The 243,793-nt window shown below is 38.9% G+C and overlaps 3 protein-coding genes across 3 annotated transcripts in view; all 3 read right to left on the bottom strand.

Moving 5' to 3' along the window:
* Nucleotides 1-2,930: 2,930 nt before the first annotated feature.
* On the bottom strand, nt 2,931-21,880 carry man1b1a (mannosidase, alpha, class 1B, member 1a). Its single transcript, XM_084745876.1, has 14 exons — nt 21,602-21,880; nt 20,490-20,627; nt 14,987-15,095; nt 13,850-14,067; nt 12,722-12,867; nt 12,410-12,528; nt 11,559-11,750; nt 10,332-10,480; nt 9,115-9,303; nt 8,372-8,562; nt 7,596-7,716; nt 5,703-5,897; nt 3,833-3,964; nt 2,931-3,472 (listed from the first exon to the last, which is right to left on the bottom strand). The coding sequence occupies exons 2-14, from the start codon at nt 20,589-20,591 to the stop codon at nt 3,266-3,268; spliced, it is 2,070 nt and encodes a 689-aa protein (XP_084602002.1). The 5' UTR covers nt 20,592-20,627; nt 21,602-21,880; the 3' UTR covers nt 2,931-3,265.
* A 5,697-nt stretch (nt 21,881-27,577) lies between these two features.
* LOC146308145 (uncharacterized) lies at nt 27,578-140,300 on the bottom strand. The gene is made up of 68 exons (XM_084746269.1): nt 140,012-140,300; nt 107,857-108,004; nt 107,446-107,604; nt 104,675-104,867; nt 100,960-101,094; nt 100,471-100,551; nt 76,840-77,520; nt 74,053-74,097; nt 73,595-73,714; nt 71,183-71,221; nt 71,028-71,081; nt 70,841-70,894; nt 67,805-67,912; nt 67,615-67,668; nt 66,599-66,652; nt 66,288-66,332; nt 65,605-65,658; nt 64,313-64,357; nt 64,173-64,226; nt 63,728-63,772; nt 63,572-63,625; nt 63,347-63,391; nt 62,232-62,285; nt 61,664-61,708; nt 61,525-61,578; nt 60,199-60,306; nt 59,651-59,704; nt 57,995-58,048; nt 57,759-57,803; nt 57,306-57,359; nt 55,413-55,457; nt 53,703-53,756; nt 53,203-53,256; nt 53,037-53,090; nt 51,557-51,610; nt 51,424-51,477; nt 49,170-49,214; nt 48,189-48,233; nt 47,216-47,323; nt 46,989-47,042; nt 46,827-46,880; nt 45,835-45,888; nt 45,470-45,577; nt 43,668-43,721; nt 43,436-43,543; nt 43,077-43,130; nt 42,805-42,858; nt 42,396-42,449; nt 41,713-41,766; nt 40,320-40,427; nt 40,102-40,155; nt 39,948-40,001; nt 39,744-39,797; nt 38,688-38,741; nt 38,338-38,391; nt 38,192-38,245; nt 37,937-37,990; nt 37,449-37,502; nt 35,565-35,618; nt 35,374-35,427; nt 34,697-34,714; nt 34,342-34,395; nt 33,951-34,013; nt 33,604-33,769; nt 32,294-32,403; nt 30,035-30,115; nt 28,616-28,798; nt 27,578-28,473 (listed from the first exon to the last, which is right to left on the bottom strand). Exons 1-68 carry the CDS (start codon nt 140,133-140,135, stop codon nt 28,324-28,326), a joined length of 5,493 nt encoding a protein of 1,830 aa, XP_084602395.1. The 5' UTR covers nt 140,136-140,300; the 3' UTR covers nt 27,578-28,323.
* Nucleotides 140,301-147,780: 7,480 nt separating this feature from the next.
* Nucleotides 147,781-243,793, bottom strand: part of LOC146308144 (voltage-dependent N-type calcium channel subunit alpha-1B-like) — a 137,413-nt gene continuing 41,400 nt past the window's right edge. Inside the window, exons 11-45 of the mRNA XM_084746200.1 lie at nt 242,552-242,683; nt 231,620-231,692; nt 231,196-231,313; nt 229,366-229,433; nt 229,099-229,205; nt 226,358-226,420; nt 220,707-221,426; nt 218,513-218,718; nt 216,513-216,645; nt 213,553-213,682; nt 212,715-212,774; nt 211,132-211,238; nt 200,249-200,345; nt 196,184-196,344; nt 195,432-195,569; nt 191,463-191,664; nt 190,746-190,910; nt 187,778-187,888; nt 186,424-186,513; nt 182,823-182,939; nt 181,979-182,044; nt 178,041-178,132; nt 177,792-177,942; nt 175,938-176,065; nt 173,010-173,106; nt 164,515-164,620; nt 164,281-164,388; nt 163,426-163,535; nt 162,683-162,867; nt 162,223-162,352; nt 162,000-162,110; nt 157,870-157,908; nt 155,366-155,630; nt 150,377-150,600; nt 147,781-148,689 (exon numbers count right to left, since the gene is read on the bottom strand). Coding sequence (XP_084602326.1) covers nt 148,111-148,689; nt 150,377-150,600; nt 155,366-155,630; nt 157,870-157,908; nt 162,000-162,110; nt 162,223-162,352; nt 162,683-162,867; nt 163,426-163,535; nt 164,281-164,388; nt 164,515-164,620; nt 173,010-173,106; nt 175,938-176,065; nt 177,792-177,942; nt 178,041-178,132; nt 181,979-182,044; nt 182,823-182,939; nt 186,424-186,513; nt 187,778-187,888; nt 190,746-190,910; nt 191,463-191,664; nt 195,432-195,569; nt 196,184-196,344; nt 200,249-200,345; nt 211,132-211,238; nt 212,715-212,774; nt 213,553-213,682; nt 216,513-216,645; nt 218,513-218,718; nt 220,707-221,426; nt 226,358-226,420; nt 229,099-229,205; nt 229,366-229,433; nt 231,196-231,313; nt 231,620-231,692; nt 242,552-242,683 — 5,389 coding nt within the window. The 3' untranslated portion in view covers nt 147,781-148,110. The remainder of the gene's footprint in view (nt 148,690-150,376; nt 150,601-155,365; nt 155,631-157,869; nt 157,909-161,999; nt 162,111-162,222; nt 162,353-162,682; nt 162,868-163,425; nt 163,536-164,280; nt 164,389-164,514; nt 164,621-173,009; nt 173,107-175,937; nt 176,066-177,791; nt 177,943-178,040; nt 178,133-181,978; nt 182,045-182,822; nt 182,940-186,423; nt 186,514-187,777; nt 187,889-190,745; nt 190,911-191,462; nt 191,665-195,431; nt 195,570-196,183; nt 196,345-200,248; nt 200,346-211,131; nt 211,239-212,714; nt 212,775-213,552; nt 213,683-216,512; nt 216,646-218,512; nt 218,719-220,706; nt 221,427-226,357; nt 226,421-229,098; nt 229,206-229,365; nt 229,434-231,195; nt 231,314-231,619; nt 231,693-242,551; nt 242,684-243,793) is intronic.

Genomic DNA, 243,793 nt, shown 5'->3' with positions numbered 1-243,793 from the left:
CAGAACCAAACCACTATAGCACAATATACATTTCAATAGGCACAGCAGAGCATTGGCAAATGTAGTGCACATTCAATGACATGAGTCAGTATATGGCTATCTGTTAGACAGAAGGAGATGGTTAAAACTTGAACATAACGTCTGTTTTAAACTGATAACTTCAGGAGAATGATCCAAAGTATGGGTCCTTTTTGGGCTGAAGAATGTAAAGTGACAGTAGAGTAACAGAGTGTGAGTTCAACCATTTTCAAAGCAGCACCTAGAGCACACTGCATACGTCCTTCAAATTGATTCGTCAATGCTAGCATATGGAAAACACGCTCTCCCACACTGCTCTACATCACATTTGATGGCGAGTCAGGGATTACTAAACAGCAATGAATCAAACTCCTTCAAGTATGAAGAAAACAATTCAACAAACTGCATTTCTTAAGCAAGTCTCCTGTGGAAGGAGGATGGATGAAGGGCTGCATATATATCGTCCCTGACACAGGAAATGATGACGCACTGAGATGGTTTATTATGATTCAACTTCACAGCAACATAAATTTAAGACTGCATGGCAGCCTTAATTAACTCCCCTTCATATAATGTAAAGCAAGTGTGAATGCATAATCAAATTTAATCAAAACCAGAATGAGACTCAAAACCAGGGAACTAGAGTGCATGTAAACACACTTACTGACAAGGTGCTCCTCTATCAAACTAAAAAAAAAACAATCACAGAACAATTGCATACATTCATCAATAAAATAAGACGTCAGTATGTGTATAGCCCCGACTGAAAATCATTCAGGACGGATTAATTGATTGCACCTTTATAAACATTTTATTTTTAAATGTTTAAGTCATATAAATATGACTTAAACCTGATGACCACTCACTAAATGAAAAGATCAGTAAACAACAACCAACTTTCCCTTTCAAAACACAAGAGGTGTGAATGTGCAGTAAGCTTTACCATATTTAAATTTAAATAATGGTATTGAAAAGAATTGCTGCTCCATGTGTGACTGTGGTGCTCAATAAATAATCGGTTTTACAGATGCAGCCACGTAGTTTTCCCCACTGGTCCGTGACGGTCCCTGACAGATACATAGCAGATCCTTGCTTGGGTTAAAGCCCCAAGCTATAATGAGACACCACCACCCCCTCCCTTAATGATGTTGTGAATGTGGCCATGCCTTATAATGCCCCAAAGCACCACATGTGGAAACCAGCTGCAATGCTTTATCTGTCTACCAGGAGGAGCAGTGACAGTTCAGGCAGCATTTCAGTTCACAAGCTTCCACTAACTCATCAACTCACAAAAATGCACATTTTTTAGGGGAGGCTCACTGGCCAACTAAGAGGTTTATTGCAGTTACTGTTTAAATGGAGAAATCAGTTTAAACAGACTTGCTCACAAATATCAACTACTACACATCATTAGCATTTAGTGTACCTTTTTTGTTCACACTTAATGGACCATTTTTGTGTTCACTGTCATTGTTAATACATAAATGAGAAAAAAAAACAACGATTCAGTGTGAGCTTCACTCAGTAAATAAATACTGGGCATTGGGATTGAAGTTTCATCTCTTTATAAGTGATTGGAAATTGATTGGGCACTGGCTGGAAAACTGGTTGGCGGCTGGAAGGCTTTAGGTTGGGAGGTGAAATTTGAACTAAGTTAGTGTTTCCCCTGCCATTGCCTTGGTGGGGTGGCCAACCCCCACCCCCACCCCCAGCTAACTAAATTTTTCTGTCATTTACAGTTGGGCTGGTTTCCCTCCTCTGCTCTACCCAGAGGAACACGGAGCAAAGCAGAGGAGAGGTCGGTGGTGAAGATAACGGTACTCTAGTTGCAGACAACTCATTATGTTTCTAGCAATGCAATTAAAGCTTCCCAACAAGAGTAATTTTTGCATGCAATCCAAAGATAGACAATTGTCAACCACAAACCAGTCGAGCCAAAGCTAGACAGCTAGTGAGCTGCCTCCAGAAAACATGTGTGTCTTGTATATTACATCAGTTGCTCTGATCATAGCAGTAACCATGCTAGCTAGTGCTGATATCTGTTCCTCTAGGTCTGTGCTTCATACAGGGCAGGTTTACACAGCCACTGAGCTGCAAAATAACTGACAGTTTAACTGACATTAAAAGTGTGAGTCAGGCAGAGGAAACTGCAGGATAATATTAGCCATGACACCTGTCAGTTTGCAGTGCAGCAGGCTGCTAAGGAGCTGCATCAGTGAGTTAACTCAGACCCATCAGTGACCCATAAACTGTCTCATCTTGGTGACAATAATCATTATAACTAGTGTTTTAATCTGATGAGCTCAAAAACAAACAAAATAAACGCTGAAACAGACTTGGCTGCACCAATAAGGATTTGAATAATTATATCTGTGTAGTTCCTAAGTCATGGCCAACGTACTGGTCATAACCATCCAAATACTTTACACTGAGTCTTTAATGAATTAAAGACACACGTGTTAGGTATTAGGAACACTCTAAATTTGCTTGCTTGATTTTCAGCAGGGCACTGGCCTCTGAAACTGGTCCCTGGACACTGGACTGTAGTTGTCCACTATTCCTAACAGTTAGGATGGGACAATACAGGGGACAGATGTCCCAAAATTAACTAAAAAGTACCTTAACTTTTTTTTTGTCATTTTTTTTATAAGAGCAAGTGCAAAGCAAAGACTTACAAATATGTCATTCCTCCACTAGACCAATGTGTATAAATATGAATTAAGCTGAAAAATGCTCCACAGATTTCCATTACTGGTTACTGCACCTTCAAACATATGTGAATTAAGAGAATGAATTTGTGGACACCTTCACAGCCATGACACCTGACGATGCAGGCAAAGACAAACTCAGGGAAGACATGATTGTTGTTACCACATCCATACATATAAGAACTATCCCTGTCACCAAAGTAATAAAGCCTTCACACTGTTTTTACATCTTGTCTCCTGTTAGTGCCAGCAAGTGACAACTGATTTTAAAAAAGTTTTTTTTTTTTACATTAGAGACCAGCTCTAACACAAACCTTTTCCTTAGGAAAAATAAAGAAAAAGGAAAGAACAAAAACTAATTAAACTCCTCCACATGGAAATGTATCAAAGTACAGGTGGACGGCACAGATCTGCTTTACTGCTCAACACAGCAGTCCAGTGTGGACAGATGTGCCTGACTGAGCGGCACTGACAGTCTTTGACTCGTACAGGACTCTGTGGGCCCAAACTTCACATACCTCTCCTGTGCGGTGACATCACTAAGGTGGGGAGGACCATATGGGGAGAGGATGGGCCTCTGTGTTGAATACATACTTGTCTAGACTGAGCAGCTCCATGTCGTCAGAGAACAGCAGATATAAGTACTTCAGCGTCTCACCCAGGAAGAAACTCTCCATCTTGTCTCGGGGCCCAGGGTTAGCAGGGTCACGGACGTTGTTAATGGACGTGTAGCCGCCATCGGGCACCTGCAGACAGGCAGGTGTTTGGTCAGGTGCTATATGGATATAAATGTCTGGAGACTTATACCAATGAGGCCATTAGACAGGATTGGCACAGTTGTGCATGTGCTCTGTGTTGATTATACATCTTTAATGCAGTGGCTCCTAAAGAGGTAGCTCAGATTATGCATGCTGACCACCTACTGGTCAGCATGCCCCCCTACTGTAAGTAATACACTGACTACCCATAAGTCCATTTCAATGACTCCAAACTATCCCTTTAAGCCCTGCAGCTGTATAGCCTAATACGGCTTAATTATATACAGTAATTAATTTGCCTGGTACGTTCTTGTAAACTGAACTAAAGCTATAGTCAGTTGTCTGTACCTTAGTGTAGTTATTGAAGCTCTGCAGTATGTCCCATCCCCATTCTCTGTACTTGGCGTCCTTAGTGAATCTGTACATGTAGAACAGACTTTCAACTGTTTCTGGTCTCAGCAGGTTGTGTCTGTCTGCAGGCTGAAGGATAAAAGAGAACTTGTCAACAAATATCAAACTTAATAAAAAAGAGATCAGATACAAGATATTTGTTTGACCCTTATTCAAGCAGTCTGTCCCACAGAAAATGAAAATGCTTTTCTCAAGACATCTTATCAAGAGAGCAGCATCAGTGTGCTTTTTTTTTCCTTTTACCTGTCGTGCTATTTATCCATCTAGATTTTTTTTTTTATTTGAGTTGCAAAATATTGGAGATGTTGCCTGTAGAGATGTCTGCCTTCTCTTGAATATAATGAATTAGATGGCACTCAGCTTGTGGGACTTGAAGCACCAAAAAATATATTTCAAAAACTCAATACCAGTGGCTCTTTCCAGAAATCATGGTCTGATTACTCAAGGCAACCCAGAGACCTTGTTGTAATCAGTACCATGTAGAAACTATTTGCTTTCTACTGAACTACAACCACCAACCATATCACCATGCTAGCTAGCTCAGTGGTGCTATTGTTACAGCTCAGCTGAGAAGAATACCATTAACGTTTGTAAATGGATTTTATTATTGTTGCGATCATACATATTTTGCACTGTATCTTATTTGTTATCTTTTGTATATTTTTTAAATTGTGCAAAATAAAATTAAACGTTTGCACCCTGTGCTGTCACACAATGAGTAGATGCACACTTCTATATGATTATATGTTTGGTGGATGGTAGAAAAAAAGTTTATATGTTAAACTGCTCACAACAAGGTCTATGGATTATCTTGAAGTACTGGGTCATGATTTCTGAGAGGAGACATTACTGTTGAGTTTTTCAAATGTATTTTCTGTGCTCTGAGCACCATCAGCCAAGTGTCATATGGCTAAAAAGCATGACATGCCATTTTAGGATAAACTGTTCCTTTCAGAGTAAATACAAATTTTAACAGGCAGATTCAGAATTCAAAAGTACGACTGCACAAGTGACACATATTTCTATGCTATATTGGTGAGATGTGAGTTATGTTAGTTACGGCTTTGAGTATGAAGAAAACAGATATTTTGAAAACCTCCTGGGACAACATGACTCATGAGGAACTTCTACAGTTTGCTTTAAAGTTAGCAAAGTTCCCTCCTGAACTTCACTTTACTTGAGTATTCTTCTATTTCTGTTTTTTTTTTCTTTTACCTAACCTTTACCTCACCAGAACAATCAACTCTGAATGCACATTTCCCCATTTCCAGCAGTGTTTAATTCACTCTGAAACACATTAATAAATCCTTCCTAATCTGATATTCTTTACCTGAGTTTTTATTCCTAGATTTAGAGTGAGCTTCTAAATGTTTCATACTTAGGTTAATGAAGGCAGTACAAATATAGTGGATGGTTCGATAAACCTGGAGCAGTTAATGAAAAATAAAATGAGCACTGAGGAGGGTTAGGAAGGTTATTGTTACAACTCCCATGACAAATTTAGACTATTAAAATTATATTCAGCAGGCTCAGTCAAGAATCAGTAGTGGGCTCTCACTTATTTATGCTACTTTATCTTAAAATTTAATTCAAATCACAGGCTGTGAATTCAATAGAAAGCATTCATACAAGGTTAAAACAGACACAGATATATAAACTTCTCCTTAAAGAGATTGCACATGAAAGTTATGGAGAACATAAAGAAAAAGATCTAAAAAATTTTAAATATCAATGATAAAATGTTGATTTAAAAAAAAGGAGAAGAACAAGACTGAACTGAATGTCCCCTGTCTGCTATTAGCGTCACCTTGACAACAACGTCACGGCCATCGTTGGCCTGCAGGCTGAAGTGTACGATCTCTGGGCTCAGACCAGTCTCCATCTGTGTGTACATCTGGTGACACGTCTCCGTCAGCTCCACAGCCAGATCCATATGGTCCCCTGAGAGGCCGTTATGGGCCCCCAGTGCCAAGGTTCCTGGCAAGAAGCACACAAGGTGGTCCTACAGAGTGATGAGAGAGAGAGCGAGAGAGAGGGGTGCAATCAGGAAGGGTAAGACTGAGAAATGATGAGAGATAATGATGAGAGCTGGAATTGATTGAACTGGCTGGTAAAGAGACTGACTGACTGCATGAGTGACTGATTCAACAGAAGCACAAAAGCTGATTGATTTAACAAGGTGGGGATTGTCTGTGGATGTGGGTTTCAGCAGTGTGCAAAGTACTTTATGGGGTTGTTGTGATGTTCTTGGTACTTCCAAAACGCAGTAGACCACAAAATATATACATATATAATATAAAATAGGATCCGATATGGGATTTTCAGTGTTATGTGTAACAGATATTTGGAACTGATATACATTTGCAATAAACTTTAAATGCCTTATAGCATTCTGGTCCATTAAGTTAATTTGGAGGCCCCTGCAAATTATTGTTTGATGATTTATGAAATTATGTCTGAAAATACACATTATCATCTAACCAAGACAGATCAGTCTATTTATTCAGAAAAACCTAAAACATTACATTACACAACGCTGACAAAAGGCTCACCATGAATCCTTGTGCAGTCATGTGAGATATCTTAACTACTAAATCACTGTGTAGCTCCTATCTATGACAGCGAACAAGATAGCTACATATTATTGAAACATATTGACAAATCAGCAGTATTACTGTGAACCAAAACTGATCGTTCTGTTCAGGAGAAGAGACTCTGACACACCATCCAGCTCAGAAACCACCAGTGAAAAAAATGCAGTGTGAGGCTTAATAGTTAACATCAGCCATGCTACAACTGCTGCTGACTCGTCAGCTACAGGTAAACGCAAATGTGAGATGACTTGCAAATATTCAACGCAATGCATGTATTAGTGGGTCCCTGCTGCATCTGTTTATCAGCTAAGGCGTCCATGGCATTGAAATCATTGAACACTGCCGCAAGGAACGCCAAGAAACATTTCTTATAAAGTTAACTAAAAATTCACATAAAAAATAAACCAATGTTTTATGGAAATAAATAGGGTGAAAATAAAAAAAGTCAAAGTCCCTGTCCTCAATTTGTAGTCCCAATTCAGCACCAGATTGTAATGATGATGGCAGAAAGTAAGACAGCTTATGTTCGTTTCATAAATTGCTATGGTTATAAGTTTGGGCATTTTCAGTAGTTTAACTAGGAAAGTGGGTATCCTTCTCATCACAGAAATTGATAATACTATGATGTTTATTGCTACTCCAGCAACATCTGCTGCAGTCTCTTTGAAAAACAGCTGTGCTCCCTCACTACAGCAGTTCCAGTTTCTTTTTGCTTGTCTGTGGCACAGCAGCCTTCAGTGTTCACGGACTATTACTCATGACATGTGACCAATCAGATAGTGCTGTGGGCGAGCCATTGAGCAACACTGCACAACACTACAGGGTGGTGAGTACAGACAGAAAGAGGCGGCTGCATCAGAGCCAAAGAAGAATTTTTAAATGAATGTATTTTATCAGTAATCAGATGAAGAAAATAATTCCAACAATCACAAAAATGTTGAATACTGGAGTTGATAATCGGTCAGGCAAATAATTGGTTGATCCCTAATATACAACGCCACAAAATATTACTTGAAGTTTTCAGCAGTTCCTAGGTTAATTAAGGGACTTGTGACCCACTTAAACCGCCCATATTTCCCACATCGACTTCCAAGGAGCATCTCTACCATCTTAGGGTTGAAGCGGTTATGGGACAGCTCTCCCACAAAGGTCAATCTGCTGGGCCCCGTCTTTCTCACAAGGTGTTTCTTCACTCCCTCCACAGCCTGAAGGTAGTCCTCCAACAGTCTGGTCAAAACACAAACAGGAAATGTTACAGATATGAATATTAGTGAGTAGAATTGGGCAGTGGGGGCTTTGGTCATTGTTAACAAGGGGGCTGAACCTGGTTTGTTTCATTTACCAAACCAAGTCATGAACAATTCTGGTGCCTGTAGCTGCATAGTTTAGAGAATATCAACTTTAAAAAGTAGAATATTTTTCTGATGTTGACATACATCACATTATGGCAAATACATAAAACATCATTATGCACATCAGCCAAAGTCTTCACGTGTAAACAAAAACAACTCCTTTCATCTAATTTTTAAATCTAATTAGCTTTTTTTAAGTTTGTAAAAGAATATTTTAATTCCACTAAAAATGTACATAATACTGAATTATGTTCCAGCTTCTACTTTGATGTAACAACTTGTAAGCCATACAGCTTAACTACTTATACTGAATGTCATATCAGGCCACGTTATCCTCTAAATGTGTCTCGGTACTTTGAAACTGAATTATGTAAATTACCAATGTGTCTCTGCATTAATGTTTAGCATTCTGTCTCTAAAGTAATACACACTAGGTTTGTTTTTCTATGGCTGTGTTGTTCCACCTTTTAATCTAGTGTTTTCTCACAAAAACACAGAACATCAACTCAGAAATGTAAAGTTGGAATTACTCGTCTTCCGTCTTTCCTCCCTGGATCCACTGTTTGAGAAGGTATTCATAGTAACTGTCTGCCCTGGCGCCCAGTGTGAAGACTCCTTTGTGGGTGAACTGCCCGCTGTTAGTGTTGATGAACATGGGCACCAGGCCGTCTTGTTTGCCCGGCAGCTTGTGGACCAGCTTCATGACCTCATTCACAACCTCCTGGAAACAAAGAGCAACCGATAATGTCTAGACACGAGATAATGAACCCTACAAACTCACTTCAATCACAGCTGATGTGTGGGCTAATATGTCTGGAAAATACTGTTTTAAACAATTTATCATTTGAAAATTATTGGCAATTTCACACTTTGATGAAATCAGGCTCATCAAAAGCTATGTCTCACAGGGCTGGCTCAAAGTTATGACAGAAATTATTCAAGTTCATGTCAGACTGCACTGAAAATCGTCAGGCATGAGCTCTGGTTTCTGGAATCATTCGCTCATAAACTGACAACATGATGGATTTAAAGCAAATCTTCGCTTACGCCTGTCACTTCAATCACACAAGTGTTTGCAGGCTGTGCTTAATGTCTGATTTTAACTGAACTGAAACCATTGGAACCCCGGAAATATTCACATTAACTGCCTCCAATTTTTTTCCACTCTATCTCAGAGAACTGCCAGTAACGTCAAATCAAAATTATTTCACACACACACACACACACACAGCAGCACATTTTACGGTAATGGACGCTCTCCTGGTGTCCTGACCTGGTACTGTGGCTCCTGGGTGAGGCGGCTCAGCTCTCTGAATTCCAGCTGAATGCTCGTGACCTCTGCCAGTGTGCTGTCTGACGTCCATCGAGGGGGGTGGGCCGTTCCCTTCCCAATGTTGACGTCTGAGAATGGGATCTTTGAGGGAGTTTTAAAGGCAGGCATCAACCTGGACCCTAGATCTTTCTTTAAGTAGAGAGAAGAAACAGAATTATAGGTGAAAGTGATTTTTTTTGCAGGCAGAGTGACACTGAGGTTCATAATATTTCATAATGAAAATATATTACAATAGGTGTGTCCTTTTGGCCTGTGGTCCACCACTTCACTTTCAGTTTTGGCCCTCAGAGGGAGAAAGTGTGGATGCCCCTGATTTTAGATATTCAAAATAGTCTATGTTGCCTCACAAATAGTACTAAACAGAAGTTAAACCTGCCTCTCTGAAGGATTAATTTAAGCTTCAGTTTTGTCCTAGAGTAGCTCTTACCCTTGTTGCAATTGAGTTGAATCTAGACCAGACTAAAGCTGCAACTATTTTAAGATAAGTCTGTGATAGTCTTGAAGTTACCTGTTAAGTTGCAAATGAAGCGAGGTTGAGGAGGCGCTATAAACCTGGTCAATTCTTCAACATGGTTAATGATTCAGCTATGTGGGCTGCATTCTCATTAATTAGAAACAAACCTGATTTCTATTCTTTTTTCTTTTTTCAATTAGAGTGAGGCAAAGAGGCAGGTAGAGAGAGGAGCAAGACACAGAACAAAGGTAGCTGGCTGGAGTCAAACCAGTAATGTTGCTGTTATTGTAACCGTTTGGCTCCTGAGGCTCTCCTGAACCGGATTTCTTGAAACACTGACAGCTTTTCACTGTTGTTCTAAAACAACTAGACAAGAGAAGAAAAGAATGCTTGTTTTGAACTGACACAATTCTACCACAATCAGTGATTTCTCCCAGCTGTCTAAATTTAAGGTACGTCAGAAATCCAGCACTGTTTCCTTGATGGTCCAGCTTTTTACAGATTCTTCCGTTAACCTTGATGGCTGCACAATTTCTCAGACCCATATAGTTAAAAATCTGGGAAAAGTATTTGATCCATCTCTTACATTTCAGCCACACACCACACACCACCTAATTTCCTGTACCTAATTTCACCAGCTGGAACCCAAATCACTGACTGATTTTCCTCCTGGAGAGGTAGCTTGTGTACAGAGTTGACTCACAGCTTTCTCTAGGAAAAGTTGATCTCCTGTCAGATGGTAGGTGCTCAGCAGGCCCCCAAGGACACGGATGGTGGTCTCAAAAAGATTTACGTCCACGTTCTTGTTGAAAGTAAGCTCTTTCTCTACCCAGTTCCTTGCTTCTGCAAACTCTGTGTGGAGTGAGGCAGAGTAGAAGGGGTAAGAGTGGGAGAAGAGAGACAGAAAAAGAACTGCATTTGATGAAATATATTATATGGTGCTTCAGAGATGTTACAGTTGTTGTTTTTAGATATAAGTGACATGATTAACTGGTCTTTTGACAATCTCCTAAGTCAGTCTCTGACCAAGGTTTTGTCACATACTTAAAAGAAAACTCCACTAATTTAACATTTCTCACGTTATGGAACTCATAGCAATGTTTGGCACATGCTGGCCAGTAAAAACAAAAAAGGATCAACATTAATGGAGCAGAACCACAGATATTATCATTTTTATTCAATACATTTTTCTTCCTTGTCAAACCTGTGCAGGTGTTTTAGCTACTAGCAGCTAATGTAGCGTTGAGCCGCTTAGTACCAAGCAGAGATGAGGAGCGGGCTACTAGTAAGCTCTCTTCTTTCTCCACACCCCCTGATTTTTTTTCCCTTTCATATTTGTACTCTTGCAATGTAAGTGTGAAACTGTCTTTTATATACTTATTAGACAGCCTTGTTGAATACTTAATTCTGATTCGTGAATTACGCCACTCTACGATCTGTTATTTCTGAATAGCAGATCCCTGCTTTGAAACACAGACTGCTGCTATAATGCAGCTCTGATCATAGACTTGACTGGAATTAATGGAAGCTTTTGTGTCAAATTCTTGATTTTTTGTTTGTAGTAATATCAGGATAAGTGGGACAGTATACAGGTCATTATTGTGAAATAAATTCCTTCATTCTTACTTCCACTGTCCCATGAAATAAAAGCATAATCACCTGCACCCCTGCTGATACAGAGAAAGTCAGCAAATACTGTCTGTTTGTGCTGAGCACAAGCCAAAGACTGAACTGAGGTCCCAAATGAGTATTGTTTTAAACAGGTAAGCGTCCAAGCATCAGCAACCTTATTAATGACCAATATATACAGTAATAGGAGAACAAAAGAATTAAGATCCATACACAATAATTCCTTCATAAAATAAAATGATACCCATTTGATATGAAATGATACCTGGTCCTGAGAGACTGAATACGTGACATACAGTACCTTCTTTTAGGCCCATAATCCACATGGTGTCCAGAGAATCGATGAGCGTCAAACCCAGTCCAAACCACTCGCCGAAAGACTTGGAGATGGGCTTGAGCTCATCATGACCCCAGGCATAGTCCTTATAACCTTTCCATGCATGTCTGAAGGCATCACGTACTGCCTCCAGTCTGTCCACAGTTCCAGTGGAAACTACAAACAAAAGTCCACAACAGAATGAATAAGAAATTAAAGTGTAACCTTAAAAGTCGATGTTTCCTCTAGGAATGTCTCTCAACAGTGCACATTTTCTGATTATTTTCAGTGGAAGGAGTATTCTGTGGCTGCTGCTTTGAGCACAGCAGGGCTTTATCCCACAAGTTAGAAATGTTCAAACTTTAAGTGAAAAGAGGCGCTGGGCTTTAAACAGCATACACCAGTAGAGCTGGACAACATCACGTTAAAGAATCTGTTTGAGGGGAAAAGTTTCCCTGTGGACTCAAAAAGTAAGAAAAAGTTTGAATTTTTTGCTTAATTCTTGACAGAACAAAATAATATTGGGGAGGAGGATCTCAATGATACTGGGCTAAAAGACTAGAAACAGTGTTATGGTTTCTCCGTGAAAATCTTTTAGGGTTTTAGATTGTTGGTCAGACAAAACAAGACATGTAAAGCCATGACATGGACTGATCTTAGACTTGATCTTGTGATGAACATTTTACAGATTCGCCAAACAATTTGTGGATTCTTCAGAAAAACAAACAGATCAATGGAGAACTGTTGGTTGCAGAACATAATATCTTGTGTTAACTGATTGTGTGTGGTTCTTGGAAAGAATTCCAGATAATTTTCAGCAATTAAAAAATACTGACCTTCCAGTGGGACACTGTTAGCAGGGTTGGCTGGAACTGGCGGCGCCGCAGCTTCTTTCTCATCGGCAGAGGGTGGAGGCTCTGTGGCCTGGTCGGCTTCGATCATAGCTCCTCTCCAGCTGCATGAGTGAAAGCCTGTGTTATGCCTGAAGTATTGATCCATGCACTGCAACAAGCGAAAAAGGGCCTGGAGGCAGCTGGAAAATGTTTGATTCTGATCTTCTGATCTATATCATCTTAACATATACTTTTCTCAACAGTTCCAAAACTGTATGCACAATTGTTTATAAGGAAAAGTAGCAAACGGATCACCTGACAATCTTCTTTTCTTTGTCCTCTTCTTCTCCTTCTCCATCCTGAGCCACGTCTTGCTCTTGCTTTTCCCCGCCGACTGTGTCTGAAATATTTCCGTCTTTCTGCAGGCTCGGTGGACCTCTCTTGTTTGGGAATGTCTTCTTCTGTACATAAACAAACAGTTAAAGCTAGAAATAAGAGGGACAACATGAGCGCCTCATATTTAAGGACTAGTAAGTATTTACATACATAGTCCACACAGAGTAATGGTATCAAGACTGATCTTTTATAACCATTTTAACAAACTTAATCACAAAGTGGAGCTGTCACATAAGGGACTGTTTTAGATTTGTAACAAAAAAGCCATGGATTAATACTAAGTACACAAGCATGAGAATTACAGGTTGGTAATATCATGGTTATAATGGGGCAATAGTTTGATAATAAAAAGGCAATAATTGAGTAATACCATGTAAATATGAAATCAATAACCAAGCAATTGCTTGGTATTAACAATGGGTATATCTGGGTAATATTAGACTGAAAATTATTTAACAGGGTGATAAGAGGCTAAAATCAAAGGCTAATAATGAGGAATACATTTTTAAAGGCAATGAGGCAAAATATTATTTTTTTCTTTTATCCTAACAATACAAAGCTTATTAGCAGTACAATATTTGAATTATTAAGTGGTAATACAGTGACACTTATGGGGTTATAACCTGGTAATGATGAAGTAATATATGCTGATGCATTCAGAATATTCGAAGCCACAATCAGTGTAATACCTTTAAAATAACATGAAAATTCTTGGAAGTCAAAATTGCCAGTTATCACAATATAATGTTTAAATTCATCCTCATCATATTACCCTTTGGTTTGAACTTTTAAATCTAATACTGCCCAGATATACTCATATTCATATTGTTATTATCAAGCTGTTACCTGGATATTACATTATATTGCTTAATTACTATCAAATCATTACTACACTACCATGTTGTTACCAGGTTGTAAGGTAAAGGTACCCAGTTTTTATTAGTTTTGTAAAAGTGTTTTATTGGTTGAAACTGAAGACGAAAATTAGTTAATCTTGGCAAATTCTTTAAAACTATTTAATGAATGTCTGGGAAATTTGAGTCTAACCTTGGTGGGTGGTTTAGCCAAAATGGGGATGTTTGGTCCTTTGGGCTCCACCACAGCATCTGGACCCACATCTGGTACCAACGCTGGCCCCACATGCGGCCCTGCCACAGGAGCCGGAGCTTTACCTGCAGCTGGACCCAATATAGACTTCACACCTGGAAGAATGGTCTTCAGCTCTCTGTCATTCAGCTCCAGCCAGTCCTCCTTGTCAGACAACCCTACACAAACACACACACACAGACACACACAATCATCAAGAAAACAAAACAACACTGTCAGCTAACTATGTTATATAAGTTATCACTGTATTATTTTTTGTCTGACAGAAGAATCCATTACTCTTCACAGAGATGACCACCGGAATTTGTCCTCCCAACTTTACTACCACACGGTCCCTGATCAAGTCTGGGCAGGCGTATAGAACATTATCCTTTTCCAAAAGTTCAGTTTTACCCATTGGTACCAAAATGCCTCTCGTCGGCAGGGTTCGGTAGGTAGAACATATAGTAATCAGACGGTTCCTGGTTCGCAGTGTCCTTCAGCAAACCTTAACTATTCCTGATGAGCAGGCTGGCACCTTGCATGGCATCCTCTGCCATCAGATTATGTGTGAATGTGGGTGAATGTTGGCATGTGTTGTGAAGCACTTCAAGTGGCTGGTAGAATAGAAATGTGCTATATAAATGCAGTCCATTCACCATTTAAAACGCAAGGAATTTTTAGATTTATCTACTGTGGGGAAGGATTTTCAGATATATTCAGGTTTTTGGGAGTGGAAAAAAATGCTAGGTGTGGGTGGAAAGCCCAAATGGAGAGGAGTATTTTCAGATTCATCCATCTTAGTGTGGATGTGGACTGAAACTCAAATACAGTAAATGTAGAGGTATCTAAGAGTTAAATAAGGCAGGCGTGCACAAACACACAAGCTCAAAAAGAATCTAAACAAAGAAAGAAACTAACACTGCCTCTCATGTGGTGTTTTACTAATTGACTGCAATTTATCATCACCACCAAAAACAACAAACAGGCAATCCAAGTCATCAGCTTCAACTCATCATGCTGCAACACCATTAGAATTAATGACAGGCTTTGTCTCTGCCTGAGTGTGTGTGTGAGTGTTGTGTGGGAATTGTTTACCTCTCCACTGTTCTGTGATGCTGGGATAGGAGAGCAGTCCAAATATGAGCAGCAGAGCCAGCAGGAACAGGATGAGGCTTCGCTGGAGCCGAGATAGCTGTTTCCATTTCTGTATGCAGATAAACAAAAAACAGAGCTCACTCCATTGAAACATGCCTAACAGCTCTGAATCCAAATCACACATTCTAACATCCCCCACCCCTCTTAAAATATCATACAAATCTGTTTATGCATCCTTTAAAAATAGCAGGGTGAAAGAAGAAAAAGACTCATGGCCTTCCTTATCTGGCTCACCCTGTTTAAACTCAGCATGTCTCTCCACCCGATGCGTTAAACCCAGTGACCGCTCACAAATAAACAGTCTAACCTGCTCAACCCAGCAGTGCAGAGGGAGGGACAGATTCAGGGTCTCTCAGGAGAAATGGCTAACAGGCGGAGTGGTACCACTCCGTTACCTGCTCTAATTAACACCTGTGCAACACCATGAAACTGTTGAGCCATCGCCTGCGAGCTGTGACGGAACACACAGCAGACTTTATCTCAGGAGACATTTTCATTTTACTGTGCTATAGTTCATTCACTACCACAGCATCAATATATTCTCTTCTGTCTAATGGTGCATCTTTACAAATTTTGTGTATATCTTTTCCTGATGGGGCTTGGAATAACCAAAAGAACATTGATTCAATATTATATTTTGTGGCAATGTGTGACATGCACAGAATTGTAGATGACATAAGGTGATTTATGGCTTTTTCTCACTGCCACTAAAACAAAACCATCAATATCCATTTTGATCTAGTAAGCATTCACAAAGCTCATCTCAGTATAATCTTAAAATGAACTGATAACAAGACAGACAGAGCAGCATCGTCACAAATACTAATGAACTACATTTTAATTAGCTGCATGGTAGAAACTTAACTGATAATCATAAGTTGCAGCCATAGTTTTTCATGCAAACTGAAAATATTTATATTAAATAAAATAGATTTTTTGACCATGGATGTCAATCTTGACCTAAGCATGTAACTTCAATGATGTGATGGCAGGTGATCATAAGTTGTCACGTGATGATATCAAACCAAGTCTTATTCACAGAAGAAGGCAGGGAGAGAAGTTGAAAGTGCAGGGATAGAGAAGAGTGTTAAGGCCAGGCATAAGTAGGAAATGAGGAATTGTTTTTTTAATTTTTGCATTTTGAGAATGAAATTTAAATGATATTTAAACTCTCACTTTAACTCTCAAAATACATGGCACTTATACTGAAGGTTCAACTTCTCAACGTTTCAACTTAATTCTCGACAAGCAAATAAAAAAGAAAAATCTTTCTCTTCCATTTTTCCCCTTATGCTTTGCCTTAACACATATTTTTTTCAACCAGACATTTGTGGTATAAGTTGTTAACAACAAGTCTTTCCCCTCAGTGCCAACTGAATATCCGAACAGCAGTGTACTTTGTATGTAGTATGTGATGTTACATTTTTCTTCTTATAGGTGATACGGTGCAATGAAGAAAAGACAATTAATCTTTATCTCTACCTGCACTTGGCTGGAGGCAGGGAAATTTACTCAGCTGAACCAACCACTCTCACATACATATAAATGTGAGCTTCAGAGCTTACGTGTGTTTGGAGACCAGTGTGAATGAGGATAAAGCATGTAGCAAAACAGGTCCTTTTCACTGTCTAAGGACCAAACACTGAGACGTCAAGCTGAGGAACATGATTTGCAGAGAATAGTTTTCTCAGGGGGAAATCACGAACCGCAATCAAATTTGACGACTCACAGGTACGAGGGGCAAGATGGACTTCTCTGCTATAAACCTTTATGGAAGAAATGTCTGATGATATACTGCTAAAATAAACTGTTACAGATCAGTCGATGAGAGCGCTAGTTTGCCTTTTCAAGTCAGTGGACAGCTTTATGAATTAGTTTTATGAGAGCTGACCACGCCGTTTTGCTTTTTAAAAACAAACCAAAAAAAGTGCCAGAGGTAATCTTGTTGAAATGATGATTAAAGAAGTATTTTCTGCTTATGATCAAGGTGTCTGCAGATTTTCTGAATCCAAATGAAAATAATCTCTTAAATGCTTTTTAATGTTTCATGGATAGATGCAAAAATGGATTCCAAACAATTTTTGAGACAGATGAAAGAGGGCACTCTGTTTAAAATTAAGATTTGTTTAGAAGATATTACAGACTCTATAAAAAACAATGGTAGAAGAAATATTCAGATTTTTTGCTAAAGTAAAAGTAACAATACTGCAGTGTAAAAATGTGTTAAAAATAAAAGACCTGCAAAAGTATGCATTAATATGTACATCATTTTAATGTTCCAGCTGGTAACAGTGGGGTGAAAGCTGATTGCTTTATATACTGTTGGGCAGTGCTGGGTTAACCTATAGTACTATATAATCATTTATTTATATTTTGGATCAGTAATCGAAATCTGCAAAATATCTTGTAACTAAAGCTGTCAAATAAATGTAGTGGAGTAAAATGTACAATATTTGTGGAGTAGCATTATAAAATAACTTAAAACTGAAATGTACCACAAAATTGTAAGGTCCACTGTGTCAGATAGAGGGAGATCTATTGGCAGAATATGGCAGAACTAGAATTTAAAACTAAAAAACTGTATAAACACCAAAGTAGCCCAGAATGGACAAACCAAACACTGGCTCAACATACAGCCTTTCATATTTTACATAAGTTTTACAGCCACTTTAGGTTCTCCTACATCAGTGGTGCCCAACCCTGGTCCTCATGTCCTGCATGTTTTAGATGTTTCCCTGCTCCAACACACCTGATTCAAATGATCAGGTTGTTGTCAGGCTTCTGCAGAGGCTTGATGGTGAGCTGATCATTTGAATCAGGTGTGTTGGAGCAGGGAAACATCTAAAACATGCAGGACAGTGGGCCCTGAGGACCAGGGTTAGGCACCACTGTCCTACATGCTTGGAGGGGGAGAGTGAGATGAGGTGTTTGCTGGCTGCAAGCTCATGGCTCGATGCCTCTAAAACCTTCACACTGGTCCTTGAAGCACAGTTCTTGTGAATGTACCTAGTTATATTCCACCACTGTATAAAACCAAAGGAAATTGACATGGTCTCTGTCTGCATCAAAACACCTGCATCCATTGTTTTCTGTGCAAACTGACATACCTGCTGTGTCTTGATGTGTATAATTGCATGTTGCTGTGCAACAGGATACACCAATGTCCTATATTTCTCTGTATTGACACATTGTAACTCTCCGGAAAAGCAGCAATTGCTCCCAAGAACAGCACATCCTTTCTGCTTTTCCCTGATTACTTCTGTCTGCATGGTGCATTCCAGGTCTGTGCTACAGGTGTCAGTTGATGTGGATCAAATGCAGGATGGTAAATGACCCAGCTGGTGTATGATGCACCTGACATCTACAGAGCAAAGAAATCTCTAATTGCTTGGTGAAAAAATGAATTTCTAATCCTTGCAATGAAGCACAGGAGGCCACTGAACTAATAAAATTGTGTCACACAGTCCTAATCAGTTAACAACCAAGATAGCCACATTATGAGCAAAGCTGTAAGACCAGTTGTACAAGGACCAAACAGAAAATCTGTGAACAAAGCAGCGCATCCCCTTGAGCAAGGAATAACAAGCAAAACTATGTGAAACAATGAGTGCAGCACAATACACCTTTAAAATCTGAACCAAAAGAGTAGAAGAGAGTGACTCATAGTGAGAGGGCATAAGGAGAAGCGAGAAATTTGAAAGTAAAGAAAACAAGATTAAAGAAAACATGCAGGGAAACAGAAGAGAGATGTTGAGATGAACAGAATTTGTTTTATCTTGCTATAGTGATAAGACACATAATGTGCTCAGACAGAGGATGCTTTTATCTGAAGAGTCTGAAAGTTCAGGCTGCTCCACAGCAAAGGAGGCAGAAGAAAGGGGGACTAAAACCCAGGAATCGATTTGTCACAAAAAAAGATACATTTCATAAAAACAGAGATGCTCTATCAGAGTGAAGTGATCAGAAACAAAACCAAGAAACTGGAGTCTTTTGGCACACCATCAGTCAGAACTGATAAACCTGGGGTGCTCCTGTATCTCCCCATGTACTGAGGTTGTCAGTCCTCTGCACCAGCCACTGGTTTGACTCCCACCTGTGACCATTTGCTGCATGTCACCCCCTCTTTGGGGCAGAATGCCCCCAGAAATGATCTTTAAAAAAGAGAAATAACTGATAAACCCATCAACCCATCAATGGTCACCCATCAATGTGACCATTTACAGGGTTGGAGAATTTTCTTTACGATTAAGTGCAGCTTTATGGCAACATAAAAACATTTACAGGATAGCTACATCAAATGAAATAGTTTATAAATTTCATTTTCAGAAAATGCACTGCATCACAATATAAAGATGGGTGTCAAATAAAAGGGAAAAGCAACATAAAGTCCTTGTAAGGTGTTACCATTCTGGGCCTCCAGAACAGTTCCTGTACTCCTTTCCTATGACTTAATTATTTAAAAGGTATTTAATCTTTTGGTGTGTTGATGATGGTGGTGGAGTGTTATCTAACATGTGGCTCCAAAATCTCCCATGCCCTGTAGGTGCTCAACTGGTGTAAGAGCTGGTGATTTTGAAGGCATGAAGTATGATTAACATCATTTTCATCCTCCTCAAATCATGAAGGGACCCTGTATGGAAGCATCTGCATTTGTTGTGTCACCATATAATATTATGTACATTGACAGAAGAGGTTATTCATATCTTCCCCCATTGCCATCAACCACAACTGTGCGTCCCATGGAAGTGATGTGTATAGACCTACAGAGGCAGATCACTTGCATTAAACTGAGGGCTTCTCACTCAAAAGTCTGTTGTCTGTAAAGTAAAAATTCCACTGCAAATTACCTACCATATTTCACCAAACACAGAGCTCATGTGATAATATTAATCCCATGCAAATCGACATCTCTGTGATTTGGGGTCGTAATTTGTTTTAAGATCCGTTTTCTGTTGTCAGACAACTGGCCAAGTATGAAATTTAATTGCAGCTCATGATATGTTGAACAGAGCTGTTGTGCTGTGAGATAGGCTACACTGATATTGAAATTGAAAATGACTGACGATGACAGAGAAAAGAAGCAACAAAAAAAGTACAGCCACAAAGCATCTGTCACTTGATGTAAACGAGCTGCAAATGTCTATTCTTCTAACACATGCAGAAAGTGGGCAAAAAATCTCTGAACTATATAATTAATGTGGCTGCTGAAAAACTGATGCTGCGCTTCTGAAATGTTGATGTTATGCAGAGACAGAATGTAAAATATAGATTTTGTTTCTCCCGTGCAAATGCACCGTACAAAACACAGAAATGAGGGGTGGGGTCATTTCTGAATCACATGAGGTCCCCTGGTAATACTAGTCCTGTACCAAAAGAGCTGAGGTCGTAAAGCAAAGGTCCGCCTAGAGCCACGATCTGCATACTGCACTACAGGAGCACTCACCCTCCAGCAGGACTGTCTCCGATGTTTGCCGTTGTTGTAAGTGTGACTGTGAGGATCACTGAGTGTCAGAGAGATGAAATCCTTTCTGGAAGGCGGATACATCCTCTGATCGGGGCAGACAGTCGTAGGTCATAGAAGCTACACTCAGAAAAGAAAAAAATACAGTTAGCTGAACCAGAACTATTTCATAAAATAAAGGTAATTTGAGAGAAAATTAACTGACAACTATCTTTATGATCTGTTTATCACTTTGTCATTCATATAATTAAAATGCCACACATTTGAATTTATAAAATATGCTTTTGTTCACTTTAAACTTCAAAAATGTAATACCTTTGTGGCTTTGGAGGTTTATGGGTTGGTAGAAAACTTAACTACTGTAATTCTACCTAATATGACTTGATATAAGTTTCAAGTTCATGCATGATGGTGACCTGTTTTCTAAGTAATTAGTAACCGCAGCCATCAGTATAAAAAGTGGTGAATTTTCCCTTCAGCTTTTGTCAACCTGCCTCAAACTGGCAACAAGAAAAATGTAGCAAGGCTGACAGTTTACTATGCATAGGTTTTTTCATAATGTAACACATACATGTACAAATACTACTGCTGTGCCATATACTTCATTTATGAATTTTGTACATTATTAATGTGGCTTTTATCACACTGTTGAGATACTTAAAACATGTATCAGGCTCTTCAGTACCATGGACAGTTGACAAGACCGTGTGCAAAAGCTCAGTCTACAGTAATATTTTGAGATATTTTAGGGTTAAAATTTCAAGAGTTCTGAGAAAACACTTAGATCGATTGATAACGGGTCTGAATTAAAGGGAAACCAATTCTGACAGTGCAGTTAGTGTTATGATGATCTCCAAGTCTTGCAGCTAGTTACTCCATCAAAGTCTGTTCAGTATAGTTGACGAGAGAATTATTTCACGCATGAACTCAAAAATGCAAGAGATTTAAATTACAGCAACGAGCTATATAAGCTAAATGAGCTAAATTATCACCTCAGTTACACCCCTGCTTTCCACAAGTCACTGAAGGCTGATTAAACACACCAACAAACCTAAAAAAAGAATCAGTTCCACGTTGAGCTGCCTCCTCCTCACCTTATTGCCTGGTTGGCTGCCTCTCAGCGACGTTATTCTCCTGAAAGCTAAACAGCTGTTAGCTGAGTTAGCTACTTCAGGCTAGCTTTCTTCTTCTCTTGTTTCTGAACGTGAAGTGACTGAAGTGTTCGGCTGTCAGCATGTAAAACAGAGTTCCGTCCGACTGTCGCACAGCACGACCCGCTGCTACACGAAATGTCACACAAAGTAAACTAGGGTAAACATGGCTAAAGTTAGCGAATGAACAGCCACAGACAGATGCGGAAAAGTAGGAGCTGACGGTGCTGTGCGTCATGTGACGTGTACACGTGCTCTGACGGTTTGAGCGTTAACCCTTAATGAACAAGACTCAACATTTTACATGTGACCAACTGAAGTACTGGGCTTTTTTTTTGTTTTTTTGGGGGGGGCTGGGGGGTCCTTTTACCTGCATTCCAACTGTTGTTGATGTAGAAATTCCTTAAAAAATAATCTAATAAAATAATATTTAAACCCATGGAAATAATTTATATATAATAATAATAATAATAATAATAATAATAATAATAATAATAATAATAATAATAATAATAATAATCATGTTAAATAATAATTTAATTTAAATAATTTAAACCCATGGAAATATTTATACAGAATAAACCTTTCTCTCAGCAGCTATGTTAATGTGAAATAGTAAGGTAAACACAGGTGTTACCAAGGATACTAATCAAGGTCCAGAGAGTTCAACAGCACTTTAATTAGTATTATTAGAAACACCTGTGTTTACCCTACAGTTTAGTGTTAAAATGGCAGCTGGAAAAAAAAGCTATTACTGTATTATTCTACTACTATTAATCTATATAGCTGAATTGCATGCATACCTATAGACAAATGTTGTGTTTTTGTATGTTCAGCTGACTAAGACACTCTAGGTTACACTAGAAATTAACTGCAGTTCCTTTTTAAAGGAATCAATGGGACCAAAATAAATGTCATAAAACAAAACAAAACAGAACATGAAAAAGGAAAGAGAAGAAAGCAAACACTGCACAACACAAAGCAAAGATGCAGAAGTATTTTAAATTTAACATTCATTGAAGGTTATTTAAAGTCAAAATAATTAATTGCGAATTACATTTGTTTGTTAATTACATTTAAAGAGTAGCTGTTGCTACAGTGTCATCAAAATTACTACTGCCAGACCCGACCACTGCTTCAGCTCCTGCTGCTTTAATTAATTTCTTGAAATTCCCTGAATTTGTCTTGCAATTATGATCAAAATGCATTTTATTCATCAAATACCTTCCTCAGGATATACAGTTACATGGGTCGCAGGGGGTGGGGGGCTGGAGCCTATCCCAGCTGACACTGGGCGAGAGACAAGTCAACAGTCCATCGCAGGACTATTATAGGAATCAGTGGAACAAAAAAAAAATCCCCAAGACACTAACAAAAACAAAAGAAAATATTAATACAACACAAAGATGAAGAGGGATTTTAAATTGAGAAATTTTTATAATCTAAGATTTTTAATGTCAAAATAATGACAAATTTTGAATTGCATTTATTTGGTTATTAATTACATTAAAAGTGAAGCTTCCCTAACATTCACACAGTTGCTAAATGACTACTGTCAGACTCCAACCTCTGCAGCAACTCCTGCTGCTTTTACTGCGACTACTACTGCGCTAATAAAGTTCTGTTCCTGTAGCAGAGCCTTTAACTTGAATTGAACAGAATTTTAATTAGTATCACTGGTAACACCAGTGTTTACTCTTCCACTGTGAAAAAGGTCTATTACATATAAAGAGCAGCAAGATTAACAAATGTTGCTACAACTGAATCTGAATTACTACAGCCAGACCACCTCTTCAATTCCTGCTATTTTGATTGCAACTCCTACTGTACTACACACACACACACTGTTCCTGTCGAAACTACTGATGCCAAGGATACAAACATTTCCATGAATAACTGTGGTGCCGTTATGCTTCTACTACCTCTATTACTGCTGCTGGTCCATAACAGATGACTGGTCAATGCAGAAGCCCTGACTCGCCACCACAAAATTAAACAAACCAATGAAAAAAAAGTTTCTTGTCAGGGATTCTTTGACTGAGCTCCATTTTTAACTTGTTCATTTCCTGTGGTGAGGTCATTCTAATGACTCGGTGACAGAGGGAAAGTCTATGAATTAGATTGGTATATTGCACCCTTGTACTTGCTGTGTCCCGTGAATGCACAGACTGAAATATATGAACAAGTGGATGAGTTGAGGTGAAATTTTGTACAGACATTCATGTTCCTCACAGGATGAATTCTGCTGATTGATCACTTGACTCTTCATAATTCCAAGGGCGTGATCTGGGTGGATGGTTGCTGTATGTTTTCCGTGGTCATATGTGTATTGTGTTTGTATGTATTTTCAAATGTTTTTAACTTGTATGCACTTAGTGCTTTTGTGCTTTCCTGTACTGATTTTGATATGATGCACTTTGTAACCTGTTTAAAAGGTGCATAAATAAAGTGACAGTTTTGGCTTTGACAACATTTGGAAACACTACCAGGCAATTTAGTGCACATATTCATGTTTCCCTCAGGATGAATAACTGAGATGATCCTATTACTCTTCATGTAGCTTAAAGATGAAAGAGATGGTTTAACTCTGATACATTCTTTGATCAGTGATTCAACAATTGTAACCAAATAGTAGTTTGGTCTTATGGGAGGGGGTGTTAGGTGTTGTGTGGTGTTTCTACTCTGTAAACAAATACAGGCTGTGGTTTGTCTTAATAAAAGTAGAGCCTGACTGATAACAGATTTTTGGATCCAATGCAAACATCAATTATAGAGAGTAACAAAATCCTGATATTGATGTTTCGGCTGATATTCTTTACTTATTCATATAAAAACCAAAATGACAGGGCAATGAAACAGTAAAATTTCACTGGTATTTTAATACTTATAAACATAGAACACCCTGAATATACATAACACTGCCCATAAAACTAAACAATCTGCATTATATTCTGTAAAGATACAGACTGATATAGTTGTGCTTGGCCAATATTGAGCCAATATATCAATCTGGCTCTAATTAAAAGTACTAAAACATTTACATTTCTGACCTGATTCAATAAGTTGATCAAAGGTCTATGATCTACATAAATCAACTTTTCTCCTACTCCATGTAGACCATAAACCTTGAATAGAACAGATCCAATATTGACTTACTGTAGCAACAGGCCAAAGCGGTCAAAGTGGCATATACATATACATATACAGCCATGTCCTCTGTCCTGTCTTTCCAGGTTCTGTCCTCCTCCTCCTGCAGTGTGTCTGACTGCAGCTGCAGTCAATCAGTAATCAGGGCCTGGAGCTTAAAGAACCCACAAGCTGGAGGTCCCATGGTTGTGTTTTTGTCATATCATTTGTTGTATTTTAAGTGTACTCTTCTGTTTTTCACTCTGTTAATAAATATTTTGTTTATGCTTATAAATCAGTTGTATTGGTTCCTTTTCCCCCAGTTTAAATTTATTGATACTCTCTTCATCCCCTGGACATTCACAATGTCCCAGCCTAAAGTTTCATTTATTGAAATAACTGCTGCTAATAATGAAAAAATGCACAGAGTCAGTATTTGGTTATGTATTTTTTTTTTTTAATTCAGCTGACACAATTCTTTGAATGAGCTGTTGGAGGGATCACACAAGACAGATGTCCAGCATGTCATTTCATATTTAAAAAAAATGATCATTTGTACAAAACAAAGTAATAATGATCTGTCTCAGCCAGCTAAGGCAATCATATGGAATGATGATATGACAAATCTAAATACAAAAAGAAAACACTGAATATTAAACACCAGGCAGGAATTACAACCCTGTGGCTAAAATGCCTAAACTTTTAATTTGTCTGGTTGAGATTAAGATGAAGTACATTTCCTCCCTGTTATATAGCAGAAACACGCCTCAGCCTCATGAACAACTTGCAGGGCCTCAGCTGAGAATTTGGTTTAAAGCAAGAAAATGAAGTTTTGGTGTTTTCGAGCTGCAGAGTTGCTGTTTTGGCTGAGCTGGTCGACTCCCTGAGATCTCACTCAAATGAATCCTCTCCTGCCTGCAGACTGCGCACCACACTGCTCATCACTCACTGTTGGACGCCTCTGGGAACACAAACACCAAAATCCTGATTCCGCTGAGAAGCTACAAGGCTCGCTTCTTTTCTCTGGACCAAAGCACTTCTCAGATTGAATGAAGCAGAAATTCAGGTTGACGGCAATTACTCAGTGCTAAATGGATGGTTAATAGGCACTTACTTTTTACCAGGGGGCCAAAGTTGCTCTGCAGGTCCAGGGCACTACTCCTGCACTTTCTCTACAGCTTAGGCGTGATCTTTACAGTACAGAAAGTATTGTTGAGACAGTATTGTTCTGGGAGGAGATAGGCGATCTGTAAGCTATGGCTGCTTCACTTCAGTCTTTGGTTTACATGAGAATAACAGAAAAAAGAGAGAATCTCCTCAATACACTTGAATTTATCATTTCTATTGTTAAGACTGTAAATAATCTAGTGTAAACATGTCGGACAGGTACAGGGAGGTGAATGAAAATGTGGTAAACTCTTGTTCACTGTCAGCAGAAAAGTTATTAAAGAAGCAGCTACGTTTTTGTTGTAGACCTTCAGGGAAATGGGGGAACAAACAGCTGACTGGCTATTTTGTTTCACTTCATTTTTCAATTTGACATTGTGTTCATGTTAGCCGATTTTTGTTTGAAAGGGAATACTTTTTCCAATTTTTCCTGCAATCTTTTCTAATGATTAGTCTTTTTATGTTTGTACTTTGGGTGAGGGGTCACTCTTCTGTTTCTGCTTGTGAGGTTTCTTCCTTTTTCGCTGTTAAAGGTTTTTTTCTTTTCTGTACAAAGCCTTGAGGCAAGTTGTGATTTGTGATTCTGGGTTATATAAATAAAACTGACTTAACTATTTTAACAGATTGTTGAATATCTGATTGTCTCAGGTATCCCTGTGATTTGACCTGTTTGTGATTCAGTGATGCAGCCTGTGGCTATTTTATAAGATGCTGCTTACGTATTGTTAAAAGCATAATGAAGATCTATGACTCAAACTTATTCAACATTTTCTTTGACAACAGTGTGCAGGAGTTCACTACTTTAAAGGAGAATGCTGGCACTATCATATTCTTTCTCATTGTCAACAAATTTCATGAAAAGAGAAAACCAACAATGCTTTAGTCCGTCTCTCAATGCTTTCTGTGGTATCCTGCGTGTGAAACCGCTCTACAAACCTTTAAAAACACATCATAATATACTGTCTCATTTTTTTTTTAAACACCTGGGCTCTAGTTTGTAGCAAGTGCAGTCAACCAGGAGTAAACAGGCCTTTGTTGAGGACTATTGTCAGCTGTGGATTAAAGAACATTTGGTGCTATAGTGAGTACTTCCAGTTTGTGGGATTGAGTCAAAACTTTGGATTAACACACACTTGTTGGTAGGACTAATTCAGTGCTGGGTTTGGTCTTTCCATGGATTTATCCTGCAACATTTCTGATCTTAACATTTCGTAAAGGGAAAACACAACTTTTTAAGTGGATGTCAAGTCAGTGTTGAAGGCTAATGTAGTGTAAGTTCCTCAGTGCATGATATATTGACAGAGAAAGCTGAGTTTTCCTGTTTGGCAGTGCCTACATGTACCAGGATTCATTGCACACAAGCTTCTCACACCCACGTTGCTGTGTTTCATCACCCTAGCCTATAGCTATTACTTTTTTGGACAAAACATAGTGTTAAGTGACAAAAATACTTCTTTTTCATGCCCTCTGATTACCTAAAGGAGGAGACTCATCTAAGCTGTAGTTCTTCCTTAACACTGACAACATCATTGTGACATCACTGGATACAGGAAGAACAACATATTTGTAACAAGAGAACTTGCTGTCAGGACATCCACACAAAAAGTGGGAAATTTTCTCTTTAAGCCTAAACTTCTAAACTGACCAACATACTGTGGAAACAGCAGCTTCAGTACCCATGTATATCATTAATGTATCATACCTGAGATGTAAAAACAACATACAATTATATGAAACTGTAAAAACAATAAACAATGTGTTGTATTTTAACAAAATGAGGACATTTGGTCTTGCAGTTGACAAAAGACAGCACCAAGTATGCATAAGACAATGAGTCTGACTGTCCCCCTCTGGTGTTTTTGGATTAAATAAATGTTGGTGTCTAAAGTAAAACTTGATCAGCACATCTGAGTTCACTTACAGTATTAAAGTAATGGCCTGGTCACATTCGGCCAATGGGACGACAGTAGCTGTGTCCCCATGCAGAACACATTGTTAAGAGGTCAGTTAGACAGTCTGACTTTTATATACACAATGGGCAGGCTATGACGAAAGCCCAAAATACATAACAAAAATCAAAAATGAGAAAAAAACATTGTATATAAAGGATAAAAAACATACATTTTTAAATTATTCAATATGAGATAAACGTCTCTGTAAACAAAATCGACTTCTCCGTGAAAAAAAGCCACTTGTGTCCTCTCAATTTTATGAATACAAAGTCAGTTTACTTGAGAGATCGAATCCCCCAAAATAAGAGGAAAAGGAAGTGAAGTCTATTCCAGTTGTCCTCTCGGGGTCCATGATTTGAACAGAGGTTTGTGTCCGGGACCTGTGAGTCTTCTGGGACGATGCAGCTTTGTAACATCCTCTTAGCTGAAGCACACAGGTCCGACAGTGAAGCCAAACTGGTGTGTGAAGTTCTCACCTCCCATCACTGCTACGTCTCTCAGAGGAAGAAGCTGGAGGTCCTCAAACTCAAACACAGACTCCCGGGGTCCAGAGGGGGTCTCCTCTCCAGGCTGACACATGGGAGACAGAACATACTTTAATTTAATTGATGTGGAAAGACATTTCAAATAACATGATGGTACGTAAGGAAATTGAAAAAAGAAGTCTCTTCAGAGCACAGAGAGAAAAACAGCTTTGAAACTTTTCACATACCACACAGTCTTTAAGTGCTCCGAGGTAACTTTGCTTCCTTGTGTCAGTGAGGAATTTGACGTCTCTGTCTGTCTGGCCCAGTCTATGTCCAGGATGGCAGGAGTAGGTCAACTTTTGGACAGCAGAGGTGCTGTGCAACCTCAGGAAACGCATCTGGACCACATTAGCACCTGGATAGTAAAACTGATAAAAAGGAATAAGAATGTAATGTATCAGGAACAATGACAGCTGGATCCTTGTTACAGTAACAAGCAGCTACTTAGCCTGTTTTAGCGCAATGTTTTGGTTTCACAGCATATTTACAGTCTTGATATGTTGATGACATGTTTTTCAGATTGTAGTGGAGTTCCACTGTGGAGTTAAATGAGTGCCATAATAAGACTAAATCTGTGAAATAATAAAAAAAATAATGTGGAAATATAAAGAGGAATAAATAAAAGAACAAATTAGTACATAAGAATGTGGAAATGTAAAGAAAATATTTAAAAAGTAACAAAATGAAAATGTGGACATGAAAAATAAAGTAATTCATATGTGTGGAAATCTAAAGAAAAACAACAAAATATAAAATATAATATAATATATTAATATATAATATAAAATAAGACTTTTCATTTATTTTCACATTTATTTGTTAATTTCTTTCTGTATATATGTATTTTATTATTCCTAAAAATGCATTTGTACATATAAATACCTATAAATGCATTTATTTATTTTATAGTGTCCTTTAATTATTTCCCTAATTCTATAGTGAAAAGCAAAAACAACACAGAAAAGAATAAAGAAAAAAAAAAGGATGAAAAGAAATGATAGAAAATGTGGTGGAAAATCTGAAAATGAAAACAGGCACAAAGACCAAGATTGTCTTTGTGGTGTTTTAATAGAGCTTTGCAGAGGATCAGTACACAGTCACACAGAAAGTGTAAAAGGAACTGATAATGAGTCAAGAATGTAAATCTGTCTCATAGGGTTAGGAGATGAAGGAGGTTGGGTCAGGATGGACCTGAAGTGCTTATTTGGGAGGGTCAGGATGTGATTGTGTTATCAGAAGTTGTTGTTCCAAAGGGAGAACAGCTGTGTGTTCAAGGACGAGTAACCAGTTAGTGTCTGACAGAACATGAGAAGTGACAATGAGGAACAATAGTGACCAGTTCAGCATATAATTTTCCCACTACAAAAAGTAAATATAAATGCAGTAAAATAGACTAATTCATATGCAAAATAAATGTATATTAAAAAAAATACTAAAAACTAAACTAAATATAAACAGAAATTAATAAACAAATAAATGTGTATTTGTGTCCAGTTAACACCAATGACTGGTTGTAATGGATAAACTAATCCGTGATTTGGGAAAACACCCCAACTAGAGTAGATGCTTTGTTGTGGTTGTTCTCTTCAGAGGGGTTTACTCACCTGAAAGCCCTGCTCCAGCCTGCTGAGCCACTGAAAAGATCCCTCTTCAGAAAATTCTTCCATCCAGGCTTTCATGGCCAACTGCAGGCAGAGAAAAGAAGACACACATTTGCAAATCTAAATGCCAGTGGTGCTTTCATATGAGAGACTTGTAAAGGTCAGTGATGTTCAGACAGCTGCTGATGAACTCTGGGTTAGAACCACAAGTAAATTGGCTACCTTAGTGCGAGATGCACCCCAGACCAATTCATATTACTCTTTGGTTGCGTGAGTTGATTTTTTATGTAGTATTGACTGCATTAGAGTGGAGAAGGTGAGAGGTGAGAGAGGTGTGTTTTCATGCAGACTGCACTACAGAATGAGAATCGTAACATCTGTGTCCTGATTGTCCTTTGGATGAATGTGTTGTCTCATCTAGCCACACGTTGCTCCCCCGCCTTCACACAGGAAGGGAACATTTTTCATTTGCAAAGTTTTATTTATTTAATCTCTGCTTTTTTTATGAACATTTTTTTTAGAAAGCAATACAGGAATTAGTTACTAAATTCAATATACCTCTATGTATCTAAAAAAGGCTAAGATGAATGATAAAGCTCATTATTTTGACCTCTCATGACTGTTTTTGTGTACTATATATACAGTACACTGCAAATTATTGTCCTGCATCAAGCAAAAAAAAAAAAAAAACAACTGAGGAGATTGATGAAACTACTAAAACTGAGTTAAAAGCTGTCCAACACATTATTAAAACCTAGAAGGATAGTGGTGAACCATCATCTTCCAGGAAGAAATATGGTCAGAAAAAAATCTTGAATAATCATTGTCAGAGATAATTTAAATGTTTGGTGAAATCAAATCATAAAAAATCAACAGTGGAACTCAAGGCTATGTTTAATAGTGAAAGTAAGAACATTTCCACACAGAGTGTGAAGAGAACTCAAGGACTCAATCCTGCTCAATACTGAATGAGCAGGATTTTCCTTCAATGGAATTTTTCTTCCCTAATGGACATACTCCAAGATGACAATGTCAGGATTCATCAGGCTCAAATTGTGAAAGAGTGGTTTCAGGGAGCATGAGACATCATTGGCCACCACCAGAGTCCAGACCTTAACCTCATTGAGAATCTCTGGGATGTGCTGGAGAAGACTTGGAGAAGATCTTGGCGAAAAATTATTGCAACGCTGGACAGAAATAAATGTTGTGACGTTGCATAAGCTTATCAAAATGATGCCATGGTTAATGCGTGCTGTAATCAAAACTAAAGGTGGTCCAACAAAATATTAGAGTGTGTGACTCTTTTTTGGCCAGGCTGTGTATTAAACCATGGGTTTTCTCCCAGAAGCGGGTGTGGCTTTGCCAGCTCTGGCTGGATGACATATTGCTAGTCATCAGTCCAGTACAATCTGCTGATAATGGCATACTTAATCATTCATTTCGTAGCCAGTATGCAGTACCTACTGACTCAGTATGTACCTGGCAGTATGGTAGTATGGTACGAGAGTGTGATTTTGAACACAGATGATGTTTCTGAACAGTGGCCACTGTGGAAACAAATGGCATTTACAAGTTAATGCTAAAACATAACATAAAATTAGCACAAGTAGAAAGGAGATTCATTAAGTTATTAGTGACCTGACTCAGCAATGTCAGTTACACAACACAGACTGCTAATATAAGCTAACATTTGCCACCATAAGCTACTGATCAAACCAGATCAAATAAGGCTGTTGCAGCAAAACTTTAAGTGTAAAAACTTGAGCAAGGCTGCGTTTTATTTCTTATGAATTCAACTTTTCATTCGTGAGAGGAAGAATGTGTTACTTCTTACTTGCATATTCTCACAGTACATAAAACACAGAGCCTAAATTCACTGAAGGAAGATGAGTGAAGGACGGAGGCAAACATGAGACAGACTGATTCACATTAAAATGCATTTTAAATAAGTTAAAACACAATTTCTTAAGAAAATACAACTATGTATTTTATTGGTATTTATTAGTATAAAATTCTTGCTATATTTTTAGATAAGATTTAGGGTTGGAAAAAATGGAATTTTCCTTTAAGGTGCCTGTGTCATAAGTTCAAGTTCAAGTCATCCCTACAGGAGTCTCAGTCATCACAAGGGAAGTGTGAGCTGACTGACAATTCAACAAATTGAGATTCAGGTCGTACAATGTGACTATGTGAAGTTAGCGGACACGCCATTGATCCACAGGTGCAATTTCCAGCAGCCTTTCTCTGGTGATGTCTTTATACCTGAGAGTCTCGAGGATGAAGGCAGGTCTGTTTTGATGTGGAGGAGAAGCTGCAGTAGGCCAGCAGAGCGTCGGCTGGGCTGCCCTGGTTGGGGTCAATGTAATACATTCCTGCAGAGAAAGGGCAGTGAGAGTTCAATGAGATCTGCACGGAAGAAAGTCAGGTGCTCCACACTTACAGACAGATCTGAGCAATATATAACCACGACAACATTGTGGACTGTACTAAAGAAGTATCAAAGACGTTAAAGTGTAAAATACTTTTCAATACATTGTAAATTTATTACTTCTCCTTCTTTTGCTCAGGACAGACTGATTTGACACTTTCTACCAGCTCTTCCTGGACTATTAGCAAAGTGGTAGTAACACCTGCACAGTTCTCCTGTGACAGTACAGTAATAAAATGGTTATATGTATGTTTCCTGAGCCTAAAGACGCACAATAAACACTGCTTTTCTCATTGCTAGAAAAGTTAGAGAAGCACATCAATCAGGTAAACAACTATCTATATTATATCATAATATATATATATATATATATATATATATGTATATATATATATATATATATATATATATACATATATATATATATATATATACATACACATACACACACAAATATACATATAGATATAGATATAGATATAAAAATAGTGCCAGTCAAAATTTTCTCATTCAATGTTTTTCATACATTGTTATTATTTTTTCTACACATTAGATTAATACTAGAGACATCAAAAGTATAAAATATGGAATTTTATGGAATTTTGTGGTAACCAAAAAACGTGAAAAAGACAAAATATGTTTTATATTTTGAGATTGTTAAATAGCAAAAAGACTCACACGCCATCTTCTGCACTTGTAGTCAAAGCTTTAATAACTGCGTTGTTAAATTTTGATTGCAAAAAATCGAAAACTAAAACTGAACTTTGAATTGTGTTAAGTTTCAAAATGTCGACAGTGATATAAAAGGTAATTCTAGAATACTGAGGTCCTAAAATATAACCTGGGAGTAAATATTATCCTGCTGCCATCAGGCAGAAGACACAGAAGTACCTCCTACTGCACAACTCGACTGAAGAGCAGCCTTTCCCCTCTGGCTGTGAGACTGTTTAATTCATCCTCAGCACTCCACCTTATAAATTAGTTTGTTTAATATTTTTATTTATCTCTACAATCGATTACAGTCAATCAAGCAATCAAATGTGTACATGTCTAACAGAGAGGACAGTGTCCAAATCTCCATTTCTAGCTCAGTGATTCCTAAAATTATTCAATGTGGTTTTATTTCATTCTTTGGGGAACTGACCGCTGCTGTATTCAGGGTGACAGAGCCAGAGCTCCAGACAGGTGGTGGCAGGATGCTCCTTGCTGCCGTCAGGAGGGTCCACCAGCAGCCGAAGCTCCTGCTGCAGAGAATCTAGCAGAGTCTGGATCAGAGGATAGTTGGGCTTATCGGACACATACATCAGGTCCTGGACATGGAAAGAGAATTAAAACAAAAAACACATACAACTGATTTAGACAATTTGATATTTTAGGGAAAAAATAAGCTTGTAAGCTGTGTTTTTTTTTCTTTTCATGTTTATATAAATGCATGTCCAGTGCACTGGCAATTGTAACTCTGCGTTCAACGATGAATACATGAATACTTGCCTTAAGTTGTGTCAAAGTCATGTTCAGTGATGGTCCTGGGGGTCCAGGAACCCCAGGTGGACCCTAAAACACAAAGAAGATGCACAAATTGGGTATACGCCACAAAAATATCAATATTAGATCCAGATTTTGAAAAACATTGCTTTCCCTCACAAAGTGAATTATGAAGTCAAATATAAAAATGCTGTGAGCCAATAACGTGAAAGAGGTTTATTTCTTAAGCCGTTTCACATTTTGATGATCTTCTCAAATCAAATAATGTGGTGTTGAACTAGGAAAATCTTATAATTATAAAGTCGCTATGATTAAAATAATAACTCAAGAGACAGATGAAAATTTGGGCCCATTTACTGGATGTTAAGCTAATGTTGGCAGAAAGCTATAAACTTACTGGGAGCCCCCTCCTGCCGGGCAGACCAGGCAAACCTTGGTATCCTTTCAAACCCTGCAGGGAGAAGAGAATGTGATCAGCACATCAGACAGTTCCTCACAGTTCTGTATGATAATACCACACCATAAAATATAAAACACATTGATATGAAAATAAACACAGCTGCAAAATCCCACTACATTCTAACGCCATCTCCAAAGTGTGACAGTTTTATGATTGCATGTGCCATCAACAAAAACCAGAGCACATCTGATGTAAAAAATTCTCCAGGGCATTTGCTTCAGATAACGGTGAGTAAGAGCTGAAGTGAGTTTGATCTGTCAGGACAAGAGTGCTTGAGTTGATGATATCATACCTTTAATCCAAACAAACCCTGCGACAGATGAGAGAACAGGAGAAGAAAAGGGCATTAGTATGAATTTCCAGTGTGAAGTGGATTTATCAACAAAGAGCCGCACAGTGCTTTTATCTGCTGCATTAAGAACCATCAGCCATGGCTTCGCAGATTTTCTAACCTAAGTCAATGGATTTTTTTTCCCCTAAGACACAGTGGGCTGAACACAATCATTATAGGCTGTTGAGCTGTGAATGATTCAGCAGACTGGCAGCTGAAGAAAAGATTAGTCGGCTGACAGATAACAGTCTGCACTTTACAGGAATGACTGGAGTTATTATAAAACAATAACATTTCCATCACACGTTCCACTTCTGTGCCGTCTCCATTATTCAGACACAATCTGTAAGAGAGTATCTGAGTAACAGATGAACTGCTCGAATTCAAAATGTGAAAAATATCCCAGACAAAACGCATAGCCTGAATAAACGCTGTATATCTACAGGGAATTTTAAACACAGTCGCATCGTCTTTCTTTTCGTAAAAGAAAGAAACATAAACAACAAAAAAGCCTGAAAAAGACAGTGCCAAAAAGGGAAAAACAAAATACTAGTTATAAACAGTTAAAAAGGAATATAATAGCCAGCAACAAAAATAAAGTACATATGTTAAATAATGTATTTGTATGTTAAACTCACAGGCAATCCTGGCATCCCTGGTGTACCCCTGGGCCCCGGTAGACCAATATTTCCCTACAGAAATTAAATAAATACATAAATAAAAAAACAAACATCACATCATAAAAATATATTCAAATGTAGTAAACATTCAAGCTTCAAAACATACAAGGGAAAATGAGAAAACAAACTACTATCTCAGTTTTGTGTACCTGCTCTCCCTTCAGGCCCACTGGACCTGGAAACCCAACTGGACCACGAATACCCTGAAAGATATAATGTTTGCAGTGACTCACCCACAACTAAACTCAATAAATACCCATCAGACCAACATACATTCTAACAAAACATTGAATGATGGTATGATATTTTCCTCTAGTTCTAGTAAATCTATTTGAAAATAAAGTCATTTTACCCCATTGACTGTTGTCAAACTTTTAACATGATTTGCCAAAATGATGATTGTTGCAGTGTGCTACCTGGACAAGCGCCAATCTATCAGAGCAATTCTTGGCATTCTGTATGTTCCTTTGTGTGTTTTGTTGTTTTCTACGTTTCTTAACATAAACAAGTGGATAGGTCACAAAATGTCGTGGGTAATGCTAAAAAAATTAACAATGGATTTAAAAAGGCAAGTAGTGAAGCATCTGGAGTCCAGCTGTTGACAGGAAAAAACAACTGTCAAATAACCGCCAGAGTCAGACCTTTAACATCCTGCTCCAACTTTCTCTTTGTTAAAAATGAATGAAAACTTTCTCAGCTCATCAATTATCAGTCACCCAGTCCTCACTATCAGATCTCTACAGCATGTCAGTTTGAGGTAAAACTAAACACACAAACAAAACTCCTCCCATCCTCGACTGTTAGAAAATCCCTCTGGCCAAGAAAAATATATTCAAAAATAGTTCCGCCAGGCAGTCGCATGATAAAAAAGTAATGAAGAGCTTAGTACTCTAACACATGCAAATATCTGGATCGACACACAGAGAGGGTTCATGTGTTATTTAGCCTCACCCTCACTGATATAAATGGGGTTGACAAATGACATGTCACAATTCAACAGCACCAAAACAAAAATTTAGGATTTATTGCTACTGCTGTGTTTTAGTGAGATGTATCTCAGCAACTGTCAACTGAAGGTATTGAGATAATTTATTATCATTAGACAACACAGGGATGCACAACGAAAACAAAGCTATATTCCCTTCATGCTACAGACATATTGTATATTTACAGATTAGGGCTGCACAATATGCTAAAAAAAAGTTATACTGCGATTATGTGACTGAAATTGTGACTGTGATAGGCAATACGGTTAGAGGCAGTGATCATTTTAGCGTTATAATTTTAATTTTTACTGGAAAAAAAACAAAATCATGATGATGTGACATTTGTTGGGGTCTGTACCAAAAAAACAAACATGTTTTTCTTCATCTGAAGAAGATGAATAAGATTTGTAGGCCAGGATCTCAGTATAACATTATAAAGCTGTTCTCTCACAATTTTTCCTTTTTCAAAAAAGTGAAGTCTGATTCTGGTTCTGGTTCTGCGATTTAGATACTACACTTGGCCATATTGCAATTTTGATTCAATTGTGATTAACTGTGCAGTTCTAATACAGATAATCAAAATCCAAACAGAACAGGATAAAAAAATATAAAATAAAACAAAATATTTTATGACATAAAACAAAAAAAGATTAAAACAGTTTAAGGTGGCTTCAGCAAAAGCATGTCTTTTAAGCACTGCCTCGTCTTGCCATTTGACTGGATTGAACTAGTGCATATTTCTTCAACTGCTGCAACAACACCACCTGTCTTTGAACAGACCCCTTAATTTATGTAGCATCATCATTGGGGGTATGGTTGAAATTTAAAGAGAGACCGTTAGACATATGTTCAAAATCTCTTGTAGTAGTTATTAACATACATAATTGTTTTACTGAGGCTTTAAATGAAAAAGTAAGAATTCTATAAGGGTACTTAGACTAGATCATGAAACACTTTTCAGACAACATGCATGTACTGACACTTTTTTTTTTGTTTGTGCAGATCACATTAGTTTTGTAGATTATTTTCTTATTAACACATTATTACCTTCATGCCATCAGTTCCAGGTGATCCAGGCAGTCCCATGTCTCCTTTCTCACCCTGAGGACACAAATGATGTGAGCAATGAGCCTTAGCAAAACAACAGCCAGGTACAACAGTATTTTTATATTCCTGCTTATTTGGCCTATCAGTCCTTTCTACTTCAGTTGTGTGTCACTCTCAAGAATGGAATTTAAAGAATCCATCATTGCTTTTGAAATGATTAAGTCTTACTTATTCAATATAGAAATTAGATATATAGTGTGATTTTGCTGTACATAATGGTCTTGTTCTATGAGCTATCATATTTGATGAGTTGACATATTTTATGTCTTTCTTTTCTTTTATTATTAGCGTATTTTTATTTTATTTTTTTTACTGTAATCATTTTCTTTAAATGTGTGTAAACTGAAACTGAAACCAAATAGATGCAGTTAGTTTTATGTCCTTCAGCTTTCACTGTATCTGTGTCAGGTTTATGAATTCTTGTTTACCTCTTTCCCCTTTTCGCCTTGATCCCCCAGCTCTCCAAGTAAACCCGGGATTCCCTTGGTGATGAAAAAAAAATAAATATATCAAGTGGATATCAATTCACCAACTGATCAAATGCACTTCAATTGTGAAATTCATTACAAACTGAACAGATCAGATTGCTGAATAGGATATTTCAGGACTAATGTGCTGATATGTTCAACCATGACATAAAAAACAAATGAATGGGTGTTAACTGAGCAAATAAATTAACTTACGATGAGGCCGGGCCACCCAGGGAGGCTGGGCAGTCCTGCGTCTCCCTTTTCGCCCTGAACATCAAAACACAATCTACTGTTGGCTCATACATCATAATTAAAGAAAATGTACACAAAGCCTGAGGTCTTGTTTCCATATATCCCACCTTTGGTCCTCTGTCTCCTCTTGTCCCTCTGGGTCCAGCCTTCCCCCGTTTCCCCTGTGGACACGTTTGCCATGTTTTTCAATGAGGCAACAGAAAACGAGGGGGGATACAGACGAAACAACTTGATGTTTTATGTATGAATCTGTACATGCAGTGGCTGTCAGAACATCTGTTTCCCTGCCCACTTCAATCTCATGCATGCACACCACAATATCTGCTGAGGATTCATGTCATTAACACTAAACAAAGGCTCCTTTATCACAAAGTTGTAAAAGAGTACCAGCATTAACATTACAACCAGAGATAATGACTTAATATTGACCTTCAAGTTTGAGACAGAAAGCTCTTACCCTCCTTCCGACATGCCCCGTCTTCCCTGGTGATCCATTCTTGCCATCGTCTCCCTGTAACAGTAAATCAAAACTCTAGTCAGTGAAGAAGAAAAAACAGAGAATTCTGTTACAAACATAAATGTAATTTTGGGGGTTAAAACTGCAATTAGATGCCCCCTGCTGGTACTGAAATGTAACTGCTGCTGCAAAATTAACTTCCCTATTTGACAACTAGTGCCCAAAAACTATCTGCAACTATAAAAACACATCTGCATATAAATGCACAATTGTAGTTAGAGTATTATTGACCAATCACATTTACTTCCATGGAGATAAACAGTGTGTGTGGACAGCAACAGAGTTGGAATCCCAGAGCCCTTCGGCTACAGTCTGACGATGATTTAGCTTTTTAAAAATCTATCTGTATTCATATACATACATCTGGTCTAAATGTGGTCCCTCAACATCAACTCCATTCTTACATCTGAAGCTGCTAATCAGACGGTAAACAATTACAGTGTATGGAAGTTTTGTTGAATTTCAACTGCATGCAGGAGGTGGAGATAGGCTTTAAAGAAATAGTACAACATTTTGAAAAACTGTTTATTCACTTCTTTCTAAAGAATTTGATAAGATTGATACCATTATCATGTCTGTAGGGAAAATATAAAGAGTGAACACAGGGGGAAATTGCTAGCCTTTCAACAGAGCCAGGCTAGCTGTGTCCTCCTGTTTCCAGTCTTTATGCTAAGCTACTATAACTCCAGGCGAGGAAATGAGTGCTTTTACAAAATATTCAAATGTTCCTTTAACTTGTGTCGCATGTTTATGTATTTTAATGATTTCTCCAATTCAGTGATATTACTATATCTTGAAATGAATAAATAATATGAACGCAAAATAAATTCCAAAATGGAACAAATGATTTTACTGTAAATATATCCAACTTTAGATGTACTGGACAGTTAGAATGTATAAAAGAACATGTTAAATTACATATTGACATGCAAAAAGACATACATAAAATAAATAAATAAAATAAATGAATAACACACTTGACCACGAGGATCTTACCTTCTCTCCTTTCATGCCCTGTTTCCCCTCAGACCCTGGTCTTCCTTGCACTCCCTGAAAACACAGACAAACCATGCTTTGCTTGTTTACCCATTTTATCAATAATGAATCACTACCAAACAAATGGTATAATTATAGACTCCTGGAGGCAAAACATAATTTCATCAACCACAGTTTCTGTGTTGTACACATCCACACACTTACAGGAGCCCCTGTGGGACCCGGGGAACCCTGGGGCCCCATCTCTCCAGGAAGCCCCTGAAAAAGACAAGGAGGAGGCAAAAACAGAGTTAGCATTGTTGAACGGAAAAAAGGAAATTAAAGTGTTGATGCAACTCAATAGTGTTTAATTTTTTACCTCTAACCCTGGTAGACCCAGAGGACCTCGGATTCCTGGCAAACCATCATCACCCTGCACAGGTAATTCATATTATTCAGGTAGTTTTTTTGGATATTTGATATTTAAAGATATTTATCAATAAGGTGTAGCACCATACAGACATGCACATACATTTATATAAGGTGGATGTGTAAATGCCATACAGATGATACATATAACATGAAAATCCCACTGACCTGTTCTCCTGGTGGACCTGGAGCTCCTGGCTCTCCCTTCACTCCCTGTGGCCCCGGTTCTCCTTTAGGTCCACGGTCTCCATGTGGTCCAGCTTGTCCTAATGTACCCTGCCATGCAGACGTCACAAAAATGTGATAGAATTACCTTCACTCGGACACTTGGAATCAACATGAGCTGTTACAGTGAGATTCCTGGTGACTGGATTCAAAAGCAACTACACTTCTTTCAGTTTGATGTAGAAAAAATTCCCACATCAGGTACTGTACCTCTTCAAACTTCTGTGATCTATCTAAAGACAACATCTGTAAATGCTTAATACTTCAGTACCAAGCTGATGCTAAACCTTTTTGACCCAAGGGGGTCAGAATATGTATTCTGTGTAAATGCTAAGGGCTACCATGTTTGGGCTAACGTAACGTGACCCCAGCTGGAGGTAGCAGGCTACCATCCTTTCAGTCTGTGTCATCGGTCATCAAAATACAACCTGTCAGTAAATTTAAATTATTGCTTGCACTCTGAATTCAGCTTATATTCAAAGTTTATCAGCAGAAATCACTTTGCACTCATTTACTTTCCAGACTTGTGTGAGGCCAAGGAGGCAAAGAAAAAAAACACAATGACTGAATTTTGTTTTTTACTGTGGTATGGAATTAGGTATTGTTATTGGTATTGACTGATAGATTTCCAGTATTGTGACATCCCTATTTGCAAGTACTTCTGACCCCTGGTGGCACTATACGAAAAGTCAGAAGATCAATCAATCAATCAACCACCAAAGTTACAGTTACAGTTATTACAAGTTTCATGGCAGTCCATTCAATAGTTATTAAAACCTTTCACTCAAAATCACAAATCTCAACCTCATGATCGTGCTAGACAAAAAGTCAGGGGATCGCCAAATCATGATGATTCATCCAAGAGCATCTGCACATACTTCATAACATCCATTGAACAGTTATTGGAATATTTTAGCTTAACCGACCAACCGACAGGCAATACGTCCCTAGAGCCATGCTACAAACCACATATGATGTGATAATATCTGACCTGATACACTTTTTTATGTTGGTTATGTCATTGAGAATTTCCCTTGTTGGAAAATGAACAGGCTAGCTGATATAGTCAAAAGTCGGTGTGTCGTTCAGCAGCAGTACGCTATAATAACCATGAATACCACAGTAATTAAATTTCTGTCTTAATCATTTTGAAGTGTACACCTCACACAAACACTTAAATTGCTGATGTTTGCTGTGATACAACTAAGGGGAAATAATTTGTCATTAATAATTTTAAAATGTAGCTTGCATTAGCAACCCAGCCAATACAAGAGAATCTGCACAGGCAAACACACCAAATACAGTGAACAACTTTCTGATACTTGTGGATACTTACAGGTGGTCCCAGCCCCCCTGCATCTCCTCTGACACCACGTGCACCTTTTATTCCCTATGTACAAAACAAACAGAGCAAATAAATGGATTTGGTCATATTTAGTGCCTTGCATAAGTTTGAATGGCCCTTGGACTTTTCCAAATTTTGCAGTGTTACAACCTGGAATTCAGATTAATTTTATTAGGCTTCTGACCATTTGATTAACACAACACCACAAGACTGGAAGGGTGTACAAATAATTTTTGTTGTGAGATAAACAGATTTGCTGTTGTACCACATTATTTCCATTTGTTAATGATGGATTCAATGGTGCCCCATGAGATATTAAATGTTTACAGTATTTTCCTTTTTTTTAAGGTGAGGTCCTTGGTGTTCATGATGTTATTTGTTTTGTAATGTTCTCTGAGTCACTCTGGCCATCATGGAGCAGGTGTATTTATAGTGAGATTAAACTGCACACTTTGCAATCTATTTAACTAATTATGTGACTTCTGAAGGTGATTGGTTACACCTGATCTTAGTTAGGGTTTTCCCAGCAAAGGGGGTGAATACATATGCACTCAAAACTTTCAGATTTTTATTTGTAAATCAACCAGGGCTTGACAAAATGAATATTTATGCTAAGCACTGTAGTGACCCTGTACTCCAGAAAATAGAAAATGTTAAATGGAATTAGAGTTTACCTGAGGGCCTTCTGATCCTGGAGGTCCAGGAGTTCCTGCAGGCCCAGACTCCCCCTGAAGAGATGAAAATCTTTTAATGCCATTCCTGTGACCTTTATTCTCTTATTCAAGCAGAGCACTGCAGGTATTGAACCATATATAAAAAAAGAGGGTGTATTAGAACGAGCACAATGTGTTGCTGGCGAGGCAGGAGTCCTCTCAATCAGATGATTACTGAACGCCAGCACTGATTAGTTCCTCTTATTCTCTGTCATCAGCAGCTGTACCATTTGTCCACAGTGGAGCAGTTATCAAAAGTCTGCCCTCATGTCCTTGAGCAGAGAGCTACTCTCTGTTTTCTGGGGTTGACTGTACTGCAATGAAACAATTATTAACAACATTGTGAACATATAACAGAAAATAATATTACCTTATGGCCCAGAGGTCCATCTAGTCCTGCGGGTCCTAGAGGGCCTGTGGGTCCCTAAAATAAACACAAAGACACCACAGAAAAACTATTAACACTGACATCAGTGTGAACATGTGTGGAGGCAAGAAAAACATCTCAAAACAAAACTGTAAAAAAAATGTATGTTGATGGATCAATAAATGTCAATCCCAGCTGTGAATGGTTCGAATAAAGGTTAATTTAAAGAGCAACTTGCCATCAACAACATCAATATATCCTGGCAACAAACTCACCTGTAACCCCACCAGACCTGCAGGTCCCACTTCACCCATGAGCCCCGGTTCACCCTGTTCCAAAGCACGAACATGACATCAGAAACCCTTTCTACTCATCAGTGGTTGGAGCCATAAAAATATAACATATCTTCATTTTTTAAATGCTTCAGTAATTTCCTCAGACAAGTGGGTACTGTAATTTTTAGCAACAGGAGTAAAAAGGAAATTTGTTGGAGACTATTTTCAGTGACGGATTAAAACACATTTGGTGCTTTAGTGAGTATTTACTGCAGCAGGACAGTGTATGTGTGAGTAAAACTAGTGTGTGTCCAGAACATGGAGGAATGTGCCACCCAGTGCAAGAGTGTGGTCCTCACCATTAGTCCAATGTGGCCCTTATCCCCTTTTGGGCCCCTTTCGCCATTTTTCCCAAGATCTCCCCAAGGGCCTTCTCGACCAGACAAACCCAGAGGTCCCACCTCTCCCTGCCAACAACAACCACAGTCCGATCAGAAACCGTAAACATGACTCAGAGTCAAACCAACACAATCATCCTCGTGATCAGAGAACTTGTTCCTTCACTAAGTTTGACAACCTAAAGTAATATACCTTGTCCCCTTTGGGTCCAGGATCTCCAGTTTCACCAGGATGCCCGACATCACCCTGCAGAGGAAGAATGAGCGTGAGAAACTGTCTTTCTGCACGTGAGAAACAACTGTTTAAAAGTGTGGGAAATATGCTTATTCACTTTCTAGCAGAGAGATGAGAAGATCGATGAGATAAGATGACACAGAGAAAAATTAGGTTGTTCAATTTTATTTGTGTATCTTATCCCTTGTTATAGAGAACCATTAGTGTCACAGAAACAGTAATGAAGCTTTTAATTAATTAACAACTAATTGTACAATAAAAATAGACAGAAGCACACTTTGGGTCTGCGTCTCTAACCAGTCAAAGTGCTTGTTAGTTATGGTTATGACTAATTTGAATTGCTTTACCAGCACAAGACCTAAAGTGTTGTGAAAAGGCTGAAGAGAGAAACCATAAATGATTTAAGCAAACTGGAAAGCTAATAGGAGAATGAAAAGTAGTAGAGAAATGGAAATACAAATAGAAAAGGAAAGTGCCCTTTTCAACGCCTGATTAAAATCTGTATCCTTAGATCAATTTGTGAATCTATCTACTCGTTGGTAGCTCCTTCTTTTTGCTTTTGTTTTACTTTTTTTTTTTTCAATCCAGTGATCAACTCTGCCAAGCCTGCACGGATGAAAAACTAGCACCACATCTGACTGCTTTTAAAGACAGCTTTTCAAATTCATTGGCAACCTGAAAAATTGTGTTTAAAAATGCCAATAAGTGCTATAAAAAGTGATTACACACTCTATTAAGAACCTGCTGGACTCCATTAATTTTTTTTCCCCAACACTTCAAGGTACATTTTCATAGCCTGGGAACAAGATGCACCTCTGAGCTTATGTTTCATATTTTTATGCTCTCAAAACTGCTTCGCTCGTCTAATATGGGGTGGGTTTGATACAATGACTGGCAGAGAAGTCTCACCAGTCCAGATATAAAAAGTCACACATCATATATTCTGAGTACAAACAGATCAGTGCTGATCAAATATGGATCAAGGTTCTGTTACTGTATTGCCTATTTCTGAAATGTTTTTAGAAAAACATTTTGGTCTACTGTTTAGCTGCAATATGAGAAAGTTAGTGATCAGGCTGTGATTTTTTTCCTGCAGCCCAACTTGCCTGTCGCTCACCACTATATCACCAGTTTTGTTGTTCTGATTGGTTATAGGTCTATTCAGTTGCGCCCAAATGCATTTTGGTCTACGCCCCTTGAAAATCAAAACTGTACTGAGAGGTAACATATTCATGTTGTAGAACACAAATTTAATCAAGCTGAATGAAGACGCTCCACTTGAGGGTATCAGAGAAATTACAGGCCAGGCCAGCTCTGTGCTCACTCTGTTGTTATATAATCAACATTTAAAAACCCTCACAGGAATCTGAGGGAAGCACTGCCATCATCGCATCATCAAGAACATTTTCATTTCATGGTTTATGTAACAGTGATGGTAGTTTAATGCTTTTCAAACCATTTCATATGTATTTCATAGAGCACCTGAAATACTCTCAGGCTCACAACAATCTGCAATACTAACAAGGAACAAAAAACAACACATCTGTTTACCATAAGAGTGTTTGTGTGCTGCTATAAAGTAAACAGGGTGGATGTTATGGTGATGTGATGAAGTCCTTAAATTCTTCACTGAGTTGGAAAATCGCCTCCTGTGGAGCTGCTCTGTCATTTATGAGGCAGCAGTTGGACACGTGTGAGAATGTCTATGACCATTTAAAGAGAGGATTGTCTTTGTATAAACATCAGATAAATGCACCCACCTCTTTACCCGCTGGTCCAGGTGGTCCCTGTAAGCCTTTTCGGCCCTCAGGTCCTCTCTCTCCCAGGGGACCTGGAGGACCAGGTTGCCCACAAGGTCCTGTGTCCCCCTGTCAAATATTGTAACGAAAAAGACAGCAAATCAGATAAAGTTATTGACTGCAGGCCTCTCGGTGCCACAACATGGCTGGTCGGTTGTCAAAAGGTTTTACTCCCTCACACCTCAGGCAGCAGACTTTTCCACAACATTAAACAAAATCAATTTGGTCTCACATCTTACAAAATAAACAGACTTTAAGCGAGTTAATGTTGGTATGAACAAACAGTGATGTAAAGAACTAGGAATGATGCTACAGTGATCACTGACCTGGTCTCCTTTCCGTCCAGGCGGGCCTTCAGTTCCTGTTTGGCCGGGGAGACCCTGATGAGTCAAAAGTCATAACAATCATCAGCTGACAAAAAACTGTCTTCTGCTCTCCCACACAACTAGCGTAGACAAACCACTGGCATGTATAAATATGGACAACAAGGCATTTCCCCAGAAGTGAAACCAAAACATCTTGATCCTCATCGCTGGCAGCAGTAAAGGTTAGAAATCCCGCAACTCCATGAAGGCAGATGGGACATCAGGCTGAACTAAAAAGTACACATTAAGTCAAATTTTTCCCAAAGATGTTTTTTTTGTCATTTTAGACAGTTCTTTACATGCTTATGCAAGGTCAAGTGTTCATTTTTTAGATGTCTTTGGTTTTAATTAATTATTTGATGCTATAAAAAAGGGGGTTTCACATGATGTTTGACAGCTGAACCCTGCTGGCCGTGGTGTACGCACGGGATGTTGATTCTGTGGATCACTACAGCTCAGACTGTATACAACAGCGCAAGACGGCAGTCCTCCTACTTTCTTCATTTTTGTACAGTGGGAGGGAGTGGTGACGTGTCATCCATCTTAATTTACAGTCAATGAGATGAACAAACTGACGATGTTTGATTCAAAAACCATCATGATCAAATCTTGTTGCCTCCCTCTGTAACTGTGTAAAGGTGACAGAGACCTTTCCTTCATCTTCATCATCTTTTCTCTGTCTCAGTCATCATATTAAACTTTCAACACATTTTTATTTCAAAATATAACATTTTTATTACTGTCTCCTAGTTTTGTGAAGTGTGCAATTTTTAGTATTTTATTTTACAGTATTTTTTCTGTTGTTTTATGAGGCACTTGTAACTTTATTTTTATTCTATTAATAGTTTACTGTTATTTTTATGTGTTTACAAAAAGGGAGTGCTTGGAAAAAAGTAGAGCAGGCAAAGATTTTTTTTAAATTGGGTATATGAAATATTTTTTTCTAAACCAACCTGTTGTCCATCTTGTCCTGTGGGGCCAGCATCACCAGACAAACCAGGTAAACCCTGAAAGTTACAGCATCAGTTCAGTAAATCAACTTAAACGAAGGTCACACAGACAAAAATATAATAAAGCACTGACATCACATGATTCTCATATGAACTATAGTTTACCTTGGGGCCTCGTTCCCCTGCTGCTCCTAATAAGCCATCAGCACCCTGTGAGCCCTGAGAACATCCGACAAACACGAGGTTAAAAAACTGTTTTTGCTTTAGATGTTGTAAGCACTTCACAGACTTTTATTCAAATTAAAAATATTAATGGATATTCATCTCTCCAGATCATAAGAAGGCAGGAATATGCAAGTAAAAGCAGCAGTTGATGGTAGGTACCCACTCACTGGGATTCCTGCTGGCCCCTGTGGCCCCTGAGGCCCTGGGGGCCCTTGGCTTCCTCGGGGTCCAGGTTTTCCAGTTGTCCCATCAGCACCTGGGAGACCTGGAGGGCCCTAGAGGTCACACAAGATGCACAGGCGTACAGATTAAAGCTGATCAGTCTTAAACATTCATCTGGTGATATAATCTATAATCTGTACATTTCTGCACATTCTGTCTGTTATTGTTTCATTGTGTCTTCGCTGCATATCCATTTTCATATCAACAGATAGACTGACAGATAGATTGGAGATGTATGTACAAATACAAACACATACAAACAAATGTACACATACACAACCAGACGTACACACTGGAAAATTTGTTTTGTGAATCAGTGGCTCACATCAGCACATAGAGTCAAAGACATTTTCCTAATTAAGTGACGACTAATGCATGGGTGAATGATAAAATATTAGCAGGTGTTACAGGGACAAATGTGATAACTAATCAATTAAATCACCCCTTTTCATTCAATTTTGGAACAGTAAGGTTTTACTAGTTCATGACTGAGTGACTGTTTAGATTTAATCATAATATTATATATTTAATGATCATATTGTGCTGGTGCTTTTTTTCTCGCTCTTGTGTACAACAATACTGATCAAAAGGAACAAAAGGTCTGTCTGGTTGAAGGAATATACAGAACTTTGGATTTAATAGTGTTTTTCTGTCCAGAACACAACAGTAGCTTTTGTCTTTGAGGCAGGCAGCAGTGGTACAAATCCTTGTGATGTTTGAAACAAACCTGAACTTTGCTGCTTGAATACCCCTCATTCTGTGCTCATCATCTATCCAAACGATGAGTCATATAATCAAACCAAAACTAAAATACAAGGAAAAAGCTCTGCACCCAATTAAAATGACTCTTGAATGCAAACCCATAGTGAGCATTGTGAAATACAGTCCTACGAACACTGGATGCGAACTATAACTTACTGGTGGGCCCTGTATTCCTGTGGGTCCATCATCTCCAGGCCGACCCTGTGAGAAACAACAAAAGTTGCACTTTTGTCACTGGTTGATTAGGAAACAGAAAGTTGAGAGAACTGGTCTCATAGTTCTGAAACTTTCCCCATGAATTCATTTGTTCCTTTAGGCTGGTTCTCGGCATGTTATATAAAAGGTGAATCTTATGTACAGCTTTTAACTGTACTATTACCATCACCACATTAACTGTCAACTATTTTGATAATTGATTAATCAGTTTTAGTAATCTATTAAGAAAAAAAAGAGTAAAAATTCTCTGATTCCAGCTTGTGAATATTTTCTGGTGTCTCTACTTCTTTATTTTGATTGATCTGATCTGATCAACATTGTTCACCATTTTATGACAATAATTGTCAGATTAATCGACCATGAAAATAATCGTTTCTTCCAGACCTAGCTTTAAGTTATGCATAATTTAGGTTATGCGTGCTTGGAGTGAAAAGTGAGTACTGTCACAGATGGCATGTCGATAGATAGCTGCTTCATTCGCAGCCTCAGCTACACTCATGCTCCACATCCGTGCCAATTTTGGGATTAGCCGGGAGTCAGGTGAATGCAGGCGCTGCCAAGATGGTGGCGGCCAGATCACAATGGCTTTTTGGGATATTTATTTTACAGTCTGTGGCTGAAATACCATAAGAGAGAATCTAACAGTAACCAATGTCAACATATGTAATCCTCTTCATGTGCATAACATTACTTTGAATTTTCTCCTTGTCCACAGTGTAAAGCTCTAAATCTGTTGTTTTTAACAGGTTTTTGTTCACTGGACTTTACTCTAAGCATTGCTAGAAATCCTTTACAAACTGAAGATACAACAAGTGATAGTGTGGAATACTGATTATTGAATGATTAAAAACCGTGTATTAGCAAAACAATTAGTTCTCTCTGATTTGGGGAACAAACTCTCATATTAAAGGTGCCTCTCACCTGAGGTCCCTGGCGTCCCTTCTCTCCAGGGGGACCCGGCGGACCCTGAAAAAGAAAAACAGACAAGTCAGAACATGCTAATCACACCCACAGCTCACACTTCTCTCTGAGCACAGTAAAGGAAGGGAAGATCCAAGTCATTTTTTCTAAAATAAAAACATAAATATAATTTGTATCATCTTCCTAAACATTTTCACAACCACATGAATAAAAATTGATGAAATAAAGATACAAATAGGGAAAATATGCAATACAATAATTTAAAAGTACAAGTGAAAACGATTTTGGAATATTTTTAATAAGTGAATTTGCTATTACATTTCTTCTTACCTTACCTCAACCTTCAGCAAAAGCAAAGTTTTTTGACAAACTGTGAACTCTGAATAGTCTATCACTATATCACTGAGGTCACTTTTTGACAAACAATGCTTTCCACAGACTGTGTCTATTTTCCAGATCTCTCATTTCATTTTCTTTCATTTTCTCTGAGAATAAAGTAGGGACGTGATATTGACAAAAATATTTTCAGGAAAGTAGAAACTCTAGAAACTCACTCAGGTTGTCAATTATTTTCAACCATGATGACGGGCTATTAATGCATTCAACAAAGTGGACACACAAGCATTCAGTTCACTGCTGTATTCAGTGTTCAAGCCAGCAGCTGATGAATCCACCTTCTCAGCACTGTTTAGCTTTATTCTCTGACAGATTGATGGATTTTACCACAGCAGTGGGCAGCCACATGAGTGAGCAAAGAAGCGTGTACAATGACACTGCAGGGAGGACTGTGGACAAGGAGTGAACTTCAGAGAAAGTCTCACTTCCATTACCAAAAGTAACCATTTCCATGCAAGAGGGACTTTCTTGTTCCCAAATCTAACCAACCAGAGGAGGACGACTGATTTGTAAGGGTGCCGAAAATTTGTCAACTTTCAAGAAGAAAGATTGACCTTTCAGCTTCATATTGAAAACTTTGTTTTTTGGATAGGTTGCTAAGTTACTGTTGTATTGCATCTTGTCTTTGTTTTCATGTTTTTATCCCCACACTGTCTGGGTTTTTTGTGTCTGTGACGTTCCTTTTACCTAATATACCTATAATTACCTATTTAAACCTGTCAGATTCTGTGGCACATTTGCTGCAATAAGAGATGCAGTTATTGAAATACTCTAGAATCTAAAAAACTCTTGGCCTCATGCATGAATCTTTCATGCCCCCAGATTTGATCTTAAATTGTGTGTGTGAACGATTTAAGAACTTTTGACGCAGTCATCAATTAGGAATTTCATCACTATATGATATTATATTGATTCTTTGGACTATGATATGATATTTGCCAATATCACAAGGTCTGCCACGATACAATTTTGATTCAATACAATTCAGGGGCCTGCAATTGATATCAGATGATATCATATGTTCATTTAAGACAACTCACAAAAAGCAACACAATTATGATTCATTCATTTTAGAACCAAACTCCTCCAAACATTTGTGACACAGACATGACATGGAAATGTCAAAATAAAGGCATATCTTAAAGAGGACAATATAAAATCAGTATTTTCACTTTGCATCGATGATACTGGACCACCAAACACTGAATCAATATATCGATACAGGCTGATGTACAGTTACACCACTATCATTAAAACCCGCGTACCTCCAGTTTGTTCTTGGGTAAATAATGCACAGAATCACATCTGGAACGTGGTGGCTCACTGGCCAGGTGGAGCACACATAGTGGCCACACCTGACTGCTCCCCAACAAAGACACCTCTCCAATGACAGACCCAATGCGCTCATCCATGTCTGTTGAAACTTTCTTTTTTTCTCTTTTTGCTGCCCTTAGCTTACATTTGCTGTAATACGTGAAGAAAACTGCTTTGTCATTGAGGATGTCACCTGACACTCTGGATTTCAGGGGACAGGCTGGAGGGCAGTGATTGGAGCAATTTATTTGTCCTCTATTAGGTGGACGTGCCATCTCACTCTGCCTTTAGATTTGCCACCAGTGGCCCCAACAAAATCAATCACTCTGACCCGTTCACCTCCATAAACAGGCAGTCCCTGCACACCAGCTGCACACTTCAGTGGTTTACCTTTATTTTCCAAACCCTCCTCGGTGTGACCCACACACAGCTGCTGTCTTAATCAAATCCTCTGAACAATACTCCGTCCTACTCTCGTATAAGCCCTAATAGTTCCCAGGGGTTGGGAGATAGGAAAAAACAAAAATAAACTACAGACACTTACTGCAGGTCCTGGCTTCCCAACAGGCCCAGGTAAACCTCGTAAACCTGGCTCGCCCTGGTGCAGAAGAAAAAGAAGATTTTATTTTTGTCATTGATTTTAACATTTGAGAGAAGTGAGAGAAAGATGACCTTACCCTCTGTCCTGGGAACCCTGGAGGCCCACGCATGCCCACCGTCCCCTGGATACCCTGATGGAAGAAGGAATAACAGATGGAAGAACATCATTAATCGTCAATTAATGTCACAAAGGCTTTGCCAGAAAATTGTAGGGGAAGGTTAGGAGTCAATATTTTCCTTTTTCTAAAATACCACAATAATTTGGTGTTTTGAGTATAAGGAGATGAGTAAAAATCAGAATTGCATAGGAATAGTTTGCATTTTTGAGAAATATACTCCTAATTCAGTAGGTATATAGTTTTTTACAAGATATAACATTATTAGTGAGCACTAGAGGAGCTGGTAGGTGCATTTTTTACCTTGTATTTACCGTGTTCAGAACCACGCTGGCTGTTTTCCCCAGCTTTTAGTTTTATGGAAAGTTGAACTAACTACTTGCTGGCTGTACCTTCAAACAATTATCTTACAATTAGAACAGTCGATGTTCTGAGCTAACACTCTGCAACTACTCTACTTGTGGGATAAATATTCTTGTTTTCTAACTTATAAAAACTTTTTATTACTTAGAAAGACATCATGTTCTCTTCACTTTGTATTGCTGGAAGAATTTCAGAGCTGTGTTTATCTCAACAGGATAATTTACTACATACTCAGTGAACAATGTCAAGTGATTGTGTGTGCGTGTGTGCCTGTGTGTGATGGGACATAGAAAAGCCATAATATGATTCAATCAATTAAAAACTACTTACTATATCTATATAAATCCTACTTATTTCCTGAATATAGTGTCATTTTTAAAATCATTAATTTCAGAAGCATTCATTGTTATAATTATTTTAAGCATCTTTACGTTCCAACAGCAATTGATAAATCAGATGCTCTGACAAATGAAAATTTAAACAATCGTTCGGCCCTGATGAAATGACTGGATGGCCTTCCTGCCTGTGACCTACATACCTGCCTACCCCCAAGCACTCTGCCTGTGCAGTCATTGCGTCTTCAACAAGGCTAGATATATTGCTAAAGCTACTACTAACATGGTACACAACAGCTGTGAGTATTAACAATAGCCATATTCATTGTTTATGTTTATTATTCATATGAATGAGGTAGCTGGGTATGGTTAGCGATGAAAATGATGTGCTATGCTCCTCTTCCCCGTGCTCTTGTGGACTCCAGGATTCATGTGTTTTGGTGGTGTGTTTAGAGGGAGTACTGAAGGGAGGAAGTGGGATTTTTCTGCTGGATACTTTGAAAATCGTGCTTATTCTAGCTGGTTTCTCCAGTCTTTCAGAAGAGTCCTGTTGCATCAGTTTCTTGGTAAAAATACTCTGAATGACCTGGATTAATTAATGAACACATACAGGTAACAGGTAAGAATGCCATCTTTAACGTGTCTTGATGTGCAACGTGTGCATCCTGCATTCATTATGAATATGCTGTGAAAATATAGTACAGGTGCATTCCTTGTATCTGCCCTGCTGAAGAATCACTTACATACATGCCTACTAGGCCCTGAGGTCCCTCCATGCCTGGCTTCCCTGTGAAACCCTGAGAAAACACACATCCATGTAAGACATCATGACAAAATACACACATGCAGCACATACCAGTGTTGGCTGGTGTAACAGAGGTCATAACTGTTCTGCGCCTATGAACTCACCCCGTCTCCTGGGGGTCCAGGTGATCCTGGAGGTCCTGGTTTCCCTGGTGCTCCCTGTCAGATGAAAACACTCTGTTATAAAAGTACCAATCAACACCATCCATTTATCTGTCCGGCCAATCAGATTCACAGGACTGCATGGACATTACATTAGCCATAACGTAACCGTGAACTTTATGGCAACACTGATAGTGAAAAAAATGATGCTACTGGTCAAGCTTAACATTGAGAGAAATCTGCCATTGTCTGCTGTTAAACTGATATCACCACAGTGTTTCTCGCTCAGCTTAGTTTCCTATCCCTGAACAAAACACTATTGGCTGTTAGCTTAACCACTGGTTTCATAGGAAACAGATATACAATCGACCCAGCTGCTTTTTCTTGAGCTGCATGCTTCAAAGGATCTGTTCATCTCAAACAAACTTCCTCCCTGGCTGCCTCGTCTCTAAAAGTTTCTGTCTTCAAAATAACACGACCACAGCATGACAATGAAAGCATACCGGAGGACCCGGTGGGCCATCTGCTCCTCGGTCCCCAGCAACTCCTTGCAAACCCTGAAAAAGTAGCAGAAGTAAGAAAGGAAGCAAGAAAATGCAACAAGAAGGGAAACTGGGCAGAGTGGGATGAGAGTTGCTGACCAAAAATATAAAAGTGCAAATGTGGTACAAACTGCCTTTTATTTCTAGTAATTAAGAGGCGTGCAGTGAGCTGTTAAATTATTGGTTTGAATCAGTTGATTCAGTATTTTACTGATAGTTGTTTAATCTGCCATTTAATTGTTTCTTGGCCATTTCCTACTGTCTAAATGTCAGTATGGATAACGTATTGGTGATTAAGAGTTTAATTCTTTAACAGGCTACATTTGTCTTCGTTAACGTGAGCAATTAATAATGTGCTGAGTGATAATTTGGTGATATAAATTGTTACTCAGCAACAGTACATCATGAGTTTGAGAGTAGTGAGTCCAGTTTTCTGAGTTTCACCATAAAAAGTCATCAGTTGGAATAAAATTTGGCTTGAGGCTGGATGTTTCATAATTTGTCCCACGTAATTTCAGTGAAATTAAATCTGAATACAATGGCATACAATGATATTTTAGACAATGATGTGCTTCTAACTTTGTGGCAACTTTGTAAACTTTCCCTGTTTCAACATGACAATACTCTGTCCACAAATCTAGGTCTGTAAAGGAAGGGTTTTCCCTGTTTGGTGAACTGGCCTGCAAAGAACCCTGACCTCAGCCTTATCCACCACTTGTGGAATGAACTGGAACACCGATAATGAGCCAGAGTTTATCACCCAACATCAGTGCTGGACATCACTAATACTTTCATGGGAGAAAATCCCTGCAGCCAAGCAAAATCTGGTGGAAAGCCAGATATTAGTTACCTGAATCTGCCCACTCTATTGAGTTGACCAAGTTGTCTTGCATCGTGACATGAAACAGCATTTTTTTTCAGTGCCTCGGGTGGGACTTATGCTTGCTAATAACAACAAAGGCAACCACTATAGAAAAGACAGACCCTGTATCGAGGCTGTATTCTTTTCTTCTTATCCTCTCTTCACTTTACCCAGCAGAAGCAGGCTGTTGGCATGGCTACACCTCAGTGTCAATTTAAAACGATGTTAGATTCAGGCAAATATGTTGGTCTCTGGTGATTGGTTAGGGAAAATCAAATCCCTATTTCCCCAGGGAAATTGGTTACAGTGGAAGCAATGTCAGACTGAAGATGGAAACGGAGTGTAACAAGTTGACTGTTCTGTCTGATATCAGGCAGTGAAACCAGCAGAGTCAAGGCTGTTTTCTTCATAGTTTGGAATGACATGTTCAACAATCACAAACAATATGAGTGCAATGTTAAAGAGACCACATACTTTTGACCAAAGAATGTGTCTGTGCTACATATAATATGTATACATAATAAATATGTGTCACACATACACATGTATGCTGAGGACACCTGATATCTTTAACTGGCTGGTAGCAGGTTCTGCTCTGTCCTGTTAAAACTTTTTTGTTGGCAGTATTTGTTGTGTTTTCCTGCTCATGAATCAATAAAACCTTCTACATGTAATCCAGGGCTGTCTTGTAAAACCGTAATAATGTATTATTTTTTTCGGCTGAACCCTGCAGCTTGTGGCAAAGAGCCTAAACAGGCAATGATGTCATAAGCTGAATGCTGAGGTCGTTCTGAGGCTAACAGTCTTACCGTCAGCCCTTTACTGCCAACACTGCCAGCTGCACCTGAGAGGCCCTGAAATGCAGAGAGAAAAAAAATACCAACAATGCAATTTTCCCCAACAGCACAGGTCATTCAGAGTGCAAATAGTAAATAGCTTCACTTTAACAAATTCAGTTATACACAATACCTGAAACTCCATCTTATCAAGTCATTGAATCTTACAGTTACAGTTCAACACATTGAGAATTACGCCCATTTGCTTTCTTGCCAAGAGTATGATGAGAAGATTGATTCCTCTTTTATATCTGCTTATTATATATAAAGCCGCAACCACACGATGATTAGTATAGCTTATTCTTCCTCTCTCTCATCAACAATATCAATATGTTTAAAAAATGTTGCAATATGAATAATTTAAGACAATCAAAATCACCAAGTGGTTAGGGAACAGATGTGGCCATGATAAGTAGTAAATATACTGCAATAAATCATTTCCAGTCTGAGCCTGAGGTGATATCACTGCACTGATAAAAAAAAGGCCAGCAGGACTATCCTGATGCTCTGCTGCCCTTTTCTCACATGCATTTTACAGCATTCATGCCGCAAGGTACAAACAGCCTTGTAGCAGCGAGGCGGGAGAATTAATTGACTGACTACGGTGGAAGCACGGGAGTTAAGCAGACTCCATCCAAAAGGTTAAAAGAATCTGCAGGGGATTTATGTGCTGGACTACTTCTTGGATCTGGGAACCTCAGGGTGAAGACAAAACTGCAGCTGACAGCTACGGATTTACCAAACCATATACATCATGTTTATTAGGGAGCTTTAGCGGTGAGTGAAGGGGAATTTTGTTACCTTTGGACAGAGCCAGACGAGTTGTTTCCAGTCTTCATGCTGAGCTAAGCTAACTGTTCCCTGGCTGTGGCTTCACATTTACTAGACGGATAAGAGTGGGATTCATCTCCACAGCTAACCCTTTTGCTAGAAAGCAACTAAGGATATCGATCAGTTTCATTAAAACTATTCTTCATTTGTTATTAAAGTCAAGACACAAACTTGATAGTATAACAGATTTTAGTTAAGGATTCATCTGTTGATTATTTTTATAATTACATGGTTAATGATAGAAATTTTCCCATTACAAGTATCACAGAAGCCAAGGTGACGTCTTCAACCAACAGTGCAAAACAGTATAAAAATAGCTAAAACCATAGAGTGTTTGGCAGTTTTCTTTCAATTGACAAATTAATTAATCAACTAATCCTTAATGAAGGATCTATCCCTTTATTAAAAGCAAACAAATCCCACAATCAAGTTAAGTACTCTGTGTCATTACTGTGTGAAATACAGTGATGAATGAGGAGATTCAGCGTGGCACCACTTAAAGCTCACCACTGTACTACTGTACTGTACAAAGACTGCCTCCTGCTGTCTAAACCAACAATTACTCCAGTACATGCTGTAAGAGGAGCTGTGACTCAACTTGGGAGTCAGTTTTGACAGTTTGAGGGCATTTCGTCTCAGCGGTCTGTCAGTATGTCCCTCTTTTGAGCTTGTACCCAACAGTCATAAAATCTTGCATTCAGAGAAGCATTCTCCCTTAAAGACATGAAATGTGTGATGATGTGCAGTGAAGTGTCTGTTCCCTCTTTACACTATAAAAGACATACGATTGGACTGAAACCAAGGTGGGTAATGAGATGTGAAGTCCATAAATTATATATTTATAGATATATATATATATATATATTAAAAAATAAAACAAATTCACAGAATAATAAATGGAGGAAGTAGAGAACACACACACACACACACACACACACAAACACAAACACAAACACAAACACAAACACACACACACACACACACACACACAACATTTACAGGCGATGAAAGTGAAATATGATAGAGAATGGGAACCTGTGTACCAGGCTTTCCTTCTGCTCCCTCTGGTCCAGGTGGCCCCGTCAACCCCTGTGAGGGATCAACAAAAAAACACACAAACACAAATACAAACTGTTCATCCTGTTGAACTCTAAATACTAAAAATCTAAATACTACTATTGTGTTTTCTCTTTGCAGGTCAGTATTCTAATTATAGACTTATATGCAAAGAAGTTTTTAGGTTTTATATTATGACAAATGTATCTGCTTGATTATGATAAAAAGAGTGGAAATAAAATGTGACAAGGGATGTACAATTTAAATTAAGACCTCATAAATTCAAACTGCAGGAAAATTTAACTATTCCTGTGGTCTTGCGTTTATAATACCAATATTCAGAATTTTTAAAGACCTGCATTTTGAAGCAGAGCTCTTAAAGAATTTATCTTGACTACATTTTGAATCATGTGTGAAAGGCTTGAAGTTTACCGATGGGCCCGGCTGGCCAGCATGGGCCCTCGGTCCAGTTCGACCCTGGAGGAAAGTAAAGTGAAGCTAACATCAGTACCAAGAACTAAGAGTGTAGTCAAAAACAGGTTACACAACAGGTGTCTCAAGCTAAACTGTTTGTCAGGAAAAGAAACGTGGATGGATATTTACAAATAAGCATTTGTATGCTCACAGTATTGTTAAGTTTTATATTCATCTATTACTGTTATTCATACCTTGTTCCCTCTGGGTCCTGGTTTGCCGTTTCGTCCATCTGGTCCCCTGTTGCCCTTCAAAGAGGTTCAAATGTTAATGACTGTGGCTGAGCCTCAATACCCACATATACAAGACTTGCTTCCTTTGTGTTTTTGTATCTTTGTATATTGTCTTGATTTTTATTAACATGGGTGAAGTAATGAGAAAGCAGAAATGACATGTGATGTGTGTATTTTAACAGAATTGAATTTACAAAAATAATGAATAATGTGTAACGAGTTATCCTTGTGTCTCAGTCACAAAATGCATATTAGTTAGATTTAGCTTGTTTGGTTGTCAAAATCTGTTAGTGAGCATTTCTTCTTTAGCAAGGTAATCCCTCCACCTGACAGGTGTGGCATATACAGATGCTGATTAAACATGATTGTTCTTGTTCTTGTGCCTTGGACTGGTCACAATAAAAGGCCACTCTAAACTGTGCAGATAGTTACAGATATTTATTAGGCACTGAACTATGGACTTCACATGACTAGAGCTGCAGGCATTGTTTTTGGTTGGAGGCAGAAGTTGATCAGGTAAATTGTGGCCTACAGAATGTTGGCCCACTCCTTGAAGAGAAATAAGCCTTTTGTGTGCACAGAAAGCCTTAGATCCTTTATTTCAACTCATGATAAATGATAGCGAAAACAAAAGTGTTTCTATTTTGTTGAGTGTAAAAGAGTAATAACAGATAGGGGGTCGGAGGGCCTATTCTCAGTCATGTAGGCTACCACTCACTGTTAGCTGCTGTTGATAGTTAATCCACAAAACGCAAACTGTTTACAGCCTCAGTTAATTACTGATTCCTCTTTATGACCTGCATAAATTAACGAGACCATCAGCGTTTATTTAATTATTCTTGTTCTTAATGACTGCCACTGGGTTGGTTTCCTCTTGAAATCAGATGAAACAAGCCTGTATTTATATTTTCTCAGGCAAAGTTACAATGAGTAGTTTGTTAGCCAGTTCAAAAGAAGCAGGATGAGATTTTGATGTTATATTTTTGTGGTAATTACTGGGAAACACAAGTACTTTTGTCCACAGGGCCCTCGAAAATCAACAAAACATGAAAGTTCCTTGTAGAGGCTTTAATTAAAGTTTGTTAACAGTCTGTTTGTATAAACAGCGGTCATAAGAGAAGAATCCCTGAAACTAGAGAAGGTGAATAATCACAGCACAGTTTTTGGTGGGGTGTTGTTACCCTTTTTTCCTACTTACACTGAGGCAGACAGAAAACAAGGGAAGAAAAAGAGGCAAGATATTATTCATGTATTGTAAATTGTAAAACTGACACCTGTAATTCCTTGAATCAATAGTCAAACTGTAAATTGTGGATTCAATTTTAATCATCTGAATTCAAATCAAGATTTTACCTTGCGTCAAAAAGACAAATAAAATTACTAAAACTTAGCTTTGATTCTTTAACAAATGATTAAACTTTTGTGACAGAGTACAGAAACAAACAGGAGCGTGTTAAATTCATCGTAGTTCAGTGGTTCACTTCACAACATCGGATTGTTAGATTAACATGCAGGAGGCCGCTGGAAGCTCTAATGTTTCACAGTTAAATGTGACATTTGGATCAACATATGAAGTCATGTGACATTTCTTGTTCAGACGCCCAAACCAGCACTGACCTTTAACCCACGGCTGCCCTGTTTTCCCTGAGGGCCAGTTTCTCCATTCATGCCCTGAGTGAAGAAATATAAAGTCAGTCAAGCTTATCTTTTTCCACCTTCAGCAGGCAGCTTCTTTCTCCTGGTTAAAAGAGCATGAAATACAATATTACAATGTACATACTATGTTACAGAGTGGGTTAATAACCTGGCAATGAAGTTTGTTTCACATGTTGCCTGTAAATCAACTTGTTCTAAAAACTAAAATAAATGACATGTTATCTGAAAACAATTTTAAGCTCCACCATTAGGATAGATTATATATTAGTTTATAGTTAGTATGTTTAAAAAATACTGCAACTTCTTTTAAATGTCTTTTTTTATATTGCATTTGTAAGTTTGACCTTCTTATAGTTTACTTTTAACAAAATATCCACTGTGCATCAAAATTCATTCATGACCTGGAAATTTGTTCTTTGTCAGAAACATCCACTGCACACAGCTACGAATGCTGATCAATGTTATTAAAAAAAAAAGATGACAATTAACCACAGTGCTGTACACTGTACCTCTGTGCCTGTGGGCCCTGGCTGGCCCTTGATGCCTGGAAAACCTGGGAAGCCAAAGGGGCCCCTCTCTCCCTGAGGACCCCTTATACCTGTTGCCCCTTGAATACCCTGAAATAAAAAACAGAAAGAAACATTTTCTGACTGGGTAGAAAAACTATACAGAGACCTTTCTGAAGGTCACCTTACAGCAAGGTGACACCAGCAGCGGTACATACAAGTAATAAAAAGAAAAATCTGAGCAGTTCACCTGTTACTGAGTTAAAATATGATATCGACGTGCAAAACAAATATTCTGTTCAACAGATCGGCATCACAGCTGCAGATTTATTGATAATTTTGTTTGTTTTATCTTTTGCACCTGTAAGTGTAACATCACTTACTGTAGGCTATAATATCATCTGAACTAATATCTCTGACTGTCACATATCCACCTCTCATATTACTTGGAGTTATGGACCACTTTCCTTTAAAAAGACTAATATAACTTCATTTTAAATGATTCCCTCTGTACATCTGTCACAGCAGCACTGCTCTGATGACACATTGTTTGCAGCTATTCAATTAATATTTTCCAGTACTATTAACACTGCTACATATGAGACTTGAAGCTCTGTAGTGTAATATTCCTATTTTTTACTCTCTGGTAACAATGTTTAGAATGAAACTTTCCCACAGATGGAGCAAAACATTCACCTTTATGTGTCAGTTACGGGTTATAATTAGGCAAATGATGAAATCTCACAAATATCCATCTCATCATTAACAGATGACACTCATCAGACTGTAACAAATGACTGAGAACAAGTTTGTGCAGTTAAGGGAGTTTGGGTGTGTTCAAATAGGAACACTCATGCCAGTAAACCTCACAGAAAAAGGTCAGAGCATTTCTGGATAAAAATGACTCACAATGTTTACTTCAGTTTACTTCTGTCTGCTGGCTGTAGCTTTGAAGAGTTTTTGTTGCATGCCAAATTTCTTTTTGTAGGATGGTGAAAGAATGACCAGCCCTCCTCTGCCTCTGAATGGCTAGTACTCATTACCTTCGTTGGTTGGGTTGGTTAGATTTAGGCAAGAGGAGTGATGATTGGTAGGGTTAGAGTGAGAATATCAGGGTAAGCCAGTCAGAGGTGAAATAAAAAAAATATTGCCACAAATATCACTTCCTATACAGACACCAAGCTGGTATCAATCTTCTCATCTAACTCTAGAAAAGACAGTGATAGCGTATTGTATTTCCCAAAATGTTGAACTGTTCCTTTAAGCAGCGCTGACACTGTATCATTCTCTTTGTTCAGTATTATTAAGCAGAAAGTCGTCCGCTCTTACTTTGTCCCCTTTAGGCCCTGGATCCCCCTTGTCGCCATCTGGTCCCCTGTTACCCTGTAAATAAGAAAATGGTCAAAGGGAGGTTCAGCCAACGATGTTTTGCAGGAAACATATTTGTAAATCTATCATGAGCACATACCATTCCCCCGGGAAACCCCATAGGACCCCGTCCCCCTGGTGCACCCTGTGAATAATCCCAAAAAGGATGATGATGGATTAAAAGCACTTAAGGACCAACAAGCTAATTAAGAAGAAAAATATGTGTAGACAAGGGAAAAGATCGCAATACATATTGAAATAATTTAAAAGATTAAGAGAAGATTAAATGGCTACGAAAATTTTTTTTATTTTGAAGGTCTTGAAGCTTGAGAAGAGTAAATAAACACAGTGGCCTCAGTGTCTCACAGCATCATATCATGATCCACTGAGACACCAGTAGATGGCACTGTGAGGCTGCAGTATGATGTCTACTGACGGGGAGCTTGTGCAGAGACAATGAGCAAATATATTTACAGTCTGTCAGTGAGAACTGTGTGTAATGTGTAGCTGCTGTGGTCACAAATGTTACAGCATAACTCATCAAACCCTGCAGACTGTTTGCAACATTATTACATACGCCTCATCCCTTTATACAACGCGTGTGTCTGTTTGCCTGTAATGTGACGATGTAATGATGTCCCCAGAGAATATGTACAAGTGCAACTCACCATGGGACCCTCTGACCCGGGATCCCCCCGGTCACCCATGGGCCCCACAGGCCCCTGATAAGAAAACAAAACAGCAACAACAGAGGAGGGAACACAATGATAAGATATCATATATTCTACACATCTATACATCGGCTGCCTATACATGTTGATTAATTTGAACTACACAACGTAATAAACCCCAACACTAACCCTTACCACCTAACCCTGATGTTAACCTTATCAGTACATTGAACAACAGTGGATCTTAAACCTTTTCTGTTCCTTTTTTCAGAGGCAGAATTAAATATCAAGCCACCTCCGTATCTCCCTTTTACTCAACCATTTGTAACAGAGGAGAAAATGAGCAACAGTGAATATTATATAACTGAAACAACATATTCATGATGAAAGTTACACTTCACTTGAGCAGCATAAAAGAGACAATACTGTTCCACTACAATAAAGTCGAGAGCAAGATCGACTTCTTTTTAGCGAGTTTTTCTTTTTTTTCTGTCAAAAATCTGCACTCAGTATTTCCTTTTGCTGACTGATTCAATCTTAGGTAACCTGACAGCTGCTGGCATGAAATTCATGTTTGTTCGTTTACTGTCTCCACATGAAAATTCATTGAACTCTTGTTCCACTTTACCAATTTTTATTCTACTTAAAATGGTAAACCAGGACATTTCAGACCAGTGTTTTTGCCAAAGGAATTTAAACTAATATGGATTTTTTTTTTTTTAGGTATTTTTTAGTTATCTGTACAAATAGACACTGTTAATAGTCATATGAACATCATATCAGCAACAAAGATAGGGCTGGCAGCAGAAGCCCTACATAGTAAACACTGCATGTGTGAAAACCACAGGCATGTGAGCTGCAACAGTTCAGCTAGGTACCTGCCACACATAAGGTGTGTGGCCTGAGATATGGATAAGTACCTCATACAACCCCACTTCACTATACATTTAATAATAAATTAAGTAAATTAAAATGCATGTGTCGCTGTAATATTACCAATGGTATGAAAACTTGAAATTCTGTGTGCAGGTCAAGTTAAATCGCCTGTGTACTTTTTGAGCATTGGTTTTGAAAACTGAAAAAGTAAAAAGGGAACAAAAGATCAAACTTACAGCATCTCCTTTTGGTCCTGGAGTACCAATCAGTCCTGGATGTCCCTATGAAGGTGCACAGGGTGACTGTAACCTCATGTGAATGCATAGTGAATGACACATCACCCAAACAAGTCAAAAAATCTCTATTTAAGAACAGTTAGACCCAAAATAAGAGGTAGATTATGTAGTTTTGATTTTTGGGTGAACTGTCCCTTTAACAGTTTTGTCTTAATTTGTACTCACCTGGGGTCCTCTGAGTCCTGGAGGTCCCATCTGTCCCTCTAAACCTGGAGGTCCCTGGTTGAAAGAGAAGGAAGGTAACACATTTTAAACCAAACACAGTGTCTAAACATTTCCAGCACACTGAAAAACTGCAGCGTAATCAAACAGAATGTATACCTGTGGGCCAATGGGACCAACACTGCCAGCAGGACCCATGTCCCCCTGAAAGAAACAATAAACAATTCATACACAAAGAAGGTGACATGTGGACTACAGGCATGAAGTATGAAATCAATAAAAACACATCTGCTTCATTTTTAATTTTACACAGAGTTGGATAATCCATTAATCGTTCTCAGATATTCTCTGGTTCCAGTTTATTAAATGTAAGATTTAGCTGCTTGTCTCCGTCTTTGGGGGGTTGTTGGTTGGACAAAACAAAAGCAATCTGAGAGTGTCAACTTGGGCTCTGGAAATTTTGAGGTGAACAATTTTCACTATTTTTCAACAGTTAACACGCTAACAAATTAAAGTAATCATTAGTCACAGTCCTTAATAAAAAACACCTCTAACTTGCCTGTTACTGTGTTAGAATGAAACACTTGTTGTGATGTAATCTTACCCTGGAGCCATTAACTCCTTGAGCGCCAACTCGTCCTGTAAAACCTGCTGCGCCCTTTGACACAAACAAATATCTTACATATATTCATAATTGACACTGAAAGACAAACATGTTGTCATCTCATCTGTCTGCTTGCCTACCGTCGGCCCTGGCAGACCTGGAGGCCCATCCAATCCACTCTCCCCCTGGTAACAACAAGTACATGACAGCATGAAAAATACTCTGTCCATCAGTTTATTCTCTCACAATGACGGAAATCACTTTAAAGGGATATTTCACCCAAAATAGAAAACAATCAGGCATGAATGAAGTTTGTATAAAAGTCGGCCACTGCCTGTATACTTTTATTTCATTCACATTAAACCTTTATTTATATCACTTCATATAGCTACAAAAGATGCACAAAATGTTTGCCTCCCCTTGCTCAAAGTATAATGTTATAGTCTCCAGTCCCCTGGAATTAAAATGTTTAGAAAATAGATGGATTTATAACAAATTTTCCCAAAGTGCTCAATGCCGCACACTCCAGGTCATCTATGACCAAATGAAAAATTGTGGACAGGGTCAGCAGCAAAACATATTTTATTCACTGAAAAAAAAAAACAGTTTATGTGTACGTTATATTTGGAACATTTTCACTGCTTTATCTTGCTGTCAGACAGCGTTTTCCAATGGGAAATTGCCACAAGATAAGTCAAATATCACTCTTTGGTGTTCTAAAGGGTTAGTTAGGCTTCAACAGTTGCACAATAACACAAACAAATTAACAGAAGACTTAACAGGAAGCAGTAGACCAGCAACTCCTATGTTCTGCGAGGTAAAATTACTGTTTTTCAACTCTGGATGGTCTGAAGAGAGCAATATTTGGCTTATATTTACGGTGGTTTTCCGAACAGGTAAATTAAAAGTAAATTGTGGAAATATTCTAAATATAGCCTTTTTGAGGCTTATTTTTTAAATGTGGCTAAAACATGTTTTGCTGCTGACCCTGCCCACAGCAGTGCATTGCTTAGCTTCAGACACCAGTACTCCTGCTGTTTCTTCAAACTGGGGGCATGCTGATGGCCATCCACTGTAGGTAATACCTCATACAACCCCAAAAAACAGAACTATCCCTTTAACACAGGTTTCAAAACAAGCTGTTTAAAGAAAAAATGCTGAACACTATATGCATTTTTTGGAGCTAAACCACAAAAAAGCCAAGCCTAATCATTTGGACAGAAGCCAACTTATAAATACAGGAGCAGATGTATTGCTTGGTTTCAGCTGCTGTGGGACGATTATTTTACCACATGACAATATAGTCGAATGGCAAGCCAGTAGAGAGTGAAGAGTGTGAAAAACATGATGAACAAAGAGAAGAAATAAAAAGTAAAAAACTTGACTTCTGTTCTTTTGAAAACAGCAAAGACTTGGACAATTCATCACTCACATCAGGTCCACGAGGCCCCTCTGGCCCGGGACTACCTCGAATCCCCTGAGGCCCCTGCAGAGAAGATTCAGGTATTCAATGTCAACTTAATAACAATGTATCATTAAAACATATAGAAAACACAACATTCAAAGGGAGGATTAATAAAACAGATTACTTCCTACTGGTCAGAGTGCCTATGTTAATACTATGAGGCAGAGATTCTGGTTTCATGCCAAGTAGAATCACAGTAAACCCGAGAATAGAGCAAAGAGAAAATGGGAGTCAGTGCCTCGCTTCTTGGAACTCAAAGTTCAAAGAGGGACTGGATTAGGGATTAAAAAGGATTCAGAAGTGCATGTTTCTTTCACAAAAGCTGATTGTTTGTTTTGTTCCTCTCATTTTACACCAGTTGGATGTGTAAGAAATGCATTACCCAGGAGGACAGCTGTTACATATTGTTTTAAACTGATCCTGTAATGTGCTGGCATCTTGACCAGCAGTACATATACATGTACGTGAAACACTGTATGTAATAATGTGTAAGCAGCTTAATGTCACAGATATATGAAAAATTCTCCTGGCTTATAAACCTCCTACATTTTCTCTACGAGTGTATAAATATAATGTAAAATCCCTGCAGTGATTCCTGGTTTGTTGTATTTATAAAAAGGAACTAAACAGGGACGGTACAAGACACTCACTCGTGGGCCGACAGGACCAGGTCTGCCCGGTGGACCAGTTGATCCCTAAACAAAGAAAAACACAGTTTAGGATCATAACACCATATCATATCATCCAAAAAGAGCTATAGGTAGTATGGTCTGGCAGTTTTAAAGCAATAAATGCGTCCATACCTCATAAAAACAAGGAACTAAGAGCCTGAGTTCTTTTATTAATGCTGTGCACAAGCGCTTTGAGGGTTAGTCATGTAAGAAAACTCTTTGTCTGGATAAATTCAAATTCTATTATAAAGATTCAGGATGATTGAAAACTAAATTGCACCAATGAGTACCTTCTCACCAGGTTCACCAATATCCCCCCTTGGACCCTTGAAGCCAGTGAGACCCTGAGGAGAGAAAAAACATGACCTGCAGTGTAAAAGTCATTTCTTTATTGTTTTATCTTGGATAAATGAGTATCAAGTTTGGATTTAAAGTGCCTATAATAAATATTTTTATAATAAGTAATAAGAAATTAGCAACCAGATTGTGAAAATGTAGTAGAATTTAAAACAAGTCTTTTGCTAATGTGGCTCCTGAATGTGTGATTAGGCAATAAATCTGCTATATCAGCTCAAAAGGTAATAATATGTCATAGTTGTGTTTACAGCTTCTTTCCACTGCCACCACATCTCTCTTTAGAATTCAAGCATCCTTTGATAAATAAAAAGGGGTTTTGCAGAAAAATACATTTTGGTGTTGGTACCAAAACTCAAGAACTGTATAGGCACTGGTACCAAAAAACAAAAAACAAAACAAAACTACAACTTCAAATGACAAGCAGGCCTTATCAGACAAGTCACTGGCTACTTTGGGTGGCAGTTCAATGTAGATATATGTTAAACATCTGGTATCCAGTGGTGAACTTGCAGATTGCACACACCTCGCTTCATCTACCCCCTCCAAGCCTGTAGGAGAACCTACGGTGGCTGTGACACTGAAAAAACTGAATGGTTTTATCTCAAGCATTTATCTCATCTCTGAAGAAATGGCTCATTCTAAGGTAATGAAAATAACAAATTCTTATTTTCAAGTGATTATACACTAATTAAAACATACCTATGAATATTATATTCCATTTGTGCTATGTTCTGCTAATAATTTGATACCATACACATTGGAACTATAAGTAAATAACCATCTAAGTGCTAAACTGCTGAAATACTGCAGAAAGATAGCATTCATGAACTGTTGCTCGCTGTGTATACAGTATAACTCTTGGCTCTATTTTCACAAACAGTAAATCTAAAATATAAATGGGACTGACTGGTTTTTCGTACAAAAGCAGCTGTGCCATTTCATTCCTCACCTCATCACCTTTTTCCCCTTTGGACCCTCGTTCTCCCCTGTATCCCCACGGGCCCTGAAGTCAACGAGAGACAGGATGGCAACATTTCAACAAGAATAAAAAACACATAATTTATCTGCTTCAGCACATTCACGCTGTACAAGTAATATTCGTGTGCCGTTCAACTGTCAGCTAAACAGAATATGCCCACCGGTAAACCAGGAGGACCAGGTGACCCAGGCTGACCGTCTTCTCCATCTTCTCCGTCTCTCCCCGGGGCCCCCTCTCGTCCTGGAGGGCCCCTGTGACCCCGCTCACCCTGTCAGACACCATAAATCATAACTGCTGTTGACACTGACTGCTTCTTTATCAGCCTGTTAGTAAACAGTTGTGACATCTTTACAAGATACCGGAGGACAACATAAACCTAAAACTGACAAAATGAAACAAAAAAATCAGAAATCAAATAAGCTGAGTGAAATCATAATACTGCAAAAAACTACATTATAAATTTTAAGTCTGTAGTGTGAAGACACTGACCCTCTCCACCACTCAGCGGAGCCATTCATCACACAGACAAGGCATCACCTGAATACCAACACAATGTCTAGAAGACTGAGGCCTGCAATAACTCTGTCTGTAGACAGGTGGAAAACATGTACATGTTCACAGTAAATGACTAAAACACCTGTGCTGGCAGCGGACAGTGTTGTATTTTAAGCAGCAGAGGATGATGGATATGGTGTTACACATGCAACGTCTGGCATGATGTGAGTTAGGTTCTGTAACTTTTATTGAGCTAGGGCTGTTTCACTTCATTTAGTCTATAAAATATCATTAAAAGGCTCAAGGTCATGTCTTCAGAGTGCTAGTTTTGTCCCACCAACAGCCAAAACCTTTGAGAAGCTGGAAGTAAAAGGTTTGGCTTTTTTGCTTTACAAATGATTTAAAAAGTTAATGAAAATTGTCAAAATTGTTGTTGATTAATTGACTCGTATATCACCTGGAAGCTGCCTGTACAAATATAATATAAACCTTTGACCAGTGATAAGCTCTACTGGAGCAGTTGGGGCTTCAGGCTCTTGCTCCAAAGCGCCTCAGGGGCAGTAATGAGGGCGGGTCAAGTGCTGTTCTTTCACTGTCACTTCCCCGCCCACATTTATCCTGCTGGTCTGGGGATCGAATTGGCAACTTTGCAGTTCAGTTGAGCACTGTCCAAACCCTGTCAGCTTATGACCCCTTAAAATGAAGCACTGTCAGTTTGCAGCCACTCATTATAGTTTATGTCTATGATTTGTGAAGAACTTCCCAATGAGTCATTTTCCCCCTTGAGACCGAGTTATCTGAATCGTTTTTAGAGGTCAGTGCAGGTAAAACTAAGTGGTCAGAAGAAAAAAAGAGCAGATTATCATAATGCACGTTTGCAAACCCTGAGATTTATCCTGTGAGCCCTTGTTGTGAGGTCCACTTCAGGCAAATTATTACATGCATAAATGTGTATGACAAACACACATCAGTGCTGACGGACAACGAGGTGACGTCTCTGGTTAATTCTGCACAAACACAACAAAAATGTGCTTGCTTTCATGTTGGCTACAAAGTGACTCAAACACAAACATACACAAACAGTAGAGCTATATTCTCTGCTACATGTAAACACAGCAGACACCAAAGGCTGTTGTATGGATGACTGAGTGTTTCCAACAATCCCCAGCCACACTGTTTGGATGTCGGTACCAGCCATTTCCCAGCTTAGACCTCACACAATATATGACAACAGCGCACAGTTTCCACATACCCACAGCGGATGTGTGTTTATGTATTTTGAGATGGATGTAACACAGTTTAATATACCTTCACTTTTACAGGCTGTTCAGCCAAACAAATTAAGTCCGAGATCGTGAAACTTAACACAGATAAATTGAGAAAATCGGATCAACGACAGCTCCCTATAATCAAATTTAGAATAAAATATGGAACATCTTAATTTAGCAATAAAAATGATTTTATTGTTTAGTCTCTTGGTATGAGAATGATTACATCATAGGGAGTTTCATGTGCAGAAGCTTTCCAAACACCCACTCCCTTTAACCACACTCACTCTGCTCCACCAGCTATGTTACACTTCATTTAACTTAACATTCAACTGTTACGCTCTAGGCTTATTTTTACAAACTCTTACAGTGTGGACAATCATTCAGTCGAATCCCACAAAACTTAATTTTAAACTTTGATCAACATCCCAAATCTTCCAATGACACCAAATATGTCAGATTCTATTAAGGGGAAATTAATGTAAAATGATGCCTAAATCTCTCTCTCTCTCTCCCTCTCTCTCTCTTTCTCTCACAAATCTCAGATGACAATTAAGAGAATAAATTCAACTTCTATTTATATCAGACATGGCTTGCTCCAAATTTCAAGTGTTCCATAGACTCCATCTCTCTGGGAACAAGCTTGCCAGTATCCAGACGTAGAACTAACTTAATCCTGATGCCATCAGGCTCCAGCCACCCTGTCTCATATGTTCCATTCATACCCTACACATACAATTTTTTGCCTTCTATTTTCGAGACGTTCTCTTATGTTTGTGAAAAGGAAATCAGCCCTGACCATGTAACTGCAGACACCACTGCCTTTTTATCACTATTGGCTCAACATCTTATGTTATTTAATTGGAAATCAGCTGTCCCTCCTACACTCAACCGCTGAGCTGGAGATGTGATTGTGCATTTAAAGCCTGAGAAACTAGGGGATCCACCCAGGGATTTTACAGGGTCTGGTAGCAATTTCTGGATTATTTTGACTTGCAATTCCATGCTAGAAATGCTGAAACATAGGACTATGATTTAATAGACAGAAAATCTGTAACTAGTGAGACAAAGTATATTTCTTTCTTTGTTATCATTGTGTTTCTTACTTCCTCTATAGGAAAAGCCAATAAAAATAATTCACTAATGAGAGTTTCAATAAACTGAATACACTCTCAAAAAATCTGATTCAAAGATATTTAACATTAAACAAGCAATCCCTCTGGGGGATATTTACATTAAATGGTTTGTTGCTATTTATTTGCCCTTTCCCCCAGGCATCCTGCCACCCTAAAATCAAATTTTCTGGATCTAGAAAGGCAGATTATGGCGAGCATGAAACTGAATTTTAGGCTTTGAAAATCTCAGAAACCTATGAGACATATAACATTGATAAAGTTACTTCTGGCTCAGGAAGTGATGATTTGGGTCTTTACCATCTCTCCTGGCATCCCTGGTTGTCCTCGTTCCCCAGGTTCACCAGGTGGCCCCTTAGAAGAAAGATCAGGAAAAAGATAAATCATTCAGCAATTCAGAATTAATCAATACACAGAGATTATTCTAAATATTATATATTTTGGTTGAACATTTGCATTTATTTAGTAAATGGAGCCTATCTCAAACCTGTCTGCCAAGCCTGCCCATCTCTCCAGGTGGTCCTGCAGGGCCTTCTTTACTCTGCAAGCTCACAAAGAAGAAACCAGACTCAGGTCCACAGGAACTAACAAAATGACTAAATCCATACAAAGAAAGGAGATCGATTGTCACAGCATACTTACAGGCCAACCAGCACGAAGTAACTGGTAGAAATTGGTTTGCTACAGAGAGAAGGTAAACACACAGAATAAGTTAAAGATCTAGAAATAAAAAAGAATGACAGAAAATGGCATAAAAGTAAATACAAACAGTATGTGGACAATATCAATCACTATTCCTGGACACATTATTTAAAATGAATTCCATCCCCTCCCAAACTCCATCATCTCTGTAGTCAAAAGTCTATCTTATCACTGACCCTCATGAATGAATAAGTATATGAATGGCCTCTGCAGGATGTCCACATAAAGTTCAAAGCACATACAATAACAAATCGCCTTCACAAACTACTAACAGACTTTGATTTCCGTCATATTTTTTCAATGCAGAACATGCAGTCCTCCATCATGTTGACATACTGCTGAGAGTATTCTACAACATACAGCTGTGGCAACTGCAGAGGGCTTAAACAGATGAGGACAGAGCATCAGCTTGCACGCACCATAAGTGCAGGGTCAAAGGTTTTAAAGATAGTCTGGAGATCTTACGGGTCTGGGTAAGATGGCCTAGCCTCTGAGAACATTTGATGTCCAGAGCTTCTTTTAGGTAACTGAAGATGATTTACTTGAAGGCTTAAAGAGAGAGGAGTGACGAAAAGTCTGTCTGGGGACTGTTGAGATGTTTAAAGGAACATGAGGAAGTGTACTAGCTTAACAGGATTTAGATGAAAAGATACATGTCAGTTTCATCTCTTTGTATTGAGATCAGTCCAGGATGCATTTAGCCTAGATATGCACAAAAGTCACAAGCAGGGGGAACAGCTGGTCTTTTTCACTAGGGGGAAAAACATATAACCGACCCAAAATGGTTGTTTTTTTTAAATGTTATACCTTGCTGGTTGTTAGTCCCCAGTACATCCCACAGCCCACTTGTTGTCAGTCATTTGAGTCCCAGTGTGTATGCTAACTGCTTTCTAAGTTATAATGTCTATCTATCCATGTGTTAAATACAAGACAAAACATGTAAATATACCAGCTTTGAATTATATTTGAAGAGCACTTGACAGAGCTGTGCTGGCAGTGCCTTTCTGTCTTTTTTTTCCAATAATCTAGGCTGAACCTGACCCTGTGCTGTCTCTGCACAGACATTTGTCACCTTCTGATCAGTCAAATACATTCACAAAGTTGGATTTCTAAAAATCCATTATATCTATTCTTATCTTCAAAAAAATGTAATGCTTTTTCTCCACTTGCTGAATGGCTAACTTTTCCATGATCATAACTAATTAATTTCCTTCCTATATAAAGGTGTTTTGAAAGAGAAAGAGAAAGCACAGTCTATATATACATACATATATATATACATATATATATATATATATATATATATATACATACATACATATACATACATATATATATATATATATATATATATATATATATATATATATATATATATATATATATATATATATATATACATATATATATATATATATGTATGTACACACACCACAAGGCTGTCTGAAGAAAAAAAGAACAGATTATCATAATGCACACACAGTACACCTGAGGCTGATGGGCATGTTATTAGTTTTGCAGGTATTAAGTCATAAACAAAACTGTTTGGCAAACAGACGTTTTGTCCTGAAGGTGGCACTAAATAAAAAGTTGGGATCACCAAATGAGTTACTATTCATCTTGAGGGGTTCACCCTGTCCACAACAAATGTCTTTGTGGCTTGTCTATTAATTATTGAGATATATCCAGTCTGGATTCTGGACCAAAGTGATGGAAGTGATGACCAACCAGCCAAAAGACCAGCAAATAGACCTACACTGACATCTGACATCCCTACAGCCATGCATGCACGTGAAGCGAAAAAACTATAAATAATTATGAAAAGTCATTGATGTGTTTTACATTATAAATGCAATAAATAATCTTTAAGTTTATTTTCAACAGCTAACTGCTTTTATGAGTAATATTTATGGGTACACATGTTCAGATGTTATCTTTGCAGTTACGCTGTAAAATATGGAGGTACAGATGAAAGAGTCATCAAGTTTAGGACAGAAGCTTTGGTCCACATTTTATCCAACATGCGAAATTGATAGCATACAGTTCATGTTGAGCATGAGTTGCCAGTGGGAATCAGACTTCAAAAGGTCTGTTTCAGAAGATAGGGGGGTGGGGTTGGACAGACTGCCCGTCGAGAAACAATTTATCTATTCTGTAACGATATCTAGTGGTCATCCAAACCATAAAAAGTAGGTGTTGGATTTTATCACACTCAAGTTATAAAAGAGGACAGGGTATTCATGGAGAAAAAATAAGTTAGGAGATAAAATAGGATCTGGTTAAAGAGAACTCACTGTAAATACTGCACTGAATAATTACTCATGTTTGGGGACACTGTGCTCACGATCTTACCTGAAAGGCAGCCCATTCCTCCGCTGTATTCTTCCACAGGTAGAGGGTGGGTAAACCGGGAGGTCCAGGAGGTCCTGGATCCCCCTGTTTTCCTGGATTCCCTTCAGGGCCCAACTTACCCTGTGAGAAATGAAAAGGAAGTGGTACAATATGCAAGACAAATCAATTTATACGGTATACTTAGTATCATAGCACAGCCTTGTTTTGCAACATTACATCATAGAAGTGATTTGTTGCAGCACTGGGGCTCCAGCATTGACTTAATGGAGGAAGAGACAGGAGTTTATAGCAGTGGGTATTAAAATGTCTGAGGTGAACCTGAGCTTTGAAACAATATACAGCCTTAGATGCGATTTCAGTGGCACACAGAGCAGAGGTGCACTTAAATCCTGAAGAGTCAGGTGGACTAACTTAACACATCATCATAGGCTATTATGTCGTAAACAAGTTTCTCTTACCTTATCACCTTTAAACCCAGGCAGGCCAGGTTCACCAGGACAACCCTGTGAAAACAGTAACAAGCCTTAATAAAACTGCTCAAAAGACAAAAATACTCAGAGGAAAAAGCCTCCAAGATAGAAAATAGTATTTATCAGCTACTTAAAAAACACACAAACCATTACTGAAACTGTAAATTTGGTATATCTTTAGCAATTCATCTGAGAAACGTTTAACTAAAGATTTTACTACTAGTCGTCTGGAGAAAAAAACTGTGACCTGAGAGACAAGCAAAGCACTGGATCCTTGTAAAATCTCTCAGCTTGCTGCCTATTTGAGTGCTAGTCGAAAAGCAAAACACTCATTTTAAGGTCTTGCTCCCAACACCTCCAATACCAATAAAACACCATAAACTTTTATGGTTTAAAGAGTATTGAGAATTACAGTAATTGTATGTTGACGTTGCTGTTGACGACTGCATGCACAGTGTCTACTGCAGTGAAACCTCCTGCTGTATCTGAACAAATTCACAAGTCTGGTAAATTTCCTTAAATCTTTCATATGGCATTTTGTGAAATTTTAAAAAACAATTCTTGCACTTTGATGATTCTCTACAACTTGTCTGAACTAAAAGTTGACATTCATTTGTTGTGCTTGTATTGGAAGTGCAATACATTACCGACATAAATAAGTGGTACTACAATTATTTACATTTATCATTATGAGGCGTTCTGGCAAATTAAAAGGAGACACAAAGTACCTCACAGCAATGTCAACTACTCTCAGCAATGTCAACCCTTAAATGATGTTCATCACCGGGGACAAGATTGAACTTATTCTGAACGGACATAAAAGTTACATTTGCATTCTGGAATATAAAACACCAAACTTTACAAACAACTCCATCCAGCACTAGTAGGCATGATGGGAACTGTGAGCCATTGCTTTACTCTCAGCACTGTCTGCAGCACACTGCACAGCTATACATGCAGTGATGTGGAGTACAAGTGGGGTCTTCATGTTAAGTTACTAACGAGTTTGTGAAATACAAAGCTGGAAAATCATTTTCCCTTTTCAGTATAGCTCTAATATAATCCTGTCCCTGACTGTTTGCTGTTTCCTATGGTATTTAGGCAGCAATAGTTTGTCAGTACAGTCAGTAACATAGTAAATGGAAAGGTAAGTATGAAGCCTTGTTTCTATCTGCTCCTGTTGGCTTAATGTCGGAAATATACTTGATTTCAACTACACGTTCTGATATGCATCATGGCTGTCTTGCATGAGGAAGAGTGCAGGGATTGGAGTTGGAATATATGTATATGTATATATGTGAATAACTGTACATGTTGCTTTACTTTAATTTATTTTGTTTTATATTTTTAGCCTATTTTATTCTGAATAGAAATATCTTTACTGTTTCTGTGTGTAGCATGAAGGAACTATAAATCTCATTTTTTTTGTGCAAGCCCGTGTTGTACAAAGATAGTAAATTAGTTTGATACCTTGAACCATTTAAAAATAAAAAGTCCTCTAGCATTTCAGTGGGGAGAAACTCCACACTTCTTAACAAGACTTTTATTGTGGAAAATTTGGAGCATATTGTGGAAAACATAGATTTGCAACTCCACTCTCATTCATGGGCTCTGATTATGTTGCACACGGTAGCAGGTGAGTCATGTGCAATGCCTAGTTGTAACAGTTCTGTCCAGTATTTGGCTTTTAATCATGCTGGTTTGAATGAAAGTTTAACTCATGATTACCATTTTCATAAAGCAAAACTACTGACGCTACTGTTAGACAAAATACTGATTGAGATTGATTGTACTGATTGTAAAAGTCTTTGCTTGAGGCGCCTCATTATACCATTTTAATGCACCTACCAGTCAATGAGTATTGTATGTGGCCATGTCATAGTGTAACTTTTTGGTCACAATACTTGTAGAGGCTGATGCTACATGCTAACAAACACTACAAAGAAGTTATGCACGAGGTGAAATACAGCATGTGAGCAGAGAGGAGGACAGTATTCCAAGCCAACAGGACGTCTTCCTTCATGTTCTCTGCAGCCGTCTTCAATCACTGTAATCGTGCTGAGTGATCCTGTGGATTTTATGGCAGCGTGACTCCAAAGACCAGCCCAGACGTGACCAGATGTGCAGTCTGGTTCTGGTTCTGTCTGCCCTGCAGCCCCTGTAATGACCCACCTCTTACACCAGGTAAACCGTCTGATTGGATGGTATGAAATGACTTTACTCCTTGGCACCAATCAGATAACTTGGCAGCCAGAGGTTACGACTGTCAGATTGAGTAATGCTATGACAATCTGCTGAGACTCAGACTTAACCATGCAGTTCCTTTAGTGCTCAGATCGCGGCATCAAAGACATGTGGATCAACATATGTTTGAGCAGTGTAACCTCCCCTGATCAAATTCAGACGGCAGCTGATGGAGAACAGCTCTTGTAAGCTGTAAAGCATAAACAGACGTCACACTTGCTTCATTCACAAGGCTTGTCCTAACTTTTTCATCTCATCTGACAACAGATAGCTCTGATGTGATACATGAAATTTACTGTTAAATCAATGGGAAACAAGCCTTTGTCTTAATAATCAATATCCAAAAAAACTGTGGTAATATAAACTACAAACACAATTTCTCAATGAGCAGTTTACATCAAGACTTAAGGCTAAAGAAGACTTCTTGCTTTTTTCATCATTGCTGGAAAATATGCATTGCTTAAAGTTGGATACATACATTATCATTAAAGTACTGGTATTAAAGCAACAGAAAATAATAAGATGACTTACTTCTTGGCCTGGGGGACCCATACGGCCCGGTGGCCCTCTCTGGAGCCGGTATGTTTTGCCATCTGAGCCCAGGACCAGGTCCTTGTCTCTGGATACAATGGTAACAGTGCCAGCACGCTCCTTGTCTGGTTGTTTACCACTGTACTTGGGTCTATGGTCAGTGGGTCTCCCCTCCTCGATTACTGCCCCTGCAGATGGACCAGAGATGGTGACATGAGGTGTAGGTGAGACAGACCTGGATCTGTCATCTGCCTCCTCCCTTAATTTGTTGGAGTCTGTGGATGGTCTGGGATCTGAGGGGATCTTTGGAAGTGCAGGAGATCCAACTGGTGGCTTTTTGGTGGCACTTCCAATGTCCAGGTCAACGATGTCATCAGATGGTTTTCCAGGGAAGAGCGATGAAGTCCTCCCACTGGAGTCGGTCTTTTTGTCTGTGGTAATGTTGTCCTCCAATAGTTTTGATGACAATTCAGGTTTCCCCTTCTGGTTTCCTTTAAATCCATTTCTGGAGGGCTTCCACTGGGGGTTGACTTGTCCACCATTTTGGAAGATTGGATCCAACAAGTCGGTGTCCTCATCCACGACGAAGACATCCCCACGAGCTACTGAACCTTTGGGCCGATCGGATCCTGAGGGCACCGTCCCATCCCCACGAGAACTTCCTTGCCTCAGGAACATATTCTGTTGAGAAACAAAACATGAATTTGGGCTCATTTTTAACAGGGTATTGATCTTGTACCTGCAGATGAGTGACGCACAAATAATCAGAGATGAAGAGAGATTTTCATGATAGAGGAAATAATTTGTGACCCATAGTACATAATTTAGAATAAGGAAATAATAAGCATTACCATTAGAGATGCACTGACTGAAATTTTCTTGGTTGATTCCAAGTTCAGAATTTTTAGGGTTTGACCTGCCAATTCCAATTTTGGCCAATTCCGATTTTCAGTCTTTCTAAGAACTATAATCAACAGAAGCCATAAACATTTTGTAGCTTTTCTTTAATGTAAAATTAAATTGGACGTTGACAGTAAATTATGTGACCACTGTGCAGAGCATGTGTATGAGTTTGATCGGTACAGAATCGGATATGTGACACTAACTGGCTGGTCACTGGTCCAGTCTGTGGCCTGTCAATCAATATATTCCTAATTACCATCTCATCCCTGTAAACAAAATATGGTAAATTACCTTTTAATGTCTAAGAATGAAAATTAATTATGCGAACAAGAAAATGTGATGGTGTAATGACACTATTCCTACTTAAAGCTTGTCTCCCACAACACTCACAGCAGCATATTTTCTTCTCCTCTTGAACACCATCATCAACTCCTCACTGACATCTGGCATGATTTCATCTGCCTTCAAGTCAATTAGTTTCTCATGTTTTCAAGGCAGTCACCCCTGACCCGTCTGCCATCAAAAACTACAGATCACTACTGATTTTTGTCTGATTTCTTTCCAAATGCACTGTCTGTAATTAACATTTCCATGGTTCTCACTGAGTTGCCTGCTGGGGCCAAACCTCTGTAAGTATGTTTATTGCTAGCATTTAAATAGTCCACACTGCTGGAGCCTCAATTGGATCTTTGACCTTATCGTAGGTAAGGTATTACTTTTTGGATCCAAGGCTCCTCTCATGCAACACCTATCTTTGATGCTTCTCTATCTCATCTTCTCTTAGGTTAAAGCTACTTCCCTTTACAGCAAGACAGTCTCTGTCATAGGAATAAAACTGATTGTATAATTGTTCTCAATGTAAATCAGTTTGGTTATAAACATCAGCGGCCAAAATGTGAAACTAACTTATTGACTCATGAAGTCTACGCCACTTGGAAAAACCTTTCAAAACAAACACAGCAGTTTAAAGTTATGCGGTATCCAGAGGTGACAGGAAAAACACTCCAAAATCAACATGCGAAACACCACAACCCAGACTTTTTTCCTTTGCTTGTCATATTGCATTACACACACACACACACACACACACACACACACACACACGCAACAAAACACATCAGAATGTTGGGCCGCAGGCCTTTCAGGGGAAGGGACTAAAGGGCTGTAAATTTTGTTTGATGACCCTAATGGGCTGAAATGGAGAGCACTAAAGTGAAGCTGAGAGGCATATGGAGAGCAGGAGGGCAGGAGGCGGAGAGGGAAGCAGGAGTGTGCATGCTCAGAGATTTTTCTCTGAGTTGGGCAGAGCTGTACCTTTTAGAATACGTAAGTTTATACAGGTGAAATATGATCAGTATGGCAAGTCTGATGGTCAATGACTTTGGTTCAGACTGAAATATCTCAATACTATAAGATGGACTGCCATCGAATTTGTTGCACTTATTCATGGTGCAGAGAGGAGGAATCCTTACTGGGTGATTCCCTGAATTTTCTTTTAGGGTCAACCTTATTTGTGGTTTTGAGGGAAATCTCTCATCAGCTGTTGGATGGACTTGTACATCCATTTCCAGCAATGCATCTGCACCCCCACACCACGTCCTGGATCATGGGCTACCTCACTGCAGCCACAGTATATCAGAGTGGATGGCACTGCCTCTGAGGTCATGATAAGCAACACCAGCAGGCCTCAAGGAACCATACTGGTGATTTCACTTCACTTGGACTCTGGACTCCCTACCATGTCCACAAGATTTGCAATGACTCCTCCACTGTTGGAAGCATTTGAGAGCTTTGTCACATGGTGCAACAACCATCACTTGAAGATCAATATCAAAAAGACCAAAGAGCTTGTGGTGGACTACCAGAGCAACAGTAGGGCCTCTGTCCCTATTAATTTGGATCCCCAAACCTTGGGTTCTGAATCAATTTTTGAAAAAAATGGTCTGGACACACAACACGGATACAATCTTCACAAAAGAACAGTGCAGACTGTTCTTCCTGAAGAGGCACAGAACCTTCTGTGTCTTGAACATGGTCCTGCAGATGTTCTATCAGTCTGTGGTCTTTGCTATGGTGCTGGCGTCAAAGTTGGAGGACTTAACAAGCTGGTAAGGAAGGCCAGGTCTGTGGTCAACCTGGATCTGGAAAACCTGGAGTGAGTGGTGGAAAGAAGGATGAAGGACAAGATCAAAGCTATCCTGGATAACACCTCTCACCCAGTCCACAATGAGCTGTGGCAGATGGGCAGATGGGCAGATGTGTGTTTAGCCACCGGAGCATCCAACTTAGGTGCTACATGGAAGCTTCAGGCACTTATTTGTGCCCACTGTCATGAGACTGAACAACAACAGTAGAGACCACACTGACCATGGACCAAATTATTCTTACATGTGCTATACTTTGCAGACTTTGCTGCTATTAATCACACCACTATGTCACTTTGCTTGCGACTGTATTGCATAATTAGTTCAATTACAACACTAGCTGTAAGTACTGGATGTGTACGGCAGTGGTGGACAGTAGTGAAGTACATTTACTTGAGTACTGTACTTAAGTACATTTTTTGAGTATCTGTACTTTACTTGAGTATTTGTTTTTTTGGAAACTTATTACTTTCACTCCACTACATTTCAAAGACAAATACTGTACTAGTACATCTGTACTTCTGACTCCACTACATTTCCAGGAAGGTTGTTGTTACTTTTCGACTGACCTTTGAAGTCAGCTGTTGCTGTTTTTTCTTTTCTAAAATGCAGTTGGTCACATGCTGTGTTCCTCACAGAAAGAAAGCAATCACAGTAGCTCCTCTCAAATGGGACTGATGTAAAAGTGGAAATAGATCATCCAGGCGCTCTCTGTAACAAGAACAAGCAAGCTCTCTCTCTTTCATTCAAACAAAAAGTGGTAATGGTGATGGCAGGAGAAAGACAAAATTACCCTCAAGATGTTATTATAATTGCTCATTATTCCAGGTAGCTTTTAAAGTTGGATTGTTTTATTGGGGTGAAAAATACCACATAATTCATGTATATACTGCCTCTGAAGACAGAAAGAAATCTCTGTTATTTAACAGACTTGGAGAACTCCTCACAGTTATCTTCAATCTAATTTTATGATGTGATTTTAATACAGTTACATCAGAAAATGACAATAGCTGTCCTTTTTGTTTTTGATTGCATTTCTATGCTGAAGTTTTTATAGTTGTTTCTATAGACTTTGTGTAGCAGAGTGGTTCTACAAGCAAGTCAGTGCATCATTAGATGTTTCAGAGAGTTACAAGCTTCTGTAAATGCATCATGAAAACAATACAGCATGTATTGATATTAGAAAATGTACTTTGTAATTTGTACTTTTGAATACTTAAGTATTTTTTAAAACATGTACTTTTGAATACTTAAGTATTTTTAAAAGCAAGAACTCTAGTACTTTAACTCAAGTAACATTTTGACTGAGCAACTTTCACTTGTAGTTGAGTAATATTTGACCAGGAGTATCTGTACTTTGACTCAAGTACTGGGGTTGAGTACTTTGTCCACCACTGGTGTACTGTTATTGGCTGTAATTTTGCATTTTATGTCTAATTGCTCTTGTATAGTGTCTATTTTATTATGTTCCTATTTTAATTATTTCAGTTTCTCTATTTATCTTCACTTCTTTCCGTCCTTGTGCTGCTGTAACATCTGGATTTTGCATCTTGGGAATGTTAGCACGCTCATGATGACATTTAGCTCAAAGCCTTGGGCCCAGTGGCAGTGCTTTGAGCTAAATGCTAACATCCTCACAGAGCTGTTAGCATGACTGTGGGCTCTTGGTCTTGTTTCATTAGATTGTACACAGATGGTGGAAAGAGAGAACAGCACAGAGTGAAAGAAAGAGATATTAAATGCATTGTTATGACATCTGGAGTCTGTTCGTGGCTTTAGAGTCAACAGAGATGTGTGTCCTGATCCTGGTACAATTATTAAGTGAGAAACTTTTCTGATACCTCGGGGCAATTAATCCTACATAATGAATACCATTTTAAAATGGGTTAAGGTTTATATTTGATCAGGAACAACATTTCCGTATCTGTGGTTTTTAGGGTTCAAATATTTCCCAAACACTATTTACATCATTACATCAACAAAAACCTGGGCTTTGGAACAAAGTCAGTGATTTAAGAGAGCTGAAGGTAAGGAGGGGTATCAAACATGAAGACTAAAGTGGTAGCATATACAGTTCATGAATCAGTGCAGTTATTACAGATGAGGGTCTCAGGTTTCTTTTTTGGTTAAATTCAATTGAGCATGCTCTGATTGCATTATCAGAAGGAATGATATGCCCAAACGTTACCCAGAAATGACCAGTTGAACCTGGCTCCAATTCATCAAATCTGAAATATGAGAACAATAGTCAGTCTTAATACTGTATCTTCAGTGAAACCCAGCCCGCGGTGGAGGGTTGGCTTGGTATAACGAGGGCCAGCGAAGAGCTAAGATAGGCAACAGCCCAAACACGGTGCCCCAACTGAAAACAAAGGCCCTTTCTCTCTCTCTTATCCCAGGCCACAGTCAGGCAGCCAGCCCTGGGCGATAAGCTGACACTAGATCTCCTCTGGTCAACACTGCCCCCTCAGCTTATCTCCCCACCAGTCTGTGAGATATCCCTATGAACGCCAGCCCAGGGCATACTTAGTTGGAGTACTATGACACGTTGGCCAGTCAGTCAGGAGCCGATAGCTGTCAAACATTGTTCACCAAAGAAAGACATACTTCATGAAATATTCCAGTATAATAATACATACAGACAGATATTTTAGGGGAATCTTCCTCCTCAGGCTGATTATGTGTGCTGCAACCTCTGTCTTTAATGTACTTGTCTATGATTATAAAAAAGGAAATGTTAACTTACAACATTGAGCAGCTGAAGAAACTGAAGAAAAGTGCTGAATGGTGAAAATGGTGAATGGGTTGCACTTATATGGCGCTTTTCCACTGTAGAGGACAAAATGTTTTTAAAATTTGCCTCTCATTGAATGATTCAAACCACACTGATGGTGGCAGAGCTGCCATGCAAGGCCTTGGCCCTCGCATTGGAAGGAATTTGGGGTTCAGTGTCTTGTTCAAGCGGACAGAAGAAGCCAGGGATTGAACCATGCAGACTGAGACCAAAAACAACCTCTGAGCTGCAACCTACACACTGCAAACGGCAAATTAACGCCTGGGACACTAATGGTACAGATGCAAAGCACTGAGCACTGTGGAGGGAGGGCTGGGGGGCTATACAAATTGAGACGGCTAGCTATACTAAGGAAGCTGAGCTAAGAAAACAATAGTGGAAATAACAATGGCACAACTGAAAGGAACCACCAATGTAAGCAACCATCTTGGATTCACTAACTGGGAAGGTTTAATAAGAAAATAATAAATGGACACGTAGAGCAATGACCAGCAATAACAGCTTCCATTTATTTTGTCTCCCACATGTCAACAACAGAAATTTGACAACAACTCCTCCCTTACAGAAACCTCAAATACAGAAGGCTTTTATATCCTAATATTTTGATGGTAGAGGGCTCAGTTGTCAGTGACTGTCAGCTATCGTGATGGACGCATAGAATTTTAAAGATAAGGACATTTACCAGGTTGGAAAAGTCTAATGAAAGATGCTATCGGGTTGCATTATGGGAAGCTGTATTATTGAACCTTTCTTCAAGGCATTAGAGATTTATTGGAGAAAACACAAGCAGCCAGAGCTGACCAATCACTGTTCTCCACATGATTTCACTGCAGCTGTAGCCGTGGGGTGTAGTTACATTTATGAGGACGACACATCAGCTATACCTCGGCGATACCAACCATGTAGCTACGGGGTCATGTGTATAGGCTCCATTACTATGCTGTCATCCTAACCTGGGAACAAGACAAATCTGATGAGCTCATGTTTTCATTTGCTTTGGCAGATAAATCACATTTTCCAATTATTATGGGAATGCCAGGCTACTCTAATCCCCTGACACACAAGTTTTAACTCATTTCAAGGACCCAAGAGACCAGTTAGCCACTGACATTTCAGATGACAAATTTTAAGTATTGATCTACTCCACACTCTGTATTTGACAGTTGGTATCCTGATTGTGATCATTACATGACACCTCTGGTTGAAATTCTAAGACATCGGTCATTTACAGTAAGTCAGACTGTATGTATATGGAAATGGGGTCTCTCTATAAGCTGTCATCAGCCTGAGAACCAGTGTAGACCTGCAAGGATTAATTGATTATTGATCAATTATTAAATTAATTGCAAACTATACTGGGATGTGGGCAGACAAGACATTTCAGGGTTTCTGCAGGTTTCCACAAGTTAAATGTAAGACTGTTTAAGACCTTTTTAAGACCATTAGTAATGTAATTTAAGACCGACTCCACGCCCATGCTGGCAAAAAAGTACATGTACAGTTTGTATTTGTGGTTTTTGGTTCAGTGTCAGTATTGTTTTGTAGTTGTGACAGCAATGGCTTACAATTTGTTTTCCAAATAAAACATTTAAAAAACACTGAAGTTAAATCCTATAGCTTCACAAATCATTTTTAAGACCTGTCAAAATTGTATTTAAGACATTTTGAGGCCTAAAATTCAGATGATTGGACTTGCAGAACTAGCAGAAACCCTGCATTTGAGGACATCAGCTTTGGAACGCTGATCAACATTTTCACCATTTTCTGACATATTATCGAACAAACAACTAAATAATTAAGTGAGAAAATAATTGATAGATTCCTCAACAATGAAAGTAATAGTTAGTTAGTTGCCGCCCTAAACCAGTCTCAAATTGTATAATTAAAAGCTCCATGAGGTCATCCAGCTTAAAATTCAACATCTTAAAGACACTTGACAAAGCAGACCCAGCATAGCATGCAGCTAAGTAGTTATCTTGTCAAACAAACCTCTAATAATCTCAGTATGACACTCTGTAAAGCTTTGTATCATATGCCAAGACAAAGTTTACACCCACTGTCTTTTTATGAGCTCTAGTAGCAGGCTGAAGCAAGCAAGGACGCTGTGCCTATTTTAATGTGTTTGTTCATGCCTTTGTTTCCTAACAACATGCTGTCTGAGCAGAGGCACAATGTAAGACAGTAAGGTTTTGGCCCATCCAAATCTATAGGCGAACAGATGACAGTCTGGGTATCAAGTTGTTCAGTCTATACCAGTACTCATGGCTGCAGGGAGAGGAATAGACAGAACAATTTTACAGGCTCCCGTAATGCTCCTGTCACAATAACTCATGATTTTTTTTCTTACTTGATATGAAAGATGTCGTAGTGTGTGCTTTATCAGGTATTAAACCTTTAGGCCCTGAAACTAAATATATTGCATAAAGTCATGTATAATGTAAAGCCATCCATTTCTGTAGGGTAAGTACAATACATGGACAAAATACTGTAATACAGTGACCCTGTCCACATACTTGCATATTTCTGGTCCGCGGCTGCTTTTCATGGTCTGGGTTTATTGTTTCAAATGAGAGGCAAAGAGCCTGCAGAGCTAAGAGATTTAATCTGACCGAATCAGAGCTGGTGATTGTTCGAAGAGTAAACAGACTAACAAAGACGGAGTTTTACATGTTTTTTTCTGTCAAGTTTGAATGAAGCATGCTTTACAAGGCGTCAACGAGCCAAATGGGCTCATCTTAGCTCGGTAAAAGAGAGAAACTTAAATTCAGAAGGTGGATGGTTGTATTTCTCTGTTTAAAACGAAACTAGGAGAGAGAGAATATTTAATTTCTTGAGACTTTGTGAGTTTATTTTGTTTACTGCATGTAGTGAATGTATGCAGCATATGTAACATGGTGAATTTGCAAACAGAGACTTGTGAGGACAGAAGGAGGTGGGAGGGGGGGGACAAAGATATCTCCAGTCTCACAGATAGATGGGCTGACGATGGTTGGTTGGAAAATTTTTACATATCGCCCAACCCTACTCTGTGGCATCAGCATGTGTTTGTTCTTTTCCTGTTTTAACATAACAATGCCCCGCGCACAAAGTCAGGTTGATGAAGTAAGAGTTTTCCCACTTTGTTGCAGAAGACCTTGACTGACCTGCACAGAGCCCTGACCTCAACCCCATCAAACAACTCTGGGATGAACTGCAACTCGAGCTTGACCTTATTGCCCAACATCAGTGTTGGACCTCACAAATGCTCTAATAGGAACAAATCTTTGTGGATGTAGATTTTATATACTGTTTTGTATTTAGGGAGTCAAATTTGATTACAGAAGATTTGGCTGACATCTCCTGAAATGACACAGTCAATTGATTAGTTATAAACATAAAATTAAATGAGAACAATTTGATACTTTAATAAGTGTTCCAGTCTTTTATCAAACAAATCTACCAAATATTTCCTCCCAAATTTTCTTTTGAGAATTTTTGTCAGACAAAACAAGCCATTTGGAAATATCACCTAATGGTCTTAGAAATCAATTTACAGACTAAACAATTAATTATCTATTAATAACTATGATGATCATGATTTGCAGCCCTAGCTTCTATGATCACACAGTAAAGTGAGCACAGCTGTCAACCTAAACATTTAAATTCAAGCACACATCCCCTAATTGAAAATATCACACTGACTGAACGGATTAATGCACTAGAAGTATAAAGTTCATAAAAGTGTTTCTGTTTTTTTTTTTTTTAAATGAGCTTTTCCGACCTGCAAGGTGGTCCCTGATTCAGGGATTTGAGAATCTCTAATCCAGCACACTACCACATGGACTTGTTTTATTACTGTCTCAGTTAGTTATTATGATTGCATAATAATGCAATTGAAAGTGATTTTAAAAGCAAGGTGGTACTGTGCAATTAGGATCATGTTTGGATAAATGTAATAAACTTCTTTTGAAAAAAAAAAATCATATTTAAATGAAGCACTGGTCACCTCAGACTGCAATTAATAAAATGATATTTTAAAAAGCTTACTTAATGAGGTAACTATTATCACTTGCAAATGATAATATACAGTACAATTACATTCACAAGAAAGTATTTATGAACTCTCAACAAACATTTGCGGGAAAACAGGCAGATGTTGATGCTGCACACCTGGACTTGATTAATGGTTATAACAAACCCCTGTGTCCTTCCATCATCACAAGTCTCCTCAGGAGTCTGTCTGCATGTGTAGCTGACAGATCCTCTGTTATGAGCAATGAGAAATCTGTGGAGGCCTCACAGCCTGACACAAGCGCTGCAGGCTAGAGCGCTGCCATCAACACACACATGCACACACACAGACAATGAACACTTGGTTCTACAAAGGGCTAATCAAATGGCAAGGTCCGTAAATCTAACCAAGACACAGGTATGCAGACGCTCTCAGACTGGCTGGGTCTTGCAAGCAGCAGTAGGCAATTTGGCCTGGAAAAATGCATGATGACTGTGGTCTGATGTTTTAGGAATAAGGATGGCAACACTGCACCTGGTAGAGAATTGTAAAAAAAAACAAAACAAACAAAAAAAACTGAAACGTGGGAAAATATTTTGTATGATTAATAGAATGTTGCAAATTAAATATGAACAACCATTGCCAAGTTGCTTGAAACAAACACAATGAAACCAGTAACAGTAGCCTGAAGAGACAAACAACCAGCAAGTTGTGCGTTTCTGCCTTTGAATCCTGACCTCACTTGCACTGTCTGAGGTGATATGGACAAAACAAGGTGTCACATCACTATAATCATGCATGTTAATACCTGCATGTCTTTGTGTGTGTGTGTGTGTGTGTGTGTGTGTGTGTGTGTGTGTGTGTGTGTGTGTGTGTGTGTGTGTGTGTGTGTGTGTGTGTGTTCATTGGTCACGTAGCCACGAGTGTGCATGTGACTTTGTATTGTGTTGTTCAGTGGCTCAGTAGGTTGACTGCAGTATTAATACCGTGCAGGACCACCCATGTTAGAAATGCCACAGTTGGCTGGGATCAAAGCAACCACCGAAGCGCCAGAGGTGGTCCTGGGATATAAGATCATAAAGCACACTGGAGGGACAAAAGAAAGACCTTGACATTTTCAAACAATAAAATTGCTCTGCAACCTGTAACTAGCTTGGACTTGAGGCAAGTGCCTACATGGCCAATGCAGGCTTCTTCTCAGGTTCACACTAGAGTAGATGCTGAAATCAAAGGGTCAAGTCAAAAACCTCCAGACCATACAGAGAGTTTTATTGTTTTTTTCTATGTTTTTGAATACCCAAACAATCAAGTAGCGTATCATTCTCCACTACATGTGCTGTTATTGATTTTTCCTGAGAACTACATTGGATAAAATGTATTTAAATGCTTGCTGATGTTGTTGCAGAATGGTATAACTGATAAAATCAGCCAAATCTGCTCAAATCAACAGGGTCTATTTAAAAAGCTTACTATGCCACTGACAATCCCTGAAGGCCACAATTGTGACTTGTTATGCATTCACTACAGACAGTGTCTATAGCAGCTACACAAATAATAACTTCAGAGATACTGCAGGTGTGATGTATCATATGTAACATGGAGACCACTGTGCCTAGCTATGCTAACCATTAGCCATTCTGCATGCATGTAGACATTATTTCCAACAATGCAAAATACCATGATTAATATCCTATAAAAATCTATCTCCACAATGTCTTCAGAACAGCCTTTTTCTAAGCAACAGTGTGACAAGGCATTTTTAATCAATTGCAGTTGGTTTAAAATTGTTTATTACCAAAGAAATTGGAGAATGTTCTCAGTTGATTAAGTATCATTTAATCTTTCAAAACAAACTCCACGTCTCGAGTGACATGGTTATACATAGAAGAGAGATGCAGAATTCAGATTTGAATGGCTGTTAATACAAATATCCTATGAAAAACCATACTTGATAGTCTAGGTTTAAAAATAAAAAGGACTGACACTAATATATTTGACATTCCTGGCCATGACATCATCAATAAGATATTGTTCAAGCTGATTCAAAGCTTAAAGCTACAGCAGGTGCATCTTGAACTATATAACAAGTCAAATCTTCAAGAGCTTCAAACTGCAATTGTGAATCACACAAAAATCCATTCTTAAAGGAGAAAAAAATCCTCATCCCAGTGAAATCAATAAGAGCATTACCACATTGTACGCAGGGCATTCTTAATGCCAGTGAAGAACAATAGAAAAGGGAAAATTTACATATCTGGCATCTATACAGGGTTAGACCAGGCAGTACCTTTTCTTTCCTCCGTCTTTGACCTTGCACATGCAATCCATCTAAATCCAGCAACAGGCATCCCAGCAGCAAGTACAATCCAACATGGTAGAGCATGACTGCAGGAGACACTGCAGGTCTGTCTGCACTTCAGCTCTGTGCACATTGTACCCACAGGCAGGCCTCTGCACTGGAGGCTGATCCAGCTCCCAGCAGACACACCCACACACCTACTGGGTACACACCCTTTCACTATCTAGTATAAACAATACATCTAATCTGGCACATGTAGGAGAATGTAGCCCGGCCCTTTAGCCCTTGGGGTGGCCCCTTTGAATGCTGAGAACGAAAGACAAGAGAAAATATACAGGGTAACAGACTTGCAGTCAAATCTGAGACAATTTAAATTTCAAAACAACCCAAAGTCTTTTATGTAATAAATATATTCTATCACTTTCAACCACAAAAAAGTCAGAACATGCATCATATGTTACAGCACATTAAATTCTAAATGTCAGAACTGTTAGCAAGCACTCAGCTAATCAAGTTAGACTGAGATTGAGAGAGAACATCTGATAAAACCGCAACATCATGGGCAACTAAAGTCTGTGAGAGTGAAGAACTGCTCCTTCCAACTAATGGAAGCAGAATGAAGGAAAACATGGAAGATGTGAGGGAATCCCCACTGCTTTCACACATGGATGGATTCTGGTCACAGGGAGCCTGTACGCAACTAAACTAAAAGAAAAAAGAATCTCTGGAGGGAAAACAGAATAAAGGGAAGCCACAGTATTTCAGTGAAACAACCACAGATGAATGACTATGAGAGGGAAAATATTCACCAAGGATTGTCTGAGGTTGGCTTGATTTACATGACTGGTGTGATGTGGAGAGCGGACCTCCTCTGCATGAAAGTCGTGAACAGTGGAGCATCTCTCTGTCACCGGAAGAATTACTTCATGTCTATTATGAACAAAAGGAGAGGTGGTCTAGCATAACCAGCAGTATAAATAAACGAGAGCAGAGGGAGGTTGATTCAGGGTGAACAGGACCTCTGTGGGCACTTCAAAACTGCAGGGCAGATGTGCGGGGGATATCACTGATCTTTTTTAAATTCTAAACAAATTCCCAGCACATCTTCGTCCTCCCCACTATATAATCGCTTCCAGAGATCGTGCTGTCTGCACTGCAAGCGTAATCCTTGTTCCATTTTAAAGGGTTTAGATCACTACTACTTTTGAATACTTGAAGTGAGGTTACATGAGGTACTTCCATATCCATAGTCAGTGTATTAGTTACAGCAGATGGCTGTCAGCACGCCCCACCTTTAGAGAAGCAACTGTACTGGTGTAGGAAGCTAGGCAATGCTGAGGACAGAGTCAGCAGCAAAACATATTTTAACTTCCTAAAAGAACACTAACAGTATATGCTATGTTTAGAATATTTTGACAGCTTAACAACAAAAAAGAAGAAAATTAGTTAGTTATTGTGTGACTCTGGTGAATCACAACTATCCTTTTAAACCACTGAAGACACATAATAACACAGACAAAGTAACCGATCGAGGCAGCGGTTGATCAGCTGCTCCAGTGTTCTGCAAGAAAAAATGACCTGACCTTTTTGCCAGAAGAGTTAGGTTGCTTTTGAGAAAGCGATATTTGGTTTATATAACAGCCGTTTCCCCATCAGAAAAGGCTGTCTGACGGCACAGTAAAGCTGTTAAAATCTTCTAAATATAGTGTACATGCAAACCAATACTGATATATATAATGTTTGTGTTATTATGCAAATTCAGTGCTCTAACAGTGTATTTTGGATTCACTTAAGTCACTCAAGTAACACAAACTAGCCAATCAAGGCAACAGTAGTCCAACAACTCATATGTTCTGCCAGGTGAAACCAAAGGAGTCTGGGTGTTTTAGTCATATTTGGCTTACATAACAGCCACTTCCCCCTGGAATAGGGCTGCCAGACAGCAAGCAAAAGCAGTAAATACGGTATTGATTTTTTTAAGTGGCTAAAATATGTTTTGCTGCTGACCATGTCTGCAGCAGCACTCTGCTTAGTTTGCTACACTGGTACTCCTGCTGCCTCTTCAAAGTGGGGGTGTGTTGTAGGTAATATACTGACTATGGATGAGTACCTCACACAACCCCACTTCAAATAATCCCACCGATCCCTGTAAGAGCAGGACCTGTAGCGTCAGGGTGTAAGTACTCGTGGGAGGGTTAGCACTGGGAAGAAATGAAACAGAAGGTGATTGAAAGTTGCTGATGTGGCACTCCTGTGACAATGTTAAATAACCTCGTCTTTAACCACAGCTGATTTATCGTCACAGCATAGATAATGCACACTAAATCACAGTTTTGGAAAGGAAAATTATTACTTTGAGCATGTTGGGGCCTCTCACGTTGAGAAAACTGTTCTGTGCCTCGAAGTGACAAAAAGAAACATCTAGGGCAAGAGTTCTGTTCTCCATCTTCCTTCCAGATCCTACGTCCACTCCTCTTTTCTTCCATGTGTGTATCCCTTCCTTCAACCACCCACTTCCTCTTGTTCTCCATGATTTGAGGGCCTCCTGGCTTGTCTGTAATTACTTTATTTTATATTGGAAACAGTTACAAACCTCACCATACAGATGAAAAGTTACCGCTCAATCTATGGCAATGCACATAAAAGAGAAGTTTGACAGTGTGCAGAAATGTCCTGTTGATTTTAAAACAAAGACATGGCATTCAGATGCTCTTTCACTTTTCTTTTTTTTTTTTTTTTTTTTTACAGCAAACACAAAGCATGTTTCCTCATCTTTGTGATTTAATTTAGAAAACAATTTCCTCAAATTTTTGTGTCCCATTTACTGAGTCTTTGATGCATCATGATGAAACTCAGAGAAAACCCCGCTCCAGAATCCATTCCACCAGTTGGATTGTAGGGATTGTTTGATTATTAGTCTTTTCCTCATTATACTGTCTTGGGAAACAAGAGCTCCATATCCTGCTGTCTCCCTTCTGTTGCTGCTCTGACATTTTTGTATTGCAGTGCATCATCGTCCTGCAATGCCAACAGTTTGAAGAGCTCCAAGCGTCAGACTTCAAAGTGTTTCATGAGACAATTAATTGATTGTTTCAACCTTTTAAAAAATCTCACTTAAGTCCTTCCAGAGCTGAACAAAAAACTGAGGGCTACAGTGTGTAATCCCCCCCCAGAATGTACAGGGTGTCAACAAAGTCTCTTTACAATTTAAAAAATTTATTACAAACGCAATTGATGAGATATGTTGATCAGATGTACTCAGTGGTTATCAAAGTTTTTAATCACATTCATGCTTCACACATGAAGCAAAAGATCACTGATGCTATTGCCACCATTGATGAGGCTATGCTACTGCAAACATGGCAAGAAATCAAGTAGCGTCTTGATGTGCTTCGTGCAACTAATGGTGCCCATAAAGAGGTGTATTAAATGAGAAGAAAAAAAAACCTTCAATATCTACTACTTTAAAATTTTTTAATAATTTCCACAGATTTGTCTATTCATTTGCTTTTGTAATAAATTAGTTAAATTGTTAAGAGACTTTATGGACACCCTGTATATTTTATTTCCTGCAAAGTACATATTAATCATATAATTCATATGTACCTGTGCACCAGCCAGGACATTCGGTTACATTACCATTACACTATTCTATGCATCTTTAAGAAAACTGAGATTATACTATAAATACTATCAAAGCATTTGCATAAAGATAGATAAGAAAACTTACCACTATACTATAAAACACAAAAACTTTGCAAACATTCAGTAAGTGCATCTGGCAGTTGAGGCAGCATTGCAGTAGATGCTTTACTATCTGTTGCCTGGTGGAGATCTACACTCTACTCTACTGGAAATGAACTGGGACCGTGACTGGATTTCTCATATGGTACCACACAGTACCTTACTATCTTTCAGCGCTATAATTAAAGGAACATTACATTATATCACAATATCATCAACACTGCTTACTTTTCTCTGACTCAGATATGATCATAAAGCATGACACACACTAATCACAGAGCTGTGCAGACACAGTACTCTAGAAGAGTCCTGAGAGAACTATAACTATCATTTCACAAGATCCATAATCTTGGAGCCAACTCTTGGAGAATTTACATTTTGCATGCTGGCAGAACACATTACAAAATCACAAATAAAAATCAACGACCTGACAAGGCTCACTCATTTCCTGCTGGGCTTTACTGGAGCCTTTTGGCTGCCTACAGCAGATATTTTCAGACATCTTGAGTCTGTAAGTTGAGGAGGACTGTCAGCACTCCTACCTGCTTCCATCTCTCTTTGTTGCTAGGAAACCTGGGAAATACAGTGCGCCTGTGTTGAGCAACCTCATTCTCCAACAGAGCAAATTTAAAGGGGAGCAAGAGCAGAAGTGAACAGTACTGAAATCAATGAAGGAATGTGATGTTTGCTGGGATGAGAATATGTAGTTTTTGTCCAATGACGTGAACATGACAGGAATGTAACTTACAGACAAACTGAGTCTACCTCTGACAGTCAAGGAATAATAGCTTTTCATCCACACACCAGTGCACAATCTTTGTTCGTGTTCAGCTGTCCTGACAAGCAGATGATACAATATCCAGAGTTCAGCCTTTGGATGAGAGGTGAATGCGGGCTATCCTGTCTGTCTCTACAGCCCAGCTGGATGACTCTGACCTGGCCTCTGACCTCTGACCTCAGCTGCTGCCTCTGGCCAAGTAAGCAGCATGGCCACAAGAAGTGAGAGGAAAGAAGCGAGAGAAGAGTCACAGATGGAGAGAAAAAAAGAGACTTGGACAGGAGAGAAATAACAGCTACACTCAGTCCTAAAACACAACTACTGTCTTTAATGCTCTTCAAAACACTATTAACATCGAATGGTGACATGTAAAGTGATGAACTGAAAGAAACTCATTTGCATATCTGCAGCTCCGCCAATGCAGCATTTCATTCCTAAAACATCGTCAGACTCAGTTTAAAAAAAGGATTGAAACTGATACAGCAGAACCAACAACACTGTCCTTTTCATTCCTTCTATTCCATTTTGTTTCCTTGTCAAAACCTGGCACATATACCTTTGCTAGTAGTGGCTAATGTAGCCTTGAGCTGCTAGCCTCAATCTGAGATGAGGAGCAGGCTACAGACGTCATGTAAGCACACTTCTTTTTAAACTCCACACCGCCAGGTTTTTTTTTTTTCATGTTCAAACATTTTCAAATGTGGCCGATGTTGTCTCAAGGGACATCACTTGAGGCAATTTAGCAAGTTTTATAAAGGTCCTTCTGTAGGCTCAAAAGGCCTTATACAACTTTATTCACATATGAAGTATACTCCCCAACTCCTGTAACCAGACTTTGTGTGAACTCAGTGTTCTTCTTCTTTAATGCCACTTTAAATTTCTATCTTAAGACTTAGTGTAGTATTGTTCTACATCACATGCAGTATTTCAAACTTCTGGAAATTCACAAAGCAAAATCTTATAAACCAGACACCCTTAATGGTGCTCTAATCAATATCTTTGTATTAACAATACAGTTAAACTGTGTTTTGATGTGTAAATAAGCTAAAACTTAATGCAAGTTTAAGGCATTCGGTATAAGAAAACACTTTCAGTTATCAATTAAAAATGATAAAAGACCTTAAATCTAAAGGGTATTTTGTTCATTAGCAGCTTTACCACCTGGAGTACAGTCATGTTATAATATAGACTTTACAGAAAATAGTACACAGACCCTGGTGGATAGAAGAAGTGTCAAAATGATGGATAATTTGTTTTTCCACCATTTTGTTTTTGTCTTGGCTTCCCAGTAAAAAAGTATTGTTTGACAGGTTTTATGAAAGAGGCCTCTCTAGAGACTCGAGTGGAAACACTTAGCTGTGATAGGATATGGAACAGGGAATATTACGTCCACAGGCGTGTGTGTGTCTGCCTCTCTCTGTCTCTGACAAAGGCTGCTTTAGGCATCAAATGCAAACGGTGTTAGAGCTATTTATGAAACTGAAAGCCCTCGGACAAACTGGATTCACTTTAGTTCAACATAGAAAAAAACAATCAAACACAAGCTGTCATACTCAATCTTGCCCTCTCTTTCTGACACACGTTCATAGTGTATATGTAAGAAAATCCAAATAAACACCTACACACACACACAGTCTTTAAAAGACGAAAAACTTTCTGATCAAAGTGAAGGTCCCGATCACTGTTGAGTACATACAAATTAGGCTGCAATTAGTAAGTTTATATTTACAATTAACTGTCTATAAAATGTCTGGAAAAAAAGTCACCAGAGTGCAAACAAACATTTTTACATTGATTGTTTTGCTCAACCAAAAATCTTAAATGTTTTAATTTAAATTTTTTTGAAGAAAGGAAATGCAGCAAATCTTTACAATTTGGAAGCTGAAAGCAGTGAAATAAATAAATATCTTGAAACATACAATTACGTGCTTCAATTTACAAGTAATTCTAAGTAATATGGGGCATGTTGATAATGAGGGTTCAAAGCCATCGGCACACGCTGGGGTTCATGGTTCTGGCTTTGTAATTACATGTTTAGCTAAAGTCCCTGACCTCCAGGAGTGTTTAACATCTTAGTACACTTTGACGGAGCCGTACATTAACTGGGCGAGTGCCATGTCTCTAAAGAGAGCACCTGTCAAGGGAGCCAGTGGCCCCAGACAGGACATGCATCAAAGTCAGGAAACCCCAACAACGTGGCCCTGCAGTCAGAAATGTTACGCTTCAAAGACGACAGAAGCAGACCTTAGCGAAAGAGAAATGGATCCTGTTAATGTAGCGGTGTTGTTTTATTTTTTGTGAATGTGCAGATTCTGAGGAGAGCCAGAGACATGATGACCGTACCTCTGCAGCTCTGGTCTGAGTGGATTTAATGAGAAACAGAATCACTCCCTCATTCACTGTTTCCTTTAGGATAAGCTGCAATTAAAGGGGTAGTTTGGATTTTTTGAATTGGGCTTGCATGGGATACTATCAATGGACAATGTTTTACCTACAGTAGATGGCTGTACTCGCACTCAGTTTGGAGAAGCAACTATACTTTTAACACCTAAAAAAATGCCCACCTAAAAAAGTAAATCTAAGTTTAAGTTTAAGTTTACCTTTCCGTCAGACAGCTTTCTGGAAAACCGCTGTCATATAAGTCACATCGCTCTCTCCAAAGCAACCAGACTTCTTTGGCAAAAACGTTCATTTTACCTTGCAGAAGACAGGCGTTGCTGGTCTATCACTGCCTTGATCAGTTTGTTTGTGTTATTGTGTATCTTTGGTGTTGTAAAGTATTTCTTGAGATTCAGTAAATTTTAACAATTAATCTGTTGACTATCTTTTTACGAATGAATTAGTTTTTCAGCCCACCAGAGAATGCCCATTACATGTAGACCAAAGCCCATAAGCATTAAACATTCACATGCGATAAACTGTAAAAACGTGAATTATAGACATTTTTAACCTGGTCGGGGTTTAAGTTATAGGCCAATATTTTGGAAACATAGTCACTTTCTTGTTGAGAGTTAGATGAGAAGATTGATACAGCTACTGATCTATGTACAGTAAATATGTAGCTGGAGCTAGTAGCTTGTTAGCTTAGATTAGGATAAAGACAGCAAAAACAAAACGGGGGGAGACAGTTGGCTACGGTCTGTCCAAAGGTGAGAAAACCTACCCATCAGCACCCTGATGCTCGCTAATTACCATGTTATAGTTTGTTTGTTTAATCAATACAAACATTATGTCCAAATTCATTGCAAGTCTCAAATAATCAAAAATATTAATCTGTTTTCATTTCAATAAACTCTACTACAGCACTGTGTACAAGCAAATGGTTTGATTGATTGGATGGTTTTTGGACACTGCCAAGGAGAACAGACAAAGACATATGGAGAGTGACACTATCAGTTAAACAGACAGAGACACTGGGACAAGGAGACATGTAAAGAGACAGGGAGACACAGAGACATACATAAAGTCAGAGGAGACACAATAAAAAACAGAAAAATAGAAACAGATGAATGGAAACAGACAGATAATGAGAAAGAGATGCAGTAACTATTAAGAAAGATCTGGTGCAGCGTGTTCCTGCAAATATTCTCTAGAACACAAAACAGCAGGAGAGGTTTTTGTCGTCATCACAAAGGCATCCCAATGCCATCCTGATGGAGAAACTCTGTGCCTGATGGGGCTGGCACAGGACGGTATGGTCTGCTGTCTTTTACTCCTCACTCCTCCTGCCTCTAAACTACTGTACACTGTAAAGACAACCAGATCCTCGCTGATTTTTTTCAGGCATTTTGCGCAGACATGAAAATGCAAATTCAAACCAGCTTTGCTTTCCCTACGTTGCCAAGCGCACGGTCTTTGCTTTGTTTCCATTTCAAACATGTGCGGGTTCCAGAAACAGGGTTTATTCTGTAAGTGCCAGTGTAAACACCCATATGTATTTCAGGAACTGTATTTTGTTTGGTCGGAGAGATTAAACTGCAGTGTGTGCAGTCATAACAAAACAGGTCTTTGAATGTAAAAGCTGGCTCATGTGGATTCAAATGTACTGATCACTTTCAGAGGTTTATAAACCTTTTCAGCTCTACACCCAAAAGAGAAATTTGGCATCTTCCCGGGACCAAAACCTATAGAAAGACATCATGAATTGCCATAACATCTACATTAACAAACCCACCTCCTACACAGCTTCTGAGCTTGACAGGCCAGTGTAGCAAAAAGAAATAGTAAGTGCTAGATGTAACTCCGTCTCTGTGAGTCCTGTATGTGCATTGCCCTCTCTTCTTTCATTTATGAATTAATATATCATAGGATTTTTATGCATTGTACTTGCATTTCATGGCCCATAATCCATTTTTGAGAAGAGAAAAAACAGCAGTACTGTGTGCAATTCTGACAGGAATAACAGAAAAGAAGAAGAAAAAAAGGACAGTATAATCTGTCTGCTCTGCAGTCAAGGCCAGTTATATTTCTATGACAGCACAGTCTCAGGCAAAACTACAGTGAGCCACAACATGTAACACTACTCCAACAATATTGAAACAAGCTAACTACACTTTATAAGGGATCCTCTGACAACAGCCATGTGGGAAATCAGATTGTGAAACTGCTGAACAAACTTTCTAATATGCTAGATATGTTTGATTGTCTTTTTTTTAGGTTCCTTTCATGGCCGTCTCACATCTCCACCCAGGTTGGGAAAGCCCACAAATGACAGCTTTTCTAAAGGAAACTTAAGACAGCAAAACTCCCCTGCCTAGCTCTTGTAACCTGCTGCAGAGGAGCTATAAAAGAGCATCCTGGAAACATCACAAACCAAACAGCCCAGGACAAGAGGACTCTGTAAGGGTTCATTAAAACTGCCCAGAACATCGTTGGTACCCATCTACTGAGCATCAGTGTTATCGGGTAGGGTGCCTCCACAGAGCTCAAAGGACACTTGAAGTCAGTGCCCATCGTAGCCACAGCCTGATCACTCTGCTGCTGTTTGGCAAGGGATACAGAAGTATCCACTGCCGTACTACCACACTACAGAGCAGCTTCTTTCTTCAGGCTGTGATATTTTTAGATTCACCCCCTTTATCAGATTTAATACTTGCTTTATTTGTTGCTCTGTGTTTGTGTGTGTGCAGCATAAAGGGACTACAAATGTAAATTCTGTTGTACAACCTTGTGTTGATCGTTCAGATGATTCATAAGGCCCTGAAACGCTCCTTAAACTGAACGTAAGACTACAGCAAACCTGGCCTGATTCTACAGTTAGGCAGGCTAACCAGTTTGGGGTTGAAATCAGGCTTAATCCCTAGTGTCTCACCAGCTATTCATTGTACTTACTGAGTTGACTTATACTGATGTTTCAGTTGCAACCATAATTGCAACATTAGATCATAGCTGAAGATGCAGTGTTTGCCTGTAAGATCGGGTATAAATTTCACAAAACACACAGAACACACAAAGTCTGCCATGAATGACTGACACCTACTGCACTGGCTAGTCACATCCCAAGGTGACGACCTTAAATGTCCAAAAAAACAACCAATACCAAAGTCATGTGACAAAGAGAAGCCTTAAATTCTCACATTTAAGAAGCAGAAGCCCGAAATGTTTGTGGCATCTTGGGTTTTACAGCATTTTTGGTGGCATTTTTGCTGTAGAAGTTAATAAAATCATTACTGGATCATCAAAATAATTAACTATCAAAATTAATCAAGTAATCATTGCAGTTCTATACTGACTATCACAGAATGATAACCAGATTTTTTTTAGTTAAAGGTCTAGTATGTAGGATATACTGGCAGAATATGGTATAAATGGAATATAAGTATGTTTTCATCAGCACATGCTGTGTTTTTGTTTGCTTAGAATGAGCCCTTTATATCTACAGAGGGCTTACGTCCTCTTCCACTCTTCCCTCTTCCAGACCTGCCATGTTGCACCATCATGTTTCTACTGTAACCCAGAATGGATAAACCAAACAGTGTCTTTAGATGTAGCCTTGTGCGATTTTTGTAAATTTCGCCCCACTGTAGGTTCTCCTACATGCTTGGAAGGGGAGGGTGAGGCAATCTGCAAGCTCAATGCTAGATGCAACTGAATCCTACACACTTGTCCTTTAAAAAGGAAAGAAACAAAGAAAGGAGAAAATGCAGTGATGACCTTAATGATCTTAATAGATCACGGTAGGCTTTGTTGCAGAGAGTACAGCTCAGAAACTGTGATTCTAGTTATGTAACATGGAGAAAAAACACAGGGTGAAAATACAGATGAACTGCTGATCATACCCCCTGTAAATAATCAAGCCAGGAAATTACAGAGTGGTTGTTTTGCAAATTTAAAATTCATTATTGTTTTTTGTCAGATTGTTTTTACTTCTTTTAATATTCAAATACCACCAACAAATCCCCTGATTGTTTTTTTCCAATAAAAACCATGAAAAATGAGCACAAGCTATAATTAGTCAAAACTTTTAGCTTCAGCACCCAGATGAACCCTTTTCAGGCCACAACAAAGACCAGTAAGCAGACAGAGACTGATGGACCAGGACACAGACAGGTCAGGAACAAAGGCGTCTTAGAGGACACACACACACACACACATACAACCACATATTCACTTATACACAAAGGCACGCGCAAAGTGGACCAGTCAGCCCAAGACAAGAGGTGGGACGGCTGGTTGGTGCCTCTGACGCCTGAGGCTCTGCACCGCAGCGCTAATTAATGACAGATGCTGGAATGGTAGTTTCACAAAGACTGATGAAAAAAACGAAGCCAGTGAAACCAAACCAGCGGTTGGTATATATGACCATAGCCGCATGCCAGTTCGCAGCTGGATCTAATCACTATGACGACTGGTCACCGGCCCATGCTCCAGGTCGCAGCTGTGAAACCAGGCAACTGTGTGTTTGTGGGGTTTGTTTGTTTTTAACACCTAAATGAACAGGTAATTGCAATGTTCCTCATCAGTTCAAGTCCTACTCACAGTTCTGCCAAAGCTCCAAAATGACTCGTCCTCGGGATTCCCCAGCAGGTCCTCCAGGTCATTCGAGGACAGCAGTATATTCTGTGTGGAAACAGAGAGGACAATTTCTAAATTTGAATACCACAAACAAACTCAGCTCAGGGCTAAATGATGAACAACCAAACACTCACACAGTTATTAAATTCACCAGACTGGATCAAAACTGCAGGAGTCAGTGCACTTTGTTTTAAATCCTCTGATTATCTTTTATCATGCTTCACAGTATATGTAACAGGTTGTGCTGTTAAAGTATTAACAGCAGGAGTCTGAGTGTCTGGGCTTCAGGCTTCACCTTAAACAACTCAGTGACATGTCAGAGCCTTGCTCTTTACACAAGTCAAAGGAACAATAAGAACAAATGGCATGAATTTTCCTAATTGCATGTGTGTAATAACTCAGATTATATAGCCACAATTAGTTATTTTTCCTTTTCCGTTCATCTTTCTTCACCTGCAGGGCTTTGTTGGTGCGTGGGGAGCGGGGAGGCTTAGGGACGGTCTCACCACAGCGGGGTGGGTGGTGGCTGCAGTGTTGCTGGGCAGCATCTGGGTCACCCATCAGGAAGGTTAACTGTCGGAGATGACCCTGCAGAGATGGAAACATTAAATACAATGAGAGTGGTCAAACATACAAATCAAGTTCATGCAGAAAATAAACAAAAAACTAACATGGAGATTTGGCTCTACATCAAATTACAAAGGATCAGATAACTTACTTACAACTCAATTTTGCAAAAACACCAATATTTTGAAAAAAATGACATTACTGTTTCTTAGGTCTATTTACTGGTAAGAATCTAATAATATCATGAAACATAATATCGCAATACTCAAGTGCACTGACATTTCCTCGCCCCCCAAAACTAAACCAATAGCATCATTTTAGTCTTTGTTCTCCTCCTCCATCTGGCATGGCAGTGAAAATATTCTCCACTTTAATTGTTGATTGGTTTATTTTACCTAAACCCTAACAAACAATCCAAGAAAGGCATATGGTTATTAGAAATGAAACAATTACTCATTTCAACAACTTTCCAAGCAACAGAAAAAAATACTTGCTTTAACTAAGTCAAACAAAAATGCTTTTCATTCTCTGGTTTCAGTCTCTTAAATATGAACCTTTGCCAGTTTCTTTTTTGTCAATCTGTGCCATAAAAACTTGAACTGTTTCATGACAATACAAAGGAATAATCAGGATAAGAATCAAGATAAGAACGTTCCTGTAGGTCATTTATTCCAGTGCAGTTGCTTTACTTTGCCAGCGACTCTCACATTAGGCAAAACATGACAAACAAATTTCTTCGTGACCACACCAACACATGGATTTAAAACTAATTATCTGCAATATTAAAATGCAGTTTTTTTCTTGTTTTGCTTATTTCAAGTTTGCTGGTGCATATCACACGTATTATGCACAAATTAGACCCATTAGGGAAAAAATGGAAAGCCATTTTAAGATGTTTGATCTTTGATCATTTTCAAATGATCAAAATGGGAGAACTCCCATAGCTGAAAATTGTTCATGCAGTTAAAGCTATAAAGCTAAATTTAATTTCATAGCAGGCATAAAAAGTCTCCTCCACATCCGCGGGGAACTCCCAGTAATCACTGGTAATATCTGATGTTTCACAGTGCAGAAACAGTGGAAACACTGTGCAACACAATGTAAAACAAAATGACACTAGTAACAATGCAGGGACACAAATAAAAGGAGACTCGTGTCCATGAACACGATGCCTAAGTGCAGGCTGGGAGGGTTATGAACACACCAACCTCATATAACTGCAATCACATGATCAGCATTTAATCAGTCATATAAATACTGATCATGGTTTCTACTCTTGATTTTTTCAATAGACCCCTTTTCTGTTGGTAAACATTACAACATTTTTCCTGGGCGGAGCTTGGGTGGAGGCAAAACAATTCACTAAACATGTTAGCTAACACTGACTAGCAAAATTTTTTGCCTTGTTCCTTAAAAAAAAGGCTGAAGAAGCCACTCACTCTTCAGGATCCGAGCATTGGACCATCTTTCTACAGTTGCCACAGGGTCAGGGGATTGGACGAATATATTGGCTATTGGCAAATGGCGATGAGGTCATTGCCAGTTGTTTTGGGGTTTTGTTTTAATGATTTTTGTCATTTTATTTTGTTTAAAGTTCTGTCTGTATGAGTGACCGGTGCTGCTGCATGACTCACGCAGTAGTACAGTGCACATCCACCAGGCCAAACGACAAGTGAAAGGAAAACAGCCTGTCGAGACAGACTATTTTCACATCTAAATCTGTTAATTGGTCATCTATTTCGGCAAAACCATAGTTGGTGGTTGTTTTACCAGTGGAAAAACTGGACAAGACAGTTTTGGTGAGTTTTGTTTATTATTTTAGTCTGAAAATGAAGTAGAATGTGTCTTAGACTTCATATGCAGCAGTGGCGTGGATGACAGCGAGAGTTGTAAATAAAAGCAGAGTATATTAATGTATGGTTTGGTGTTGCCAAAAAAGATGGTCCAAAGACAAGACTGTCACCACCTCTGAGAGTGGAAGTGCTCCGTCCTTGGAGCTCTGTAAAAACCTGTCACCAGAGGAAACAAGGCAATGGAGAATCCATTTTATCTGGCGTTAAGAGCAAATCCAGATGTTGCTTCTATAGCGCTCCTCCTCACCCCCATAGTGATGCAGCCACACTGCCCGCTCTGATCCTCAGGCTACATGAGTACTCGCTGTAACTGGGACGGCATGTCCACAGTGCGTAACCAGGTGCATTGTGGGGCTTCAAAAATCAGTCTTTAATGGAAATGCTTTGTTTGCCCTTGAGAAAAAGACTTAAAAGCAGCATACAAGGACAGAAAATGATGACTTTCAAATTAATTCAAATTAATCTGCACTGTAGGGATGTGATTAATCATTTACCGCCAAGATTAAAATTAAAAACCATATGTTTTGTGTACCATTTCTGTGAAGCTCAGGTTTTCTAATGGTTTGGTTTGGTCTGTCTTGTTTAGAAATGGCAGTAATTGCGCCCAATTTGACACTATTTTGCTTGGCGTGGCCATTTGTTGAATAAGAACAGGTGGACGAGAGCAGCTGTTTCAAGCAAGAGCCTATTTTATTACTCTGTTTGTTTAAATTGTTTGGATTCATGAATTTACGCTTCACATAATAATATGCCGCTAGAATCATTTAAGAATTAGAATCAGACAATGACGTGCATTTTGTATCTTAATTATTAATGAGTAATCAAGTATTGATTGATTAATTGATTCTTTAAGGATTTGGTGTTTCTCTGTGACAGATTTCAGGGAAGTTTCAGGACTCTAACAACAGATTTTCATTGTCTCATTTCACTAATAGATGCCTGGAATTAATGGACTGAAAAAATCTAAAACAGAACTGCATACATTTGACAAATGTCAGCAAAAATGGAGCGCACATGTTGTCGTTGTGGGTTTCCTCTCCCAGTCCACAGACATCCAGGTTTGGTTAACAATAAAATTAAGTGAAGTGAGACGTCTTCATGAGGACACTGAACTCATCCTCTGTCCAAACACTCATCAGTGTTTCCTCTGTAATTTTAAGTAACGCTGGTGCTTGGGAGGTAATTGAGGTTGTGGTTCAAACAGGCTACAGGGATTTCTATGCATACTTTATAAAAACAAACACCTGGTTTCTAAGCATTATGGGTTACACATCTTTGAAAAGGAAATGATGAAAAGGGAATGGGGTGGGATAGGGCCACGGGGCTGGAATATCTACTTGTGTGTTCTTTTGTGTGTGTGTGTGTGTGTGTGTGTGCTGCAAGGATGAGCAGACGTGCATGTGTTTTTGGACTAAATTTAAACAGACTGTACACATGTGGCTTATTTCCTAGCAACACTTGTTTTAAATATCATCTGGTTATTATATAACCATCTGGTCAATATAATATAGTTATTACACACAAGTGCAATATAGAACAACATTCAAGGATTCTGAAAGAAAGGCTTTCAAATCCAACGAGGGCCATTCAGACACCCTTGAGTTCATTGTTAAGGCAGTGGAGAGTCTTGTAAAAGAAAACAACGGGAAGACTATCAGAATAGGTGATGGGGTGTGGGGCTGACGATTATATATGATGGTCTCATGGGTCTTAATGTCTCTTTTCAGAGAGGAAAAAGAAAAACTTACTTCGAAAGGAGTCTCGAAGCCCTCAATGATGCCTCCGACCATGAGCAGCCCATCGGCGCTGATCCCCATGCCATGGTACACCCAGTCCACGCTCTCCAGGAGAGAGCAGTCCACATACAGCGCCAGCCGCTTGGCAGACACGCTGACGGCCACATGGTGCCATTTTCCATCAGACAGACCGCTGACTGGGAACCTGACAGAGAGACACATGGGTTATAATGTGATTACATATCTTTGGTTTCTTGAGCTGGATGTCTGCATGAATTAATCTAAGAGATAAGTTCAAATAGGCCTGGGCCCCCTGACTGTTACAGCACTGACGTAAGTAACAGTTTAAAACTTTTTTATTTCTCTTAACTTGTGAAAACCTTCCTTTAATAAATAGTGAGCTTTGGGCTCTTGGTCAAAGAAATTAGTTTAACTAAATGACTTGCCTAATGAAGTTAGTTAGTTAGGTACATCCCTGACAGCTCCAGGGTTCTGGTGTGTCTCACTTTATATTCTGAAAGAAATAAATCTATGTACTTAAATCCTGCTGCTGGAAAAACCATACATACATGAAGTGGAATAGAATCCTGATTAAATCTTTTCAAAAAACAAAAAAACAAAAACAAAAAAAGAAGCTCAGTTAACATCAAAGTTCCATTAATGGATTTCTTTTTTTTTTTTGATGGTTTGGGTGCAAAATAATTCTGCAGCAAGCTGACGAACACACACCTCCGACTTGTCATCACCTTATAAACATGCCCTGGCAAATGTGTTAGCTAATAGTTGCCTCCAATAGGTTCTGAGGAACAAATTTGGCTCTGTAGCTGCCAAATGTTTCACTTTGTTCACCAGCTGGTCTCTGACACTGTCTGTGATGGAAACAAAGTACAAGAGAGCGCTGAAACTAAAGTATACAGTAAATTTGCTGTAAAACCAAAATAGTGAGCAAAAAATCTTTGTAGCCCTGAATAGTTTGGGATAAGTCCTGTGAAGGCATCCTGAGAGTGACATTACACATGAAATTTCATCGTAAAAAGTGTACTTCAGCAATTTAGCATTGCACTCCTATAACGTTGTCCCACCACCACAGTTTTTTAAACAACAATTACAAATCAATTCAGCAGAACCACAGATATATTTTTTCAAATTCTTCTTCAATGTCAAAAGCTGGCGCCTACATTACTCACAAACAGGGTTATGTTAGCTGTTAGCAGTATCATGTGTAGTTGACCATTAAATTAAGATTAAATTATTAAATGTCAAAATGTCTGGTTGGATATTGATACTGAAGTTTGCTGCACACTGTGCATAGAGCTAAATTAAACAATGACTTGCAAGAATGACATTAATTGGCAAACCTGGCCAAGTGGCAAACTTCTGTTTTGTCATATATGACCACACCTCTAATGTGTCTCGTTAAGAAAAGAACAAAGCAATGAACTTGACATTGCAGATGTAGTGCTGTGGAAGCACAAGGAGATGACCACTTTATTGATTTTCTCCAAGTGACGACAGAAAATATTCACAGTTCGCATATTTAGATTTTTTTAATCTCTTGAAGATTGAATCAGAGCAGTTTTTGCAGTGAGAGTCATCTTTTTCCAGTTGTTTTGATGAGAAAAGTGTGATCGGGACTTGCAGATGCAGCAGACTGTTGTGTAATTTTCTCAACATCAAGAAACTATTCATTTACTATACATTTGATCATGTGGTCAGCTACAGTTGATTAATGTCTCTAGACTTGCCATTGTAGGAACATTGGTTACATGACCTGAAACGAGCCACAATTTATACATGGCACATTCATGTATAGTTCATACATAACATATGTGTGATAGTTTTTTATATGGCCAGAGTTCCTGAATATTCACAGCCATACTCGCTGTCAAATAAAAAAGGTGGAGCATAAACACAATGCAACTCAGTCACCAACAGTTCTAGATTTGGGTGCATTATGCTAGTAACAGCTACTCTAATTTCAAGTCTCAAGCAGAGATGAAGAGGTGACTACAGAGGTCTAGTAACCTCACTTGTTCCAAACTTCCAAATTCCTCCAGATGAGATTCACCCCCAGATTTGTTCATTTTCTAAACTGTAGTCTTCAGCCCCAACCAATAGTGACTCAAGTGACATCACTTGAAGCAAAGTAAGTTGGCCACCAACTAACATGCTTGACCGATGATGCTGCTTTAAAGCAAAAACAAGGTAAAATAAAATCAACCATACACCAACAGAAGACGACAAGTACAGTATGTGTGTCTATCTTTTGGCCCAGTTCTGCCTGCTGTCTTGCAGTGATGAATTGCTTTGAGCTCTGTGGTTCCTGAAGAGGCAAAACCTGCCAAGAGATGCCTAATAAATCATTTTACCAAAGAGACAGCCAAACACAACTCACAGTACACACCCGCTGCAAACGAATACACTTCCACAGTGCGTTCCTTACAGTGTGTATGCAAATGTGACTTACAGACACATTTGCATACACACACTTTAGCCAAGAAGCAGGAATGGGCATGAGTGGTGCTCAATTACCTGAGATGGATGTTATAATCAACTCCTGACATCTGGATTTTTGGGATAATGGGTAATGCATTAAAGCATGTATTTAAGTTGTCTCACTGGTAGATTTGGAGCAATTTTAGCCAATTTATCACTAATAAAAGCTTCTTAAATCTGTAGAAGAGGCTTAACAGCTTTCAATACAAACATAACTTACTCTCATTTTTTATTAATTTTGTAAAAAAGACAGTTTGAAAAAAAGAAAAAAAAAGAGGTGTGCTCACTCATAGTGGCGTTGCTGTGTTCCTATGAAGATGACGGCATGAGCACTGATCCACAGCTGTAGCATAACATGGCTGTCAGGGCTGAGCATGGTGAAGACACTGCGTTCCTCTCTCTGGGGACTCTGCACTTGCACTAGTAAACTGAACTCATCTGCAAACCTAAACACAAACACAGACACACACTATTTAGCAACATAATTGCTACTGAAAACATATCACCACTGGGACTTTTTACATAAGTTATAATCATGGACAGGAAATGAAAATGTACAGCGGACTGACTGAAGTCCACTTTTTAAAAAATAACTAGTGATCAAAAGTAAAGTGAACTAAAGCATTTTACCTTTACATACAGTCAAGAGGCATTATTAATAAAAGAGTTCACATGCAGAGATCAACATTAAATCGTACCCATCAGGAAGGAGCTGTCGAAGAGGGAGAGCCAAGGTGGAGTACTGTCCCACATGTAGGACTGAACACTTGTTATCATCCACAGTCATGGAGGCATTACTGCTGTTCGACAGCTGAAGAGAAAGTTCCTGCAGAATGTCCACCTCATCTGTAGAGAGACAGTTCAGCTGAATTGACAAGTTTTGTGTCATATAAACGTCATGCAGGCAATTAACATCAAGCAGAGGTAATGTTGTGCTACAATATTGAACACAGTGTATTATGTGCTTGTGTGAGAAGAACCCAGTCCCACTTTCACTCACACAAAATGCTACAAAATGTTAGTTTCCATTTACAGTATATTGTAATTTTTGATCTCAGTGTTTCAGAAATGATGCATAGCACTGACTGTATAAACTGTAAGTAAGTGTCAAAATGTTTGCTGTATGATAGCTGGAGGATAAAGCCTATTTTGTCTCATGGGCAGTGCTGCTGCATGTGCGTGGCAGTGTTTTAAGCATTTGCTTTAGTTTTATTTCTCATGTAAATATGTAGTCGGTGATTCAAAGGAATTTTCATTAGAGACAGAGATGGATAACTCCATCTTTCATCTATGTAATTAATGTTAGTGGCAGCTTCATAATGTTTAGAGTAATTATGTCAGATTTAATAAGCCCTAGGGTATGCCATAATTAAGGGAAATTTTAGTACTATACATCATGCAATCATAATTTAGACAATAGTGTGCTTAAAACTTTAATGCAGCAGTTTGGAGAAGAACATTTTCTGTTTTAACATGACAATGCCTCTGTACATAAAGCCAGGTCCATAAAGAAATGGTTTGTCTATAGAAAGACCTGACCTCTACACCATCCATCCATCCATCCCCTACAGGAACTGTGAGCCGCACCTTATGGTGTTGGGCCTCACTAATGCTCCTGTGTCTGAATGGCAGGAAATCCCTGCAACCGTGTTCTTAACTCATGTGGAAAGCCTCAAACCAGAAGAATGGAGCCTGTTATAACATTAGATTGATATTCATGTTGTTGGAATGGCATGTTCAACAATCAGTAAAGGGTGTAATGTTTGGGTGTCCACATACTTTTGGCCATTTAGTGTATGTTCTGCAATTTTTCAAGATTAGGAGAGTCAGGCAGCAACCATCTGCAGCAACCAAACCAAACATTCCTCTGCTGGCACTTAGGAAAAACCTTAACATGCTGTGAACAGACCACTGATGGCATTACAGAAAGCGGAAAACCACTTACAGGGCCACTGCCTTTCAAAGTGCAGACGGCTGCTACAAATTCCATCCTATTTTTGGTGCCCTACAGTGCCAAACATTGTTGTACCTCTAAACCACTGGCTTTTTTCACACCATCAGAGGTGAGTCCTTGATTTTTACTCCATGTGAGCAGGTAAAGTGCCATTCGTCATGCCCTGGCCACAGGTGGACTTTGCCGTCTAATCCTGTGCTTTAACAACTCCCCCTGAGGATTACGAACAAAGCTCTTCATCATTTTCATCATATATGGAGAAAGTGAGTCACCACTCAGAGACCACTGTTGTGGTATACTGATCACCCTCTAACCTGGGAACTGACTGAAATCATTCCCGACTTAAATGTCAATGTCGTTAGGTAAGAGGAAGTGCAGAAACAAATTACTCAAAGAGAGAAGGTGCATTAAAGTAACATGCAAAAAAAAAAAGATCTATTTAACTAAAGAGCATTCATGTAAACGTGATCAGCATGAGCAGCAGGGTGCCTAAAGATGACAAAAGCAGTACTAAAACAAGAACGTCTGGGATTCAACCACTATAAACATGTCTTGGATTGCCTCTGGACTTTTTCCAAAGATATGGGATTGCTCAAACAGATTAAATCCAACTCTCCTGGAGTACTTTAATAAATGAATCCACGCCTGTCAGCCCTTCTGAGACCCATTTGCTCTTTACGCTCATCTTGACAGCAGTGCCAGACCGATCACTGGCCTACAGAGAGCCTTGTGGTCACACTCCGCTGCCCGGAGGAATGGCACTGAGGGAACATATCTGGTGTCGCACTAAAAATTCCAACATACCAGCCTTCCAGGAATCCTCAAAGATATATGGACGAGAGCCACTTTGAGAGAAGAAATGATTTGAATAATGGCTTGCTTTGCACTTTTAACCTTTTAGTTAACAGCCGTGAGGGACTTGGGGTCAAATAGTTTGCTAAGTAGGTAAACAAGATGACAGTTTTTAAGTTTTAAAAAGGGGCTCAGAGGCACAATAGCATGTACAGGATAGACATTTTTAATTCAGCTCAGCCACAAAGAACCCAGATGATGAACAGAACATCTGCACAGTTCAATTTCAGACTTTAATCTCATAATTTGCTGCTAATGCTGTTTTCTAAACAGAGATATGAAGGATGACGTCAGTAAATCCCGTCTAATGATGAAGCGATTTTACTTTGAAGACAAACCATACAAACCATGGCAGCAGATGCTAGTGATTTTACACATGATGCATAGTTGACTCGTCACAAGGAGCCTACCCTGCCTGTGGAAACAGCATGCATTGTATGTCTTCTCAAGGGAGTTTTTCTAACACACCCTGGGGGCTATGTTTTTGTTTTCATGGGTTTAGATGAATGCTTAAAAGAAAGACTGGGTTACTCTAAGTTTTAATGGTGCCGCGATTAAGCAGTCAAGCAAGATCTAATGAAAGATGCCACTGAGTCGTAGGGTGGGTAGTACCAAGGTATTACAGTATATCAGGGTATTAAGAAATCCAGACACTATCATTTTTACAGTCAAAAATACAGATGCTTCTTTTTTCTAATAAACTGATACAGAGATGCTGTTTTGTAGTGTGTAGCACACGCCACAAGAGGTCAGTCTACTAGTGGACAAGGCAGCACAGCTGAGCTGAGAAACATGGCATCTGAGGGAACAAGTTACAGGATTAACTAATAAAAAAAGAAAAATGCATCTGCCCCTGTTTGGGAATATTTGGGTTTAGTTCTGATGATAAAGGTGAACACTGCAGTCTACTGATTGGTCGGAGTAGTGTTGCACAGTGAGTATGTAACTTATGTGGAGCACATGTGAGAGAACGAGTGGCAGAGAGTGACAGTGAATGTGTGCTGAGAAGAGTAGTGAAGTTGTCTGTCTGGCAGTAAATGTACAGTTTAGGCTTCATTGATTAAATGCTGCAGTTTCTTAAAAACAAAGCAACGTTTCTGAGTGTGTGTTGTCTTCCTAAGGCGGGAATAGCATCACTATGACAATCTTTATTTAAAATCATGTAATATCCATTAATTATAGTATTGAAATCTACCAAAGCTATAAAAGAAAATCATCAACTGATCAAATGAAAAATGTCCATCACAACTTCCCAAAACCCAGTGTCTAACCAACAGTCCAGCAATCAAAGATATTCAGCTTACAATGATATAAGACAGAGTGGACCAATGAATAATAATCTTGTTGCTGGTTATTATTATCATATTATTGTTGCATATTAATCAATCAATCCATTATTCAATTGTTTCATCACTAGGGACATTGATATTCTGACACAATTACTCAATCAATCATCAGAAATGTATGTTTAGATTATCATATGCTGTTCATTCGGCAAGAAAATCTCTTACTTATCAGCTGTTTAGGCACATGATTACATAAGCTTCTAACAATGTACAAATTGCAATGAACTATAAGAATAACATTAACATCAATCACAAAATCTACAAACTCCAGCGTCATATTGAGATGTGTGTGGGATTGCTGATGCTACAATTTCTTAATGACCAGTAATTACAGCCCCAGGAACTGGAACATGTTCTCACACACTTACAGCTGCTAATGCTGTGATGGTCTTTGTTAAGCCCCACTCGTGTGGGAGTATTCATGTGAGAACATTTTAATGTGCCAACACTGTGCCCTCAAGGAAAACTTCAGAACATACTCATGTGCTTTTCTCCCAACGCTGTAATCAAAGGATCAAGCTATTACGATGGGGAGGAGGTAAGGAGGGAGAGGGACTGCCAGTCATGCCTGTTCTGTTTCTGACAAAAGTAAAACAGATGTTTGAGACCTGCATCAGAAGAAATGTGTGAACAGTAAGAACTTTCAGGGTTAACTCAGTCTCTGGGTAATTGCTATTTGTCCTGTTACCTCAGTCAGTTTTTTTGTCCCCATGTGCAGTCTGCAAGTATGTTCACTGTAAATTGTTTCATCTTTTACATTCAGTGAAATAGTACTGAGTAGTTTGTGGAAATCCATTTGTGGGTGTGTGAATGTAGTTGTAATGCTTTGGTTGATTAACTGATGATCGACTATTTCAGGTTGGAACTGGAAAACCAATACCACTTTTACTTGAGATAAAAGCACTTTTATGAAAGAAAACCTCACTACTTGATACAACAAATGGCATATAATTTAATGGGTAAGACTACTGTTTAAACTGTCATGATCTAGGTCGCTTACCATTGTAACTGCTGCAACATTCCAACTGTCATGTACATAACACTAGTGTTACGAGTTAATGTTACAACTCATCTGTGGACGTCAGCTACAGTTGTTGGGGTCAGTATGGTGGAGGGTGGATAGACCTGGCAACATGAAACTTAATAATGAACCAGCCTTCTAAGCATTCAGTCTGTTCAAATCAGGGGAAGGATCTAAAAATCATTGTTAGGGCCCTAATGTTGCAGAGTGTCATTGCTCATATTTTGCAAAATGTTTGGTGTAAGTTGTTGCTATGAGTTTATTAGCTGGTGAGAAAAGATTCCTGCCTGGTTGTGAATTCAAATATGCACTATTGCCTGTACTTGTGCATTGGAACACAGCAAGTGTTCAGTCTTGCTGCATTAGGTGGTCCTACAAATTGCTGTCCTACAAGACAGGAGCATAAACTTCCCTCATGTTACATCCTGCAGATAAAGCTCATTGTCAGACAGTGAGAGGAAGCACACATGTCGGACTGTAACCGTAAAGGAAGAATTTAAACCGACCAAAGACATAACACTGAGAGATGAGCACAAACCAAATACTGTGCCTCAAGAAAAGCATACTGAAAATCACAAACACAGACAACAGCTGTGTATGATCTTTAAATGTCCCCAGTCATTGTAAAGTATCTTGTCTCTTTTGTTGTAATGACATGCACTAGTCTTTTTCATAAATTTCCTCACTTGTCTTCTGATGAGGGAAAGTGACAATCTGTGTAACAAATGGATGCCTTAATCATGATCCACCATTGTTATACAAAAGCCTCTAGAGAGACATTCAGACAAATAGTAAAAGGGCCTCTGTGTTTACTTCAATCGCTACTACAACTTTTATCTGCCAGGACTACTTTAAACACTTTGAGACAGTTCAGTGGGTGATGACAATGGATGTCAGTTCTAGATAACAATGAGTTACCAACTTTGTCCTCACTGATCATCATCCAGAACTGTACATGTTTGCAGTTTAACCACAACACAGTTAATAATCTGGGAAAAATTCTCTGACAGGATAATCATATGTAACTCATATATGATCTTTTTGAAAGTGGTTTTGTGTTTCCGAGACACTCATATGGTTCTCATGTATTCTGCATCACACTGTGGAGCTACACGATTTCCATCATTCACATGATTTCTTCAAATGTCATAGATGGTGACAGAAAGTCAATGGCTCACTGTCTTTGTTCTTTTCTTACTTTGTGCCTTCAAATTTCTGGTGCAGGGAGACAGGAAGTTGAGCAGAAACAATGGATTAATAGGTTAACTGATAGCTAAACAATTAATTGACAAATCTACAAAATAATCATCAGATTCATTGAAACTGAAAATAATGGTTAGCTTCAGCCCTATCAGGAAGTTTAATTAATTTATCACAATGTTTGACATGCAGGGCCACACGCCTGCTTCTTTGCCAGGCTCTGCAACCTACAGTACGGTTACCTTTAACACCATTCTCTGCATCTATCCACTGAGGTGTTAATGTCTATCTTTGAAGAAATATAATTCACATTTTACAGGAAAAAACATCCTTCAGCTACGGGCATGGAGACCACAAAACTGTGATTGGTCATCTTGGGCTGCTTGTGTTTTCTCGTTTCAATTTTCAGTGGAGACAGTTGATAATTAAGACATCAAAACATCAAAAAATTAGGCAACAACATTGTTACTTTAGCTGTCCTTCATTTTCTTCACAATGGGAGTTCTTTTTTGTTTCTTAAATTGTGGCAATGTGTCTTTGGATTTCAGGAATGTGCTGTTTTAGTTTTGATGTTTAATGTCTGTATTTCTCAGCTGGTAGAGCAAGAGCCCCATGTGCGGAGGCTGTGGGTCCCTGCAGCAGCCGTGGGTTTGACTCCTGCTTGCAACCCTTTGCTGCATGTCATTCTCTCACACCCTCTCTCTCCCTTTCCTGTTTTCATGTCAGCTGTTCTATCAATTAAAGTCAAAAGCTTAAGTGTTTTGCCTATTTTTGGTTGTTTTTGAGCAGCAACACAAGAGACATCTTCCCATTCTTGCACCATATTACAAAGTGAATTGAATAGCAACATTACTTTGGGCTAAATGATTTAAACACAACACAACCTGATACATCCAGTTAGTGCTGGAGAGTGGCTATCAATGCGTGAGATTCAACGCTAAACTGTGGATCAATTCCTTCGCCACAGGCTCTATGGTGAAACTGCGATAGACGTGGCAGTATTCAGTAAAACCCACCTGAAGATGCTCATATCCACACAGGAAAGCAGAGCTGTAAGGCATTCAGATAGTCTGTCTGAACAGCTGTGCAGGGGAATCCCACATACACACATATGGTAGACTAATGCTAACACAAGCAATATCATCTGACAAAAAACAAACAAATATACACACACTGTATAGCTGCTGGCTACACAAGGCATCAATTCAATCACTTCTCAGCAACCACAGCATATAAATCATCCATGGACTGTCACTGTACCCACCTAATTAGCCTCAAGAAAAGAATACCGTCTCACAATGCTGTCATACATTCTTTGATAAAAAAAAAAATCACTTTGACAGCGATGAAAAACGATTTATTGGAACTTTAAACAGATGGAGCAATTTAAAAACAGAAATGTTCTACATGAGTGAAAGAAAGAAACCCTCTGAGCTTTTTTGTTCTGCATTTTCCTGAGTGAAAAACCTCAAACATTCAAATATTCTCATTCCAGAGGGATGATGCTTCAGTGTGAACATGAACAAACTTGGAGGAGGACTTTTTTTTTTTTTTTTTAATGGAATTGACTTTGGACTTGCGGGGCAGATTGAGGCCAAAAAGGAAAGCCATACTCTCCACTACAGTCCACATGCAAACTCCCCAAGTATCGAGCCTTGGACACACTTCTCTTGATTGTACTAATTTCTTTTGGCTCAGACATCAGTGGAGCATGTAAGGAGCTTACAGATTTTACGTCAGACTGTTACAGTAGGTACCAAAGCTCAAGTCCACCATGAGCCAACAATAGAGAATGGCATGAGGCCAGAATAAAGCCAGTCTACACTTCCTCTATTTTTGTAACCCTCTAGAGTTTCAGCAATTATCGGACTTGGCTGATACCCAGGTCTGAGTCAGTCAACTGCAGGCAAATTGAAAGGAGGAAAAACTAGCTTGTGGGAGAGGGGGATGCCAGGTTTTGCCTTTGACAGAAGGTCAAAACTGTATCAGTATTTACTGGCCAAAAGACATTGTAAACAGGTCACTGTTTAAACTACCAAATAACATTTTAATTTTGCATCTATTATTTATGCACGTGTTCGTGACTGTCTATGGAACTTTTGGCCTGTCACACGTGTCCACAAGTGGCCCAAATATCTTGTTTTGTCTGAGTATAGTGCAGCAAATGAGTAATCTTATTTCTTCTCATCGGGGTTTAAGACTGAAAGCTCGTGTGTCATTTGTTATTTATCATCAAATACATGATCAGGTCACGATCATGATACAGGAGTAGCCTTTGCCTAGTAACACCTGTACCAAGTAGCACTCCTGTGGGTCTATCTTAAAATAATCCACAGTCATGCTGATTGACAGAAAGACATTGCTGATTCACATCCTCTTTTGCATTCGTGTTCTTTTGGGATTTTTCCACACGCTGTTCCTCCAGTGGGATCAATTATGGAGGTGAGGCAGCTGTGTCCATCAGTGAGGGTCAGACCTGGCATGTAGGGTCCATTGAGGGTCACTGATACGAGACACGAACACTGAATGTTCATCCATGTCTTACCAGAGCCTCTCTATGGCACATTGGCTTTTTGAGGTGATCACTGGGGCGTATTTCCTTCTTAAACACAGACAGGCAAGTTTTTGCTGTTTATATTTTATTCTACACCATGTGCACCATGAAAAAACCTCAAGAGAGAATGAGAGAATGGAGCTCCTGGTGTTTGTTAACTCATGGTATGTTCAGTACTCTGAGTGAAGGCATTCTTGAAAACAGCGAGACTGAAGATTGTTGAGTATCATAGTTGTAATAAGAAGAATGATTTAGGACTATGGATGGGGTTAAAAGAACACAGGTGGAGAGACTGTCTGTTGTCTGATCTCTGTCAGTGTTTTGTTCAGCATATTTTACCCTGAAATACAGCAGACCTAAAACCTCATGATTCCTACTAGATCGGAATTGATAAAAATGTCTACTGCAAACTGTGAACTTCACAGGAATGTATGATTCAACATGGTTAGCTGGCCCTCATTATCTCAAAGCGAATCTAACAATTGCATCTCCAAGAGAGAAAAAGACACTGATCTGAGCTCTCAGGTTGTATTTGTTGACCAGTTAACAGCAGGAGAAAATGAATCAGTGTGCAGGCTTTTCTAATTTACCTAAAGTGTATGTCTGTACTTAGTTGAAGACTTAAGTCTTAAGCTAAGTGGGACAATCTTTATTTTTGAGTATAATGTGATGTTAGCCTTTCAGATGTTGCAGACCTTTTATGTTTCTTGTTCAATTAAAACAAGAGAAAGAGAGATTTTAATCTTTGGCTATTTTTCCCAGCCTTACATGTAATGTTAAAAAAGTTATTTGAGAATTATCAGCTGACTGATCATCTCTGTGGAGCTTTTAAGTTTCTTTTAACTTATTGTTTTTGTTTGATTGAGAAAAACATCACATTTACTGTGTGGTTCAGTCTTTATTTCAGCTGTTTTCAAGCTCAGACAAATGTACTGTAAGTACTCTGCCAGCACAAAATGTCAAAGTTAGCAACGAGCTAATGAAGAGCAGGTGGTTTGTTAGAAAATGACCAAACTGAGCAATAATAACAATTAATTGATTACCGATTAATCAGTTGTTTAATTGACCAAGTAAAACTGAATCAATCTACTAATCAAATAAAGATCTGAATTATAACATTATTTTGCCCTATTATATCATAAAGTATACGTGTTTAATATGCAGGCCTTTATATGTATATGTCTGTTTGGCTCTGTAATGCTGTCAGAAAATATACAATATGTTGCTATGGAAATAAAGCTGTAAAAAGCTGCTTACAATCCTAACCAAAATGCCATCCTTCTTCTCCATCCCCTAGCAGCTGAGAGAGTGCAGGGGCAGAGGGATTGTTTAGAGGAACTTGTTATTCTAGTCTGCCAGGTTCATTGATCCTTTAAATGACTGAGTGTAAATTCTAATCTAAGACTGTGGCTCTGAAATGTCACTAGAGTGCTCCCATTGGGAGTCTGTTAAAAAAAACTGTTAAAATGACTTACATTCATCACGTGGATATAACCATGATCCCAACTGAATGATAATTTTGCTGTGTGACAAATAGATGTGTGAATGGGCAACTGAAGCACTGTGCCCTTTTTCAAATGTGGTATACCACTCACTCTAAAATAAACTTTGCTTATAAGAAGGCATGCCTTTGTCTGTGTAGTGCCAGTGGTTTTTGGTGGCTGGTTATTGCAGCGATAACCACAGGGACATGATAAGACATCCTCCCTCCAATCTAAATCAAACCCTTCCCACCAAGCGCTGTCTCCTGGTCTGGCCGACCTCCAGCAGCCGTAATCAGGGGAAGCGGAGCCGGCCGCCATGCCGTCCTGTGGTGGGATCATATTTCTTTAATAGTCTGAGACGGACCAACAGATAGCTCAATTACTGTGCTGGTACAATTAGTGGGTCTGCTGTGGCAGAGGGGGCAGCCCAAATAGGCAGAAGATTAAAGACTTCCACCTCCCTGGTGGAAAACGAGGGGGGAATCACCGGGCCAGATCAGTGGGAAATGGGAGTTGGAAAGTTGGAGTGAACACAGGAAACATAAGAAACTCTGTGTTCCTAAACATCTCAATCAGTCAGTCATTAACAAAAGCTGTAAGCGATGAGCACATCCATGGCTACACCAAGTTTTAGGTGAACGGCATATTGGGAAACGTTCACAGATGGAGCACTGTAATGGAAATACCTTCTGTCAGTTCAGCGTCAGACTGCTGACTTTATGAGGCTATCAGAGAGCAAGAGATCCGATGTTGGGATATTATTTCAAGAGGTGTCCATTACAGGGGATATAGTGAGCTTATGTAAAACCTGTGTTTGTGTGAAGACAGGCTTGTTAACTGGGCCTACAGCCCAAAGCTGGACACAGAGGGAATTAAGTGGACAGAATGGATATAACAGTTATGCTGTAACAAGGCCCAGCGACTGGCTTAGGATACAGTAGATATGGGTCGTTGTCTTGAAAGCCTACAACACTTCCTCATCTGGAAAAGCAGGAAATATGTGCACCCTGGAGGGGGGAATTACAGTGCCATGAGGAGTATGGGTAGAAAGAATGATGTTAGAAAGGTACAGCTAGAGGAACGGGAGGGATTTGGACATAGATTGAAACCAGAGTTGTAGCAGTAGCGAGAAAAAGACATGTACACTACATTCTTTATGATGTGAACTTCTGGAAACAGTAAATTTTGATTCAGGCTGCTTTTATGTCATATTCCAACAGTTTGCTTGTTTTGTTAGACTAAATACATCTTAATGCACCTTTGTCCCTCATTGTGGGTTTACCACAGGATTGGTTCTCTTCCTCCATTCAGAGCGGTTATCCACAGCGACTAATCACTCATTCCTGGAGGGTTGAGGCAGACATAAAAACTTCCTGTGCTGTTTTTCTCTCGCTTAACTGCTGTTGTAATCCCTTCAAAGAAGGCCTTAAGAACACTGGAGCCAGTCATCAGCAAAGCAAATTAAACATTATGGTGGCATAAGTTAGCAGAGAGGGACAGTCCCTGTGTGACACTTAAGGCTCAAAGTAGCATTACATCTGCAGGTTCCTGCATTAACTGTACAAACTGCAAAACCATGCCACAGTAAAAAAGATTTAGTTGTACTGGCTGTAGTACAGATTTGCCATATTTACTTGGTGTGGACATGAATTTTAATAATTTTGTGAACTACAGTTTTCAGATTTCACATTATTACTATCAAGGTGTAGTTCATTTTTAAATAACTGAAACTAGGTTGCAGTGGTCAGTCCAGAATTCAAGTTGTAATGTCATAGGAAGAGATATGGGATTGATTTATGTCATGTAGCAATCTTTGAACTGCAGAAGGATTCCTTTCCTTTGTAAGCATCCTTTTCTCCACAACTTGTCAGTATAGCACTTTAAATTGTAATATGAAAGGTGCTGAAACTGCTGCTGTTCAATTACACTGCACTTATTGTTACCATCAGTAACTTTGGGCGACACCAAATCAACCATGAATGAAATGGCTAGGATTATAACTTTTAGCAGTAAGTTTAATATACGAGAATAATAAACTTTATTTTCTTTGCAGGGCTTCACTGAGCCCCCTTGAACATGTTCTCATTTCCCCTCTTGGGATGAATAATATTTAAGTATAACCCAGGGGTACAGCTAATCCAAACATTTTTTGTTAACGTCTGAATGCCATTTCACAGCACAATGGATTCATGGTGAAAAACGACCATGCTTACAGACTCGCTAAAGCTTTCAACATACAACAGCCCTCACAGGACAATGCTAGAGTTTCCTCAGGACACTTTTCCTCCAGGGAGAGGAAACATAGAAGAGCACCAGTCAACACTTGCCCTGGTCTGCTTCTAAACTCGCTTGTTCAAAAATTCATCAGAGGACTCCAAAGGAAGTGGATGGAGTGATGAACATGCCCTTGGGTCAAATTCCCTGCTGTTTTTGCAGGAGTGAATAGCACTAATGATATGGTTATGGTCCTGTAGAGCTTGGGGGTATTTCTGCAAATCAAAACTATGCAGACTATTGGTGTCACCTCACCACTGGCATATATTCATCTTATTGTTTTCCTTTCTTTAAATGCACTGACAAGTACTGAACTTGAGACATTAAAGAGCCAAAGGAGGTAGCTCTGGCAGCGTAACATTAGCTTCTCACATTCAGTGAATGACATCAGGGCAGAGGGCAGTCTGACTGTGGGGAATCCAGGCCATCCATCAGATGTTTGTTCCATTGTTTGACACACTCCCCCTTAAGCACGATGACCCTCAGGTCTCTGAGGTTAAGGTCAATGTTAGTGTCACTACACGGACAACCAAGAAGGATTTTAGATTTAATGTTAAAACCTCAAATGGCATGACAGGTTGATATACAGCTGCATGATGGGTATTCTTGTTCAAAACTATGCTTTTTTAAAGCCAGCCTTGAATCAATGTTAATTAATAATGTATAATGTATCTATAGAATGTGTTTGCAGTGATAAGCATCTTGCATGTACTATATGTGGGGTCTTGTTGCTGCATAACTTTCCATGTAATCTATGTGCCATATATGCACAGTAATCACTAATTTACAGATCAAACATCCAGATATCAGATATGTTAAAAACAGGCCACATTGTTTGTGAAAGTGAAAGATTTTGACATGTAAATAATCTTTGTTTCAAGAACAATTACATGACTGCATTTTAATGCAAAGCAGGTCCTAACTTCAAGTTCACATCTAGTCACTTGAACCAAAAGGAGATATTCTCCTGACCTGTGTTCCATCTTATTTTAAGATACAGGGCATAAAATCAAATCGAATCCTCTTACTCTTAATCATATCAAACTGATTAATTAAGAGAAAGAAATGGGAAAAATATATCATAGAAATAGCTGTTGAAACATCATATCAGAGTAACTAGACCAACCAAATCCAGCCACTTTTATATACACATCCTTTGCTTACCAGCAAATGTACTGCTGAACCAGTTCCTTAATTAATTAATTAGTTGATCAAATGATTGATATTCAGTGACTATGAGTATCTTGAGCTGATTTTTTTTTTACTTTAACTGTTATGCAAAATAAGCAGTTTGGTGACATCACTTTGAGTTTTGTAAAAATTATTTAATTCAGTGCATTTGCTTTTGTTGTTTTTTTTCTACAAATAATTAACCAGCCAAAAAACAAAGATAGCTGAATCAATAATGACAATTATCACATTGCAGCTCTAGTTAAACTGCCGCACTATGAGACTGTCATATTAAAAGTCACAGTGATTCATTGTAGATTCAGAGATTTTGACAAAAAGCAAATAATCTGCATGTTTTAACAGATGTGAGCCTGACAGTTTGCTTTGCATGAGAGACATTTCATTGCTCACTGAGCGGACACATTCGGCACAATACACATGTAGCTCCTGGGACAGGATCCATCCCTGGATCCCACCTATGGAGACTGCAGAACAGATGAAAGGGGTGAAAGGGCCTTTGCAGACAAGCTCCAAGTACATCTGGAGAAGTCGACTTTGCAAACAGGCAGTCCCCAAAGCTGGACTTTGACCAGGCACATAAACAGCACCTCTGCTAATCCACTGGCGTGTGTCCTACAAGCAACATGAGAAGTTCTTCAATCATGTCACATCAGGTTCTGAAGCTAAAGCTAAAGCCTCAGAACCACAGAAATGGAGGAATATGAGGCAATTACTCGAGATTACATGCTGGTTATCGCTTTCTTTCTTCATTCCCATGTTCTCACCACCTTTTTGTAATCCTAAAGTCCACACAGCCAGATGAGGAATGTGTCGGCTGAACATGTAAACAGATGGGGGTGAAAGCATTTGTGCTACATGTGTCTTACATACCAGTGTGGGGAGGGCAGAACGGCCTGTAAATTAGTATTTTACATGAGATGAGGAAAGCAGAGAAGGGGCTTTTGGACGGCCGAGGGAGTCGATGAGTCAGGGAGTGAGCCTGCTGGAACACTAAGGGAGAGACACATCTCAACTGGGGTGGAAATGCACGGAGTAAAACAAGGTGTGTGTTGGATAGAAGACAAACCACCAGATCCCAGAACCCACTGTGAAATGATGAGGGGATGGAAAAAAAATCCCTGTGAAAGAGGCCACTCTTATTTCCACAGAAAACATTAATAACTGCAGCAAACACTCTCTCAACAAAATTACATTAATTTTTAATCAGCCCCCTGAAGTTTGTGGATTTATTTTCATGATTGCTGCTGTTATCTGTGAATCAAATAGCCATGAAGAAGAGTAGAAAAACAGATCAAAGTTCATCCATTTTACACAACTGATACTGTATCTATTATATGTTTCATGTTACATTCCTGTGCAAACAACCTGATTTCCAGGCACCTCTTTTCGAGTTGGAACATGAATGTTCTTTCTTCTTAAATATGATCCAGGTCTATCAGTGTTTAGGAACAGCAGCATAGTTCTGGCAGAGCACTTCTCACAGTACTGCTGCTGTCACCTCTGTACAAACTACAACATTTCCACTGTACTGTGTCTTTCTTCATGTGGCAAACACTCCACAGTTAAGTTAAACACAGATCTAATCTGTGTCAAATACTAATAATACTGCTGTCAGTAATCATGTAGCTCCAATATAAACTTTCATGAAAAAGAATTGACCTTATTAAAGATTACAGTATGTGTTTTCAATATACAAAATGTTATAAAGGGCTTAATCAGCCTAAATGTTGTGCAGCTTCATGAGAATGACTTTTTCAGCCACATTGCTTGTTCCACCACTTTGGCTCTGACAGGAATATCTCAACAGCTATTGGATGGATCGCTATGTGACACATATTCAGCAGGTCAGAGTTTTGTTGATGAATAGATGATGAATCCTTATGATCATCTGTCCTTTCTTCAAACACCATCATGAGATTATGGTTTTGAGTGAGATGTCTTTAGATTAGATGGACAGTCATAAAATTTGGTGCAGATATTCCCTCAGAATAAATTGTGATAACTTTTGTGAGCCTTCACTCTTCATCTAGCAACATCATCAGGCAGAAATTGTAATTTGTCCAACACTCTGGTTTGTGTGTTCGCATGCTGATGTGTTGACATGCCTTTTATTTTGTAATTTAAGCTGTAATATGGACAGTATGGAAATTTCCATGTCAGTATACAAAGAATACTATGACTACAGGTGGTTAAACAAAATCAACAACTATTTTTATAATGAATTAAGTTATCCAGTAGTAGTCTATTGTTTTTTTCTGTTGAATATCATTAAAGATAAAATATCTTTAAAGTTGGTATTAATTACGGGTAATAGACAGGTGCACAAGATAATAAATCCTGACTGTGAAAGAACCAAAGATACATGCACACTGTTAATCACATGTACTTAATCTATTCACATTGTTTCATTGCTAAAACCTTCAAAAATCAACCTCAGATCATCACAGCATTTAATTTGTGAAGAAGTGTGTGGGATTTTTGGCTTGAAGAGTTGCATATTAAACAATTTAAAGCTTAGCTGATTAGGGCTGTCAGAATTTTAAACTTTGATACAATACTAATTGAAAAAAACACAATACAATGCCCCTCTCAGTATCAAAGCAAAAACAAAAAGTTCCAGCACACAAAAGAGGATACATGTTTTCTTTTTTTAAAAATAACAACCTGCACATACTGCTGGCATAGAAAAAAATCACTGAACACTGGATTTGTGATGCTGAAAGTCAGATTTCAGGCGGGATCATAAAGACTGAACTGAACTGGAGTCTTGAATGAACACATAGATCATTTCTGTTTTATAGCGCTGGTACTTTTGATAATATCGAATGTTACTGTATTGTTTTTGAACATATTTTTAAATGTACTGAAAAAGTATTGATACTTTTGACATCCTTATAACCGATAATACAAATTATCATTATTTGCAGACCTAAACTGTATACTGTACTTCAATTCACTTAAGACGCTTTAATCTCAGCAAGGTGTTTCTGGTGAATTAAAGTTTAATACATATACAGAAAAAAACAACCAAACTTTTATATTAATAAATTAATCATGATCTTGAAAGTCTTCACTGCCTTCATAAGCACCGCCCTGTCTTGTTAAGGTCATCATTATCGAACGACAGTGAATGGGGTAAGAAAACACCATAGTATATTGACAAAGTCATTAAAGTGCTTGTAAAAAACTCTTGTAAAAAAGCTTTACAAGACTCGCTCAGCTCTGTCAAATGGCCCTGTGCTGTATGAATCCTGACCCTAAGAGTCAAGTTCAGTTGAGCTGGTTACTCTTCAGGTCTCTAGTAAACTGAAGACTGGCTGAGAGGTCGCATCAGTACAAGGAGGATCCACCACAGGGCAGCTTAAAAGGTGAAAGCATAATGTGTCAATGTAAAGCCCATTTGTCTTTTCTGTCTCCTTTCTATATGTAAAGCAATGAAGACATCTGCTTCAACATGAGAACTCTGTAAATCATAAAATGCAGACGTCCAACCTCAAAAGGAAAAACATCTTTTCTTTGCTTGTATTTTGAAACATAACATATATAAACATATAATCTGGCTGTGAAAGCTACTGTTTTGTCATTTTCATGTTATTCTTCATTGCTGTCGACTTTGTTGGACAGCGTGAACATGCTGGAAATGTTTTCCAGAATGATAGACTGGACTCAATGTAACATGTAATGGGCTGTCATTCTGACGGAGAGTCGCAAATGCTGGAGAATGAGTTCTCACGTACAGTGTGGCCTCAGAGTGACCTGTTTTGCATAGACTAATGGAAACTCAATCTACATCAAGTCTCAGCCATAATGACAGCCACACTCAGACATCCTGACAGGCATATGCCTGTTTGTAAGGGTGCCAGCAGCACAGATACCGGTGGTTTTCTCCTCACGTCTGTCAGCAGCGCCGACCACAGCAGATTACATCACTCTCACCTAATCAGCAGAGATGACAACAGAGCTGGGTCACGAGAACCAGGTTATCCTCACTTCACTTAAGAGGAAGAGAGACAAAGAAAATGTGGAAAAAGACAAAAGACAGGGATGTGATCATGATGATGGACAGCAATTGATTTTGCACACCTAGGCAGTTATCCAAGGAGGCATCTGTCTGAGAAACACCCATTCATTTTAAGCAAAGCGACCAGATAAATAGTTGGGTGATATGATGAAATAAACAATGAGATAACAGAAACTTGTGGAAATGTCAAAGTTTTTACTACAGCATGTTTTCTACTAAGCTCTACTGTGGTGGGAGTAGCTCAGTTAGGGCAGCAGTAGCTCAGTCCATAAGGATTTGGCTTGGACATGGGAAGGTGGCTGGTTCAACTCCAGCTCGGACCAAAAAACGGAGTGTGGACGAGTAACACACAGAGAGGTGCCAGCTCACCTCCTGGGCACTGCTGAGGTGCCCTTTAGCAAGGTGTCAGAGCCCCAACAGCTCAGGGCAATTCTGAGCAGTCTCCTCACTCTACTACCTCTCTCAGTAATTGCAGGTGTGCATTTGATCCTGCAAAGATTAACAATTAAAAAATCTGAATTTCCCCCAAGGGGGAAATGAAATTCTTCTCCTAATATCACTGGTGGTATCAGTAATTAAGCAAGACAGGACAACCTGGAGGTACACTCCAACAGCAGCTTTATTCTGCATCCCGAACCACAGGGTGATATAACTCTCCACTGGCTTGCAATCAACAATCTACTGTACAACCCCTCAGTGTCCCAGAGTTGGGACAACTTTAAGGGAGACCTTAAAATACAACTTACGATGCACGTAGCGCTATGAAGGCTCTGGGAAACGGGGCCCAGGCTAGTGATGCTATCACGGTTGATAGACAGGAATAAGTAGTTATATCATACCGTACTCTGTTGAATGCCACTGTGAGACCAGGGAGTAACTGTTGAAATGTGAGGACAAGTAGATGGCAGACATTCTAAGTACTGCAGCTCCTGCGCATTAAAGTACAAACTTAAACTTTTCAACTTTTTCCAGTCCTCCATGCTGTTTCAGTTTACAATGACTGGTATCCTGCCCCTTCTCCAGGCTCTGAATGTGTGTGTGTGTGTGTGTGTGTGTGTGTGTGTGTGTGTGTGTGTGTGTGTGTGTGTGAAAGGGGTAAATATGTATGTAAAGTAAGCTTGTAAAAAGTGTGACAGGAATGTAGCTTGCTGAGCCTTTATCTGTAACATGTCAGTATGCAGAAGTCATGTCTCTTGAGAATGCACTAAGACTGAGAGGCTGAAAGAAGGACAATCAGTTGCATTGTGTGCGTCCCAAATGTCTTTCTATTGTTCATTGTTCGCAGGCTTTTTTTGTCAGCATGTGCATGGCTACATTTACTGTGCAGTCAGACGGTACCATTATATGAAATCATCACAGAGATGAAAGACAAAGAATCCAATTTCTCATTATATGAATAGGATAATAGTGATAGCTAATATATAATGCTAATAGGCATGACCATGATGATATGGAGGTTGATTCTTTGAATCTTGTATGTGGCATGTATAAAAAATACCTTCTCCCAATGAGTCCTTGACATCTTTTTTCCCTTAAAATGAGTGATGAAATCTGGCACTGCAGTAAGATAATTTCACTTTGATTCAAGTATTTGTGTGGAGGTTTTTACAGATCTGTTGGCAGAATATTGCAAAAACTGAATATATTCATAAGTATGTTTTCATTAGTGTATAATCACTTGAAAATAAGCATTGTTGCATTTCCATTATTTAAGAATAAAACATTTATCTACAGAGGGTGCAGAGAGTCCACCATGTTACACACAGCACAGAAAGAACAAGAGGGCCTTTTGTGTTCCTTTGGTGAGCTCAGACAGAGAAGAAGAGGCATCATGTTTGCAATCTGCAAGCTCACCACGAGATGACACTAAATCCTACACACTGGTCCTTTAAAAAAAGTTTAGGGAAGCTGATTCCAACTGAAAATGAGGCACATTTCTTCACTTGTTTTAAGTAGGGATACACTGATCGACCTGCCAGAGACCGGAACCAGCCATTTTTCTATAAGCCCGGCTCTGACCAGTGACCGGCCAGTCAGCGTCACATATCCAATTGTGAATGAATGATTTGTGAGTGAACACCAATTACAGTTCTTAGAAAAACTAAAAATTGGAATTGGCGAAAATCAGAATCGGCAGGTCAGACCCTTAAAAAATTGGAAATCGTAATCAGCCAAGAAAATTGGAAGTGGTGCATCTTGAGTTTTAAGGCTTTTAGGACTCATCTCTAACCACTGCCACTGATTATCACCTTCATCCTTATAGAGTAGCCTAAAGTGGCGAACAGACAAACTTTGCCAACAAACTTGCACAAGGACAAACACACAGGCACTCTTTCAGCACAAAAAAAGATGATGAATGTCTCTTTTTGGGGGAGAACAGTTTTGATTAAAGCGGCACAGTGCCATGCAGGCAATGAATAAAGAAAGAAAGTGGTCCTCAGACACAAATCCTCCAGGGCTGACTGGTCTGGACTAAAATGTGGGCAGTGAATGCGACACACTGGACTGGGTCCAGACGTCAAAACAAATCAATCACATTAAGGTAAACAAAAGCTTAACAGGTTGAACGGGTCCTGACAGACAGCGGCTGATAGGAGTTTAAAAGTGAGGGCATGGTTCACCCACAGAAAAGTAAAGGGGAAAAAATGAAAACAAAACTAATTTGGAGTCTTTCCCTCTGGCTGTCCCTTGTAGGATCTGCTCGAGTTCTGTTAGTCATAACAGAGTTGTCACCTCGGGTCCTCCATCAGTCAAGTTCAGTCAAACCAATAAAGATAAGCATCTGCACATGTTCATCATCATGGAGGACGTTTATGAACATGTCAAAGGTTGTTCATTTCAACCATCATACTATTCATCTAACCTAAAGACTTATTCATTTCATCAAGCAGGTTTAACAATTCATTCTTTCAGAGACAAGAAATTAAGAAGGCTCTCCAACAGGAAGGAAAATAATAATTCAAATTCCACGACCAAAAGGTGGTGCCATTTAGTTTCATTTATTCCATTTATTTGTCAGGGAACGTATACAAGAAACTCATGAAAGGAGAGGAGATGTAAGTGAGTTGAAGGAATCCCAACTTCAGCATTTTGCTTCCTTTCGATGATGACATTTTCTTTTCTGCTAGGTTAACAAGAATAACACTGATGTTATTTGATCGTTTTAGTATTTTCTTTTCTCAAATCTCCTTTGGAGAAAAATGCCTGTAATGCTCAATCCTGAAATAAAGTAACTCATGCCTGTACACCTCAGAATGTACAGGCAACCAACATGAGAGTAGGACTGTGACTTGACAGCAATCTGGTGATACAATACGAATCACAAAACAGGGGTCATGATTCTGTATATTGTGATACTGTGAGCAAAGTCATATATTGCTTTTTTTTTTAAATCTAATACTAGAAACTGTCATTTTATAAAGAACAAGCAAAAATCTACACACAATCTGAGTTTAAATTTAACGAAATTCTAACAGTGAAGATAAATAACAACATAATGGCAGTTTAAACACAACACGAAACGAACCACCGACACAAATCTTTGCATCTTTGTTACAGTATCACAAAACATAATATCATGGTAGTCAAGGGCACCAATATTTTCCTACACCCCTACATGAAAGAGCCATGCTGTCACACTTGATATATTTCTTCAACACAATAACCCACAAAGAATATTTGCATGTTACCTCGTTGTAGTAACCAGCATTTTGATTAGTAACTGTCATTTAATTACAATTTTCTGTTAGTTAATGTAACACTTAATAATAACATTTATTTTCTAATTTAAAGTCTCCAATACTGCCAGTATCCTATTAGACATTTATGTGAAATGTTGTCATAATCAACAGATGAATTGTTAAGTTTTACATTTTAAGTATTACTGGAAAATACTCTATAAAAAAAGAAAAATAGAAGATTGATATGTTTTTGCTTTTTTACTGAAATCAGAAACCTCCATAAATGAAACTTTGGAGTTGACTGAAGATGACTGTGAATGGCTTATTAAACACTCCTGAAACAGCCAGACTGTGTTTATTTTCCCATGCAGAGCACCTTTCTGATGTCACAAACGGGTCAGTGAAAAAGCAGATGGTCAACAGGTGAACAGTTTGTCTGTGTGTTATCAGGGAGTCTATGTCAGAGCCAAGGTATCTTTGACAATTAGCCATAAATGTGCTAAAAATGTGCTTAATTTTTTATGTGGCAAGAAAAAAGTTCCTGTACTATGAGGTAAAACAGGAGAGTGTGTGGCAAGGACAGGACTGAAGTGTGTGTGCATGTGTGTCTCACTGGTATGAAACAACATTGCATCACCTGGCATCTATTTTGTGGAACACAAGCGTATTAAGGCAGTTACACATGTCACAGCTGCAGCAGTTAAAACTGGCCTCCTGGCTCTACCTTGACTTTTTTTTTTTATGATGAATTACAATAATATGATAGTTTAAATGTGTCCCATGGGGCAAATCGTTGCCAAATAAAGTCAGGCCCTGCTATTAGACACCAATGTGCACCAGATTTAGGTCTGCACGCCTGCCAGGATTGAAGACACCCAGCCAAACTCATGCCAAGTGCTGTTACTGAACCCTCTGCTCTTGACCATTGTCTGGAGGCAGCAAGCAAATATGCTTTCTATCATGACAAGATGAGAAGTAGAATATGACAAAGCCAAATCTGTGACAGACAAAAATGAGAACACAACTTACGAAACACAATTACCTCTAACAAAAACATATATTGGTAATACCATTAAAAATTGCCTGGAATTCGATCAATACCATGTAAAGTACCTTAGTACCAAGATAAATCTAGAATTCCATTGCTTCAAGTGGCTCTAATCGATATCTTTATAATAACAATGTATCAAATGGCTGTGAAACGATGAGAAAATGTGCTTGTAATGATGCACCCACAGAGAATTATCCCCTAAATCTGTAACTCCCTTTGGCTTCATAGTCATGGACAGTATAAAAACCACCAGTTGATAAAAAGTTTAAACTTGCAAGACATTTTCTCGTTTCTTACTGGGATACAGGCTATTGCAGTGCACAAGTATTTGGGTTGGGAAGGATGATTTGCTTTATTATCATTTAAATATTATAATATTTAAATATATATTATTTAAAATTAAATCTCTCAGCAAAAATCTCCTCCTGCTTCTTTGTCACTGACTAATGAACTACTCATTGTAACTTTGGCTAGGAAAATGTAAACACAGGCTCATATCGTCTGACTTTAGTGTTAGCTAGTGTTAAGAATAACTATATAGAAATAACTGCTCCTTGTGGATGGTCTTGTTTTCTTATGTAGGTCAAATGTAGGCATTAGTATTAAATTGTTAAACTGTTTCATAACCAGGTAAAACTAGTAGCCTTAATCAGTGAAGTGTATGAACTACACTGCAGACTCAAGTCTCAGTTTTTCACTTATTAGTGAAAGCTGTCTCATATGAACACTAAGCGATGTGACAGCTTCAAAATCAGTCGTTCCTCACAGAGATGCGCTGCAGAGTGAAACACAGCACGTATCTGTCCTGCCATTCACTGCAACTCTGCATTGAGATTGAGGGTATTATTACTTGTATGAAAGTAACAGCGACAGTAAAACCATGTTTTTCATGAGCCACATCTCTCACCCATGTGCAGACACTGTTACTGCCCTCTTCTTCTACATGTTATTCTCATGTATTATTAGTTCAGTGTTCTTGCCTGAGTAGTTCTTCAGCTACTCTGTCATACAGTATGTTGGTGTTCAGGTTTGTTGTCTGTTGTCCTGTGAAAGTTCTAAAATCATTTGTAATAATTATTAGATACAAATGACCATTCAAAACAAAGCAAAAATCATTCATGTCACCCAGCATTTACTATGGTGTCATTATATAGCCTGCATTTCTCTCAGCACCCACCAACTATGAGTGACTTCCAGCATCCCTGGTTTGTTTAATTGTTCATATGCCAACTTTACAGTTTTTGTTAACTGTCACTGCTCTTATGTAATCAGCAGCAGTAGGCAGCTGTTTTCAGAGAAAAAAGGTCTACTGACTGTATACCTGCAGAGCATAAATGACAGCCAGACACATTTACCAACAAGCTGGTGAACATAATCAGCAGCAAAATAGTCAGCTATTTCTCTCAGGAGTTGGTAGAGATAAAAAAAACAAACAAAAAAAAACAGAGTGAATGCTGGCCTTACAATCATCATGTGTAACCATGAATAATAATGTTGCCCTGTAACTGCTGGATGTGTAAATAAGCAACTGTTTGTTAAATGTGCACAAAAGCTATTACACTATTTGTTCCTGATAGACTAAAAATAAAATGACAGACCATCACAGTCAATTGGGCTTAAATGGTCAAATGTTTCAAATCAAACCGATGAATATGGTTGTTCAACAAGTGAGAATATAAACTGACACACCTCAAATAAAACATTACTGCTTGCAGTTTAAAGTGGCACAACCCATGACACCAGGTGCACATTGTCACCATTAGCTCTTTTATTGCCTAACATTTGCGAGCTACAAAGAAACTTGAAAGTTCAGCACAGAGAACGGACACAATCATGTGTGTCAACAGTTGAGTTGAAGCTAAACCACAAACAGCCTAACTTGGGACAAAACACCAGATCATTAAATTACTCTTTCCACATAAATCTCTGTCTGTGTCGGACAGGCTGTAACGTGTCTGCAGGCTCTTTGCGGTGACTGAGCAATTGGAGACGCAGTGGGGAACAACACTACAAAGTGGTCACTGAGGTAACATGGTTAATGTTAAAAAAATACAAATAAAAAGCCCCTTATTTTATTCAGCTTGAACACCAAGCTTTGTCTGAATACTATCAATGCACTCTATTGGCCATCTGGTTCCCTTTTGGCCAGAGAAGAGATTACACGACGACAACGGAGGTTCTGGTCCAACATGTGGTTTGCACCTAGCCCTCTCCACCCGCTTTTGTTCACACAAAGCTAACCACAAGCTGTAAGCGACTCCACGCCCAGAACCAGACCGATGACCCTATGTATATTATAGGGAATGTTATACCACGCACGCCACAGCATGTGGGCCTCCGCCTGGTTAGAGCTGGCTAATGGGCTCAAGAACAGGGCTCACCAAGCACTAAGGCTCAAGATCACGTTTCATTGGATACAGATGCCTGCATATGGATCTGGCATTATATTGGCAATGACATCATGAGCTCAACGTGCTGGAAGAGCATGAATGTGTCAGTGACATGTCCAGCGCTGTGCTTTTCATCTGGCTTGACTCGAGGCCTTGGTGATATGACATAAGTGTTGCAAAGACGAGTACCAAAACGAACTGAATGATGATGATTCTCCATGTAGAGGAAGTTATTAAAAAAAAACTGTGTCTGCCAGACTTTTGTATTAAACTTTTAACAAAGTGTTAAATTCTAATCTGATTATCACATTTGTAGATACAAAAAAACCTTATTGACCCAGATTTTGATTTTCAGACAGAGGTTCAGTTATTGAGTGCATCAAGAAAGTAAAAAAAAGTAAAACACACAATTAAACATTTGAAGTCTAACCTCAAGAGGCTGCACTAAGGGATGCAGCAATGAAATTAGTGAAATTCTGGGCCCATATCAATATTTAAAATGGCAATTTAGCTGATGGCCAGTGTTTTTTTCAGGTTGATCATTTTGTTTTTGTTGTTATTTATTCCCAGGGAGATAAAGAAACTTTCATTATAAAAAACACGCCAGTCATTTTCTCTTTCATCGTACCTGAGTTGTGTCCAGCCAGTGGTTTGTTCTCTGAAACAGGAGCTGGGTATGACAGCTACTGTTGCCTGAGGCTGACCATAAATAATCAACATTTAGTAAGAACAAAATTGACAAAGCACATTAAATGAACATTAGACACTGCCATTGCTGAAAGTCATCACATTTGCAGATACTAAATATATAATGTGATAAATTGGTGCACCCCTGGCTGCAATGTCCATTACACACAAACAAAAAATTATCATTTAAGTCATTTTAGACCAAAATGAGCAAGAGAACTAAAGTAAAAGACTTTGTCCTGAGGGTTGTGCTAGAGCAAACATCATAAGGTTATTAAAATCAGAAAATAGGTCATCCTTTTGGAAGCAAGAATATGCAAATGTAATGGAAATCTGCTCATTAGATAACATTGTGTGCAAGTGAAGAAATTTGGATGAGTGGTAATGATGACACTAATAGACAAGTCAGAGGACCACTAAGGATTCACCCTCTTGGGACCATGAGTATAGGAAATTGAATGGTAATCAATCCATCAATCCACCCAACTATTTCATTTTTAAAAGACCTTTTCATTGACTTGACTTTTTAGCCTGAGGGGGAAGAAAAGTTCATGTTTAGGGCTACAACTAACAATTATTTTGGGGGGAAAAGAAGATGACTGTGCTATGTATACTGAACAGTAGATCCACAATGTATCAGGTGCTCTTGGAAAAAATGGGAAAAAACAAGTGAAACAGTAAGGCGATCCAGGCAGAAGAAACTATATTTGACTGTATTTTGGAGAGCCTGTATTGCCTTCCTGTTTATCTAATGATTAATTTCATTTGCTATCAATCTCCCCATTTTTTCTCATTTTCTTGTTTTGTGCAACCAGCAATCCAAAACTTAAAGAATATCATTCATAATCATAGACTAAGTCGTAAGACTAAGATAAAGCAGTGAATGTTCGGCATTTATTGACCACAGCTTTAGTCCAGATCTCACCAAAACATAACGTATGTAATGAATAATCCTTTGGGATCATGATCCGCATCAAATTTAATGGCGATCTGGATGGTAGTTTTCGAGATATCATCTATGGATTTTCAAAGGACATACATATGTAGGGTCCCCCACTAGCAGGGCAAAAAGTTTTTGAAGTTGGATAATCTAAAGCACATTTATGTCATCTATACTATATATGATTGAAAATATTAAAGAAAAGGTTTACAGCTATGTCTGTGAAATGATGCCTTCCCAAATCTCCAAAGTGCTTGAGACACATGAAAAGGCTCCACTGGCTCTCTCACACAGAAGGTCAAGAAGGTTAGTCAGCAATATCCACTTCTGAAGAGAGTGTGTTAGTGGTGGGGTAGCAGCTAGGTGAGTGGACGGGTGATGCAGAGAGGTATGGAGACACTCAGACACAGGCAAACCTCTTAAGCATCAGGAAACTCTTCCCAGCAGCTGGTCTCCATACTGTGCTCGAGTGATACCTATCTCACAGGGTCAGAGGTTCCAGTAAGCTATTCCTGACATATGGGAGTCACATATCACAGCTAGATATGGCTGACTGGACGGATGTAGGGATGGATGAATGAATGGATGGATGGATGAAGGAACTGAAACTGACAGAAACTAGGAGGTACAGAGCTACAGGCAGGTAACTGCGCCCCAAATCCTTCACTCACTCACAGTTCACTGTATAGAAAATTTTATGCAGATGATACATAAAAGCACCCTAAATTTGGAAAACTGTTCATTTATGAAGCTTGCATTGTCAATGGGATCATTGAAATAAAGCCAGTTACACTATCAGATATCTTTCATGTATAGTTGACAGTTTGACCTGAGAGACGTGCTACAGAAAAACAAGTGATTTATTCTCTGGACAGCATGAACGAGGTCAGAAAATACAATGGAAATATTTAACAAAGCATGTGCAAGTGGACACTTTTGTCAAATGGGTGCACTAAAATGATTATGGTGTCACAAAAAGGATTCATCCGCTACTATTCAGGAATGTCTTTGGCAAGTTTCAGAGAAATCTGACATTAAGTGCAGATAAAGTGTGTTCCCATCCACCTGCTTTTATATGCATACGAAATATCACAAACTATTTTTTTTACATTTAGCTGGGTGAGTTGGAAAAGTCAGTGTATCAATAAAAGTGAAGTGCAATGGAGGACTTACTAGATAAACCATAATGTATATCACAAGGAGACAGTAATTTCACACATTATTTTAATTTTCAGTACCACATCTTGTGCCATCTTCTTCTACAGTGTTTTGTTGGCATCCAGAGAGAGAATTAGAGTCACTACTAACTATTTAACTCAATGCGCCCAACTACTATTTGCTATTTTCATCGGCCATTTTTTGCCAGCCTTCTGGAAAATCTGGTGTAATTTACAAACATTTGGATTAGAGATGCAGCATGTTGATTTTTTTTTCAGCCAATATGATAACCAATAATTGCCTGCTTGTCATGGTTGACACTGGTAAGACACCTTTTTAAAAAGAAGCTTATTAAACCTGTAGTTCATGCACAGCTGAAAGTAAGAAAGGTTCAGATGTAGTGAGCAAAGATGGATGAGTTAATATTCCACAGCTCTAACTGAGCCAAATCTAACATCACTATTACAACAAAAACAAAGACCAGTTATGTCTATTCATTTGTTCATTTATTTTTTATAGCCAAGTTCAACTTCAGAGATATAACTGGACAGACTTATATCAACTAATAATTTATTGGCCTTAAAAATGATCATGTATCCCTAATTTGGATGGAAACCAGACTACTGTCTACACATCTTCCTCTAAACTAAAGCGTCATAAAAACAGTTTTTTTCCCAGCTGCAGCTGCCTTCTTCAACAAAGGCCACGACCCCATGGGGCACCCTGGTAGCTCACTTGGTACAGCAGGCACCCCATGTACTATGGTTGAGAAAAAAAAAAAAGAGGCCCAGGACCCAAACTGATCCTGTCTCTCATTACCCGCAAGATGTCACATCTCACTGCAAATATTCTTTACACTTCATACTACAAACTTTTACACATTCCCTGGACAATATTTTGTACATTCCTGCACAAACTATACTGGCCTGTCATGTTAAAGAACAGTCATATTATATATAAATTTTCTTCTATTGTTTTTAAAACATTTTTCATATATTATTGACAATTTTCTATTGTTATGCACCAACATACCACAGAAAATTCCTTGTATGTGAAAATCTTCTTGGCAACAAACCCCAGTTCCAATTCAAACTAAATGCATTCTTGTGCCACAAATATGTAATGGGGCAAAATCTATATGCAACTGCCACAGACCCACGTCAGATGGGATTAAAGGTCCGTACAGAGTTGTCTATTCACTGCCAGGCTGATTGGCCAGGCTCAGCCATTAGAGTAAAATCAGAGCTGGCTCAAATACAATGACAGAACAAATAAATCACCTGCAGAGGAATTTTGGTTTAAACGTCATTGTGTAAATGAATGCAGTTCATCAAACCTGAGAGAAAAGGAATACTTCATGTATAGTAGCCTATACTGTATGTGATTCATTGGAGTCATAAAGGGTTCAAATATGAAGGTGTGGGACTCTTGTGCAACAGAGGAGGCTACCTAGTACTAGGTCCTCAGGTTCCTTCTTTGTTCTTCTAGTGTTATAGCCTATATACTATTGAGGAGATGCTTTCTGCTATTGTTCTTAATGGGTACAACTATGATAGCCCAAACTAATACATATAATAAATGTAGTGTCCAATTTACTTAACAATGTATAAATGCAAGAATGTGGACAAAACCTGCAATAAATTTGGCATTCACAGAAAAATGCCATTACTGCTTGCATTACAGCACCATCATATTGAAAGGTAGATTTCTTTCCAAATCAACTGGAATGGTTTAATCTTGGAATCAAAATTCGTTCATCTTGCAAATGTGAAATTCCTAAACTCCACAACTGAAATGGGCATCTAATCTCTGACATGAGGTTGAAATCTTAACCACACATTCTACAGCCCTGCATACTGAACGTGCTGACTGATTGAACCAACAGCCAATCTTGGCAGGAATGGCTACAAATGGCAATTAATCAGGTATTTAATGGCTCCTTTTCCAATCAGCAGTGAGTGAAACATGACACCCAGGTGGACACATTAATTTTTGCTCCTTTTGTGGCTCAGGCAATGAGGGCCTGTCCACTCTGTTGGCAACTTCTGCAACTCTTTGTCATCTCAGCCACAAATTCCATCTGTCTCTGTTCAGGCAGTACTTTGACACTGTAACAGAAAGAAAACAGACAGGCAAACTCGTCTACTGGCAATGGGAAAGGACTGGATGACAGGTTTGCCCACAAAGACACACTCAAGTTGGTGTAAAAACAATAATACAAAGTAATGATTTAATTAAGTGAGTAAGTGACCAACAGGATGCAGGATATCTGGGTCCTTTTCAGTTTTTGTCCTTTTGACATAACTTGCTGTTGATTGTTTTATTCAAAATACACAAAAATGCAACTGGAACACTGAGTATTTCCAAAAGCTGAGCTCTGCAGCACCACGTTGCTTTAGGCTATTTTAAATTGGCTCACTCACTATCACTTACAGCATGTGCTGTCTCATACTCATTGTGTCTGTAGAAATCGCAAATTCTCAAATGGGCTCAGTCAAATGTAGAACAGGGTGAGATTTAACAGAGGAAATCCAACAACAGTTAAGTAGATTATAACAGCAATATTACATAACCATCAGCCTATTCAGTCATCTCCAGAGAAAGTTTACACAAGGCTTTCTCGCTCTGCCATCTACATTATCTCCCTGAAAACACGCAATGAAAACATTCAGCAGGCTGCTTTCAGTCAACACGCTGCGGGATTCATCTGTCACCTCTCTGGTCTAATCCAAACTCTCAGCTGGTCCCTGCTCTCTGACGTCTCTGTTTGGGTGTCCTGTATGGCTCTTACATACAGATGATAGCAATGAGGAAATGTGACAAAGAGCAAATTGTAAAATAAGCCATGTGTGATGCTCTGGAATAAAGACTTGACATACTCAGGCGCCTGGCAGAGCTCCAACCTAAGATCAATTTCAACAGGTCACGGATACTTCTAACAAACACTGTGTAAAGCTACAGCACATACGCCACAATCACTGTATCAACAGTCCTGATAAAGCAAAGGAGATCCAGACGCCGAAAACACTGATGAGACAACAGAGCTGGCTGTGGAAAACCATGTTGTGATTAACTAAGTCTGCTTGGCAGAATAAAAGCATTCCATGTGATTTAATAACTCTGGATGAGTTTTGGCTTCAGTTTCCACATGTGTTTTATGCAAACTAAAGACATTTTGTGTGCATGATGTATCCAGCGAGTCCAAACATCTCTTTTGAGCCCTGTACAATTAAACTTATCACTAATCAATCAAACTGTGTGTGTTCCTATAAAGACGTCTAGACTGTTGGTCTATATTTTAATTCACTATCAGAGGTGAGATAAGATTTTATCTCAGCTCACAGATTTAATAGGTTTGACTTCAACAATGGCAAAGTGCTTTTTGACAATTCAGTTGCATATTGAGAGGCAAGATATAAAGTTAAGACCGTTTATGATGGCAAAGTCTGAGAATGATTTTTCCAATATAAACAGTACATTTATGAAACATGGTTTTACAGGCTTTGAATTTATAAGGAGACTTGTTGATGTTAAAGAGATATCAGCAGGCTGCTAATCTGAATTACAAATGTGTTCAAAAAACAAGTCCTAGTAAGTGTTTTTTTTTTTTCTTTGAGGAGCTGTTGAAGTAATTAAAGAAAAAGCCATTAAATGCAATTGGCCTGTAGTGAAAATAGTTGAAGCCTTATTGTTTCATTGTGGTCTGAATTTAGGCTTCACAGCTTGCCAAACAAAGTTATTCACTCAGCCTACAAGTGTTTTTGGCTCGCTGGTGCAGCGGAGAACAATGAGAGAAAAATATAAGGAGAGTTACAGCGTCAAAGTTGGACAGACTGAGGCTGCAGAGAAGTTAAAGAGTTTCACTGAACAAATGATTTAATGAGCTCCAGCTGATCAAATCTGACTTGCAGATCTTGTGACTGATTGTTAAAGAGCCTTCAGATGATGTAGCTCTGTGAGCATTAAAGCAAAATTTATCATTTTGGGGGCTCTAAAGAGAATAGTGGTTTTTACGTTACATAAGAGTGGATTTTGGTGGATATTTCAAGGAGAAATGTCTATAGCTATACTACATTTCTTCATTATGAACTATAAAAGCTTTTATGCACGAGCTTGTTGTGTTTCAACATGGGGGTGGCACATATTAAGCGTAGTTCCTCTGCAAGTACATTTTAAGCATCAAACTCTTCATTTACTGCATTCTGGTGATTTTTATCCACCGATTTGTGCCTCTTCTGCATCAACTGAAAGTAGAAATGTCTTCATTTATGTAAAGGAAACCACAAAAATCAAGCGCCAGTTGACAGTTCAAAATATAATGAACTATAACGCCGAAGGTTCTCAGGCAGGAAGTTTGTCAAAATAAAAGCCCTCTGCTACTTTCATGGTTTTAAATGCCTTTTTCACAGCAGTCATTTTGACATGAACTAGTAGGATAAACACAGGTGTTTCCAATGATACTAATTATGGTTCTGTTATATTCAGGTTAAACAGAGTCAGGTGCTGATATTAAAGTGTTGGCTCACTAGAGACACTCAGCTGCACTAAATGAAATAGAGACCTTAATCAGTATTACTGGTAACACCCATGTTTACCCTGCTAATTCATGTAAATATGGCTGTCATGAAAAAAGGTTTATTATGGAGTGACAAGTATCACTCCATAACCCCAAAGAGTACATTTGAGCCTGCAACTGAGAATTCGTTTAGAAACAACCAGAAAACAGAAAACAGACTTAATTCTGAGGTGTTTTGGTGCAAGATAATGAAGTTCACAGCAGCCAAAATTAATTTGTTTTCCAGTCATTGCACTTCAAAAGCAAAGCTGGAGCTATTTAGTTTGTCTTTGCTGGAGTAAACATGATAAAAGTGTGTCAAAGGAATTGACAATCTGGACCTGCGTCCATTTTGAAAGCTAAAGTGTAAATTTAACATGAGCCATAAAGTGTTTTTTTTTTTACTCGCACCTTTCTGAAACGAGAGATGTTTTAGGTAATTAGCTCAGCCGTGAGGACAGACAGACAGACAGGTGTAACACCACTGACTCTTACCTGTCTCCAGCATCCCGGAGCCGGACTCGCCTCCAAAATCCACAGGTGCATCGTCAGGTGAGGCGTTGCTCGTCGTCATGAGCCCGAGAAGACAAAGTGTCCATTTTAACCCCCAGCAGAACATCTTCCAGCTTTTAATTGCCTTTGTAATTAAAGTTTAAAAACATGCAAACAAGGGAGCCGAACTGTGCTCTGGATACAAAAGCAGCTCTAGTGTGGTTCTCATTGGTTCAAAGTCAAAGTGAAGAATACTGTTGAACGACAATAACAACTAACTCCTCATCCTCTTCACCTCTCCTCCTCCTCCTCCTCCTCCACGCGCAGCAGCACCAGCTCCTCTCCTCCCGCAGCTGCATCTGAAGCGAGCAACGAGCCAACAGAGGCCCCGCCCCTTCTTCTAATGTGGACCAATTAAAATCCTGTAGGACCTCCGCCCTTTCTGTTTTAAAGCCTGCCTGCAACTTATTTGCGGATTATTCAATTTTCACTGAACGTATTGATCCGTTTTGTTGGTCTCTTGAGATGTTTGGACCTTTCATCACTCCACACTGATTATACTGTACATACTGAGGCTCAATGACCAATGTGGATGCACTTAATCTTAATTTCCGTGCTGATTGGTTCCACATGAAATCTCCCTGTTTAAAAAAGCCCTCAAATTTTTTGACATGAGTAAATGTATCAGACATCAACACTTGTGCATACTGTTTATGTTTGCATTGGTAACAGGGTTACATTACCACACAAGCCCATAATATAGTTTATTCTCTTGTACTTACTCTTCTAACCTGACTGAAAAGGGCAGTCCTATTTAGTTAGTACCTATATTGATAGGAAACAGTAGGGTAAAGACAGGTGTTACCAATGATACTATTTAAGGTCCACTTGTATTTAGTGAGGCAGAGTATTTCCAGTGAGCCAACATGCACAACAGCAGCTCCCTGACTCAGTTCAACCTGAATGGATCCTTTAGTGTCACTGGTAACACCTGTGTTTACACATCTACACGTCTATTTCATGTCCCAAAGGCTGCTGTGAAAAAAAGTCTATTGAACTTTAATTGAAGAACAAATATGTGATATATTAAGCATCCTAAATATTAAAACAAGCATGATATGTCATCTGGCCTCTCCGTTAACAAGCGCCTTTCTGTTCTCCTTTGAAATTTGCATTCCAGCGCAGAACGTCTGTTTTTGGTTTGGCCTGTGTGATTCATGTTTATGTTAAAAGTTGGCTGAATGAGTTTGTCTGTTCATGGGTCTTACGAAATAATTAATCATCTTTTAGAAGGAGCGGATCTTTATGATGTTAAATTGAGCAATATGTCAACAGAGTGTGGTAAGTATAGTAAGACAGGCAGTCACTGAACTCCAACTCCAGAGTGTGTGTTTTTGGAGCAGTGGGCTTTTGTTATCGGGATAATGGGCTTATCTTTATGCCAACTGACAGAGAGTGCAGAACATGTCGTCACTTGACATTGTTAAGGTATGATGTTGCATTTGTCTTGCACTCATGTAGATTCATTGTACACTGTCAGGAAACCTGCCTGAGCTGTGATATTCTGATTTTGCACTGCAGTATCCATTTTTGAAAGCCAAGGTGTTACATATTTAAATTTAAATCTGCAGTAACTGATTTTTAGCCACTTGAGGAAACCCAAAAAACTGTGAACACAGCACTTACGTTTTATCTATTACGTTGATATGGCAGACTTGTTAGCAATTAGTCGCCTATTTATAGATTTATCAGACACAGAGCAACAATATTATTCATTCAATAAAATTAAGTCCAATATTCACTCTCCTTTGAGCTCTGGTTTTGGTCTCCTCCAACTCCTGAAAGAAATATCCAGCTTTTTAGCTGCTAAATGCTCCAATATGTTTACTAGTTTTGTCTGTTTGCAGTTTGGTAGTGAGCAGGTGATGTACAGTTGAGTTTTTTTTTAGCCTTTTCAGTGAAAACATCCTGTGTCAACTGAATACACAGCTATGGTGAAAGTTAATCAAAACAGCAAAAGCAGGTTAGAGAGCGAAATAATATGCTGAGTATTCTCATGACTGTTGACAGATGCGCTGGCTGATAAAGGGAAACATATGATTATGATTGTGATTTTAAGAGCTGATTGTCATTTATTCTCTTAAGCTGGTTGTGAAATTCTATTAATGGCATATGTGATATTATTTATATGCATTTGTTTTTGTTTTTTTAGTGTGCATATGTGTTTGTAGTTTTTTTGTTTTCATTAATTAATTTATTTTTGGGAAACATATGCAGTATATTTTTGTAATTTCTAATCCCATTGACAGCCCTGATGGAAATATCATACTGTAGGGTGGTGGGTGGGGTGAACGGGGTTACACTTATCTCATGATTACTCAAACATTCAGATTTCTGCACTCTAATGATGGAAAAGTTACAAAGTTTTTTTTGGGGAGAAGCAGAACGTCACTACAAAACATAAAGCTGGTTCTCAGACTTAACAAAGCTCCCCCAGAGCCACTGACGACTTTATACAATGAGTAAAATGTTGAAAAATCAGTGGAGTGCCCCTTTAATATTAGTTACTTCAGTACTGATATCAGTTACATATCAATTAAAGGTCAAAACTAACTTCTACTACATAATTTGTTCCTGGGGAACTGGGGAAATTTATATCAATAGATTTATAATGAGATGTGTCATGACGACACCAGTTTAAAATCCTCATGATAAACACAAACAAATGTTTCTGTAATGTGTGGGAAGTGTTTTTCACAAGAAGACTGGGGTTCCTAAGTTCATCTGGATCAAACCACAGTAGAAAACTCACATGTAGTCATTTAACTTGAAAATGTTTCTACTGTAAGACTCAAGTTTTGTTTTTAAATGTTGAAACTCTGTATTTAAATTCTGCCACATTAAATCATTTATAACCACTGTTACTTATAAATGGCAGAAAGCTTATCAATAAAAAAAGTCAGATTCAATAAAATGCTAAAAATAAAATCCAACCCTAGTCACAAGACATTTCAATGCACTCTTCAGGGATCTACATCTTGCAATTTCATAATCATACCTCTTTATTCAAGGACTTATATTCATACAAAATCTATAGGTACAGTCGAAATGACTGTGGGAGAGACAGTCAAGTAACAGATCAGGCAGCGAAGGATTCAGCCACTCCAGAACCTCTTTTCTGAGAAAGAGCCTTGTTTCCACTTTGGTGGTTCTGTGATAAAATGTTATTCAAGCTCTTTTTTTTTTCTTTTTTTTTCTCTTTTCTTTACCTGAAACAGATACATTGTGTGTTTAGATAATCAGAAAATACAACCAGGAAACAAATTGTACAAATCATGTACTGAATGAAGTCAAACAATGCCTCTTTTTTTTTTTTTGCACATGCACATTTTCATTTCAGAACATGCAAACAGGACATGTCCAGAGGGGGGTGGGGTGGTGGTGGTAGTGGTAGTGGGAGGGTGGGGGGGCAGCCATAGTAAAACTGTAAGAGGAAAAACTTGGTACCCTGTTCATGTAGGGTTCATAGGAGGTTTCAAAATGTAGGATCTTTTTTTTTTTTAATCTATCATAGAGATGAACACAAATCTCTGCTCCAGTGTGGCAACATACAGAAATGTTTCATGACCATAAGACGACGAGCAATCTATTATGTTACCGTCACGACGACTAGAGCCACGCCTGCAGTCACATCTTACTGCTAAAATGTCTCCTTTAGATGATCCATCAAATAGATTGCACAAACATGAGACAACAGGAGGTAAAATTAAAACACAAGGATATAATCAGACTTGGGTCAAATAATATTTGAAAATAATTTACAGGTTCATAAACTTGCTTAGAGTCAAGACAGGACAATACAATGAGCACCAAGAGATGTAGACACATACAACTCTGTTATCTGTATTTTGATTTGAAATACATTTAGTGATAAATAATCCCTCTATATATGTGCAACATTTGTTTTATTCAAATGTTCCTAAATGTCCCACCTCACAATTTTGATGAATCCTTTACAAAAATTCTTGATCTGTATCATCATTTAAATTGGAAGGCTGTCAATTTTGACTTTCTATCAATTAACTTTAAAATGTGTTTTAAAGTTTAAGCTTAATGATGGTTTTTCTTATTTTCCCTGAAGGAAATATCTATTTGCACGCAGATCAGAATAGTCACATGGCAGCTATTCAGCTATTTACACCCAGCCCTGTAGATTAGCTTTAAAAAACAGCAGCAAAATCTCTGTAGAGAGGAGGTTGTGGTGTATGAATCAGTTAAATCGGGCGCTCCCGTGGGAGACCAGCGTTTGTGTCCTGACTTAGGAAAACTGGCTTTTGACTCCTGTGTAAAACTACAAGTCAGTGTTGACTTAATTTTTTAGACTTAGTTGACTTATTATTTTCAGTTTGTTTGCTTTTCTTTAAAAAAAGTTTTCAGTTGCAGTTTGGTTAGGTTTAGGCAACAGATCTACATGATTATTGGCTATTTACGCCCCAGACACCTGGGTGCTAATAGCATCTGCCACCAACAATGGAAAAAAACAAAACCAACAATGAATTGAGCCCACTAACAAGTACTGTCTGTGTGATCAGAGCCTAACATAAAATAGCTTATTCCTCTGTACTATTAGAACTCTATTATTTCTAAGAAAAAGTATAAAAAAAAACATCATTGTGCCACACAGTTGTACTAAATGGAACAGTCCTTTACTACCATGAACACACACACTGTAGTGTATTTCAATTAATCCCAAATACACCATCATACTGCCCATGGATCATTCAGTTGTGCTGCTGAAACCAATGCACTATTGACTCCTGTAAATTACTCTGTTTGCATAACGAGGAACCAATGAGCTTGAAGCCGCAGAATGCCGCAAACAGAGTAGGAGTAGGTTGTCCCGATACAGATATTAGTGTTGGAAATGTCTCTAATACTGTGCAGTGTTCAGGAATTAGAATTAGTATCTGGAAGGAAAAAATAGTATGGAAACTTCTCTGATAAAAACTTACTATACCACCAAATAAGTATCAATACACAGCTGAAAATAGTCCCCAACACTTGCACTATTTGCTCCTCTTCAAGTGACACATGCTAATAACTTCAATGACCAGCTGTTTTGGAAACAACTGAGCCTTTTTAATCCAAAAAAACAACTTATCTGTGACTCAGTTTTAAAGTTTTATAGTTCCATAGGAACCAGTGGGCCTGGACTGAGCGCCCCAGACAGGGTAGGAAAATTAGGAAAATACTGAAAGACAGACAGATGTTGGTTTTGGTCTTTTCATTGAATTTGTTGACAGTAACAAAACTACAGAATACTATCAGCATTGTCCTTTAAGTAAACATGTCATGGCCAGTGGGAGGAATCAGACTGTAGAAAATCAACAGCATCAGCCTTATGGGTTGAACTGATGAAAATATAGTAAACTATAGGATCTGTCAGCACCAGTTCAGCCAGGTGAGCTCTTAAGAACATGGGTACAGGTTTGGTTCTGGTGTTTTAGGCTTGTGTAGAACTCTAGTAAGGACACAAAAATGTTAGTTCAGCCTTCCGTTATGGACATAATACCTCACATTATAAATGCTTTATTAATTCTATTTATTATAGACATCCAGTTTACCAAGCAAGTTTAAAAAAAAACACTAAAAAATTATCTAAAAAAATACAACTTGACCCAAGTCTGGAAAGAACACAGTTTTATATTTTGGGTGGTTCTATCTGGGTAGGCATCATGCAGTCAACTTGCCAACCTCAAAAATGCCCTGTGGTTCACATATATCAGCTTTGATACCATTTGTGCCTCAGTGTGTGTTGTCAGTTAACTGTACATCATATAATACAATTTACAACTCCTCATACATAAATGTAAAATTTGGTCGCAGTCACACTAAAGCCTGAACCTGGAGATTCCAGAGGGTAAAGCTACAGGGCAGATGAAGTGTCGTCTTGTTGCATAGCCCTACTTCAAGTCAACAGTCAGCAGCGACAACCCAACTCTTTATTGTACCTGTGAATACGCAGACAGGTAACCTCGCCTACAAACCCTCACGCAATACTGCTCTCAGAGGAAAGAGATAAGACAGGAAACCCACCAAAGTTGGGCAAATATGGCAGAGATGGGATATATAATGTACGCTCGAGGAGTGTTTCTGAATATGAGACATTTTTGTTGATTAGAAATCAAAAAATGGCACTTTTCTCCATTCAGAGACCATTTCTACCAACTGACTGGCAGTATATTTGAAAGAGAAAGGCAAATGCTTACCACACACCCTTAAGCAAAAGTACAGACGCTATTTTTTTGACAAGTTCACAACCCTGGCATGCACTACATTGCTTACTTTGGATCTGTAATTCTGACTTACCTACCACAAGATTCAGTACAAAAAAGTGTTTGTTTTTTTTGCATTCTGTCCATTATACCAGATTCAAACTTTGTTCTCTACACTTTTTCTCATCTGTGTACATACTTACATCATCCACTGTATATTCAAGTCCATCTGACCTGCAGGCTGCATCTTAATACATCTTGGAAAACGAGGCACTTAGTATTTAGCCACATAACGTCAAAAAAGAGATATCTTGTCCCGACGTGCGCGCAAAAAATTTACATCTGGTACAATTTACAAAAACGTGTTCTGAAAACTCGGCTCTAGACCTATCCTAACCCATCCAATTGTTGGCATTAGTTACTGTGTTCGTCTGGTTTCACGGCAGAAGTTTAAGACCTAAAGCAGTTTGTTTTCCTAAGATCTGGTCAGAGCTCGGTGATAACCCCGAAACTGATGAAGGAAAAATCAAAACAGAGGAACATAATTTTGTGGCAGCATCAATATGATCAAGTTGAAACTCTTCTCTCACCTACATGGCAAAACATAGACAATGAGGTAACGCTTTATAATAACCATCATAAATAAATTGTAAATATATGCTTAATTAAGCTTTAGTTAATAGTTATTACACATATGTATCTATCTATCTATCTATCTATCTATCTATCTATCTATCTATCTATCTATCTGTCTATCTGTCTATCTGTCTATCTGTCTGTCTGTCTGTCTATTTGGGACAAAACTGTATTTTAAGGTCTAAGGTTTGATTTTTACTCTTCAATTATAGTGAGTAAATATATTTTAAAAGATTAAACTCTGCACTATTAAATCTTGTAATGGGACATTTTATTTTTGAAGGATGCTCAGAGTTCTCTAAATGCTAATCAAAATACACAATTCAATAATAATTCTTATTTAGCTTTGATTTGGGGGGGGTTACAGAGTTGATATGTTATGGTTGAGACACATCTGATGGCAATATTATTTCATTAATTTATTGAACCTTAGAAAGTTTACCAGTGCTTGAGTAGTTTTCCCATCTTTTTTAAACCAGGAAGTGAGATAAGGGTTCTTAGGGTACAGCTGACCCTTTTTTTGCCGGATTAAATAACATTTTTGTACAAAAATAAAAAATAAAAATACATAAAAAAAAAACAAATTTAATATTGGAATTAGACTGTTGATATTCATATTTTGTTTTTTATTTATCAAGAATGGGTGGTTTATTTGGATGTTTATTAAAAGCAAAATAACTACAGCTTAATAAACTTTCAGTTTACTATTTCTAAATGATGGTTATTATAAAGTGCTACCAAAAACGACAGATACAAAAATAAAAACAGTGTTGTGAGCAGCCATATTAATACCAGGAATGAGGCATTCATCAGTCTGGAACACAGCTTATAGTTTCACTTAAAGAATGAGGAGATTTTGGCTTTTGTCTTCTGCTCCAACACTGATTTTACTGGCCAAGGCAAAATACTTAAGGGTCTTCACATGTGCTATAATTTCAGTGCAAGTAAAGGGGGTAGAAAAAGTCTTCAGTGTCTTTTTCCTTAAAGAGTTTGTTGTATAAAAACGGAGAGTAACAAGACAAAGCTGGAATGATTTCTGATCCCCTTTTAGAGCACTTTCCACTGGCTTTTTCCACATTAGCTTTCTGCCTGTGTCAATCCGCCCGCTTCCTCTCAGCTCATTGGACCTGACATTAGCGCTGTACAACACTGATGAGCTGCCCTGTCCTCAGCTAACAGTTTTCTGCCATGTTAGCACCAGTCCTCGTCCTCCCGCTCCCTGAGACTTCCTGTTCCTCGGCTCGCAGGGCCGGATGCAGAGTTGACCCCGAGGGTGAAGTGGTACCCGTTAGGCACCACCCCCGCCCCCCGGCCCTGCGTGGTGGGCGCTGTGACGGGCGCAGCGGCAGTTCCGTGTGAGGCTGAGGCTGTGGTGGAGGCTGCGGTCCTGGCGGCGGAGCGTCCCCCTCCGTGGCTGCTCACAGTGTCCTGGAAGTCCTCCGTCTCTGCACGGAGGGCCTGTTGAGAAGCTGTGACCTGCTGCTGCCGGTTTAAATTAGGGTCCGAACCGATGCGGGTGACCGGTATTGGGGACTCGTCGTGGCCCCCGTATAAGCGATCGTGCTCTGAAAGGCCACGGCTGAAGCGAGTCTGGTGCCCCGTCGTAGCTGTGCTGGCAGCGGACGGGAGAGGCGAGGAGTTGGCGGTCTTGTAGGCCACAGCAGGACGAGGGGTGAGGGGCGTCTGCGGGAGCTGCCTGCGACCACGGCCCGGAGTGCTCGAACCAGAGGGAAGCGTTACAGGGCCAGCTTTAACCACACTGCTACCATGCTGAAGAAACAAATAATATATCAATGATACCAGACGGGTCAGCAGGAATAAAGTAAATTCACCAAGTATGGAAACGTGAAAAATCAAAAATGATTTTTATGTGTAGATAAGAAGTACTTGCTGTACCAAAATGATCTGAAATCATCTCTATTAATACTTGGTTAGGGAAATTTAAGAGCATGTTCATTACAATATTATGTTTGTTTTACTGCTGAGGTTCTCCTTCACATTCAGTGAGGTCTGAAAATGGTAGAGGAAGTAAGTAAAAGTAAAGAAAAGAACAACTTAACACCCCCTGAAAAGCTAAACTTTTAAAATTACTGTGGTGATGTAGAATTGCACTCCAAGGTGAGCCAGTACACCGTGACATCACTGTGGTCACAGGTGCGACAGAGCACACCTGACCACACTTATCACCACTGCTGTTTCAAAAGTTAAACTCTGAATCACTCGTTTAAGTCCTAAATTTAATTTGAACAGTCTAACAGAGATCGCCATCTGGCAGCCCACAGGCCACATCCAACCCGCAGACTGGCCACTGATGAAAGTATTTTTTACATTTGCAGTATTACAAACTGGGTGTCTGTGGCGACATTCCCAGAAAAAATGCACAGTCACTACTAATGAAAACCAAACATTTCCTACTGCTCCACAATAAAAGTATTTGTCTAAGGGTCAAAATTTTTAGAAGCAGAGACTAAATACAGTTATTTAGGTGTAATTGTTCTATTATTGTTTAATATTTTCAATTTCTTACGAAATTAATGTTATTTCTATCTGCTGAAATCAACATAAACAGACAAAAACATGGGAAAATCATAAAGATAGCCAGGTACTTAATCAGAAAATGTTCTCAGAGCTCCACCAAGAAGAGACTTCAGTGAGGAGTGATGGTTTAAATCAGTAATTCTGGAAATGTATCTGCCCTGACTGACAGGAAATATAAATCACCTTCAGCCAATTTAGGTGATGACTGCAAAACAACTTAATGTTTTTTTTAACAGGTAAGTCCCTCATTTTATGAGCAACCATCATCTGATTTTACACAAATGCACACAACATGTCTGTGTTAATTGCCTCCTTGAGAAAATGGTGTGCAACCTGTTGCCTGTATCTAACAGCTCACTGTGGCTCCTTCTTACTTCATTACTGCCTGCAAGACTTCAAACTGACCTGCTGTCAAAAATGTTAACAACCATCACCTGGTTTTATAGATGAAAAACAGCAGGAAAGCTAAGCTTACTAACAAACACCTTGCATTTCCTTCAACTACTAATGACATACTGTATAAAAACAAGAAAGATACTGAAAGCAAACAACATACCTTAGATTCAAATAATAATGCAACATGTACTGTATATGCAAAGGCAAAATATCAAGTAGAAAAAAAAGCCATGATTACTGTAACCAAAAACACAAACTGAATAAAAAAGGCAGCACTTAAAACACCTAAAGCTCAAGCTGAAAGTCAGCACTTGTAGTCAGCTGGGCCTCATTTTCAACATTTCAACATTTTTGTATTCTTAACTTAAACATCTCTTAATTTATTTTGTAGGAAGAGCTTGTACGAACATGCCACACTAGATTCAGCAAACTACCACAACTTCAGATAACTGTGAAATGATCAGCAGTGGAATTAAGGGACAAACAGCAGGACGAGTTAACTGTCAATCACTGGATCACTCACCTGTTTGAGTAAAACAGTGTCCTGTCCCTCTCCAGGAGAGGTGGATCGACTTGGACCGGCTGACTTGGTGTGACACTGCTCCCTGCTGCCGTAACGCTCGCAGGAGTAGTAGCGCTGCTTTTCCCCTGCCGAGGAGTGGTGCCTCCTCTCGTGAGGCCGGCTGCGGTCCCGCTCCCTCGCTCGTTCTCTGGACAAACCTTCGGCTGAAGGGTCGGTGAATGAATCTGGAGGAGGGTACCATCAAATGAAATGAGGACGAGCAGGTAGAAAATAAAGTACATAGTTTAGCCGTCACTTTAGCAAATTTATTCATCTCTTAGAATATAGAAAAAAGAAACATACAATCTATAATCATAAATGAAGAATGAAGTGTAGCCCCAATAAGTTACATGACCTGTTTGTCTATCAGTAAACAAGGCAATTGTTTTTTTATTATTGCAAAATGTAGAAAACCAGCCAAAAACTGACTTGTTGGATAAATAAAAATATGGGTTGAACTGAAAAAGATGAGGACTGGAGACCCACTTTTAAGGTCAAAGTGAAGCAAAAGAATTCACTTCACTTCACTTAATTCAGTTTACTCATTATCTTGATAAGCCAGTTGATATTGTGATCTGTTTATAGTTCCACAATGTATCATCATGTTTTTACTTGGCAAAGGTCTGTAATTAAAGGCAAATGACTTGTGTGTGTTCCCACTTCTTTGTAGACTTTGGGTGTGCGGTGGAATAAAGCAAAGCACTATGGTGAAATGACTTTCTTCAGTGCTGGAATAATTCCAGTTTTCAGATTAAAGCGGCGATGACAGGTACACAGAAGCCTATTCATCATTGTGATGTGTCAGATCTGCCTCAAGACTGACAGGCTTTGAGGAGTGAAACTCTTCGCCACCCTCTTGCTGTTTCTACCGCTGGATGTTCTGCTGTCTCACCAAGAGGTACCCATAAATCCCTGCTGGACCTGTCCACTGTGGCCTTTTATCTCTGCAATAAAGCCCAGCTGCTGCCCTCCAGTGTTAACACAAAAAACACCCTGCCACCAGCTCTCAGGGTCTAATCGTTCTAGCAGACAACCCCTGATGTGACCACGACTCTCTATACTGAATAAGTATCGAGTTACATTAATATAGCCTCAAATGTTGCTAACTTAGTTCATCACATTTCTACTTTTGTTTGAAACCTATCATACTGTTAATTCCACAATTGAAAATCTTGGTGATGCATTTATGGACACTGTAACATCTAAGCAGAGGTGTAAACTCTAGTCACATAACTCAAGTCACAAAATTGAATTTAGACTTGACCAAGTCAAAAAAGACTTACAACTAGACTTGGACTTTAACACCAATGACTTCACTTGGAATTCAGTCTCTGCAAGTCAACACTTAATTTCCTGTATTCATTTGAACCTAACCGACAGCAACCCAATCAAGTTGCAGGAGAGAACCATGAAGAACTAGCGGTACATTACTGAGATCTAGTTGGAAAAAATTATACCATTTTATTTGTGTACAAAAACTACGAGCTGGTGAACATAAAACAAATTGTAGTATGCAAAACAAGTCGAAACGGGTAAAAAATTACAGACACAATAAATTCCACCTTCATTCAACATTTGAAGTTGCACAGCAGTGAGTCACTGCTCTGTTGTTAAAATGGCATTACAGTTTGTGAAGAGCACATTATGACTTGTCAGTCTTTACTTGGGACTTGACAACTTCCTTGTATCGACTTGGGACTTACTTGTGACCTGCAAATCAATGACTTGGTCCAATCTCCGGTACTTGGCTTGAATGTTTTTACCAAGAAATGGTTTCATGTGATAGAACAAGGCAATCTGTATGATGGTCTCAAAACAACCTGCTTTGGTTCTTTACTGTGCACAAATACATTTGGTTCCTCTTCATCTCAAGCTAGATGAGATGAAGATAACCATCTGCCTTAAACTTTCTTCAGACCTCTCTTTAATCTCAAGCTCACACTGAATGCTGACAAGACAAAATGTGTTTTATTCCCAAGAGCCCATAATTCTGGTTCACATCTTCCTGACATCCACACACTTAATGGTGCTGAAACTGACACTGCTGAATCTTATAAATACCTGGGAATTGGGCCAGAAAGCGGCCTCACTTTCAAACAGCACGTGAAGCAACTGGCACAGAAACTAGAGATAAAAATGGGTTTTTCATGTCAGAATAAACTGTGATTGTGTCTTGAGGACAGGAAAGTGATTGAACAGTGTCTGTGCTCGACTATGGAGATATCCGTCATTCTCTTGCTGCTCACTCTACCATGAAACAACCTGAGGCAGTTTATCATTATGCTTTGTATTTCATTACAGGAGATAAACGTTGCACTCATCACTATGTACTATATGAAAAAGTACACTGGTCCTCACTAGCAACAAGAAAGATAACTGCATTTTATCCTTTCTATTAATAAAGGTCGCCTGCGAAAGCTGCCTCAGTATATCAGTTCTCTTCTCAGATTTGAAACCACTGCTCACCAGATCAGATCTCAGGCCTGTTCAACTTTATTTCCCCCTTAGGTAAATACTGAACTCGGAAAGACTGCCTTCCACTTCTTTGCACCACATGAATTTTATTGAATGAATTTCTGCGAATTTTAAAACTCGAATGCCTCATACCACTGGCTGATATTAAACTTTTAACTTGAAATCCTTTGAGAGATGTCTTTAATGTTGGTTAGTTTGTGTCTGGCTGAGTTACATTACATCTGACTGTTATATTAAGTCTGGCTCTCTTACGTCTGGCTATGTTCATTATGTTTTGCTGTTACATTGTGTCTGGCTGTGTAACGTTTTGTTACGTCTTTCTATATTGTTACGTCTTGCCATTATGTTATGTCTGGCTGTGTTATGTTACCTCTGGCTTTGTTATGTTGAGTCTAGCTGTGTTACATCACGTTCTGTCTGGCAACGTCCATTACATCTTGCTATGTTACATCTGGCTGTTACATTATGTATGGTTGTGTTACATTACATTACATCTCGCTGTGTTATGTCACATCTGGCTGTTATGTCACATCTGGCTGTTATGTTATGTGCGGCTGTATTATGTCACGTCTGGTTACGTCACATCCTGTCAGCTGTGTAACATTATGTTATAATATATTATAACTTGTTTCTGATGTCAGTGTCATTACCTGCTTAAAGAAAAGTTATATATAATTATATATGTGTGCATTTTGAGGCAAAGATATTCAGAAGTGGTAGTGCTTATTTCACTTATTTTAGTGCCTCTCAACAGCAATCAATGTAACTGCAGTAACTGATGGACATTTTATTCAAACATGATCCCAAAGTTGAGCTTGAGTGGGAGACCTGACGTCATTCATAACAAACAGCCAATGATTCCTGCCGCACCCTGTTTGTATGTCAAAAGTATTAAAAGGGGAATTTAGCTGTACCGTAAAATGGGTGTGTGTGTCAATTCACTGCATGTGAGAAGTTAGATGTTTCAATTGTATTTTGCAGCTATAAATGTGAAGTCTTTGGACAGCTCAGCATTCCCAATACTCATGGGAGAGCTCATTTTACATTTTATAAATGGAAGTGTTAAGGTCAGAGGGAACAAGAAAGGGGAAAAAGGAGAAAAAAATCTCCAGCAAAGCAGATTTTCCTCTCTTTCTGCTAATCAGATGGAAAGCCTGACATGTAAAATCCCCGGTTGAAGTGCGGCAGAAACCCCTTCACCTACATAACCCGATCATGGAACTTTAATCCTGTAAAGAATTTCTGCAGCTACGTTAAGACATCCAAGTGATCTACTAGGACAGCCTGGCTCGCTATCGCTGTCTTTCCATGAAAGTGATGCCAAGTTTCTAAGTGGATATTCTCCTCGCTGTATTAAATGAATTAATATTGCTGTGTTAAATGAATTAATCTCTCAACAACCGCCCCCTTAATTGACTTTTTAAATTCTTTGTTCATGAGTTTTAAGCTCTATGTGATGACATATTTGTAGTAAAATATTAAACTTGTAAGTCTTATTAGTGTTGTAGGTGAGCCCTGGAGGATGTAACCAAGTATGTGAAGTAAGACTCTTTTGCTGAAGAACAGCTACTGTGGAAACAAGTGGTAATTACAGGATAAGGGCAACCTGAATTTCCCTTCATTTCTTAAGATTCTCCTGAGCAGAAAACAACAAACATGTCTTTTGAATTCAGCTTTGTATTTGTAAGAGGAAAATTGTGTAATTCTTATGTCATTAGTCATAAGCCTCTTTTATACATAGTTCTCAGTAAATTACTGGGATAACCTTTCAGACATTGCTAGTGATTTCCATTGTTCCCACATGCAGCTTTCGCCTTTTCACACATGCCATGGCAAAGCTGGAATAAATGGATCAAGAGACAGTCCAGCAGATGGCAGTAATGCAACACTTATGGATGCCAACTGCCATCTATGCCATTTATGGCAGCTGGCATCCATAACTGAACTCAACAGAAGAAGATGGGCGTGGGTGTGGGAGGGGTGGATGTATGCAAATGCAGCGGAAATTATTTTCAGAAATGTTGTGGGCGAGGAGCCGTTTTTTAATCCAACAAGTTTTACAAAAACTTGTGAACAAATTTCAGCAAGTTTGCAAGACAAGTAATGCTTTTTAATAATCAATTTGAATCAAACAACTTCAAAACAGGTATATGCCACAAGTTACTAAAATATATTTTCTTCCAGAGAACCACACTCACCAAAAGAATGCTGGGAGTTTGGCTGACCATATCTAGTAGTTACCTTACCTTGTTTTCATTCTCTGTCTTTTGTGTCAGCAATATTGACTGTAAACAAAGATGGATGACGTGTCCTCACTTCTTTCCACTTTCCTATCTGCTAACATGGAGGGGGTGGGGTTTATGACCTATACGGCAGCCAGCCACCAGGAGGCAAGCCCTTTACTTTATGTTGTCCATGTTTATATATGTCAATATATCTTTACTAACCACAATATAAGTTTGTTTTGTCTCTCACCAACAGTGCTGGATGGTTGCACTGATGCAGCTCTGTCCAGGGACTTTTGCTTCTTGTCTTTCTCCTTGTCCCTGCGGCGATGGCAGCGGTGGTGGTGGTGATGGTGGTGGGCTCTGTCCTGGCCCTGGACTTGCCCCGGCCCTGCTGAGGACTGGGCCAGGCTGGGTCGTTCCAGGTCATATTCCCTCAGCCCGGCCTCCTGATGGTGGTGCTGCTGCGTCAGCGAGGATGCTGAGCGTCTTATAGGACTGAGGTCGACAATCGGCTGAGAGGGAAAAAGAAACGTGGAGAGGCATGAGGAAAAAGTAGAGCAAAAGGGGTGGCATTGGTGGTTTTACCCAAAACCACTTTTGTACTGAGATAACCAAAATATCCATGACACACAAATGATACAACCAGTGGACGGCAACGTTTTGTCTTATAATCGATGTTCAACCCGTTCTTCTTCAACACAGATGTAAGAAAAGTTTGAGAAGAATGAACACAAATCTGTGACAGAACTTGAATACTTACTGTTAGAGAACTTACAGAACTTGTAAGTTAGCAGGTGTCTCTGTTAGTGAACCAAGAAGAGGTGGGGTGTTGACTTTGGCCTTTGTGGCATTTTTCACTTTTTCAGCATAATCTTTCTGTAAATAGCTAAAACTCGCTTATCAACACATTATGTTTTTCTGAAAGAAAATACGTCACTGAAAATAGATGAAACTCACCCTTAAAGTGGTACCAATACCAAGAGAGTACTTCATTTGATACCTTTTTTACATCCTTCATTCGATACCCAACAGAGGCATTCCTCAGGCATTTATTGCATCAGATGCTGACATAAGCATCTATTCTAGCCATACTTTTGAATGTTTTGGTGGCATCTTGGCACACTGAACTGCCAACTCTATCAAATACACCACAAACTATGTGGGTTGTAGGTGCTGAAGAATGCTTGAAGTTATTTTCTGCAAGCAAAACCACAATAATATTATTATTAATAATATTTTGTAGATGTGGGTACAAAAAGGATCGAATTCTTTGATTGGAGAAGTTTAGATACTACTTGGTACTGTGCTGTTTTGATCAATATTTTAAAGTATCAATACCCATACAGTGAAATTGCATGCTGGACAGGTAAACAATGAGCTGAAGTTCACTCAGCTGCATAAAGCAGAGAGGAGCTGCAGAGGGGTGACAACTGTCTGACCACAGAAGTCCCCTTTCATATTGTCGTATTGTTTTCATTGTGTCATTTGGCACACTGTAATTCTAAAATATTGATACACCACTATGGCTTTAAATATGCAGTAATATATTACTTTAAAATCTTAAAACCAATTTCTGTGCAGGGATTACTACAATGCTTTGAGGACACTGACACTCACCCCACCAAATTCTTATCTTACTGACCAGCACAGCTACCAGGTAACAAACTGATGGGATAGGGAACTGGAACAGCAGCTACGTTACCACCCCACCTGCTGGTTATGGTGGCGCAGTATATAGCTTTTGAAGGTTTCAGTGTCCAAATGTATCAGTATTTATCTAGATTATATAGCATCCAGTACTAAAATTGTATTAAGTTGTGCTATTTTAAGGATCTATGAATACCCACTATATGACAAATGATATGTTGATGAACTACTACTTTCATGATTTGCACTGTCACAGACAGATTTAGGGTGGTTGTGCTGTTCCTCTTGTTCCTACCCCTCAGCCCAGCCTGTAGCTACAGTCAGGGACAACAATATCACAACACTGCAGAAAATATTCATCTTACTGAGTCATTTTGTCCAGTATGCAGTCTTAAAATCTTACTTTTTAGATAATGCCATGATATGCTATTGATACAAAAGAAAACATTCTCTCTATATCTTTCAAATTACCGAAAGATAATTAAAGTTGAGGTCAGTAAAAGATAGTAAAAAATTGTGATTCAGAATCAGACTTGTTGCTTTTGTTTTCATGTGTGAAAAATAAGATTTTAAGACTGAAAGTAACATCAATGACAGATAAGGTCGGATGGATTTTGAAAGAAAATTGTTATTTCAAAGCAAGAAAGCAGCACTACTGCGCCTGCCTTGTTTCACAATCACACACCAACTCACATAAAAACTACACACCACTACACTACTACATAACGACACACATACACACAACCACAGTTTACCAAAGTGTAATACTTTACTGCTAATGGCTGAAAAGCAGGACAGAGTGCTGGACATAACCCGGATACACTGGACCACTACACTGGATACTCTTCCAGGGATGGGTATGTTTTGTTGATAATGTAAATTTGTATGTTGCATGTGATGTGTCTATCAGGAATTTAATGAAATGACCAGTGTATGTGTAGGAGGGTCACTTTGTCCATGATGGTGGAAGGTTGTGAACTCTGTGCTGAGATGAGCAGCAAACACAGACAATGACGAGAAGAAGAAAAAAAAGAGGGAGAGGACGAGAGGAGGAGAGAGGAGGAAGAAGAGAGAGAGAGAGGTGGCACAACAGGTGGTACATACTGCCAGGTGGGTCCCAGGGGCGTGGCGAGGGTGGCTCCGCTATCAGACAGCACACACAAGAGGGAGGTGGGCAAAACATTAGCAGTGGGCATCAAAATTAGGAGAAAGGGAAAACAGAAGAGGAGAGGAGAGAGTCAGGAAAGATGAGGCTTGTGATACTCTATATTTTCTTATTGTCAATAAATTTAATGACAAAACCCAAACCAGCAATATGTTCATCCTACTAACAAGTAATGTTTGTGTATCAAAGCCTGACACATCCTCTTACTCTGTGTCATAGAGCTCTATTAAAAACACATTGAGCCACAGTGTTGCACAGGGTGACACGTTCCTTCATTATCATGAACACACACACACACTGTGCACCGCTGTATATACTCATTACAGCACCAAACCTTATCAGTCCCAGAGGCTGCACAATAAATAGTGGACACAGCCACAGTGATGTCACCCACATTGGTTTGTGGACTACTGTTTTGTCACATTTGGTTTTATAGCCTTCTCAATCTTGTTTTTTTGGAGCCAGACGTGACAATATAAGAAACAAGAGGGTGGAGCTGTGGAGGCCAAGAAGAAAAACAAGTGGCACCTGTTTCTTGACCATGATGTAAAGATGGTGGAGCAAACACCAAACCAAGAGGCACCTTCCAGGGATAATTGCTGGCCAAATGTGGCCATACTTTTTATACAAAGGTCTAAAGAAAAACATTTACATAGCAAAGTGCTCACTGAGATTGCTTTGATTAGCAATGTTATTTTTTAATTCTATTAGGCTTTTAAATTGGTGTGCTTTAGGAAGCAGTTAAGCAAACTTAATGCCAACTTCAATGTTACTTTCATAATTGGAGTACACCCTGAAAAATACTACAACAAAAAGTAATTTGTATGAGTAATTAGATATCCAGATACATTTTAGTTGGTTTCTCAAATGATAAGTTTTACTTTCGCTTGAGTAATCTTTTCTGCAAATAATTGTTCTTCTACTTAAGTATATATTTTCAGTATTCTGAGTGTGAGACACTATTTTTTGCCTTTTTGACTAACATTTAATAACAACTACAGGACCCAGGTGTTTTATGATAGAAATGAACTGTATGTTAGAACAAAGGGATAATATAAGGAAGTTGGAAAGTACTGAAAAACAGTCTGACACATTGTTGGTTTTGTTCTTTTCATGGGATTTGTTGACAACAACAAAGATACAGAATAACACCAGCCTCATCCTCGAAAGATAAAGAGAGTAGGAAATCAAAATGCAACGTAAACATAAGGAAAGCATATGTTAAGTGTTGTGGCAGAAAGGTGACACAGAGAGAGACAGACAAACACAGAGAGACGGGCAAACAGCGAAGCTAAACAGACAAGATCAGACAGGTGAAACCATCCAGGAAACAGAGAAATGATAGACAGAGAAATTCTCTTGACGTGACATCCATATAATGCAGCAGACAAGAGCGGCCACTGTAACTCACGAAATGACAGTAAAAAAAGTGAATAATTTAAACATGGATGAAAATAAGTGATAGTCATAAAATAAAAGGATTACTGCAGTCACGCTCAACTGTTAGATTAGATCCATTTGCAGGCGAATGTGAATATTGTATGAAATATAAAAAGATGAATGATGATATAAGTTTTATAATAACTGATGAGGTAAAAAAAATACATTTATAATACAGCATTCTTAGCATTTTCAAGAAATTCAACTTAAAATACCTCATCTGTTATATTTACATGATGAGGTTAGAACATTGAAGCTTGGGATTTACAAATACTATAATCTGTAAATACGATATCTATACAGTTTCTATGTTAATCCAAAACACAAAATTAATTGAATTAATTGTATAATTTGAATTTGTCTGACCAGGACAGTTACATGTCTGGAGATGTGGATGACAGCATTACAAACACTGTGGCTCTCTACCTTCAAACAATATTTTTAGTACCATGTGATCATTTCTATTTTTCATAGAATGTATGTGTCAGCATTGCCAGATGGCTGATTAATGCCATTAATTATGTTCCCTTAATTACTTTAGTCTTTTTAATATCTCAGTATTTGGACTGCAGGGCATATAGGCTTAGAAGAATAGAATATAGAATAAATATGCTTAGTTGGTTTCTTCATGAGAGTTAGATGAAAAAAATCAATATCAGTTATATGTGCACGTATTAAAGGGAAGATTCAACACTTTTATTATGGATGTCCAGTCAGTGTTGATGGTTAATGTAGTAAAATGAAGCAATACATTTTTTAGTGTGTGCTATATTGATCAAAACCATGGCAGCAGTGCCTACATGTACCAGGATGCATTACATGTGAGTTTCTGATACCCATGTCCATATTCTGTGTATCATCACCTGAGCTCATAGCTGTTACTTGTTGAGAAAAACACACCATTAGGTGACAAAAATCCAGACTGAAACAGCCTGTAGTTCTTCCTTAACTCCTTTGTTCTTAATCAACAACATCACCGTGACATCACTGGATGCATGAAGAGCAGATTTTGCAGCAGGTGAAGTCAGCTTTCTCTGTCAATATACGGCAGAATGAGGAATGTGTTGCTTCAACTGACTACATTTACCATCAACACTGACTGGACATCCTCATGAAAAGTGCCAGATTTCCCCTTTAAGTGTGAAGCCAGAGCCAGGAGATGGTTAGTTTAACGTTACAAAAACACTTCTTATGCTCACTAATTAACATGTAATGTAATGCAGACAAGTAAAAAATTTAAAAACATTTGTGATTTTATGGGGAGTTACATGCTATAACTATTACTATTTCATTTATCTCTGTTTTACTTACCACGTTAAGCTAGGCTAATTACTTCATGGCTCTAGCTCCATACTTAAGGAGAGCAAAGACACCTGAGTATGGTATTGATTTTCTCATGTAACTCTTGCAAAGAAAGGGAATAACTATCTAATCATAAGTCAAGAACACACACTGCAGCTCAGCTGGTCATTCATTATCCAAATATCCAATATTCCTGCCTTCTTTTGTAAATTAGTAAAGACTGGCACTATGTCAGCATATGACAATAATAGTGGTGTGGCACCATCTGGATGGGAGGAGAGATTTTAGGTTTTGGGTTTGTTTGTGATGATTAACTGGCAAAAATGTGGTATTATAGAGAAAGCATTATTAATTCAGTAATGTATTCTATTGATCAGCAGATCCACAGTATGTTTTCCACTTGGCTGAGTCCATCTATCCTCAGTTTCTTCCTCGGAAATAAATGTGATATTGTCAGCCTGGTGAGGTCGGGGTCAGCAGGATGAACTGATGTGGACTGACAGAGAGCGACTCTGCTTCTGTTAGCTCACGGCTGCTTTCACTAACCGGCTACCACTCAGCTTTGCACCAGCCTTTTTCAGCCCTTTTCCAATGTCTCTGACCTCAGCCACCTGTTTTTTAGCTGGTTTACTCATTTTATTATTCCCTATTTCCCTTCACATTGTAGAAGCCATCATTAGCCATTAGATCATCAAAAAAAAATCTAAGACAGGGCTATTAAACTTCAGCAACAAGTGGGCCAAATAGGAAAATCACTGTGGGTTTGTGGGCCTCAGAATCGTTTGTCGATTAATGGCTACAAACAGCTCTTACAGTATAATGTTTGTCTGAGCCCTCAGGAAAACTGGCAGCAATGATTTGGCTTGTAGTGCCTCTTCATATTGTATTCATTTATCTCAGCAATATCTCAGCTCATTGCACAATAAACACACGGTTTATTACTTGTTGCGGCTGGAAAAGTACATACATATGGCTTGACCATGTTGGTTCAAATATTGGTTGAGATTATATAATCTATGGCTAATTTTTCACAGTATCTCAGATATAACTTTGTATTATTTATCATATCACACACATGCCAGCTTGATTTGCAGCCCACCTCCTGTGGGCCTCTGAAAAATTCAAAAGGGCCGTATCCAGCCTGCGGGCCACTAGTTGAACAGGCCTGATCTAAGGTATCCACAGAGTCTGCATTTTCTGCACATGATATCATCTGATATTGTCACAAGAATGCAACTAAAACAAAACAACTGTGAATGAGCCAAAGAGTTATTTTCTCCGAGCACTGAAACAAGAGACACAGCATCATGAACACTGTAGAGCTTACGTAGTACTCAGCATTGAGTCGGGGCAGAGAAGCTGCTCTGCAGTGACCCTCCAGGCTTGGATATCCTTCTGTATCTGAAATGTTCTCCACCTGCTTCAGTTCAACCGATTCCTGAAAGAACGAGAAGAGTGGGTAGTATGTGTGGGGGCAACACAGATGACACAGACTTCAAAGAAAGTAAGAATTAAAGATAAGATTCAGAGCTTTATTGGTGTCTGTGTACCTGAGGTCTGGGAGAATACGGTACATCCTCTGATTGGCCTCTCTGGAGTTTCCTTCGACCTTTGGGCCTCTGTGCCGCCTGAGAAACATCTCCGGACTGGGAATGTTTAATGGCACTCCTCTGGTTTAGACTGTATGCGAACACACAAGAGCTCTGGCAGTAATACTGGCAGCTAGTCAGTGTTGTAGGATAGGATATAAACTGAGGAGGGACCATGCAACATTTACCTAAAACAGAATGTATAGACTCATATAAAAAAAAAAATAATCCGCCCCTTTGCCTCAGGACGCTCTACCAACCCAAAACGTCCAGGGAATGATTATCTCACTCCAGTATTATAAAACATTTTGTCTAGTACTTCTGGAAAAGTAATATTACAATATCAGGGAAACAACAGCTCCACCTATGTTGTGGATATATTGTGGATATACACTATATGACAGAGAAGACAGTCACTCACATTGTGTCCCTGTTAACCGAGGTGGCCATGGTGGTGGTGGTGATGGTAGTGCTGGGCAGTGCCTCTGGCTTTGCTTCTGGCTCAGGCTGGGGTGACAGAGGCTGTTTGGGGCTGGAGAAAGGTGGTTCTACTTCCAGTATGTGAGTGAGGGGCAGCACCGGACGGAACAACGCCCCCAGTTTACTCTGCAGGACAGACCAACGGCACGTCTTAAATGGACTCATCACTGACAATTTGATTCAAGGACGAGCATAAATAAGAGTATATACACTGAAACAACACCGAGTCAGTTTATATAAGAGTTTATATGAGACTAGAAGGTCAGACATGCTTGGTTAATAAATAAGAAATGGACTGAAATGATTACTTGACCTGTCAAATAAAAGTTCTTTCATTTATTAAAGATCCAGTGTGTAAAATTTATGGGGATTTATTGGCAGAATATGTTTTATTATTTTGTTATTATTTCTACTTAGTCTTATATTCAGCCTTCCAAATTAATTTAGCTTAAAAAGTGCAGGTTGGTAGAATGAGCTGGACACTTTGAAATTAGACACCTGATGCATGTGCCCCTTACATACCATAATGTTATGCGTTACTAGTCTTGTTTTTTCAACACTAGGAAATTACTTTACACGCATAATGATCCCAAGTAGATTCTATCTGAATATATCATCATAGTACTCACTAAGATAAAGCACTACTGAGCTCTTTATATCAACATTTCTTCCAGCATGTTGTACCTGAGGGCCTCCTGATGATTGCTGCTGCTGGAGTCTCTTGGCACGATTCTGCTTATAGTAGTCAAAGATCATTAAAGCTGCATAGACTTTCCCCACAGTCAGCTCATTGTCTGGAGGAGGAGAGAGCGCAGTGAGAGACAGTTCCCACATGTGGGCAGTAGATGGTGCCAGCTGAGCAACAAAGTACAATTCAGAGAAGAGGACACGTGCAGTACAGTATGTGTCTGGTCAGTGTGGCTGCAAACTGAGCAGTGCTGACATGATAACTAGCATGCAAAAGACCAAACTATACACAATCTACACCTTATCAAGTAATATACGCATTGTCTAATATTGCTTGTCTATATGCATGAAAGAAAAAAACTGAAAGAAAACAGAATATTGCGTATTAATGCACCAACATCAAGAAAACTGCCACTTCCCTCCAGTCTTCTCTAAAATCTAGAGAATTAGTACAATGGAGAGAAAAATCCCCGTCTTACAAAATGTAATATATTATTGCACCCTAAAAGTAGTTTTTTTTAACCAAGTTGAAAATAACAACAGCTGGTGTTGAATGATTATTTCAATTAGTTTCCAAAAAAATAAAATATTGATCAAAAGTATGTATAAAAGAGGGAACAGGTTAAAAATGACACCACACAACTCGTTATTTTAGTTTTTAGAAAAATAAAACTTTTGTGACTCAATAACATACAAAAATGAATAGAAGGGAGATTCTTGCAGTGCACAGCCATATAAGGAAGAAAGAGAAATTGAAATTGAATTTTGTTTAACAGAAAGATATCAAGTGATGAGCAAACAGCTGGGTTTCAGCAGAGCCCAGAAAAAACCCCAAAAAGGACTGTGTCTCACATTTATGTGGTGTCACCAGCAGGTCGACAGTCTTCTGGGACAGGTTCGGCCAGACTCGGTTTATCTCCCTCTTCAGCTCAGCGTCATTCAAACGCTGCGCCAGGACCCCTGGGGACGCGCCCACAAACATGTCACATCAAATCTGCACCAGACCCATCACCGCCACTCACATTAACATCTGAGCCGACAGTCCGGCCGCAAGGGATTCTGGATTTTGTGGTTTCAGTCTCTCACCAGATGCCAGTTTGATCTCCAGGGCCGTGCGAATCAGAGCCATCAGGGTGGAGGTGAAGTGCACCGTGTTGTCGTCCGCAATGGGCATGTTCATCTTTACCAATCGCTGAGAGGAAAGGAAGCAAAGAGGAGGGGCCATGAACCAGGAACAAAATCAACAACTCAGGGAAATTTGGAGGCTGGATTAGGGATATGACTACAAGCCAAATTAAATAAAAACTGTTTTAATATTGGATTTAGTTTCAGTTTGTCTTTCTGTTTTCCAAAACCCAAAGATATTTATTTTACAATGACTAGTTTACATGCACACTAAGTTTCCAATATTATTCTGAACACAATAATATTCCAGATCTTATTACAGGTCATGGAAACATCATATTCCTTTTGGATATTCCTGACTAACCGTTATTCTGAATATAACAAGACTTGCGGGGCATGCTGATATTATTTTAGGAGAATTCTTTGGACATATATACAGCATGCTGTGTCACACTTGGGGTTTTAACTAGGGATGGCTTGATCTGACTTTTTCATGTTCGATACTGATATCAATACTGCAACCCAGAGTATCAGCCAATACTGAAACCAATCTGACACCATTTGTCTCCCTCTCTTAAACAACTAAGCTGTTAATAATAACTTTAACGTGTTAATAGCTGTTAATGAAAACACTTTCTTAACCTAGCCCTCCAAAAAATGCTCATACTGTGAATCAAATATTCTCCTCCCCTAAAGGAAGGAATCCATAGCACACAATATGACTCAGTTATGTAACAACTAACTGCAAATTAGCTACGGCTATAAGTACTATGTACAATACAGCATCTACACTTTTAACTTATATGTAACAATGCCAACATGTATTGTCCCTGCAAAAAAGATACTGCTGTTTCATTTTATTGAAAGTCTTTCACACTCAGAATTTTTAGCAGCATTCTTGATTGGTCAGCACCGTTCGAACATGTGTTAACTGTGACACTTCTCTCTTCACTGCATTTCGCACAAAGGAGAACTTGGCTTGGATACCAGCAGGGTTTTGGATATGCTTTGGATATGACACATAATGTAAGCTGTGGGAGTTATGTCATTACTGTGTTGCTGTTTGCACGGCTGCATGTGAAGGGGAATTTTAGAAGAACGTCTTCATTAGCCATGTAAACAGCCTAGAAGGAATATTGCCTTTTTCAGAATAAGGGCATAACCGGAAAATTATGTGCATGTAAACGTAGTCACTGATTTGCAACTGAGAAAAGAATCAAATCCTCACACTAAGTAGCTAAAACCACTGAATATTTGGCTTTTGTCCCCTGTAAATGACTTAATCAATTATAAGACCATTTTTGTCAATTCATTGTCTGACAAACTATTACTTCATGAATCATTTCAGTCCCTGCAGAGGCCTCAGCCTTTGTGCCCACCATAAGTTAAGAGCACTAAAAATGAATGCAGGGAGCTCTGTGCTGTTTATGGCTGCTGCTGTTGCTATGAGACTATTGCAAATCCACCTGAAGCGTGGCAGACTTCTGCTAAAAGCTAAAACATGATTAACCTCTGATTCTGAGCACTGTGAGCTCTGCGAGGACGCTAAGCTCTTGCTGCTGCAGGAAAAATGCAGCAACATGTCTTAGTTCTGAATAATGACTTAGAGGCCTGAGGAGAAAATTTAAATTCTTGCAGTCAACTTTTTCCCCAATCGACAATGTGAGGATTCCCCTCTCTGTTTCTGTTTCACAGCATTATAAATTGAATATCTTCGGGTTATGGACAGTTGGTTGGACAAAACAAGCAATTTAAAAATGTCACCTGCAGCTTAATTTTCACTATTTTCTGACATTCTATAGGCTAAGTGATGAATTGTTTAATTAAAAAAGTTAGAAAAGTCGCTGTCAGCCTTACACTGCAGTGCACTGTTTAGTGTTTAAATCTAGTAATTATTAGGAACAATTACAAGACAGCACACAGGCTCAATTATTATTAATTAATCAGTATTTCTACAGCCGACTTTGAAGCTTCAAACTCATAAAGCCTTAATTGAATAAAGTAGAAAGTGATCAGCATAAATCCACACCATGCAGGGTTTCTGGATGACACGATTCAATCACACATGCATGTCTGAATTAGTACACAGTGAGGCTGGAGGGGTGGTAGAGACATGGACTGGATATAGAACTAATCAAAAGAAAAAAATGAAGAACTGAAGGACGAAAGCAAAGACCATCAGCGACATCAGAAACATTTGTGAAAAAGGGAAACTGTTGTTGATGGTTCCCTTTTTTTTCCAAGGCAAGATAAGGAAAAAAAAGAAAGTGTATTCACTCTGGGAGCATAACAATACAGATGGAGAGATGGAGAGATGAGAGGCAAGAGACAGGAGGAGGGGGAGTAAGTGCCTCAACTGGAAAGCATGAAAAGTCTTGCATCTTTTTTTTTTCCAGAAACAGAGTGGAAGAATGGCAGCTGCAGATGAGCAGCAGACAGATAAAGAAACACATAATCAAAAAACACATATGCAGGGGACACATGCTTGCAGACAAAGACTCAACATGCATGCACACAGACACACACAGTGGAGTTTGAAAAGGAGAAGAGAGGGTACAAGTCCCAAGAGAGGGTGAAGGAAAGATCATTCTAAAGAGAGAGTGAAGCTCCGCCTGAGGACAGAACATAAAACTGGAAACACGAGGGTAACGGGGACAATTGTGACTGTCAGGGGAAGACGTGTTCATTAGGAAGGCAGGTTAACAAGGAGCGCGATCAGCTTGCTAAGTAGTAGGAGGGGAACAAAGTAGAAAAATAGAGATGGCGGGGGGGATGCTAGCCTCGCTCTCAAGTGCACCGCTGCTCTCTCTGTGTCTTTGTTCACGTCTTTCTCTGTCGATTCACAAAAACAGGAGTTATATTTGGAGATGTGACCACGTCAGACCGAGACATTTTTAACTGGGGCAAGGGCAGGGCTGCTTTAAATGTGATTCATTTCGACAGCTGTGCATGCACTGGAACCACTCACATTAAAGTCTGCATGCTAAGAAGTAAGCAGCTGGCACGGGGACTACCTGAGGATTGTTGAGCTGTGTGCCACAATCCCACTTCACTAGTATACAAGTCTTACATATAATCATGGGATCAATGTGCCAGGTTCTCCTTCATATAAGACAGTGAAGGAGAACATGGCAAAAGGGTCCCATCCTGCAGTGTTGAGTAATCCCTCAGTAACCCCTGATTAGTATCTGAATCCAGATGAGATCCTGAACTAAACCACTTGTTCCTTTGCCAAACCACCTGATTCAATTGAAATCTCCTTTTTGAGATATCTTGGTACAGCTGTTGTAATGCATTTATGGACACAAGGGGACAAATGAACAAAAACAGGTTGATTTGTTGGGAATATTTACCAGTTTTCACACCCACCACACAGAGAGCAACATTAATCTGGAGTTGAGCTTCTATTCCACCTGTCAAATACTCGCCTTTTATCTCTGGATTTGGTCTCCTCCACTTGCCCTATTTGCAACTTCAGTGCTCCATATGTGACTCTGTGAGCCTGTTTACACCTGCTATTACACTATTTATCCTGGGTGATCCAATCACAAGCGGACAACTCCAAGTACAGGTGTGAATGCACTGAGTACACACAAGATCCGACCACTCAGACCACATTCAGAGGTCGTCTAGGACGCCTTTAGCCACATTCTTTTAGTAGTGTGTATGCAATGTTTCGTGGGGCACAATGAAGGACCACCCACTCAACTGACATCCTGCAAATACATCAGTTGGTTCACTGTAAAGCGATTTATGTGTGTTTAGCTCCCTTGCCTGCCAATATAAACAGCAGATGTTTATGAACACAGAGTAACTGCAATATCCCCACACTCTCTTAAAAATAAAATCACACAGTTTTGACAGTTGTTGAGTGAGGAGAAACATGATAAACTCTGTGAAACAACTACAGCAATTTCTTGATCATTTGTTCCTTCTTGTAAATTTGGCATAAAATGCAATGCATGAAGTTGTTTCTTTCCTTGAAAAAAGCACTGTCAGTTGCAGCATCTCTGTTCCAGTGGCTGCTCTCTTCTAAAGTGCATCTGCAAACATTTAGCAGTTGTTTGAACACACTGTTGCAACTGATTTCACAATCTACACTAAATTTAGGAAAGAAGGCAATGTTTTATTGCCGGTAAGCATGTCAAATCTTACAAATACAGTAATCACTAATCAACATAGGCTACATCTTTGTCACCTGTGGAAAATGTCCAGACTACCTTAAAAAAATTACAATTTTGTAAGATATTCGAACAGGAGAAACTTTAGAAACACTGTCTATGGAAAATTCTTAATTATTTGCGGATTCCTATGAATCCAGAAAATTTCACAAGAGGTCACTCAAGATGCATGTGGAGACACACTGTAACACCAGCTGTGAATATACACACTCAGAGTTGTCCACAGTTGGATCACCTAGGACGCATGTTGATACCAGGCGTTTATACGCGACACGATTTGGGAACATGGCATTCATGACACAAACCTGAATTCAGCCACACTGAGCTGTCATTAGGTGCAATGGTTCTTTCAGCTAAATGCTAGGGTGTTAGCATGCTAACATACTAATCAACACTCCACACAAACTCCATCTGAGGCTGATGAAAATATCAGTTCAAAGCTCACTGTGGTAGTTCTGCAAAATATTTGGTCATAAGTCAAAGTGGTGGACAAAGTTAAATCTTGATCTGATGATGGGGCTATGAAAAGTTATTACATTTCATCCTGAGGGGAACATGGATGTCTGAATCAAATCTGATGGAAATCCATCAAAACAGTTTTTGAGACATCTCACTCTGAACTAAATGCATTAACCTGATGGTGAAACTACTGAAGATGAGAAGTCAGGGGATTGCCAAAGCCAGCAGCATTCATCCTTTGGGCAACATGAGTGTCTGCATAAACTTTCACGGGACTTTATCCAGACATTGCCATCCCTAAAACTCAGCCCACAGCGTGGCAGAAAATCAAAACACTATCTCTTACCAGTTGTCCAGCAGGTTGCATCTTTAAATGCATTTTCTTGATCTCACAGAGGTCAACACTACAGTCTGCCCAGAATAATAAAATAATCGTCTGGATTTTTTTGATGGTTCCACTGAACAAAGCCTATGACCTAAGGTCAGAACAATGCTTGGTTCTATTCTTATAATTTATAAACTGTTATGATACCTTACAGCAGTTCTCTGTGTCATTATAACTGGTTGAAGTTATGGTAATTATAATGTGCTCTGTAACCCAGGACTCAGCTTTTTCTTTCATATACTGTTGTCGATTTGGGATGGAGGTATAAAGCATTATGAATGCTGGCCTCATCATGCACCATGTCCACCACCATCATGTCCAACACTTACAATATTTTAAAAACCTTGTTAGAAGCTATCATGCATGATTATAAATATTTATATTTAGAAAGAGTTTTATAACGCCTTATTAATGTATTATAATGCCTTGTGAATTTGCTTATATGCATTATAGACATGACCTACATGGAAAGTGGTAAAGGTTTTTTTTTTCATTATTTTCTACCAGCAGCTGGTGTTCGATACTTGTGCTTTGATACTGATTTTGTAGAGATATTATGGTTTTGCTCAGCTCTCTGATCTATTTTTGTTTATCAGAGTTACACGGCCCTGCAGCAGACGATCAGAGTGTACAACAAACCCTCACAGAGAAGGACAAGGCGACAGAGCTTCACAGATGAACAGAAAGAACAACACAACAGCAGGCCAGAAGATACCGACTGTGACACAGAAGACAGAAGCCTGAAGATGTTTGACAGGTGGAGGCAGGGAAGCAGCACTGACTGCAAGAGGGAGGAGGGGGCAGAGGAGGAAGGAGTAATTCTACCTTATAGGCGACTCGGGGGGGACATTTCTTCCCCAAACCTAGCGGAGGTGACATGTCGCGAAGCATCTCGTACATATCGCGGTAAGTCATGCGGCCGCTTCCCGGGGGGAAAAGATGGTAGGAGGCCATGGAAGGAGGAATGAAGATTTCCCAGGTGAGGAGGTGTCGGGATTAAAAGGGGGCAGGGGGGGAAGTTACATCGTCACAGAAAGTGGCAAAATCCAAAAGAGAGAATGGGAGGGGAACAGAGAGGAAAACACAGAAATCCTTGTTAATAAGATTTCCAGGATATCATGATCTGGAATGCCATCCTAGCTGGATTCAGGAATGGATCCCAGAGGAAGAGAGAAGGGAGGATGCTCCGGAGGATTCCCTGTGCAGAGATGCTGGATGGAGGGATCCTGGTGGAAGATATGCATTTGGGAATGAGAGTGCATTTTATGTTAAGAGATTACTCCCCTGAAAAACTGTCTTTTGAATATTAAACACTCATCATCTATAGAATAGTGGCTCAAATGGCAACCAAGTCTCACAACATAAAACAACAACAAAACGTGCAGAGAAACTTCTCAAACCACTCCTGCAACATTATACCGCTTTTCACCAATTACACTTACCCATATCAGTTTCTCTATCCTTATAATTTTGATACAGCATCAGTGTTGTCTTCTCAGTTGTCTGTCCAGACTGTTCTAGCTGTGCCATTATTGGCTTTTATACCAACAGTCATCCCTACAATACTGTCAAAGTTACAAACACTACATATGACTTGGCATTACTTAAATTCCATAACTTATAATTGAACTTTCAGCCAGAGAAAGTCATGAATGCTCACACTGAGCAGCTTTTATTGGAATGAAATGGACACTATCCTAGAAGACCTCAACCCGGGGGAAGGCCAAAGCCGGACTGCATGACCTTCTTGATTTTTAGGGGTTTATATCTCAGCATTTCATTCATTCCTTTGAAGAAAACTATAAGAAAATGTCATTTTTCATTTTTTTTAGATATTATTTAAGATATCTACCTAAAAAGATTTCTCACAGGGTAAGGGCAAGGTGAAGACTTGAACACAAGCTTTATTCACACAGCCTGAAGCCTCATCCTGCATTAGAAAAGCACACATTTAAAACAACTTAAGAGATAATAGAACAATGGCAAAATGTCAAGGACACTAAGTCTATTAAGTATGTATGATTATTAAAAGTTTTAAAAATACATATTACAGACAGAGAATGTTTCCTAAAAATATCAGGAAAACACATCTCTGATGCAACAATCTGGTCAAAATTCATTCAAAAAGCTTGTTTTACACAACTTTTTGCACTGCATTCACTCCATGGGTTAATTGTACAATTTATCATTTGCTCTGTACTGTTGTTGTTATGCACTGAAATATGAAAGCAATATGAAATATCCATAAAATATGTCATTAATCAGGGTTCATCAGTTTACTCAATGATAGAAACGGGGTCCATTAAAGAAAAAGGTTGCAAACCACTGTCCTAGAACATAATATTCAGTTCTTTAAAAAGAGAACTCCAGACTGCACTGCTATAAAGTTGTTGAACTCAGAATGGACAATGTTAAGAAAAAAAGTATCAAAATTGATGCAGCAGAACCAGAGACATCATCCTTTTCATTTCACACATACAATGCCCATAATGAAACTCAACAGCCAGCAGTTCAGTCGGAAAATTTTATGCAAGGAGCGGCTAATGTAGCCTGGAGGCAAGAGCCACAAGCATATGAGAGATGTCTCTAACACCACACTCTAATTTTTTTTTTCACTATCACACATGTAGTCTTCAGCCACAACTGACGCTGACTCAAGTGACATAACTGAGGTGATTTATTATGTTTGACATTGCGCCACAAGGGACTTTATACAACTTTTTCCACATATGCAGTAGTGCTCCCCTACACCTGTAAACTGATGAGTAAAATCAGTCAAATTCCCATTTCATGCAAAAAGTTTTATCATGTCCCTCCAACTAATTTTGGAAAATGCAACCTGGGAGAAGTGAATTATACTGCTGGAGTGTTTTGAGAATTTTCTCTGGATGTTTGATGTCTTCTTTCTTTCTTTGTTGCTATGACTCTGGGTCATTGGAATCCATTGTAATCCAAGAAGGACAATCACTGCAGTCAGTGCAGTGATTGTCTTTCTCACAGGAGCAGATACAAACTTTTTTTTTTAGAGCCACCCTTCAAGTGAGGAGTCAGAAGACAGATTTTCAGTGGAGTATTCCTTTAAGATGCCCTCTGTTTCAGCATGCTAAGAGGCATTAGCAGTAACCAAAGTGGAAACAAAGCACACAATGCTCTCCTCACTACCCACTCTTCTTTCACTCCTGTGTTTAGAAGCAGGACAAACATCACAGACGTAGCAACTGATGCCTTTTGTTTTGAGCCTGACTTGCGGCATTGTTTCCTGCACTCGCCATGGTTACCTGCCAGCTGGTTAGTGGAGAATCGATGCGTGTTTGTATGCATGTGTGGTCAGGTCATTCTCTGGCACCGCAGGGAATGAGAACAGACATTCACAGTCCGAAAAAACCATCACAGTCCCTTTGAAGACAAAAGGACTGTGTGGGAGTGCCAACCTTATAAGCCACCCTGTTAGGGCACTTCTTCCCCAGGCCCAGGGGAGGCGAGATAAAACGTAACAATTTGTACATATCCTGATAGCAAATCCTCCCGCTGAAAGAGATAACACATGGTCAACAGGTTAGTTCATTACATCTGTACATGATAATCTGTTACCAGTTGGTGGGTATTAACATTATAACAAACAACAGCATAAAGAATACAATATAATCCGTTTAAGCCGCTCTGACTAAATCTACATTTGTTAGTGTTTATTTTGACTGTTAAAAGATTCAATTTTCAAAGCAGTTTTTTCTTACCTTGAAAAGTGTCTGCACATAATCCCTTCAGTGTTTTTTCTTTTTGCAGCATTTTCTAGCTTCTTTTGCTCATTACAACAAGACCTTAGGCATTTAATTTTAAAAATACTTTTTCTCACACATTTTTGTTTACTGAAAGGCATGTATGGACCAAGTTTCAATGCCCCTTTTGGACAGGTAAATATACAGAGGTGAAAATCTGGAGAACACCTGGAGAGATAAAAGGATACTAACAGTGTTAAGTAAAGAAATCTATAAATAACATAAATAAATAAAAGAAAAATGAATGAATGCATGAATAAGAATAAAAAATAAATAAAATAGAGATGTAATAATACTAATAAAAATCAGACAATTAATTAATTAAAAGAAAACTAATAAAAATACAATTTACAGTAAAAAATTACTAGCAGAGGATGGTAGAGAAAAATTATACTAATACTAAGTTAATACTATTTTTTTCTAAAAGTATTTTTTTTTTTAAACGTGAGAGTGAAATATAGAAAGTAATTAAATTATTTGGATTTTTTTAATTATATGATTTAATATGAAATTTTCTTTAGCCTTTTTTTCACCTAGTGTAAAAAGGTCTAAATGTCAGGAAAAGTGGAGAAATACTAATAGGAATAGTATTTTTAGTTCACCTCAAAGGAGTCAAAGTTAAGTATATTATAGCTAAAACTACTGTGATCAGATTTTTAAATAACCGCCACGTTTTTAATTGAAGAATTTCTCTTCCTCCCAAATTTGCAGCAAAAAAAAGCATGTGGCTGTAAACTGTAGCAGCCGTTTTCTTCATGCAGCAGAAACGGTGCACTCTCACACCAAAACGTGACAGACCCGCAAATCTACTAGAGAATACTGTGTCAGTGTCATTTTTTGCCGCGCCTAGGTGTGAAAAATACATGCGTGTGTAATACAACATGTAATAGAAGTGATCAGGATCCCAGCACCACAAAGGAGAAGCAAAAGCATCTTAGTCGCCCTCTGGTGGCCGGCTGCAGTACAAGTCATAAATCCTGCCGACCGATGTTAATAGATAGCATATGGGCCAAACTAAAATATTAAAGTGCACGTCAAATAAATTTTTCCCAAAGATGGTTTCTGTCATTTTAGGTAGTTCTTATCACGATGATGTTTGTTCAAGTGTTCTTTTTTCTGATCAGTTTGATTCTAATTAATTATTTGATGATATAAAAACAGGGTTTTATGCCATGATTGACAGCTCTGCTTGTGGTTGAGTCAACCGGCTGTGTGGGTGGTGGAACTTGAAAGCGTGGCACTGACACTGGTCACCCCTGCACAGACTCTGGCTCCAAATGACGTCACCAGTGCAAGATAGCAGCACCTGTATTTGGGATAGTTTTACTTCAGCTTTTTACAGTGGGAGGAAGTCGAGCAGCGTCATCCACCTTTATTTACAGTCACTGGTATGAATGTGCAGTGCCAGCAGGGGGTGATAATGATGGGAGACCAGGGTTTGGTTCCAGTGTGTGGCAAATAGTCAAAGATGACTGTTTTAAGGAAGTAGTCATTTTGACCCAAACTATCATGTTTTCCTAAAACTAACAAAGTAGTTTTGTACCTTAATCCTAACCAAACTGTGACTGTCACCTGAAATATTTCCCAGCAAGCTTTATTTTGAAAGTCCAACCGGACGTTGGATATGTATTATTGCTAACTTGACTTTTGAAAGAGACCGCATGTATTTTTCATGCCTAGGCGAGGCAAAACATGTCTATTACACAGTTTGGTGTGATACCAGATAGGCAAAAAGCACAACAAGTTTTAGATGTGTAGAAGACATTAAATAATAAAAAAAAAAATGAAATTAATTTACACCAAGTGTAGAAGAAATGAAAACGATGAACTTTAAATATACTGTTTACCTGAACTTTAAATATACTGTATACCTGACGTAAAAATGAGTTAAAGCACCTAAAATATACTGGATGTTTCTGTAGGCACTTCTCTGAGAGCAGCTAATTTATATTCAGAGGCATAAATAATAATTCCTCCCCCGTTATGTCTGTCAGGAGATGGCAATTTCATATTTCACATCTCACACCTCTCCCGGAGTCCTGACTCACTGACAAGGCTCCTGTGAAAGCCTTCTTTAAAACTTAATGAGCCTTACATAATCTGAGACAGATTACGTCTCACACTGTCTCACTCACAACTTATATTGTGTTTAAGTCACGTTAAACAGTGTGAGGGGCAGAGAGGCCGCTGACATAAACCTGTACCCCCCTCGTTAGACGACTAGAAACAGTTCCTCTTCACACCACAGTGACAGACTGAGGAGCTTTGGACCCCGCAGTCTTACAGCGGCAAAGAGGGCTGAATGGACGCCAAGCGGAACGCTGGATTTACATGCATCAGTCCGGCCGACAGGGGGCTCGTCATCAGCCTCAGCCGACTCCCAGCTCAGGCTTAATGTCATTCACCCGCTGCTAAGATGGGATTTTTCCAGTTTCCACGTCAGAGGCATTCTGCCGGAACTGGAAGTCATTCTAAGAGTTTCCTGTTTCCTGGCCTATCTCTCTTCCACAAACAAACCCCCTCCTCTTTAACACACTAACACTGGAGACTATGCTGTGGTCAGAGAGCAGAGGAAGCACTTACCAGGCAGCAGGGTCGTACTCTGCCCACACGCGTATGAATTCATCGAGGTGATGAGGCCCCAGGATAGAGGCGTCCCTGGTCAGGTACTCAAAGTTGTCCATGATGACAGCGACAAAAAGGTTCAACATCTAGTGAATGAAAACACAAGTGTTTAAAATAAATCTAAATAAAATAATCAAATTTTCAAACTTTAATCTGAAAAGAGCTGACATGATGATTGACTTTGTGAGGAGAATATTAATCTTCAGCACCTTAAAGAGAGAAGATCATCCCTTATGTCATCTTGTACTTTGCTCATTAAATATTGCTGGAAATATGCGCTATGATTATAATACCCAAAAATTTAAATCCATTAGGTTTCCACATGAATGATCTATTACCCCGAGAGAAGAAAAAGTATTACAGTTAAGAGGCATTACCTAACATTTACTCCAGTTTGCTTTATAACCAAAAAAAAAGCACTAAATGTATTGATCATCTTTAACATTAATGGAACAGACTGCATGCATTTACATAAGATTAATAAAATGTTGTCTGCTTATAAACTAGATTTAAAGTCATTGTTGACAATTTCCAACAAGCTGGTTTAAGGAAATAAAATCTTTGTTCTATTTTTTTTTGTGGTTCAATAAGAGGCTTAAAATAACCTACAGAAACACTCCATGCCACATAATCTGGCAAGACAGATTAGAGGGCAAGTTTTCTATTGATTGATTTCTATTGATTACCTAATACTTCAAAGTGAGGTTATGTATTGTTAGTATTTTGCCTTAGAGGACTATCTTGATGATTTTGTGTGTTTTTACCACAAAACCATATTTCAGTCAGACAACTCATATTTAAGAATGTTTATTGCAGCAGCAGAACATAAGTAGAATTTGTCCTCTAGGCTCCGCCCTCATCACTCCTCGCAGATTATGTTTACATAACGATATAGAGGAGTAATGAACACATATCTTGGACACGCTGTCAGAGCCTGCGGGTGGATGCTGGGGGTGGTGGTGGGGCTGAATGAGCAGGCAGTGATTGCGGGGCAGCAATGACACTAACAGACAGAGGGAGAGATGGGATGTTTGAAGTGTGGGTTTCGTATGTATCATGAGTGTGAGGTGTGTTCCATGTGATTGCGGTGCAGCTCGAGTTGACTGGCTGAACTAGCTCGCAGGTGTTGGTACACATGTTGTATTATTTCAACATTGCAAAAACTTTCAGATTAATCTCCTACGCAACAATTCAGTCTTGCTGTTTTCTTTATTTTATTGGTTTGATTTAAAAGTGATACATGAATTTATCTGCTTATTTTGATGATTTTAAAAGGTTTTCTAACTCAGAACATGTTCCCCGTTTTAAGATGAGGCCAATATGTGTACCTTAATATAAAGTCTTACCTAAAATTGTATAGAAATGTGTAAATTAAATGTTTACTGTCACTTGAGGGGATTTTCTCATTTAACCAGCTGCCTACTTGCATTTTCTTCCCATCTTTCTCTGTATTCTCTGGAACTGTCTGGATTTTCTGCGCTGTCCTCAGTGTAAGAAGACCTTGTTTACTCTGAACTGCAAACAGGGTCTTCTCACAGCTGGAAACAGGACAGCCTTTGGTTCAAGCAGGCATGAAATCTTGGTGAAAAAAGTATAACCGAATCTGCTCCAATCTGGGTACTTTTTGATCTCTAAAACAAATATGATGAGCATTAGTTTCAATGATCCAAGTTTGACAAAGTTCAATGAAAGTTCCAACTGTAAGTTAAAAGACTATTGCATACAAAACCACCAAACTTCTGTATAATATCCGTAAAACAGAAAACAGAGAATGGAGGCAGATGGACCCTCTCTGTTTTCCGTCATACTGACCAGGAAGGAGCAGAGGAAGATGAAGGAGACAAAGTAGAAGTAGGCAAAGTCACTTCCACACTCCGTCCCCACAGTTCCTGAGAGCTTATCACACGGCCGGTTGCTGAGACACGCTAACATGATCTCATGCCACGCCTCACCGGTCGCACTCCTGAAACACAAACAGACGTGCAAAGTGAATAGAAACACTGCATGTCAGTGGCAGGAGCAGGGTTTGGTGTTATTTTTGGAGTATGGAAGCAGGATTACCTGAAGAGAAGGGTCAAGGCCTGGAAAAAGGTCTGGAAGTTGTTGTGGTGGTTTATTGCGGTCTCCTCAATCAGCTCGATGTTTCCAAACACCTGAGGCAGCAGGAGAGGAGGTGCTTGAATGCAACATTTAAAACTGTTATAATGAACTACTGTAGCACAGGAATGACAACAGTTATGTCCAGTCCCCAAACTGAGACCCAAGCGTGAGCCATAGCTATGTTTTAAAGGCCCTGATTTTTTTTTAATCAATCAGCCTCTTACTTTGAGTGATGGGATAATTTCACATAAGAGATTTCTGTATTTCCTTTTTACTTTGCAGTCTTGTCTTCTGGTTTGAAGTGACTTGGAAAAACATGTCATATATTTCTGTGCACCAATTCGGATTTAACAGTAGGTAGGTTGTTATTTACTATCAGTCAAAGCTGATCAAACCACACCTACACAGCCCACATAGAGTTTTTGGGCATTAAACTCTTGATAAATAATACCATAGAATATTTATTTTACTCCAAAATTTAAATAAGATTTTTTTTAATCATGAGGATCCTATGTTATAGAACAATAACGACCTAACTTAATCCACTGGTACCAAATTTGAGACTTAAATTTAAGTTCTACACAAAAAAAACCCAAAACTAAATAATAAACACAACAGGAGGGTGGTTCAGGAAGTGTTGAAATGTCATTTATGAGTATGCACATATGCACAAGAGTGAATTTTATATATATATATATATATATATATATATATATATATATATATATATATATACACATGCTTTTCAATATCCAATGTTTTGCATTTTATCATATGTTTTTTTTAATTTTCTTTATTTTTCTTTTATAGTTAACATGTTCTACTACATGATGTTATGCATACCATTTTTTCAAAATTGTATTGCCTATTACTCCTGTACAAACTCCTTTGGCAGCACTTTACTTTAAGGTATATACTATGCAGGATTTTCCTAAAAAAGAACGCACAGACTGTAAAAATAATCCCTCTCAATCATCACTTATGAGTTATGAGACCCTGCCTTCTTCTTGTATTTTCTCTTTATTTTTCTGTGTCTGTGACGTCTCTGGTTATCAGCCTTGTCAGTGGTCCACAGCCCCCAGCTAATAACAGCGTGCACAGTGTGCATTCGGACTTTATAAAACATAGCGACCAACAGTTACATCACTGTCTCTGTCTCTTTCCTCTCCTCTCTGTGAAGAGCTGCAGGTCCATGTCTGTTTGTCTGAGGGCGGGGCTTATCTACACACACACACACACACACACACACAAACACAGGCAGAGCAGAGACAGCAGGCAGGATGACTCGTTCACTATAGCTGCATTCATGCAAAATCCAGCAGTGTGGTACAGGGTTGTATGGAGGCATGGGCCTCTTTATTTGTGCTTTAGAACATAACTGCTGTGACAAAATCAGAAAATAATGTTTTATTTCTCAGATTCACCGCTTTGTTTTTACTAATGCTGCTGCCTCTTTTCATTCAGTTGCTAGCATGCTCAACCACTGCTGCTGTCTTTCTCCCTGTCTCGCTCGTTGAGACAAGGAGGCAGGTCAACTTTGAATGGTGCGTTTACAAGCAACTGACAAATCCTGCACATTATACCTTTAATTACATTAGGGTTGTGACAAAGGAAACTGGAGAGCTTGTTTCCTCTTTGTTTTACTGAATAAATGAGAATGTTTCATAATAATCTTTTTTATGTGATTAGCTTTTTCATGTACAGTATATTACTGTTTTTGTGCGTAAAAGGTATCTATTCATTATCTACCTTTGCTGTCACTCAGTTTATGTATATAATTTGTCGACATGTTTTTACTGCGCTGAATCTTCATTGATTTAAACTGAGATTGACCGGAGAGAGAGCCTGAGAGTGGATAACTGTCACAACTTGTGATGTCCCACTGTGAGTCCAGTAAAACAACCCAGAAGTGTCTTTTTAAATATTTATTTGGCCCTCAGCATGTCCACCCACTGGCCTATAAACGCTGGCTGCTGGGCCCAGGAGACCTCTGACAGCAGTCAAATATGTGTATACAGCAACTGACTATTTCAGCACAAGCACTATTTGACTATGAGAATTATATATATGTAAGAGGGGAAAATATAGGTAAACCTTTACATCAGTTTTCATTAAAAAATGGGGAAAATCAAACACCTGTACAATATAGCACAATCCAAGGCTGTAGCCATGCAGAACATATTTGGTTTCTGAAATGTGTAATATTAAATTTTCACTGCTACAGTGTCAAAGATGTGTCGATGCAGCTCTGTGGTGATGTAGAGGCAGATGTTTGTGATTTTGGACTGGTGGACATGACACAAAACTCACAAGAAGGCAAAATCCCAAAAGACTGAAACATCAGAAGGTTCAAAGAGGTACAGCGGTGTTTTTTTTCCAGGGTTGTTGTGTTGGATTGATATTTTACAGGTGTAACTTATATTGTCTTTCCCTTTTTATCTGTCTCTAGAGAAGAGAAGGTGTCAGCTGGTGTACAGGGCTGATATTTGAGCCCATCCATCCACTGTCAGCCTGATGACAGCCAAGTATAATATCATGCCCAATAAAAAACACACTGTAAGAGGATGTATGAGCACTGAGAGGCAAAATCTCTTATCAGGGACAGTGTCCTTGTGCTCCAAACAGTAGCAACATCACAAAGTGCTAAAAAGAAAATTTTTCACAAATGAAAAGTGAACTGGCTGGACAAAAGCTGACTCAGCTAATTTTAAGTAGCTTGACTCTCTCCAAAGGTAAAACCTAACACCTACAGGAACTTCCTAAAGACATGGTTTAAAACAAATCAAACTTGTAGTCATGAGTAATCTTTCTACCTCATCTCTGGCACTGCCTTTAAACACTCTGACTGTTTGTATATATCTCCATACATCTGTGATATATTTATGCCCTGTATTGTATTGTGTTACATTGTAATATCTGTTGAAGTATTGTATTGTAGACATCAGACATCAGACATTATTCATTTGTTATTAACCCACGATGCCGAGGGGCTACAGATGAAAATGAGCTTATTAGCTATATCCAGCACAGTTATATTGAAGTGTAAACTACAATCCTGATTGATTGAGTCCCTGGAAAATAAATAAATAAAATAAAAATATATAAAAATTTCAAAAAAGCTCTGGTTGCCTGGCAACCTCAGGTTGACGATAAGACTCCACAAAATCACATATATGTTGTATTTAGAGTGCAATCAGAAATCAAGCTAATCATCTCCTGGTTGTACCTTTATATCTAACAGACCTATAAGAGAGCGGTATCAATCTTCTCATCAAACACTTGGAAATAAAGCGAAGAAGAACCTTTTCAAAAACATCAAACTATTCCTAGGTAGGTACAAAGTTGTGCCAGGGATGGTATTCTGAGCATTGTTTATCAAAAGTTTGAACAGCCACATGAAAGCTGTTTCTCAAAAAACAAAGTCAGCTAACAATTATACCTATCACCTATAAATCAGCACTAAGCCTACATTGAACTCATCGAAAGATAAACTAATGGATAATTTAACTATACATAACAACATTAGCAAAATACATTCTATATTATCACTGTCTTCTGTTGTGATGAATTATTGCCCAGATATTAAATAATTCTAACTCTTATTCTGGCTGATTTGACCTCTGCTCAGGTCACCAAACTCTATGTCCTACTCATGGTGCAAGTTGTCCCACACTAAAAGGTATAACAAAAACTGACAGGAGGATAAGGATGATGTCAACCAAGCACAGTCTGTACACACCCACACAGTTCTGAGAGGACGTTTAATCAGCTGTGGAGGGGGACCATGGGTGTGCAGGGACCTTGGTTTAATGAGAAATCCTCATTTTCTAGGAAGCGTCTCTCGCTGAATCACTACATTCTTAACTTCCTGTAGTCCAGCTGGCCGTGTCACAACTCACCTGCATCCCAATGATGGCGTAGATGAAGAACAGCATGGCGATGAGCAGGCAGACATATGGCAGAGCCTGAAAACAAACATAAACACAGGTTAGAGTCACTCAGAGCACAAACAGATGAGCTACACAGTACAACAAATCCCCACACAGACACACTCACACACACTGTACACGGCCTCTCTTTTGATCTCTGCACACACACACACTAACAAATGTGATTCTCCACAGAGGACTAGCGCCCTTGTAAGATTTTACAGTCTTGTTTAAGAACTCGAGCAGTCAACCTGACCTGCAGGGTCGATTCTTTTAACCAGCTATTTATATCGCTGCGAGGAGGAGGCGAACATTTGTTGTAATTAAATAGCCACCTTTTAACACTCTGCAGATACTGTCCATTTTCATTGGGCTTAAAAGCTCTCACCACTGACATTAAACCTGCTATAAATTCCCCCGGCTGCGGCCCGGCGCTCTGCATTTAACTCAACTTGTCCCAGGGGGATTTAGAGAGCAAACCGGCACTGTGTGAAAATCCAAACTGCTGTCTGCTGAGAGCTATTTAGTTTGATTTTAACACAAGTCTGCCTGCTCGTGTGCCCTCTACTCCACTGTTTGAATACTTCTATTAAACAATAAATCATTCTTGTTGAAAATCTCAAAGCTAAAAATCTGCATCTGTGTTCTTATTAACTTGTCACTTCCTGACTGAATTTTGTTTCGTCTCTCTGTGAAATACTTTTTTGTTTTGAAACGTGCAACATAAATCAAGTCTGTGCTCATGTTTTACACACATGGCCAGAGGAACAAGCTATTACTTTGGGTCTTGAGGTCACTGCATGCGTTTACTCACCTTGAAGGACTGAACAAAGGTCCACAGCAGGATGCGGATGGTGTAGCCCTGCCGCAGCAGCTTGATGAGACGAGCCGCTCTGAACAGCCTCAAGAAACTCAGGTTGATCATCTTGTCCTGGGAGAGACAACAGAGACTCTGTGAGGCATTATAACATACCCTAGATAAAATGATTTGAAGCCATACTACGCAACTCTAAAAAGAAAAAAAAATACTTAATGTGGATATAGCTGTGGAAGTTATATAACAGAGACAGCTCACTGACTCTATGAATTTTCTCCACTTGTGCCACTGTTAATTACATCAGTGGCTATAGTGGCCACTGTTCAGCTGAAGTTACAGAGGCTCCCTTTAAATAATTCTCATACATTATCTGTATATCAAATCAAAGTGGAACAGAGAGATAAATGAAGAAGATGACAAAGATTTCACTCAGAACTTGACCCAAATACTACAGTCTGATTATTCCATCTAATTCTCCTTTGCTGCCCAAATCCGAGCAACACAGATTCAACAAAGACTCAATCGCTTCTATAAAAATCACTTTTTTCATATTCTTTCCATTAAATTTTTCATTTCAATTCTTGCGCTTGTTCTGCAAGACAATGCCATCTAGTTGCAATGCAAAACAATCAGTTTCAAGAATGCTGTAGAATCATCAATCAATAATCAATCCATCAGTCATTTTTTCTAATATTTAAATCATACTGTCTTAGTTCAAGATTTTGATGGAAACCACAGATTATTATTATTATTATTAAATGACTATGTTAAAGGGATAGTTTAGATTATTTTAAGTGGAGTTGTACGAGGTACTTGTCAATAGTAAGTCTATAACCTACAATAGATGGCCGTCGGCACAACCCCAGTTTAGAGAAGCAGCAGAAGTACCAACATGGAAGCTAAGCTCTGTGCTGCTGTGGACAAAAACACCAGCAGCAAAACGCACTTCAGCCACCTAAGAAAATCTATATCATTTTAAGTGTATGTTTAGAAGCGGTTTAACATCAGAAAAGCCTGCCTCACAGCAAGGTAAAACTGTGAAGATATTCTAAATATAGTGTACACTTAAAATTGAAGCTGAAATTTTTCAAATGGGTTGTTTTCAGGTAGCTAAAATATGTTTTGCTCCCTACACTGGTTCCCCTGCTTCTCCAAACTGGGGCTGTGTCGACCGCCCTCTACTGTAGATATTAAACTGACTATTGATAAGAGCCTCCTACAATCTGAACTACCCCCTTTAAGTTTAAGGGTTAAGTTGTTGCATTTGTTCTGCATGAAATGTCAGTCTTACCAAGATTTATTACTTGAAATATTGTTTAACAAGCACAAAGAGCACCAGGGGGATCATGTAATCTAGATGTAATACAAACCAACCAATTTCAAGGACTTTGTCATAAGTATTTATTTATTTTTTATTGCACAATCTTGTAATTTTGATGCAAACCACAGCAACTTGGCCTACTGTAAAACTAAACAACTTGTTAAATTGAACAATTTTTTGCAGTGTACACTTTCACATCAGGTCTTACACAACTGAAATAGCTGTAGATGACTGAGTCTCGTTTAACATTTTAATAGGTATTTTCCTTTTCTATCATGTCATGTTGAGGATTCAGTAGGTAGACACTTCAGTATAAGACTGTGAGAGAGAACAGCACACTGACGGGGGGAATCGACAAAATCAGCGGCCAACAAGAAAAGCCACTTACCGTCTAAAGGTGTCAGATGTGACAGAGGGGGCAGAGTGAGGGCACAGGCGCCAGGAGAGACACAGCAGAAGATGGAAACAGCAAAAGAGGAAAAAAAACAGAAAGAAAGCAAGAGAGAGAAAAGACAGAAGAGAAAACTAATGATCACATGAAAAGAAAGTCACACAAAGAGAGAGACCGACTTCGCCACACAGAAAGCAACAGCCTCAGCCCTCCATCGCCACAATCAAATCCTTTTGTCCACGTTTCATCTGTTCAATGTAATTCAACAAAGGAAACTAAATGTAACAGCAGCTACCGCTCTTCTTTCTGCCCTGCAACTACCTTCGCTTTATGTATTGATTTTCATTTCATGTATTGATTTTCATGATTTTGTTTTTGTTGCTTTCAGTTTTCTTGGCTGAGCTTTTGCTTCGAGGACTGAGACTGTGAGAGCAGAGCAGAGCGTGACTTCAACATTCATGATTTTGGAGCTGAAGTGGTTTGTATGGAAGCCCTGTGAGGCAAGTGAAAATACTAATTCTGGTGATCCATTCTGTAATTCTGATCTACATGTTTTTCTCTCCTGTGTTTTACAGCATAAGAGTAGCTATCTTTTTAAGTTCTTTTTTTTTAACTGTGACAGAGGTGGACAAAAAGTTTCGGCAGGTATTTTTTTTTGTTTGTTTTTGTAACATTCATTTCATCCACAAGAGGCTGAAGTGCACCACTAGTTCCAAACAGGAGTAAAAGCATTTACGTTTTTCTTCTAAACACATTACACATGTTAGAAAACAGCTGCTACAAAGAGACTATGCAGTGCTGAATAACAATTTCTGTGTTCAGGTTTTTTTGGGCGGACCTGAAATACGGTTCAGTGATGTACCAAAGCTGTGGTCAGCCAGCATTATATGAGCCCCATGAAGATTTTGAGACCTAATTTTTTTATACTTAGTGATTCCTTTAATGATTCTGTGGTGTGACAAACTCTGAACACACCTTTATTATGGCTTTACACAAACTTTAAGCCTGATTCAAATACATTTCTAGCCAAAAGAGAGACCTGCAGTAATTTTTGATAACTTGTGAACATGCAGTATACTGTATATATGTTGTATTTAGAGTGCAATCAGAAATCAAAATGGACCTGGAAGAAAACATGAATGCTTTCAGTCCTAGTCAGAACATGGGGTAGTGGTGCACTTCAGTTACTTGTGGCCAAAATGACAAAAAAATATAGATCAGATTAGAAAATGGATCAGCAGAATTCTTTTCTCACTTGCCTCTCAGGATTTCCACAGGTTTGTTCAGATTCTTAATGTTTGGTCAAATAAAGTGGAAAAATAACCAACTTTCATTAACACATTTGCATGTACAACATAAATCAGTGCTAAAACAATTAGTTAATTAACTGTTTAGTCAGTTAGTCAACTGTCATTGCAACAATTTCCATAATCAGTCAGCTGTGATGATTTGCTGCCTTCTCTGTTTTTACATTGTTATAAATTGACTATCTTTTGGTTTCAAACTGTTGATCAAACAAATTAGTAATTTGAAGACTTCAACTTGGGCTCTAACAATCTGTGATGGCCATTTTTCACTGTTTTCCAATTTTTTATAGACTATACAATTCTTTCAAAAAAAAAAAAAAAATAGAGAGAGAGAAATAAACAGATTACTCGCCAACCTAATGTGAAATATGTTCCCTGCATAAGTAATCTATTACATATGAATAATATCAACTCGTACATTATCACACTTATCCTGACTGGACGATACCTACTTCCTGTATCACAGCATGCTGACTGTCCACGGTGCAACTGCAGCAATAGCTGTGAGCATGCACTGAATCCTGATGCTTATGTATCAAGTGACCCATAAGACACTGGTGTAACAGCCCTCAGAAAAGCTCTTACCTTAATTTCTGTGACCAAGATGTCTGTGATGCTTCCGAGCACAGTCACAAAATCAAACACGTTCCAGGCTGCTTTCAGGTAGTTCTGCACAACAAAGAAAGCAGGGAGACACAGGGCTTTTTATTCAAACTTTAACATGTTCAGCTTCTTTTGATATAATTCGGATTCTACTCTTTGTGATGAAACATAATTGAGAAACTGTTCAAACCTGGGCTGCAACTATTTTGTGCAACTCATTCTAAGGTAACAAAATAACAATGATTCTTATTTTCAGGTGATAATAATAATAATCATTATTATTATGATTATATTCCATTTCGGCCACATTTGGCTAATAAATCCCACTAAATCTTACATGTTGGACCTTTAACATGAGATATTTCTGCAAATTCTAATGCAGTTAATGTCTGTGTATTTGGTTAAATTCACAGATGTGAACAAAAGTTGCAGGGATATACAAAAACTATTCCCTGTAGATTGAAGAAAAAAAAACAAATACACCAAAACACATAAAAATCTTGACATCCCCTTAGGTACACAAATCTCTATGTGCTCTATATACAACACACACAAATGCTGACACGCTCTCCTGCATAAAATAACTGCTGAGCTGCAGCCTGGATCCCCTTGGACTGGTCAATCATCCAGCCCCTGCAGGCTGGAGGCTGCTGCCCTGCAGCTGCAGGCTGAAGAGATGCAGCAGCCGAGTGTTTATACCGGCAGATGCGAGCCCATCCGTCTGGGCTTAACAGCTAAACAGGTGGAAGCAAGTGGTGTGTGAGAAAAGCTATTTAATAAATGGGCCTCGTAAATGGAACAGAGCCAGAGATGAAATGCCTCGCTGCGGGCTAGACGGCCCCATGTTGGGGGAGATTTATTCTTTTTGAGCACTCTTGCATTCATCCCCTCTTTTTGTTACTTAGTTCACTCTCTTCTTTCCTGAATTTGAGACTTTACACCTTTTACTGCTTTGTGGCATGTCAGACATCCTCTGCAAAACTTTTTTGTACGTTTGCAAAATAAAATCCTTCAAACATCCTTCTACTAAGTGAGGCTACGCTGCACTTTCTTCATTAGAAACAGTCCGTAAAGGCTGACACTAACAACCACAGATCCAAATATTGTTATAAACTTTTGTTAAACATTCACAAGGAGAACACTGTCAGCAACAACTGTTCATTATGAGCACAGCGAGATGCAGAAGTCACCATCAGTCTGATTTTTGTGGCGGATTTGCATATCCGCGGAGAGCTTTTCCCTCGTGTGTGTACACAGAAACACTATACAACACTGAATAATTGTCTTGTGTTTGCAGAGTGCAGCGCAGCATATGGTCTTGACAGCTCACCAGTGGACCGAAAGCAATAATCTTGAGGATGCACTCCAGTGTGAAGAGGGCTGTGAAAACGATGTTTAAGTATTTCAGCATGGACTCGTAGAGCTCTGGAGCGCCGTAGAACTGAGGACAGAAAGCAAAATATACATTGAATAAGTTTGTTGATAGATTTGAGAGAAAAATCACAACTGTGTCAAATCATTAGTTGTCCTATTCACTGTACAATTAGCCACTTCTGTCTCTTATAGCTTTACGATACTGAAAGCTACAAGTTTAAATGCAACCAAGAAGCATTGCAATTATATGTGATTGCTTAGACGCACACTAACAAGATGTTTAAAAGGACTACATGCATTTACCAGTCCCAGATGCATACATACATTTTAATCATCTCAGCTAGATGGTGACTGTGGTGATTGTGAAATTATCTGTGTCTGTATGTGTTCATGTTGTTTGCTGTTCTTTACAAGCCTACACCCAGGACCACCATACCTACTTCACAATCCTGGAGGACTGTCACACAAGAATTTATTAGATTTATTAGGGGCAGAAAGTTAAATATGCGATACAAAAAATGCATATTATTGCAGGCATAATTTCTGGCCACTGAGGGCAGCACTGAACGCAGCACTCCAGTGAACGAGCAAAGAAGAAACTTCTGTCTGCAGTCTTATTTTATAGATGGTATGGATGAGTTATATATTTTTAAATTTGATATGATACCAATACTTTTTGTTGCTTTTTTTGAAGATTATTTTTTGGGCTTTTATCTTTATTTGATAGGTGACAGCTGAAGATATGACATGAAGGAGGGTAGAGAGAGCGGATGACATGCAGCAAAGGGAGTCAAACAGTGGCCTCGGCAGGGGGCTGATAGCCTCAATACATGGGGCAAATGTGTTACCAACTGAGCTAGAGGGGCGCCTCCTTATTGTCACAGTTTTACTGATACTGGTACTGGTAATGATAATTCTTTAAATGAGTATGTCATTTTTCAAAATAATGAAAAGAAAAGTAAAAAGACCACTGGAAAATCTCTTGACACATAACAAATTTCTTACACAAGCAAATATGAAAACAATTAAATAAAAGTGTTTGTGGTAGTAAGTGTAAGAATATAAATATGATCTATTTTATAGAAAACTAGAGTAAAAATTAGAAATATGTTTTTAAATCTTCTAGTTTTTGTTCAGCTGTCTTACAGTTTTCATGGTGTGTTGTTTGGAAGGTGTCTGAAGACGTTACTCGTGTTGCTGATGAGTCAACTTTTTCTTGTCACAAAATGTGCATCTTGCTGTATTTTTAGCTACAGCTGGAAAGTTGGACCGAACCACATTATGCAGCCTTTCTGCATGATGTATTACACTATTTCAAGTTTGATGCAGAAGTGTATGACTGTCTGCGGCCATGCGCTCAATTCATGTGACATGGGCCAGCTAAATATGTTTCGTCAGGGCGGTTTAGTGGCACAGACATGATCCAAAAATATTGAAAATGTTTGGTGATGCAGCCAGAATTGTTTTGTATTCATAAAATTTAATTATCAATATTTTTTAAAGAAATTCAGCCTGTTCCATCCAAGTAAATAAAGTTTCTTTTTGGGATTTGGTGATCATCTGACAGTAAGCTTTCTTCCATGTGAAAAGTTGCCAAGTGCTTTCCCTTCACTGAGTTTGCATTTTCAATATTCCTCCTTTAACAAAATGTGCATTGTACAAATTAGTAAAATATTCAGGTTTTCTGGCAGACAGTTTTAGGTACATTGCTGCCACCATCTCTCATGGAGTTTTTGTTCATTTTGATTTATTCAAGACGCTAGAATTAAAAAGTCCATGGCAGATAAGCTGAATATTGGTCTCTCCAAAACAACCAGACTCCTGATAAAAACAGAACACAGGAGTTGCTACTGCTGCCTCAACTGATTAGTTAGTTTGTGTTATTGTGTCACTTTGATATTTTAAAGGGTTGATTAGAATCTAGCTGCTTTGGAAAGACCAGTTTCTGTCTTGTATCACAGTGATTTCTTGATGGAAAAAGCTGCCTGATGGCAAGGCAAAATGGTGAAAATATTAATGATAATGATAATATAGCATACACTTAAACTGATATTGTTTTTTTTAAGTGGCTAAAATACGTTTCGCTCCTGACCTTGTCCAGAGCAGGACATTGTTTCCTACACCAGTGCTCCTGCTGCTTCACCAAACTGGGGGTGTGTCGACCGCCATCTACTGTAGGTAATACACTGGCCATGGACAAGAACCTCATACAACCCCACTTCAACTAATCTAAACTAATCTCACCTTCTTGCTTCCATGACCTGGATAGAGCACTTTTGCATGAGAAAAACTCCTGTGGCTCACATCTGATCCCGATATGAGCCACAAAAGCAACCCCCACGTGTATGTTTATGTCAAACCACAAACAGTTTATCTAAACAGCCTTCTGAACTGTCTCTTCAAATAAGTTTTCAGATTTTATGATCAGAATCTGACAAACAGAGGTACATTAGAAAGATAATTAGATTAAGTGAAACCACAGCCAGCAGACGAACAGAGCTCCTCTCTGGCACCAGCCTGCAATACCCAAACTGGCTGTTTCATTCCCTCAGAGATTTTCTCTTCCGAGGAGATGAGTCAAGGAACTGCCAAGACACGAGCACTGCGCTCTGATAGCAACAGCACTATTTGGCAGAATTGTGACAGGGCTGTGCTGGTGGTGGTGTTTGAGTTTTATTTGTTGACCATGTCTGAAGGCCAGACCAGTGTTACTGCTGTAATTGCATCTCTGCCTTAAGAGCTAAAGATGAAATAGTTCAGATTTATGGAATCAGCTACTGCACTCCTTTTTAATATTTCAACAGCGTGCTGTATCGTACTGGGAACTGAGCGAGTATCAATGAGCCAGTAGACTACTTCTTTCTGGCTGTGAGGGATCTGAGAAGGATTGGCGCTTTGCCTCGTTAGCCAGAGGAATCACTGACCTTCATCATCAGCACGACCGTGTTGAGGGCAATTAAAGTCATGATGGCGTACTCGAATGGAGGCGACACGACAAATTTCCACATCTTGTATTGGAAGGACTGCCTGTTCTCTGGCATGTATCTTGTCAGCGGCTTGGCGTTGATGGCAAAGTCAATACAAGCCCTCTGTTTGATGAAGAGACAAAACAAAAACAGTTAGCGTACAAATTTCCTCTCAAACAGGATCTTCACACCTTTCATCATACAAGAGAAAAGTGCTGGAAAATCAAATTTAAAAACATGAAAGACAGCTGGCACGCCACAAGAGGATTTTCTAAAGCCTTTCGTAATATTAAAAGATGAGACCACAAATTGAAGCTCTCTGATCACAGGCCAATACTTTACAGACAAAAAGCAGCATGATTTTAACAAAGTCCCTGTGAAGTGGAGATGAAGAGAGTGGAGAAGACAAACCCCACTGCCTTCCTTCAGTGCTTTGTTCTGTTTGAGGGAGCCATAACTCATGTTAGATCTAATTTGCCTGCAAGTGATGTTTAGAAGTGGATCAGCATGTGCTCTGATTTCTAATGAAGAAAACATTTGTGATGCAAGAGACATTTTGAGAAACAAGTGCTTCTTCTGCAGAAATAATCAGCGTGTGTTCTTGTTGCGTGAAGAGAAGGGAAGGGGGTCATTGTTTTCCAGGAGAAAAACCAAGAAAGTGCATCACTCTCACACCTCGTTCTTCTCCAGGCTGCACTCCGACATGGCCTTGTCTCCCTGCTCCTGGAAGGTGATGATGATCAAAGCCACAAATATGTTGACAAAGAAGAAGGGGAACACCACGAAGTAGACCACATAAAAGATGGACGTCTCCATGCGGAAGCCTGGATTGGGGCCCTGATCCTCGTAAGTGGCGTCCACAGAGTGCTTCAGGACCCTGAAAAGAAGGAAAAGATTAACTGACGGGAGATTCAAACAACTATATACTGATACCGCATTTTTGGGGACGATACCAATACCGCTATAGGGAGTAAAAAAAATATCCTGATATCAATATATTAGTAACAAACATATGTAATGGAGGCATATTTTACAGTTTAATAATAAACTTTATTGTCCAAAAAGATATCAGGTCCGTGAAACAGCAAACTTTTACTGGTATTTTTAATAATTATACATAACTCTAAATAAAAAAAACACAAATAGAACAAAAGATGTGTACATATTTGGCCAATAATGTGCCGATAATATCCGTCAACCGATTTATTGGTTGCGCTCTACTGTGGAGATGTGAGTGAAATAACACTCACAAACTTTGTCTGGCCTTGTTTGACTATTTCAACTAATTTCCATCAGTTTTCCTCAAATGGTACGTCCCCTATCAGTTCCAGAGTTTTCAGGCCCCTTTCCATTTCCCTTCACCCAATCACCATGGCAGAGGTGCAACAATTTCCATGATGAAATCTAAATCTATAGTAATCTGTCAGTTACTTCTTGGTTAATTGATTGTCTGATAAAACATCAGACAACAATGAAAAATGCAGATCACAACATCCGAGACTAGACAGTGACATCTTCAAATAGCTTGTTCTGTCCAACCAAGAATCCAAAACCCCAAAATATTCAGTGTACTATAATTTAAGACCAAAAATATCAGCAAATTCTCACATCTGACCATTAAATGTTTGGCATTTTACATGAAAAATAACTAAACTGATCAGATAATTATCAAAAGCACTTTTCTTTTGGTCGACTAAACAATTAACTGCAGCAGATGAAGGGATCCAGCATATCAGTGTACCTCTAACATTGCCTTGCTTTACCCTGCAACTTACTACAAGAAATCCTGGAAGTGGAATCAAGCAGGTTTGATGAAACAACTCTGAAATCAATCTTCCTTGAAGTATCCAGGGAACCTTTTTACAAACTATCCAATCAAACTACCTGCAGAGGTTTCTAACAATCCTCACAAATTTCTAAACAAATGAATGAGTCAGGGCACAGTCAGGAGCTTCTGGAAAGAAAGATGATGATGAAAACAAACTGTCCTCTCCAGAAAAGCAACAGCATGAGTTTTAGCAAGTGCCCTAAAACAACACATTTAAGTTCAATAATAAAGCCCTCTAGCAGCCGTAGAAATTATACAAAATTTAATTTATGGCAAATTTTACTAATATAGCACCAAATCATATCATATGTTATCTTAGGGATGTTTTCATACTGTACTTGCAATATTATTTTCAGTGGCCAAACAGTTTCCAATAATTGCCACTATGAGCAAGCACTAGGCAACAGTAGTGAGGAAAAATTCATCATCAAATTATTTCCCATTTCCAGTTGCATGTCAACTTTGTTTTTATTTTTATTTATTTATTCATTTTTTAAAAGCATTACCACAACAGTTCCCTCACCGTAACCATGTAATTATTATTGTAACCATGAAGACAAAGATCATTTTAGGCCAAACCATGTTTTACCCTGTCGTGTAAAAAATCATTTTTATGCTTAAAACTAATCAGACTTTATTAATAAACACTGCGGTTTATGGTTTATGGACATTGATTATAGAATTCTGATTTATTTTTCAACAGTGATTTGTAACAGTCATGTTGTCTCGTCTCATAGCAGCTAGGGTGCAATCCTAAAAAAAAAAGGATTCCCAGGAATGGTGGGAAATATAGTACACTGAGGAAACTAGGAAAATGTTTTTAAAACATTCAGAACATATGGGAATATATTTAGAAAATATGTGGGCCTAGTTTACTTTCTTTAAAACATATTCAACAGCTGTGTACCGATGGAACAGCTGCGTGTGTGTGTGCACTGATGGAACGCACAGAGAACTTTAATGAATTGATTAACAAGCACAAAGTGCCATGAATTCAAACACTTCTGACCATTAATGCAGTGGCTCTACCATCTAAATCAGACTCACCAACTTAGTGTGGAAATGCAAATGTAAAGTGTGTGCTGTGCTCTAATGAGGGATCAGATGTGCTGGATTTTAACTTCAGCTGGTTCAACGAGCAGTTTGCTGGGATATTTAAAATCTCAGGCAAAATTCCAAATGAAAGCTCAAATGGTGCAAGAACAGTAAATTCACTTTATCCAAAACACTTATGGGTGAAATACTGGCAGAGATGGCAGCATGACTGCTTTACCTTCAACAGTTGGTTGTGGTGAAATGTGCCTCTCACTGAAGAAAAACAGCCAAAATCTCCCCAACAATCCATCCAAAATCTCACACCAAGTGAGTGAGAGCTTTTTACAGCTTTGCTTTTCAACTTTGAGTGATCACTGACTTTATTAGACCAGCTATATTTGACATTGCAGTGCATATGGTGAGAACCCTTTGAAAGCCAACAGAATATGGAATATGTCTTAACAGGATGACTTTGTGACCAAATGACTTGTTTAAACAAATTTCTCTTGTTTATACACTGAAGAATTATAAAATATCACATCCATGAAGCTGTTCAGTCAGACTGTGACAGACAAACATTTCATCCTCACAGCTGTAGCCAAGTTCAAGGTGTATGTGACAAATTATGTTCATTAAAATGTTGATTAATGCTGGTGTTCTTCTGCCTTCACAGTTATTAACAGCACCAGATAATACAGTAAAGCAGTCAGGTTCGGAACCAACATTTCTCTTTGTTACATATAGTGCTGCCTGAAATATGACCAACATGTAGCTAAAAGTACACCTTATAAACAAGTGCATTTCCCGGGACAGCATTCTTCTGTTCCTGAGATAGAAAATCTCTCATTTTCAGGAAAAATATTAATCCCTAGCAGCAGCTAATGTAGCCTCGAGGCGGTTCTAGGTAATGGAACCAATTGGACATTGGACCTAGGCCTCGCTGGAGGCACACTTGGAAACAGAATGAGATGAGAGGGAACCTATAATCATAAATTCTCAGTGCGTCACATCAGCTGCATTCATCTCCCAAAAAAAAACAGCTCACTATGCCGTTCATTTTGTTCTTGTTTCTTTTAGTTGAATATCTAAGCATGTGTACAATTTTCAGTTTCGGTATTTGATAGCTGACTTATAAACTTGCTGTCTTGAATCACAGTTGTAAATTTTGTCACCAGCTGTGTGCAGAAAGCAGAGTATCACATGTTTAATTTCTTAGATAATCCAAATCAGAAAAATGGGTAAATACTGTGTATTTAAATGTACAATTCTTTTGTGAGCTGTCTCTTCCTGTGATGTTATTGTGCTGTCACTACTTGTTTAAGACCGTGTGATTTTAGATGATCATGACAAGCTCAGTCAGTTTACTTTTCATCTCCAGGTAAGTGCAATGAATGAAATTAGCAAACAGCCATCAACAGTCCTTGACAGAGACGACAACGATGATAAATGCAACTTCAGCTCAGGCACAGAAAGGCAGACTGAAGCCGTCTACGCAATGAGCCTTGATTGCATCTTCAGAGAAGTCACAGTAATTAAGTCTGGGAGAAATCAGTTGGGTTTAATCTGTGCTGTACTGTCTGCCTCCAGGTGTGCTGCTGAGTGTGTTTTGGGACAAGTCACTGGAGGGAATTCTAGCATGCAGAAGAATAAATTATTCAATATTACTTCAAATACTTGAGCATTGATATTCAACACAATTTAAGAATTGCCATTTTGTATACAGCTGACACATTTTATACATGAAAGGTGCTACACAAATGATGTGGGGGTTGTTCACTTACATAGGCCAGCCCTCTCCAGTGGACACAGTGAAGAGTGTTAGGAAGGCCCAGAGAACGTTGTCATAGTGGAAGTCGTACTTCCTCCACTCTCTGGGCTGAGCTGTCACGTCATCCCTGTCGTAGTCCAGAAAATGACCCCTGAGAGACAGACGGGAGAAGAGACAGAACCAGGTGACAAGAGATACAATCTAAAGAGGGGAGGGAGACAAAACTAGGTCAGCAAGAAATAAGAAGAAAACATTAGACTGATGATTTCAGTATAAAATCATAAATTACCAAAAGACATCCACCATGGCTGAATATAGAGATATGATCTCCATAACAAGTCAGTTTCTTAAAGGACCAGTGTGTAGTATTTAGTGGCATCTGATGGGGAGGTTGTAGATTGCAACCAACGGAACAAAATCCAAAATCCAAACGTAGCAGAACCTCACAGCCTCGTGCAGCAGACAACTTGCAAGAGGCCCTGTCTAGAACCAGTGTTTGATTGAACATGGCAGTCCAACACGGCCATGAAAGTCCACAAAAAAGAACTCACGTCCTCTGTACACATAAAGGGTTCATTCTAAGGTAACGAAAGCCCAACAATTCTTATATTCAGGTGATTATACACTTATCAATATACACTTTCAATTTCTGCCATATTCTGCCAATATATCTCCCTAAATCTTACACACTGGTCCGTTCATTAATGGATTAAGACATTTTGAAAAACATTTGAGCATGAAGAAGGGTAACTTTGGATGCTGTACCTGCAGTCTTTCTCCAGACCCTTGGACTCGTCGGTGCAGTAGAAGAATTTGCCCTTAAAGAGCTGCACAGCGATGACAGCGAAGATGAACATGAAGAGGATGTAGACGATGAGGATGTTAAGAACGTTCTTCAGAGAGTTTACAACACAGTCAAACACCGCCTGGAAAATTTAAACACACAGATACACACAAACACAGATCAATTAATATAAGCTAATCAAGTATTTCTACACATCTACGTTTTTAGGAGGCTGTATTGATGTACATTAACTCCATTCTCCAGGAAAGGAATGAAGTTGACTGATTTTTTATTACGTTTTCTTGACAAGCTACGTATGTCTTGTGGTGGTGCCATAAAGGCAGGCATAGCAGAAGTAGCATGCTGTTGTTAAAGCGTAGGTTGGCATGGATGATTGACTGAATGACGGAGTCAGTCAATGTTCGTCTCCTAACAACAGTCACTGTTTCTTTTAACTATGACAATGATCTTCTACTAAACTTACCCAAGGAGTTTTAGTTGCATAAACTTCACCCAACCTTTAACCACAGAGGCGGCAGATCAGAAAACACACAAAAACTCTTGGAAGGCAAATCGATGCTTACTGAGAACATGAACACACCTGCCTGAAGCCTGTCTTTGTGTCTCCCTGCCTGTCACTCTCTGTTTCCAGCCATTTCTTTCTGTCAGCTCGTGCTGTGATCTCTCTATGAGATGAAGTGCTTTGTCTATCGATCCTGACATGTGTGCAATCTAACCAATGAATATGCTGCTGCATGAGTGATCTCCATCGAGGCTTTTGTCTTTCAGAGCGAGGACAGAAAATTCCTCCCTCTCTCTACCAGCCTGTCCGTCAAACCGCTCTGTCCACATCTCTGAGAAGAGTCGTGGATGAGTTGTCTGCCTGCTCTGATCTTTCTCAATCATCAACACTTCTATTACTCCAATCATATCTTTCATCTTTTGTCAGATCCATTACTTTTGGATGATCTGCTGCCTTCACACACCAGAGGGAAGCTGTCATTTCTGCGTCAGAGGAAACAGTTGAGTCTTGCCTTGAAGAGGGTCAAAATCCATTCACACAGATTCTTCACGCTGAACACTTTACACAAAGCTTGAGATTGTTAATCGTGAAGCCACTATGAACAATTTCCAACTTTGGCAACCCCCGGTGGCTGCATCAAGAAGGATTTTTTTTACTAGGACTGTCTGATTTTCCTATTAATGGAAAATTCTGCCAGCAGAATCATTTGAAACAAAAACTACACACATAGCTGCTTTGACAAGATGAGAGTTTCTGTGTAAATCTGAGTTGTCACAACAAGGGCTGCCCCCTGAAAGTCGAAGATTACCTCAGACCCCTCAGTCGACTGAGATTCACGCCGTCATTGTACAAAGAGCACTGCAGCAGCATGGCAGACTGTAAACTTCGCAAACCGAGCGTCTAAATCACCACGAACGACAAAACTAACTCAACTAACTAACTAAGCAGAGAAGAAATGACAGAAACGGAGCGCAGTTGACACGCTGTTGACCAACCCAGTGGACTCTGGACACGCTGCAGTGTTTGACACCGTTGTCAGTCTTCTTGCAGATGCTCTGTGGTGTGCTGTGATTTCTAACAGTGTGAAAACTGAATGTTTTTACAATACAGATTGTGAAGAAAGGACTGAAACTCATGTAGGCTGGTATAGGATTTACTGTGGCGCGCTGACCTTAAAAAAAGAATGAACTGTTGAATCTTGGTATTCAACAATTCAATTGACAAAATTCTGAGTCGGGTACATACACCTACTCACAATATACCATCTTCAGTTCTTCGGCTTACCATAAATATATTCAGATATTGAAGATGTCTAATACTTTGAGTTCTTTATATTGAGTGGAACAGCTGCAGTGTAATTTCTTTGCCTTTTCACATGAGATCAGAGATTTCCTCACACTCTTCTCTTTTGATTATAGTTCAAATAGACATCTGTACTACAGAAAAGCACTCTAGACTGTTTATTTTTTTTTTACTTTTTTGTTTTACAATTTTTATAGCTGAGAACAGAAAGTCATCTGGAACACGGTCATGAATTAAACCTCCCTCTTTTAAAAGAGGGAAGACAAAATAAATGAAAACACCTGACAGAAATTGACTTCATTTCTTAACTTAATTTAATCACAATTACAAAACACTAAAACGAAGATGAGTCATATTTAATTAAATGCCAATTTGTCAGCAATAAAAGAGGGATGGCAGTCGGCACAAAGTGATGTGACAGCTAACTGAGCTCCAAATAGGCCAAATGATTGCTAAACTGCAGGTGCATTAATCAATCATGTCCTAATTGCAGGTTAAAAAAAATCTTCATAAAAACTTAATATATCAACAACAGTCACAAAAATCAGAAGAACATCATCCAATCAAAGATAATCTGCACTGACAAAGACGAACAGTGGCCACAGCGGAAACAGCAGTCTGTTGCAGACACACTCAGTATAAATGGATTTTTAGTGCTAAATGGCGCAGCCACTGCTCGCTTCTTTGCAGCAGTATTTGAAATAGTGATTATGAAGACTCACACCACAATCTTCAAACACTGTGGGCTTGAAAGGTGGCTCTGGAAAGTTCCTCCTTCATGGAGTTGTAGTCAGCTCGGACTCACAAAAGTTAAAATGAATTCCAATGGTGACCCAGTTTCAGAGAAGTATAAGTGTTCAAAGACACTCAGTTTGCACTATACAGCAAGTATAGAGATGGGGCATTCAAGTCACATGACTTTGACTCAAATCATACTCAGGTCAACACAACACAACACAACACAAACTCCTGCATCTCCACACATCCTGCAAGATAAAAAGACTGATTCTGTCCATGGAGTCTGGTGGCTGCAAAGAGAGCAGAGACGATGGCTTCAGTTCCCTGCTGCAAAACGCTGTGTCATGACAAAGTAAAACAGCAAACGTTCTAAAAATAGCATACATCTAAACCCATATTGATTTTTTTAGGTGGTCCTTTGTTTAGGTGGCTAAAATACACTTTTGCTGCTGCCCACATCTACAGGGGGCCACAACAGTACTTAGCTTCCATGTTGTGACTCCTGAGGCAGCTGTCAATCAAATGTGAGCTGACACACCCCCACACACTCTTGAAAAATGGTCTAAACAGGAAAATTAGCTGTTTTCAACCAGGTTTTATAATAATTATGAATGTTTATTTTCATTCAGATGGAAAGTTTTCACAGGCTTTAATATTATACACATACCTTATACACATGTGACACTTACTCCCATATCTGGTATACTCTATTTCTCCACTATCTATATGTATATCTATACGTGGCTTCTGTTTATTAGCATGGTTATCTCTTGGCCTTGTTGTTTGTGACCACCATTAGCAAAATGGTAGCTTGTTGCAACAAAACAACAACAACAACAAAACCCCAGCTAATTCCACTACAGACAAACAGAAGCTATCTATCTGAATTTTGACAGACTATTGCACATACTGAACATACAGGAGTTTGTTTGAGAAGTTTCTATGGATAATTTGACACTTTTTTTTACTCTGACTCTCTCTTTTTTAATTTATAATTCATTGCAACTGCTGTTAATCCCAGCTAACTACAGCTGTTCTCAACAAAGGAGCAGGTACAAACTTTCCAGAGTCACCTTCCAAACCTACAGGGTTTGAGTGTTTGAAGCTCAAAAACACAGTTTCTCAGTGTTTTCATCCACCTGCACTATCTGCGCCTATACCTTTTGAGGGCTGAGGGTGCGTTCTGGGAAATAAAAGCTATCATAAGCCTTATTGCAAAGACCCAGTTCAGTAATGGAAGAAATATTCAGTCGCGTCCCTCCAGAACTCAAAACACCCCAAAGGTCACACAGCTCAAATCTTTCATCTAGAGCTGAAAAGGTTTATATGATTTAAAACGCAACGGTTTTAAATCATATATATCAATTCCTCCTTTATATAATGTAAATGTGTTTGATTCATCATACCCCAGCTGCTCTGCGTATTTGTTTTCTTTTTTCTCTCAGAATGGAGAAAAGGTAGGTGACAGATTGGATTACTGTACCTTCAGCTTGGGCAGCCGTTTAATGGTCTTGAGTGGCCGCAGGACTCGGAGGACCCTCAGGGACTTGATGGTGTTGATGTCCTTGCCTTTCGTCCCTCTGCGCAGATTGAGAGCACAGTTAGACTGGGTAATGTAGTGCAATCAACCCTTTCATCCCATCCTCCAATAACAAGAGCTGGTTGTAGTACATCAGGTATACTGCGTACACAGAGGAATACCTGTTTATATTCTGTTAGTAGAAAACATGCATGTGAGTTTATAATGTTATTCTGTAGAAACATAAAACTACAGAGGAAGTTGCTGCTTTACGTGATAATTTGAATTTTTTGGGGTTTTCTACTTTTCCTCCAGGAGATATTGCAATTTTAACTGTACTAATCAATCTGATAAGTGTGGTTACATTACATCATATCCTTCTTTCTTTCTTTCTTTCCAACCATCTCTCCCTCTCTTCAGTCTTCTGTTTATTAATTCCTTCAGTCTGTCTCTTTTTCCTTTCTTTCTTCTGCACTTCTCCTTTGTTTCTTCTCTCTATCCTTCCTTCCTTCTACACCTCCTTCAGTGTTATTTTCTTTCCTTCCTTTATTTTTTCCTGTCCTCGTCCATTTCTCTTTTCTTCCATCTTTTTTTCCTTTAATCCTGTCCTTTATGATTATTTCTTTGCCTTTTGTTTTTTCCATGCCCTTATTTATTTGTTTTCTTTCTTTGCTTCCTTCTATCTTTCTCTTTTCTTCTTTCCTCCCTTCCTTCCTTCCTTGTATTTTGTTTCTTCTCTCTCTGTCTGTCCTTGCCTCATTCCTTCCTTTTGTACCTCTTACTTTCCCTATTTTCCCTACTCCTCATGCATTTTCTATCTTTCATTCCTTCCTCCCCTCCCCTGTTCCTTCCTTCCATTCTCTATTTGTCCTTCTAGTTATTCCTTTTTCTTTCTCATCTTCCATTCTTTTCTGGACTTCCATCTTTGTTTTCTCTCCTTCCTTTTCCTTCTTTCCTACTGGTCTGCTCTTTTTTCTTTCCTCCCTAAATCCTCCTTTCTTCCTTTCACCCCCTTTCTTTCTTTCTTTCTTTCTTTCTTTCTTTCTTTCTTTCAGTCCTTTTCTTTATGTCATCTCAAAATCTACATTAATAGATACAAGGTTTTCACACAATAGTGAAACCAAACTATTCCAGTCTTCTACTATTCATCTCCTCAACACAGCTGAAGTACTTCTAACACCTGTTTGTTTTTTAATCTACTTTTCTTTAGGTGTATTTCTCTTAAGTAAAATTAAAAGCTAATGCACACCTTCAGTTTCTTGCAGACAGGTGCGTAGGAAGGAGAGAAGAGAAGAGAGAACGCCTGCACACTGTCACACTTTACTTACAGTAGAATAAAAATAACATGTTGGGTCACTAGACCTTCATCAGGTAAAGCTTTTTCAATGTTTGCTTCTTCTATTATACAGATTTGAGCAGTTGTTCCACCACTGGCCATGTTTCTGTAGAATAACATACAAACATTTGACACTGTTAATGCACAAAGAATGAGCCCCCTGGTTGAGGAAGCAGCTTCTTTGCAGGAACCACTGCTGTCAGTCATTGCAGACGCTGCAGGTTTTGTTAACTGGTCACAGAGTGAGAGAGGAGGTAGGGGTGGGGGTGGGAGTGGGGGTTTAAAAACTAGCTGTTATGTTAATAACATACAGCTGAGCCATCATTCACTCAGAGTGACATTGGCCAAGGACGGTGGGAGAGGGATTTTTAATTAATCAGTCACACATACACACAATGTGGCTGTCACTCTCGATAAAGAGCGTCTCTCGTTTGTTTCTTCTTGACTTCAAAAAATTCAAAGTGTGTATCTAAATGTGCGCATAGCATTAAATTCATGTGTTAAAGATGTGGAGTGGAATGCAAGCACACTAGAAATAAAAGAGAGTCTAAAATCCCTGTTAGCGGTCCCCATGGGCCCCGCTGCTTCTTATACCAGCATGAGGTAGATTTACTGACCAACCAATGTTTTCATCCCAAGGGAACAAAAACAACTCCTACAGTGCAAGTGTAAAAGATAAAAAATTCACCCACAGGCCATTAAATAAAGATTATAATACATGCAGCCTGTATTAAATGTGCAGTCATCTTAGCCCCTTCACTGATATTTTGTTTTACAGGTCCCGGGAGGGTTGTCTTTTTTGTCAGCTCACCAAAACACAAGAGCAAAAGTGTGAGAGTGGATCAAACTGTGTGTTTATTTGCTCTAATGTCACCTGTGAACCTTAGCACACTATTTAACTACCTACACTAGAAACCTAGTATTGTCCCAGAAGACAAGGGGACATGTCATCAACTAACTGACTGTCTTACAGGTTATGTTTAATATATGAATAATGCTACTCCTTCATTTTCATGTCTTCTAAATCAGAGGTCTTTCCTGAACCAAGGACGCTTTACAATGCAGAGAGAATACCACCTCATGTCTGTCCTTTGGCATAAATTGACTATTTGTTCAACACTTGAGAAAAAACACAAGATAAATTAAATTAGATCAGAAATTAGATGTATTTAAAATATTTGCATTATGTTTACACAGAACGCCCATGAGAGAGCTGGTTTTCATCATTAATGTGTGTATATATGTATGTTTAGATTTATTAAAAAATTATAGATTGTAAGATTAGAGTGTAATATATGAACCATTTTAAATTTAAAAATTAAAATCTTATTTGTTGAACTATGAATTCCTTTGTAAAGAAAAAATTAAAAATGTATTTTTATGTCATGATAATAGAATAGTGGGGTAAACACAGGTGTTACTAATGATATAAATTAAGGTTCAGTTCCATTCAGGACAAACCAGAGTCAGATTGCGATTGTACATGTTGTCAAACTGGAAAAACTCTGCTACACTAAATGGAATGAGACATTACCACCTGTGTTCACCCTACTACTTCATATCAATATGGCTGCTGTGAAAAATTATAATGAATATATCTGGAAACTTTTCATGGACCCCCTGGCAGAATGCCACAGACCCATCAAAGTCCCTGGACTTCTTTTTGAGAACCACTGCTCTAAATGGATCATCAGCTGGGGAGGATGCTGACTTTCTGCCCAGGACATGCAGCTTTACCTTCAGTCTTGTAGAACTGTATCATGTATGTGGTCATCATGCACATATCTGAGACTCTTTTACAGGGTTCTTGTTTTTGAAATCACCTGGAAACATTAATGTTTGTTGACTGAATTAGCATTAGCATTAGTTTATGCTAGGTAGCCACAGCTGATAAAATCAAAGCACCAGTTATCATTACAGCTGGCAAAATCCAGTCAGTGAATGGTCATTTTATAATGTAGTCTGCATATAATTCAACAAATAGGCAGAGTATATTTTGCAATTGCCAGTGAATATTAGGTTACCAAATTGATCTTTTGAGTAAGACTTTTTTCGTTTCTTCCAGTAAATAGCCTGAAATGCAACCTCCACTTAGCTGCACAGCTCTATTTACTGTCTAACTTCTTGTGGACATTTCCTGGTTCTTTCTTGAACATTCAAAAACAAATGAGTCTGAGTAACTGAACACCAAATTAGGAAGGGCTTTCCAGAATAAGGTACATATTTCTAGGGTGTGGACCTGTAAAATAAAATATTAAGATACTATCAGTTGCCTATTAACAGATCCTCCAATCTCTTCCTTCCCCCTGTGCCTCCAAATATCCCCAAACACACAGAGACACACACACTCACATACGCCTGAATCAGTCTGTCAATGCTGCAGAGACTCATCTAAAAAGCACTTAGTTGGCCAGAGGAGGTTATTTAGGGACTGAGGGGCCTGTGAAAACTAAATTGTTTACCCATTACTGTGTGAAAAAACAATTAGAATAATGAAATATATCTAGTTTTTATGTGATAGAAAAGTCTATAACATGTGGTAAGGATGGAGCTCTAACAGGAGAGAAGCATGGTTCCATACATTTGAGGCTCGGGGGCCTTTTTCTTTCTCTAAACTCTAAGTCTACCAAAAAAGGCATGCAGCTCTCATGCTCGGATGACTTGGTTACCCTGGCATGCAATCTGCAAAGTCAATGCCAGTCCTCGCTATTCAAGGACTTCAACACATTGAGACGGCAAGAACAGTCTCCCAATAGCTTTCAGAAGCGCCACAGGCTAGGAAGATGTAATGTGTGTGTTTCTGTGTATGTGAGTGTGTGTGTGTGTGTGTGTGTGGGTATAAGGTTGTGTGTTCACATCATTGCAGCACAGATCAGCAGTGATTGCTTAACGTGCTCAGCCGCCAAGCATGTGAGGTCATCGTGACTCTGGTCCTCTCAGCCGCCCCCTCCTGAGAGCGAGGAGCATTTCCTGTTTAGGGGACGTCCAATCAGACAGGCTTTACCGTTTCAGCAAAACAGGATGCACCAGGCTCCCTCTGTCAGGCAGTTCAATGTTAATTACATGGGGAATTTTGAATAATGTATGTGAAAATACAGTTCCATGGTAACAAGCAATTAAAGCTCATTATTTTCATTTTTATGGTGCTTTAAGTTTATTGTGATTATTAAAACAACATAAAAATCTAGGTTAAAATAAGACTCTGAAAAATATCATTTGCAGCACAAGCACTGTTTTTGTTTGTTTGAGGATCTGGTGCACAATCAGCAGCTCATTCATGTTTTCCTCCATTTTCCTCTTTAGTTTCTATCAGGCGAGTGTTAAAAGTGGACCGTGTTTACTGTAAAGCATATCAGCATTTTCATCCAGCTGTTTAGAGAAAATAAACAATCACTGTGACAGATTTTAGAAAATTCAGATAATTTACTCTTCTTCTTGAATATTCCCTCCAAATATTTCAAGCTCAAAGATTACCTGAAGAAGAACTAAACAAAAGATTATGGTTCTGATTAATTCATTTCAAAGTTAAGTTAAAAGTTCAAAACTAAATTTTACATGAAAGAGTTTGAATTTGATAAAATCTAGTGAAGGCAGTCGCCTTGAAATTATTATTAGTTTTACAATTTTTTTTTTTTTTTTTACAGACAGCTGTTTACAGCAGCCTGTGTCTGTTACCCAGCTTTTCAATGAATTAGCGACTCAAAGTGAATTCAGGTGAGAAGCTATAATCTGTTATCGATTTCCCTCTAAGTCCACTGCGTAAAGACGGAGAGATGTAGGTGAAAGGCAGGGAGGTGAATCAAGCTGCAAGGTATAATCTCTCAGTGATTTGACCAATTAAAGCTCCTTTAGTCAAGATTAAAGGAGATTTGTGTTAAGGTGAAACGATAAGATGAGGACTTTATGGCTTTGATAGTTTGCAAATATAAAGTATATAATATATTCAGTTCAGATTCATAATAGTGCATGTCAGCAGGTATATGTTGGTCTTCTGAAAGCTATGAGGTGGCGTTCCCAATATTGTCTTGTTGTCCGGATGTCTCAATATTGGAGGCTCTTCTAAAAGGGAAGTAAGAAAGGAGGGAGGGAAATCATATCCCAAGCATCTTGGGATGGAGGGTGACGGGGTTTATTTAGAAAGGTTGACAAAAGGAGTCCGTGTTTCACGTGTGGGGAGAAGGGACAATGGGATCAATAAGTAAAAGGTAGATAGGGACAGTTCCCACCTGGCCACGCTTTGTTGCGATCTGATGAGAAAAAGCAATGAGAAGCATACGCAGACACAGACACACGTGATACACCAACATCACGCACATAAAATAGAGCAAACAGGCATATAAAGAAAGACAGAGCAAAAGAAACATTTTAAGCTGATATCACAGGCATGAAGATACACTTTCAAACTTACGACATCAAAACACACTGAAAAGAAAACAAAGATAAGAGACAAATAGAAGCACTTGAACTAATTACCCTGTGAAAGAGCAAAGCAGACAAGTCTGATAAAGTATTAGGATGATTATGTGTACTGAACATGTGAATAAATGAATTTTAGAGCGAGAGGATGATCATGATGCCAAGGACAGTTTGATAGAAGCAAAGACGAGAGGACACTGTTGATGAGAACGATTTCATGTATGTCTACGTTCACACTGCAGCTGAGAAAATAAAATCTGACTTTATCCCTCATGTGACCAGACACCTTTTAAATACAGTGGGGACAAAGGGAAAAATCCATGATGAATTCAACTTTTACTCAACTTTTATTCAACTTTATAAGCAGCTGTCACAAAGTAAGTCTAATCAGGCCAGGTAGGGTTAGAGTTGGGGTCTGAATGGATGCAAGGACACTCAGACCCACAATCAATACTGGAAGGTCAGAATTGAAGCGAGTCTCTAAAATCTGATGGATGTTAAGAATCGGTTGTTTGGATTTTACAGTCATAAACAATTTTACAATTCTTCTTTGTTTTCTTGTTTTTTTCTTAAGCCTGTCTGATTGTCCAGCTGCTTATATTTCTTGCTTTGTCTGTCTTTTTTTTTTTAGCAACATCCTCACATTTCCAGATTGACAGCAGCTAACTTTGTGAGTATATTTCTTTAAAGAAAAAAAAAAAAATCAAAGTCAAACAATAAAAGCTGGGTGTTGAATAATGGCCAGGGGTGTGGACGACACCAACAAATAAAGGTCGGTTCTCAAAAAAAAGCCGAATAATAGAAAGAGTGGATAAACTCCCAGTGGCTGTCATATTATGTGCATCCTAACTAAACACACTGTATTGCAGTCACTGTGGTTGCATGTGTGTTTTATCCAAACTGTAACGTAATGTACAATCACCAAAAGCTGTAGCTGCAGTTTAAGTGCTGTATGGGAATGTTGCATGTGTTTTTATCAAGATGTACGGTGCTATAAGCCAGTATCTGTCTCAACAATGACAAAAAGGTATTTTTTATAGACATTCTCAGGTATTTCAATGATATTTCACAGTTTGTCTTTTTCTGGAATACGATTAAAAAAGGCTGATGACTCATCCTGTGCTCTGGGGCATGCGATTCTCGCTTAATGTACATCAGAGCGTGGAAGCAAAATACCTCAGTTCATCCGAGCAGACTGGAGTGTTTCTGGGGAACAGGCTTCAATGTACAAAATCTCAACTTTATAACTTTGTTCAATGATTTGGGTGAAAATGGACCATGTTTTATGGAGACAATATTTTCTGTTTTTCCCTTTCCCTCCCTACCAAGCTTCAGTTCTCAGTTATTTAATTGCAGAGCTTTCCTGATGGACAGACAGCCCTAACTTGTTGCTAAAGTAGCTAACTGTAACTATTAGCTGTTAGATGCCATTAGAGGGCAACAGAACTGGGCTCAGCAGCTGCCCTTTGAACACAGCCTCTGAGACCATCAGGGAATACAGTGCAAAGGTTGTTAACAGAGTTTCCTGATGGAAAGATAGCTTTACTTGCTGCTAAGATAGCTGTTAGTTTGGTTAGCTGTGAATCAGCCCCAGGGTGTCAAACCCAGGAAGAAAACCATCTTGATGCTATAGCCTGTTCCTTGTCGTTAAACTGCCCCCTGTTGGTCTCGTAGGCTGTTTTTGTCAGTCTGGCCATGTCCATTGTGGACTCTGAGTCCCAGAAGAGTCAGCTAAGACCACTCTCTCCCTAAATCCATGGACTGCTTTAGCTGCATTGTGGTGGTGGTGGTACAAGTCCCTCCCTAGCTGTGTGTTTTACAGGAAACATGTACAAGGAGCGCAGGAAAAATGGGAGCAGATCAAAAAAAGGCTTCATATAAAGCATCAAACAGAAAGAATTAAAATTAAAGGCCTGCTTCTAATACAAGCCCGCTTCAAATAAAGGTCTACTATCTCCTGCAGTTGAGGAAAATAAAGACCCTGGTCACTATTTGAGGAAATATGGTACATCCAAATAAGATCCAAGTTGTAAGAAAGCAGAGTGACCCTGTAAGCCTTGCAATGTGAACGTAGCCTCCTACACACTACATGCCATTAATGAGGGAAATGATTGGAGGGACAAAATCCTGGACAGGAGGTGAAGTGGGAGGGAGGGATGAAGAGGAACTGGATGAATCTGATAATCCCTGGATGAGTGAATCTCACTCTTCTCCCTATATCAGGACCAATGCACCGCATACTGGACTAAGTTTGACACTATTATACTCTTAAAGTATGTGATATGTGAACAGTGCATTAGCAGAAAGATACTGACAGAATGCTGCAAGTTACATCACCCTGTATCTTCATTATACTTTAAGTCTTTGTGCCTAAAAATTAAAAAAAAAAGCTTTATATCCACCATTAATTCTGCATTAACATCTTTTTATTTGTGTGCTTATTATGGACAGCTGCACTCAGGCTCCTTTGTGTTCATGAATATCTGGAACACCTTTCACTGTTATGAAAGCGTGAACCTTTGAAAGTGTTGTCTTTGACAGTACAGTATGTTTCTTATTCATAGTGCTGCCACACTGTGCATTTTGTATATTGCCTCTACTAACACACATAAAATATATCCGATAAATAGAGAGCAGGTAATTGCACTTATGTAACCCAAATACAGATGTAACACAAACACAGTTACATAACACAAACAGAGTAAATGCCAGTATCTTTGATCGTGACTGTGGCGGTGATGATAAGAATAGCAAATAACAAAATATGACATTTGTTCAAAAACGTTTAGCTGGGAGAGGAAAGCTGCTGCAGATGCATCTATAAACTCTGCAAATGACACTGGCTGAGATGGACAGGAAGGAGGCTCAGACAGGAAGACAAGCACATGGACAGACACACAAGCACAGAGAGCAGGCATTACCCCATAAGGCTCCTGAAAGCAATCCAAGCCAGAAAACAGACGAGGAAGGAAAAAAAGTGAAAGAAAGAAGACAGAGACAGAGACAGAGAGAAGCGTCAACCTAGCTGGCGAAAGAGAGGAGATCAGAGCGACAGAAAGCAGTACAAAGAAAAATACACAGGTGACAAAGTGGATAAACTTTCAGGACAGAGTCGATACGTGAAACAGAAGCAGACATGAAAAATAACTGACAGCGCTAGTTAAAACAGAATATGTAATCACCGTCTTATTCCAGAGACCCAGAATGCAGCTCTGTAAGCATCAAGGGGCTCATTAACTCTTTTACACTGTGGCTATGGACAACACTCATTTCTGATTATCTGGAAGGTGTCTGTTGAAATCATATAACAAGACACTTCAAACATGGATTTGGTCAGTTTGACTTGTAAATCAGTGTGTATGGTATAATGAACAACAGGTAACCACAGCAACACACAACAACACTGTCAAACTGAGCACTTATTACTTACTCATTACACAGTACAGCCACTTTAGTGCAGGCATTTTACCCAAAAGTGTGGGTTAACTTCACACAAATTGCAACATAAACAAACTCTGTGGATTTTGTGTTCTCATTGTATTCTGAATGAGAGGGGAAAAAAGTCTGAAGGAATTCTATGAATGGAACAAGGTGTGTAACTCACACAAATTACAACAGAAAGTTGGACAAATGTTTATTAGTCTTAAAAGTCCCCTTGATAACGTATAAAAAGCCGTCAGAGATATAAGTGGTAGTTCAAAGGTATTTCTTAACCATAACCATAGTAACAACAATAGTAATTTAAATCAACATCACTATATCAGTATATTTGTGTACAAGACAACATAAATTGGCACTCTTCTATTATTATCTGTTAAAAAAAACATTATTTAAAATAATTTAAAACAACACTTTTATTTCTTTCACTTTTACTTTGAAAATGTTTGTGACTGCCTTATTGGCACTAATCAGCATGATGAACATAAACTTAAACATGTTGACTTTCAAGTATGACTTCTCATCAAAAAGATATTGCAAGAAAATTAACCCACTTATGCATCTAAGGGCTAAGAATTTACTTTTGCATATGTATCCTGCATCCAACCCCATATCTCATGTAAAACACAGCACTGAACTGCAAAGACAGCACTGAACCTTTTGTTTGGACATCAGACAAGAGGACATACATAAATCATTTTGTTTTTAACCTGGGTGGCAATGGGAAAGTATGGCATTTTTCAACTTTCCCCCACTTGGATTTCTTTAGACTTTTGATATCTTAAAATGACATATTTATGAGACTCAAAGCTTTTTTTCTATTGAAAACAGTTGTGAGAGGAGGCATGTCATGTGGCTCACGCTGCTGCAGCTCTTCTTTTTGTCTGTGGTAAGCGAGCGCAGAATTATGATGATTATACCAGCGTGATTATATCTTCCAAGGTGTCCCAATATACAAAATAATGAACTTGGCAGAGACAATTCACCCCCATGTTGTCCAATATTTTCAAATATCACGTAATAAAATACAGAATAATCTGGCACATAACTGTTTAACAAAAAGACTTGTTAAACAGTATTAGTGATTTAAAGCACACAAAACATGACAGGAAATGTGTAATATGTTAGGCTACTGTTAAAACTACAGTCATAAAACAATTACTTTCACAATAAATGGAGCAGCAGGAGTTGCAATAATTTGCTAGTTTAGAGACTAGCACCATCTCTTTTCCTCTGCTGCTCTGTCCCCCTCTGAACCTTAAACCTATCAGCCAAGCTGTGCGTGGCCCATTAGCTGACAAGCAGGGAGGGGCCGTGGAGACTTTATGTAACAATGAAAGATGAGTTTGACATAGTCATGTCGGCTAAATAACCGCAGGCAGCACAAAAGCCTCAGAGTTCATGAGGAATAATTGGATGAACACATTGGAGTTGTTTATTAGAGCAAAACACAGGAGCAGGGGTTCTGAGGCCCACTCCGCTGATGGATACTAGACAAAGGGTAACATCAGCTAAAAATACTGTAATACAAGACAACTGTTGTTTCAGCATGTTGTGGTATGGCTGTATCCATCCTTGAAACACATTATATTCAGAGCCCTGCTGTGATTAGAAAGCAACCAGCAACACTGCAGAAATAAAGGAAAACATGACTTACGAGCAGGCGAAGGCCACCAGAGCTCCGCTGACCACGATGAAGTCCAGAATGTTCCACAGGTCACGAAAATAAGAGCCGGGGTGGAGGAGCAGTCCCAAGTCAATCATCTCCAGTCACAGAATACACAGGAACAGAATTGTTTTAAAAATCGCACAAGGTAACACTTGCTTTGCTTTAAAAGTACAGTGTGCAGGATTTAGTGGCATCTAGCAGTGAGCTTGTAGGTTGCAACCAACTGAAAACTGCTCGCCTCACCCTACCCTTCCAAGCATGTATGAGAACCTATGGTGGCCGTTAAATTCATGAAAAAGGCACGAAAACCTGTCTGGGTTCACCTGGGTTTGTGGAAATGGCTCACTGTAATGGTAAATTCCATTTAAAATTTCAAGTGAAACACCCCCTGAAGTGGGATTTCTGACTCAGAAAGTCGAAGGAGCCTCGCCAACCCTGATGTAAAAATCCAAGATGGCTGCTAAGCACAGCAACAGTAGTGATAACTGTTTACTAGCACTTCTGTATTTTGTGTCTAATTACAGTATATCACACAGTACTGTCCAAGTTCTATCCGTGGACCTGCTGTCGTGGTGTTTGTATGCCCAGAATATTGCGTAATTTGTTTTCTTTTTTTCCAGCTCCGACTCTCAGGTAAATGAGACACACCATGTTAACAAAAACACAATTCTTATTTTCAGGTGATTATACATTCATGAAAACATACCTATGAATATTATATTCCCTTCCTGTCATATTCTGTCAATAATTACCTGTAAACATTACACATGGGACCTTTAAGGCTTCTTTTACAAACTATGCTGACCTATTTCCTTCTTTAAAAATATAAATCTTTAAAAGACCTCTGGTTTACACCATTCATTATTATCTAAAGCATTTTGAGAATAAGACTAGGAGTGTTACCACAGATAAGAATTGGAAAACCACAAACCCAATTAGTGATGCCAGTGACATGACAATTCTGTCCGCTGTGTGCTATTGCAGCCTTCCCAGTAAACACAAATTTGGTGATTTGCAGGTTAAAAGACAGCTAGACATTTAAGTAAAACCGCGCTAAGCTTGGTTGAAAAAGTCTTCATTATTTTTATGCTGTTGAAACTATTAGTATACGTAACCTAAACTTTAGATTTAGATAACCGATAATTACCTGCTTCTCATGGCCAACTGATAATTTCACATTTTCATATTTTAAAAAGAAGTTAACTTATAACCTGTGGTTTATGCACACCTGAGAGTAAGAAAGGCTAAGATGTAGTGAACAAAGATGGATGATTATCGTACCATAGATATGACTGAATCAAATGTAACTGACATCATTATTACAACAAAAACAAAGAACAGTTCAACAAATGTTCATTTATTTTTTCCAATAATGCACTCTACATCAACGAAAACAAACTTACTTTGGCTTTTATAAAGTATTTGGAAATTTTAAGAGTTTTAATTTTGAAACACATTCAGCCTAACCTGGAATCCTGGATGCGTTTTAACCTGCAAGTTACCAAAACTTAGCTTAGCTGATTCCTCAGAGCTCAAATCAAAGTGCACCTCCACTTTGACAGCCTTCTCACCTTAATCACCATCTCAAACGTGAAGACTCCAGTAAAGACGTAATCCAGATATTTGAGAACCTGCAAGAACAGAGTGTAAGAAAACATCCTGTGAGAAGACTCGTCAACAGATCCAGTGACAGATGTTTTCAGTTTGGAAGCTTGTGTGTGTGTGTGTGTGTGTGTGTGTGTGTGTGTGTGTGTGTGTGTGTGTGTGTGTGTGTGTGTGTGTGTGTGTGAATGGACTAAATATGCACAACGTGTTCCTCTGCCCTGTCAGAGGTCTCAAGCTCTGTCAGCTTTGCACTCACCTGCGCTAACACACATTGCCTGAACATCCACACAAGCAGACACACACAAATAAACAGCATGCACACACACAACATCACCTCAGATACCCTGTGAGCCCCTGACTTGAGTACAAATGAGTTGTGCTTGTCTGTCAAAATGCAAAAACTCAACTGTGTGCTTGTATTACCTCCTCATTCCCAACAGGGGCTAACGTCTCATTCAGGGAAACGAAGGGCACAGAAACATTTCTCGAATTGTAATGTGCAACTTTTGTTTTATTAAAAAAAATCTCAAATCAGTAACAGCAAAGGTAACTCAAACTAAATCTTGTTTTTGTGGTTCAAAATGTTCCTCGATATGCGCAAACTGTCAAGTCCCATTACAAAGGACTTCCTAAAGCAGACTGAATGAATCGGACAATTGGCAATGCTCATGCAATCCTCATGTGCTTGCATGAGCATGCACATTTTCATTTTCAAATACTGGTCTGTGTGACTCTGTCTGACAACCAGTGTGTTTGTTCCTGCCAGATGTTTACTAATGAAGTCTAGATGTCAGTCTGACTCACGTTGTTGCGCGGTGCGTTGGCCTGCACGGGGTCCTCAGCTGCCAGAGCGATGCTGCTCATGGTGATGACCATCAGGATGCACATTTCAAAGTAGCGTAGGTTGACCACGTAGTGACACAGCCGCCGCACCCTGCAAAACAACACACACACACACACACACCCACTAGTGACAGCTCACTAGGTATATTCAGGTGACGTCCTCCCATAACAGGTCGAGGACAACATGCGTGTCTCTCTTTTTCAAAATAATGCATGAATGTGACATATATTCACCTCATCTGTACCATGTGACTCAGGGTCACCTGGGTTAACAATGTTTGTTAATGGTATCAAAATGTAACACCTTTGAAAGATCTGCCTCTGCAGGAAAAACTGAAAACTTAATTTAAACTGTCTGTTTCTGGTAACGAAAGAAACTTTCTCTGCACTTTGTGGGATGAATAATTTGACACCATCAAAGGTTGGAACTGTATCACAGGTCTTTTTAAAGGTCACTGCTTGTATCTGTGATTTAATTCTTTCAGTCCTCACCAAAAGTTCATGATGATATGTGGGTTTGAAGTGTAGATCTATCAGCAAATCAAGAGCTTCATCTTTGGCCTCAGCTCCCTCTTCTTCATCTGATACAATGCCTGTGTCACTGCACATCTACAATTTTGCTCACTTGTAAAAAAATAACCTGAGGTACTCAATTCCCCTGGGGCACCAACCCATCAATTTCCAGCAGAGTGCCATAGAGACAAAGTGCAATGTTTCATACTCTGTAAACCACACACATCGGAGGGGAAAACAGTCAGTGCCACAATATGCAACCCAGGGCTAAAACACTAAAATGCCTGTGGCTAGCTAAAAACATTAGACTGTAGCATGTCAAATGATTATCGGAGCACCCCGTCTACCAGAGAGAAAAAGGTACACTGACAAGTTTGATATTGTCAGCCTGACTCAGTATCTATTGTCCTTACATTGCATTTCTTGAAGAAATGATGACACTGAAATACTGTGATATTTACAACTATTTGATGGAATCGCAAGGTAAGATCATTACTTAACCAAAGATTAAGACCATGCCTTTCATAGATTAGTTGGCTTCAATGTCTACAGTTTGTCTGGACAAATTAGAAGCTGTAACACTGACTTAGGCAGCCAGGATCCTATTCTTCCTGCTGATGCCTCACTTCTTATTTCCTACATCCACTTTTGTCTTCTTAAAGGCTCAGTTTTTTTGGTTTCAGCAGCTTACAAAAACTTAGTTCTGGGTTCTTTATCCTGCTGGTAGTGCATCCCATCACACAGCAGCTTTTAGGTATTTTTCTGTTGTTTGCTAGCAGACAGAAATGACAAGAATGCATTCATAGAATACAAAGTCAATGGAAAGGGATGAATTGTTTTCCCGTCCAGTGTCGTCAGGATTTAACTGCGGTCTGTCTTTACGGCCTCAGATTTAAAGGTGCTGGCACACTTCCAAACTGCTTTACACTCAGCTACAATGTCTGCATCTACTCAAGCTAATCGCACTACATCATCAGCATAAAGGAGAGGAACAGCAGACACATCTCTCACTCCACATATACAAAGTCAGGTTCTCAGTTACCTCTGAAATGGAGAGTCAGAATACGTCCCAGGGTGCAGCCAGGAGTTCTACATCTTATGGACAAAAATATATTCTAGCAGCTTTCTTTGTCTCCTGAGCTGCTCACCACCAGGTGGTGACAGATCTACTTATGGCATGACTACAAAATCAACTGTCGATTTTTGGACCTTTTCTTGTACTTTATGCTTAAACATGAATTTTGTAATGCAATCTGTGAACAAACTTTAAACCTGATTAAAATATTAGTATTTTTGCATTAAGATGATCTGCTGCTCTGTTTCATATGAATTGATTAGTGTGGAGGAACAGTGACGCTCCGTGTTACCTGCTCTCACAGTGACATCACGTCTCTGTGGGTCAGACTCGTGGCTCTGCTGTCAGACACGTTTTGCATAAATGATTTGCAGCATTGTTTCTCATCTTTCTCATAAAACCCAAAACTTATTCTAAACTTGCGTGTTATGAAAGTTTGGTGGTGCAACGTGGTACAATGTTACTTCTGTCGCTGTTTTCAGCGCCGTCTGTTTTGAGCAAATGAAGAGGAGACACAGGAGAGAGAGGGGGAACGTTTGTTTTTGTGAGGGAGGCAGCAGGCGTCCAGGGGAGGAGAGAAAACGGAGGAAAATTACAGCGGCAGTTCAGTGATGCCAGAAATGAAACATATGCACGTCCTAATGAGATGTATTGATACGCTGGCGGTGCATCCTTTTATTTCGATACAGGCTGTCTGAACTGATGCACTCGTATCTAACACATTAAAGCTTGATGCATCGAACGCATGCCCCTATTCATCAAATATTTTATCTTTTGTCACGATGATTAGAAGGTAAGCAGTAGTCACACACTGATCTCACAATAAAGTAATCTACCAAGATTCTTGGTCAATCTGCAGCACCTGCTCTGGATCTTTCACTACCTGAGAATAGACCTTTGACATCCTGATAACGTTTTTTTTGTAGCCAGGAGAGCAGTCATAAAGGTCCACCAAGTAACCCAAGTACCAAGTAACCCAATACATGCCTGCTGCCCAATGACAGGCCTCCAGACTCTACACCTAAATAAGTGGTATTTTCACGTCAATAAAAATGTTGAAATTGAATATTTCCTAATCAGGACTTTTGATCATGAAAATATTATCATTAAATAATAAATATCCCTTCGTTTCAGGGATTGTTTTAACAAGGTGGGTGAATGAAATCATTCTGGGCAGAAATAATCATCCATTGTTAGTTGTTCCCCACTGTAGATTCTACAAACCTTGTAATGAACAGGTTTTATGAGGTCTCTGTTGTTCTTAAATCAAACCAGACTATCAATCTTATTCCACGTCACTCCTCTCAGTCCCCTCCTCCCAGCTGTGACTTACGGGTTTGTTTGCCCAAAGATGAACATGGAGCTGTAGGGAAGGATCTGCCGGGGCCCATTAGCCGCCTCCTCCTCCTCCTCCAGGTCTTTCTTCTCCTCGCTGAGTTGGAAGTTGTCGCAGTCAATATTGTTCACTGGTGTGGAAAAACAAATGCACTCATTTAGCTCAAAGAAGCACAAACAGTAAATAATTAGATCTGTGGATTCAGAATACTGGCTGTTGGTCTTTTTAGTTGTTTTATGATTGTATTTACTGTCACCATTCATAAAAATGTATAACCAATAACTTGACAGGCGCTATCATTTCCAAGACTGAGCAGACAATGCGATTTGGATTGATCATACACAGAAAAATAATCAAATACTTGAGTAAGAATAAAGGCACTTTTACATAGTCACAAACAGGCCGGATTCTGGCTGCACTCTGTAACATTTGTCTTTCAAATCTGGCAACTAAACTGGAGTTAACTGGAGAAAAACTGCAAAGAAATCAAATGTAACTAAAGTCGTTGATTTTTAGCCATGTTAGCATCTATGGTAATGTCGGTCAGCTAGTCCACCATTTTGATCCAGACTGAAACATCTACTGAATGCACTATTGGATGAATGGATTGCAATGAAATTTGGAACAAATGTCCGGATGCAGGTCCTGGTGACCAAAAGACGAATCTTACTGACTTTGATAGTCACCTAACTTTCCTCTACCACCACCTTGTCATTAACATTTGACTGCTGGATCACATTGGGTAACACATTCATGTGTAATCACTTTGGTAAACTCCATAAACAGATCTGCAGATCAATGTTGAATCTGTGTGTCAGGGACAAGACTTTGGTATCAGAAGTGTTGTGGTGTCTGTTTATAGTCTGAGTAGTGTTGACCAATCATGTTTGTGCGGGCTTTGGTTGCATGCTGGTAAACAGTGTTTGTGTGGAGAGCATAAGAGGCACACATCAGCTGCAATGCAATCTTGGACCCCATTGGCTATTGTCTGATTACAATTGACTTTTTTAAAAAATTATCTGCATTCATATGTAGAAACAAACCAGTCATGGATATTGTCTCTCAACTCTCAACTCCATTCTTGCATCTCAAGTGGCTAACTTGGCTAACTGGGCTAACTGGTGCATGGAAGAGGAAGTCTTTGCCTAAATACTCATTATCTGAATATCCACTGACTACACTGGAAGCCCTGAAACACTGGCTGATGCTCCCAGAGGCTAAATTATCATCAGACAACAGCAAAGTGGGTTCCGAGATTGTCACTTTGGTAGTCCCTTAACTTTCCATCTAGCACCACTGGCAGGTTGAAATTTTATTTAATTATTTATTTATTTGTTCAATAATCTAATTTATGATCAAATACATGCCGCTGGATCGTGTGTTTAGTGTTAACGATTGGCAATGGTTAACAAGCCACGTTAAGATAGTGAACATTGCAAATATTACACCTGCTTACAGTCTGTATATTAGCATTCTTGAGCACAGTAGCATGCTGACATTAGTATGTAACTTGAAGTATTACTGTGCCAAAGTACAGCCTCACAGAGCCACTAGCATGGCTGCAGATATTATTCTTGTTAAACAGTGCAGAGGCTTGTTCAAGATTGTTGTTGTTCTTATTTTGGGACATCTGGATATCATCCTTACTGTATATGATAAAATTTAACACATCAGTTTCTTTGCTGAGATCTGGGTCATTGGTGACATTCTTAATTAGCTTTAATTAGCCCTAATGACTCTGTAAAGTGATGACTAATGCTGAGTTGCCCACACTTCTGTTTTTCCCAGGTTTCTCCTGTATTTCAGGCCATCTCCCAGCAGCCTCCTGTTTTGCTGTTTCTTCCAGGAAACTCTTGTAATTTTCATGGCCCTCTAACTTTATAATGAATAATTGCTATACACAGATCCATAGGTTTTGTCTGTCTGACGTCAGCTAACAACAAACGTGAGCCAGCATATCAATTAATTAATTTTCTTATAATGTATACTGTACTCACTAGGTATGATGGTTGTTTCTCCAGGTGGGGCAGTGATGGTGACAGGGATGTGGATGGCGTTGCTGTTGAGGCCGGCCTGGCTGGCCCTGGTGGAGTTCTTCTGGTTGTCAGCATCCTCTTGCTTTTCTCCGAGACTCAGGCTACTGCGCATGGCCTGCAGAGGACTGGAGGCGAGGCCGTCCTCCTCAGCATCTGGCTGCCTCTCCCTGGGGAAAGAAATGTGTATCTTATCACAGGCATCATTATAATCTGCTGTCAGGCTGCTCCAAGCTTTTTCTGCCAAATGAGATCCATATGCGGAAGTTTATTTGTCCTCCTGGGAAACAGACCACAACTTATATGGCAACAAACTAGAAGTATAGACTGTTACTGCTAAACTGATGCAAACGGTGTGTCAGAATATGAAATTTAAGTCTAAAAAATTCACTATAGAATGAATTAAGTGCAGTTAGATACATAACAGCCCAATCAGAGAGCTTTGCAGCTGCTAGTGTTGCTAGATGATGTTATGACATGCCACTGTTACGCCTGTATCTCATGAAAAAATACTCAAAACAGGCAATAAAGATATAAAATGAACCAAGACTCTGCAATTGCAGGTCTGTTATCTCACCTCAGATTCATTCAGAAACTAATTTGGGGGAGAGTTAACAGAAATTTAATGTTTCTAGATCAGCCAGCTAGTGAAAGTCAAATGTACCGTAAAGGCCAATAAATGACAGATGTTGTCTAAAGGTGTGGTCATATTAGCCTTCTGTTCAACAAAAACATATTCAGCCTGAAAGAGGATGTAATGTTATAGTTCCAGTATGAAGAATACATAGTGAGCAGGATGATCACAAACTGTAAACTCTGAGAGTGATGTTGCAGTTTGTAGTCTGGTAGCGTAATGCTATACTTGATATAATAATGAAACACACTACAAATCATAACTTCTCCAGCCACAAACACAGTGCATCAGTGTTCCTGCTGGCTGGTTGTGTACATTCGAATGATTGTAGCTGAACAAAGGTGAACTCTGACCTGCCTGTCCACAGGAGCTGACTGGAGATCGCACCAAAACAGGGAATGCATGCTTGAATTTGTCTGTTGTGTGAGTATATTTACAGGATGGAAGTATAATATTATTGTATCTGAAACCTGCAATGACTCATTATCTGGCCACTTAGGAGCAGCAGAAACAAGTTATGAACACAACAGTGACATTTTTTAAAGTTTATGTGCCTCCTTGTTAGCAAACAATTATTTATTGACATATCTGAGATATAAAGCAACATTAGCGTTAATGTATATTGGTGTTTCTGACTGCCTGATGTCTAATCTTCACTCAGTTTTATCTCTGTTTTTGGTCTCTACCAGCTTCTGAGGGAAATATCTGACTCTTTACCTGCTAAATGCTTTGCACTGTTCACCAGCTAATCACTACTTTCATCGGCCTGTTGCGTGGTGCTGGAAAGTAGTATGGTGTTTTGTAGTGGGCAGTATACAGTAGATTTTTCACTTATCTATTGTACAGCTGGCTTGAAATGATGTGCATCTCAAGCTAATTGAGTAATGGCCTTGCCACACTACAGTGATGGAGGCTGAACTATGAGCTGGCAGTAAGTGGCTACAAAAGAGCAGTGCCACCAAAGGAGACCTGTACGATTTCGGCACAGCAACAAGCTGATAATTCATAATGTGGTTGCCAGATTTGGGGTACACTTTGTTACATCAAGTACGCCAGAAAATACACTCCACCAAGGTGTCAACATTTGAGGATCTCATGTGAACAGTTGTCTCTTTTGATTTGATCACTAAGATGACAGTGAACAACTGCTCAGTCATCCCATCACTTACTCATAGATTTTTTCACCAGCTGAAACATTAGAAAGTATATCATTTTAATCATTTAATCACGCAGTTAGGACAACATTCAACTCAACAATTTCATGGCTAAGCTTTACAGGTCAAACAGCAGTTGTTTGACCACCAGCCTATAAATAAAATCATGCTATTCCTTTAGAAAAGCACAATTGTGTATTTAAAATAACTTTATTTTCTGTATAATTTTATTATTATATACTTATTTTTAATTGTGTAAAAAGCATCTAAACTAAAACAATTGCAAAGTTATTAATTATAAAAAAGACCACTGTACAACAATATGAGGAGCATGCAAACATCTAATAGAATATAATGTGTGCAGTCTTACCAATGTCCTCTGGTTCCAGTCTTGTTCCTCTTGCAGTCGTCTCCGTCCAGTGTTGACTGAGCTCTGACCATACGAGAGCCGCGTCCCTTCCTCTCTCCATTACTGTCCCCTCCTCCCCCTCCCTTCCCTTTGCGCTCTCCCTGTGCACCATTCGCTATCATCCCATTGCCCTCTTTTGGGGGCCGATGGGAGTGATGGTGGCGATGCCCCCTCTCTTCCCCTCCTCCTCGCACATCATTGGCCTCCTCCTCAGGGGAGCCGGCCTGGCGGTGGTGCCTGTGACCCTGCCCTCCGTCGCGGCTGTGGCTCCTGTCCCCTCTCCTCTCTTTCACGCTGTCTCCGTTGTGATCCCTGCTCCGGCTGTGGTGGGTGTGGTGCCTCCCTCCCCGGCCGTCGCCTCCGTCCCTGCTCTCCCCGTTGCGGTGTCGATGGTGCTTCCTGGAGTGGGAGTGGAAGCTGTCTCCCAGCCCGTCCTCCTCCCGTCCTCCGTCAGGAGTCCTGCTGGGTTTGTCTCCGTCCCTGGCCTCCACCACGAGCGGCCGGTCCAGGTGAGTCTTCATGTCGGGGTGCAGGTGGAGGGCGGAGGACATCCGGAGGCGCTCCTCGGGGTCGAGCTCGTTGAACAAGGCCTCGCTGCTTGCCCTCATGTTGTGTCTCCTCAGCTGGTTGGTCCTCTGCTCCCACACTGACATGGTCTTTGCTGAACGCTGCTGCTCCTTACTGCACACAGGAATCAAACCCACAGAAGAGGATCATGTGACAAAGAAAAACTAAGAAGACTTTCTGTCTCCTTTTTCTGAGTACTTTTTTGAATGAGGTTTGGTTGAACATCACCATCCAAAATTTCATCCATAGTCATTAAGCCCGTAATAAAATACAGGTGGTTTATGGATGTGAGACAAATGTTATCCATGGTAAAGCTTTCATTTACCATGCTGGAGTGTAATATGGAGCTAAAATTATGATTATTTTTAATTTTCCAGCACCTAAGATGATAAACTCTATCTAATGCTGAGGATCGTCACATTCTGTTGTTGTGACATGACCTGATCATGGGAGGCCTGTACCTTATTTTGAGTCAAACCTTACGTCTTCCCACATGGCTTTGATACCGGCATAAAATGATTTGACTAATAGAACAAACTTTTCACCAATGACTACCATCTATAAAGAGATATTAGGGACTGTCTGGGTGAGGTAAAATGATGGTAACTGATTTTATCTGCACCAACTACCAGGTTAGTAATGTTTTTTTTTATAACAGGATTTCAAGTAGAGTCCTTAAGTTGATCACAGAAAAGGCGATTTTTTGTGTAGTAATATGGTCATTTCTCAGATTTTCGTCTCTGAATGATTTGCTACTCCTTTGTTTGAATGAAGAAAAGGCACAAACCATCTCTGCAGTGTTTTCATACACTGCTTTTCAAGGCTTGACTCACTCATATGACTAAGAACTGAAGCGAAACACACTTTTCATAGACTCAAACAGAAGCATTCAACTGCCTCAAACCTTGTTTTGCTGAAATGAAATATTCATATAACAAAAGTTTCTTTCTCTGTTTGTTTTGATGTAACAGATGCAGCAGTATGCATATTCAACTTGTGAAAGATATCAGAGGTAAGGCACACACAAACACACACACTGATGCACACATACTTTCACTGCACTATTTTATTGAGTTTATGTTGTCGCTTGACTTATACAGCTTACTTTATGTTTGTTCTTTGACCCTATTGTTGCTTGTTTGCTCCTTTTTATGGTTATTGTATGTACAATTCTTATTGAGGTGAGATTTCTTTTATAAGCCTTCAGGGTTTTTTTTTTTAATCTCATCTGCACAAATTGCTTCTTTTAATTCTCTTGTTAATGTATTTTTTCTGTTATTGTGCAAATAAATAAAATAAAATAAATAAATAAAGGTTTTAAAACCAAAACATCTAAATTATCACCTCAGGCTTGATTATAAGGCTCCTCTTGCCCTTTGAGGCCCCTCCTGATAATAAAAAAATCAATTCAAAATTTTTGGAACAAGTTTAATTGAGTATTTCTGCATGATGTACTTATCAGAAATGAGACCAAAAAAAGATTAGTCAAATCCAACAATACCAACATGTCCGTATGCGCACTAAAAGAGCTATTAGCTGTTACTGTTCCTCATCTCCATGCTGGCAAATTAAAATAATTAAATAAATACAAAATATTTGCTGTTGGCACCCAGCAAGTATAAGACAGGGTGTCAAGCCATTAATCTGCAGCTCTGTATTCCTTACGCAAACATTACATTGTTTGCTAGCTAGCTAAAAAGTTAGCTTTGCTAGATAGCTCATGAAATTACAAAACAACATAGCTAGCTAAAAATTTAGTTAGCCTAGTTAGCCTGCTCACCACAGCTCGGCAGAGAGAAACTCGTATTTCTCCTCCTTTAAGAAAGACTTGACTGAATTAATGGAGCAATACAGCCAAATAATAAAGATTAATGGACAACAGCACAATAAGGAAAAAAGACGTGTATGAATGGAGTCTGTCTTTTAACTTTGTCCAAGGAATTATTTTACTTAATTCATCTCATGAATGCAGCCGTTTTAAAACTTAAACCTCCTTAACTGTAAGTTTAAGGTTAATATTAAGAAATATATCATTTATTACCTTATTTAAACTAGATTTAGAGTAAAACTAAAATGAGGTTTAAAGCAAGGTTCTTCATTTTAAGACAGTTTTAAAGTTTTGTGCAACATAATTTAAATCAAACCATGATTTAATCTGGTTTAAAAACTAATTCTTGTTGGTGCAAGACAGCCCTACTGTAAAAGTGTTTTGTGCTGCCTCTTTTTAATTAGTTTGAAGTTAGATTTAACTGACATGCCATGTGGTAAACCTTGCTGATTTGGCACATGAGTAAACTGAAACAGAAATTTTTCAGGTTCTGTTTGGCTCAGATCTCGCGTAAATGGAGCAGGCAGGAAAAACGTGCTATGGGTGATGGCCATTCCTGACATGTTCTTTAAGGAAAATGACACGCTGCTTCCTCAGTTGAAAGGAAGAAGAAGAAAGAAGAGCTCAAACTAACAAGAGAAATGAGATATTTGAACATGGGATTCTCTGTGGAAGTGGGAATAATCAAAAGACACAATCAAAAATCTTTTGTTGTGTCCATATTTCCATCTACATCATGTATGAGGGCGGTTTCTGTTTCTGCACAGTATGATTTATTTACATGGGGCTTTATGGGTTAGTTAAGTTTGTTCCATCTGGTCACCTGTACCTCAAGATTCGTCGGGCGGGGGAGGAGTAGACAGTATAACTCCTAAAAGACAGACAGAAGACACAGACAGACAGAAAACACAGAGGACACAGGACAGGTATCCACAGACAGGTGAGCAACACACATACAAGTTCTGTTTTTTGACAGAAAGGAAAGTGAGACATGTAACACTGAGGAGAGTGATTCTTTAGATATTAACAAAGCACATGCACACACTGAAAAACACACAGAGAGGGCAAAGAAACCACAGTCAGTTTGACTATAAATGTATGTAAAAGAGGTGAGGTGTTAAATAAGCGTCTCTGCCCTTTAATCGATTGAGACAACAAACTGCTGGGCAGGGGAGCACACTTACAGCCGGCCGCCGCGTTTAAATTTGGCCGCGGCTCATATCGTCTTTTAAAGTGATGTCCTGGGGTCGACGATAACAAACGGACTGGAAATGTCAAACTGCCTGCAGTGATGGCAACGCTCAAAGAAATTAAACATTTATACACAAATTATTCACATCAGAGGGCACAGAGCGGAAGATGAATTACTGTGGGCGCCAGCACAGACGAGGCTGCAGCCATAAACAAAGTACACAATGGTTGGTTGAGGCCAGAGGGAGGCATAACTGTGTTTTTGTATCAGCGATTTACACTCAAAATTATACTCACACTGGCCTCTTCAAATGGGTTATGGGATTGTGCTATTTACATGTAATTGCATTTTTCTGCTCTGTGAGGCATTTTGTGATTACTTGTTTTGTTTTGTGTTTTTTTTTATAAGAATCAGAAATACATTTCACTTTACAAGCAATGAAGACAAGATTGACTGCAATTTAGTTTTATGGACGTCTGGAGGAGGAGAGGAGAGGAAAAAAGAGAGGAGAGAAGAGGACAGGAGATAAGAAGATGAGCGAGGGAATAAGGAGAAGAGGGGAAAAAATGGGCGCTTTTCATTATGCTTAAGTGTCTCCTCGCTTCCCTCACACGTCTCTTCCTTGCGTATTAGCTCCTCCCAGCGGGGATTGGTGCAAAAATATACGTTTTCTAATAATACGTTTTGAAGGTGATGAGAAAGAAAAAGTTTGAGAAAATTCAACATTCGCAGGAACTCAAAATCAAATTTTGGACCATCAATATGCCACCATGTTAAGAGGCTTGAAGAATAAGAAAGCAGTTAAAAGTAATCGTGGGTTTGATACATTTTTATGATAAATTTAGGGCTGGGCATGGTTCAAAAATGTTTGATAGTGGTACCAACACCTTGACTTTGATACCAATTCCTGAAATATATTTTTTCTGCTACCAATATTATAAAATCAATTTTTTTTAAAAAAAAGAAAATTATTATCAACACATTAGGGTACAATTACTCATTTCAAAGTAGGAAGCTGTTTTTACTCTGTACACTGTATTCAACCTGGATAACTGGGCTAAATGAAGGAACTGATGGAATATCTGTACAGTATTAGCCTATATACAAATATATATGACTGTCAAAATAAATGATAATAACAACCCGTGGTCCGTCTAATCCAAAGAAGAAGAAAGTAATGATTGTTTGGTAACATTTGTTGTATGGGTAAATACTGGCAGAGTGAGACTTCTTACTTTCTGTGTGCTAAAGCGCATCTAGCCCAGGCCTGACCATCAACTTCAGGTCTTTAACCACTTTTACTTGTCAGTCTATAACAATACACAATGTACAAAAATAAACCACATAGCTACATAAGAATGTGTGTATGAGGATTATGTTGTAAAATGAAAACCTGCTGCTGAGTGTGGTGTAACAACACAATGCAATTAAATTACCCTGTATATTCAAAAGTGTATCACACACAAGGTGACGCCATATCATGTTGAATCTCCCCATGTAGCTGTGTTCTATTATATGTCACGCACTAGATAAAAGAGTTCTGAGTAGGGTACAGCTGTGTTTCCTCGCTCTAAGCTCCTCAACAAGCCTCCTCGCTCCTCGAGGTGCATTTAAGGGATTGGAAGATCCTCTATGTAGCAGAGGGGGGACGATTTCCAGGTCATGGGAGGAGAGAGGATGTGAAGAAGCGAAAGTTAGTATTACGAAAAGCACCGCGGGAAAGGTAACAAGGAGAGGAGAGGAGATAGGAGAGAAAAAGAGAGGAAAGGAACAAGCAGGGAAGAAGAAAGGAGAGGACAAAAGGAGAGAAGAGAGGAGAAGAAAGAAGACGAGGAAAATAGGAAACAAGGAGTGAAGAAGAATCAAGAGGACAAGGAAAGAGAAATAGAGAAGATGATAACTAGGAGAGGAGACAGGAACAGAAGAGGAGAGGAGGTGAGACAAGGTGAGGAGAGAAGAGGAGCGCAGCCAAGGAAAGGAGAGGAGACAAGGAGGAGAATATTGTAACAGAGAGTGATAACTCACGGTGACTGAATGCTGTTGATGGACGACCTGCGAGAGAGTGCATCTCGATTTTGCTTTACAAAACTGTACATGCAGAACAAAAAACAAAAGGAAAAAATGAGACACAAATGTGAAGGGGACAGGTGGACGGTCAAGTCTGTCCGTCCACCCGTCCCCTCCCGTCTTACAGTAAAGGACTAATCTGTGCAACTACTTTAAATACCACAATGGCAACAAAAGCGTGTTTGTTAGCAGAGACATTTCATCATGACAAAAAACTGAAACTGAAAACAGTTCAGGAGTTTCATTCCAAAACAAGAAAAGTTACTACTGTTCAAATAATCTTTCCATTGCAAAAATAGCATAATAAGCGTATTCAGATGTAAAATTATTTGAAATTTCCTGTAGTTATTTTGTAATGAAACCCTGTGTTTCTCTGAAACAGCACGCATGCACATAAAACAGTTCATCTAAAATAAAAGCATTTGTTACCACCACGCTGTTCAACATACAAATTAAAATATTCTGAGGACACTGAAAGTAACATACAGGATCACATAATAACAATAATGACAGTGAAGAGGAAAAGACTGGAGAGTTAACTAACCAGTGATTTACAGAGCTTATCATTTCCTACAGTCTAATTGACCTATTTCTTAGTGACGAGGACAGCAATTAAGGAGCGAGTGTGAATCAAAGATGATGACTTTGTCAAATGAATAGAGCGCTGTCACACAAAGGGCTGCACAAAATTATACAACACACAATCAAATCTAGACAATGTGCATTATTGTTTTTTTTTCACACATTAGCAGAACAGATGGGTATCAAAGGAAGGCACATTTAAACATCCAGCGTTACATATTGCAGCTATTAATCACTGATAAGGATGAAAACGCTCCAGTTTTCACACCAGCTTTCTCTTGACAGCCTCTCTTAATTTCAGTGTTCATCCAGCCTCTAAAAATAGGTTGAATTTGGAGGCGCAATTAATTTCAGCGTTGACACAAGACCCCGGACTTGTCAATCACAGGCTGGCGGTGGAGAGGGGGGCGGGTCAAAAGTTTTAGCGTGACAGGAACTATCCGGGTATATAAAGACATCCCTGTCATTATCATATTAGAGGAGACGAGAACTTCTGACAGTGGAGATTAACATTTTATTTCTATCTTGTTTATAGGACTGATGTTGCCTCTCCTGTCTCTGTTCATCTGTTTCCTCTTTATTTCAAAGTAAGTCCAGGGAGAGGAAAAAGAGATATACATATAATGAGGCATAAATTCATAATTTTATTAATCTGGCAATTTAGTATCCATAAGAGTGTTGAATTAAAGGTGCCCTGTGGAGTTTTCTTGTAAACAATTAAGAAAACTCCTGTGTGTATTCTGGAGACCTGATGAACATGCTGAATTTATTCCTTTCCTCATAAAAAAAAAAAAAAAAAAAAAAAAGACAACTGTTTCATATTTTAAAAGTCCAAATTATTTGAAGTGGGGTTGTAAGAGGGACTTGGCCATAGTTAGTGTTTTAGCTGACACATCCCCAGTTTGGAGAGGCAGAAAGAACCACCAGCACCTAAAAACATCTATATTAGTATAAATGTACGCTATATTTAGAATATTTTCACTGCTTTACTTTGCTGTCAGACAGCCTTTTCTGATTGGAAACCGCTATTATATAAGCCAAGGGTCACTCTTTCTCCCTCCATCAGACTGCTTTGGCAAAAACAATAAGTTTTCTTCACAGTGTTACTGTGCGACTTCAGTGAATCTGAACTTCGCTTTTAAACCACCAAATTCACATCGTAACACAAACAATCTAACAGATCAAGGCAGCGGTCGACCAGCAACGCCCGTATTCTGCGTGGTAAAATGCCTGATTTTGCGAATAGCGTCCAGTTGGTTTGGAGAGAGTGATATGTGGCTTAAAAAGGCTGTGTGATGGTAAGGTAAAAACAAAATATTCATAAAATAGTGTACACTCAAACACTTTGTGTGCAAGTTACCTTTACTCTAGTGTATTTTTTTTTTAATTCATCTGTACGTTGGAGTAGAGGTTACTTAATAAAACTTTTACATTTCCAATCATATATAATACCACACCATCAAGTACTTCTTGAATATCATTTCCACTCTTTTTTTTTTTTTTATCTGAGACAGCTATCTGAAACCATGATTCAGGAATTGTATAATCTTTAAATTCCATTAGGAGCTCACTGGGAGAAGTTTTTTGAAAATTAAATCCCATTTTGGCAGCTTGTAACAAGCCTTGAGATGTTCAATGAAGCATCGAAACATATTTTTTCGACGTAAAGCAAATTGGAAATGTGGTTGTCGCTGAGGTTCCAGAAAACTATTTAAAACTCCGCCTTCTTTGTGGCAGTTTAACAAAACTTGAATTACATTTTGCCACTAAAGAGGCCAAAAACATTATGTGTTAAGATGCAGATTTTGGCTTTAGCAGAGAAAATAAATTAAAAATCGCTGGTGAAAGTAACATGCATTGTTGATTGTAGCTTCCTTAATTGCTTCTACTTTTGGAGAAGATATACAACAGAGTGTAATAAACCAAACAAAACACCACAGGAGCACTCTCATAGTGGGAGCGGACAAGGAGAAGTATTTTGAACACAGTATGTTTATACACAGACATTTTAGACTGAGAGGGAAGAACATATAGCGGAACAACACACTGAATGACAAAAGGACATTTATCTCACACAGAGCTGCTGTCAGGAGAGAGAGGGATGCTTGCAAACTTACGCAGCGATTGAGATGTTGGCCGCAGACATTGGACTCACTTCCTTCACCTCCAAAGCCTTCTGCAGGGCAAGCTTCTTATTGGCTGCCTCCTCCTGCTCCTCTTCATCCTTTAGCCAGTGACAACAGAGACATAAAACTGGTCTTAATAAAAATACATTACACGCAGAGCTCTTCTCAGATGCTGGTTCTCACTATGAAGTAGACAAAAAGCATCAACATCTATATTGCTGTGTGTTATTAACACTCTCACAGTCTGATCCAGCCTACCTTAGTCAGCTCCTGTGCATTGGCAAGGTTATCGACAGCGATAGCCAAGAAGACATTCAGAAGGGTGTCTGAGTGAAAAGACTCAGGAGAAAATACAGATGTACAGTATATAACCTGTGATGAAATATGCAATGTTTTTGGGTTTTTTTTTACACCAAACAAGACGCAGGACCTGAAAATAATGATTTGGTCGATCTGTCAATCTGCCTGTCAGAGTTCGAGCAAGAAATCTAAGCTTTATCAGATTTAAATGTGGCTTGGCGATCTTGTCAGTACTCGTGAAGTGGACGGGATTAGATATATACGTACATAAGTATTATAAGTGATCAGGTGAACTTATTTGATACCATCTGGCAACCTCCCATTCAATATTTGGTGATGATAATAAACGAAGTCTAATGCTATTATCAGATTTAGGATCCTTTTGTTTTGTTTTAGGTGTCTAGCTTTGGTGGTGTAGTTGGTTGTAGTTGGTCTTCGAGTCTTAAAAAGAGAACAGTGTCTGTTAGTTTTCTATATTCACTAATTATCTTAATATTGCATTTGTATATTCACCAATAATTCTAATATTCACTTATGATTTATGCATAATAGACTCTAAATACAAATGTTTAGACTGAAAAAAAGAGTTTTAAAAAAGGAGAAGGAATCTGTCCTAACTGGACAAAAAATAACTTTCTCTAACTATCTCGGTCAATATTAAAGAGAGCTCAGATGATTGTGTTCAGGCAGAGACAGTCTGTGTGAGGAGTTCAGTGATGACAATGAGCTTAATCTTTTGCCGTCGTGCACAACATAGAAGAAGGCATATGCAAAACAGAGGTCCAGTCCGACAGCAACTAGGAGTGTGTTGTGTGTAATTAACAATTTCCACAGTGATTAATCAAACACTGATCGGTTGTAGAAGTGGTCAGAGACATTATTTGTATCTGTATCTGTTCAACTTCAGATAGTAGAAATATCCATTTCCATTGCATTATTTGTGCTTTTTCAAATAATATTCAGATTTGTGTGCATACCTGCCTTATACAGCTGAGTACATTAAAAAGATATATGGACAAACATCCCAATAATTTGTTTATTTATTTATTCTTTCTCAATTTCTTATTCCTGGATGACATTAGCCCAGAGAAAGAGGATAAATCATTTTTCCCACACCTGTCAGAGTAGATAAGTTAACAGAAGATATGATTGAAAGGTGTTTTTATGGGGGAGAAGAAGATGCCACTGCCCCACAGAGGGGTAACAATATTGCTACTGAACACATTCATGCTGACACGTGTTAGCCTTCAAATAAATCTTACTGCTATAATGTTCTATATTTCCACTACTGCTAACCTGGGGCCAAAATATCAACCTCACATTGAAAATACTGTATCTCATAATCTAAGAGGAAGATTGCCAGGAGCACAGTTTCTTCAGTTATTATTCAGTTTTTGATTTGAATGATTCTATATGACCTTTCCCCTCATGCTTCCCTCGAGCAAAATGTTTTCAGCTCTGCAACTGATGAATAAAACTGTCAGTATGTTGTTTGTTCTGTCCAATACTGTTTCTAAATGGGGTGTAATGATCACTGTGGTGCCCCAGTTGCATACAACATTCAAGCCAGTTTACTAATTCTACCTGGATTTTGAGCAATCTTACTAAAAGATGAAGATTTGTTTGCTTTTGAGTATGTTGCTGATGGACACTCTTTTCCCTCAGTGCAAAGCAAAAAAAGACATGGAGGAGCTTAAAAGCATTTTCAACCTAAAACATTTTCCCAAATCCTGCTCCTCCTGACTCTAACACACTGCACTTTGAGGTTAAAGATGTCAACGAGGATACAGTTTCCAAAGAGCGTGAGAACGATGAAATAGACGGAGGAGAACATGCCGCGGCGGACGCCTCCTTGAGACTCGATCCCGTGGTACATGACGGCGTTCCAGTCCTCGCCAGTCAGAATCTGAAGGAAACAAAACAGTCAGAGCGACGGCACGGACACGGGGCTGGTTGTAAAGCACCGTGCAAATCTCACCAAGTGTAGAATTAAATTACTTTACAGAGTGAAGGGTTATGAGCACAGACTAATTGAAGGATTATCAGTGAGCTCATTAGGGGACAGAAGGTACACAGACCAGTCATTCCCTCTAATTAAAATGACGGATAACAATCTTTCTTGTTCCATAAAGTCAATATTCTCTCATTTATTCAGGCTATGTGTGAAGTGCACCTCGTGTGTGTGCCTGCAGGTATGTGAGGGTTTCCTTACCTGGAACACAGTGAGGATGGCTGCTGGGAAAGTATCAAAGTTTGTTGTTGGCGTCTCATCTTCAAAGTTAAACCTAAAAGAATCAGAACAACATCATTACAATGAGAAGAAAAACAAAAAAAAGAAGAAATGTAGTCCAAGTCAGATCTTAATAGCATCTACCTGCAGTTTAGGAGAAGATACAGGGAAAGGTACATTCATTTATTTATTAAAGATTAAAATTGAAAGAAAAATCAAGAAGCCATTAACAATGTTAGCAGAATTATTACAGTACATGTTTCTGTTCATAAGAAACATGACACAGCACAAAAACATCATTCATACTGTGAGTCATCTTGTCTCCTCCTGTAACACGTTCGTTCTCTACTTCTGATCCACAACCCCTCCCCCACCCAACTGCTCCTGTCTCACACACACGCACACACCCGTACTTCTGTCCTTGTGAAGACCTTCACTGACATAATGTATTCCATAGCTCCTAACACTAACCTGAAAAGTTACTTCTGCCTTATTACAACTTAGATCTTATTTTTTAAAGTAATAAATTATACATTCTCATAAGTCTTAATCCTCGAACACTCCTTAGAACAAGGGATGCAAGATAACTATCCTGGCTGATAAATTATTGGTTGATATTGGCCTATGACAACTATATTGGTCTACATGGTAAATTATTTCATTTGAATTCTTAGGGAAAATGCTTTATAAAAGCTCAAGTCTATTTGTGAAGTTTATCGATTAACTTTTCTATAAAAGAGTCAGAACTGTTCTTTGATTTTGTTGTTATAGTGATGTCAGGTAGATTTACTTCAGTCAGAACTATGGAACATTAAATCATCCATCTTTATTCACTTCAGCTTAGCCTTTTTCATCCATAGTTGTGCATAAACTACAGGTTATATATAAAGCTGCAAAAATCAATAAATCGATTATTAGTCAGCTATTAAATTCATCTGCAACTATTTTTTCAAAGAGAGAACTACAATGCTGGTATAGAATTATATTTTTTGGATTCCCTCACAGCTTCAGATAGAGACTAGCGCATTCATAGATGAAGGGAGTTGTCTTGTATTGATAATGGATGAGACAGAAGGAGAGAGAGAGAAACATGCAGCAGCAGGAAACACTAGTCACCAGGGAGCCACGGCTCCAACTTTCAAGTCCAAAACACACTGCCTCTGCAGCTCAGGGCTGCATCATGTGACATGTGTCATATGCACAAAAAGGAGGCACCGCAATGCAGCGCGTCAACAAATCCACAGGGAATATTAAGCGTCTACTATTATCAAGCAAATACAGCAAGTCTGAGATTTTTTTTTCTTCTTTTGACTTGATTCCTCACCCAAACAGCTGACTTCTGCTCACCACGAAAGGTCGTTTAAAAAAATATATATATATCTTTATGATACTGAGACTGTTGGTTTTGTATGTGGGTGTTTGAGATTCTCCTTGTCTGCTGTGACAACTACAACACCACAGAAGAAGACATGCTATCAGCTGACAAGAGAAATCAAGGTAGCCTGGATATGCCAGGCAGAGGAGCGAGTCAGAAAAAAAAAATCTGTCAATGTGTCAATACTTTAGCACCTCAAAAGTACAGCTGTGTGCATGAACAAGCTTAGTACAGACACACATCCGACTGTACAGTGCCAGTATGTTTTGGGCTCAACACAACAGCACTCCTGAAAGGAAAGTTTAACAAACCGCAACACAGGGCAGGGAAAGGACAATGACAGAAAACACAAACTAACAATGTCAGAAAAACAGATTAAGAGTAAATGAATGAATGAATGAATGAATGGCGATACAGTCTTTATAATTCTAATTTGCTTAAATTATGTCTTTAACTGACAGATCAACACATCTAATAAATATTAAAAGGTTATAAAAGACTCACCGACTCAAAGATCAATAAATCTAAGTAAATGTAGATTGGATCAAAAGTGGATTCTGAACACAACACTGCTTGTTTACACAAGAGTGAAACACACTGAGTATTAAGTTATAATTAAATTTGCACAGATGTATGGCTGCAGATGTGTTTTGTGATTTTTATTTTAAAGTAAAACAGCAGGGTCAAACTTAATATCATTACTACTTTCATCACACATGCACACTTTCTACACAAAGGATCTAAATCATTTCATAAAGCCCACAAATGACCCAACAAACCTGCCAAAACCTGAATCCGTGGTCTTGAAACTGAAGAAGACAATGAGAGAATGACACAGAGATGCATAAAGATGGATTGGTCATTCAACTGAAAATAACCTACACTGCTGATCATTCATCATTTCAAGTGTCAGTAGATCATGAAAATAAAGAGGCATGTGCAAGGAACATAAAGGGTTGGACAGAAAAAGAAAAAAGAGAGGCAGTATTCAAGTTTGGGAGCAATTGTAAAAGACACTTTAAAAGGGAAAAAAGTGAAATCAGTAGATTTACAGCATTCCAAAGGCAAATATCTTGACTAGCTGAAAACAAATGCTGCTGATTTCACCTGCTTCAAATTCGAACAATTTTATATTTTCTCTGATTAATTAAAACCACTTTGGAAATCCGCTTTTGCTCAAGACTGGCTCAATTTAAGTATATGTAGAAAACGAAAACACAACATTCATTCAATTTCAAGACATAATTTGATGTTACTGTTATTTGATAAGGATTCAAGAAAGGATTTTTCTGCTTTTCTTTTCATGATTCTTTTCTGCACATTTGAAATTTTTCACTTGTTCTCCTGATCTCAATCAATCAAAGTTCATTAAACTCAAGAACCTCCAGAAATGATGATGTTGGTGAGATTAGCTGTTGGGGGTCTGATTTTGTGACCTTACACAAACTGTAATATTGACTGGAATATTTCATGAGAATGCAAGCAAACTTCTTTCAAAAAAAATCTCACCAACTCTCATACAATAGTGGTGCCGTTTCAAACGTAATGCAATTAGGAGGAAAATTCTATCTGCAGGCTTCTTTGTCGAAGCACTCGTTTTCAACTCTTTTAAAAGCATCTAATGCTTTACTTTGGTGATTCCCAGCTAGAGGACTACTTACTTACATCACATTGTAATTTAGAGTGTGTCAAAGCTACTAAACAGTCAAGGAGAGAGGTCAAATCAGTTAGCTAATGCTAACGCACAAACGTCTGCTATAAATGGCTAAAAGTACAGATTAAACAGTTCATATAGTTAGCGACTGAAAAGTAAATGATAAAATAATAAATAAATAAATAACGTAATGGCTAAGCAGCTAACATAGTAGTTAGCTGAAAGTAATGGGTAAATAGTTAAAACTGATGATAAAGTAACAAATAAAGTTGACCAAATAAACCAAAACATTATTTCAAATGTATGAAAACATTATAGTTTAATAAATAGCATTCAATTTACAACCAGTTCAAATGAACACATTTGTAAAATGATGGGTGGTGTTGATGATGGGTTACTTCATCTGATTGGGCTGTGGTCGTTCGTCAAACAGGGTACATCAGAAGTTGGGAACCTCTGTAAGTGTAGATGATGCCTCACTAAATTGGTTCCATGTTTTCCTTACAAGGAGGATCTCATGGCTGATGTTAAATCAAGACCTCCTGCATCAGTAATGGGGTACCACAGGGGTCTATTCTTGGTCCACTGCTATTTACATTATACATTAAAAAAAATCATTCCTCCCATTCAGGACATTAAAATCAGTTTTTATTATGATGACACCATTGTGTATGCCCATTATCACTTATATCTAGTCTGTCACAGTGCTGTGACAATGTTCATACTCATCAGTGCTTTATAAACCAAAGTTAAAACACAGTTCTGTGACACAAAAACAGAGCCCACTTAATCTGTCCTAACAAACTACTCAAGGGAGATACTTGGTGTCAATTTACTGCCTCATAACAATCAAAGTGAATTCAATATGAACATTTAATTTTACCTTGAATATCTTTTGACATCAAGGTGTATGAAAGTAGTTTTTAACAACACAGCTTGACAGAAAAATTATCACAGTGCAGTTGACATTACACAACACAATTAAGGACTATGCATGCAAGAGCTTATGGCTTATATAGTAATATTCCAGTAAATGTGTTTTCAGAAAGCATTTGACCTACAAAAGGCCTTCATGTGGGCTCAACTGAAATTTTGAATTGAAATCATCAGTCATCATTCTTTCCGATAAATGGAAGGAATGAAATGTCTTTTATGCTTCGATGAACAAAGCCTGCGATGTGCCACGTAAAGCAGTAGGAGGAGGCAGAGGGAGAAAAATGTGTTTGGGGACAAAAACACACGAAGGAAGAAGAAGGGTTTGTAAAAATGAGGAAGTGGAACACATTGTTATCACAGCAACCATCAGCACAAATGACAGCTGGTTCTGCCTCTCCAGAGCAGATCCTGTGATATGTGTGTGTGTGTGTGCGTGTGTGTACTGTATGCATGTGTACTAGATCCTGACTGATCCTGGTTTTTTGAGGCAGATATCAATATTTGAGGGAAACAAATTTTTTTTTTTTTTACATAGACACATACCAAACATAAAGGTATGTCAAAGCCAAAGCGATGCCTACTTGAAAGAATTTAAAATATCAATGAGAAAAAAAAAAACTTCTGGACACTCGTAGGTCGACAGGTGCGAAGGAGAACATCATGAGTCGACAATAAAAAGCAAAAAGACTCTTGCACACTGTTCTCTGGACTTGCAAGTAAAGACTTAATACCAATGACGTTATTTAATCTCTAATTGCAAGTGCAGAAGACAGTTTGCAAGAGTACTTTTGCTTTATAAGGGGAGGGGGAGGTGGCGTCGTTCATGTGTCCGTTCATGTTTTTTGGGAACATGGCTCTGGTTTCAGGTCCACCAAAAAAATTCTGAACACAGAAATCATCAACAGTTTACTGGTCTAACTCTAGAATTCAGTGCTACATAGTTTTCAGTCTTTTTTATATGTATTTAGCAACTATTTTAAAGAGGCAGGATGGGCTCATTTTGGCCCCGCTCCAGAGTGAATTCATTCTCAGGCACGGCTCAGCGCTGGTCAGCGTAATAAAACCAGTAATGAAAATGCAAATCAGCGTGGCACAGTTTGACTTGGCGCCCCGTATCAAACCTGGACAGAGCATGTTGCTCTTTTTAAGATTCTCTTTCTGATTATTCCATTTTACTGTGACTTTTCCTCCAGGAGTATCTGCCATTGATTCAGGGTCTCACCGAAGGAACGTGCACGCACAGCTGCACTAGTAGAACAGCCAATAGGAGTACCCGGCCTAAGATGACCCGTGATTGGTTTAAATCTACCATCATAGGCCAGATTCCTTAGAGGCTAAAAAGAGCAGAGCCAAAGGAGGTGCAGAAATCTAGTTCTGTCTCATACCACTTGGTTTACAATATCATGAAAGGTTATTTTGAAATTATTTCACAATGATACAAAACAATGTTGCCTACCCTAGCTTTAATGGTTTGGGTGCCCTCAACACTGTTTTAGACATGAGAGCGCTTCGAACTTTGTGGAAGGTTCACTCCTGTTTCGGCATGCCAAGTGATTTCCCAGACTGGTGTGGAAGAACCTGTCTGCCCTGCAGAGCTGTGACCCCAACCTCATCCAACACCTGTGGGATGAATCTGAACCCTGACTGCGAGCTCGACCTTATCAGCAAACACCAGGCCAACCTCTGAAATTCTTTTGTGGCTGGATGGAGAAAGCCCCTACAGCCAGATACCAAAACCTTCTAGAAAGCCTTCTAAGAAGAGTAAATGCTGTTAAATCAGCAGATGAATGCCCACAGCTTTGGAAAAAGACTTTCAACTATCACATGTAGCTGTAACATTCAGGTGTCCACATATTTCTGGCGGTGTAATGAATCACTGAAAACCCGACTCTGGCCAATAATATTGACCAGCATGTATCGCTCTGGCTATAATATTTACTGTACATGTATGAGGGAGATAAGGTGGGAGGGGGTGAGGGAAGAGACAGAGCAGAAGGGGGAGGGGAAACTAATTTAATAAGCCTTTCCTCCCTTGGTATGTCATCATACTCTCTCTCCACATGCTTCTCTCCATCTACCTCCGTCCCTCTCTGTCTCATTACTGCATTCTCCATCGCCCGCCCCTCCCTCTCTCTACTGAATCCCTCTATCGCTTTCTCCATTTCACCTCCTCCCTCCTCTCCTTCCTTTCTTTCTTTCTTTCCTTCCCTGCCTGCCTCTTTCCTTCACTTCTCCCTCCATCCTCTCCTCCCTCCTCGAGGATTAGCGGGCCCAGCACAGGGAGCGGCGGCGGCGGTTTGTGTGCACCGACCTCTGTTTACTCTGATAATAGGGATTGGGAGCGTGCTGTTTGGCTTCCAAGCATCATCCACGGGGACTTCATTAAATCAATCCTGAAAACAAGAGTCATGTGAGGCCAAACTCCCCACAAGCTCGTGCCCTAACACTCGCCATATCTATTCTGTCAGACAATAGCAGCAGGTTTGCATTGTGTATGTGAATGCAACACACATTTCTGAGAACATGCAGGCATGTACACACGGATTGGAGATAACAGCTGTATGATACCAGGAAAAAAATGAGCAGAGCACTGGGACTGTGACATGAATCAGGACACACGCGGCAGTATTATAAGAAGTCAAGAAATGAAACGAGTTTTACTATATGAGGAAGGGGCACAATACAAAGAGGCAGCCCACTGTGAATTCTAGAGCTGCGGCTAATCAGTCCCTCCTGGATCTCAGTTTTTTTGATTATTATGGCCGAAATTGGCTGAAAGTGCAGCAGCTCTTCCAAAAACTTGTGCTGAGATTTCAAACAGTTTTGTTAACATTTTGCAATCAACTGTAATATAACAGACAGCATGCAGGTCTGAAAAGTGACGCCAATGCAGAAGTGCTTTAAACCTGCATTCTTTCTTATGCCCAGCGGCAAAAACAAGTCAGATTGTACGTAAACATATCAGAGAATTAGGCTTTTTCTCACTTGATTTATGACCCCATTAAACCATTTCAAGACTTCTTCAATACAGCGTGATGTTCAATTTGTAAATTATGGTTCAATTTAGATTAAAATAGACCATAAAGCAGGGTATGCTTCAGGGCGGGGCTATCTTGCGATTGACAAGTCCCTACCAAGGCATGTTCTCTTTTTCTCAGTCAGACCCAATCAAGATTGAAATGTAAGAGACCCCCTAAAAACGTGGTATTTCACCTGGATGGGCCTGGTAGCAGTGCACACTCTGGTGAGCTCCACAACTGTCTCAGCCTGTGCTGAGTATGTGAAAATACTTGAACTGAGTGGCAAAGAAGAGGTTAAATTTATTTCTAGCTTGGAAAATTAAACAAACTGGACTGAATAATAAATTCACAGAATATGAAATACATTTATTTGAATTTTGAAAGCTTGTTTGGGTAATATACAACACTGATCCTGTGGCCCTTTGCTGCACGCCATCCCCTCTCTCTACCCCCTTTCTTGTCAACTCTTCAGGTATCACTGTAAACAAAGGCAAAAATGAACTTAAAAAAAAAGAAACTGATGAGACAACCCAAAGCGAGCTACCAAGAACACACATCTACCACACAACGGTCTGTGTGACACAGGACGTAAGGCACCACCCATGGGTGAAATAAGGTTTTAGAAAATCCCAGAGGCGTAGCATTGACTGACTTATGGACTGACCTGTGAGTATTTTGACTGTAGATTAATCTGTCCACTTCTCTCTCTGTCCGATTAAATGCCAAGTCTTTAAAAAGACATAAACGGTCTGAAAGTGCAGTGTCAAACTAGTTGGCATTCAGAGTAAAAGAAATTCTTTTGAAGTGGTTGTCAAAGTCCAACTTAGAAGTTGTATAATCACTGAGCCTGCACGCTAAGAAGGGCCTCAGCTGGAAATATAAAATTCCATCCTTTCTGTGCCCAAACAGTGAGTCAACAAAGAAGGACTGCACCTTTAAAACTCAAAGCTACAAAGCAGCAACCAGAAAAATTCATTATTCTATTACAGTAAATCCTGCACGTTTCCTTTGAGCTTATCACATACTTTTTTTCCCCAACAGTCGGTGATGTCCTGTGAGCCTCAGCAGGGAGACCATCCTCTGCCTCAAGCTGTTTATCTTTCAATTCTCACAATTTTACCAGGAGATTACTTTTGCTGTTTTGAGAACAGGAACATAATCTCTGAGCCCAAAATAAAGTTCCAATATAACAAAGCATCTCTTCCCCTTAACGAGCCATTTAATCTTCTATTTAGGGCTGAAAGCCTGTTTTTCTTTAAACAATTGGAATCATCTGCTCAAGGAATGGTTGTGTTTTCTTTAGTATAGATACAATTCATCATTTTCTAAACAAAAAGTGACATTATTTGCAAGCACAAGAAGAATACAGTTCTTATTTTTAACAAACTCATAATTCTTAGCTCAAGAAATTGAGAAATTATTTAATATTTTTAGACTTTAAGGGAAAAATACAGGCCTCAAACTAGCAAGAATGCAAACATTATTTGTGATGAACAGTGTGTTCGGCCTGATGTGCTCGGCTGGCTAGAAGCACCATGTGGATGTCAGACTCATCTCACACTTGTCCATCACCAGACGCTAATGCGATGCTAATGATGGCGCAAACTGTTGTAAGGCTGGACGCCATGGCAACAGCCTGCTGCTTCAAAGACATCCTGTTGTGGTGTGGTGGTGTTTGTGAAGGCCGTCAGTCCGAGGAGACGTGACTCCATGTGAAAGTGGCATTTCACTTGAGAGTGTGCAGAACCTGATGCAGCAGTGGCAGCATGTAACAACACACACCAGTGACTGTACACTGAAACCATCGAGGCCAGTGCTTTCTATGTAAACTCATTTGTAACTGTTAGTGACTCACCAGTCTTGCAACTATATACTGATGTTTTAAAGGCTAAGTATTAGGGTTGAATGATATGCAAAAAAAATATATACTGTGATATGAGTCATGATTTTAGTGTGAGTGGTAATTTTTGCATTTTATTTTCAGTGAAATGCTGGGCTCTGTAACAAACAAGCATGTTACCTTACGACTGGAGAATACGACTTGTAGGGCAGGGAATCTCTGTAGCACTACAATGCTTCATTGATAATAGTATGTTGTGACATATTTTACCTTTATCAAAAAATTACAGCTCCTGCTATTTGGATATCACACTTGGTTTGATAATATTTCAATTAATTGTTCAGCTATACTATTTAAAACACATCTGTTATCTCAAATTTTCTTGTTGAAACACATCATGTGTCACCCTCGTTAAACTGATTATTGTTTAAAGGAGCAACATGTAGCCATAGTGAGTTGGAGCCATAGACTGTACATTAAATAGATTGAAATCCTGGTTGATATACGATCTATGGTTGAAGCAAGTGATTTCCCACCATCCCTCCCCAGGCACGGCAGAGACAGGCAGGCTGCAGGAGCTCTGCACGAGTGCAGGGTGAACAATACTTAATAAACTGACAAAAACAAGCGAAGACAAGTCATCCACTGCAAGTTAGTCAGCTGTTTGTAACTGTCAGTTGCCTGTCATAGTAGAAAAGCGCTCATTAATTTGCATCATGGGAAGTGTAGGATCCACACTTTTTGACCCATAGCAGGGATTAAAAGTCAGAATGTCTCAACTTCTGCTGCATCAATTTTGACTCTTATTTTCCTCATTGTAAAACTCATTTCTAAGAGTGGTAATAACATTGTACTCGTCGAGTGAAATCTGGAGCAAATATCAGCAGTCTGTCAGAACAAGAAACTCTTGCTGTGAGATAATCAAAAAGCTTGTAAACAGCCCAACAGGCAAGCAAACTTATTTGGAGAAAACAAAGAGAAAAAAAGGCAAACTGTTCAATGATTTATCAAATTACTCCCCATAAAAATCAAGGTGTGCTCACTTCAGTTTTACTTCCCTGCTCGAAATATTCTCCTCCTGATCTGCACTTCTCTTTGTAACAGTTCCAGTTTGAAACCACAATTGTAGTGTTTGTTAACAATTCATTTACAATCTCTGCATAGCATCTCCACTTACTACCTTGTCATCACAGTTTAGCTCTTAACGACCGATAATCCTGAGTAGCATATGTGCACTTCATTCATGATAATGACTATATAGCAAGCTAACAACGAAACAAAAGCACAGTAAAGACAAAACTTATTTTAAACATTTCAAGTATCTCAAAGATTCAACATTTTATAGTATTTTGATAGAATTATATATCTTTAATTAATTAATTTTATTTTTTAAGTACTTGAAGGAACTAATCTAGATAAACTGTTGGTTTGTTTACAATGCCTGCTCATGTTTCTCGCTGCCATGTTTCCAGATTTCAGCAATATCCTTTGTGCATAATGCTTTCATAACTGACAATGAAAATAAGACCCACATTTTAATAAACCCAAATTATACCTTTGGGGCTTTAAGAAATTAAAGATTTCTTTCTTAGCGAACTTAAAGCAAAACTGCAAATGCTACTTCAGGTTTCACAGGGCTATAATACACCAACAAGATGTAGAACTACACAAATATTTAAAGACTGTTAAAGCATGTTGTGTAATGTAAAATGTTAAATAACACCTCGACAGTCAACCTGCCTGGCTGTAGCAGCGTCTGTGTGCCGTGAGGTGACATGCGAGGTGATAGAAAGTAAAATGTGTGTGTGAGTTGAGCCAGATTGGGCTGGAAGCCAGGCCTTTGATTAACTGCAGCCAGCCCAGAATCATGAGGTGTTCCTGTCATTAGAAGACATGGAGCTCCTGCTGAGAGCGATATCAAAGGGCCGCAGTCGGTGCTGGTGCTCTGCCAGCTACCTGCTGCGTCGACACGTCTGTCGCCAGGGATCACACACAGGAAGGAGGGTCAGATGGAGAGATGGATAGAGGAGAAGAGGAGAGGATGTGTGCTGGAAAGAGTGCGGGACAGGCTAAAGAGCTTATTACTCACTGTCCTCCGAAAAGCTGCATGCCCAGCAGAGCAAAGACCACGATGAAGAGGAAGAGGAGGAAGAGCAAGCTGATGATGGACTTCATGGAGTTGAGGAGGGAAACCACGAGGTTCCTCAACGAGTTCCAATATCTGAGAGGAAGCAATAAACACAGAGAGGGACAGAGAAATAACTTTTTTTTTCTATTAACTGTTACTCAACATCGCTGACAAACAGGCAGTGAGAGAACAAACAGATTCAGACAAACAATGCTTCAAAAAAAAGACAGAGAGGACCAAAACAGAGGAGGAAAGAGAGGAACAAATGGCAATATGAGCTGGAGGTGGCATAAAACAAATCAATGCGTCAGGGTCTACAGCTGCCAGTTTCAGTGAATCACAGGATTACAGCTAATCTAATGAAATAAAAGCCATCAAACTCTAACAGGATTGTCAGTTCAGAGAGAAAAGAATTAAGAAAGAACTGAGGAAAAGCTCAGCTCCTGCAACATTAAAATCTCACATCTGCTTAATGTTTTGTTTGAAAAGAATTCATTGTCTGTTAGTCCAGTCACCAAGGACAGTTTTTTTGTCTTTTTTGGCTACCTGTACGAATACTACTACAGTAAGAACCATGTTCATGGGACATTCGGAGCCTTAAGGTGGAAACACGTTCGCATACGCATCCCTATGCTTCATGGCTGCCTCACGTATCCTGCGTCCATTTGGAGTGATGGTTGAGCGAGTCCTCAGAAATTAACGCTACGCATACGCAAACGCATGGTTAAACAGCAAGCATATCTCCAGCCTTAGACATGTCAAAACACAAAATGTACAGCAGTGCACCATCAATGACCTTTTTGTGGTAATTTTATGTCTCTGTTGTTGATTTGTTTCTCTATGCAATTGTTGTGTGCCTCTTTGTGGTTGTTTTATGTCTTTTTGTAGTTGCTTTACATCTCTTTGTCATTTTGCAGGCTTTTGTTATCATTTTGTTTCTCTTTGTAGTTAATTTGTGTCTCTTTGTGGATGTTTTGTGTCTCCATAGTCACTTCATATCTCCCTGGAGTTGTTTAGCGTGTCTTTGTAGTCATTTTGTGTCTCCATTGTAGTAGGTTTGCATCTCTTTGTAGCCTCTTTACAGCTATTTGTTGTCATTTTGTGTCTCTTTGTAGTTACTTTACATCTCTTCATAGTTGTTTTGTGTCTCCTTGTAGTCAGTGTGTATCTGTTTGTAACCTCTTTACAGCTATTTGTTGTCAT

Source organism: Lutjanus erythropterus, chromosome 20 (assembly GCF_056507025.1).
Source record: "Lutjanus erythropterus isolate fLutEry1 chromosome 20, fLutEry1.hap2, whole genome shotgun sequence".
Lineage (NCBI taxonomy): Eukaryota > Metazoa > Chordata > Actinopteri > Lutjaniformes > Lutjanidae > Lutjanus > Lutjanus erythropterus.
The sequence above is the reverse complement of the archived record's forward strand: the minus strand, read 5'-3'. Positions and strand labels throughout refer to the sequence as shown.

Coding starts and splice junctions, on each gene's coding strand:
- man1b1a (XM_084745876.1), bottom strand. CDS start 20,591: ATGTATCCGCCTTCCAGAAAGGATTTCATCTCTCTGACACTCAGTGAT. Junction 15,096..20,489: donor GGAGACAGTCCTGCTGGAGG/GTGAGTGCTCCT, acceptor ATCTGCATACAG/AAATGGAAACAGCTATCTCG. Junction 3,965..5,702: donor GCCGTGACGTTGTTGTCAAG/GTGACGCTAATA, acceptor TTTATCCTTCAG/CCTGCAGACAGACACAACCT.
- LOC146308145 (XM_084746269.1), bottom strand. CDS start 140,135: ATGTTCTGCTGGGGGTTAAAATGGACACTTTGTCTTCTCGGGCTCATG. Junction 45,578..45,834: donor CTGGACGGAAAGGAGACCAG/GTCAGTGATCAC, acceptor AATATTTGACAG/GGGGACACAGGACCTTGTGG. Junction 33,770..33,950: donor TGACTTTGACACAACTTAAG/GCAAGTATTCAT, acceptor TTCCATGTCCAG/GACCTGATGTATGTGTCCGA.